The following is a 261,545-nucleotide window of genomic DNA, read 5'->3' on the forward strand; positions in this document are numbered from 1 at the left end:
TATCCAAGAAGTTGGGGAAAAAAAAAAAATCCAGCCAAAACCAGCCCTTTTCAGTGGCTTAGCTGGTCAACACTCTTATACACAAAGCCCAGTGCTCTTCCCTAAAACCTAAGAATTAATCAGCATTATGTAAGAGATTTTTATAACACTCTAAAAATACATTGTGAATTCCTTTCCAGTGTTGGACTGAGAAGCTTTAAAGTACTGCCACCCCTTCATCCCCCTTTTTAACAAACATTGGATCTTCATTTCTGGTATTAGAAACTTGAATTTGTCTCAGTATTTGTGCCTCAAATCTCATTAATTACAGTATTGGCCTCATGAGATACAAGTGCTGCTGCTAAGAGCAGTGCTTGTGCTCAAAATGATTGGAGCAAGGGCACAGATACACAGATATTTTATCTGTATAAACACTTTAAGAAAGAATTAATGACACATAAAATGCCATAGGACTATTTGGATGTTTTCATGTTAATTTACCTGCTTACTAAGCGAACTTTTGTATCCACGTGATAATGTTTTGTTTGCATGGTGCTGATAGATTATACACCGTGATAGCATTCCTGCAAAGGCAGTTGTAACATTAGCCTGGCAAATCTACAGCAGAGTCCTACAAGTACCTTATCCCTTTTTTGCGCTCTATTTTTCATATGCATAATAAATAAGTACTAGCACTATTTCTGTATTTTCCACTGAAGGATCTCTAAGCAAAATTACAAAGTCATCACCTGAATGTTAATGGTAGTTTGGGAACCAGACTTGTAAAGAGAAGGAGTTTTAACACTGTTATCGGAGACTGAGCCATCCTGCTCATGCCTGAGCGTCCATCCTTCCCAGTTCATTCCACTCTACCCCAAATCATAATTTAGCTACGAACATGCAAGGCATTTGCACTTCTTCAGATCAAAATAAATCACAAGAATCTAAATAAGTTAAATGAGAAACAGGAACAAAGCATTTTCAGGCTTGTCATGGAATGCACATCCAAGGACATCACAGAAATCTTGTAATTGCAATTTTAGGAAACACCTCAACATTGCATTTTCCAGAACAAAACTTTTCCCATACAAGGCTGACACAACACTGACATAGCCATCTTCTCAAAATAACCCCCCACCCTTCAAACCACAAACAAATCAATCAAAACTATTGAGGCAAACAAAACAAGGCATTTCACAGGGGAGGAAAAAAAAAAAAAAAAAAAAAAAGAAGAACATGCAAAGAAGATTGCCTTGCCCAGGAATGACTTCACCATTGTTATCAGTTTCATGTGAAAGCCCTGCTGATACTATGGCTGATGGGTGCAGCATAAAGCCTTGAACAGGAGGTAGTCAACATATCTGATGGGATGATAATGGCTCTTCCACAAGGGCAAGCAAATATTTAGATAAAATTTGTACTCTGCATTACGATGAAGCTGTACCAAAGTGTCAACCATCCTTTGTATGTTTGTGCAAGGATATCCATGTTCGTTCTTTTCCTTCCCTCAGCAACTCTTATTTTTTTTACGTTTTACCCACAACTCCAGTCCTTCTTTGTTCTCTGTCCTGATTCTTTCTCTGCCTTTCTGTCTTTGTACCATTTCCTGCCACCCTGTACTCACACTGAATGCAGTCAGTCACATGGCTGCCTCCACCTGAACTCCACCGTTAGAGACATTTAAGCATTATTCGGTAGGAATGAGGGCAAAATACCTCCCTTTGACTCATGCTTCGTTAACCTGGCCTTCTCAGATTCTCTCCCTCATCTTTCCTCCCCTTTTATCACCCAAATTCACCGTGCATTGTTCTTGTACTTTGTTTCCTTTTTTTTTGTTCTCACCCATGGTCATTTTCCTCTCCTTCATTTCCTCTGTTAGCTTTTCCTACCCTTCCCTCTGCTCCTTCCTTGCTTATTTTCTCCTGCCATTTCCCACTTACTTTCTTCTCCCCCTACAACCTGCTGTTTGCCACCTCGCTCATCATCTTTCCTCTGGTTTAACTTGGAAGTAAGCAGGAGCCTGGGTCCCACCATGATGCGGATGGAGGCTGGGGTGACGGCTGCCAGTGGGCTGCACGGAAAGCCTAGTTTAACTCTTTCGCCAGACCCACTCCAACCACTCTCTCCCACATCATGCACAACCCACTTGTGACAGGGAATTGCCTATGTGCAGCTATAGGCACCTCAGACTCTTCAGCCTCTGGCTCCTTCCTCTTGTCTCTGCTACTCCATCGCTAATTTGTTCCAGTCGCCCATTAATACCCTTAATCTCCCTCCCCCGCCGCCCCCCCCCCCCCCAATTTCACTGTTTCCTTCACTCTAGCAGCTCAAAATGCAGAGGATATTTTTTTTTCCCCTGCAGCTCCAACAATGATAAACAGATGCTGGTGGTCGTACAACTTCCCTCCTCGAATTTTGCGTGGCGCGTATTGTTCGTGACCTTTGCCTGCCAACACAACAGGGAGATGGGTGTATTTACAACCTGGCCTGACCAAGAAAAGCGCTCGGAGGGCTTGACATTAAACACTAAAAGCCCCCTTGGGTTACACACGTGAGGAGGTTTACAAGATTAGTCATACGTTTGTAGAGATAAGCAAGTATCAACATCTGCAAAATTTGGGATTGTACTTTAGCAGGCAAATAGGCAAAAGGAATCCCGAGACCCAAGTGGTTCACAAAAAGCAAGTAATAAATGGTCCCAGTGGTTGCTCTCTTCCTATCATCTCTCTGGAGCATGCAATTATTTGCAGTGTACCTTTAAAAAATCAAAGCATTTCCTCTAATTTTCTTTAGGGTTGGTTTGTTTTTTGGTTTTTGGGGGGTTTTTTTGTTGTTTTTTTTTTTTCAAGCTTTTCTAAGACACACTGTTTCGGTTCAGGAAATGTTTCCTCTCACCCTCCCATGGCTAAAGGCCGGTCTCGCCTCCAGCCCACGAGGCCCCAGTCATCCTTCGGGAGCCCCCTCCACTCGGGGGTCGCTCTCCCGTGACAGGAACGGCTCCCCCGGCCCGTCCCTACCCTTCCTCGCCCTGCCGTGGGGGAAGGGTTTGACCTTCGGCGCTGAGGAAATGGGGGTCTCAGCGGGAGGTGCCCGACCGGGGGTCCCCGTCGGCTGCGGGCCAGGCGGGAGGCTCTGCGGGCTCGGGGGGAGGCGACCCCGGGGACCCTGAGGAGGCACAAGGGGGGAGCAGGGCGCGGACCCTGAGGGGACCTGGGGCTGGGGGCGCCCGAGGAGGGGGCTGCGGGAAGGGAGGGAGAGGGGGCGGCCGCCGCCCGGCCTCCCCCGGGGTGGTGGTTGGGGGGGAGGGGGGTGGCGGGGGCGACAGCGCACCGGCTGAGCCCCCGGCCCGCGGAGGGGACGTGGGGGTGGCAGAGCGCGGCGCGGCCGACTGGGGGGGGGGGGGGGGGAAGCGAAGGGGCCGATGAGGGAGGGATGGAGGGAGAGAGGGATGGAGGGCGGGCGGGCGGCGGGGAGGCCGCGGGCTGGCTGGCGGCGCCGGCTGCCGAGCGACTCCGGTCCGCAGTTTGCCGCTCGCCGCTGAGCTCTCCCTCGCCGGCAGCGGCGGCGGGCGGGTGGCGCGCGCTCGGAACAGCCGGTTGTTTAAAATCCTTCTAGAACCGTTTCTAATTCCCCCTTGCGCCGCGGAAGGGAGAGCGCGAGCGGGGGGGGAGGAGGAGCCGAGGGGGCGGGGGGGGAGGAGGGAGCAGCCCGTCCGGGTCTCCGCCTGTCGATCACGGCGCGAGGGGCGTGCCCGCCCGCCCGCCCGACCAATGGGATGTGTGTGTGGCGGCGTCTCCATGGTGACGGGGCTGTTCCCGGGGAGGCTGTGATGGGTTGACAGGTGCGTGACAGTCGGAGCTCTCTGCAGGCATGTACGGCAAAGGCAAGAGCAACAGCAGCGTCCCGTCCGACAGCCAGGCCAGGGAGAAGTGAGTACAGCCCGCCGGGTTGCGCGGACGGACCGCACCTTACGCGGGCGCCGACCCTGCCCGCAAAGTAACTTTCCTGCCGGCGGGCGGTGCGTTGCGGTGCAGGGCGGGCGCGGCGGGAGGACGGACGGACAGACGGACGGACGGACCGAGGGGGCCCGGCGCCGCCCGGGCCGGCGTGAGGGGGCAGGCGGCCGAGGCCGCGCCGGTCGGGCGGGAGGGGCTGCGGAGAGGGGGGTCCCCGCGGCGGGACGGCGGTAGCCGGGCGAGGGGGCCGCAGCGGGCGCCCCCCTGCCTTCCGCGGCCGCTCCTCCGCGGAGCGGGCGGCCGAGCGGCGCCGGGCTCCCCCCTTCCCCGTCCCCGGAGCCCTCCGCGGGGCTCGGCGGGGCTCGGTGCCGGGACAACTTGGGTAACAAAGAGCCCCGGCCCGGGGACGGGCACAGGGGCACACGGGGAAGGGGGGGCCGGCGGGGGCCGCCTCCCGCCGATTCCCAACTCGCCGCCTCGCAACTTTTCCCCGGGACCGCGCACCCGGCGGCCCCGGCCCCGCGGCGCATTGTTCTCCGGGGCGCACGGCGGGGCAGGCGCCGCGCTCCGGCTCCCGCCCCGCCAAACAAAGGTGCTGTCGGGATGGGCACACCCCCCCTTTTTGGCTTTTTTGGGGTACCGGCGCGCGGCGGGGCTCCCTCACCCCCCCCCCCGGCCTGAATCCGGCCGGTGCCGAAACACTCTGCAAAAACTAATTTATTTTTTTTTCTTCCCTCCCCCCCCCCGCTCTTCCCCCCCCTCCCCCCGAATAAAATCACCCGCTGAACCGCGCGAAGGCTCCTTTATTATTTTTCTCTCCCCTCCCCGTGTAAACACACGGCTCTCGGGAGCGGGGAGAGACCGACGGCGCCCGCGGGAAGCGGCGCGGACCGGGCCCCAGCTGCCCGGCGGGATGCGGCGGGGCGGCGAGCGGCCCCGGCGGGCTGGGGAGGGCTGGGGATGCCTCCTTCCCCGGGCCCTGCGCTGCGGTTAGGGCAGGCGGGGAGGATTTGAGAAGAAGAACGAGTTTTTGGAATGGACGGCGTCCCTAAGTTGTCCGTAGTGGCAGCTTCTTGGCGTTACTGCGGCCGGTTTAGTACGGGGAGGAGGCGGCGGTGGTGGAGGGGGAGGAAAAGCCCGTGTGAGGGGGAGGAGGTGGCTTCAGCCTGGGCAAGGTCGGGGTAAGGCTGCTGAGGGGGTCCGGAGGTGGGGACCTCCTGCCAGCAACCAGGTTTGCACCTATCCGCTGCAAAAAATCGCATTGCTCCAGAATGGCGTTTAACATCAGAGTCAATACTCCGGGCACGGCTGATGAGTTTCTCTTGAGGCAGTTTGTCTTGAACCTTCACCTAAAAGTTTTTTTGTTGTCGATTTTTGTTAGGGTTTTTTGCTACACTATTTTAGAGACTTCCTAATTCCAGAGACTGGCATGCAAGCTTCCTGGAACGGCAGCAGGCTGGGCATCTCTGTTGCTACAGGAGAGGGAGATGCTAGGGGAAATTTAAAGTGTTGTTATGTTTGGGAATTTCACACCTAACTTTGCAGTGGGAAGGTAGAGGAAGACAGAGGCAGCCCTGACATGAAATGTTAATTGCTGAGATGGAGTGGGAGACACAACTTGGGCACTAAAATCTAATCAACTAGTGGCACTTCTTACTCCCAGTGCAGGAGTAATTTTTAAAATAAGTGCTTAAGTGGTTAGTGGAACCGTTGTTTATTTGGCATAGCAAAATTATACAATTAAACCATTTTCTTGTACCACATAGCTGCCGGCATTTGTTAGTATACTTGGTAAGTTCCTGAAGGGCACAATAGGATCACACTGTGGGTCTAGATAAAACAAATCTATAGGGCTGCTGTTTGTTGGATCAGATGGAGATCATGTTCTTTTAATTCTGCTTTGCAAAAACTGCCCATTACAAGCCACACACAACTGCTCTGGTCCTAGGGCTGAAACTTTAAACTGTTTTTTTCAGTCTTCTTCTTTCATTGTAGCTGATTTTTCTTCTGGATTCTTGCTGTCATAAAGCACATGATATTTCATGTATGAAAATGCTTAATAATTTTCAGGACAAGACTGCCAAACTTGACCTATTGCCCAGTAGCAACTGCCCTCCTAAGTAAAGTTATGGGGGGCCTGCTAGATGGTGCTGTTTGATTTAAATACACTTTCCCTCCCACTCATTATAACTAACAGCAGGAAGTGTCAATTCCTCATGTATAGATTATTTTATGCAAAACACTGAAATGAATTGTTCTTAAATCATGGACTTGACAGATTAGTAACTTCTCAGTAGCATCTACTTACGGATAAACACAACTGGGAATTTAGAAACACCCTTTTCCTCTCTTACCTCCCCCCTGCCCCCGCAACTGTCCTTTCCTTTAATGAAAATAAAAAAAAAAAAAAAAAAAAAGCCGAAAGACTTGGTTTATGATTTGGAATGCCGTTATATAGTCTGCATTCCAGATTTTTTTTGTATTACATATTTTCAAGTTTCCTCTTAGCAGATCATATCATTGCCATTTTCATATGCTTTGTTTTTGACATCCAAAAAGCTGTGATTACATTTTTTTCTCTTTCTTATGACATTGTTTTTCAGCTATGCAATGTTTCTCCCAAGGTGGTGCATGAGTTCTTGTTCTGCTCAGAAAAGTTGCTATTGAATTAAATAGCTCTACAAAGATACAGCTCTGACTTCTGCATGAGACTGTGTTAATTTGAAAACCACAGAGAAAATGTGTATGTTTGACTGATACATTCACTATTTATTTAATCAAGAAGATCAGGATTATAATTATGTTTAATTTGAAAGTTTTTATAACAGAACATGTAACTTTGTCATGTCTCCTCCAGGTTTTAAGTATCTAAACTGTGTAGCCAGTAACCAATCTCTGAAATACACTTACAATAATTAAGGAATTTTTTTTTTTTTTAAAAAATGCACTACCTTGGGTTTGGACGGCCTAATTATGTGGAACATGTTTCTTTCCCATGAGAATGTGTGCCAGTGAGAGGACTAGGGTGTGAAAAGAGTATTTATCAAGTGTGGAAAAGATGTGTGTTCTTCAGATGTTGTTTGTAATCAAGGATGTGATATATTTTACAGATCAATCCAGTGCCAAATATGTTTGCAGTGTGGTATCTCACTATATGTCTTTAATGTTTATGTCCTTTGAGGTTATATAATTTCTATTAAAATGAACAAGTTTTACAAGTCATTTAGAGTAGCCCTTGGCAAATTTTCAGTTCCAAAGGTGGCATTCGTTTTATGGTCTTTCCCTTTGTCCCTTCTGCCTGACCTTTGGGGTAAATTATCTGTATTATTTGGCTTAACAACACATGTAAAGTGTGCATAGGTGAATTCAGGGAAAAAGAATACCTAATTTTACGCCAGAGAGGTACATTACAGCTCAGCTGGGTAAAACACTAAAAATGAAGGTGTGCGATACCTGTGGGGTACCGCTCTGTGGTGCATGAAGAAGAGAGAAAAATCGCAAGTGTTGTGGCTCTTCTTCCCATGCTGGAACAGCTGTGGCTTAATTTTGGGTTCATGCCATCCCTATCACATAAAAGATGGGAAAGTTGTATTAAACAGTAGCTTTTCCACCACTTGTGCTGTGCTGGGGCCAAATAAGGCTGATCTGCATTGTAGAAGGAAAAAGACTAAACAACCTCTTTTGTTATGTCTTCACAGCGAATGTATCTTTTTTCTTTTTTTTTTTTTTTTTCCTTATCCTTTAAAATTGGATTAATTCAGATTAGGAGTTTGGACCTGCTGATATCTCATTGAATGGTGAAACGCTGTAAACTTTTAATCTTGGAGAAAGAAGGACCAGACTATACAAATGTTATGTAGCTTTTCAAACACCACTTCTACAGGCGTTTGCCAATGGGCCTCTCTATCTATCTGTAAATAATGTTTTAAGTTAGAAAACATATGTAGAAAAAGTTGAAAGAAACATATATCATAAGGAAAACTAGACTCTGGAGGGATTACATGTTTTGTGTTCAGTTCTCTTGATCTTTCAGAGCTCTTCTAAAGCAGTCTTTTTTCCAAGATGCCCTTACCTTGTTGGGGCTCAGCAGACACGCAGATTTTGTGTAACAGCTAACTGGGTGACTCCAGACTGTGATTTACCTCGATCTAAAAGGATGCATGATCAACATAGCAACATAGAAGCAAGCATTAGAGTCACTTATTGATTGATTTTCAGCTTGGTGTAGATCAGCTTGGTGTAGAAGAAGACATAAAGAAAGTGAGAATACTTGATTGCTGCTGTCATGGTATTCTTGCTCCACTTTTTTGTATGACCCTAGTTGTAAATGTCTTGCAAGTTTGATCTTAGCCAGTTGATCATGTGGAGGAAGATGTGTGTTTTTCTTTTCCACTTTGCTGCTGCTTTGAAGGAGAAAGAAGATGTCTTCTTTGTTTTTTCTTCTTAAGTCTGTTTTGGGTGGTTGACTGTTGGGATGTATGGCTCCTTTATGAGTGGTGTGGGTGCCTGCTTTGATAGATCTCTCTTCCCAAGCAGGAAGGGGGAGTGAAATTTACACAACTGCTGTCATTTTCTTGTTGATGCCAGTAGGGTTCTCTGTAAATAGAGAAAAACTCACCAATGCTTTCCTCATTTGATTCTGCCGCTGTTTAGGAAAACTGAGATTTCTGAGGGCTTTGGAGGATTTGTGGATTTCTAGAGATAGTTTTTTGGTTGTTGGTTTGGTGGGGTTTTTTTGGTGGGTTTTTTTTGGTTTGTTTTTAAATTTGGAAAGACAGCATTGCATTAATTTACATAGTTAGGTCACCTTTTTCTGCTGTAACGTTTATAAGCTACATAAAAATAAGATACAGATTAAAATTAATTGGCTTCAGTGATAAATTTGTTGTTCATCTCTGGGAAATGGTGAGCTAGTTTTTCAAGTTTCAGCTGGTGAAAGATATATTGACACCTCTCTTTTTTTTTTTCCTTCCCTTTGAAAACAAAATTCACAGTTTAATCCAGCCTTTTTTACGAAATTCAGGTTTGACATTTGTACACTGATTTCATCCATCAGATCTAACTTGTAAAAGTTGCAGGTATACTGCTCTAGGAGACTATGAATATAACACTTTTTGCAATTTTAGAAGAATATACTTTTTAATAAGAGCGCAGAAGGGAAGATTCTGGGAGTAGTAACTATTGCTCAGTATTTATTGTTGATCACAGGGCTTCAGGTACTCTTTTACACTGCACATGCGTGTTGGACAGCATATGAAGGTGTTTCAGATAAGGTATGTGCTGCAATTCAGACCACTGAAAATAACTGCTTTTATGGTATAGATTTAACAGATAGTCGGAACGACAGCTGCGGTGGACCATAGAGACTTACTTCAGTATAGCAGTGTCCTGAAACACATACCCACCTTTTAAGTGTATTGCTTATGGCAAGGATATTTATTTGTTTCCATATAGTTAAGCACATACAAATACTTTATTGAACTGGCAAGAACCAAGGAAAAAAAGACGCTTCAGTTTCTGCATTGCTTCCTCTACACAATTGGTCTGCTCACGAAAGGTTTGGTTTTGGTTTTTTTTCCTGTGGTTTTTCTTAATGATGAACATTACGAGCTGTCTGATTCCAGCTTCGTAAGCTCTGTTGTGTGGAGCAAACTTGCTACTGGAGAGCAAGGACTTCTGGAGCCTGCTCAGACGCACTGGGTACAGCAGATGCAGCCTGGACTACAGTGAGCTTGATTTGGGCTTGGCTAAGAGATAATTAAATCTTGCTCGAGGAGGCAGTAGTTAACAGCAACTGGTATATATTAATAATTCATTTTGCTTAAATTATAGGCATATGATAATGTCACAAGAATTAAAGCAGCCAAACAAGATTTTCATAACTTTGTCAATCTTACACTCTTTGGGTGGAAAATTTATAATGGCATATATAAGCCTTATGCTGATTTATTTAATTTCTGTGTGTGTAAAAGTTCAGGTGAAACATTTTGGCTCGTTTTGAAAATTAGGCAAAGAAAAAAATGTGCTTTCCAATGTTTTAAAAGTTCTTGCAACTTCTACCATGGATGACCAATAGTATCTCTGTCCTTCAAAACACTTGGAATCTAGTTGAAAAAAGACAGGGATTTTATTCCAAGGATGTGTCTTTTTCAATTTGCATGACAAAGCATCTGAATTTAGCCAGGATACAAGCCTTTTCAAAAAGATCAATTTGCATATGCTTAGGGCTTACTAACTGTAATCGCTGAATATTTCATCTTTGCTGGAAGTGCAGCAGATACTGGGATCAGAGGAGTGGCTTGGGGAGAAAAAAATGGGACTGGGCACTGATGGGAAGGAGAGCGTAAATATGAGCAGTTGGAGCCTGCAGCCATGAGATGCCAGGATGTAGAGATAACGGGGCTTGGCTCTTGAAGGAGGATGGAGGAAGTGGGGTGGAAATGGCCGGTCTGGACAGACAAGGCAAAGAATTGCTCCCTTAGGGGACCAGAGATCTCGTTGGGAGCTGGTGCATTGAGACAAGGAAAATAGACCTGGTGCAAAGCAGGGCACAGAGCCAGGACAGCGATGCCTTCAAGGAGACAGGTCAAGAACTGGAAGGGTTTTAAGTGAGGAGGAACGTACTGTCCCTCCTTCAAGGGAGGTAGTAGAAAATGACCATTCTTTTGCTGCTAGCAAGTACCTATGAGACCAAGGGGTAAAATGTCTGATCTCCAAGATGAAACCTAGGAACACCTATGCAATACTGACTTGACTAAAATGGCAGAGGTTTGTGGAAGTCCTAAAACCTGCAGCTCGGATTAGATGTCAGAGCTTTGGGAGGGAAGGGTAGGACTTGCCATTCAAAAGCAGCTGGAATAGTGTGTCTGAGTGCAATGTCTGGGTGTTGTACTTGCATTCTCAGTAACATTCTCTTAACTTGGAAAATATGGATATATACTAAGCGTTGTTCTTACTTTGTCCTCGTTTGCGTGTTCACTGATTTTTTTTTTTTTTTTCTTCTGGAAAAACTCTGGGTTTTTATTGCGCAGAATAGAGCATTGTTTTCATAATGAGTAGCTATTTGATAATTTGCTATTTTGCTGTCATGCGGTATGTGCCTCATGGCTGACTTGCTGTTTCATAATACAGCTGTTCCTAGAGGAAGAATATATTGTTTCTTTGGTGCCCAGCACCACGGTGTCTGAGTTTCACAGACCTCTAAAAGTATGCATCAAGCCACTCCTGCCTGTCTGCCAGTTTTAGAAAGATGCAGAAAGGTTAAAGGCAAAAAATACTCATTATTGGGTGCCAAATTTGAGCTGTGTAGCCCTGATTTTTTTTTTTGTTTTGAGCATCACATAAACCACTGGTGCATATGTACAACTTCCACCATCTCTTTTGCCACTAATTCTAAGGACAAGATGCCATTTTATCACCTTGGGCATCCGGAAGATGAGGAACAGAAAATGATTCATCCCCCGCTCAAAATTTGTTTCAGATGAGTGGCTTGAGACTCGGAGCCATCCTGTTGCACACCCAGAGATGGAGGACCATTTCAGGTGGTCTCAGAAGGACCCATTTGCAGCACAGTCCCCTCCTCCCCACAGTCTGCCGCCTTTTCTGGTACAGCATGCTGCTTCTGCCTCAAATGGACTGTGATTCAGTCCAGGGCAGGATGGAAACGAGTAGTCCCATGAGTGACAGAACGGGTGAAGCCTGATTTCCTGGACATCTATCTTCTTGAGGTCATGCTGCGGTGTTTCCGTGAAAGCACACAGCTGCAGCAACTTGTAGAAATGTAATATTTTTGGAGACTGACATCTCTTTCAGATACACTTGAAATTAGAAAATGAACTCAAAAGTTATCCAGTTGTGTACTTACAGCATGACCTCGCAAGCCTGCTTTCCTTAGGGTGGGAGATTGCAAATACAGGATTGTATGATTCAGGGTGGCATTGTACTTTGAAAGAGCCACTTCAGAGAGACCCTTCTCACTTCGGAGAGGCTGCTCCATGAACCCTCAGAGTGTAGAAAAGAGCACGGTCCTGCACAGCACAGTGTAGTACTCGGCCACTGCAGGTAATTGGCAGCTGCTCAAAACCATTGCTTCTAAGAGTTTTCTGCAAAAACTTCTTTGGGCATCAGCAAGAACACAGCTAGATGATGGTTCTTCTCCATGGCTATTCGGTAGCTACAACCTACAACTTCAAGGCTTCCCAGCGGTGTTGCTTGGGATTAGGGCCACTCGGTTCCTGCTTTGTTGGCGTACAAACGGGCCAGGAAGGAGTGCTAGTCCAGGTTGACTTGAAGCCGAATTTTCTTTTCTGGTGTCTGCTCAGCTGAGCCACAGACGCCTAAGTTCAGATTGTTTAGGTAGTGGTCAGTATTGTTTCAACTACTAAGAGAAGATCTTCCTCAGATAGCAACGTGTTCATTCAGAGGGTTTAAGGATATTTTTCTCTTCCAGTCTCAGGAAGGTAACAGGTGAGAACATAAAATGTTCTTTTCTAAGAAATTAAAAGATGGCAGTAGTCAAGACCATAGTGTTCTAGATTTTTTTTTCTTCCTGCTGCATTAAATATAAAAAATAAATATAAAAATGAACTGAAAATTTTTGTGGTGAGTCATTTTTTCCCCTTCAAACTTTCTATGATTCTTGCCTCTGGACTCTTTGTTTTTTCTCCATATTGTTAGTAGCATGTCCAGATCAGAGCACAGAACTGAGCAGAATGAAATAATTACCTCTCTTTTGAGGTAGTATATACTACTTGGGTTTTGCATATAAAAGATTGCTGCTAATACTCCCTGGAACTTGCCTGTTTTTTATTGGATATTGTTGTGGGTTTGGTTTTTTTTTTTAAATCATTTTGCAGTCCACATGCCTTCCAGGTTCTTTTTGCAATACTCCTGCCTAGCCAATTATTCCTCATTTCATATTTGTGTATTTGATTTCTTACTCCTGAGTACTCTACATTTGCCTGTATTGAATTTTCTCTTACTAGCTTTACTTATTTTGTTCATGTCCCCAAAAGAGTTTGTAATCTTTCCCAACTTATCACATACACTTTTGTATTTCTACATAAAACTCATGAATGAAAGTCTTTTAATGGAATTGGCATAGGGTAGCAAGAGCTTTCTTGAAACATTCTTTCATTTGTAGGGGCATACGGATAATGACTCTTGATTGTTTTTTTCATGTGACTACACCATTTTTTCGCTTCATGAAGACTGTTTGCTTATGTAGATGTCATGTGATGGGCTGAGTCAAAACTCTCTTATCTTTAGTTAGCCATCCATGTGTTCCTCCTTACCCACTGTACACTCTCCCTTCCAAGTAAACCAAACTGAGCTGACAGCTTCCTTTTCTTGACAGATAATGTTGGCTTTTTCTTGTCTTTGTATTCTGAAGGTGTTCATAAATTTGTTTCTGGAATTGTTTTCTGTATGTTTTTTGATAGTCAAGTAGATGTTTGCATGAAATCTCCTTTTTCTGTTGGTTTTTTTTTTTAAATATATATATTTTATACATGCTATGTCATGCTAAGATTTTTTTGTTTCTTGGGGTTTTTTTGTTTTGTGTTCTCCAATACCAGACTAATGTAATATGTGTAAACAGGCCAAAATGTTGACTCCTGCTCATCATATGAGTGCTCGGACAGTTGGACAGCTCATTTCTGCTCACCTGTATCTTTCTGAGCGGTGGCAGACCTTCACCTTACACTGTGGTGTCAGTTTGAGTTTAACCTGAAGAGCTAAGTAAGTTCAGATCCTCTTTTTTTTTGGTTTTGTTTTTCTCAGAAAATGGCCTGACATGTAGGCTATTGTATACTAACTTGACAAACAACATCTCACTGTGGTACTCTGTAAGTGCCTACTTACAACTGACTCCCTGAAGCCCTTCCTCTTCCCTTTGCACCTCCATTTCCTGTGCTTGGAGTGACCTGACACTCTTCATGTATGAGCCTTTGGTTCCTCCAAACCCCAACTTGCATGCAGCTTTGACATCCAGATCTTGTTTTTAGGAAAACTAGCTTCATTAGCAAGAAAAGAGCCATAATGTAAATGAATATAATGTTTGTTAACCCTTAATTTTCTGTATGCTTTTCAAAGTGCTTGCAGTCTTTCTTCAGGCAAGTGTATTGGAGTTTTTGGGTTTTAGTTTTAAGCTGGGCCCAGCTGTGAAAGAACAACGACTGGTTGGATTTGCTTCTTTTAAGTATATTGAGAGCACGCTTTTTCCCCCACTTTGTTTCCTGTGCAAATACCAATTAGGAAATTACCAATTTGTAAAAATCTGGGTGTCAGAAGTCACACTTCTGATGGCAGGTATGGTTTGTCAGCTGTGGTTGTGGATCATGAGGGTTGTCTAGCTCCTCAGTGCCTCCTAGCATTGAATTCACAGGCTGCTTGATCCCGTCCTTGTTAGACTTTACAGTCTGCCTTTGTGCTTGTGTTGTGGTGTGAAATTAAGTTGTTCAGGTAGATTCATTTAACTGGGAGCTGACCATGATGGGACCAAAACTTGTTGCTAAGTTTGTATGGCTTTAGTTGAAGTACAGTCCTTGATGTTAACCCCGACTCTTGACGAGATTGATCAAGCTTAAATTGCCAATAAAAGTGCTGGTTTGCTACTTAAACTTGGCTATTTTAATTCTTTCCTATCTCCCATTCCTAGATAAAAGACTGTATTTTAAAGAGGGAATTTCAATCATGAAGAAGAAATAAATGTAAGAAGGTATTGATTACACAGTGCCCCATGATTTATATTAACTTCCATTCTATTTGCAATGCCTCTGACTTTTGGGAGAGATTTCACCTTAAAACAAAAGCAAACCCCTAAAATTTTTTAGAAGGAAACAACTGTTTTGAAAATACAGAGGTAATAAGTTATCAGTGGTAATAAGTTTTCAGTATATGTAAATCCCATGGTTGTACATGCTGTATATTTTTCATACTGATATTGAAAATGTCTTGTTACTAGCAGATGCATTTTTAAATTCTTCTAATGGGTTTGGAAAGTTAAGAATAATGTTCTACTATTGGGATTAAGTATTTTTGCAGGTAGTAAGAGGAAGGTAAAATACTATCTATGTTTTCTGTGATAATCAACTTAATGCTTACAGAAAAGTGGCAGCATTAGTGTTGGAAACTGTTTTATATAGGTTAAAAACATTACAGCAAGATCAGTGACAACCTGTGTTGTCATGTTGGCCTTTCCCTAGGAAGAGCAGTGCTTTCTGAAGAAAATACTTGAGTGCAGAAATGGAACTATAATTCCTTCATAAATATGTTGTTCTTGACAGTCTCAGGACAAAATGGATCATGTGGCTGACAGGCTGTATGATTGTGTTGTAAATATTCTGTGATTTATGAGGCTGGAAGTAAGGATGCCACCCAACTCTCCTACTACGGAAGTTGTAGTGCTCTGTCAGATCCTTGTAATTGCAACAGCAAGATTTGATAAACCAATTCCCCTTTGCTTTCTCCCTGCTGAAGTGTTATTTACTGTTCTTCTCTCCCAACTAACCCTCAAAGAACGGGGTCCAGTCTTGGATGGCTCTGACTACTCCTGTTTAGCTCATCCTTTGAATTGAGGTGGTGGTGGTGAGTCAATAGTCGCTATTTATGTGGTTGGGAGTGTGGATGAGTTAATGACATTTCATCAGGTGTATCAGGAATAATGAAGCTCCCCTGCTGAATCTGAAACTGCACTGAAAGTGAAGGTTAGGACTCCCATTGACAGTCTCTTGAACTGTTCAGCTCCTTTAATTGTTTATTATTAAAACTCTCCTATACCCTGTATATTGTTTAATCTGCCTTGAAATGTGAATTGCAAGTCAAAGGCCTTTGAGTAATATAGTGAAAAGTTGTCTGAATTTATTGCATCGTCTGTAAGTACTTCCTAAACTTTGGTAAACTGCTGCTCGGTGTCTTGTTCCAGCAGCCAGCTGACTTCGGTGATGGGCAGCAGAACTGCTGGTGCCTCCTGCCACCGTGCAGGTGGGTGATGCTCTCTCTTCTGCAAGTCAAAGAGACTTCTGTGATGATGCCAGTGTTAATAAAATATTTATAGAGTATTATACATGGAGAGGATGTTTTCAAAACTTAAAGGCATATATCCTGTCCTGAGGAATTGTTTGTTTTTCCTGTGTGTTTATATGTATGTTGTAAAATAGTATAAAGGAATGTTGATTTTTCTGGTTTGGAATAGGAAAAGTACATGATCAACAAATAAACACCTAGAGCTTGCACATAGGACAGTACGTAAAAAAATACAAAGCTAGAAAAGATAAAGGAGAACTTCTGATCAGAGGATGAAGAGCAGTGCGAGAAATAAGAAAATATGCCTCTAATAATGGTAATATGCTTGACAAGCAGAGCCAAAAAGTGCAACACATTGGTGTTTCTGACTTCTGCTGCAGCTCCTCAAATTCAGTGTCACTTTTAATTTTACTATCTATCTAATTCTTTATAAAAGAAAGATGTTTACTCTTATGAGACCAGTATCTGTAGACCTGTTTAACTGCAAACATTCTGATACTTATTTTAAAATATTTTAAGAAATAAAATGAGGGACTACAAGGCAGCAAAACACAAAGCAAGCTGCATGCTTTGAAGATGCAAGACTTAAATAATTTGTCCAGCTGTAGTTTAGGAACCTATGAAGAGTGAATGAAAAAATTATTTTGAGTGATTTCACAGAACATCTTGAATAGATGATTAAAATCAAAATCAGAGTGGAATACTGGATGCAGGTATATTTGTATTAATTCTAGTAATTGAGAAAGTGACTTAGAAAGCTTACTAAATATTCCCCAAACAGCCCTGTAAGTCTGCAGTTAATTATTCAAAACTAGAGGAAAAAAAAGTTTGGAATTGCCTGGTGTTAGTCTCCAATTCCATGTGGGATTACTGATTTGGAAAGGGGGGAACCCCAAAACATAATAGGCAGGAGGAGGTTTTCTTGTCATAAAACCGTAACTATTTTTCCCCTGTAAGATGATATGACTGAATTGAGCAGTATTTCACTCATACTGCCATCTATTAAAGCTCTTACAAAATACTTCAGAAAGTTGAAAAAGGACTCTGTGATTTTTAATATTTAGACTGTGAGCCGAACAAATGCATTTGCAAATGTACAGCCATGCCTACAACAGGTTGTGGGTGTACCTGTTCTGTACTCCAGGCTCTCACACCAACACTTTTTGACAAGGAGCATCAGCCAAAAGCTTCAGGCTGTATCAGGGACTATAGGAAGATTGACAGCGATACAACAGTTGTTAATCTTGTTTCTCCCTCTTTAATACCTTCTTGATCCTTAGTAGCCTGAACTGGTAAAACACTCAAGACATCACCCAAAGCTTTAAACATCTTTGTTTCCTACTTTTTTGGAGCAGCCAGTTTTGCACACATAGTGTCAGTTCACGGTTGCCCACTAGTTAAGGAAGGACACGTGTAGCAATCTTCATTTTCATGACTAAAGTGTGAAATACTTATGTCCTGTAGCTGGATGTCCTCTGGCATGGTCACAAGCTTTGAAACAATTCAGGACTGTTTGTTAAAAGCTAAGTGTAGGCAAAGCAAAAGAGAAGGGACTTTTTGCTAAGGTAAGAGTAGAGATGATAAAATGCAGCCAAGAGGAAACACGTAAAGCTTATGAAAGTGCTTTGGTATTAATTTCTGTTTAATTTTTCTTTGCACACTGTATACATTCAATAGACAAAACATAATTAGAGAGGCTCTTTGATACGGTATTTTGTTAAAGAGTTTTGCTTCTACGAAGGGTTGTGTATTTAAGTGAGCATGCTCTTCTGTTCGGCACAAACATTGGAAATTCTCAATAACTCAGGATATAAGTGGAAAACTAATCAAGGAAAACAAAGGGAAACTGAACCTATGACAATGTCATATATGCCTCAGGCTTTCTAGCACCTTATTTTGAAGCATTCCAGTAGGGCTGTAAAGGGAAACAAGAAACTAGATTAAAGAGACCAACGGTATAATTTTGTATTTTTTTGCCTTTGTGATTCAGTTATGGATTTCAGCTAAACTTAAAGCCAGTCGTGTGATAGATTCTTTTCAGCATGGGCACAACTTTCTTGGAATTTCTGTTTTTCCAGTACAATAGGATATTTAAATTAACATAACTGAAGAACGGTGATGAGTCTGCCAGTCTGAAATTGAATGTACTAATTTTCCATATTCTATTGTGTGTGTGTGTATGCATAGATGTATCTATGCATTGAAGCTTGGAAGGCAGTGCTGATACCTTCTTTGTCCTTAGAACTGGCAACTGGACATCACCTGCATGTACTGAATCACAGAAACAGGTTGCTTAGAAAAACCAATCAAACGAAACCATTTTGATTCAAATACGGGATAAAATTAGAAGAGGCTTTTTCAGTGTTAATGGATTAATTGCACTCTTGATCCATTTTCAAGTTTATTCAGTGTCACCCTCATACCCTTGTCATGTCTCTTGGTATGGAACCATGAAATTTACTATTTCCTACCTATGACCTGCCTATGGTCTGTTGTGTAATAACTGTGACTACCAAGGCTGACTTTACATTCAGCACCTGTGATTTACTTCTTCTGGTGGGTTGACCCAGGCTGGAGGCCAGGTGCCCCCAAAGCCCCTCTGTCACTGCCCTCCTCAGCTGGGCAGGGGGGAGAAAATATCACGAGAGGCTGGTGGGTCGAGATAAGGGCAGGGAGAGATCACTCACCAGTTACCGTCACGGGAAAAACAGACTGAACTTAAAGAAAAAGTCATCTCATTTATGACCGAGCAAATCAGACTAATGAGAAATACAGCCAAAGCTTAAACCCCATCCCCCCAGCCCTCCCTCCTGCCCGGCCCAACTTCACTCCCCATTTCTCTCCCTCCTCCCCCCCAGCGGCACAGGGGGACGGGCAATGGGGGTTGGGGTCAGTTCCTCACACGCTGTCTCTGCCGCTCCTTCCTCCTCAGGGGGAGGACTCCTCACACTCGGCCCCTGCTCCAGCCTGGGGGCCCTCCCACGGGAGACAGTCCTCCACCAACTTCTCCAGCGGGAGGCCTTCCCACGGGCTGCAGTTCTTCACCAACTGCTCCAGCGTGGGGCCCTCCCACGGGCTGCAGTCCTTCAGGAACAGACTGCTCCAGCGTGGGTCCCCCACGGGGTCACAAGTCCTGCCAGCAAACCTGCTCCAGCGTGGGCTCCTCTCTCCACGGAGCCACAGGGCCTGCCAGGAGCTTGCTCCAGCGTGGGCTTCCCATGGGGTCACAGCCTCCTTCACCTGCTCCGGCCTGGGGTCCTCCATGGGCTGCAGGGGAACCTCTGCTCCACCATGGACCTCCATGGGCTGCAGGAGGACAGCCTGCCTCACCATGGTCTTCACCACAGGCTGCAGGGGAATCTCTGCTCCGCGCCTGGATCACCTCCTCCCCCTCCTCCTTCACTGGCCTTGGTGTCTGCAGAGTTGTTCTCTCACATCTTCTCACTCCTCTCTGGCTGTAAAAGCTGCTGCTAGGTTGTTTTGTTTCCCCTCTTCTTATCTCTGTTGCCTCAGAGGCACTACCACCGTCACTGATGAGCTCGGCCTTGGCCAGCAGCGGGTCCGTCTTGTAGCCGGCTGGCATTGGCTCTGTCAGACACAGGGGAAGCTTCTAGCAGCTTCTCACAGAAACCACCCCAGTAGCCCCCCCGCTACCAAAACCTTGCCATGCAAAACCAATACACTTCTTTTTGGGAGCAAGGAGAGGACTACCCAACAGCCAAACTTCTTAAAGCAAAGTGTTTGTGTAGAGCAAATCTGAAGGCAAAAAAAGCTGGCTATAGATGTAATTTTTTTTTTTCTGCCTAGGAATGTACAACTCCTCTGATGCTTATCTGGTAAAACAAGCTTCGGATTCCTCCAGAAAGCTTCCATCAGTGTGTCTCCCTGGATAGCCCCTGGCAATGGACACAAGCTTATCCAAAAAAGATAGTTTTTTTCTTCCCTTTTGACAGTCCAGGTGACCTGGAGGTTTTGCTACCCAAAGGTTTATCCTGTTTTGTTTGCCTTTCTTCTTCCTTTTTTCTTTTTTTCCCCCTCCCCCCTGGCTCTATTGATTTGTTCTGCTGAATGATAGTACTTACAGATTTGGCCTCACAGTGTACCATGGCTGGAGTCCAGAGCAGCACCTTCTGTTGGTGAGAGAACCTCACAGATTGCCCGGTTTGGGGAAATCCTGAAAGCAACATGAAAAACAGGATGAAGTACATGGTGCTGTTCTGTTTTGTCTCCTAGCTCATTCCTTAGTGCGTGCATTGCAAAAAAATTATGTGTTTGCCTGTTGACAATTAACTTTATTATGGTTGTTCGTGAAAGACGTGTTATATGGTGTAGTGTACTGAGCATGGTAGAAGTATGTCAAATGGGTAGAGAAGTCATGATTCGGGCAAGATGAGGTTAATGTACTGGATGGAGAGGACTGGGTAAGGTGAATGGAGTGGGGACTTGTGCTCTTCAGTGAGCAGCAGATATTTTAGCTAAACAAACATTTGAAGAGGACAGGCTAGATGTTCCACTTTTTGAAATAATATATAAACTGTCTTAAGGATCAAGGTTGTGTTTGAACCCTGTTTGCTCCACAGCCTTACGGCTGTAAGGACCATAAGATGAAAACGCTGTGTATTCTATGCTAATTTGTAATATGCCTGCGTACTCAGAGGTGCTCCTTGGACCAGGCTTCCCATCTCCTCTTCCTTCAACCCAAAGTTTAGCATGGGAAACTTCCCAGCATCTCTCTGTGTGGTTTTTTTTCATCCAACGTGTAAAAGCAAGAAATTAGTTAGATTTTTAAATTGGTAGAAAAGATTGTAATGTTCAGTGACTTGATTTAATCCATGAGTTACATTGTGACATTCCTTCAGTGAAGATGTTGAGGTGACCTTACATAGTGGTCAATGTTCTTTTTTCTCTACATTCAAAGTTTCAAATTCAGTAAACTGTCATTTTCCAGCCCACAGATGCTCTGCGTCTTAATATTCTGTGTTTGTAATTTAGAGTCCAAGAATGTCACTGCCTGAAGTGTCTGGGCTATGAGTATTTCCTAGTGGCAGAATTATCTTTTATCTTTTTTTTAATGACACACAGTTTGTAAACTTAAGTAAATTTCAGCTCTCTCTTGGGCATTCATATAAGTGATGTTCAACTACCATGTCTGCTGGAGGTCAGCAGCCTGTACTGGTATTCTCGTTCTTTTCTGAATTTCTGTTTTTCCAAGTAAGGGGAGAAATTAGTGTACAGAAGCATCCTACACTTCTTTTGGATGCTGCATGGAAGGAGGTACTTGAGATGGTTCTAAAAAATCCATACCCTTTTGAGTGTCTCTAGTGTAGTATGACCCAACGTGATGCATGTGTTTCAGTTATGTGATTATGGAGTGGTAATAGTGTGATACGCTTTTATGCAGTTCCTCCAATGTTTTAATAATTTTCCATCCAAAATGAAGTAATGTGATACCATTGTAGATTATTTGCTGGTTTAGTTGTCCTAAAACATCATGGTTGCTGTGTTTCTTCTTTACTCTTCTGAGTGGAAGGCTGTTAAATATAGGTGGATTCTGCTTGCTTTTCAGTACCCTGCCTCCTCAGAGTAATGAAACAGCTGAATGACATGCACGTGTCTACCTGCAAACCAAAACAAAGCTGGCTCATCTAGTTTGTGGTTTGCTTGTTTTACTATGTCACCTTAAGTTTGAAAAATAAATAATAAATAAAGAATACAGCCTGGGTCTGGAAACCTTGTTGGCTAAGAGGTCAGTTTAAAATATCTATAGGTTTTCAGTTCCTGCCAAGTGCTAGCAGCCTTCTAGAGGAGCATCCCACCTGAGGGGAAGAGTTAACCTGGGCAGAAGATTCCAGGAGCAACTATTTACTTGGTTTGGTCATTTGCCTTTCTCTGAAGACCTTTGAGTACCACAGGTCATCCTTCAGGGGCGGAGTACAGTGTGTATTGCAAAACTGCTGTGGTAACCATTTCAGATTGACGCCAGGAGCAGGGACTGTGTGTTTCAGTGGTGCAGGGTGCGGGGAGCGGCTGTTCTCCTCCCACCAAGACTTCACGGTTGTGGTTGTGGATGCGGTTGGGTTTGCATCCCCCATTCTCCCGCCCCACCCTCCTCCCAGTGTGTACTCTATGTTGACAGGGGTGAGTCACCTCTTTTATTATGTTTTGAATACTTTCCTCCCAAATGTAGTTTATTTTCTGCAGGGAAGGGAAAGAATTTATGCTATCCTAGTTCCTTATTTTTATCAGAGCTCTGCTAACAACTTCCAGCTGAGGGAGTTCTTGATATTTTTAGCCTGAGATATTTAGCTTTTGGAGCCTCTTTACGTGTTTTCCTCCGATATATATTAACCGTGTGTGTGTGGAAATGGTTCTTGTCAGTTGATATATTTATGAGCATGCTTGCCAAATTGCCTGCACTTATTCCCAGGAATCTGAACACTTCAGAATTGGGGGGAAGTTTGAGTTGTGGTCTGAAGTATTTCAGTCAGCTTCATTACTCCATTCTCTGACTGCTGCTTTAGCTATTTTCTCGCTGAATATTCCTCTTTAAGAGTATTAAAAAAATGTATGTAGTTGATATTCTGCTTAAAAACACCCAGAAGTAAATAAACTAAAAAGAGCAGAGAATCCTAAAATGGGAACTTGCAGTATGAAGTATAAATTCTCCAAAATTCTCTTTGTTCCTCTTTTTTTCCAAGTATCTTTTAAGCAGCAGAATCCTCTGTCTTATTACTAATGTTACTGTGTTCTTGATTGCCTGGCCTATGATCTGATGAAGTTCTTTAATATTCCAAATTTTGAACTTGCTGGCATATCTTGTACAGACAGCATTTTCAAGTTTCTTACCCTTCCATGAAATTTACACAAATGTTACTTTGAAAAAAATATTAGAAATACTTCATATTGACCTTTTGCCTTTAAGAATAACTTTAAGCTATTTAACCAAGCATAATTTCACAGATCCTACTATCATCAGTTCTTCTCCCTTTTCCTGACAAAGTTTCAGACTAAAGATGAAAAGCTGTCTTGTTGCTTCAGCAGAGCTGTTTCTGCATATTGAAAACAATAGTCTGTCTGAACAGTAATTCTGTTTAGGTCACTGGACTAAAACCTTCTTTGGGCAAATCATTCATCCAGATTTCTTTGAGAACATAAAATGTGGTGTTTCCAGCAAATACTCCAGAGATGTCTCTGTAGGACTGAGGAGGTGAGGCTCAGAGGGGCAGATGGTAGACACCATGCTCAGTTTAAAATAATTAAATGGCATTTGCTGTTGGGTATAAATTGTCCATTCTACCTTTTTCTCATCATCCCCTCCAAGATGTTTATTTATATATGGCAATATATTACGTGGTTCTACTCCTATCCACTTCATCTATCTGATGCAATTCTGCAGAGTGGGAGATGACTTTGTGCCATCTATTCAGAGACTTTGTCTTGAGTCCTCTGGTTGCCAGTCTGGTCTGTGGCATGCTAGAGCCGCTTGACATCTGCCAACAACCACCAGGATATATCCTATTAATTGGGACCAGCTGGATACAAGTATGTATTGGCAAGTCTACAGCAGCTCTACACAACCCATTACAGCAGCTCTTCACCACCCAACTATTCCTGTAGGGACCTTGAACCTTCCAGTAGTCATGTGCAAAGCTGAAGCCTTAAATCTGGCACCTAAAATAGTAGTGTGGTTTGGGAGAAATTTTTTTTTTTGGGGGGGGTATTTGTTTAATCCTAACTCCCCTGCTCCTCCTTGAGGTTGGGCAGTCACCACTCCCTACTTAGACATAAATCTCTGAGGATCCAATTCAATACATATGCACCAGTTGATTTTTTTTTTCTAAAGCTCTTAGAAAAATGTTTATGTCTATACTTGCTAAGCACTATGAAGATTTTTTATTCTTGATAAGTGTCACCTTTTTTGAAACTTGCCATTCTCAACCTGTAAGTTGTGGGGCCTTTTGAACACAGAGGTTCCATGTTGTAACCCCAGATACGAACTGCTTTTTGTGCCTTTTTGAATGGAAAGTCTCTATGCACCTTTCAGAATGTAATTTTAGGTAAGCTGCTACTGTTTTGCGCCATTGGTCTCTGTGCTTCAAGGTGACTGATGCTGCTGAGAAGCTTTGGAGCAACACTACCACCTCAAGTATGTTGCCTGGTCTATGTTGGGGCTTCTCAGTGGGAATGCCAGATGAACTAAATACTAATCTTAAGCTTCTTAACACTTAGAACAGTCAAAATTTCATTACTTCTAATTGTTTTGTAACAGGCTAATATAATTACACTGTTTAGCATCCTGGTTGGGATTTCTTGACCTTTTTTTTTTCTTTGCAAATCCAGTTCTAATAAGGTTGTTTTTTTTTTTTTCCTTTTTAATTTTGTTGACTGAATTTCCTGTGCAACTTCTTTTAAACTGCCATGTGCATTGCAAGGACCCTAAATAAACTGAGCAGCTGACTCATAATTTTTGCCATTTGTACAACTAATTTTTCCATTGGTCCCTGAAAAGCAATACAGTAAAATACTTGGAAGAAAGGAAGGTCTTACAGAGCAGCTGCACTGAGTGACTTCAACTCAGTGTACAAAAAGTTTCATAGTCTTGTTTCAAGGTTATATTTGAAATCTCTTATTCTAATAATGACCAGGCCAGCTCTTGCTTTGCTTATGAGATCTGACAAGATCACCGTTCATGTGATTTAATTTGTTGTATTCATGGCAACCCTGGGGAGTGAAATAACTAGAGCAGGAATGAAGCCGTGCTTTCTTGCACAACACAACAGAGTTCTATAGCAACTTGGACACTGGAAAAACAGCAGATTTTTTAAATAGATAAATAGACTAAGTTTTGCCTCTGTGTGTGTGTATTTATGTAAAGTGCACAGTCACATGCAAGCATGAGCCTAACCTTTTAGCCCATGTAGAGTGAATGGGAGATAATCACCCATCCTGGTACCAGGCAGGTCAAGCTGAACTGAAGTTGGGGGAACTGGAGTGCTTTGTAAAACCAGTCCTAACCAAGGGGCTGCTGTTAATCTTAAGTTCCAGTTTCCTGGCCTTGAAATTTAGTCCTGATGTTGTAAAGTTTGCACCTAGAAAAGTGTAAAAAGCACGGTGGGGGTCTGATCTTCCCTTTTACCTGCAAATGTGAGAAAATGCACGTGAAAGAGAAAGGGACAGCCTAAAGAGCTGGTGGTTGGCTCTGATAAGTTGTTTTGGGAATTATCACACAAATACTTGGAGTAGAAGCATTAGGGGAACCTGTTCTCTCTTTAGGTTAGCGTACTGAATGCCTAAGCTTGAGATCACAGATACTAATTTGAGAGTTCGATGACAGGATTTTTTGGGTTGGTTGGGTTTGTGGTTTGTTTGGGGTTTTGTTGGTTTTTTTAAATGTATTTTGTGTTAGCTTGATTTGAGGATGGTGGTATCACTTCAGCATATCATCCATGTTATGTTCAAATCCACTGAAGTTTTACAGGTCATCTAGGCATTTGATGCACCATGTATGAAACACAGCAAACTTGGACAATGCAAATATGTCAAGTCTCTAACAGAGTTTAGTAACTTTCTGAAACAAAAATCACACAAATGCTTTCTCAACATTTTTTGGGGGAAGACTTGACACGAAATAAGTGGTAATGTATTCTCTTATTTTTTCTATTGCTTTAAAGAATGTTCTTTTATAGATTTTTGAGTGAAAAAAACCCAACCGTAAAAGTTTCCAAACAACAGGAAAGATCATTCTGGTCTGAGGTGAATGATGAGAAATTTCAGCCTGTAGATAACCTTTACTCTTGCATTCTATTATAATTATTCCAGTAATTTTGTCTAAGGATGAATGAAAAATAATTGTTACTGCTTGTATTTTGCTTCCAGAAAAAATGAAAATAATATTTCAATGGGTCAGTGAAATTGTCACTGTAGGGGTGTGATCAAACTCAGAGTAGCAAATATTGCTTGCCTTTTGAATTTGATATGAGATTTTTCACAAGCAAGGAATGGCTTATTAAAGTCAATAGGTAAGATTATTAAAATAGAGAGAGGCACTGAAAAAACAGTTTTCTCTATTTTACTAAGTGGTCCTCCCAATGAAATGAACATGGCAGCGTCCTCCCAATGAAATGACAGTGGGTTTTTTGCATACTTAGATTTTTAAGTGTTGTGTTGAAAATTAAACAAATTAAGTATAAGGTTTGGTTTCCTGAGGAATACTTGCAGCCGTTGTGCTGACCAAAACAGCATTCTGAAGTAGTCATAACAAAAAGTCCAGCTTGTCTAAAAGCAGTAAACAGGGCATAAGCAAACACGGGGCTGGGGATCAGCCCCAGGGCTGCCAGAGTACAAACACCAAGTCACCTGCAGCAGTGGAGGAGAAAGGGCATGAGGAGCGGGTCCTCTGGCTTTTGTAGCACTCAGCACAGGATTGCATACATGATAAAAAGGAGAGCAAAATATGGCAAAAATACCAGAAAGTCTTGCGCGTCCTTTGTTTGAATGCAAAACACAGAAGCCCTCTTTCTGCAGAAAAAGGGACCCTACACCGAGCGCTCGTCAAGCGGCTTGTCCCTGATGTCCCCGCAGGTCTGGAAGGGAGGTGGGGTGGGGGCCTGGCCTGTGAGTTCCCCTTCTCTTTTGGGGTAACGTGGTCTCAATACCTTGAGCTTGTGCAGGACATCAGGATACAGGTTGAGCATGACCGCGTGTGTTTGGGGTGTGCAGTCTGGAAGTGAACTGGCTGATGCTACAAGTTTTACTGAGAGCAGCCCCCGCCCAAGCCACAGGCAGGGTGCTGTCCTGGGATTGATCGTGGGGATAAGGACAGGAATCGCTCGTCTTTAAGGATCTGCTTTCCATGGAGCTAAAGTGGTCCCTTGTACCTCTGGGTGAGCAGCTGGACTGTACTATACACCACTTAGCTAGCGTGGGACAAATTGTACCCCTCCGTCAAAACTACAACACAAGAAGTGTTTGATGGTAGTGATAACAACCAGGATTATCTTTCTGTGCACCATCAGGGTCTTTACTGTCTGTGTATGGATATGGGGGTCATGCGGTACGGGCTTTGTGAGGAGATCCTTTTTTTTTCTTTGTTGGCCATAACAGATCTGGTTGGTAAAAACGTTTTTTGTGATTGTAAAGAGGTCTTAGTAAAAGGCCTAGTAGAAGGTAAATGCTCAGAAGTAGAAAGTGAAAGACCCAGTCAGAGTTTGCTCATCATCAAATCCCAATACTCCCATGGGGCTTAAATACAGTCTAATGGCTGATGCCAGTAACAAGCTACTTTGGAAAAAAATCTTCTGTCAAGAATTATCTTTCTGTTCTGTGGCTATTGCATCTGCAGGAAGAGTTAGGAAGAATGCAGGATTCCAATTAGAAATGTTTTATAAAGGTAGGCTCCATGGGGCCACAGACTTCTTTTACTTTCATCTAGCAAGACTTGCGTATCTCCAACTACTCTCTTTTCCCCCTCATTTCCACATTTCTAGGGATGAAGAGAGACTGCATAGTCTGACAGAAAACATTGTAGAGATTAGCATGTTTCCAAGTGGATCTCTCCATCTGTTGCAGTTTCTTGAGTGATGCAATTACAGGCTTACCTACTCTTCTTGTCCCCCTTACACTGTTTTCAAGGGCATGTCATTTTACGTCTTGGGCCTCTGTCATTTTCTTTGGGGTGCACGACAGCCGAGTCCCTGAGTTTTAGGTTGCAGTGCCTTTACCTTTTACTGTAATTATCACAGCAAGGCTTGAGCTCTCGTGTAGAGAGAGAGCAATGAGTAATCATTGAGTAGCCATCTTCTAAAAAGCAAGGACATTATTTAGGTCAGAAGCTGTGTGAGAACAAAGTACAAAATCATGAGCAGCTTTAAACTATGCTGATCTTGCTGGGGTTGTCTTGAGTTTCACATTGAACTTGACAGATCTTTATCTCAGGTTTGCTTGTTCAGTTATTATTCCCATACGTGCATCTTTTCCCCCACATAGGATTGTTGTTTTATAGTTTAAGGACATCTTCAAAGGTAGTCAGTGCTGCTTAACTCCAGGGACTGATCTTCAAAGGACTAGGTAGCTGCATAAATGATTGCTGGAGTGTTGTGTTCATCACCCTGAAGGGTGCTAAAGACCTTTTTACTGGCTCCAAATTCCACCTGGAATTGGGTTGTTGACCAAGCAATAGGAAGACTACATCACCTGTACAGGTATGGTTATCTATGAATATACGAGTGTGCTCTGCATACCTACATTTGCTGTGTTAGCACTTAACTTGCCTCGGTTGAAGGAGACCAGAGGATGAGACCAGAAGATGTCGTTGGTAGAGGACGTTGAAGTTCCTTGCACCCAGCGTTGTCATGATGTTAGCGCCATGTTCTTCCCTGCTGCAGTAAACACTGTATCTGCTCTTTGATCTCCCACCCGGTACCTCCATCCTGCCAGGTTAGGCTGTCTTGGCCCAAGGATCTTAAATGCTGCGTATTGTTATGTGTCATCCTGTGGTTATTTTTCAGTGTCTGTGCTTTTCTTATGTTGTCTTTTGCTTGAATGTACATGGGTATTGTCTCCCATGTTTGCTCTTTTTTCCTTTTTCCTTGCATATCTTACAAAGCAATTATTAGTCTCAATTTATGAACTTTAGACTTATTTTCTCCTTTATTCAAATTATGTAGTCGTTCCTTTGTCAACTTTGCCGTGAACTTCATATGAGCAAGAAATTGGTTTTTTTTCTGTTTGTGCTTCTGTGTTAAATGAGATGGCATACAGAAGGTATAATTTAGGTTTGAAAAGGACATTTTATTATTTAAAACAGGCATTTTTCACATGTACAAAGACCAGCCTTGACTGTGATTAATATGTTCTAATTGACATAAAATAGATGAGTAATTTTGAGCTGCATGAATTAATTTTACATTGTGAGCCTTTGTTTTTGTATTTATTTTCCCCTGATGCAATATCTTTTTCCTGAATGAATCCGGACGGCTGGGAACAAGGAGTTAAGAAGCCATGCTGCATTCATCCTGATGATAGCCGGGTTGGGGTTTTTCTTGCATGTGGTCTTACTCACAGTTGTTGGTTGTTCTCTAACAAAACATGCTTTCAAAGATGGGCAACACAAGTGGTATGTGCAGCACCACTGATACTTTAGTTTGATGTTATACCAATTTGCTTAGGTCACAGTAGATCTCCTAGTGCTGTTCAGAAACAATGTCTTCTGTAAGGAAAATTCTGAGTTTAATTAAAAAAATGCCACAAATTAAAATACTGTTACAAAGCTGTGGTTGATTACTCACTTGCTGTGTTGGAGAAAAATGCCAGGGATGGGAGGTGCAAACAGTGGACTTGAAAACTTAGGAAAGTGTTTTTCCTTGTGTCTTGCCATTAATAAACTTTTCTTGTGTTTTGCTATGCTGTATTTGCTTAAAATTTAATGCCGTTCTCATGTGAGAAGAGTAACGTTTGTAGTAAAAGAAGCCAGTCCAGTGCAAGGAGGCATCACAGAATGCCTTATACATACTAAAACTAATAACTGATTTTAATACTAAGAATATATAGAATGTCAGCTACTCCTGAAAGTGAAGATTGACACTCAGTTAACATACAGTACTATTTCCAAAGTCTATGTTTAAAACCTAGAGTGGCAAAATACACAGTGTCCTTAAAATTTTCATTCCCTGTTGAGCAAACAAGAGATCCTAGGGAGCCTCAGCTGAGATAATCATCTCGTTAAAATACTTCTAAGACTCTCCAACTTCTATGTGAGTGGAGAAGTAGGAGGGTAGTCGTGCAGGCTTTTCAGCATCCAGCGTTATCTGCATGGGAGCACCCTGCCACTGAGCTGCTGGCTCTGGAGATTATTTGTGTCAACGTCAAGTTACCCAGAAAAGCAGGAAAGACATCTCAAACAGCGTGGAGGACAACAAAAGCTGGTCATAGTCCAGTGTTGGGGCATTGAAGATGTATGTGAGTTTTATAAATAACATATGGGTACCAACCTGGCATCTTAGCTGCCTACCTGAAATAGCACATACAGATCACAGACCTGGGGAGTGGGATTTTCAGAAGAATTTAGCGTATGGACAAGCTGCTGCCAGGAATTTGGTATTAAAATTTGCCTTCGGTTTGTTGGTGATGGGGTACCAAGGCAGCCTACCTGGATGGTACCTCCTGTGCTCACAAAAAGGGGGTAGTTAGGTGCCCAAGGTGAAAAACTAACTTTATCCAATAGTTGCATGACAGAGGTATTTTGCTTACAGTGGTATTGTAACCAATTCATATAAATTTTTGGGAAATCCACTGCATATTACTGAATTCTGAGAGAAGTGATGGGCACTATTTGGTTGTATTTTTATATCACAAAAATGTGTATCGCTGTTAAGTTCTGTATAAATAGGGTTTATTTCTTAATGCAGCAGTTAAAATACTGCAGACTCTTTTGTTGTGGAAGTAAAGGCCAGTCCAGTCATGCTTTATAGTAAGGGTGCATTTATAAATTGTTTATAGAGGGCTAATAAATAATTAATGTCTGTTATTAAATAGGTTACAGGCATGAAGAGTGTGTATTATATATGGCAGTAAGCACACCAGCAGAAGGTGTTAAAGTCAGTGTTTTGTCTAAACGCTGTATTAAAATCCATAACAAATGACCCTTTGTTAAAATGTGTATTAAACATTTAATTTACCTACTACAGATTTATAAATACTTTATGTTTAATACTGAATATAATCCCAGGACTTGACTCCAACCCTCTAGTAAAACCGTGCTGAGGAGGGAATGAAGCAAGGGGTTGGCTTTTTGAGGTGACAGTGAAATCCAGAGCTGTGAATGCCTGGTGCTGTGCTGACAAGCTGTCTTCTTGTAACATACTAATAAAGGAAATTTTAAAAATTCATTAATATTTTTCCTAAATAGACATAGGACCAAGTCCAGTCAGTAATTTGGAAGATAAAGTAGGGTGTTATAACCTGAGTACAAGATTTAGAGTGAAATCTCATTTTAAATCAGGTTGGGAGTAAAAAATGGTATTCCCAATGAAAATTAATTTCTGTATTTAAACAGGCAGTTATGTTTTGTTTATTTTTGATTTTAATGCAACCAGCTGCTGATGCAAATGCAAATCTTGCATGTAATGCAGGTTTGTGTATATGTATGATCTTTCTCATGAGATCTGTTTCTAATTTTTCCTTTCTCTACAAGGAGGGAAACTTTTGCAGGTACGTTTCGTGTCATATGAAATTAATGTGGCAGAGAAATCATGAAGCTTCTTCTTCTAGGTCGTGGCAGAGGTAGCTTTTTGTGGTGCCCCTTCCCAATCCTTTTTTCTTTAATGGTAACTGATTGTTTTCATTCATTTTGGGTATAGTCTGTCCTTTTCTTTGTTTTAGTCTGAGGCAGATCTGAAGGATATTCAGTGCTTAGCCCTTTGGGAAACCCTTTTGCAGTGTGCGTTGGGGATGAGGTTTCCAGCAACTATTGAGTGGAAGAGATTTCATTGAATCATAGAATCATAGAATGGTTTTGGGCTGGAAGGGACCTTAAAGATCATCTAGTTCCAATCCCTGTGCTGTGGGCAGGGACACCTTCCACTAGACCATGTTGCCCAAAGCCTCATCCAACCTGGCCTTAAACACTTCCAGGGATGGGGCATCTACAACCTCTCTGGGCAACCTGTGCCAGGGCCTCACCACTCTAACAGTAAAGAATTTCGTTCTAACATCTAATGTAAATTGACCCTCCTTCAGCTTAAGGCCATTCCCCCTTGTCCTGTCACTACACCCCCTGATAAACAGTCCCTCTCCAGCTTTCCTGTAGGCCCCTTCAGGTACTGGTAAGCCGCAATTAGATCTCCCTGGAGCTGCCTTTTCTCCAGGCTGAACAACCCCAACTCTCTCAGCCTGTCCTCATAGCAGAGGTGCTCCAGCCCTCAGATCAGCTTTGTGGCCTCCTCTGGACTGGCTCCAACAGCTCCATATCTCTCCTGTCCTGGGGACCCCAGAGCTGGAGGCAGTACTGCAGGTGGGGTCTCACCAGAGCGGAGTAGAGGGGCAGGATCACCTCCCTCAACCTGCCAGTCACGCTGCTTTTGATGCAGCCCAGGACATGGTTGGCTTCCTGGGCTGCAAGCGCACACTTGCGGCTCATGTTGAGCTTCTCATCAATCAATACCCCCAAGTCCTTCTCCCTGGGGCTGCTCTCAATCCGTTCCTCGCCCAGCCTATAGTCGTGCTTGGGATTGCACCGACCCACGTGCAGGACCTTGCCCTTGGCCTTGTTGAACTTCATGCGGTTCGCACGGGCCCACCTCTCCAGCCTATCCGGGTCCCTCTGGATGGCATCCCTTCCCTCCAGCGTGTCGACCGCACCGCACAGCTTGGTGTCGTTGGCAAACTTGCTGAGGGTGCACTTGATCCCACTGTCCATGTCACCGACAAAGATATTGAACAGTGCCGGTCCCAGTACCGACCCGTGAGGAACGCCACTCGTCACTGTTCTCCACTTGGGACATTGAGCTGTTGACCACAACTCTTTGAGTGCGACCATCCAGCCAATTCCTTATCCACTGAGTGGTCCATCCATCGAATCCATGTCTCTCCAATTTAGAGACAAGGATGTCATGTGGGACAGTGTCAAATGCCTTGCACAAGTCCAGGTAGATGATCTCAGTTGCCCTTCCCTTGTCCACCAACACTGTAACTCCATCATAGGAGGCCACCAAGTTTGTCAGGCACGATTTGCCCTTAGTGAAACTGTGTTGGCTGTCACTAATCACTTCATTATTTTCCACGTGCCTGAGTATGGTCTCCAGGAGGGTCTGCTCCATAATCTTGCCAGGCACGGAGGTGACACTGACCGGCCTGTAGTTCCCTGGGTCTTCCTTTTTACTCTTTGTAAAAATGGGGGTTATGTTTCCCCTTTTCCAGTTGGTGGGAACTTCGCTGGACTGCCAGGACTTCTCAGATCTGATGGTGAGTGGCCTGGCCACTTCATCTGCCAGTTCCCTCAAGACCCTCAGATGCATCTCATCAGGTTCCATGGACTTGTGCGTGGATTTGAGCCTCTTCTCTGATGTAGTCCCACTGCTGCCTCCTCTCTTTTTGACTCTTCTCATTGTTGGAACAGCTCTGTAGAGAAACCTCATGTACAATGGGGGAGATGTATGAAGGTAGGACTCAACTCTGAATAATTGGCTCTGGTGTCGAGAAGAGGGATACTGAACCAAAAAATAAGGTGGGATAATTTTTTTTGTATGTCAGGTGGCAGGTCACTTTGTGCAGAGGTTGGCTTCTTCCATGTGTTGCTGAATCTTACTGAAGTTTAACAGTGAAAAAGAGGTTAGTGAAACAGTGAAAAGAGGTTGTTGTTAGCTGCGCTCTCGTGCAACTCGTGGTAACTTCTCATCCAAACAATAAAGATTTTTACAAACAGTCTGTTTTGCAACCATTATTTGACTGTTACTCTACCACAAAAATACAGTGATTTGTAAGCCCACTGATTTAAACTGTTTATAGTGAGAACTGGTTTTTTTTTTTTTTTTTTTACTCCATTTAGTTTCAGGGGAAGAGTTAATGTAGAAACAGGAGAGTTCAGTAATGAATCACAAGTGCTGTCTTTCTCCTCACTTCAATACTATTCATTGGAAGTTTAATACAATTTTCTTCACTCATAGTTTTTGCAGTTATTCAGAAAATTGAATTAACATTTATTTGGAAAAAGCATATACGTGCTGAAAGAGAGTATGGTTTGACATAATCTTAATTTATCATTTAAAAATTTTATGTAATATAAAATTATAGTTTCACAATAATTTGATCGTTATGCATTGTTAAATTGAAGTGGTTGTGTCTGAAAAATTCTGATGTGTTCAGCCTTTCTTTTCGTGTGTAAAACATGAAACAGGGAAGCATAAATGGATTTATTTATGTAAACTGGGAAAAAGAAACACTTAGTTTGGTAGAAAGAGTGAAAGAATCTTGCTAGATTTTTTTCATCCGCTGGTAATCGAAGGAACTTGTACAATATCTTTGGAGGAGTATTAAAGCTTCTCTCCTCCCCTTTCGCATCCCTGGTAGTACTAACATTTCCTCACAACTTAGTAGAGATAATGTTGGTAGACCAGAGAAGACAGTTACAAACAAAAGTAAGTCTCTTTTCCCTTCTTTCTGCAGGTAGGAGGAATCCTGTTTAGGATAAGGTTGAGCAAGGCAGATCTCTTGCTCTCTGCTGTTTGTAACTCTCATATGCTGAGCAGACTATTGCTTCTTGCATTGGAATCTGCTCTTAAGAGTTTCCAGAGTAATTCAAAATTAATTTCTTTTTTCCTGGTAACAAACAGAGAAAATGAAGAAAGGATGATGAAGGTAATAAATGAAGCTTGGAATAGCAGCGTAACTATTGCAGTGTGGGGCTTTGTGGCTTGAGAACAGATCTATTTAATACCATATAAATAGCTTAAGTCAATTTCAAATAGTGTGTAAACAGCCTCTTAAATACAAATATTTGCTGAATATTAATATTCATATTTTACTGAGAAATGAAAAACATGTGCAAGTTGTGTAAGTCTTTTAAACAACTTTTCTGTGTTCTTGAGCAGTTTGATCAAAGTTCTTTAAAATATCACTGAGAAGAAATTAAAAATGCTGCTCATGCAGTAGTTTGAACCTGAGCAATAGGTAAAGTAGTGTTTATATTTAATAAAACATTTTGGAGTATCTTTTCAAGGTTAATTTTTTTTGCACTATTATTACAGAGAATGTTTAAGTAAAATGCTTTATCACTGATCGTATTTTGGAAAATGTTTTCGGAAACTCTCCTTAGCAAAAGTCCACATCTAAAGTTCTTGCATAGAGCTCACTAGTATTTTTGACCTGTAAACCTTTGAGTCCATTAAGACAGTTTCACTATCTTTTTCCTTTTGGTCACAAGCTGACAGTTTTACGTACTTCTTTACATACCAAGCATAGCAATCCCCAAGGGCATTAGTGATTTGAATTTTGCTCCCATAGCTGGGGTGAGGTGTGGACTCATTCAGCTATATTAAGAGGTGTGCAGCATTGGGGCACATCAGATTTTTGAAGCATTAGTTTTGATGATAGATTCTGGAAGCTTAAAATTGTTTGGCTGCAAAGAACCCATCTGGATTTGGTTTCTTTCTTTTTTTTCTCCCCCCCTCCCCCTTTTTTTTGTTTCCCCTTCCTTTTTTCTTCTCCCCACCATCATCTTTTTTTTTTTTTTTTTTTTTTCCCCTCCAGTGCCAACTGCTGGCATCTTCAAACCTGTCCAAGGCCTGTTGAAGTCTCCTATTTCACTGTTTACTGTTCTGCTGCAGCAATTGCACCTTGACGATATGACATTGACTTACTTTATAGGCAGGCAAGTCAGGAAATACAGAATGTATCAATGAAGTTAACTGCAAAACTGAACCCAGTAGGGATTATAGCATTCTAGTAATACCTATTTACAAAAGTGAGAAAATAGAACTTACTGTTTTCCACTGTAAGCCAAATGTAAGATAACCTTTTCTAAATTGAATATGTACTGTACAGGAATGCATTTGTAATTGGTAAGAGCAAAACAGCCAGTCTGAATTGTGTCCTGCACATAGTACAACTGCAGGTTTTTTGATGCTTATGTCCTTTAAATTTTGATTTAGAAATAAGAAGTGCTCAGCCAGAGATTGTACAAGAAATGATTTGCTTATTTTCCCTGTTTTAATTATGAGGAAATACAATACTGTATCAATTTTTCCACCAAACATCAGCTGTCAGTATGGAATCAAATACTTTTCATTCCTTTTGTTCAGTATCTGGTTTCTTCATTTCAGAGACCAGCAAGTAGAAGCAATTTGGAGAGTTTTAGCATTACAGTTTTCTAGACTGCTAGTCAAACGTTTGGTAGTACAGCTTCACAACTGCAAGATTTTATTGTTGCTGGGTTTTTTTGTCATTGTTTTTGGGATTTGAGGTGGTGGTGTTGCTTTTTGTGGAACAACTCTTTGTTAGCCAGATTTTCAAATATCTATCTTCTGTTGGTGAAATTATTTCTGTTTGGAAAGTATTCTCACTATAAAAAATTGTGGGTGGATATTGAAACTAGTAATTTTTTAATGACCTGCATTTCAAAAGAAAATATTTCTGGTAACATCCAGTTTGGAATCTAAGCAAATTATCTGTAAAGTTGTAAAATACATATATCTGGGTAGTAGACTATCGCCTGGGCAGTTTGAGAGAGGAGTTGTTGAAGCCCAGCAAACTTGTCACGCATGAACCGTAGCTTGCGGCTGTGTGCTTGAGCTTATCTGGAGTTGTAGCTGAGTGGAAGTGTTGAGTAAGCGGGGGGTCTTGGCTAATCCTTCTTGGCCAGGATCCAGTTTGGGGAGCAGCAAGAGAATACCTCCAGCTGTCTACTCAGAATGTCTCTATCAGCCAAGGGGAGGAATAGCAGGCAAATGCTTAAAGCCTTCTAGCAGGTTAGCCAGATGTATGAGAATTCAGCAGACAGGTGTGATAGGGCTGGCAGCCATGCGGCAGTTCATGGGTCCAATAATGTCCAGTTGTATGTGATTGTTGTCTGGGTGAAAATTGCAGTGATTTGGGGACAAGTACTGTGAATGAAGTTTTGCAGGATCAATTTATGTGTGCTGAGAATTTCTCTACATACACTTAAACTTACACCTGTACATGTAAAGACTTTTGGTTAGGGTTGTTGCTGCTGTTTTGTTTTTCTGTTTTTAGAGAACTATCTCGAGTCCTTCCACCTCAGTCCCCTGTGCAGAACTTCTCACCCAACATAAGTAGCAGTCTCAAAGCCAGTGGGTAATTATTTCCAGGGACCAGCATCATAGCACTCATTTTGGAAGGGAAACTTAATGGTTCAGGTAAATGTTTAGTTGTCATCTGCTGGACCCCAAAGTTTAGAAAGGTGAAACTAATGCCATACTCTGGAAATTTGCTTTTCCTGGTGACCTCAGCTGTGTGATGTTGCTTGAGCCTTGAGCCATTCAGTGCTGTTAAACAGGCAGGCAATGTTCATGACCTCTGCAGAGAAACTGGCTCAGAAGGAATGAAGGAACTGCATAAAAAAGTTCATGTTGGAATTGACATTGTGTCATCTGCAGCTCTGGAACTGCAGGGCATCCAAAGGCAATGACCCAGCCTCCAAAATAAATAGAGAAAAGCCGTTCTGTACTGGGGAAGGAGGGGCGGAGGCTTTAGAAAAAGTTCATTGTTTTCCCCTCATACCTGTATCTCCAGCTGTTGCAGAGCAGTGGCATTGGAGAAGTAATGATCATACTGCTGACTCCATGCTGACATCCAAAGGGACACCTGGTACCAGCGGGTTGGTCACAGCCTCTTTGGATGCTGCCACGCGTGGGACCCCATAACGTGCAGCCAGGGCTGCTGCTGGATGCCTCTCTTGACAGAGGCCAGGATCATTTACGCCGTGGTCAAGATCTGCTTTCCCTGTTTCTAGCAGCACTGGTTCTTCTGTCAGAGAAGGGATTTTACTGAAGTAGAATTCATGTGATCTGTTCTTAAGAAATGGAGCTAACGTCATGTTCATGGCTCATCTGATCCAAAAAAATGAAATTTTGTGGTGGTAAGGATTATTTCTGAGTGGTGCGTAAATCCTGAGCCATTTCTCATTTTCTTTTCAAAATATCTATACTAGACTTCCTTCAGTTCTTCCAAGTTCAGAAAATATTTTGGCTCATTTCTTGGCACTCTCGAGGCAATGTGCTCCAGCCTTCTCCCCTGTAGTACAGCTCTTACTAAGCTGTTCTTTAACCTGTTGTTTCCTCCTGCTGGGTGTATTCCTGTTGTATTTAAGTAGTGTTGCTTTCTTCTGCTGTTTTGTGGAGGTAGAAACAAAGCATGCACTGACACTTCAGACTTCCCCTGCCTTCTTTTTGCTTTTCATGCTTCTTGCGTTGAATAGTGGAACTCCAGTTCTTCATTGGTATAGGCTTCATTCTTGCTGCCTTAATGTCCTTGCTCATTGCAACTCATTTGGCACTTCAGCCTTTCTGCATTTGTCACCTGCATGGTTGTCTTGTTCCTTAATACTGTTATGTGCCTTTACTTTCTTTTTTGTTGTTGCACCTTTTTCTTGGATCACTGAGGAACTGTTGATGCAGACAGAGTAACCTCTTAATATTTCCTGTCTGTCTTCCACTGATATTTCCCACGGTGGTTTTTTAATCACCTGATGTTTGTCTTGCATTTTCTTCCTTCAGGTTATCTGGGTTTTTTTTGAAGAAACTCTTTCCACCAATTCCCTGAATTTGTTTGACTTCCAAGATCAGTTAGCTTTGCTCTGATGCTTTCAGGACTTCCTCTTTCTGGAAGAAAATGCTGTCATTTCATAATCAGTCATACAAATTACTTTCCACCATCACTTTTTAGACAGATATTCAGGGAAATTCATCCTCAGTTTTCTTATCCCGTATGATTCCCAAAAGATTCTTGAGGTGGCTTGTTATTGCTTGTCTCTACATCCTTGTTTTTTCCTCTTCCCTCTTGAGACTAATTCTCTGGTTCATGATTCATTGTGTGTCCTGGAAGTCTACTCTTTTATTCTTTTGTGATAATATTCATTATTTCAGCTTGCCATTGAGGTAATCTGCCAGCCACAAGTGTTAGCAATAGTCAGTCTTTGACTGTTTGGTTCCAACAAGAAACTTGTGATGAAATTCAGAAAACATTTTGCCAGTAAGTCTGAGATGCATTTCATCTGATCTGGCGACTGAACTTACAAGTCGTCTCTGCAAAACCTTGAACCTTTACAGGAGGAGATCTGTGTGTGCTAGAACTGCCACAGCTGAAGGAGTTGGATTGGGAGAACAGCATACAGCTATTTCTCTTTTGTAGGTTGCCATACTGGTGTGCCAAAAGGCTGGGCAGGATTGGCTCGCTGGCTTTCCAAGTAGATGACTGGATTTGCATCTATTACCAGTTGGCTGCCACATCAGCCTGTGGGTACACTGACATGTAGGCCGACATATTCCTGTGGTCATGTGCCAGATCGTGAAACCTGGAAGGGAGCTCTTTAGAGCATCCTATCAACTGCTGAGTACCAAGCTTGTTCTTTAACAGAGTTTAAAAACATAACTAGAGCAGGCAGTGAGTGGGAAGGAATGATACAATCTTTATTTGACTAGTTATCTGCTACTAGGTTTAAATATGATATGATGTAAAAGAAGGAAAAAAAATAAATTGCCCAACATTAACCTTGACCCTTACAAAGGAGACCAGCAGTGTGAGACCTCCAGCCTGTCTGTGGTACCGGCCAGGGTCCTCCTCTTCCACTTCTTCACATTTCAACAAGTGAGATTCTAATCTGCTTTGAAGAGAGGACTTCAGGTTTCGGTAGCAGTGATCCCTGGTAATCTTCAATGCTGTGGACCCACCTACCATATTTAATAAGATATTAAACCCCTGTTTCTTGAGAAGAGCTGGGAGAACTACTAGCAAAAACGTGGGTCCTCCTAGGGGCCAAATACTCATATATAGTATTTTCTTAATACAAATGAAAATCACGTTACGTGATGCTTGCTCTGTGGGGCTGATGGGCGTTGCGTATCGAGTCGGTGCTGATCTGAGTAACTCATCCTTGGGGAGCTGGCTGTATACGTTCATGTTTCCTCCTTCTTCTCAGCCTTCTCCTGGTGCTGCTATAGACAGGGAATAGTTCTTTCTGCTCCCGGGTAGGCAGTTGCTGTAGGAACAGCTGTAATATTTTAAGATTATATTACTCCACTGCTTGGAGCTATTACTACAACAGAGCCATGGTAACCCCTCGTTGGCATCTGTGCAACGTAAACTGTCGTGGCTCCAGTTGCTGCTGAAGCTGATCAAAGGTGACCTGGGTGGCTTTGCACTGAAGCAGGCTGGGAGCACCTCCAGTACTCAGTAGTGCATCTCGCTGTGTGGCGGAGGGTCTTTCCCATCTAAAAGACCACCATGAAGTGTTGAAGATGGTAGCCTCTCGAGCCTTAAGAACGTGTCATCTGCCTGTGCTGTAGGGAAGCAGTGCCAAAGCACAGGTTGTGTAGCAGCAGTTCTCAACAGCGTGTGCGTGCTATCAAGGCATTGGTTAGAAGCCAGTCACTGTTTTTCTGTTGGTGTATAAATACAAATGTATTTTTAATTCATACATGATTTTAAAACATTTCAGTCACTGTTAGATTTTGGGAATTAACTTTTACTTTGAGTACAGTGGGTGACAAGTGCTCACCCAATGGTGAGCAGTGAAACCCGGTGTTTGCAGTGTCATGGGTCTGTGTCAGCCTTGGTATCTGCTGATACAGGATTTAAAGCAACCTGCTGTCACATATAACATGTGTTTTAAGTCTCCAAAGAAATGTCATGTACTAGCTGCTCAGCTAGGTACGACCTACCAGTAATCCTGTGGCATGTGTGTAGTTTTAAAGTTTGCATTTTGCTAAGGACCATGCCTGTGCTTTGCTCTCTGCTGGTGACTCTCCTTATGATAGCTCCATGCTGCTAGCTCTGCTTACTGCCAGGACAGGATGCTTTACATTAAACTCTTTAACTATAGCAAATTATATACCAGGGAAAAAATAGCATATAATACCCCATTACTATCCCATTGAAATCAGCAGGAAAGACCAAGGTTAGCGCCTTTGTTTTCGGGAAGAGGTGGAACCTCATATATTTTATAAAAGTCTCAGTTTACATTTTAAAATATGTTTTGTCATATAACTATTTTTAGCTGCCATTTAGCTTATTTTATATGGGTGGTAAGTTGGATGGTTTAAGCCCAAGAAAGTACATAGAGGTTACCTTAAAAATACATATATTCTCATAAAATGCCAAGTTTGAAATTCCAGCCAGCAGGAGGAATTGACAAGGCAGGCAGAGCTGTTTAAGCAGTCCCAGGACTGCTACCATGAGCACTCTTGCTTCTTGCCACTCCTGTGCGGCTGCTCTGGCCCTTGCAGGCTGATTCAGCTCACTCATCAAGCAGAAAACTGTTCACTTTTTTTGGTTGGGTTATTTTTCTAATGCCTTAGCTGGGACGGGGAGAAGAAACAAGGGAGTAGTGAGAAGAGGATGTTTCTGGTCCTCAGTGTCAGTGGGTGGTTGGATAAACTCAGCCTTCTTTTCTGTTTGTAAGGGAAGGAACTGGGCTATTTCAGTGTAAATAGCTTGCCTTCAATGAGGAGGATCAAAAAGGGCAAGGCAACGTGAGCAGCGGACTGGCTTCACGTTGACAGCCCTGCGAATTACATGATAAAGGTGTTTTATGGTGTCTGCAAGTCACCAGAGCACCCAAAGAGCTTGTCTTGCTTCCTCTACTACAGCGAACTCATCCCTGATGAGAAAAGATTTCCATCAGGATCTGTTTGGCTAGTCTGGGGAGAAGTAAGGGGGGACAGTCTTTCAACCCGCATAGAGAGCGAAGAACTGTCCAATGTGACTTCAGGAATGATACATCAAAGTGGTTTGGCTTTCTAGGCTGGTGGCATTGGGTTGGGGGACGCAAGAAGGTGGGAGAGGAGGCTACAGAAACACAATCTGTTGAGCAGAGGTAAGCGGCACCTGAGCAGGACGGAGGCACAGAGCACTAGGAAGCTCCATAAACACCGAAAATACAAAGTCAATTAATGTCAGCATGTTTTAGTCTTCATTTGCATCTGTCATTTGCAAATGAAAGTAAGGTATTCTTATTTCAGAGGATTGCAGCTGCTGGTGCATTTGAGACATTGAACCACTTTCACACTGCAGTATTGTGGGAATAATGCTGTAGCTCAAGTGGCCCAAGAGGACTAGATTTGCAGGAAGATAGATATATTATTTTCTTACACAAGCAAATAGAGCTGGAAAAATACAGATGCAGGTGCATAAGCCTTACTTCTTTCTTAACCATGGACTAGGAAGTCTGTGAAATTCTCCTGGAAAACTTTTTGAGGAATGTATGTGTAAAACATGAGTGCAAAATGAACAGATTTTTATCTGAAACCTTACAGGTCCTCAAGAAAATCTACCTTTTGATGACGTATTTAGAAATCAATGGAAATTATCCCATTCAAGATGGAGTCTACAACAGAGTTTTAAATTTTGCGGTACTTTGGATCCGTAGTACCTTCTATAAACTGAGACCTGAGACAAAAATGAATATGAAATTCAACCAGAGTCAGATGAAAGTAAAGTTGGGAACACTGTGCAGTGTGCCATCTTAGCACAGAGACATCCTTAGCATATGAGAATATGTAAAACCGTGCAATTAAGTGCTTGTGGGAGAGACTACCAGCAGACTCCAGCACAGCATATATCTCTGATCTTTTTCGAAAGATCAATGGATACCAGATACCTGTTCCATGTTTATTTATATACTGGTGCACAAGTTAATATGGTGTTGGAAATAGTTATGCTAGTGCTTGAACTCTACAGGAGGTTAAGTAGTAAAAGCATATGAAATTAGGATGCAAAAAGAATTTGTGAGTTGCAAGTCTATGGGTAAACTGAAAAAACCCTGCCGTTATTTCTAATACTGTAAGAGGGCACTTATTAGGTCACAGTTGTTTTTAACACCTGAAGCAGTATATGCAACCAAGGGGAGAGTGATGCATATTTTCAGGACGTCTTGCAAGCAATCAAATGCAAGAGAGACTAGAGGTGAGTCTACTTGCCCAGAATCATGGTGGGAGAAGGCTTCCCCTATCTGTAAAACTGGAATAAGCAAGAAGGATCAGCTTATTTGGAAAGTACCATCAGCCTGACAGAAGGCACTGAGGCCACTGTTCATTATAGCCCCCAAATATTTAGATGCATACCAGAAGAATGTTTTCTGCCATCTACAGAGAGGGGGAGAAATAAATGGGTATGAATAATGTTGAATACATACAATTTTGTGCTGCTCTGTTTGCAGGGCTCTGACAGGAGCTCTCAGAAAAGGCAGCGCACAGAACCGAACAAACATCGAGTATCTCCTTTGGGAGATACTTTTTCCGCAGACCAGTGTTTGGGTTTCATTTAATACCCAGGCGTTTCTAAGAAAACTGATCACGATGTTGATAGGATACAGAACACTAACATTAACGTAGATGATGCTTTGAGCTGGAAAAAAACCCCAATAGACTGGTATGATTAGAAGCTCTTGAAAAGAGCAGTCTTCTGGCCTCAAGGTAAACAAACCAAAATGTAAATTATGTATAGGTGAAATGACATGCCTGGGAGACCTGATGTGCTAGGGGTGTGTGTGCAGATAAATCACTGTAACTTCCAGACCTATGTGGACGTACCTGCCTAAGCAAATAAAAAAGCATAACAATTCTTGAGTATAGCTCAAGTTTGATGCTGCATCCAAATTAATCTTCCCACCGTTCAGGGAAGCTGAGCAGAGATATGCACTGGTGACGCTGTGGGGATCGGCTTCGTGGAGCAAAGCGCTTCTGCACCCAGCGTGGTCCGTGTGGTCTCTTGTCCCTGTCCTCTCTTACCGAATCACCTAAATCTCAGATGAGATCTATAGGAAAATATTATATTTATGTACATACAAAAAATTATTAAAGAATAAATATACAGGGGAAAAGTACATTTACATATATGGGGGGGTGAGAGAGAGAGAGAGGAAGATGACTGTCAGTGTGATCAAATAGGGGAGAAAGAGTAGTTTGGCATACATGTCTGTTAAAAATAAGAAACTTTCTTAAAAAAACCCAACCTGTTTGCCCTTGTGAGTTGAAACTTACTGAAACTAGCTTGCCATCAAGAGCTTCAGAGCAGTTTTAAAAGTACTGGATTGATGGATTCAAGAAAATTTGTTCAAAACCCACAAATTTGATATGTTTTTAGCTGCTGTATTATATTAAAATTACAGATTCAGTGCTACTTTATCTTATTTCAGAGAATGAGATTTATATTTTGGATATGAAATGAGTGAGATTCCTAGGACTCTGTGGATTTGTAATGAACTCTATATACCTTTTTGGAAGAAAAAAAAGCTGCTTTTCTGTATAGGTCAGGGTAGTGATTTTGGAATATTGCAAGTCTGAAACAGAGAGAGGAACATTTAAGATCTTTTCTATGGAGCTACTTTTAAATGTTGCTCAGCTGCTTTACTCTTCTTCACACAAACTAAAAATCATGTGTGGATATTGATTTACTAGATTTCATTGTGTAATTACTGTTTAAATAACCAAATGTTAAATAGATGGTGTGTCATATGCAGAACTTTCTGTACATGGGTAGTTTCAAAAAAATAGGTCTTAATAATCAAAAAATGCTCGATCTATCTTGGTAATGCTCAGATCGGGAACATTCTTATTATAGATACTTGTTTGTTCTTTGTTTTTGTTTTTTTTTTTAAACATCCAGCATCAGATGTTAACACCATAATGTCTGTTGCTGGTGGAGGAGGTGGTAGCATCTAGCGACATTTCTGTGGAGTTGTTCACCATCGTCAGTTTTGTGGCGAGGAGGCAGCAGTTGCTTATCACAGTGGTAAGCAGACTGTCAGTGCTGCAGAAAGCAGGTACAGTACCTGAACTGTGCCGTGACACACTGCCAAACCTGGGGAGCTGCAGGCTCTTGCTCCATCACATTGATTTTATAACCTTCTGGATAATGGTTATACACCATTGTACCCTCAGTTAAATTACATATTTTTTAGTAATGACATGTGGCTAATAAAACAGTGAAAGCAACGGCATTTTTTCTCAACAGCGTGAAGCTATGTATAATAGTTGCTTGATTTTGGCAGGTTTACTGGGCAGCTTTCAAGACAAAGCAGGAGCAAATTTATTGCACTTCCTTACTCTTCTAAGCCCAGCTTTTGAACTTAATGAAAAAATGGGGCCATTCTCCTTTTGTTGTTTGTCTCCTTAGAAATAATGATAAACCAAACTCAGTGCTTGAAGTTCAGTCTTGGATTGAGAGACAGAAACTTTCTTGGTACACATCTTCTTACGGAATGAAACAAAGATACTACTGTTTTACCTTTTATGGACAAATTATTTCCTGAAAGACTTTGTGATAATAACTTGAGTCCTTCTTCTGTGGGCCTATTGTTCGTCTGAACAGCCAGTTGAGTACCCTACATATAGTCAATGAAACTTGCTGAGTGGTGCAGGCTAAGTTAGATACCAAAAACACATACTGTGACCATCTTACTGGTACTTCCAGGTTTTCACTGCCTTTTATGGAAAGTTAAGTGTTGTCTTAATCTTTTGACTTGGAATTGGAGAAGTTTGCCACCCCATTTTCATCAATGGACATACTGCTGCATGGCTTTGGTTCTAAGTTCTCATTAAACTAATTGCATCTTCTCACCTTAACATGTAAGAAGGTAATTTCCACAGCACAGTTGGAGTGATTACCGTTTATTTCCTGGTAATATTCTGGTAACTGGTTGACTAGAACCACTTAAATGGTTCTTCTCTTTGGAGTTCAGTAGATACTTGTAGGAGGTATGAAAGCCTTGTCCAATTAGAGCAGAAACTTCAGGCAGAACACACCAGCCTAGCAAAATGAGCACTGTAGCAGGAATAGCTAGACAGTAACACACTTTTTTTTTTTTTTTGAGTGAATGTATCATCAGGCCATAGATGAATGTGTGATCTAATTGTCTTGGTGAGGAGGGGGGAACTCTGGCCTATGGCATGTCTTTACAAAAATTACTTCAGTGTTGTCATAAATTGATTGGAAATATTTTATCCTCATGTTACTCATGGGATGTCAACAAGTATGCAAATGTGAAAATTTAACATATGTCTCCTTGCTGCTTTTACAGGGTTTCTCACACCAGTTTAATGAGTAAAAACTGTCTTTTAAAATGCCACTTCAAACCCAAGTCCTTTGCTTTTGAAGACCATCTCACTATTATTTTCTTAGTCTTCTGCTGAGATGTTAAGTAGTTTATTCATTTGTTAGTTTTACACATTTGGACTGTACCCTAATTTTCACCTTATTCTGGTCTTATGCTGTAGTTAAATTTTGTATATCTGGTAATCCTCCTTGTTACACAGTGTTGTATCTTTTTGGGGTTTTTTTGTCTTTTCTCAGAGCATCAGTTTCCATTGATCCTTTTGCTGCAACTAATGCAGCTGCAACTAATGCAGTAAAACATTAGTGTATTTCTTTTGATCTCTGTAAATGCATTTATTTCTGAATGAAGCTATAACATTGTTAACTTCTGTAAAGACTTCCTGACAACATAATAACTAGAGATGGACCAGCGATTTAGATCTAATAAGACACAATCAGGTTATTTTGTGTTTTGCCTTCTGTCTCACATCTGTTGGTGGAAGGTGGTCCTGGCTTTACTGTCACAGGAGCCAGGCAGTCCCCTTGCCAGCGTCAAAGTTTTATGATTGTCTATTTTGCAGTGTTGAAATATCTTGGGGTTTTTGGACCAGCAAAAATAGTAGTGATGTTGACTTGTGCTGCAGCACAGCTGAGTGTGCCGTGTTTTGCAAGTCGACTCCAGGAGTCCTGAGATGAGACTCACAAATCTATCTCAATATTAAAATATTGTGCTGTCAATTTGTGTATTATGGTGCAGTATTTGGTAAGGCTTTCAACAGATGGCAGACTTACGAAGGTGGTGTACCTGCAATAAACTCCTGGGTTTTGTGCTGTTTAACTTTCCTTCATGGGGTAGAAAGGATATGATCACGCAAATCCTCTTATCTGGACTGCAGGCTTCATGTTTTGATAAGAAGAAAAAAGGGAATCTTGGAAGACAAATGAGATGCTTTACAGTGTTACTGGGTATTCAAGTCATCTTGGCTGTTGTAGAAAGTACTTCCTCTCTGCCTTTTACGTATGTCTTAGATTTTGTCTACAACCATTTATTGCTTAAAAATTGAATGATAGTTGGACTGGAAAGAAGAATTAAGTAAACAAGATGTGACTTTTTTTTTTCCTTTTCTGGACAGATGCAGCTGTGCTTTAGGGATGAGAGGCTATACAGTACGTGGCCCTCTGTGTCTCCACAGTACTTGCAGAGGCGTATCACTGTGTCGTCTCTGAGCTGCTCTGCAGTTGAGCACTGGATCGATCGTACTGTGCTCCATCAGAAGACCCAAGCATTTTCTGATTAGCACACTGAGCTCCGCTTTTGTTGATATGGCAAAATACAAACTAATAAATAAATTATTTGGAAAATACTGGAATTAAAAAGTGGATATGACCCTTCTCAAGGTTCAAACCAAAGCCAGTCACATGTTTGAATACAATTTTTTTTTTTTAAATTTGATGGAAAGCATACATTTTTGCTTTTGGAGAGAGACTTAAGTAGTGTGTATGTTGCATGTACAAGTATAAACAACTAATGAAAAGCATTTTTATGGAATGCCTGTCCTTGATTTTAACATTTCACATTTAATAGATTACTGCAATAATTACTACTCTATCAATCAGTGCCATGATGACAGTTATCTAATATTGCATAACATTTTGAATAGTAACAGGAAAATAGATATTCTCTGCCTCTCTATTTTGTTTCGTTGAACTACTTATTTTATAATATGAAGAGAAAATGTTTCAAATAAGAATAATGGTGTGTCACAAAGTGCATGCAAATACATTTTACTTCTTAAAAACAGTTCAGCTACCAAATTTAGAAGTTGTGCAGCCTGACTTTCTTTTCTTTTCTTGGACTGAAATGTTCTACAGACCATTTCCAAGCATTATTATTAAATCATTCTTTTAAACAAGATTCCATTTTGAAAGACTTTGTACTGGCAGGCAGATGAGAGCCTCTTTGGAGAATCACCTGAGGAATAGGAAGTGTTACTCTTTGGTTTTCTAATTCAAATCTAGCCTACACAGCGTACATCGATAGAAATTGGTTGTTGTTACTGCTCACCTGTTCTTGGGCGGCTGAACAGGGCTTGCCAGCCCAGGTTGTGGCAGGTAGTCATTCGAGCAATGAATTCTGTTTCTGCAGTGAGATCCTTATTCCAGCTCTTTGGACATAGTTGGAGATGTGTGTGAGTGCGGAGATCACTTTTTGGGAAGCTTCTTTGGGAGCTTTGTAGCTCTGTTGTCATCCGAGCTCCCAGATGCACAAGTCTGAATGAGTAACAATCTGTTTGCACTTCGTTAGGAGATGTGGTTGTACCACTTCCATGCCATGGACAGATGCTGGGATTACTTTTCCTGATGCAGCCCTAAGTTCGCATGTTCTTTGAATAAACACAGGCTATTGTTCAAGTGTGCTAACACATCAACATAGTCCACGTGTAAAAAAAATTGATCTAGATGAGTAATTGGTGTTGCTGTATGAATATATCATGTTTACAGTAAGCATGATATAGAGTGGACAAATACAGGGCAGCAGTAGGCCAGTTGTTAACTCACTGGGCACTTGTTCCATTATCATTAAAAATGTTGACATTAAGTGATTTTGGGGGTTAATATTATTTAATTAACCACTATTTAAACATCTCTGCTAGATTGACCTACATGTCTAGTTTAAAAGTTCTGATATAGATAATACATGACATGTTCAGTATATAGTGGTTTGTGAAAGGTAATAGAGTGCACTTCAAACTTCTGATAATCCTTTGTTTCTAAAGAAGAGGAACAAACAAATGCACAATACTAAATATTGTCCTTTCTGTTTATTTTTCAGATTAGCACTGTACGTATATGAATATCTGCTCCATGTAGGAGCACAGAAATCAGCCCAGACATTTTTGTCAGAGGTATGTTCCCCATCCTTTTTTTTCCTTACACAGCTTTTCAGTGTGTGCAAGTGAAATAAATATACGTTGGTCTAGAATAAACAGCAGAGACAACCTTGAATTTGTGTTTACATTGATCAGCATAGTTTTCTGATTCTGCAGAAGCCAGTTTGCCATGTCATTTAACATGCGTTTGCATAACTATTTTTGCTGTGATTTGTTATCCCCGTTCTGTGATTTGCTGCTACATTGGGGAAAGATTAACCTGGTTTATGTGATAAATGTGCATGTTAGAGAATGCATTGACGATACGCTTTTGATGACCTTCTAACTTATTGTTGATATCTCCAACTGCGAATGATGTATCCTTCCAAAATACACAGCAATCATGTATTTTACATCCTACCATCATACACGTGTAGTTCACATTGTCTTAAGCACTGCTGATCTCTCTCTGTATTCTTACCATGCTTCTAACCACTTCTTTTCTTCTGGTGAGTCAATTATGACTACAACCATTTAGGTCCTGTTTTTTAAGCACTTTCAACTGCTAATGGAATTTTTACCTTACCACAATAGTTACTATTTTTCACGGTCTTTCAAAGACTTTGTATACAGCTTTTGAGGATTGAAGTAAATTTTATTTCCTTAGCATTTTACATTTATTCTGGGATACAAAAATAACTGTGTGCCAAACATATTGAGGTCTGTTAGATTTATTATTGGTTTTTTTAGTCTTTATTTGACCAGAACATTTAAGATAATAATAATAGTTGAATAGTGGGCAGAAGCAAGGAAAAATTATGCAAGATGTTGTACTAGGAAAATTTGCTGTTTCAGCTGATACTTTTCCAAAAGCTAATAAGATTACTCTACTGGTGATGACAATTTGGAGTTGGAGAGGGGAGGGTGAGAACCCAGAGCATTGTTTATGGTGTTTATAGAAAATTCACGTAGGAAAGAGAAGAAAAAGGGGCAGAATTTTACTAGTAACAGTTTATAGTAAAGTATGATTTTGGCAATTGTTTTTTCTCTTTGGTAAAGCAATGGAAAAATAAGAGAGAATATAATGGAGAGTATTATCTTGGCTTTCCCAAAACAGCTGTCATTTGTAACTACTACACTGTGCAAGATTTCTTTTGCTCATTTTGGTTTTATGATATATTTGCAAAATGAGCAGTTGGCAGAAGTATAACTGGTATGACATTTGGATTTCTAGAAAACATACAATACAGTGTCTTGAAACGTAGCTTTTAGAACTAATTCAGTCAGGTTATAGAGAAACTCTCAGGTGTGAGTGCAATACAAGAATATGTGTAAAATCTTTCAGATTAAGACTGATACTAGGCAAAAGATGGTAAACATGGGGCAGGGACAAATAATAATGTGTAGAGTTGGTATGAGGTGTCTGTTAGATTTCACACAAAGCTGTGAGTTTATTTAGCTCATTCATTAGCAGTGCAGAAGGGTAAATACTATGCTGACAATACTTGTGAATGGTTGTATGTTGGAACCAGAGACAATTATCACTGATATAGAGAAACCTGGAAAAAATTGTATTTGGGCGGACAGGTTCAGATTGAGAAAACTGTACACTAATATGTCTTGGAGAAAGTAAACTAAAATGCACAAATTAAATGGCAAGTGGTAAAAGCTGCAGAAAAAAAATTATGGTTAATAGAGTAGTAGAGAGGTCTTAACATTGTAAAGCCCGTTCAGTCCTCGGCTGTAAACCACAAATAGCTCTACCCAAATCTGTAACCCACGTGTGTCCGCTGGTTTTGTTAGAGGGTGAGTATTGGCATATAGGATCAAAACAAGAGAACATCAGCTGAGAGAAGTGCAAAAAAAAGTCTTCTAGTGAATTTATGATGTAGTGAAACGTAGGATTTTCTGTGTGTTTGCATCGTTTTCTGGCTCATGGCTGTTAAGAAGCCACTGCCCTGTTGCAGCGAGCTTATTGTGAGGTACTTGAGGTGCAGGAGACACCCAGGTGGCATAGGCAGAAATTTGTATTGGTCTGGTCCCTCCTTAAAAAGCATGGCTGTCGGGCTCAGTGCCCTCTCTGCTCTGGTAGTCTGCACCTGCCCAAATAGTTTGGGTGGATTTTGTTAAAGATAAGGTAGTTCAGAGTAGCTAAAACTGAATGTTGGGGTGTAAAAAAAGGAAGCAGACATAGATCATCTGAGCTATACAACAGTTATTGATATCTATATATGTATAAATGACGAAGATTAAGAGCCCTTCCTTAAAGATCTACAAGGGAGCATGGCTAAGAGTAAAGGAACAAAATTAAGAAAAGGAAAATTTAAATTGGGTATTATCTACTGTTAGGTGGTGGTTTGTTCTGCCAGCTTTACCAACAGAAGTGATAGTGCTGCAAGCTTACCTTCTAAAAATAATTTTTAGATGGCAAAATTATTTTTTAATAGTTATATTCATATAATATATCCAAATTACACTAGATTACCTTATTTGAGTCCAAAGAACATTTTTAGGTGTACAAACTACATATTCTTCTGCAAGCTATTGACAGAATTTGTGTTTAAATTTCTTAAGAACTGGATGTGGTAATCAAGTTGGAGTTGAGAAACAAGGTTTTAGTCTCTTTTGGAAAACACCAGCTGTACCAGTGCCTCTTGCAGTATGGACACTATGCCTACCTTTTATGGGAAGATTTGTGTACTTATGTATATATATCTTTAAACACCTTTGTTATTAAGGCTGTTTAAGCATTTCATTAAAATGATCCTCTTTTTGTCTGCCATTGCTTCTGTCTCTAGAGCAGGATATGGTCTGTGTTTAAACATTTTTTTAACAAAACTGGACAGAAAATAATGCTATGTGTTGCGGTAACTGGACGAATCTGGAGTGCATGCAACGCTCTGCTTTCCACCCAGTTTTAACATGAGACATTCTTATGTACGGTGTTGTGCGGATTTCTGCAGGACCTCCAGTTATTTGCAACAGAGCTCCTTAAGCAGTTACATGGGCTTTATTATAGTCCAAACTATTTAATTTTGTAGTTAAGGACAAACTAATGATGATGACATTAACAAAATGGTTGTGTGGTCATAGTCAAGGTACATCATTTGGGAAGAATTGAAAAGAGACAGAACACTGTCACTGTGCATTGTGTTGTCTTAGAGGTTCGTTCATCAACAAGAAAAGTGTGAGGTCAAGGGTAATTAGTTCTTAAACTGCATTTCCTTTGAAAACAGTGTTAAACAAACCGGGCTTCCGAGGTGGGAAAGAAGTCGTGACCACTATAGCTCTGTTCAGGAGAGGTTGCCAGCACAGGCAAACCAAGCCAAACCAGGTTTCCATTTTCACTGAGCGATGGGAAACTGGGTTATAACTCTGCTGCTGCTGTATTTCCACATTACCTCTAACAGTAAAGCACTCCTTCAGGATTATGAAACACCAGCTCGCTGTGGATGCGGAGGGAAGACTGCCACCTGCTGAACCAGTAACATTAGTTCTCTGTCTTCTATGTTGTCCTTAGTGCAAATTGGAAAAATCTTTTAGATTGTTTTAAGGATACTTTTTAATACTTTTGGGGGGGCGTTGTGCATTTTTGACCTTAAAAATAATGTATGTGGTGGAGTGATACCAAATATGTCCTTAGTAAAATTATATTCATAACCTAAAATGAAAAAAATAAAATAGGCTTTCCTAGAATAAGAAAAGCTTATTTTAAGTATCAGCTGTATTAATAAGTATAATAAAGTGAGTAATATGGCCGTCCAGATTGATGATGATAAAGCCTTTCATAAGCACAAAATCTTTTCTTCTTTCTCTTTTTGTTATCTGCCTGAATTATGTAATGTGTCTTAGTCACAATGATCACAAAAATGTACACCTCTGTTTTTATTGTTTTGTTTCAGATAAGATGGGAAAAAAACATCACACTGGGGGAGCCCCCAGGATTCTTGCATTCTTGGTGGTGGTAAGTATCAGTTTTCTTTTCCTCTGATTTTTTTAATAAGTTGATTGCTAGGTCCGGCAGCTGGAGGCAAGAAATTCAAGTAAAAGGAATGGGAAGATGAGGATCAAGAACCATTTTCTTGTTAAGGAATGAAAGAACAGAAAATTAGACATAGAAAAGATATATATAGAGAGAGATATATATTAGATACAGGAAAAGAAATATTGCATAATGCATTGATAAGAAAGAAGCTGGCCTGCATTTATTTCTTCACCAGTAAATCATGCATTTAAGAGATCATTCTACATACCCTAAATAATTACATTTGAAAAAAACAGTATATACAGAGGCTCTGCATATAGATGTGAGCTTCCTCAGTCTTCAGTCCACATTCTAGTCATGGGAATAGCATATGAAATTAATTAGCTGAACCCAAGCTACCAGCCTTTTTGAGAAGCAGCGTGCATCAGCATGGGCTTGGTGCTGCAGTGTCTGCATTTGCACAGTTTCTCTCAGCTGAGAATATGGGCAGCATGGGGTTGACTTACAATTTTTTATGCATTTGCTTATATATGCGTGTGTGCGTGTGCGTGTGTGCATAAAATTCCCAAGGAGGAAGGAGTCACAGCTATTTAGCCATGGTATTTATTAGTTGTCACATGATTTGAATATATCCAATATGCCTGTGTTTGAAAGAATACAAAATACAGAGAATATGTCCAACTGTCAAGAGTACAACAACTTACAAGTTTTAAAGTGGTTCCATTTGCATACAAAAACTCAAGTGATTAGTACAGCTGTGTGGAAGGTGGCATATTGTTCATTGACCTTTCTTGCATAGGTTTTAGCCGTGTGATGGAAGCCAGGCAAGGAGAACGTGTTCCTTGTATCTCTGATGTCTGCATTATCCTTAATTTTAATCATCTGCAGCAGAGTGCTCAAATTTTCCACAATTCTGTATTATGGTGCTAGACTAAGTTACAGAGGATTAAGTCTAAAACAATAAAGAAACTCTATGAAACTCTAACAAATTTTATTATTTTAATACACATAATTTTATTCCAGAAACTTTGTGTTAGAACTGATTTGTGCATAACTCTATTTGAAGAGTGTTGGGAAGGAAAACCAATGGGAGTACCATTATTTCCTTTCACGCTTTGTAACCTAAGAACATACCCATCTATTTCTCACTCGTGTCCATACACCTGTTTCTTTGGGAACTTTTGTTTAAAGCACAGCATTGGACATTGGAAGAACTCTCAGTTTTCTCTCCAGCTTCTTGCCTTTTTATGTTACTATGAATCTGTCCCTTCCCATGCTTTGTGGAAGTTAATTGCAGCAGTTGCCAGAGGGGTGAGGTTAAATGCAGAGCTTCAGTAATATGCTTTATACCCTTAAACCTTGTATATTAGGCTACCTTCTTGGTCTGTACTATAGTGGTGTTGAAGGAATACAGCACTGCTTGCCTCAAGGAATCAGATAGCAGGACTTGATTCTTCATAGATGTTTTACAAAGCTAAATTCTTTCATAGAGGTAAGTGTTTTCATCCCTTGGTGAGGAAGCGATATATATAAACATGCAAGTGTGGTGTGCGTACACCATAAAGTCTACATGAGTATTACAATGATTTTCTCACCATCTCCGTAACTTCTTGCAGTGTATTTTGGGATCTCTACTGTGCAGCTCCAGAAAGACGAGAAACATGTGAACATTCAAGTGAAGCAAAAGCCTTTCATGACTATGTAAGTTTTGTGTGTCTTTACCACACTTTCATTAATTGTACATATAAATGTGATAGAGAAGTATTTCTACACTACAGTGGCTCAGAAATGCAGGGGTCTAATATATAACTCTCAGTTTTCTGGAAATGCCTCAGAATTTGGACTTCCTAATTCTGAGATTACCCAGCACCTTACAGAAAACTCCTGCAAGCCATCTCACAAATCAAAGTGCTGTCCCGTGTGTTAATGCAGAATGAAGAATGTCCTTCTGCCTCCCCTGCCATGGACACATCAGGCTGGTCACAAAGGCGTAGGCAAATGGAAGCACAGATATGTCCTGTCCAAATGTCCATACTCTGTCGGTGCTAAAGAAAAGGCTGTTCACTAGATGGAATTGATCACCTGGCTTCTGTCAGGATGATTCTGAATTAAAGTGTGATTGTTCTTCAGATATTTTTGTATCCTGAAGTAGGTATTTTTCATCAGAGTAATAAACCCTTAAGCATCCTAGAACAAGTTAAATGCAAAATGACCTGGTCCAAGAGAACAGGAGGAATAAAGGGCAAAAGTATTACGCCAATTTTGATGCCTTTGAGACTTAGTTCAAAACACAGCAGGGAGTTTGGTGGTGATTTGCCTGCAAGTACTAGTCATAATAATAATAAAAAAAATTCTAGGAACTGGGGTCCAAAACATTGAACAGTTTCATTCTGTTTTCTCCATTCTAATAATGTAAATGGAACTCTCTAGAAATGTGGAACTGCATTCCAGAGTTAGGATACAATCTGAGTTCCTTCTACTATGTCAGCTCCTCTCCATCTGGTGATTTCATTTTTACTGACGAAATCCTTAGGAGGCTGATCACTCTGAGTTTACCATTCCTTTGGGCTATTGATGTAGTCTAAAGAGGGAGTATAACTGTCTCACAAGACAACTCTGAAACCTCTTTCCTTGAGTGTTTTCCAGGTTTGCTTGGAAATACTGTCTAGTTACTACAGAAAAAATATTTCTGCAGATAAAATTAAAATTAGACTGCTGTAGCCCATGTCTGACAAACACAAATTTAGAAAAATGGAAATGAATCAGCTAAGTGACCATTTTCCTTTTTCTCTTGTCATAATCTGATAACGGCTTGGCATCCTACAGTATGTGAGCTAATGGTGATCTTGCCTTATTTGCAGTTAACAATGACTTGCATTGTAAATGCACCATCAACACAGGTAGAAGTGCTCAGCATATTTTACTTACAGACCAATGCCACTCTAATAACCTGTTCTTGGTGGTGAGATTATGAGGCTAACTCATCAAGGAGCTTGGACACCTTTGCACAGTCATGTCTGGGCTACATTGTTCACTAGTCACATTCATTTTAATGAGAAAAAAAAAGTGTCAGAGGGAGGAACAAAGTTATAAGGAAGTTTTCCACCCACAGAGGCGTTAACGTCAACCAACTTGGTAAAACATATTCTTCAAATTAAAAATGAAGTAACTCTTGCAAGTACAATTGCTGCAATCTTTTTCACCTGTTCTAATTATATGGTGGTTGGAAAAATACGATATTTAGCTCTTGTTTTGAGCCTTTCTTGTTAGAACAAGGTTTAATTTGCCACTAAAGAAGAAATAGTTTTACAGGAATAGCTTATGACTGCAGGGAATGACATTAGTGAAATAAATTTGTGGAGATCAGAATCAACAGTATGACAGTTAACTTCAGTGGGGGACATTGTGCTCTGAAAGTATAATGTGTATAACAAAAGCCAAAAATCTGAAAGTTGTACATGTTGTGAAATAATTTTGAAACAAAATGATCATCAAGAGGAAAATTTCAATGAAAAAGTACTTGGAAATCTAAAAAGGAGTTGAGTCCACAGTTCTTTAAATTCATGAGAGTTTCATTGATTAGTAAGTTCACTACTGAATCTAAATTTTGAGGTATACTAAGAATTTGAGTAAGTGAATCAAAATAATGTGAAATAAAAAAAAATGTCATCTTAGCATCACCCTTCTCGCATTTGTAATTTCTGCAGGTCTTGAAATATTACATGGCTGTATTGCTTACTTCTGTCTGCATTGTGATGTGTGTTGTCATAGTTCAAAAAACCTGAGAAAATACTCAGATGAGTTCTGTGTGTGATACAATTTTGTGATTCAATATTTAAGTTAATGTATAAAGTTGTGTTTGATGAACTAAAAATAATCATGGTATGCTTCTATGTGCATAACAGTCTGTGTTAAGGCAGGATGAATGTTTATTTTAGAAATAAATTGGTCTATTTTAGAAATTAATTCACCAGGTATTTCTAAAACCCATTCTCTCTTAATCTTTTAAGATGACAGGAAAAAGCTAGCTTTTGCGTTATTTTTGTCACAGTTGAGATAAACTTATAAAAATAAACTTATAAAACAGCTAGCAAGATGCATGGTGTTCCTTAGCATCATGTACTTTTTGCTTAGTAAGACAATCTGCATCATGATAAGTGCATACTTTTGAAATCTTACGTGTATTTAATATTTCATGAGTGTATTGTATGGTCATATTAAAGAACATGACAAATTGGTATAAAATACGGCCAAGCATATTTCACAGCAGAGGAAGATGAACATTTATTAAGCGAAATCCTGACCCATGTAGCATTCTGCCATTAACTATATGGAGGCGTCCAAATTCCATTGTCAGTGAGGACCATCAGAAAGCCGGTTGCTGGATTCTGGCTTCTCCATCAGGCTGAGGGGTCTGGTAAATCAAAACACCGCTGTCATGTTGCAGGTCAAGTAATAGAGCATTTGTAGCTGTACTGTCATATCTGAAAACTATAATTGTAAGTACGAAAAGCACAGAAAGCTTGTTTATTATTTCATACTAGCAATTCAGAATTTTTTATTGGGTATGTGTTCTACTTGACCTAAGAAAAATCATTCTTGCTGAAGGTGTGAGTGGTCTGGTTACACCAGAAGTGTCAGCTTTAACACTGAGTAGATTGTATTAGCTGAACCAATATCTTGTCTGTCTTTGCTTTTGTGAAGAGAGAAAGGTTTACAAGAAAGTTTGATGGAGGAGGAAAGCACTCGTAGATGATTTAATGATTTGGGAAATATTGCTGTCTCAGTCAACATAGTTGTGAGTCAGTCTGGAATACACACAGGTTGACTCATAAAATGGATACAGAAAGATTTTGGGTGTTTAAAGTTTACTTTAAGTTGTACAGTATCTTAACTGCAGTTGCAAAAATAAAGTGATTTGATCCCCCCCCCGCCTTATTTCTCAGACAATGCTTTTTTGGGACGTGAGGTTTACTTCATTATTTACTTTGCCATAAGGTTTTAGCATGCACTTTGCTTGTCATTGAATACAATTAAATATCTGCACCTGGACTTTGTACATCTGCAGTATACTTGGGTGAGAAGACTATGAGGATCCTTCTTCAAGTCTCTCTATAAGTGCTGTCCTGAAAAAGAATACCTCTGGAGTTTCCTCTAATATCAACTGTGCCTAATCAAGCAAACTGAGCCTTAACCCATGTGGGACTATCAGTCTGTGCCACTGAGTCTGTTCTTGACTATTTGTGTAAAACAACAGTAAACCCAAATTCTTTTAGGGAACTATTTAAATTTTCTGGTATATATGTGTGTACAGATTTCTTCATATAGTAGCATCCCCATTCTGCAGAGAAGGTGGAAGTACTATTTCATTGTGTTCAGATCGCACTAATACAACTTCCGATTTTTATCAAGGTAGAGGAGAAGAATCTTTCATGTCTGACGACAGGAACATGAACTGACTCTCAAGGTGGAGGCTGCAACTGCTTCCAGTACTTACAATGGTCATTTTACTCAAATCCAATGAACAGAAAAGCAAAGGCCTATTCTGGCTTTAAGATGATGATTTTTCTATGGTCATCCTGAGGTTAAGTATTTGCAGCCCCTCTATATTATCTAAAAGTGATTCTGCTTTTGTTTTCTATTGAGATTTGCAATTGGAAATGTTTTCTTCTGAGTGAACAAGGTTCTGAACTCATTAGGTACATTTATATGATATATTTTAGGCTTGAAAAGACAGATGCATACCATGAAAGTGCCTGTGTTGGATCAGGGAGATAGCTCCTGGCCTTGAAATTTGAATGTAAATGATTTAGCATTGGAAATTGTTTACATTTCAGGTAAGTTAGGAAAGAAATCTAGTGCTCACTCACCTGGCCTATTAATACTGCAGACGTTTTGGTAGGAGTAGCTTATTTGAAGCAAAAAAGCCCCCATGTTTCTTTCCAGGTACCTGTTACTTTTCCTGGAGGAAAACTTCTCTGTACTTTGAAGTCTTCTGAAAAAGCATTTACGTGGATGCTCTAAGACAAAATTTAGTCTTCACGGTAGAATGAGTTTTTCTTTCTTCACAGCATCCTAAGGAGATCTCTTCATCTGTCTAGTTAAGATCTCATTTCTCTGGGTTTTGAACTGAGATCTTCTGTTGAGAGAAGAGGGTACCAGCATGCATCTTGTTCCTGCCTTCTTTCCACTTCTTTACAAGCTGAAAACCTACTGGGTCAAAAGGGGAAATAAAATAGAAACCCTGTGATTCCTCGGAGAAGAATGGATTTTTAGTAGCACCGCTACCAATGAACTTCTGACTGCCACAAGCAACCTTCTTCTCTTCCTCAGGCCTGGCCATTCATTCACTCGCATCTCTGGACCCTGGGTTTGGAGGGGTGGTACCTGAAAAGTCCGTTCTTACGAGATGATTTCTGTACATAACAGTTAATATCTTTTTACAGTCCAGAAGTTCCTGTGCCTCTCACCCTCCTTACAATGGAAGTTCTTCCATGTGGCGTTGGTGCAAAAAGGGATCTATTAATTCTCACAAGTAGCTATAGTAAAATCTTGATTATTTTCCAGGTAAGATTTTGTTAGTGTCTTCTCCACAGCTCTTTGAAAGATCACTTTTGGTATGAGGAAGGGTCTCTTGTTTGTTTTTATGACTCCCAAAAGAATGCCAGGTAATTTAAAGGGTAAGAAAAAAAGACACATTCATTGCCTCAGAGACTGTACATAGTACATAAGCTAGTATCACATTTCCACCTGAATTGTTAGCATATTTTTGAGCGAGTTGTATGACAGGGAGCTTAGCTTTATGTGAAGGTTGTAGCATATATTAAAGACTATGCTATAATCAGTTCTATGCAGATTATTCCTTTTAAAGGCCATAGTGATATAAATGATTTTTTTCTAGAAGTTATTTGGCATAGTCTTTGGACATTTGAGATGGCCATCAATCTCTTTGTGAGTCTTTCATAAGAACAAGTTAGGTCTCTGCATTTATTGCTGAACTTTATGGGAAAAAATTTACTACTTACTTCCCTCTTCTCTGGGCCCATCTTCCTTCAGCAGAACTAAGATGCACTTGGTTGCCCTGAATACCCCAACCCCCCTAGTATATCATTAGTAGTACTCAGAATTTGAGAGGTTATGAATATTTTTACATCTTTCTTGAGGACTGAAGCTTACCTTGAAAGGCCTGGGAGAAGATGTTACCTGAAGACATCATTGAATGTTTGTTGGAACTGACCATAAATCTCAAGCCTTATGTTCCCATAGCACAGTGAAACTGTATTCTGCAGTGAGAACTGTTTTATTCTAGTTTCATTAAACTACCATGTTTTACTTCTAAAACCCACATAGAACTGTCTTTTAGATGCAGATTTTTGTTGACCTAAACACATGGAAGCTTATTCTGTTTCAGCATATTTTATAGAAATGTATTTTCTTGTTATATTCCCCAGATGGTCTGAGTTCATGCATAACAGCAGTCACAATCTTTTCCAGGCAGTCTATCACAGGACCTCCTTCTCTGACTTTTGCGTATCAGGGATGGAAGAACTTGTTTCAGCTGTTGATTTTCTTGCCTTCCCTAGCTCTTGCTACTGTGATCTTCTGCAGGCAGCCTAGCTAGGGCAGCTTGTGTGTCTGGGTCCTCCCAGGTTTCCTGCCAAAAATTGAATTCTAGATCTGGCTTCCAGCTGTCTGTTTCCATGGGGAATACATGGTAACTCCTTCTACTTAAAAGAAAAATCAAAACAAAAGCTCCCCGTCATCCATCCCTAAGTCTGGAAGAGCAAGACATGACAAGTATGAGCCCGGGGGGCGTGTGGGCAGGGGGAATCAGAGATAATCTACAAAATGTTGAGTTCAGTCTCTCTCGTAGGACAAATGCCAAATTGTATTGCTGTGGGGTCATGAAAAGTAGGGGTCCATGAAGGAGGGCAACAGATTTCAGATCTCTGAGCAATTGCCTTCCTGCAAACTCAGGAGAACCTCTCTCCATTGCTTTCTTCTCTGTTTTCAAGGTTCTTCATGGTCCCAAGGGCTGTCGTTAAAAGCAGAGATTCCCTGGCACAATTCTGTTGGTATGTGTGAGTTCCTTTGACTGAGGAGTGTGTGCATAGTTTGTGTTTAGCCTGCTTTGCTCAGTAATCATCAAGGACTGTTGTACCAAAAGCAATGCTTCTGTTCTGAGTTACCTATTAATTCCTTACATGAGTTCTGCAAACTTGTGGAAAGCCCTGTACATGTTTACTGTTCATCATTGTATCTGTAATTTCACCTTCAGAATATGTGATTCTTCCTACTATGTAGATACTACCTGTGTCCACCTAGAGAACAAGTTATTTCTTAAAACAAACAATTAATTTTAAGTGATCATAACATTGTTTTCATAAGTAATATGGAAATTAAAATCTTCTCTTTCATACAGTCATTGTTAAAACAATATCCTTTGCTTTTTGTGTAAATGGTGTTCAAGTACGAGTGAAATGCCTTTCTTTAGTGCTCTTTTAATTCTGCAGAGATGGTGTCTCGCTTCCTGGTGTTCAGGTATATGTATAGTAAAATATATTCTTAGATATGAAAGCTAGAAGGAGACTGAGGAAGTCTAGCATTTGCTTTGAAATTCCCTATCTGAACACATTAAGTAAATTCATATGGCTAAACATTTCACTAGTCTTTTAGAAAAATAAAACGAACAATTAATAAATCTTATTTTGTGCAGAATACTCTGTTAATGTTTCTCACAAGGTGATAAGCCCTTGGCTTTCTCATATGTGCAACCAAAAAGCTGTAAATCTGAAAATGTGATAAATGTTTAGAATTCCTGTCTTTGGTCAGTTGCATAGGAACACCAGTATCAATCAAGGGGAGTGTCTTTGGGGGAGGACTGTACTGGAAGGCTTGGAGAGGACAGCAAGATTCACAATCTGAGTTTTGTACAATAGTATTGGCAGAGTTGTACACAGGCAAGCTTGACTTTTCTAGTCTCTTCAGCTCCTTAATTTTATTGCTTAGTAGATGTTCTTCAATGTAATTGTGTGGGAAGGATTAATTTAAAGCATGCTCCAGCCCCCAGTCAAATTATGCATCACTCTTTGCAAAACTCCATTGACTTGTGTCAGGATTTGGTCCACATATTTATAGGTGCATTGTTGCAGTGTTATCTCTGAGACCATGAAATTATTTTTGTTTGCTCTTCAGAAATTTTAAAAGTTGAGAAATTGGTACTTTCTGTGGATTGTAGAGACCCATTTTGCGGGAAAATACTGTTTTATTTTCTTTTTGTATCCTGTTAAGAACACCCCCCCTCCCCCCTAGAATTCTCATTCTCAGATTTCCATGAAGAAGGAAGCTCCTACCATCCTCCTTCATTATTCCGTCCCATAAATTATTGGACAATACAATGATTAGATTTGAACTACTCTGTGTCATAAATGTTAATTGTGAGCTCTGATACAGAAATGTGTTATTTCCTACAGCCCACATAATTTTTTCTCTTTATTAAGGTAATTTCACAGGTAAATTTGTGCTGTGCTTCTCTTTTAATGTGAGGACTAAACGTTTTGTTTCAGAGAGAAAAGGCAACATTTCCTCCCCAAAATTTCAGCACTTCTCCTTTGAGTGGAGATTTAATTTTCTCAGAATTTAGGAGTAAAATGGTTAATTAGTTTGAGTTAAGTGTAAGGAACCAGCATCTCCCCTGAAGGCAGCTCCTCCTTCGTGGTTTCCAGAGGGAGGCAGTGGACTTGTTGAAAGAGTACCTCTTTTCTAGGAGTCGTTTTACGCTTCATTTTCATTGAGAACAATAGGAGATAACAGCCTTTCTAATGAGGGGAGGCTTTCTGGGAATGTTCTGTGCAAAAAATGGTATTTATTCAGAATAGAGCACTAAAAAGACTTATATACACTATATGTAACAACATGTCAAATTTATGAAATGGAAAAAAAATTTCTGGTTTCTGTTGCTTGCAGGAACTGGGGAGTATGTGAAGATTCAACAAGTTAAGGGAGAAGTGGGTGGTTTAGGAGATAGTGTGGAGTGTACAGGAGGAGGTAGAGATCAAAAGATTAAGGGAAGTAGCTGGAATACTCGGGATGATTTGCAGCCCTCCAGAGTAATTTAGTTTTTACAGTATACAGGTAAAATCTGGTTATTTTTTTTTTTTATGTTGATAGACACACTGTTAAATTACTAGATGTTTTAGTCCATAATAGATTTCTCCATGGCTTCACTTCTCTGTGTTGTGAAGTGTAAGGCTTTCTTTATAACTAAAATAAAACCAAAGCACTTCTACTGTAAAGTTTTGACTTATTTTATTGCCTGGAAGAAGGGTCCACTGGAAATTTTTCACCTGTTCCATGGAAATCCCAGGGTACTGCAATTTTTTTCCTGCTTGGTTGTCCTGATGAACAGTTGTTAACTTCAGCCATTTCTCAGAATTATGTTGTTAAATGTATCTCAGTGTAAAATTTCATGCAATATTCCGGTGTATTTGAAATAGAGCTCTGCTGATTCAAATTTTTTTTTTTTTTTTTTTTTGCTATAATGGATTATTTATGCTATCACAGCAAAAGTTGTACTACAGTATAAGTTTTAAACTTTAGAAAGATTTTGAGTTTGTTCCAAATTATAACCAAGGTTTCAATGGAAAGAGGATATTTTTTCTTTTCCAAATGGAAGAAGTTCTTTCTTAGGCGTATACACATTTCAGGATACACGTTTTAATAATATATAGAAGTGCAAACCATGTGGATTTAAGTTACTCCCTCAAAAGTTGAAGAAACTTTGCGTCTTTTGAATTTATTTTGCTTTTAAGAATGACAAGATACATCCTACCATGAGTTTAAGTAGCATGCATTGAAAAATGTCCTGTTTCTCAACTTTTGTTTTAGTAGTTGTATTTAAAAACATTTTATTTACCACCATTGGCATAGAGATCATTCTTATCCATTGCATAGTGTATGCAGTGTGTTTTTACACGCTCCAGAAAGTTATTAAAAGAGGTTAAGTTGTAGCTTAGTTGGGAATATTAAATTGACTAACAAATGCTTTGAATTTAGATTTAAAGATCTTCTGACATTAATATTTAACACTGATTGTGCATAATGCTTTACATCAATAAAGTACTGAACAAACATTTGATCAATAGAGAGCAAATGTTGGATTAAAGCCTTGCAACAACCCACTTTCTCTGCACGTTCTTCCTCTCCCTCAGTATTCTTTCATCTGATGCTTTATTTTCTGTATCAGGATTTAATGTCATGTTTATAATGCTAAATTATTTAGGTAGCCTTCTATTAAATGTTTGCATTTAGCAGTTCCAATTTAGCTAGTGAGATTTGTCTCTGAGCTAATTACGAGAGGGTATTTTGAGAACTCTGCCAACGTGTGTGCCTCTGTGTGTGCATCTGTAGCAATATGTTTGTCTCCACCAGAAGAATACAGTGCAAGCAGGTACTACATTGATGTAAAGCATTTTTCTGATACCAATATTTGGCTAGATTTGAGGCACTTTGCCTAGCTGTATTCTTCTTTAGCCTCATAAAAAGGAAAAGTGAAAGTGAGAGTCTTATTTCTGCACAACATGCCAAATGTGGGTTTTGTAATAGGCTTGACTGCTCTGTTAATACATCTAAAAGTGACTCATTTCAGACTTGCTTAACACATGCCTGGAAAAACCAAAGACTTATAACTTCCATCTGCTTTCTAATATGGTGAAAGATGAATCCCGAAGATCACAAATTGCAGGAGACGTGCAACCCTTAGTAAGAACAGCTGAACAACAAATGCCTTACGAGAGATAGTGAAAAATTAAGTAATGAGGAGGAAAGGCAGGCAAGCCTCTTCAGGGAATGTGGATATCCATGCCTGACTAGAACTGTCACATCCAAAATTACACTAAATATGAAATACATATTACGAAACACAGGTCACAGGGAACATAATAGTCTTTTTGAATTTTCTACCAAATTAATGCCTTAATATTACAAGCAAGTGTGCTAACATTGATTCTTGAGCTTGCACACAATGTTTTACTTGAGAAGAAATGTTCTGCAGATCTCTGTATTAGAATATCTGTTTTGCAAATGAGGTTTTGAAATCTTGTTTTTAAATCTTTGCATTCTAAACATGTTAACTTAGCCACTGAAAATACATAAACTTTCAATGTATACAAGTAGAACATTTCATTCCCGTGTATAGTATTGCAGAAAAAAGCATACGTGCATATATGTGTATTTAGAGAAAAATGGAGATTGTGGTGTAATCAAGGAGAATCAAAATTAAGCTTGACTTAAGGTGAAAGTCTGCTTTGCACTCTTGTCGTTGTAGGCTGTTTCATTGTGACCCCTCCTTAACTTCAATGGACATCTCCATAGGGTTGTCACAGTAATATCCACAAACCAGATTTATGCCAGAGAGGATACCTATAACAAAAACTCAAATGCAGTAGTCTGTAACCCATCAGAGGCTAATTTACCCTGCAAAGATAGTACTCTACATAATTCACACCAGAAGAGATGCATGACCTGTCTAGTTTACTCTGACATAGGAAGAGGAAGACAAAGCTCATTATAAAGTGTATGATAATGTGTTGGGTTTGCATGGCAAGGTTTTGGTAGTGGGGGGGCTACTGGGGTGACTTCTGTGAGAAGCTGCTCGAAGCTTCCCCGCATGATGAACTGTCTGACAGAGCCAATGCCAGCCGGCTCCAAGACGGACCCGCTGCTGGCCAAGGCCAAGCCAATCAGCGCCTCTGTGATAACATGTTTAAGAAAGAGAAAAACAGTTAGAGCTTTTGCAGCCAGAGAGAGGAGTGAGAAGATGTAAGAAACTCTGCAGACACCAAGGTCAGTGAAGAAGGAGGGGCAGGAGGTGCTCCAGGAGCAGAGATTCCCCTGCAGCCCGTGGTGAAGACCATGGTGAAGCAGGCTGTCCCCCTGCAGCCCATGGAGGAAGGATGAGGGGGTGTAGAGATTCCACCTGCAGCCCATGGAGGACCCCAGGCCAGAGCAGATGGAGGCACCTGAAGGAGGCTGTGACCCTGTGGGAAGCCCACGCTGGAGCAGGCTCCTGGCAGGCCCTGTGGCCCCGTGGAGAGAGGAGCCCCCGCCGGAGCAGGTTTGCTGACAGGACTTGTGACCCCGTGGGGGACCCACGCTGGAGCAGTCTGTTCCTGAAGGTCTGCAGCCCGTGGGAGGGCCCCACTCTGGAGCAGTTCATGAAGGACTGTAGCCCGTGGGAAGGACTCACATTGGAGAAGTTGGTGGAGGACTGTCTCCCATGAGAGAGACCCCATGCTGGAGCAGGGGAACGATGAGAGGAGTCCTCCCCCTGAGGATGAAGAAGCGGCAGAAACACCGCATGATGAACTGACCGTAACCCCCATTCCCCGTCCCCCTGTGCCACTGGGGGGGGGCGGAGGTTGAAGCCAGGAGTGAAGTTGAGCCCGGGAAGATGGGAGGGGTGGGGGAAGGTGTTTTAAGATTTGATTTTATTTCTCATTCCTCTACTCTGTTTTGCTTAGTAATAAATTAGCTGAATTCCCTAAGTTCAGTCTGTTTTGCTCGTGATGATAATTAGTGAGTGATCTCTCCCTGTCCTTATCTCGACCCACAAGCTTTTCTTTGTACTTTTTCTCCTCTGTCTGGTGAATGAGGGCAGTGATAGAGCGGCTCTGGTGGGCACCTGGCCCCCAGCCAGGGTCAACCCACCACGATAAATATTATGTTCAGAGCCATAGAGAATCTGGAAAACATTTTCAAGTTCTGCTTTCAGATTCGATTTCCATAAACATATTGCAACACTGAAATTTTAACCTATGAAATGTACTAAGTTCTTAACTATGAAATAGTTAAGGGAATGTAATCCATCAGGTGAGTTTTAATATCTTTTCCATTTTGAGAGAGAGGGAGAAAAGTATACAGATAGTGTATGTGCCTGTAGTGGAGTATGATGTTACACTTCATAAATCAATTTTACATGAGTAAGATTTGCAGTGAGATTTGTAAAGGTGGACACTTGAATCCCTGTGGAGCATGACCTCATTGACTTTATCACATATTGACATCTGCCCATACAGATCTGATGGCAGGATCAGGGACTTTGGCCCTAATCTGGCAAACAATTTCATGGTCGACTAGCATTGGATGCGTGAATACTCTCATTAAACTCACATACATGTGCACAGTGTCAGGATCATAGGAAACAGTGTGAAGACAGTGGGTCTTTTTTCCCTGAATTGCCATGCACAAAGAGTCCGTCTTCTGATTCCCTCTGTTGTGAAGAAAAACTCTATAAACTCCTGTTTTTAAGGCCAAAACTGTGTTGAAGGTACATGGACAACTCTCATGTATCATTGCAGAAAGCTTTTTTACGAAGTCCTAGCAGTTTATTTATAATATTTTGTTTATCTTCCCACTATTTTCATGGTTTTATGTTATTCTGTGCACAGCAGCATGGTGTTTTCTGACTCCCATTGCCAATTGCTTTTTTTTTCTTACTTCAACTTCTTTCCCCCCACTGTTATATGAAGGACGTATGGTGAATTGGGCACTTACGGATCACAGGAATATAGCTCCTACCACTCCTAAGTCAGATCCAGCTGCTGTCTTGGCTTTCACTTGTTTAGAACAGTTTACTCTGTTAGTTGGATAGTTTCATTTAACATTTCCAGTTACTGCTCTCTTCCCTTGAAAGATAAACAAAATTAAAAATGAAAAGCCTCCTACCAACTATCCTTTCTCTCACTGTGTGATGGCCATCCCTCATGTGTTTGTGGGATCTTCTCTCCTCCTTGGAGAGAAAGGTTTCCTCTCACTGTCTGCAGGGAAACCTTTTCCTCTAGCATGAATAAGGAAGTTGTGGATCTGTCAGCATCTCAGGTTTCTGTATTCCCTTTGTCGGTGGCCCTTCTTGATGCTTGGCTGTGGTGGTCTGTTGGAGCTTGGCTGCTTCCAGTAGCTAGCTGAATACTGTTAATTCTTAGATAGTTAATATGGCGTGTTCTCTGTACTGCCATGAACATTCAGTCCAGGCTTTGATACAAAGCATCTCTCTAGTCTCTCAAGTTTGAGGTTTAATCCCATGCCTTTTCAACAGTGAGACATACAGAGAAATGTGCTATTTCCTTTTCCTCTTAATAGGAAAAAGGGAGCTCCTTTACATCCCTACTGTCTTACGTGATAATTTGCAGAATATCCCTGGAAGAACATTGGTATTGTTAATTCTTTTTGCAGCACTACCATATGTGAAGGGTTTTGTTGAAGCTTCTGTTCCCTAAATCATTTTTCTTAAGTTGTACAAGGAACTAAGCTTTCATTATTTTTTAAAAATACATTTGTTAGCCAGCTTGATTGCTTAGAAAACATGACCTGAATGAAAGATGGAAAATGACTAGGTACCAAAAGTAGAAATTTCCCTGGTAAAGTTGACATTGTTTATATTCTCTTTCCTGAAATCCAAATTACCACAAGAAAATGGTATTGATTGAATATATATTTACTGTATTTGTAAATATCATTCTTGCATTCAATATGCCCTTGTGCTGGTGTTGGAGGAATGTGCAGCCCAGTCCATCTGTGGAGCCAGGGTCCCCAAGAAAACCCTATACGTGATTGTGGGGGAAAGAAAAAGGGGGAAGAAAGTTGGGGGAAAAAAAAGGAAAATTAAACAACTGCAAACTTGGTTTTCAGAAAAGAAGCTGCAATAGCAGTTAGGTATCTCTAAAGCTACATGGTAACAGAACTGAGTTTTTCTAGAAGTTTGTTTTGTTTTTTTTTTTTTTTTTAATTAAATAGCTATGTTTAGCTATGTTGTATTTAAATCCCACAGTAAGCACACAAATTGTTTTGACTGGAACCTCATGTCCTTGCAGAAGACCCTCTTTGATTCTACTGCAGTCTTTAAAGTGTTCGTCATTGGGTTAGTCCACATTTCTGTGCATTAGACAGCCCTAACAAATGGTACATTTACTGGTGAGCAGCCTGTGTCTTAAGAACTTCCAAATAAATGAAAGAGAAAAATTCAACACCTTGGTATGTTTATTTTGCACTTTCTCCTTAATTTGTCAGCTACCCAAAATGCAAAAGAAATCAATCTTAAAAAAAATTAAATGAAAAGGTAGTTGAATGACAATATGTGAATTGCAATGCATGTCGGCTACCGCAGCCATTCCATTCTTGTGAGCCACAGGGGATTGATGTTAACGAGGTTCCTGTCTCCTGTTCTTGGGGAGTGGGATTTTGTGTAACTCAGGCTGCCGCTGGTTCAAAAACAGTGCTGGCAGATAGTGCAGAGGATGATTTGTTAATAGTGTTAACTGGAAATGGCTCAGTTAACATTATTAACGTTATTACTGTTGAGTCTAGGTTTGAATGATGGTTAAAACTTCTGTTTCTGTTATGTGCGTTAAAAATATGTTTAAAGAGAGTGGGAGCTGAAAGAGCTAATAATTTGGCCTCTGATGGTTTTGACGCTGTCAATTAAATCTCGGCTGTGCATGCCTAAAGATTGGTTACAAGTTATTGCTAGTATAGGTAACTTTTGTCTTTTTTTTTCTTTTTTTCCTTTAAAAATCTCTTGAGTATGCAGCAGCTTTTATTGAAGTGAGATGAACTCCAGAGGTGCTCTGGCTATTGTAAATCAGGCTGCCTATTTAAGAGGCTGAGTGCATGTATAGGCATTAGGATACTTATCTTGTAAATGTTGGATTTTATTGTTTCAAGCTATGGCTCAGTTCATACATGTGTCTGTAGTAATATCTTTGTTCTTAACAGATAGGCATTTTTTTTGATACAGAGGTAACACGGGATGAACCAAAAGGACTCTGTAAACCGGTCACATCAAATATGTGGTATACGCTGGTTGTCTCAGGAACTTTCTGGTTTAAAAAAATTATAGTAGAAGATAGTAATTCAAATACCTGTTCTCTTTTTAGATTATTTGCAGTTTTCAGAAATTCAGGTTGAGATCACAGGAAAAATTTCACAAAATAGAGCGTAAAACATTTATATACTGGATTTCCTATTTATTAGTGACTAGAAGCCATGTCAGAAAATGTGTTCCAACTTTATTAAATGGGGCCTAGCAAATGTTGCAGTTGTTGAGATGCTGCCTTGATAATAGCAGAAACTGAATTATTGTTTCTGCATGTGTTGTAAGCAATTACACACAACCATTACCTAAACATGTATATTACGTCTTCTCCTGGAAGAAGAATTCTGTCAGTGAAAATTGCCTATTTTATAGTAATTTCTGTGTTACGTTTTTGCTGAATAAGCAAACCATGGAGCTGTTGAAGCCGCAAAACTAAAATGATCCATTTTTGTGTTGCCGATAATGCATCTTACTTTAAACCATGTGTTGTTGCACAGCTGTGGTGCAGTTCTCCAGGCTGGGTGCTTGTTTTATTTCCTATGACACTGAATGTGTCCACCCTTAAACTGTTTTGGATGACCTCTAGCTCTTTCCTTGAAAAAGAAACCGGGACACTTGGCTAAAAGATTGTTACCTGCAACTGTCTACTCTTTCATAGATGTCAGACCCTATAGGGCAGGTGCCTTTTGCTCTTCTTATGTTAAAAAATTCTGTTTCAACTGTCAGAAGCACAGTTTCTTTCTAGTTGATGGTTTGTCTCTTAAGGGCTGGATGCTCAGTGTTTGGACTCTGTGTAGGTCCTGGAAAGCAAGCTCTTCTGGCTTGCTGAGGAATATACGTATCTAGACAAAAATGGTCAGCTTGCATGTTCCTGGCTAAGTATCTTCCTTCCTGGAGCTTTCCAGACATTGAGGATTCTTTGCCTTCCATGGGATTTCTCCATCTGTCTGGAGGGTGTGCTCTCTTCCTAATGACAAAACACTGTTGGAGTTGTTTCCTTAAGCGTGACTTCCATGGAAGATGCAAAGGCTTAGCAAACCTCTACTGGTGCTGGTTCAGAAGATGCATTACATATAGTTACGAGTTGTGCTGCAAGATTTAGTATTCTACACTCTTTGTAAAATTAATATAATTAATAGAACTGGTCATTAAACTGAGGTGAGGTACAAAGGAAAAATAGTTACAGGACAATGTTTTAAAAGTGCCATTTGTGATTTGTCTTGTTTTCAAGTCACCAACATGTAGTAAATAAAAGTGATTGACTTGAAAATTTCTGAACATATTTCTTTCTAGAGAGGAAAAAAATAACAGAGTTTCTTAAAAGATGTTTTCCTGTCACAGCAGATGCATCCTAAAGTCTCCTCAATTTTTCCCATAATTTTCTCTGAAATGTTATTGCTTCTTGCATTTGAGAGTGCTTCCTTAGTATGAAAGAGAAGGAAGTTTTGAACCTAAAGCTCTTGATAGCCCTGTGGCTCATGAACTCTAGTAAGCATTTGGCTGCTCCGTAAAAAGGTGTTTCCATACTAGTTAATTGGTATTGCACAAATTGTCAGAGTAAAATGGAGTAGCATAATTGTTGAATGTCTAAACTTGAAGTTCTGATTTGTAAGTCTTCTATGTACTTGCAATATTTTAGAGCAACTTTGCCAGAATCTCACTATGAATACCTTCCAAGGGTGTGTGCGGAGCTGACTCAGGTAGACCAGCTCTGTCTCAGCCAGCCAAAGGGGCTGTGAGGACCTCATGAGGAACCAGCACGGAGCCCTCCAGAGCATCGCTAGTGATGGGGTTAGCCAGTTTGACATCAGGAGGTCTGGACGTGGAAAATGAGAAGGAGCTGTGGGGGGTTGTCACTATTTATCGTGGGTCAATTTTCTTTCTTTATCTCTTTCTACCTGCAGCTTTTTTAAATGCTTGCAAGATCACTCAGATAAAAAATCGCGAGGAGAAAACTTCTGCAATTTACCATTTAAACATTTCTGAAACAAAATTATTTCTTTGGTTATTACCTATTAACGTAGACCTGGAGGTGTTTCATTATCTAACCTTTCCTTTCCTTCTGTGAATTACTGAGCACGTGGCCCAGTTATTTAACCCCTGAACCCCTCCGTGCCAGGACAATTCTTTGGCTGGTAGACTTGTGTACTGCACCCCAGCGTAGTTCCTAATCTGCCCTTGACAACTACTGTCACATTGACATCTTGCTTATTTTTGGGAAATCAGTCAAATGTCTGTCTCTAGAGCTGCCATTTTTGTGTTTGTTCATGGATCAAGCAGCAGGAGGTGGTAGAAATTAGCTCTCATTTTTATGCTTATAAAATACATAATTTCCAATAACGTAGGGTCTGTCAACTTCTGATTTCTACATGTGTGGAGAAAGAACATGTATTTTTTTGGAAATGTCAGTCCATTAGCAGTTTTTCACTAACTACTATCTTTAGCTTGGTTTAGCTTTCCATTGTATCACTTAGGGAAAAAAATAATTATTTGATAAATTACATAAATGTAAGCATGCAAACAGATTTTCATAGTAAAAAGTGTTGAGAAGAGCAATACACTGAGCAAAAGATTTCATGTGTGTTAGTACACAAGTAGTTCCAAACTTTAACTTTAGCAGTCCTCCTTCAGGTCCATTTTACTTTAAAAGATTAATTTTCACTGAAATATCCTTTCAAATGTATAGTAGAGGAACACAAATGAAGGCTCCGTAATCACAAAACCCCCAATATTTTTCCTTGTAGATTTTATTTGTGTTAAAAATAAACAGAAAATGAAGACTAGAACAAAATGACACTTGCTTAGTATTAGTGTTTCTGTAAAAAACATTAGTGCTATTTATGCAAGAAGAGTGTTTTGTAAAACTCAGGAATTAAGCTGGTAATTCTGATTTAACTAACTAGCACAAGTTATATGAATTGCTTTTGGTGGCCATGTGCGTCCCCCCATTCCCCAATTCTAGTGAAGAATTTCTTTCTATCTGAAAGATAATCATTTCCTCTGCAGATCACTGAAAAAGACATTGTAAATAATGCTTTGGAATACAAAGACAAGATGACTGCTCTGAGCACTGTGCCCTGTGTGTGCACATGGTATATAAGCTGAGGCACAGATTCTTTCTTTACTTGTGTTTTCCTTGCGTATTTAGCAGTGTTAGATCTCTGCATTTATTTAACTTCATTTGAGATCTTAATCTTGACTTCTCTTAAACTATTTTAAGGTAAAAGTCAGTTAATACTTTTATTTCAGCTTTGCTGCACGCAGACAGATGTCTCATCATACTGTTGAATGACGTAACCAACCATTTTTTTCATAAGCCATCTAGTATCAGCCAGATGATACCAGCTTGCAGGCATAACTAACATTACTCAAATTGAATCTATGCTCCTGGGGCTGTGCACAAGAGAAAAAATACCTTGAGCTCACTGATGCTGCTTTTAAAATTATATTTTTACTTTCTGAACGGGTGTTTAGTATCTTGTATAAAAATGGTAAAAAAAAATAAATAACTGAACTATTGCTCTCTAAAGCATTCTGGAATGACTTTCTCAAAACTGGCTATCAGCCTTGACAAAATATGCAAATTTTTCTTGCTAGTCTCTTCTCCTCCTTTTCTCAACCCACTCTCACCATTGTTCTGGTAATCCCCCACTGCTAAGTGGGTTTGCTTTTAAATTTTTTCTTTTTTTTTTCTTTTTTTTTTCTTTTTGTTTAATTGGAACTTCTTCAGCATTCTCTTTTGGTTCATAACTGCTATAGGCAAAGATGCAGTGCTGCATATTTCTCTGCGAGAAGTCTCATGGTGCGTTATGCCTTCCCTCCAAACTCCTCCTAGCATTACTGACTGTTTCAGAAAACAACGTCAATTCCTGACACACCAAGACCTCTGCTTTAATTTTTAATCCTGGCCTGACAGGCATTGAGATTCATTGCCTGTAACTGCACTAGAATCAACATATTATTGCATATGTTTGATGAACCATAGAATTGGTTCAAGTTTCGTTTCCAGTTATGGTTTCTAAATGTACCCTTTTGAGACCTAAACAGTGTTGTCAATATTCTTTGTTCTAGTTGCTCAGCAGTTTGCAGCTTAATATTATTGAGGGGCTTTTGTATTGTAGTAGCTGCCAAAGTTAAACCTTTGTTATGGAGTAGAAGAAATTTAGAAATGGGCCCCATATCCAGTGTCAAACTGTGGAAAATGTTGGTTGTTTTTTTTTTCCCCTTCACTTCTATGTTAGGTATAGGTTAAGCACAACCATATTCTCATAGCTTGTTTCATCCTTCGTAACTTTTTAATTAAACAGCAGCCCCAAAATTAATCAATTCACCATTATATCCAGAAAGTTATATCTGCTGCTTAAAGTAGCTGATGTTTTTTTCTGTATTTGAGTTTTTTCAGTGGTTTTTTTTTCTTTTATTTCTGAAGATAGGCAATTAGCATGTGCTATGTCTCTACAGTACTTTTGATTTTTAGATGCTAAGTAAAAGAATTGCATCGAGTAGTTCAGATGCTGCATTACTTAACCAAGCTTTCATCTACTGTTTACTATAAAACCCTGTTTTGCTTATTAAGTTGTTCTGTATATGTACGTAGTCTTAACGCACCAAGCATGAAATCTAATATGTAAAAAAATTTAAATCCATTACTCTGCAGCAAAATCTGATTTCCTGTAGTGTGGCAGAATTCTTGGGAATTTCAGGAGGATAAGGAAGTAAATAAGGACCTAAGTTGTCAGGATTGGGTTAATTTGCCTGCCTGCTAATTTAATACCACTGTAGTGGGGATTTGGAGACTCTGCTGCAAGATTGTTTGAGGATTGGGAGATTTCAGAAAAGACTGCAATTTAGACTCCCAGAACAATTGATCAAGATCTAAGATAATCTTTTCCACAGGATGAGTAACAGTATTTTATACTTGGCGTCTTCAAAAAAATCAGCATTGCTGCACCTGAACTTGAATTTTTAAGGTAACTGTTGAGTTTTGGACGTAGATCTAGAGAACCTTTTTTTAATTCCCCCCCCCAAATGACATGGACTGCTGGATTGCAGTACAGTGCCATTTGAATTAGATTTGAAGATGTATAAACATATGTATGTAAATGTCTGATGAATGCGAGTGTTATAATCTATATGTGTCAAAAAGAAGCTGTCTCTAATTTAAATATTTAATTGGTGAAATAATGTCAAGCGTATATCTGTCAGCTATACTTGTTGAAAACAATTACATATTGCAGAATTTGCATTATATTATTGTTCTTAATGATTGCTGAAGGAGGAGGTGTGTATTTAAGCCTGCAACTGTGTGGTTGATGTAAGCAGGAACTGCTTGAATGTTGACATGCTGCTATGTAAAACTGAAGGTTAAAAAATCACTGGTCCTGTTGAGAACTTCTAATGAGTACTGGATCAAAACCACTTCTAGATCAAGGGACCATTAGCTTAGGCACACAGAAATATCTCATAGAACTATCTCCAGTTCTGCACACATATGCTCTACGCCACTGGGAAGCTGGGATTCCCCAAATCAAAGGGGAGATTTCCTGGAGATAATTAATATTTTAAGGTAATTAACATTTCAGTTTTCTGCATGCTCACCCATCATTTCCTTTTTTTCTTCCCCCCATCCCCCCCGGTCAGAGAGCAAAACTAAGCCTGTCAAATCCCCTGCAAATTCTGCTGTGCAGGAGCAAACACTGCAGGTCCTGACCTCTGTTTGTTCTGACTCCTGGGTTTGTCCTCCTCTAACCGTCTATTTGAACAGAGCTTTTAGGTAAACTGTGCTGTCCTCTTTTCCCCCCCCTCACCAACTGCTGGCCCTGGCAGTCTCCCAGCATCCGCTTCCTCCAGTCCTGCTCACATGTAGCACAGTATCTCTAGCGGAAATCCTGTGACCAGCCCGACTTCCTTTTGCTACAGATTTATCTCTTTTTTTTCCCCTGCTTTGCCATCTTTGTCGCTGAACAGCTCTACACTTGAACATAATCAGATCCCGTACTTGCCATCTCAGTTGGCTTTCCTCTACTTCTCAACTCCTGCTGCAGTCTTTGGCTTCGTCCTGCCATCCTTCTCCATGTATGATCTCACTGGCTTCTTAAAAATAATAAAATAATAGCATAATAACATATAGCATGACCTTTCCCCTCCTTTGGTTTGCCTTTCCTCTCCCCTTTTCTTGTTCAGTTTTATTCTGTCACAGATTCAGGAAGGGGTTTTAGCTCTCCTTCTGCTTGTTCCAATCTTCCGGTTCTCTTTTGCATAATTCTTTATCTTTCTCTTCTTAATCTTCATTCCCACCTGATTTTTAACTAAAGATTTTCAATCTCTCTCATCTTTAAGAACACAAAAAAAATCTGGATTCCCTTTTTCTTGATCCATGTTACTGTCTGGTACCAACTTTTCATCTGTGACTGCGTGCGTCTGGGGTACATCTCCTTCAAAGGTGTGGGAGACATCTCCTTCTAATCTGGATTTCACCTGTTAGGTTAAAGTGAAGTGGAACTCTTGACCTGCTCTTGATTCGATTAAACCTGTCTCACCTTCAGTGCCATTAATTACTTGGCTATGTACTCAGCTCATTCATCTCCTATCCTGCCAGATATTCTTTCAGTGTTTCCTACAGTGGCTTTTCCTCATCTTTTTCCACCTTTTTCTCCTTTTCACCAGGTCACTGCCCTTTTTTCCTCTTGGTATATTCACTCTAACTTCAGTTCCAAACACAAACTCAGCTACTGTCTTCATACGTTTACCCATTTATGTCTTTAAAAACTTTCTTTTCTCCCAAATCAACGTCCTAGCTTTTCTTTTGCACCTTTCCAAGCTCATTTTGACTGAAATGGAGACTTAAGATTATCCTCTGTTTCTCTCTGCCATCTTCTTCTTTGACTGCATGGACCAATAGACTTTTTGCTTGGCCCTCAGGCTAGTAAACTTGGTATCCTCTTTGCTTTGTTCTTCTTATCATAACCAGATACGCTTTGAGGTCTGCAAGTATTTTCCAGTTACCATATGTAGCTCATTCTTGTCTTTCTACACAGCTAAAACTATCATCGTCTCTGTGCCTGATCTGTATTTTGATTATGGAATTGTGCTTTTCTCTGGCCTTGAACAATTTGGGTTTGCTATACCCGTGTTCATCCAGAACACTTCTGTAAAGAACCTTTTTTTAACTTGCTGCTCACTTTCTTTACTACATGCTGCTGATTGCCAATTCTGTGTTTCTTTCCATTCCTTTCAGAGATCACAGTCTTCTGTTACCCCTTACTAATCAGAAGTTCATCACTTGTCAGTCCTTCCTCCATAGATTTTCAGAGAGGCACTCCAATATTTTCCAATATTTTCACTTTGTATTGAAGAGAAGCTCTCTGAATACCCTCAGACTTACCTTGTTACCATTCTTCAGATTAATCTCTAAAACCTGGCTTTAATATGTTGTTGTAGTTTGTTTTTTTTAATTTTTTTTTACACTAAAAATCAGGGATATGTACTGCCAATTTGGTTTGTCTGCTGCCTAGGTGCTAGTCAGTATTGACTCATTTTTTTCCTTGAGTCTTCCTCGCTCTCTGTATCCATCTGTTTATAGTCCTAGCTGTTATGGTAGCTGAAAAACTAAATACCAATGGTATTTATCTGACATCATTGTAATTATTTTTGCCTTATCTCGGGAACACCAATTTTGGACGTCTTCAGAAACGGTCATGCTTGGAGTCATTTGGAGCAGTGTGGTCCTCTTTATATTTGTCAGTTTAAAATAATTCTGGTCTTAACATAAAATTATAGAGGATGACTTGATGTGCAATACTTGAACAAACTTCTTCCCTAGAAATTTCAGTCTAGGTAGACTCCACATCAACTTCTGAGCTTCTGCCGCTCTGTCCCCTGGGGACAAGCCTTATACAAACATCTCAACCTTCCCTACAATACTTGGGAAAAGAGGCTTAGGATACATGGCGTCCCAAAAAAGCAGAGTAAATAGCAAAGTACTCCTCATTTTGCTGTCTGCAGTGACTAAGCAAGGCACAATAGAAAAGTCATAAAAAATGTTCCTTTTGTTCTCTTTCCTTCATATATATAAGTTGGCAAAGAATATTTTAAAGAAAACCTGAACAAAACAAAACATGTCTGGTTTAATTTAGTCTGTACTTAAGCTGAAAAAAGGTGGAATTACGTTTCAGAAATTTGATACCAGCATCAATTCCGGCATTTGTTATTAGGTGCACGGTGACTTGTGCGCATATGTGTGATATCTTGATATCTACCGATTACAGGGCTAGCAAGGTCAGATTTACTTGCCAGAGATCTTAATAGCGACCTCAGTGCTATTCTGTGGCTTTGTGTAGGCAGGAGTCTATTTTAGTTATTTATTTTTCACATCTCAGTTATTCCCTGCCCCCAAAGTGTTTCCATAAATATTAAAATATGTCAGATGTAGGTTACAGAGATTTATAAACAACTGAGAAAAACTGATTAAGTAAAGAATGATTGTTTGGGTAGGGTCAGTCACTAATAGCAAGATGAAAACCTTTGGACATAATTATAGAAAACAAAATCACTCTTTATATTTAAGCCAGAAGAGTACATACCATTTTCTAGTTATGCAGAAAAATATGTATTTTTCCAGATATACATAGCTCTGTTACTTGCAAATATTCAGGCCTTGTAATTGATAAATTACAGGTAGGAGATGGGGAGGAAGGAAAAAAACTGGTAATGCTGAGAGGAAGATTTTGAGATTTTAATATTGTAGCTCCTTAGGCTGGAGAATGAATAAGGCCTTATGACCAGAGATGATGCATGGAAGATGTATATACCAGTAAGTTGCTTTAAAATAAATCAGAGTAGTCAAAACAGATACGCCATTATATTAGTATGTTTTTTGAAAAACATACTGAATTCCCAAATAATGAATCTTCAGAAGCAGAGATGTAATCAGCAGTGTTTTTAATAATCCATGTAATAGTTTGGGAAATGAGGTGCAAACCCAACAAAAGTATAAATTCTAGGGATAGAATTAGACAGCTGTGGAGAAAGAGTTGAGAGAATGATACAAACCCAAATGGAGACGATTTAATGAGTAGTCATACTTAACATAACTTGAGTTTGACCAATTTTAGCTGTTACTCAATATGCTGTTTTCGTTAGGAACTTGCTTACCAATTCACTGGCGTATGCTGCATGGTTCAAACATGGTAGCAAAATTGTTTTGGAATTTTAGATTAATTTCTGTTTGTCGTTTAACCACTCTACATTTCCATTCTTAATACTGTTAAGTATTTTCAGATTTCTCAGAGAAAGTCTTGTTAACAATGCTTTTATAGAATATGAAGATTACTATTAAATGTATTAAGATTTTTTTCTGAAATTTATCGTATTTCAATTCAGCAGCCTCCTTTCAGTTCATTCTTTGCAGCTGCAAGTGCCCTGATAATAAATGAGTTCCATCAGTCTTACTCTAGAGGATCAAACTGTCTTTCTCCTCTGAGCCTTTACCTGCCACTTTTATACCAATTCTATATCTCCCAAGAATGCAAACAAACCCCCAGTTAGCCTCTGTCGTCTCCCTTCCAGTGCAACTTCAGTGTGTCCAAAACTTTGCCGTGTCATGGTAAGAAGAGGTGCCACAAAACCTTAACGTTAGTTTGATTTGTCCTCATTTTCCAGCAAGGATATTGACAGGAAGACTAATCCCTTTTTACTTAGTAACAAATTGGAAAAGAGTTTTGTTTTGTTTTAATTTATGGTTTAAAATCCTCCTCAAGCAAGTCCAAAGATCAAAGAAAAATAAAAAAGAAAACCCTAAACATGAAGAAGCAAGAGCATGTGCATCTCTTTTTCTGTCATCTGTAGAAGAAAAAGAGTTCTCAGAATTAGATCTGGATACATTTAAGGAAGAAATTCAGGAAGGATTATTCCCCTAGGGTGTACATGTTTGTTTTTTAAAACAATGATTGAGTTATTTTAATACCCTGGATGTTCATCCTCATGTACAGCATAGGAAAAAAAAAGAATAAACAAAGGAGAAAATATTTTCCACTCAGCAGCACTAAAAAAGAAATCTTTGATCCTTCTCTATGCAGATTTGGAAGACCTTAGGAACACAGTAATAATAGAAAAATCGAAACTTTTATATCATTAAAAACAAAGAAGATTGTTTGAATGTAGCTTTAACCTCTTGAGTTAACCATGCTACAACCTGAAAGTAAATTCTCTCCCAGAGATTCAACTAGCAGATAGTTGTGCCTGCAAAAATATTACTGTATCTAAGTGACAATTTCCATATCCTCTTTGATGGTAATTTCACACTGAACAGAAGTTTTCAAGCAAAGCAGTTTCCTTTCTTCAGGAAGGGAGACTTGGACATGTATTTTTATTTTATTTTGTCTTTTCTCAAGGCTCCCTGTGTACAGTTGCACTAGTCAGTCTGTTGCAGTCATTTCTGTGTCCTGGAGGTCAAAGGGATCTCGGTATTTAGGAAATCATCCTGTTGTAAAGAGTGCCAAGCCTGACATGTTGAGGCCAGCAAGAGAATCCCAAGCAGAACTGTTATAAATACTCGGTTGGAAGATATGAACTAAATAGTATATGCAAATTGAGCTTTTTTTATTCCTTTTTCCCTAAGCTGTGGAGGATTGGATAAATAACTTTTTTTCTAATGAATAAAGTGATAAAAGACAATAGATTTTGTGCTTTCTATTAAGCTATAGAGGTGAGCACATCAGGAAGAGGAGGTAAATAAGTAGGATGGATGCTTCTCTGGTCCCTCATCAACACCCAACAACATGCACAGCTTAAGGCTTACCATGTCTAGGAACTAAGTAGTCAAGTGAAAGACAGTATCAGCAGTCTAATATAAAAGTATGGTTCATTGAATAAACTAAATGACAGATCTCAGGTAATACCATATTATCAATGTATTTCAGATGTGACATTCTCAGATTTTCATACTTCTGTAGCCATTTCTATATGTCTCTTTCCTCTGCAAAGGCAAGACTTACTTGAGTAGTAACACAACTGAAGTTTTCTCTTGCTACACTGGAGAGGGAAATAAACTTCTTTTTATTCCTCTAATTATTGTTCTACCAAAATAAAGCAGTGGTAAAGCAACATTTTAATTACATTGGTAGGACTGAAGTATATTTCTCAGTCATTAAGTGAGGCAGCAGTTAACCTGACTGTAGGGTACAGATTAAAATCTCTACATGTTGGTATACATGTATGTGTAAAAGCCAGTATTTATAAATGCTTTTAGAGCAAAGAGATGGGGATATCAAGTAGATTAGCTTATGTAAAAATGCGTGTGTAAATTAAATGCAGTGTATAGTTTAACAGTACCAGTTTTACAAGAGTGAAGTAGAACTCTTCTACTTCAGAGAAGTCATGTTGTTTCTTTTACAACAGTTAGTTCACAGGGAGGTATATCTGTGTTGAATAACTGTTGATTCACATCCCTTCTGCGATACCTGGATTATACAAAAATTTATAAAAAGTCCTCTGTGAAGGTGCTCCTGGCATTTCCAGTGGCACAATACTTTCCAGTTTCAAAATCAGTGTCTTTGGTGCATGTGACTGATTTGCTTTGTAACACATGGTCAGACTTCTAAGTATCAACATCACTGTATTTCATATATTACAGAACATATATTTAACAGCCTGTAGAATAAAGAACATGAAGTATGATTGTATTTCTAACATTTATTTAGTCAGAGAATTCAGAAATAAGTCCAGACAGCAAAAAAAGGCAGTGAAAGTTGTCACTAGTCTTTCCAAGTAGTCTGGGTATAAGAGCTTCATTAAGTTCTTCATATGGCAAAATAGAAAATGTTAAAAGCCGTAAAGGAGGGTACTCAGCTGTTGCTATGTGTTGTTTTCAGTTCTTGTGTGTGTTAATGAACTCCTTTTCCATCAGTAAACTGCTGGCGAGAGACATATCAATCACTTGCACTAAGGTATCATGCATATCTGTATTCTGCATGATGATTATGTGTTATTTTTTTATGGTGTTTCCATTTTCTCTAATATTCCCAGCATATTAGCAAAATGTAGAAATACCAAAATCAATTGTCACTTGTTTAACAGAGGACATAAACATGCCTAACTTTCCACATACAGGCAATCCAGTTTGACTCTTTCTTCATGAGAGGGTTATCATGGAACATTAAACCATTCAGTACTCAAAAGGCAGAGATAGAGTTACTATTCAGTTATTTCCTTTTATTCTTTCCCTTCTGATCCAGAAAGAAAGGATAATCTTGTAGTTAAATATATATATATATATCTCTCCATGTAGGAGTAAAGTGGGGAGGACTGAGTAAAATGCACAACTTTAAGGCAGAATTCCACTATGAAGATAATTTAATTTCTCTGCCTCGGTTCCTGGTCTGTAAACTAGGCATAATTATCCTTTTCTCAGATCTCTTGTGTTTATTTAAACTGTAAATTATTTGTGGTAAGAATTATCTCTTGCTTTTTGTTTATACAATGTCTCCCATAATTTAATTCTGATTTGACTGAGTTTTTTATTAAAGTCCAAATGATAAGTAATAATAGGCATGGGATCTCATTGCAGATTTAAAAAGCCTTAAGGCAGGCTGAAATTTATTAGCCCCTGGAGGCAAAGATTGCTGGAATATACAGGGTTTGGGCCATATTTTCAGATGTGGTGTGTATTTGTGTGTGGAAGTGAAAAGTGAGGAGTGGCAGTCAGTCATATAGCTCAAGCAATGCTTATTTTGTTCAAATTTTACTTATTTCTTTACAGAGGCATTGTTAGCTGGTGGATTTAAAGCCACTAGTTTTCAGATTTTCATCCTCAACTGAAAGAAACTGAACATGCTACATAATCAGACATAAAGCAAGAAAAGGATACTGATTTACTGAGAGAGAGAGAGAGATGAAGAGTCTGGGCAGTCTGGTCTAAATTATGATAATAGTGCAGGACTTCAGTTAGTCGGAATTAAAGTGGGTGACTAGCACAAAAGTTTTGGTATACTTTTTAGCATATTAAAGAACTTCTTCAGAACAGTTAGTTGGAGAGCCAACATTCTTCTCAATTTAATATTAAATAGCAAACTGAAGTTAATTTGAGATGGAATGGCTGAGTCACCAGTTTAATAATAATTGCAGTGTAAATAAATTCAACATCCTAGGGGGAGATATAGAACCAAAAGGCAACACAGGAGGAGACTAACCTTTAGAGGAAGTGATTTCAGTAAAATGAGTTAGTCAGAGAGACTCTGAGGTTAAAAGTTAAAAACAAAAAAATCAGAGACACGGTCTGGATGTTACTTACGAGAGCACCAGCAATTTTTTAGAAGTCAGTGTGCCATTGAACAGAAAGTAAAGGTAAGATGGGATGCTTAGGCAGTGAAGTGTAAAATGCTCTTCAGACAAAAACAGATGGAAATTTGAAAAATTTTCATGAAGGTAAATAGTAAGGAATGTCAATTTCAGCAAGCAGTGTCCAAGGGAAATTTAGAAGGGTGAGAATGGATTTTCAAGATTATGTGGGCAAAAGTAGAAAACTAAACCACTTCTTAAGTTTATTAAAAACAACCTGCAAAATAATTAGGAGCGTTAGGAAAGCTAAACTGAGAAGCATTCTGTTGTTTAAAAATTAGGACTATCCCATAAAATACTTAAGTGTCCTGACGAGCTATAGCAATAGAGAAGAGGGCATGGACCATTGCAGGTAGTTCAGTGGGGACCTCTCTGCACTGTGTTAATGTGTAACTGTGATCCATAACTCTGATTAAGGTAAAATTAAAAGCAGAAGGGAAGATTAAAGGAGTCGTTCTGACTTCCTGACTTTCTCAAAACATGAAGTGTCACCCATCGCTCTGTCAGGTCAAAAGCTAGCTTCTGAAAAGGGGACTCTGTGTTACTTCAGAGCGGTACCTTGTCACATCCAGCCTCTCCTACTTCAGTGAAAAGGGAAGAACAAAAAGCGTAAGGCAAACTTTTGTTCTTAATTGCTCCTGGACTCTGAAAGGCAGCCACCAGAAGCAATTAAGGATGATACTTTATGATGACTGGTGCTACCGTAGTGGGTTGCAAGTGTCGCAAGTACGTTGAGGGCAGTGCAAGCAACCTAGTTCTCCCTAGGGCGAAACAATGAAAGAAGCAGAGGAAATTGGGCTCAGTGCACACTAGATAATTTTTTTTTTCCAAAGTGGATAAGAGCATAACTTAAAAAAGCCGTGGTCTCACCTTAACAACTGTCAGCCAATAGTAAGCCCCTGACCTCTCTTGGTGAGTGAGTTCAGAGTTTAATAATGCTGACTTCTAGAAAATAGCATTTAGTGTTGAATACTTCTCATTGTTAACAATATAACTTTAATCTCCAGCTATTGGATCTTGTTATGCTCCAGTAAGACTGGTAAGCTCTTTATGATCAAAGAATTTCATGTATGTGAGTGCCTGTATCCACAGACTGAATAATTTTAAACATTCTCTGTTATAAGGTGGTTGTTTATTATTATAAATATTTGGTTCATAACTTGTGTTGTTCAGCTGTTCAGTCACTTTTTATAATCATCCTTGAGAGATTCCAGTATTTTGAGAGATGAGTGCAGTATTCTAATTCTGAGCATACTGCTGTTTGGTTTGCACATTTATCACTAGAATTTTTAATCCTTCTTAATATATAAACAAATCTATATTAATATAATTACTGCATAAATTAATATACAAACAAATCTTTTAAAAAGTTTGTTTGACAAAACATACCATCCGTGAAAAACTCTACGTAATTCTTCACATGATGCATAAACCCAGGGTTCAAATTAACCAACTTTTCTGACACAAGCATTTTTTATTTAACTTTCTCATGTTTGCAGTGCTGCTGGCTTTTGATGGCTTATTTTGGTATCAGCTCACAGTATTTGTGAAACTGGGATTTAAGGAAGTTTGCTCCTTAGCTATCAAAAAAAAAAAATCCTCAGTTTGAACTCACTTATGAAACACAGGAAAATGAACTGTGTAAGACTTGCATAATAAACAGTATGGAAAACAGTATGGAAAATTTTATAACCTCATTATGAAAAATGAGTGTTATGGCCTCATCTGGCCTCTGTGTGCAATAATGGTCACCTCAGCCACCAAAAAGGATACTTCTGTATGAACAGCAAGAAAGATGACAAGAGTGGTGAAGGTCACAGAAACAAAATAAATGACATTGAAGAATTTAGAGCTAATTACACAGGTGGTTTCATTTTCCTTTTCAACTCATGCTTTCTCCAAAGCTGTCCTATTCCTGTATTTTGGTTGACAGAACCAATAGAAGTATTACTTCCCTTGCAGAAGTAATACTTATGTGAAACAATGTTACTTGTGTCATAACTAGAATTAAACTTTTTTAAAAATTGAAATTAAGTGGTTAAAATGAAGATTTATTCTTGGTTACCAGAGTGTTTTCACCTACTCAGCAGTTAATGATAGGAAAGAGAGTCAGTCCTTTGGGTTCAAAGGGTAAAAATTTGGGGATGTAGAGGTGGGACAAGCATGAAGTTGGTCATAAATTATAATCAGTGGATTTGGATGAGAGAGGCTGCAGCTTTATATGAGTGCAGCAATGTAAGAATCAAATGTTTATTGAATAAAATGACGCTTTTCAAGGCTATTTGCAACAAAAGAGGTACTGAATAAAATTTTAAAAATGGTGAAGGCAAAATTGATAAAAGGAAAAAAATTCTCACCATGTATGTTTAGGCTGTAGGATGCTCTGTTGTTCAGAGGGTGAAAGTTAGAGTGGAAGATGTCAGAACGGGTTTGACAACTTGGGAGGTAACAGCAACATCCAGAATGATTGGTATAAAAGTATTAGGCAGTTATGTTTGAATCTGGTATGTCAGAGATGAGGCAAACATCTAACATTAGAAAACCAGAACGAAGTACAATGCCATGATCAGCTTAAGCTCACCTCTGCTAACAGCTTGCTTTCAAGTTTTTTGTCCCCCCTAGAGGTAGGATAGAGTTCTAGAAGGTTCTCACATCCATTCCATTTCCCCAGCAGTATTGGTATGCAGGAAAAGGCTTACATCTGGCTAAATACTGTTTTTTTATGATCACAGTGATGTAAGCTTTTTGTCCTGTAGCCTGTGTGTTGAAGGACTCTCTGTGTCTTCGCCTAGCTCTTGAAATGGTGCTGCTCAATTTTAAGTGATGAAAATGTTATTTTAACCAAATATGTCTGCTCTCCTTCTGTTTTCTCTCTTTTTACAAAGACTTATTTCTCCTTTTCCTTATTCTTGCTACTCGCTGCTTGACCCTCTGCTATGGGTACACTTTATGTCATTCCTTTATCTCCAGTCAGCTGCATCTCTCCTTGGTCATAGTCCGGTATCTTACCATCATCCTATTCCTCAAATATATATCAGTGATCCAGTGCTCAACAAAATCTTTTTTTGGCTGAAGTCTTTCAACCACATGTCTAAGACAATGTTGTATGTACTTGGCTGCTTGATTAATTTTTCAGAACTAGAGAGGGGTTTTTCTAAAAGGTCTTGGAATGTGGTGCTTAAAAAAAAATTAGCAGATGTACTGGAGGGCAAGTATGGTTTGTACTTCCATTATTAAATTTAAAATTTTCAAAAAAGCTAAATCTACTTAACAGACATTCTGTTAATACTATCTAAAAGTGGTTGTAGATTAGCTCTGTACTGTGGAAGCAGGATGTATTTTAAGATACGGTGTAACTCCACTTGTGTTATCACAGTTAACTTTGTTGGGTTACGATCATTATAGTCTATGAAAAGTACTGTTTTCAAACAGTGACTGTTGTAGGTTTGAATTACCAGAGATGTTTTTTACAATACAGTGAGCTCTCACTCACAAAAGTGATCTTCTATTTCATTAAAAATAAAGAGGTACAAAATAATTTAGTAACTTTAAAAAAATTATCATAGTATCAAATAATAAATACGGATTTCAGCAACAGATTCAAATGAGATATTTGGTTTGAGAATATTTCTGCTATTGGCATCTTAATTCATAAACATGAGAGGGCTTATTTGATAGTAAAATAAATTTTACGATAATTATCAGTACAGTTTTATTGAAGTGAATTTTAAAGGAAAATGTTTAATTACATGTTAGCATTCCCCACCATTGCTGTCGATCTAGATTATTTTTACTATGAAAATAGTTTTTAAAAGTAGAGAAATACTTTGTTCTGAAAAAACATCATGATAGAAGGGTACGCCTTTTTAATTTCAAGATACACATTCTCATTTCTTTTGATTTTTTTTCTGTGCTATTAGATTTTATTTCATTGAAATATTTCATGGTCATGCCATATCAAGTCCTGTTAAAATTTCAAAATGCTAAAAATTTAGTGACATCAGTGTGTGAGTTATGTAGAGAAATACAGAAATCAAATATGAAGCTTCTATTTATCGAACACATATAAAATTATACCTGTTCCTTTTCCGGGTTAAGTATAGGTGGCCCGTCCACCTTAGTCAAATTTAGTAATTTAAATCTCTCGCTAAGAGAGAAGACACATTATGATTTCGAGTCCCATATCGTCCCTACATACTACTCACACTATAAACAGTATAATTACAATATACAGCACAGTTACATTACAATTTTCAAGATCTTACAATAGACCACACTTGACTCACAAACACATGTATAATGTCCACTGATGTAAATAATGCTCAATTCGATAAACGACAAGCCACTTTATCCTGTTGGGAATTCGAGAATCCCAACTCTGCAAGTAGTTCATAATTACCTGGATGCCACTTCCCATGTGCACCCAGAGGAAATCCCATAAATTTGATATTAATGGCATTCGTCAGTTCTTGCACTTGACTTCTGAGATGTTGATATTTTCTTACTTTTTCTGGTGCCGCTTCCGCCAATGAAGTTTCTTTACTTTCATATCTTACGGTAACATCCATCACAATGGCTTGATCTCCTTTTGCAAATATTAAATCCAGTTTAAATAATTAATTTTGAGGATCTGTTAGCAATGGTTCTTGAAATATAACCCATTCTTTTCTTTTGGCCTCTTCCACCAACAATTCACACAATTGATTATGTCTTTTGATTCTAGCGTCCTGAAGGATTAGAAGTTACTCTGTTGTTCATTTCTATTCCGGCAGATTTACACTAAAAGAAAGCAATATAGATAGTTTTGTTCACTTTCTTAATAAACCTTTTTAAAGCAAGTTTCTCAAGAATTGTTACTGAGAAAATGCTTTCTGTTGGAAATACTGAAAAACATTGTGTTCGCTGGCTGGGATGTGATGTAATGTTGAAGAGTGTGGAGCAAAGGATACTTCTGAAGTCTGTTGATGGCAGCAATATGTGTTCTCAGGAGCTGTCTTTTCTCTTGTAAGAGAAGAAAAAGCCAGTACTTAGTAGAATTTCAACATAATAAATGTGAATGCAAATGTTAGCTTACTTCAGACACTAATACTGTCTGTAACATGTGTACGGGAAGCACATTTCCCTTCTTTCAAAACAAAATTTCTGATATGGATGTTACAGATTTTCTTCCTTCCAACTTTATTGTACATACCCTTATGATAAAATCAAATGTTTTTTGGATCATTTGTATTTAATACAGAACCAGCTTTGGTTTGGGATTATGTTTTCCAGAAAGGAATCTAAACAGCTATTCCAAATAGTACATTTGTTATGATTACACAGTAAGCTAGATTTCAAGTATTAGACATAACAGGCTTTTTTAAAAATGGGAATAATTTTGATGTTTGTAGGCTAGGGGAATAATTGATTGGATTTTGAATGGTAAAGGAGGAGGTTAATTTTCTAGAAATGCTACATGCAGTGCTTGACAGTGGTGGTGGCTTAGCCTATTAAATTATTAGTGGTTGGAGGGCTTGAGTATGCCCAGAATTCAATTCTGCCTGTGAGGACACCACAGGACGCTCTTCCGCAGTGAGCCTGAACTGAGAGAAGGTGTGGAAAGGTTCTGATACCAGAGTACGGCCATCTAATTTCAGCGTAAGATTCATTCTTAATGCTGACTCTAGAAAAAGAAATTTCCTATTTTTACTGTGATACAATTTTTCATTTAACCCCTTCACTGATGAGTTGCTTGTGCCAACAATTAATCCATTTTCAAATGTATCTTTTATAAAGATAAAATATGATAATGTAATGTAAATATAATATAATATAATAACGATGATTGGATCATTTATGGGAAATGTTATTTTAGTAGAAGCTGAAGTGCATTCACCAGGATTTTACAGCAGGGTTTTTGCTGTTGCTAGTTATTTACACGTCATACAGTAATTTTAGATTTTTTTTTTTTCCCAGAAGAACAAAAGTAGGCATTGTTTTGTGTTTTGTGTCTTGTCTTTCAGAAAGTAATCACTGAATTAGTTTATTTTCTGTTAATAGGTAAAATACTCATGTTTAATGTAGAATCAATTTGTTATTGGGATTTCCAGCATTAGCTATTATTATTATTATTATTATTATTATTATTATTATTATTATTATTATTATTAAAATAACATCATAGATTTACATTGAAATTCAAGAACATTCTCTAGATTTTGGAACCTTATAGTTCTTAAGCAACTCCCTTTCTCTGAAACGGAATTTTCCACTTGTCTGTATACAGTTATTACAAGCCCAGAAAACCTTTTGTTCTAAAATACCTTCCACTGACCAGCACCACAAGCGATTACCCTGAAATGACCGGGTGCCATCTCTTAGCATTATGGCTGAAATGTGACATCAGGATAAATGCTTGTCTATTGTTGAACATGATTGCCTTTTCCTTTTTTCTTCCCTGCCCCCCCCCCCCCCCCCCCCCCCCCCAGTTTTGTTCAAGTACATTTTGTTCTCTTTGTTCCTTGCAACCAACCAGAGTTCTTCTGGGATCAAAAATAATAAGCTCTCCTACGTACAGGTCTGCTGCTGTTACATTGGGTCATGAGAATAAGCAGGTAGTTTCAGTGTAGTTAAATTTCAGGTGTGTTTGATCACTCGGTGCAGTTTATATTTTGTTGCGTGCTACTTCAGGAGGCATCAGCCAGCTTTTGCACATTTGTCTTTAGTGGGCTGATCGCCAGGGCAGCAGACAGATCGCATGACCCGCGCCTCTCTGCAACGCCTTGATGGAATTAACATGTTGTGTGCCTTTATCAACTGAATATACACGGCTGTAGATTTGAAAAATACGTATGTGGCTGTATGTGTTTATCAGATCACAAGTATTCAAAATTAGTTAAAAGAAGATTTATATGTGTTACATAAATACAATACTTGCTTGTTGTATTTACAAATAACAGCACTTGCTCGTACTTTTTGTATAAAGCCAGGAGATTGGCTGCTTCTTAATCTAAAAATACTTGCATTGTGCACTCAACCTATGGTTTCAAAAAGAGATAATGTGATAAAAACAATTGGACGTGTGACTGGAACTTCTGACATTCCCTGTCTGCACCTCATGTTGCCATTGTTCTGCCCTGTGAACTTATTTCCCCAAACTTGCTGTATCTTTTTTTGTGTTCCTGTAAAATGGGGGAAATGAATATTACCACCTCTAAAGGCACTTAGAATTTTTTACTGGTCTTGAATATTAAAGAATGTACGTTATTAGCATTATATGTAAGCATTGAGGGAAACAATCTAATTTGAGTACTAACCTGCAAGAAAATGTGCTTGGGTTTAATTTTCAAAAAACACCTTACCTTAGTTCTCTCAGTCTTTTGTTTCTTTTTCCTTGTTTTGTGCTGCTGGAACCAGGATTTGACATTAATGTTTTGAGGCAGCTTTTCAGCCAGCCAGGGTAACACAATGTAGGTATTTCTTTGGAGTTATTTTGGTCGTAAGAACCTATGACCATATTGCACAAGACTATTACTAAATAGTGTAGTGTGTGAACACAGGCATGAGTACCTTTAATATTTTGTCCAGCATTTTAGGAAAGTGGCAGATATGAAGGAGATAGAATTGCTCACTTTATACTTTACTGTAAAAATCATTGGAGTTGGATCAAACCTTTCTGTTAGTATAATTTTCTTTCTTTTAATTGCTAGTTTTGTTATATGGATTAAGTGAACCTATTGTAACTCCCCACCCCCATATCCCCATGCCCCCACCTCCCAAAACCAAAGCAAACAAAAAAACTCCAAACAAACAAACAAAAAAAAAGAGGCTGCATGTGGAAGACCATCATGTTAGGTTTTCTTTAATTTTATACAGATGTTTTACTTCAAAAGATGTCAAAGGAAAAAGAGTATACTCCATCTGAAAATACTCCATCTTAAATTGGTTCTGCCAGTATTCCTAATGTACGTCATGAAAATAGTCATGACTAATAAATGGCCATATAGGTCTGATAAGATGTCCACCACCACTTAATGGTCACACTTTTTCCCACTGTTGCAGTTGTCATACTAGATTTTCTCTAATTCTGTTCCAGCTCAAATTACTTCTATTTAGATTGAATGGTCAGTTTTCACAGTGTCCCAGGTGGGATCTCACCAATCCTTTCTGGATATGACATCGGTGTTTTCCTATGCTTACCAAAAATAGTTAAAATTTTAGATGTATGTTTGCTTTCATGATCTCATAACCATTCTTTATTATTATATATTTGTCTTGCTCTGGGTGAATAATTTTAAAAAATGCCATTCTGTGTGCTATTCATCTTCTAGTTTACACTTGTTAAATTTAATCCCTTTGAGGGTCATCCTATCCATCTGTTTCCTCACCAGTGGCACTCTGATCCTTCTCTTCACTACTGAGACTTTTCAACTTCATGAAATTGCCAAATTTTATTGGTACGGTCCTGCTACAACATAATGTCCATAAATGCAGTATGACCCTGTGTATTTACAGAGACAAGTTTTAGACCATGTTTATGCACATATGCAGTGTAAACCACAATGCAAAATTTCTGCTGATTTTCCTGTTTATGTTTCTTCATATGCAGACAGTGCTTTTTGTAACTTCCCACTTCTGTGCTACCTCTCCTGACTTTCAATTTCCCTGTGTTTTTAAGTGTTTGATAAAGAGCTTGCATGGGTCATCTCTAATTGAGCTAACATGGGCTTGATATCCTTAGTTCACAGACAGGCTTGGGTAGGAAGAGTTGTTTGCAAGTGTTCATTCATTCATTTATTTATTTATTTATTGAGAGTTATTTGGAAAATTAGTTTTCGAGTTATAACTTAAAATTTCCTTAGTAGAGAAAATATTTCGTATTTTCCCAAGCTGAAAGAAAGGTATTGTGAATAAAAGAGAATATCATTTTGACAGAGGCAGCGCTCAGGGCTTTGTCTCTGCAGGTTCACTGAATCAGCAATGATTCCTCATGGTGACTTACTGCTACTTTTCTGCTTTGGGGAGGAGGACATCACTGTCCTGTGTGATAGAGACAAAAATGCAATGAAAGGTGTCTGATGGCTGATTCCAGTGAAAGTCCTGTTAGAATGTAAATGTTTATTTCTCTAATAAATAATTTTCTCTAATTTATTGCTCACATCCTCGTCCTCTGTAAATCTTAGCCCATTGCACAGACAGGCTCCTCAGTATCTCCGTAAATTATATAGTTCAAAGGATAAGTTGCCTATTTTATTCATAAAATAATTCATTTTATGTACTAGGAGAGTCTGAATAGTATGACATTAATAATCTACGTATTTAGGTCTCTTGCCAGAAAAAAGTTTATTATTGTGAATTTAATTCAGTTTTGCCTAATATTTACGTATAAGAACAAAATAAAGGTGCCATATGTAATTAACTTATTTCTTAGTCTTACTAAAATGGTAATGTTTGCAGGTTCTGACATCTGTCTGTCTGTTTACATGTTTATACTAATTTAAGTCTAATATGTTTTATAATGTCCACCTACAAGATTTTCACTCAAGGTAGATTTTAGTGCTAAATCAAGAGATGAAGTCTTGGCCAGGCTGACAGGCATTGGAGCTTCCACTTAGGTCTGTGAGGCTAGAATTTGCAACAATTTTGTACTGAATTCTTACAGTCCTGTTCTTATGTAATAAAGTCCTTAAACAAATCTAGTAAGATAGGGTTTTGAAGCTCTTCCTTTCCAATAAATTTTCATGTCAGACCCATTTAATCAGTTCCTTTCATTTAATGATGTAAAAACTAAAAAACCACAAACGTGCCTTTGAAGATGATAAAAAGAAAATTCCACTTAATGCTTGCAGACTGTGGGAGGTGTAATGGCTACCGAGAGCCCAGTGTCAGATCAGCTGCACTGACAATAGTTGTTGGGGAACGGCTGCCAAAATTGACATATGGTAGGACAAGAGGAATCATTACAGAGTATTAAAGCTTCTCGGGAGCATAAGCATTGGAGATTTTTGTGTGCACTTGGTATTTCTGGATAGTTTTTGTTTTTAACTTACACAACGTCTATAGAGTTCAAATCTGTTTTTCCTCTGTGTACAATAACTAGTAATTTTATTTCTTTAGGTTTTGTAAAACAAAATAAAATACTTTGGTTCAACAGTAAGTTTCCTTAAGAAATCATATTTGTTAATTATTTAATTTGGAGCTGTAAATCTTCATAGATATTTTTACCTATCTAATTTCTTTCCAGTGAAATGGGATTACTATACTCCGGATGGAATCAGTGCAGTTAAAGCTTTCTGTTAGTTTAGTGAAAAATGTGAAATATATGAATGGGTTTGTTATATTTGGCAGTCTAAATGTGTCCGTCCCCTACCAATTGACATTTTATTCAAATGGCAGTTGGGGTATTAAAAAAAAAATAAAATCAGAAAGACCTTAAAGATAATTCCACAGCTTCTTCTGTGGCTGAATTTGGGAGTGAGATTGACAGAGCGTGGAAAATGCTGTGTTTTCAGAAGGGGCATCCTGCGTGGGTGGCACCTACAACGCTGACAGGTACCCTCCAGCACCCTCTGGTTTTGCTGAAACCACTGAGCTGGCTCCCGTGTTCTTCTCAGACACTTTGGTTTTAATTTGAGGTGTAACAGAACTATTGAACTGCTTTTTCCTTGTTTTGTTTTCATGTCAGGTTTTTAAACCTCTTGGATGCAGTATTGGAAACGACTAGGGCGGTTTTGAGAGGACAGAGCAAATAATAGGTAGCAAAGAAAAAAAGGCAGTCAGCTTTTTGTAGTCGTTAGTCTAGCAGCTGCTTTTCCTTAAATACTGAATGATATTGAATAAACAGAGAGAACTGGTTTTGTGCATTTCAGGGGTTTTTTTGCCCTAGGAGTGTATGTGAAGCTTCCCAAATTCTTCATGGCATGCAGATGACTCTGTGATCTTTGCTCATACGCTTACCTGTCAACTTACACTTACAGTGCATTCACTGAGTTTAAGACTCTATTATAACAATAATGCCCTCTACTAACTTAAAGAAAAATGATGGCATAAATGAAATGCACAGAGAATACGTTTTGTATAGTTTCAGGTAGTATAAATAGTGAAAAATAAATGGGCAAATTATTTGAAAAATTAGTTCTACTAGGTGAATTGGCTTGAATAAGATCTGACTGGAACATAGGAAATTCCAGATAAAAATTAGGAAAACCCTTTTTACACAACTGTGATAAAACTGTGGCACAGGTTGCCCAGAGAAGTTGTTGTATCGTTTTTTGAGATACCAGAGCTTCTCTGAACAAGTCCCTGCTCTAGTCAGGCTGGCTTTGAGCAGAAGGTTGGGGTAGATGATCTCCAGAGGTCTCTTCCAAACTCAATTACTTTGTGTAACTGCAATAATCTTAAAATGGGGATATTTCTTCTCACTACCAATAACACTGCTAGCACTGCTGGAATAAAAAATGTGCAGATGTTAAGGATGAGAAGAAAACTAATTGAAAGAAACCGGGGACTTGGTTTCAAGCCATACATGGAAGCAAAGGGAAGTAGTTATGAGTTTTTTTCTTTAAAAAAAAAAAAAAAAAAAAAAAAAAGAAGATGAGGAATCCATATATATTGGACTCAGTAACATTTTACCCTAGGAGAAGATACAACTGGATATTGTGTTTCTTTATTTTAGTGTATTTTGTTTACAGGAAAGCTAAGATGGCCTGCTTGTAAAGCAAATACAAATAAGTGTAGGTATTTCACTGGATAGATACAGTGCGGATGTAGGATAATTGTTATAACTCTCAGGTCAAATTAAATGTTATCTTTGTTGCTATGTGTAGCATAAAGAAAAGCAGTCCTGAGGAAGGAACCAGTGTATCAATATTTCCGTGTAATACGTGAAGATCTGTGACTCGGGTCCTTTGAGGAAGATTCATGTGAGAGAAGTGTGAGCATCTCCTGAATTCAAGTGACTAAATTGTACTTCCACTTTGTACTGCAGACATACAAAGAAGGGAAAGGGCATGTTCTTTCCCCATCCCTGGCCCTAATTAATTTTATTTAGATTATTTCCTTCTGTGTAACACCTTGAAAGAATAATGTTTAGTACTGCATGTTGTCCTATCCTCTCAGGCTGCTTCTCACTTACCAAACTACTGATTCTGGGCTAACCTGCTTGATTTTGAGGGATTTTACATGATGTTCTTGTCAGAAAAACTCTGAGTGGGCAGTAACAAGAGTTGGGAGCAATAGATCCTGAAATGGACGTATGCCCACAGCTTTGGGATTGCCTGCACAGGAGGGACACTCAGCAGCAGGATAAATGGTGTTTCTGGTGGGCATCATTCTTTGTTTCCACACAAACTTGTAATTCTTATTTCTTTGGAGGGCTTGCTAAAGAAGAATTTCTGGGAATCAGTATCTCAGACAGCCTTCTCTTGTCTTTTTGTTTATTAAATTTGAACCACTCCTTCATCTTTGACTTTTTACAGTTTATTTTACACATTAAAAACAATTCACATAGTAAAATTCATCCTCTGAAGACTTCACAGGCAGTTATTACCAGTTTTCAATATAGTGTGTGTTACTAGAAGTAACGTCATATTGAGCTGTGTGCCTATGAGCGTGTGTTTTGTATATATATATGTTTGATCTTATGTGTAAATTTTAAAATTAAATTTTTCTGACTATATAAATGTAAAGCTATGCATCATAAATCACAGTTGGATTAAATGAAAATGTGTACGCACAATTCATAAAATAATGTTTTATGTCAGAATGACAAATCTTATCAAGATTGTGCGAATATTTGCATTAGTACTTCCTGCTGCTTATATTCTCCAGCTCTCCTAAATTATTCCATTTTAGTTACAATGCTCCTTACCTGTGTTCTACACAGTTATGATTGTTGAGATTCAACTGGTCTTTATGTGAAAACTGTAAAATAATGCTATTATTAAAAAAACTCAGAACAATTTCAACACCTCAAAATAGCTGTTTGTAGAAATCTGAACTTTGGCGAAGGGTGGCAAAATACTGGGATACCTTGCTTTCATTAAAGATTCATGATTTTAAAAGATCAGTGATGTTCCATCTGCTTAGGTAGCACATTTTAGCAAAAGTATCAGCATGTTGTAGATCTGTAGGATTGTAACCACGAAACTTTCTCTTGTAGACTGCTGTAAAAGTACAGCTATTTTCTTGAGTTAGCAGTAGTAGCATTTTTTAGAGTCCTTGGAAATATATGTATCTGTAAAAATCTTACGTTTAGCTAAAAGCAAAGCTGGAGAATTTTTCCTCTAATTTAAGTCCATGGAAGTTTAGAGGGAGCAGAATCAACAGCATCTAAACATATATGAGCAGCAGTCAGATATTTCTGCCTCTGTGCTAACTATATTAGATCCTGCTTGATTCCCCTGCTCTGCTGTCTAGCTGGTGAAATCAGTGACGAGGTTCACTCTGAGGTCACATCGAAGAAAAGGTATTTTCCTGTGAGTTTCCAGTTTACTATAATCCTGGCTAATGTGGCTTTGAAGTAGTATGAAGTGAATACCAGATACACTACCCCATTGCACTGAGCTGCGTTGCTGAGTTTGATACGAAATCAGTGTGGATTTCAGAACATCAAGCCTTAAGTGGTTAAAAATATCAGCAGGGACCTGCTTGCTGATGCAATCTTGTAGTCATTCTTGAAGGAAGCTCTTTCTACCGTATTTATCTTGAAACAAAATTAAAAATCTTCCAAGTAATCATTTATTACAGAAATAAACCTAATCCTTTGAAAACAGTGATTGTAAAGAGAATTGCTGTAACGTTGTGTGCTGGAAAAAATGTCGTTTGCAGTTACATGTTCTATTATTTGGGGTGATTCTTTATGATATTTTCATCACATTTCATCGCTAGATATGTCCTTCATTTAAAAATACAGAGTTTACATATGAGATGGAACTTAGGATTTTTTTTAACCTCATCAGAGGTTGTAAGTGTGGAATCAATCAATCGTAAACAGAACAGGTGTAATTAAGTTTGACTCCAGGAGACACAGGCTCTTAGTACCAATGAAACATGTTACACTGCCATTATTATTACAATAATGAGCTTTAATTTATTGTCAGTTTAAATTTTGGCCATGTTCTCCAGCAGTACTAAAAGAAATCCTCTTGTATTTAAAAACATTCAGCAACAGCTGTTGCTTTTCCAGTGTGGGAAAAAAACCATAAAGCATCTGACAGGAAGAGGTTTAGATTCTGGATTTTGTTTTTTAAACTTGTTTTATTTGTGGGATGAAAGTACCAGAATGTTTAATTTCAATACTTGTGTAAAATAATGAAATTTTTACTTAATGGTATAAAGTGCTTTTGAATATTTTTAGCCACTGTCACGGTCAAAGAAAAGAAACTGCCTAGGAGTAGCATGAGTGAATTTAATGTCTTCTCTAAATTTTGCTGTTTGTGCCTACTAGCCCTGCTGGACTAGCTCATAAGTGCCTTCTTCCATGAGACTGATGAGAAAATGTTTTGCAGCTTACATTTGAGAAATATGTCTTTTGGTCTCTTGACTGATTCCACTTTCCTCTTTTCTCATATGTATACATCTTAGCCATACCTCCCAAATCCATCTTCTTTTAACTTGCACTTTTGCAGTGCTGTTTTGTGCAGTCCAATGCTTGGCTTATCCCACAGAAATCTTTACTTTTATTAAAAACCTAAATAGCTTACAGTACAAGTCTGCAGCACCACCATTTTATACTGATTCTTAAAAACAAACCTTTTCTGGATGCTGATAGTAGCAATATTCTAGGAAGGTGATTAATGTTCTAATTATTTACACCTGGCAATTATTGTTAGTGTAGATCTCCCACCCCGTATTTCAGTCTCTTATGCAGTTCAGTTGGCTGTTACACATTTTGAAAGTAAGCCACTTTGAACATTTGGACAATTTGAATTCTGATTCAAATAGATAAAGCCTCAAGCCAATAAATATGTAAGATTGTACAACACCGATGAAAATGCTTCCCCTTGGAGTGCAAAGATGTAAAATTTCTAAAGATGCTGCATTTCTCATGGATGGAAGTTTTAGCATGCAAAAGAGTTTTATGAGAGCAGTAAGAAGCACATCTGGCTTATCACTGGAAACCACAGATGATCAGAAATTTCTAAGATACTGCTGGTATATTTTAGGAGTGTTGAAGTAGAGGAGACCCCCAAAAAAGGTGCAGCAGTTGCAGTCTAAACAATTTCAGCTCAAGTTTAAAAAAATCATGAAAATTTGTGTGTCATTCGTAAGCTAGCAGCCAGTAAAAGAGCCAAAAGCCCTTGCTGTGAGACGGAAAATAGACTGCCAAATAGACTGCCTTTATTTTATCTTCATGGGTCCCTTGTACTTTCTCCCCCTTCACCTCCCTGTTTTCCCTGACATGGGAAACAACAAATCAATAACATACTTAGGCATTGGGATGTCCAGGTTGTAAGGACCATCACAGCTCCGTGCAAAAATACCTAAGCCCTCTCTAAGTGACCCAGACTATCTTGTGATGAGGCCCAGAATCAGCACAAGCTATGACCTAGTCATAGCAGAACTTTAGGGGAAAGTCACCTGAAGACCAGGAATGCTTCAAATAGTTTGGAATATTGACTAGAATAATTAACATTTTTGAATTATAAAAAGCTCAAAGTTACTAGGTAAGAACAGATGTGAAAACAGAAGTTTAAATACATCCTCTAGCTCTTCTTCCAACAGACTAAGAGGCAGGGGAAAGTCCTGATCTCCACGACCTTTGTTCTCCAGTATAAATAAGGATTAGTGTTCTGATTGCTTTCTCTGTCCTCTTGAGGCACTCTAGAGTTTATGAGGTAGCACGAGAGCATGGAGTATTTGCAACAATACCCCTCCCTCAGCTTGTTTCTAAGGAAAGTACCAATTGGTGTGGTAACTGTTTCACCATGAATGCCTACTGTGTGCAGGGGGAGGTAGGAATTCAATCTTAATTGCTTCCGAACTGTGAAAGAGCAAACGTGATATGGCTGTTTTCAGATGACATACTTCATTTAGAGTGCTGAAATGAAAGCTAGGGAATGAAAGACAACAGCAAAGGCTTCTACAGGTCTTATCAGCTGCAAAAGGAAGACTGGAAAAGGTGGGCCTGCTGCTGTATTGGGCAGGGGCTCTGGTGACAAAGGACATAAAAATGGCCAAGGTATTTAATGCCTTCTTCACCTTGGTCTTTGCTGGTGTGACTTGCCTTCGGGAGTCTCAAGCTCCTGACCGCTGTGGGAAGGACTGAAGCAACAAAGACTTATCCTTGATGGAGGAGGATCAGATTAGGGAACGTTAGATAAACTAGACATAAAGAAGTCTGCGTGACCTGATGGGGTGCATCTACAAGTACAGAGTGAGCTGGCCAATGTCACTGGAAGCCACTTTTGATTGTCTTTGAAAGGCTCTGGTGATTGGGGTAGGTTCCTGAGGACTAGAAGAAAGAAATGCCTCTCCTGTCTTTGGGAAGAACAGTAAGGAGGATCCAAGGAACTACAGGCCAATCAGCCTCACCTCCATTTCTGGATAGGTGACAGAGTTGTGTGTGCATCTTGATTAATCATCTGGATGATGGAACAGTGTATGTAAGTATGTAGATTATACAAAAGCAGTCGAAGTGGTTGATACAGCCAGAAGTTGTGTTGCCATTCAGAGGAACTTGTAACAGGCTGGAGAAATGGGACAACAGGAACCTTGTAAAGATCAACCAAGGGAAATGCAGAATCCTGATGGTTGAAGAGGAATAACCCCAGGCACCATAAGCCATAAGCCAGCAGTGTGCCCTTGCAGCAAAAGCGACCAACAGCAGCTAGGGATGTATAGACAGCAGGTTGAGGAAGGTTATCCTTCTTCTTTACTCAGCCCTGGTGAGACTCACCTGAGTGCTCTGTCCAGTTCTGGATTCCCCAGAACAAGAGAAGCACTTAATGGTCTGAGTCCAGCAATGGGTTACAAAGATGGTTAAGGGCTTGGAGCATCTGTTGTACAAGGAGTAGCTGAGAGCCCTGGGACTGTTCAGCCTGGAAAAGAGAAGGCTTAAGCAGATCATGTCCATATGTTTAAAAACGTAATGGAAGTAAAGAAAATGGATCCGGGCTCTTCTCAGTGGTGCCCAGTGAAAGGACAAGAGGCAAAGAGCACAGGAAATTCTTTGTAAACATAAAGAAGACCTCACTGTAAGGCCAATTAAGGTAGAAAAGGTTACTCAGAAGGATTGTAGAGGCCATCCATAGAGATATTCAAAACCCATCTGGATATAAACCTGAGCAGCCTGCTCTAGGTGACCCTGCTGTGAGCCCCAGAGTTGGACTGGATAATCTCCAGATGTCCCTTCCAACCTCAACCATTCTGTGATTCTGTAGATTTCTGAACAACTTTAATTCTGCCTTAGTTTTAGGTGGCACTGAATTGCTCATGTGTTATTTTGTATATACTGCCTGTTTTGAAGTTCTGTCAGCAGCTTAAGGGATATGACTTCGTATTGTATGCAGGCAGGTAGTATTTATCAGTGATACTTGAAAATTTCTTGTAACAATTCTGCAAAGCTGTGTAAGGACTTTCTGTGCTCTTCCAGTTTAGCAGGCACATTGTGGTATGGAAATACAGTTAGCCTGGAACAAAAAAGTGCACCACAAATAAGCTAGGAAGAAAGTTGAGAGTATAGATGGAGTCAGTCAAGTGCAGAAGACAGAAAAATAAGTATGACACAAGAAGTTTCAACTGTTTAAATAAAAGTAAGGATAACATCCGAGGAATCTTAATTTATCTAATTGCCTTTGCTCCAGATAATTTACTGCTTTTCTCACTCTAATTCTCTTTTATTCACTGCTTTCAATGAATTTATGGGGAAATGGCACAATTTTTCAGTTAGTGTTAACTCTGTGTTAGTTAACTGTTAGTGTTAACTCTGTGCAGGTGTTACTTTGCAATGCTCAGTCTAGAGTTGTCAAAGACAAGACTATTGAATATTGTTGAGCAAACAATGATGTTGGTTTTGTTTTGGCAGTAGCCTAAAATTGATAGAGTATTGATTCCTCAAGACCATATTATGGCTAGGCTAGTAATGTGCATGTAGAAGCTTAAATATCAACAAGTTGTACAGTGTAATCCATGTAATGAGTTCTGCATGCTGATTGAATTTAAGTGTTGTTGTTAATAAAGGAATAGATTTTCCGTACATGATTAATGGCTTTGCATGCCTCAAATTGTGGCTGCCTAAATTCAGAAAAAATAAACCAAGGTTATCTATCTCTTCCTTTTACAAAAGGTTATAGTAATTTATAACTACTGGGAAGTCCTGAGTTGGAACAGTCTTTTCCATAATACTAAGAACTTTAAAGTTTGGATTATCTAAGTTATTTTGATAGCCATTACTTAGAAACAGTTGAAGGATTGTGGGGAAAAAACCCCAACAAAAAAACGCCCAAAAGAACATCCAGTTTGGATTATTAGCAACAACAAATACATCATGTTTTGTTAGTTGTAATATCAGTGAGTATATCTAAAGTCCTAGGATGGAAATTCCTATGAGTGAACTTCACAGACTTTAGAAAACTCAGTAGAAATCTTGAGTAAAATTTTCCTCAGTTCCAAGTTGTTCCAGGACAGGCTTGTGAAATTGCAGATTGTATGAAAAGTCAGATTTTTTTTTTTTTTTTTTTTTTTTTTTGTTACCTTTGAAGCATTGTAAACAGGATTATTAAATAGAATGTGTGGGAGAGTGTGTAGGTTACTTCAGTATGATATATCCTACAGTTTAAAATTTTTATTAGTCTCACAAAAATCAACTGTTGACAGTGGACCATGTCAGGTTTTCATATTTAAATGTATTTAAAATTACATTTATGGTCATGTTGTCACTGAACATCTAAAATGTTACTTAAAGAAAGAGTTAAACCATGCCCACAAAGTATGCTATTACATTTACAATATCATTTGGGGTTTCTTAAAAGTCTGTAGAAAAGGAGGAAATTGTGGAACAGAAAACCACCATTATAGTTACTAATTTTGACAATTGCAGTTATTTCAAAAAAATTTTTGTACAGTGTCTGTGTCTAGTGAACGCATTCCATAAATTGTTATTTTTTCTTACCTTAGAGTACTTCTCATTATCTGTTGATCAGAATCTTCACAAGTTTTAAGCTTGAAACCTAAGTTAGAGGGGGTTTTTGAGTATCCAGATCCCCAGTGTGTAGGATGATGTGCTCTTCTCGCTTCTCAGCATAGCTCGGTTCCTCGGACTGGATTTCCCATGGTGGAAGCCACCACCTTCACCTCATTCCCAACCTGCTGACTTTGAGGTTGAGTTACCAGAAACTGAAGTTCCGAAGAAGTGCCGTGTCAGAATCATAGACAGCATGGTGCTACTAGGCCACTTCAAGATGGTTTTGAAAGGAATACATTAAAAAAACCCAAGCTTGAATTGCTAGCTAGATATGGTATTTTTGGCAGAGATGTTCAAATCATTGTGAAAAGCTACAGATGCAGCACAGACCATCATAATAAATTACATTCAAATATATTAATATATCTGTTGAAAATAAATATCAATTTCCAAGGTTGTCTGTGTGTTTCACAATGATTAATAGGTGTTTCAGAAACATAAACTGTTGTGTTTTTCATAAAGTTGCAAACACAGGCATGTGTTGGCAAAATTAATGGATTCACCTGCCAGAAGCTCCAGGAGGAAGATCAGGTTGTGGTGGTTATTCAGATGGTCCTCCTACATTTAACTGGGTTATGTGTAATCAAAAGGCTTTACTAGTCTATCCCCAATAAACTCTACTAAGCTTGTAGCTTAACTTGAGGGAAAAAAAATGCTTGTGCCAGTATAATTTATACAAATTCAAGGTAAGTCGGTGGTTCTTCATCAGCAGAATGACTCCTGGGAAGCTTCATCGTGAGCCCTGTGAGGAGCAAGCCTGAGGATAAATGATAAGCAAATGGGAGATGGGAGAGAAGTTCTTGCCAGCCAGCCTTGGGAGGGCGGTGGAGAAGGAGTGGTGATGACAGGCACCTTGAAGCTATGTATATGGTAGCCTCAAGGACAGCTGGTAGAGACACAGCAAAGCGATCAAGCAGCAGAGAGCAAGAACATGAGGAACAGAGAGATATAAGGAGTGTAGGAAGAGCATGATAGAGGGGAAGTTGGGCAAGAAGAGTAAAGCAGCAGGAGATGGAGGCAAATGTATACATTGCTCTGCAAAGTCTTCTGCTTTACTTACCACCCAGCACTTCAGAGGCTTGCAAGGATCGCCAGTCCTGTCACCAGTGCTGCTCTACCAGCAAAAAATTCTGTTGTAAGCTTCCTCTTGGAATTTGGCTGCTTTTGTGCAAGGTTTTAACATTGGGTGATGCCGTGCAGAGTTTCACAAAGTCCAAGTGTACTTTTTGAGCCTCCTGGTGTCATTAGCTAACATGGTCATTGGCAAGTCAGAAAGAATTGAGAGTGTTCCCTTACAGTCTTCTTTTGCCTCGCTTCTTATTTTGCCTTCTTGGTTGTTCCACAGCAGTTTTTTATAGCTCTTGTCCTCCTTCATGGAGGCTGAAATTACTGGTCCTTTCGAGGAATATTTTTTGCGATTGTGTCTTCTTGAGTTGGAATTCAAATAAGCAGACGTTTTCCATTTTCATCAAATTCTTAATAAACGCATTGGTGCATGAATATTCTTGAGACAGTCTGTAATTAAAATATTTGAGAAGCTTCTTTTTAATCTATTCAGTAGTCAAGTTGGAATTACTTTTCATTAGCCTGTTTTTCTGCTTAGCTGTGATTCACCTGGATCCAGAATGCTTTCTGACTTTTTTCTTTCTGGGCTACAGTGGTGCATTTAGTGTCAGATATCTGAGCAAGAATAAATCTGAAGTAGGATGTCATGTGCTGCCCAAGAGGTACTCTTTCATTTAATGCAGAAAAATACTAAGAATGAGAATTTGGGCGTAGCTGTTTCATTTCAGTTGACAGGTAATACCCTTCTACTGAGACTGCACTTGCAGATAGTTGATTATGTTGCTCTGGGTTGATGTAATCACCACCCTTATCTCAAGTATAAAACTTTTGCACGGTGCTTCTTAAACTACAAAGAAAAATTTTCTTTTAGACTTAAAATTGCAGAATTTGGGCAAGCTTTTGCCATTTTGATTTCATTCATCTTCAGTGGTATTTGAAGGACCCTAAAGACATTGTAAGAATACCGAGTTCTTTGCCAAGTAGGTCCTGTGGTGAATACAAAGATGGTTCATCTCAGATGTTAGAGAAACAGTATTAAAAGGCCAAATTATTTTTGTGATTGCAGTATCTGGAAGGTTCTCCGTCTTGTGATCAGACTAGCAAACCATGTGTTTCTGAGCTAGCTTCATAGATTTGCTTACTGACTCGTACTTGTTTTGTAATACTAAGCAAAGCAGCTAATTTCACATATACAATCAAAACAAATCCAGTATTTAGATACAAGAAAATTTTAGGTTTAGAACACCTCGGTATTTGTGACATCCCCATGAAAATGAATGTGTTTTTAATCTAGGTTAGGGCATTTCTGTATGCAAGTGTGTGCACAAATACAAACACTGGCATTGCTGGGGCGGGGGCAGAGACCCTGCTGTCCTGAGCATCCCTCTGGGCAATCGCTAAATGTGACAGAGCGCGGCGTACTCCTGCTGTAGGTCCCTGGGGCTGCCGAGGCCGGGACCTCCTCTGAGGACCTCTGCTCCAAGGGGGCTGAGAAGCTCGCTTCTTGGAAGGAATGGGTAAGGCCAGGGTGGAGAGATCACACGAGATATCAGACCCGCATACTAGCATCATTTTACAGATCCGTAGTTAATGATCAGGCTGTGTTCATGGCCAAGTTCAGTTCATGCGATTGCTGTTACACTTCCCCTTCATGTTGCTCTTGTATACAACCCGTTTTAGATTTGACTGGAAGTACCATGAATATGTCATCAAATTTTGTGCTTATGCAATGAAGTCTTAATAAAATACAATCTTTAACACAGAATTTCAGTGAACGTCTCCTTATAGGGAACTTTCTCTATAGAAATATGACCACTATTAAAGCTCTTCAGCTTTTGTTTTCTTTTATCTAAAAATTTTGAGCTTAGAGCAGCAAATGTGTAGTAAATATACAGCATTTAGGTCCAGAAGTGAATGGTAATAATGTATCCATTTGAAAGTGCTAGAAAATTAGCCAAAGGCAAGCATGAACACTCAGAGTCTTCTCAAAAAACATTTTGTGATTTTCAGTTACTTGGTATTCTCTGTTGTCTTCTGTGATATGCCATTCATCTTCATATTTGCGTGAAGATTTTTTATATATATATATATTTATATATACTTTCACATCTTAGCAAAACTCATATTTTGAACATATTTCTTAACATTACTTAGTAATTTGTTTAAAAAATTAGGCTGGTTTTAGTTGTGTTGAATGGTTGTGCTCAGTGTGATGTGCAATGTGGCAAAGAATTTAAGTTATCTCTACTACTAGGGGAAATATGGATACTAGTATAATTTGGATCTAGCAAAATGCGGTGTACCTTTGGGATAGACTGGTTTCCATGACAACATTTTCTTTTGTATTTTTGAGGCTAGAAATGATGGGCAGAAGCTGTTTTATTCAGCAGTGATTAGGTCAGTCTTTGGTTTCGGTTAATAAAAGAATGCAGCCACATGTGATTGCCAAAATAAATGTTAACCCTTTCTGGCTGCAGTCACCTGGTAGCCTTACAGATGTACATCATTATTGCGAATACCTAAGTAGAAGCAGAAATTTCTTAGAAATTTGATTTAACAACAATTGAAAAAAAAGCAACATAATTTGAATTTCATAAAAACTTGTGCTTTAACAAAATATTATGCCTTATTAAAATGCTCAAAATCTGTTTTCAGATTGTATTATGATATCAGAAAATAACCATACTGTGAAAAATATTGAGTTTGCCAAGTAACCATGTAGGCTTGGTTTGTGTATGTAAAATGGTGCCTTCCTTTTAAGCTCTTTTAAGAATCCTACCTGTGCTGGAGAACCACACTTCGTTGGAGTTATCCTGGAAGATTTTATTTGATGAGAAATGTAGTGTCCCTGTGAGAAATTCTGTTGATCAGAATCGTCACCATAATAGTCTTTGTTTTTAGCCATTAGTACAGCCAATACAAGGGAAATGCCAATCTTGCATCAGAAGTTAAAGTCCCAGAAAACCTAAAATTGTTTGCCTTGTGGCCTCCATTTATTCTGGCTACAGTAGACAGGTAGATTGGAAGGGCCCAGTCTTAAGAGGAATTAAGTATTGGCACTTTTTGCATTGAGTATCATTTAGCTTGGAAACAAATAGATAATCTTTCTAGTTCCGTGCTCTTCTAATCAATCTTTTTGATACAACAGCTAAGATCAAACAGCTTTGGGTACTGCAGTTGTCTTAAAGCACAGTGTGAGCCTGGCTTTTAACTTCAAAAATCCTAATGACCCATATTTATTTTTAATCTCTGTTCATCTACTGAGACCTGTGAATTGTTCCCATATCCTTTCAAAGTGAGCATACACAGATATGGCAATAATAATTAAAAAAAAACCCAAAAAAACCACAAGAAACTCTCCCAAATCCTTGTGACTCAATTGATGCATTTCTCCCTGTGGATGTGAAATTCCCATTGTTGTTAGTGAGATTTCCATACATGTACAGAAAGATGATGAAATTAGGAATTTTCTTATATAGCTGTAAAATAGATTTACTGTAATGGTGCAAGTGACCTCATTTGATGGGAGTAGGATAGTAATTTTATGTATCAGTTTAGAGGTGGAGAACTGGTTTGCCATATTTCAGAAGAAGACTTCCGTCTAGTTTAGTTTCATTAGAGATCCATAACTTCTACAGCTACAGAAAGTGTACACCACATATACAAGCATGACTCTGCAGAGTGTCATTGTACAAGATTCCTTTGTGTAAAACCCACTATTTTCCTGGGTATTCCTTAGCATTGTGAAGGCTCTTCAGATGTTGTCAAGAGTTGCTTGATTTCAGCTTCTTTCTTTTTTTTATTTGATTGCGGAAAATGTGAATTGCAGACATGCTTTTAATAATGCTTGTTCAAGTAAAAAAAGTACCTTTTAGACTTACTAGATTCTGTCATTGACTTTTGTACTTGTTCCTATACCACCATTAGCACAGCACCTAAACTGTGAGATGTTTGTTATAGCTGTTTCAGCATCCGAGGAGACCTTCATTTTAGTTATTTATCTGGGAGTCATGTGGTTTCACATACTTCTGCAGACTTCGAGGAATAAAGGTAGTAGGTGATAATTGAAAGCCCACTTTTTCAATAACGTAAAAATAATATAATGTTGTCTTATTCTGTTTTTAGGACTTGCTTTGCATAACTTCATATTCATACCTGTTCACTTAAGGACTTAAGCACATCTTTAAATTAAGCTACAAAATTAAGTTTAATTATGAAGAAAGGATACTATAATGTATGTAATGTATGAAAGGATGTAATAATCTTGGTCATCCTTACACTTTTCTTTATCTTTTGTATTTTATACCTCCAGGGAGTTCTTCCCACCTTACTCTCTTTGGAATTGGTCAAGAACTTTCTATTTCATCTTACCGTCAAACTTATGTAAACTTCATACCTCCACAATACTTTTCTGGAAAATGTTTTTATTGACGAGCTGGTTTCTTTCTTCTGAGTTTAGATCCTCGTAACACATCATAGCATTGTTGAATGGGAACTTTGCTTGGTAGGATTCTTCTTAAAAATGAATGGTTTAGTATTTATTTATTTAATTTTCCAACTCAAGCTATTGTCCTTCCTTCAGTGAACTTTTTTGAACTTTTTTTTTTTTTTAAGTAATACCACAATGAGCACTAGCTAATAACTTGCATCTATAGCAATAGGCACACTTAGCAGTTGTTTCTGGGGTACGTTGATTGCTCATCCAGCTAAGAAGGGGTCAGAAGTGGCAGGCAAGTTGACTTAAACCAAGCTAGTTTTATCTAATTAGCCCATGTCACTTTGTGATTATGTCAGTCTGATTAGAATTGCTGTCATTGGGATAAGTTAATGCAGAATATCTGCAAACATTGAAAAAATTTAGACTACATATAGTATTTTCTAGAGATTTACTCAATCATTTTCCTTTCTGCCATGTAATAATGCAGGTATGGTGGCTCTACAGCCATGCATGTATCGTATTGAGTGCTGAGTGTTGATGTAAGCGTGGCTTCATAAATGACAGGCTACATGAAACACATGCTATGCTTTGCTTTGAGCAAAAACGTACAGGAAGAAAACCTAATTTTGCAGTTCGTCTGATGAAAGAGCCAGGTCCTTCCTGGTTATTGAACTATTCAGCTTTTTAGTTTTTGAGTCCTGGTCACCTTGGTAGTCTCCAAAGTTTGAAGTGAGTGGAGTTTCTTTGAAAAAGAAATACTAAAATAACAGACTCTTTAGGAAGCAACCTAAAAATAATCTTAGCAAACAAACAACCTCAGCTCTGTGTTTGAGCTTGGATTCAGACTTCTGAGCTGGACAATCAGCCCTGGAATACTTTTGCAATGCCAACAAGCATACTTTCTACTTGTGGGTCTGTTTGATATATTTCTATTCAAAGTTTGGTGAAAAATCATCCCTTTTCAAAATGCTACTTGAATTCCTGTTACCCAAGGAAGCTCTATAAGTACTGTTTCTTTTACTAGCATTGCCCACATTTTTACTTTTCTGCATAAGATGAAAGCCATTCATGTTGAATATAGTATCTTGACTTAATTTTTTTAAAGTGATACCACATGGTGAATTGGAGATACCTTTTGAAACTAGCAGGAGTCGCTGTACACTGCTTTATTCATTTTAATGCGTGTCTATTGTAACTTGAATACTGGTTACAGATTAATACAAGATCCTGCTAACTGAGATGAGTTAACGTACATGGGGACAAATCAAAATGCAGGAAATTCCATTTAGACATCACAAAAAACTGTTTTATTGTGGCAGTAGTCAGACACTGGAATAGATTCCCCAGAGAGACTGTGGAGTCGCCATTCTTGGAGATAGTAAAAATCTGGCTGGACCCAGTCCTGCTGTCATCAGTTCTGCTGTGAGCAGAGGGGTTGGACTAGACTCAGTAAGAAGTCAACTTCTTAAGAGTGTTGTAGAGGTTCGTGGGATTACAGTAGTCATTGTGTGCTGGCCATATTCTCTTCTTAACTAGTTCTTTCTGCCCTCTTTTTGAGGTAGGGATAATTGCCATGAGATTCCTTGCCCTGTGAATTCTCTGCCTGTATGCATGTTTCATCCTTATTTGCTTTTATGGAAATCAGTAAAAATTAAGCACGACTTAAGCGCTGAGTGCCACCACTGTGGGTCTCAGTTGAATTGCACGTTAGCTGACTGCTTCTCCCAGAAGAAGAGAAAGGGTATCTGTTGTGGTGATCAACCAGAGCCAGGTTTTGGTAAAATTCTGCTTCGTCTTTCTGTCTTTCCGTTATAATCCTTGAAGTTTATCCCTTAATCCTCTCAAATGAGGCGATTTCCAAGTTTCTTGAACAAAAATCTGGAGAACCCTCTGTGGAATATGCAGTGTCTTTTAATGCTCACGAAGACCTTCATGTCCTCATTGATTCTGCAGAGAGAACCCATAAGGATTGATGGTGCTCAAAGCAAGGAATGGCCACAGGTGTCAGCCTATCCAGCTGAAGGTACCTTTCATGGTGTAAAGGTACATAGTTCAGCAATTTTATTCTTTCCACGAACAAAGACTTCAAGTGAATGTCTTTGAAACAAATACAATCTTTAAAGCTCTCTTGAAACCCAGGAGCCTGTTGTGAAAGGAAATCTCTCTGAACTTGCTACGAAACCACCACAGGCAAGAACTGCTTAGGGGCCTGTGGAGGTCTGTCGCAGACAGATCAACATTTGTTAAAACTACAAGAAAAGTTATGCCAAGATACGAAGCCACTGAACCAAAAATGTTTCTCTAAGACAATGCAGAGTTGCTCCTCGAACCTTTCTAAAATTCCCTTTTAAACTCTAGTTTTGTTCACTGACTTCAGTGAAAATAAATAACTTGGAGGACCAGTTTTTCTCTGTTGTCAGTTTTGTCTGTGTAGGACCAGCAACCTCAGTAATGAAGTGACTTGTAAGTCATGAATAATTTTAGAGTAAGGGTATTCCTTTTCCAATATAACTTAATTTTGAATGAAAATTACTTAAATCCCATTAAGTGAGATTTAGCTGGCACAGACATAAGCGTTGTGGATGACTGTAAGTGCATTCTCTTCCCTCAAATACGGGGAAGGTTTTGACTTTTCAAGTTGCTCCATTTCTTAGGAAGAACTTTATCTTAAGGGGTTTTTTCCCCTTTGTTACCAGGCAGTACAAGAAGTCCAGCCGTACATATTTGTATTTACATGGTGCGTCCACTTACTCCACCTCTCTCTTCCTGTGTCAGATACCAATACGGCAATTACAGGCCTTTTATTTTTCTCGCTGCTGAATAAAATAAATTTATTCCTGTCTGTGCTATAGGTGTTTTTTCTGTCCTATCTGTGATCCCTAACATTTTTTGGTAGGACATGTAAATGATGTCCCACCCTTAACGCTTCCTTTCCTGCTGCTGAGGGAAGAGGAAGGAGTTGACAGTTTACACACAAGGCCACCTCGGTCCCCAGAGAAGTTATATCCTGCTTGGTCTAGATTTTTTTTTCAAGTACAGACTGCTGATTTATATTAAGATACTGCTCATTGTTATTACTACACCAAAGAAACCATTATTTATTTAAATACATAATGGCTGTGTGAGGTTGTGGCTGTTGGAAACCATATAATTACAGGATGACTGTTCAGGGAAGCTTGGTTTACTGTTTTTGAAAATGTATGTCAAGAAAGGCTTTAATTTCACTTTGATGATAGTGTTTTGGTTTTGGTGGGGTTTTTTAAAAATCTTGGATAGCTGTTGCTATAAAGCTGCAATAGCCTTTACTGTTATGTGCGACTGCCTCATCGTGTTGTCATGGATTTAGCTTTGAAACAACCCTGCAAAACCAGCCTATATTCGTTTTAAATATTAGGATTTTCTGCTTCAGTTGTATTTTTTAAAGTCTTAGCTGCAGTGGTTAAGCTCAATTTGACTCAAATTTTTCAGGACTGTTAGATGTCTTAGTTCTAGAAATTCAGTTCAAAAGGTTTTTGCTGTATCATATGAATCCGAAACAGTGATTTAGTGCTACATAAATGCTCTGTTTATGCCTTATAAAGCAGTTAGAATGCTACAGAAGAGGTGAGTCTCCCTTTGAGATGGCGTAAGAAGTATGAGGGCAAAAGGAACATAATTTTGAATAAGGGTTAAAAGTATATTTTGAGCTTTGATGAAATCATTGTGCAATCTTTTCTATCTTCTGAAGTAAAACCAGTGCACTCAGAAATTCAGAAACTCAAAACTGCCAGCTCTGGAGTTCAAAATATACAATGGGAATGAAACATTACTATCTTTAGGCTTGGTGTGGGAGGCATTCTTTGAATATTCGCATTTTAATTTCAAAGATGTTGAATACCTTAAAGATCAACAGATTTCTGTGCCCAGCACTTTGGATATCTCCAGGTGAAAATAAACTTGCTCTTCATATGGATATTAAGTGATAGTGTCAGTATAATAGGCCAAAAATGAAAAATCTTACTGAATTCAAATGGATTTTGAAGCAGTTCAAATAATTTTTTTAGCATACTGGAGCGATTTTCTCAACAAAAAGCATGACAGGGCATGTGAAATGAATGATAATACAAGGGTGTGAGAGTAATTACTACTTTATTGCTTCATTATTAGGAAGTCCTTTCTTTCCAAGGAGGGCAAAAAAACCCAAACCAACCAACAGAATAAACCTTTCTTGCTATCTTTGGTCCTCATCTTTAAAAGCCTTATAATTTATCTGTATCTAGAGAGCAGAGTTTGTGTCTGGGCCCCAGAGTTGATGTTTGCTCTCTGTAGCAGAGAACTAAGTGCATGGTGTTTTGGACTGGGGCTAGCAGGCTCAGAGCATCACCTGCAGGGAAGGTAGGGGGCTGTCCCCTGGAGAATACAGTAGTTTTAAAATGCCTGTGCTACTTAAATAGCTTTCTAATGTTGGGATGATCATTAGTGCCTTTTGCTGACTTTCCAACATGTTATCAGAAAAAAAACCCAAAACCAGAGAAATCGAATGGTTTAGTACATTCATGTTTTAATGTAATGTTTATTGGCTTTTAAATGAAGACAAAATGGTTACTGAGTAGTGGGGTAATGATTTGGGGGTTTGTGTGAGGTTTAGATTTTGTTTTGCTTAGCTACAATGATAAGAAAACTTGTGGGAAAACGTTCTGCGTATTTACAGTTTGTGCTGATATTAGGACAATACGCTGGTATCAGAAACCACAGATGTAGAGGGTCTCTTGTGTAAGAAGCTGTAAACTGTTGGATGTTTGGCAGGTGATTAATGACAAGCTTTGTGAAGAGTGTGTAAAAACACACTCAACCAGATACATTCGTGCACGGAGTTGGAGTGCATGTGGAGTTTGAGTATTGCATACATTAAAAAAGCCATCAGTTTGGGGGAAAAAAAAATTTATAATTTTTGGTTAATTTAGCATTAATTCCTTGCAGAATTATTCTGCTGTTCAGTGGAATTAACAAGTGCTGAAATTTAACCGTTCACTAAAATTTAATTTCAGGAGCATAAGAGACAGGAAAGGTTTTATGCATGTATGTACTTTTTATTTTGCTGGAGTGATTTATTGATTGTTTCTGTTCACAATGCGATGTCTGGAGGCATTCTGGTCTGCAGGGCTCCAGCTTAGGTAGGGTGACTGCGAACAGAACCTGGTTAGAACTGACTGGTAGTGTTGGCCTTAGTCCAGCTCCTACTTCATGGAGGAATTCTCTTCAATAATTTAAATTTGTTTTGTTGTTCAGAACACTATTTTGGTATGTTCAGAGTTGTAGCCAAAGGCTGCTAGTTTTGGCTGGAAATAATAGCTGTACTTTTTGAATGGGTGAACAGATTGGAAAGGAAGATTTTTTTTTTTTTTGCCTTTTAAGTATTGTACATTAACATCACTAATACAGTGTTTATCTGCAATGAGTAGCAAAGGAATTTAATCAAAATGGATTAAATGACACATTTTTGTTGTTTTAAACATGGTGTAGAGACTCATGTGATTTCTCTTTAAAAAATAAGATCCTGTAATTAAATCTTGAGACTCAACAGGCACTGTGTCATGTTGGCATATTGCCGTGTCTTAATTTCCTTGGAAGACAAAAAGCCAAGTGTTTCAGCTACTGGTGAAATGTTAAGATCCCAGCATGAAACACACTCTAAAATGTCCTGGTGTGATTATGAAATGGCCCTATTTTATAATATAAGTACAATAAAATAATGCATGTATTGTAACACTAGGAAAAGGATGTGTAAAATTAAAATTATGTAAGTTAAGCTCTTAATTATTTTGTTTTCTACATTTTAGGTGTTGTTTGAAATTAAAAGTAACTAAATGGCATGTAAAATAATTCTGAGCCAGGGTTTAGATACAGAAGAAGTTACAGAATACAAATACTGGGAGAAGCTATGGCAAACAGTTACTCTCTCAATCTTTTTTTTCTGATGAGCACTATGTGCTGCTATGCATATGGCCCAGCCAGTGTACCAGTAAGGGCACTTTTATTCCCCATTTGTTTTTTGCCAGTAAGAGTTAAACTCAAAAATTTGGTTAATTTTTTTAGCATCATATTAAATCTCAGCAACTAACCTAAATCAGAAGAGGTAGAAGGAGTAGTGGATCAAGGAATTGAGAGGAACACAAAGAAGGCAAGGAAACAAGCAACTTGCTGAAGAGAAAAGAAAAAGAAGTGAGAACAGAATAAGCCAAAGCAGAAAAAATGGATTTTGCAGGTGCTGTCTTTAAAATACCGTGAGGGAAAGAGGAGAAGAGAAGACAAGGTGCTGTTGTACATTGGTCCTACCCAAGAGGTCATTGCAGTTGGCATGAAACGCCATATGGCACATGGGCATTTATCCTGGAAACACACCCATAGCTTTCACTAGTGGTCCTGTTGAGGTAGTCAAAAAAGCCCAACTCATGCTGAATAACTATAAACTCACATACTTCATGTGTTTGTGATCAAACCATTAAGGGAAGAGTACATGTCTACAGGGAAGGTTCGATCCTGCGAAGGTTTTAAGCAGGTGCAAAACCTCACTCTTCTGTATTTAATTCACTTCAAACAGTGTTTACGTACATTTTTGCAGAATCACCTCTTCAATTACTTAGAGTAACTTGATTTCAAAAAAGAAAAAAACACACCAAGAATGAATTCAAGTAACTACAGTCCAAAATACATCATACAGAGTAATTACGTGGAAAACTTGATGATTTTGACTTAAGTTTTGATGTCATTTCTTTAACATAGATTGATGCAAAAATACTTACATTCTGTTGACTGAAAAAGTTACTGCATTTTTAAAAGCTGAATAATGCTGAATGTTAATAACACAACGGGGTCGATCACTGAGCCTCCATACATTTGCCATTTGATATTTTGTTTATTTTTCAGGCTTTGGATGTTTCTCAGATTCGGAAATCCCCTGGTCTAAAGAACATCCAAAATCTACAACACAAACCAAACAATAAAAGCCCAGATTTGGGGGTTTATTAAGCAGCCCTAAATTCAAAGCAATAAAAGAAACAAATAGGGTAACTTGTAAATAAGTACATGGAAAACACTCCTTTCAAGGAGTTGTTTTATCACTTGGCATATGCTCCCAGAGGAAGTGATGAAAGCATCACTGCTTTTGAGTCATTTAAAAGCAGAATGGACAAAGCACTCTGGCACAAACATTATAAGGCAGCATAATAGTGGTGGTGCATTAGAGGAGCTGACCTGGTATTCTTCCTCCATCCAGAAACTGTAGCTTTAATCGTACAGCGGGCTCAGCTTCTTGTTACTTACGTAACACTGTTCTTTATATTAATGTGCTTCTCCTTTATTCAGGAAGTGTCTAATGGCGCTTGGGGGAGGGGAAACTCATTAGCTTCCTTCCTGAGTAATATAATTTTTATTTCCTGTTGTAACAGTGGCCTCAGCCAAAAGCAACAGCCTAAAAAGTGCAGGGGGGAGGGTTGTCTGTGCAAAACATTCTCGTCTCTGAAGTGAAATGTTGGTTACAAGACAATTTTGAGACCAACAAGTGGGTGTTTTGCAGGGGTGTTTTGAACTTTCTGTCCTGCATTGCAGTTTTCTTATTCTTTAATTACGAGGGTGGAGATGACTCAGAACTGCACTGCACGGACCGTTTGCATTTACCTTCCCCACCATCAGTCCTAGAGACTGCCTTTGCATCTTCCACTCTCCTCCTTTGACCTCCGGAGGCCACCCAAAATAAATGTCTTCCTGGGCTCCAGCTGCAGTTTCTGCAGCTGCTCGCAAGTGCAAGGAGCATGGTTGTCGGTCCTCGCACCCGGGTCAGAGCAGCATCCATCGCAGTCGGAGGGGAGGGAGCGCTGCAGCAGCTGAAGTACCCCAAATTTGAAGTTTTGAATGCGCCTCAAGTCTTCAGGCACGCACATCTTTATCTTCATCTGCCAACTATGGCACAACTTAAGTTTGAAAATCTGGAACAGCCTACCCTTGCCTCTTGTAATTTTGTCTTGGCACTGTATCATGGTAAAACCACTGGGGTTTTTTTATTTTAAAATGCTTCTTTTCCCAAAAATAACCCATACACTCAGAACTAGAGTACTTGACAAATATCACAGGAATAGGCACCGGTGGAGTTGAGGGTTGTTAAAATGAGAAGGATTTAACAATGGTTTCACCGAGTCAAGTAATAAAATGTGAGCTGTTTTTTTTTACAATGCCTTATCAAGTGCGCATATATCATTGTCGTGCTAAAATTGCATGCTGTTCTGTGTATAAAGGAGGATTTTAAAAAATAATTGGAAGGCTGTATAAGTTCATGGCTCTGGCTGATAAAAATTGTGACAATGTTACCTCGGCCTGAGAAGTTAAACCATTTGTCCAAGCTTCACATTGTATATATTTAAGCCCAGATTTTTGTTACCTTTTCACACAGTTACTATTGTGTTTTGAACTGCTCTTCACTCTGGAAACTACAAGTTGTTTCACTCAGTCTAGCTGTAGCTAGACATTCACTGACCTGAAATAGTTGCACTAAATGTGAATCTTGCTATGGATAGTATACACAGCAAAACCACTATACAGTGTGCCACAAACACAAGTTAATACAGGAATAACACCAAGCTGGGGCCATTAAGAATAAAAAAAACCATTTTTGGTTATCCTTCTGCCTTGAAATTCAGCACCTTTCTCTTGGATTTCAAGGCTGGAGTGGTAACATTTTAATTGGGCAGCAGATGAAACATACCTGAGTAGGAATTATATATTCCTGGCACTTGAAACTTCATTTTCTAGTATCTCTTGAACGTGTGTCTTACCAAGTTAGCAAAAAAATCACATGTTGTTTTCTTTGTCTAGCTCATCTGTTCTGACAGTGTTTGGTGTCCATTGATATTAGTGATCTTGTCCTTATTCATACCTCAGTGCTGGTATGAAGGGACTAATAGGACAATAAGAGTTAAAAAAAACCAAACTTGTAACAGAACAGTATTTGTTGCTTACAAACAGTGTGAAGCATTTTCTGTACAATATGGGCAGCTTTGAGAATGAAAGTGGTGGTGGAGGTGTCTACTATAAAAAGGTAGTGAATTGAGTGGTTAGAAAGTAAGGACAGCAGCCTTTATTGCATATAATTTTGAGCAGCAAAATGTTGATGAGAATAGGAATCACATGGAATGAGACAATGGACTCTTTTTCCAGAAAAGTCACTGTAAGCACAAGCATTCACAGTCTGAGTTCCCAAACCGCTTCCATGAAGTGAAGGCACAGTGGTGCACTGCATTGTTGGGCAGTGATACTCACAAGGAAAGTTAAACATGGTAGCTGTTCATTTCACATGAACTTGGAGGCATAAAGGACATCAGGCATGCAGGTTAGCGTGTCTAAGCTTTGCTGAGGTAATTTGCAAAAGACCCGGTATAACCATCCCAGAAATCTGCATCCTTTTCCTTTCATAGAATGGTTTGGGTTGGAAGGGACCTCAAAGTCCATCTAGTTCCAACCCCCTGCCATGGGCAGGGACACCCTCCACTAGCCCAGGTTGCCCAAAGCCCCGTCCAACCTGGCCCTTTCATTGGCTCTTGCTGTGTTGAGACTGCTGGGGTAGATTAAGCAGTTAAATGAAGTGCTACTTAATTATTCACTGTTACCTGACACTAACTCAGTTTTGTCAGCTTTTCAACTAAACATGGGTTTCCCTCCCGTGGGACCCTGCAACTGCAGAAACCTGGTTATTTTTGCAAGATGGGCTGAAGTCCCTGGAGACCTAAAAGCCTAGAGTTGTTTCTAGGGATTTGAAGACTTTGAAGTGGAAGCAAAGAAGAAGAAATGGTGGGATAGATGAGCTTTTAGTTCTGTGTCTTGGCTGTTGCTCAGAGCAAGTCCCAATAAATGCTGTGTTTCCCTCGCTCTGTTAACAAAACACCACATGGATGTAAACCCTGTATGTGGCAGCTCAGCCGCTGTCTTTTACAAGTGGGTCTTATTTTGTCAAAACTTTCCCCGTTTAAGATTGAAGGAAGAAGAATGTCAGTTCTCCACTACTTACTGATATGAATCTTATCAGCAGATAGCGAGAGCTGTATAATTTCCCATCAAAAGTCTGTATCACCACTGCCAGCTTCCCCAAGTTAATATAGGCTATTTACTTGATAGTAAGGGGCACTGCTAGAGTGCTGGTTTTCTTCAGCATTTTGTAGCTTTTATTATACCCCAGTAGCACAGCACTTGGGACAGGCAGCTCTCTGTAATTAACTAACCTGGCTGAGAAATTGCTGGGTTTTCTGTATCAGAGAGAAGAGAAACAGTGCCATGGAAGGATGCGTTGGAGTCAGGATGAAGAGGGAAAATGCCTCTGACTGTCATAGTTTAGGAAGGGGAGAAGGCTTCAATTTTTTTAAACTTTTTAATTTTTTCTGTTAGTTTAGGGTGGGGGGTAGGCTTTGGTTTTTTTAAATTCTTACTTTCTCTTGTTACCAACCTGTATATTACATAGTTCTTAGACTGCTGTGGGTTAACCTGAGCTTAAATCAACTTCTAACAGCATTAATGACTGGGTGGTGGTAAGATGGCACATGGGTGTTCATCTGCTCTCCAGAAGAGATCCACTAAACTGCATCTATCTGCACTTACCTTCCTGCAAGCCCCTCTGTGTTAGCTGAGGGGAAGAAGCCAGCTTTTTATGTATAGTGAAATATGAATTATTGCAACCATTAAGTACTTCACATCCTAGTCTTTTAGATCAGCTGGGACACTGTCCTGAAGTGAAGGTGACTGTGACAGGTTTGCACTCAAATGCTTTGTCAGGGAGCTTGGGAAAATGTGCTTGCTTTTGTTTTGGATTGGTGTTAGGTGACCTGACCTATTTATATAAATAATGTTTTTTATACCTGCTTTACTTTATGAAGTTCCTTCCCCACAGTGTGCATCTTCAGTGAAGATATATATACTCAAAATTCACATTTAAAGCCAATCTATATCCATGTGCAATCTATATATGTATAAATGTGTATTACAGGCAAGGTTGGATAGTCCCATTTTTTGTGACAGGTACCTAACTGTTTTCAGCTGCTTATAATTCAGCCAGTTTGTGAAGGGAATTTTTCATACCATATTCCTGGGTTTAGCTGATTTTTTTTTTCATGGGGTGCAACGAAGAATCACATGGTGAAGCAGAAGTTTCAGCAATCCGTCTTAAATCAGCTGGATTTTGTCTCTTGTTCCCTGTATAATACATGTATTTTAAAATACACTATCAATACTGGCATTTTCCGTGTGGGTGACCTGGCAGTATGCAGAAGGACGGGACCAGCCCGGTGGGGTAGCTGGTTGTGTAAGCAGAGGGTGTGCATGAATCAGCATCCCTCCAGGAAAGGAGGTGCCCCACTCCCACGTCTGGGGCTTGCTGGCAGCGTGGAGGAAGGGCCATGCCAATGTTTGCGTGGGCACTACTTACAAACGTTAATAATAATAAATAAGCAAAAGAATAAGGTTTGAAAGTGTGTTTAAGAAGTGTAGGAGCTAGTTAACCCTAAAAGACTTGAGTTCTCATTATAACTGCTGTGGATTTTCACACCACAGGGTGTAAAATAATTGGTTCCCTGAGGAGAAGCAACCTGAGACAACCACTTGGGTTCTACCTGCTTTGCAGTGTGACCTGGGCACCCAGCGACTTTACCCGTGGCTGAAGCCAGGGCTTCTCCCAGCAAGGCTGTTTGTTCCTGGCTCCAGTCCTCAGCAAGCCATGGGGTGCATGCCGGGCACTCACAGATTTTGTTTTCTTGTGTGTATATAATTCCCAAAGAAAGGGGAGGGTTTAGGGTTTTTTATCTTGAGTAACCCATTTGTATTTAACTTTAAGGACACAGCTGTTCCGCTTGGCTTCTTTGGTGGGGTGGCAGAAGAACTGCTGAGTTTCAAATGCCATTTATTAGGTTTTTTGGTTTTGGGGGGTTTATTTACCCATATCCTAAATTTAAACAGAAGTCTCAGAGTGGTGCATCAGACCACCATTCCAGATGGAAAGTGTTAGAGGTACAGGCAGAATATTTCAGATACCAAAGCATTTAGAAGAACGTCTGAAAAGCCTTACACAAACAGGTCCTCGGAGGACTGAGCCCTCTGCCTCTGCTGTCCCTTGAGTATGGACTCTTTCTTGAATTCTGGTACCCTATGGGGTAGCAGGTCGGGCTCTTGTTACTGGTAGACTACCGAAGATAACTACTTTATAGCAAATAGTTACCAGCATGAAAATGTTAAGTCTTCATAAGCACAGTACTTAATTCAGTTTTAGCACTTAGAGGTGTTAACTCTGTGCTCAACAAGTTAAATATATCCAAAGATAGATATTCAGACAACGTGAGAAAAACTAGATACTTTACAAGCTAGTTTTCCATGAGTTTTAACTTTATCTTATTTTCCTTCAAATTAGCAATGTTTTTCTCAGGCTTGAGTATTAAAAATTAAACATTCTAGCTGTTCTTGAAAACCCAAGTTACAGACATGTCTCAAAAGTCTTATCTAGTGAACGGTATTTTGTTAGAAATGCTGCACTGCGTGCAACACTTCAGTTAGTTAAACTAAAAATGCTTGAAAATGTAGAGGGTTTTCACAAAGGTGTACTTCAGTCTTAGTAAGGCTGGTCTTCCTGCATGTCCTTTTAGGTGATGGGAGAAGATAATGCTCTTCCAGAGGACGTCTGAGAGCGGCTTTCCCTTTGTGGTGGCTGCAGAGGGAGCCTGAGGAGATGAGCCTCACTGGGCTAGTTAGTGTTGCATGGTAGGGAAGTATTCATAAAGGCTTTATTCAGTGTTATATGGAAATTGAGATATTCCAGCATATATCTCTAATTTTCAGGTGCTTGTTATTTTCCTGAAAAGTTTGGCCCCATGCTGACATTTCTGCTTACGGAATTAACTTCAGGACGTTTAGAGAACAGCTTCACTCTTACAGAAAACAGAGAAATCTCTTTAAAATAATAATAATAATATTGTGTTGTAGTTTTTTAATTGCAGTCTCTCGGTGTCTTAAAATGAACATGTACTTGTTAGAGAATTAAGTATTTATTTTTCAGCACCTGTATACGCAAGAAATACCACTGATTTTAAAGTCATGAAATTCAGGCTAGAGACTCAAAAGTATGTATTGTGGTACATACTACTGTCTCAATCAAGAATGGAACTAATGTTCAAAAAATCCAAATGGCTGCTTCACTGTGTTTTGTCTATGAAAATTTGCTGTCAATAATTACAGTATCTGTGAAGTCATACATTTTTATGTTTTAAGGAAGAGTAGTAGCATTTACAGCACAGTCTTGAAAAAGACAGACTTATATCTGTAGTTAGTATTTTAGTAACGGTAATTAAGGATTAATTTAGTGACATGAAGGTCCAGACAAGAACACCCAAATATACTCTTTCTTGAGCAGAAGAGCAGTTTCATCATGATGTGAAATCTGCATCTCACTTTCTTCTGAAATAGCATTTAGTTTTCTGTGCATATGCTTTGTTTTCCAGCCAGCTACATATGGAGACAAAAAGCCATTTTACACAGAGAGAGAATTACTGAGTTTTCTTGGATTTTTTTTCTGAAGGTGTGCACATATTGCCAAGACTGCTGAATCATTCCCAGGTGACCTAAGGATAACCCCAAACTAGTCTACTTTGCATTTCATAATCAAAATTCAGTCTTTCAAATCACAGCAGATTTGTTTGCTTGTGTTTCATGACTTGGAGAAGACCAAGAGGTGCAGAGGAACTTTAATCTTAACATTATTAATGACTATATTTGTAGAACGGGAAAGCACTTCACTGTTGTGAGGAGTGCAATGGCATGAGAACTGGAATACAATACTTCCACAATCTTAAAATATTTGGAAAACAAAATGGGTTTAACAATTAGCTTAATTGAATGATTTAAAGACCCTGTGCAAACCAGCTTAATTACTAGAGAAAGTTAGCATGTAAGTCCTGTCATACTAGCTTAACAAGCACAACTGTACCAACTGTGAATTTTCTGTAAAGCATCAACAGAACAAAATGGAGCGTGTTTGGAGTGGGAAGAAAGGACTCAGTGATCAGCCTGCTTTGTGCAGTATGTCATGGCTTAAGCACAGCGATTGTCCAAGTATTACTCAAACTCATACGTAGACTAGGGATAGTATCTCTAAAAATTATCTTTAGGTGCCTGTCTTTGGCCTGATCAAAGAGGGTGCTGTATGATCAGTTGCCATTTAAAGTTATTTGGAATAATGAAATCAGGAGCTAGCCATATTTGACTGTGTATATTAAAAATCTGCAGCAGTAGTTCTCTTTTTTTGTATTCCTATTGTCATGACCCCAGCAGCTGTTGAGAAAATACTGAGAGAAGACAATAGATGCAGTTTTGTATTTCAGCAATTTTAAATGTAAAAGCAATGCTTCAATCTGGTAAAGACATTTAAAAATTCAATGAGATACACGTAACATGTCACGACCATTTAAGTTAAACTATTTCCTCTGATGAGTTTCCTGCTAACTCCTTTCTAAAACTGAAGCATCTTTGCCCATCTTCATTCAAATTCCTCGTGATGAGGAAGGCAGTGGGTTAAGCCTGTGGTCTGCAATGTCAGTTACTCAACAAAGATGTGATCTGGAGGTGCAGCTTGGAAAAAAATAGCGCATTGAGTATTTTGTGGTTGTTAAGCTAGCAGACCAAAGCACTCTTGGTCTCCAGGGAATCTGGAGGAGGGGTGTAAGTGTCAGTTCAGGGAAGAAGTCATTTCATTGAAATATCACTGCAGCTCAGCTCCAAGCTGCAACCACGGTGTTTTGTGTCCTCAAGTGCCTTTAACTTGTCAGCAGCATGGTTATTACTGATGAATCTGATAATACTGTCACATTTTATCAAAAGTGTAACATAACTCAGTTGGCTAGCCTTTGGTTTTTAGGTTTCGTACATAGGTATACATTACTAAATAACAGGGCTTGGAATTTTTCTGAAATGAATGCCCTTAATTTCCTAGAAAATTGTCTGAAAATATTATTTGAAATATTACTCTTATTTTTTGCATCTTGATGAAGAAATGGGAAACCTCACGTATTCAGCTTTTAAATATAGTTGTGTTCTGCTTTGAAAAGGAATGGACAGAAATTTGATACTTTATTTCCATATTCAAAACAAGAATTATTTTTGCACTTTTTTTTTTAAGTGAACATTCAGTTGATATCTGTGCATAGTAGTGATTTTAGTAACTTCCAGTGAAGAACAAATGTTTGTTTTAAAATAAATTTTCTCTATAGCTATAATTTAGAGAAATCTTTGTCTGGAAAATGTGTTCTAAATAATCCAAGAACCAGCAGCTAAGAGTCAGGACTGAAATGTTGTCTTTGTGCAAGAGTTTGTAATTCTTTTATTCATTGATAGCAAAGCTATCATTTCTGTTACCCGTAACAATATACTTCCAGCCTAATACCTGTTTTTCAGTTCTATAATAGAATTTCACTGTCTCAGCTAAGTGAATGAAACCCCCAGATTGGGCACTAGGATACAATAAAACAAATTGTGATCCTACTTCAGATGTAGGGAAGCTTTGCTTACAGTGAAGTTGTTTTGGGGGTAGGATTATTTCATGGGGAGAGAAGAATGGATGGAGTCCCAGAGCATACCGTCCTCGTCAACAGGTCTGATCTTCACTAAGTGAACAGGTTTGCTGATACAAACTGAGCAAACACATTTTTTCCCCAAAAAAAGATTAAATGTGATTTTTTTCTTCTGATAACAGACATACAGCTTTATAGAAATTATTAATAGAATTATTGTTATATGGCATTATAGATTCTTTATCATTCACAATTATGTATAAGGTGGAGTGAACAGAAATACAATGCCAGAGTCCAGATCGAACTGTAAGGAGCTGCAACGTGAGGAAAACGGAGAAGTTATAAGCAATAGCATTATTACCTTCTGCAATAACACTTCTCAAGCTACTACTGTCACCTGAATGCCTTCCTGTTACAGAACAGAAATGGAGCATTTTGAACAAATATATATCAATAGAACTACATGAAGAATTAATTAGGTCTTGTGATTCAAGTGGTCTGCTTCTATCAGTGTGATGAATCTACCTTTTTTGGGAAGATTTTAAACTCATTATAAGTAAACCAGGCTTCTGTTTCTTTTGTGTACAGCTGAGCATTCAAAGGCTCTACAGAAGCAATAATAGCATATTGCCAGTCAGTTTCAAAGAACTTTTGTTTAGAGTGGTGAGTAGTTTTATGTTCTATCTTGGAGAAAATTAGGTTTCTAGTGGTTAATCAATGTAGTTCCTCTTAATATTTCTTTCTCTGATTTGTGGTAGGTAAAAAATAATGAAGCACTATTATAGTAACTAGCCGATGGCTTAGAAATACTTGATAAGTTACAAGCTGAAGTGTTTACAAATGGAAATTTGCTGATCTTGTTACAATATTGACTACAGTATGTCTGGCACTTTGAAATTATCAATGACCAGAAAATAAACACATGGTAAACGTGATTGGAAATAGTAATCATCTATCATTTGTCTTTACAGAAAAAAAAAACCCCAAACCAAAAACCCTAAATTCATGAACTTGAAAAAGTAATACTAAATATTTATCCTTCATCCTCAGGAAAAAAAAAAAAAAAAAAAAGAGAAACAACAAGCTTTTAAAGTGTTCTGAAGAAGACAACATAGTTGTATCAAAAACACTCAGTAAAATGTGGTAGAACATAATACACAATTTTGCCTGTCTGCGTCTGTTCAGTTAGTTTCTTGTTTGTTTGCAGGAAGCTGGAGAAGGCATGCAATACTGTGAATTAGAAGGTATTCTTTAAGATAATAACTAGTAAGTTGGTAATAAGTAGTTAGCTTTTTGGTGCATTATACATACCCATGCCTTTTCGGGAAAGCAAGCAGAATGTTGTGCTTAACTTAACAAAAATGCTGGAAAAAGGAGGGTATGAGAAAGTGACAAAAATAGACAGTTGGCTTTTGGATTATTTTTCTCTTAGTATTGCGCTTTTGGTGCATCAGGGACTGGTCACAGCTAAACACAATGGCCCCAATGTCATCTGTTCCTGTGTTTATTTACAGTTTTCTTAATTGGCATCGCTGGATGTGATGAATTAAGCAATACTGATTTGGAAAGACATTTGACTTTCATACGAACTTACTTGTACATTCATCTCAGAGCTATCAACTGACTAGCAGAGTCTTATTTATGCTTAGCATCAGTGTGAGTTTTCAACATGGGTTTCAGGGAGATATCTACCAAAACCTAAACATTTTCTGCTTTTCCTGCCAACAGTATGCTGCTGTCATCAGTGTTTCAAACTTAGTACCATTGGCAGTTGTAGTTTCCCTGGATTGTCTTTCACATCCATCCTTACACATTCACCATTCAGTTTGTGTAAATTACCTGTGCATTAATATCATATGAACATACACAAAACTGACCTGAGATGCTGAACGTTTCTGCTCTTGTTTAGATTCAACTGATTGTTTTAATACCCTCGATGACAGAGTATTTCTGTCTGGTTACTGCATATTTTAGTTACATATATGAATATATGAAAACACTATATTAACCATAGAATCATAGACTCATAGAATGATTAGGATTGGAAGGGACCTCAAAGATCATCTAGTTCCAACCGCCCTGCTGCAGGCAGGGACACCCTCCACTAGACCACGTTGCCCAAAGCCTCTTCCAACCTGGTCTTAAACACTTCCAGGGATGGGGCCTCCACAGCCTCTCTGGGCAACCTGTGCCAGGGCCTCACCACTCTAACAGTAAAGAATTTCGTTCTAACATCTAATGTAAATCGACCCTCCTTCAGCTTAAGGCCATTCCCCCTTGTCCTGTCACTACACCCCCTGATAAACAGTCCCTCACCAGCTTTCCTGTAGGCCCCTTCAGGTACTGGTAAGCTGCAATTAGATCTCCCTGGAGCTGCCTTTTCTCCAGGCTGAACAACCCCAACTCTCTCAGCCTGTCCTCATAGCAGAGGTGCTCCAGCCCTCTGATCAGCTTCGTGGCCTCCTCTGGACTCTCTCCAACATCTCCATGTCTCTCCTGTCCTGGGGACCCCAGAGCTGGAGGCAGTACTGCAGGTGGGGTCTCACCAGAGCGGAGTAGAGGGGCAGGATCCCCTCCCTCGACCTGCTGGTCACACTGCTTTTGATGCAGCCCAGGACACGGTTGGCTTCCTGGGCTGCAAGCGCACACTGCCAGCTCATGTTGAGCTTCTCGTCCACCAACACCCCTCGGGGCTGCTTTCAATCCATTCCCTGCCCAGCTTATAGTCGTGCTTGGGATTGCCCCAACCCACGTGCAGGACCTTGCCCTTGGCCTTGTTGAACTTCATGCGGTTCGCACGGGCCCACCTCTCCAGCCTGTCCGGGTCCCTCTGGATGGCATCCCTTCCCTCCAGCGTGTCAACCACACCACGCAGCTTGGTGTTGTCGGCAAACTTGCTGAGGGTGCACTTGATCCCACTGTCCATGTCACCGACAAAGATGTTGAACAGTGCCGGTCCCAGTACCAGCCCCTGAGGAACACCACTCATCACCATTCTCCACTTGGGACATTGAGCTGTTGACCACAACTCTTTGAGTGCGACCATCCAGCCAATTCCTTATCCACTGAGTGGTCCATCCATCGAATCCATGTCTCTCCAATTTAGAGACAAGGATGTCATGTGGGACAGTGTCAAATGCCTTGCACAAGTCCAGGTAGATGATCTCAGTTGCCCTTCCCTTGTCCACCAACACTGTAACCCCATCATAGGAGGCCACCAAGTTTGTCAGGCACGATTTGCCCTTAGTGAAACTGTGTTGGCTGTCACTAATCACTTCATTATTTTCCACATGCCTGAGTATGGTCTCCAGGAGGGTCTGCTCCATAATCTTGCCAGGCACGGAGGTGACACTGACTGGCCTGTAGTTCCCTGTGTCTTCCTTTTTACCCTTCCCTCAAGACCCGCAGATGCAACTCATCAGGTCCCATGGACTTGGGCACCTTCAGGTTCTTTAGATATTCTCAACCCGGATCTTCTCCTACGGTGGACGGTTCTGCATTCTCCCAGTCCCTGCCTTCTGCAACCTGGGCAGTGTGGCTCAAGGATTTTCCAGTGAAGACTGAGGCAAAGAAGTCGTTGAGTACCTCAGCCTTCTCCATATCCTGGGTAACCAGGTCACCCGTTTCATTCTGGAGGGGACCCACATTTTCCCTCATCCTCCTCTTATCACTAACATACCTATAGAAGCTTTTCTTGTTGTCCTTGACATCCCTGGCCAGACTAATTTCTGTCAGGGCTTTGGCTTTCCTAACCTGCTCCCTGGCTGCTTGAACAGTTTCTCTGTATTCCTCCCAGGCTGGCTGCCCTTGCTTTCACCCTCTGTAGGCTTCCTTTTTTTGTTTGACTTTGCCCAGGAACTCCTTGTTCATCCATGCAGGCCTCTTGGTGTTTTTGCTTGACTTCCCTTTTGTTGGGATGCATTGCTCCTGAGCTTGGAGGAGGTGACCCTTGAATATTAGCGATCTGTCTTGGGCCCCTCTTCCTTCCAGGGCTTTGTCCCATGGTATTCTACCAAGCAGATCCCTGATACTTACACTATCATTTTAAAAAAACATCTAAATTCATGTAGGTTAGAAAGCTCAGTGATTTTAAAATAATAATTTGTTTATTTATTACAGGATCAAAATAGTCCTTAACACCACATTCAGTGCCAGTTGTATCTGTATTTCAGTACTTGAGTGAATATATCTTTGTCATGTTAAATTTTAGATAAAATGTAAAATGATACTGCTTGTATAATACAGCTAGTTCTCAGAATTGCTCTGTAGTAGATTTCTTATGAAAATATCGCTCTTGATGAAAAACTTGTATTTGAGAAATTCATTTAAATGTTACTATTTCTGAAGATCTTGCCAAAATTCTCATGACTTAACTTCTCTCTGAATCAGGAGTCAGAAAGAGGAAAGAAAGCTAAAGTATATGTCTGGCATTGTTTACAATGGTTCAGACTACATTTAGCAGTTTTTTCTGATTATCATTCAAAATTAGATATGAGATTTTGGAATAATCAAAACCAAATCTTTCAGTTGTATAATTAAAGTAATTAGAGTCTCAGCATAAAGGAGTGTGAGAAGTAGGAGTTCCTGCACCATAGAGTAGTTTCAGCAAGTGCTGACTAGGCTCTAGACTTCTGAGATCTGGCATAAACACAAAGTTTGTTGGGTATTTTTGGTTGGTTTGATTTTTCTTGACCTTCAACCCAGAAAAATAGTGCATACAACATGCGGTTGCAATAATTTGCAGCCAGTTCTGCAATTGGATGTTTCTGCTTAGACTTTTCAGCTTCTAGGACTCTTGAAGGCAGGCTGGAACTTCATTCTTCCAGAATGCTCTCAGACATATTTCTGCTAAAAATTTTTACCAATATGAAAGCTTTTAAATAATCAGACTAATGCTGCTAATTCACTTTCATGTGTTCACCCTGAGCTGCCTTTACTGCTACATTCACGGTGCATCACACTCACCATGCATCAAGCCATGCAGCAAAAATCTGTGAACCTTCTAAGTGGGCATTGCAGTGCCCCACCAGAGAGCACTTTGTTTTACCCTAACATTAGGGGGTAAGAGCTGTCTTTCAGAGGCTCTGTCAGCCTGGAGATTACCCATGGAAGCATCAACAGGCTGTTGCTTCCAGCACTATGTGGAAGAGTGACAACTCAGGATGACAGAGTTCTCAGGCACACCTCACTCGTGTGCTATGTGATGGGACGTATTGTGGAGGGTGGGAAAGCACAGTTGCATCTACTGTGCAAGCAGTGAGAAGAAACATCTTTAAAAGGGAAAATCAACTTTTTAACTTTTTCTGACTCTCCCTATAGAAATAACTTATTTTCAAGAGAGCGACTCAAGCTAGCACACTTGACAGCAAGCATCTGTGCCTTACTAGGTCTAGCTCCACCCCTTCTTCCAAGCTAGTTACTGATGCAGCTCCTTTCCTCATCCTGACACTATTGAACACTGGTGCTGGTAGTTTCAGTGTTATCTAGAGGCACTTCCTTGTCTTTGCCTGGAGTGCAGCAGAGGCTTCTACTTGCGTGGTCTTCACAGCACACTGGTAATGTGCCCATGCTTTGCCTGTAAAAGGGTATAAGAAATCTGCCAGACATGAGTTACCCTAGGTTTGCTTTATTTACAGCAGTGCTAGATGCATGGGGGACAGCTCCACCAAATGTGCGTGCAGGTGATTACCAACACACAGGTTATATAGAATCAAAATATACATATTCATCATTTTTCTCAGAAAAGGCAGTCCTATGATAATCATTGCTTGGAATTCATTTACATAGTCTTCTCCCCACATGCTCAGTGATTTGAGTTGGTGGTCCTCAAGGGGTTTCTGGTGGTCGTCAGTGGTCGCACACCCATGTTCGCTGGGTCACCCTCTTCTTGCAAGCATGTGCAGTATCCTCGCTGTGGATATACCTGTCCATAACAACTTACTTCATAAGATTAATATTCTGGCCTATTGTCCGGTTGGGTAGGGACTGTACAGGGAACATAGCAGCATTGTACATTGCCATGGTCAGTTAGCTTCATTACCTATTGCCTTGGTTACAAACTAATTATTCCAAGCTAATCATTCTATAATTTCTGTCTCACAGCCTCTATCCCACGATTACATTTTCCCCTTTTTGGAAATTTTCCTTCCAGGCCTTGAGTAGTTTTCTGGTTAGCGTAAGTTTTCTTATAGCTAACCTTATTGCCACAGAAAACAGAATACAAGAACGCTGCCTCCAAATAAGCCAGCGGCAGGATGAATTAGCTTGATGCCTGATGCAGCTGAAGAAGTGGGTACCCACCACCTCTAGTAATTCAGCAGAAACTAGGACTGTCCAGCTAACTCTGCAGATTTAGGGCTGATGTAGAGGAAGTTTATGGAGAAGTCTTGGATAGTGAGGAAATTGAGTGGCCCAGAGTGGCCATAGATGTGTCTTGTATGTGAGGTTCAACTTCTCTCATCCATTGTCAAGTAGATTTCATCACTCATCATCAAGTAGACTTCTAAAAAGTTGGAAATCTTTTTGTGGAAAAAGATTTGTGGAAAGTCACGTGATAAACTTCTTATTTCGGATAAGAATAAAGATGTCTTACTCTAAGCAAAATATTTGAAATTAAATGCCTAAATTAGTGAATGAATCTGATGAGGATTTTTATAGATAAAGTGAAGTCCCTTATTTGTAAAATTCTTTGATTGCAATTGGAATTCTTCTTTGGGCTTCTGTCATAAACCACTTCTTGAGATATCCTCAAAAAATGATGTATGTGTTGAAGACTTTTCTCTGGATTTTTATATTTAAGGTACTGTACTAATGGAATAACTAACCGATTTCATTTTTATTTTTAATTTATCTTGTGATTTCTTTATTGTAAAAACCAGCCCAAACCATGACTAGTTTATCACCTATTTTTCCATTGTTGAGGGTAGCTTGGGTAGAGCCAAGAATGGCCACAATGTTTCAGTCAATTAACACCATTTTAATTAATAATAGTAGATACCATAATTTCAGTATTTTAGCTACAAAAGCAAATACAGTTTTCCATTTTTGAGGAAGTGAGATACTATACAAAAAGATTAGACCATTTAAATTTTCCTATTTCATCTTTTCATGAAAAGCAGGGAAAGCCAATTGTAAACATTTGAAATGCCAAACTAATGACAGTATAAATTATGAACAATTTGTAATGCATGCAGAAAGAAGCCATGGGTTGCTGTGGAACTGTGAGAAAAGAACTGAATAATTCATTAGGATAGAATAAACAAAAATGTTTCAATGCACCTGTTGCAGGTTTGTTTATTGATCTACCTAGTACAAGTTCTTAAAATGTTCATTGGATAGTGGAAGCTAGAAAATGTAGTTTACTAGAACACTGAAAATGCTTTATTTTTGGTTTTGGGACTTCATTGCCCATCAGGGAAGAAAATCCCAAATAAACATGAAAAGAGAAAAAAAAACTCCAGTACATTACATAATGAAAGATGGAAATTGCAGTTTCTGTAATACCTAAGATTGGTCTATTGTGGAATGCCTATAACCACACTATTATTACAATTATTAAGTGGTACTGACCTACTATTATGGCAACTCAAACTCTGCAGCATTCTATCTTTCTTCCAACTCAGAAATACAGAGGAGAGATGGTTTTGCACGAGTGTCTGTAAACTGTGCGGTGTAATCAAGTCTTAAATAATTAGGCAAATTAAAATCAACATTGACTATGTCCTTGAAACATCATGGCCTACGATCAAAAAATAGCCAACATTAGTAAATTAATTTAATTTTTAATAACTAGCTGTAGTGGGTTGACCCTGGCTGGGGGCCAGCTGCCCACCAGAGCCACTCTATCACTGCCCTCCTTCTTTAGACAGGGGAGAAAAGGTACAACGAAAAAAAAACTTGTGGGTCGAGATAAGGACAGGGAGAGATCATTCTCTAATTATCATCACGAGCAAAACAGACTGAACTTAGAGAGGGAATTCATCTTATTTATTACTAGGCAAAACAGAGTAGAGGAATGAGAAATAAAACCAAATCTTAAAACACCTCCCCCCACCCCTCCCATCTTCCCAGGCTCAACTTCACTCCTGGCTTCAACCTCCGCCCCCCCCCAGTGGCACAGGGGGACAGGGAATGGGGGTTACGGTCAGTTCATCACGCGGTGTTTCTGCCGCTTCTTCATCCTCAGGGGGAGGACTCCTCACACTCTTCCCCTGCTCCAGCGTGGGGTCCCTCTCACGGGAGACAGTCCTTCATGACCTTCTCCAACGTGAGTCTCCTCCACAGGCTGCAGACCTTCAGGAGCAAACTGCTCCAGCGTGGGTCCCCCACGGGGTCACAAGTCCTGTCAGCAAACCTGCTCTGGCATGGGCTCCTCTCTCCACGGGGCCACAGGGCCTGCCAGGAGCTTGCTCCAGCGCAGGCTTCCCACGGGGCCACAGCCTCCTTCAGGTGTCTCCACCTGCTCCAGCGTGGGGTCCTCCACGGGCTGCAGGTGGAATCTCTACACCCCCTCATCCTCCCTCCATGGGCTGCAGGGGGACAGCCTGCTTCACCATGGTCTTCACCACGGGCTGCAGGGGAATCTCTGCTCCAGCACCTGGAGCACCTCCTCCCCCTCCTTCTTCACTGACCTTGGTGTCTGCAGATGTTCTTACATCTTCTCACTCCTCTCTCTGGCTGCACAAGCGCTCTCTGTTTTTCCTCTTTCTTAAATATGTTATCACCGAGGCGCTGATTGGCTTAGCCTTGGCCAGCAGCGGGTCCATCTTGGAGCCGGCTGGCATTGGCTCTGTCAGACACAGGGGAAGCTTCTAGCAGCTTCTCACAGAAGCCACCCCTGTAGCCCACCCCGCTACCAAAACTTTGGCACGCAAAACCAACACACTAGCCTGAAGCAAAGGGCTGGTTCTCTTCTAGTTGAGACCTTTTTCTCCAGAAACCACAAGAACCAAGATTGGGTAAATCAGTCTGGAACACTTGTTGTGTAATTACCTCCACGAGACCTTGCTTTTTTTCCTCCTTCATCGTCACAAATGATTCCTTTGATATCCATCCGTTAGCACTGCTCAGATCTTTTGGCCACCCTCAGGACGTGTCTCCAGTATGGGACTTCAGTCCTCAAGCCGAAGGCATTCTGAGGAGGTCATAGAAGTTCTCTAGTCTCCAGTTGGATCCATCAGGCTCATTTCTACATGTCTTCCTCATCAACAAAGTTGTACAAACCCCACTCTTTCTAAAAAGTTCCTACTTTGGAGCCATATCCCCCTCACAGGTATTGGCAGCACCTCTGAAAGTAGTATGTTTCATTATGTCTGTAGGTGTGTGATGTAGACTTGTGGTCATTCATTGCTGATTCTGTAGACAAAGAATTACCCTGTGCCCATTTAACAGGCCTGGAGAGTTGTGTGCTGGTCCCTCAGGTTCATGGAGGAACAAAGCTGCGTTCCTCTGGTGTCAGTGCTAGGTCAGATTCAAAAATAGGGGAAAAAGATTTAGAAGAACAACCAGCCAAACAAAAAACCCCCAAACAACCCAAAATACTATGAAACAATTATGAAAATGTTATCTTTAGGTATATTTCTTACAAAGCCTTGTTACAAGGTTTAATGACTAACATAAATCTCAACAGATACAATTTTAATCCTTTTCTCCCCCTGTTTTGGAATAATTATTATTTCCCCCTCTCTCTTTTTTTTTTTTTTTTTTGAACTGTTAAGTGTATTTTACTGTTTTTCTTTTTTAAAGTGATTATTAAAATGTGGCAAACAGCATGAACTTGTCTGCGGCAGATGCCTATATCCCTTTAGGAGCAGTGCAGCCTGTAAAGTTGTTCCCTCCTTCTTTTACAAGCATCATTTCCTAACCTGGGGGGTCTGGCAGAGGCCTCATTTGAGAGAACATCTAAGACCCGTTGAGTGCATTAAGACACTCTGACATGCATTAATGGCTGGCATAGTTTAGTTTCAATAATGTGAGTAGGAGTGGGAAAACCTAGGATGGGATGCTTCTGAAAACTGTTTGGCAGAGGAGGTGCTGCTTAACTCTTTCTTTGAGATCTCACAAGTTAACAGGACTTTGCCTACCTGACTTCATACTGTTGAGATGTGTTTGCCCAGTGATTTATTACAGTCTGTTGAAATGCTTTATTCTGTAGCATTACTCCACTGGACATCTTACACTGCTTCGCACATGGTCAGTAAGGATGGACACAGCTGAGGTAGCACAGGGAGAATCAGGAATAAGTATGCAAGGAGGGATGATATTGTAATAAGGTTAAAAATTATTAATGCCTCTTTAATGGGCTACTCCCTCTTAGTCAGAGACTGCAGTGCAGGCTATTTTGGACATTTTAAGATGGTCAGGCATTTAACATAATTGATTTTCTCCATCAGCAATGCCACTGTTGTCATTCTTCATCTAGAAAACCTGTACATACAGAAGTAAGATCCAACATACTTCACTCAAACTGTGTCTGCACCTATTCATGATTTTACTTGATTTTACATCGTTACCCAATGCTCAGTTTAAACAGGTCATTTTTTTGCCTGAAAAACTGAAAAATTTTTCTTCTGTTTCCCTTTGGAAGTTTAGATAATCTGAAAGTAGTTAGTGGACATTCACAGAGGCCATGCAAAAGAAAGGAATGGTAACAAAATTATTTTGTTCTTCAGGAGTTATTTCTGTGCTTTCACACCACTTGCTTAATTCCCCGTCTGTCTTGGACGCCAAGAGACAGGGACAGACCTGAGAGAAGTACCTGAGACCTTAGAATCATAGAATGGTTTGGGTTGGAAGGGACCTCAAAGCCCATCTAGTTCCATCCCCCGCTGCCATGGGCAGGGACACCCTCCACTAGCCCAGGTTGCCCAAAGCCCCATCCAACCTGGCCGTGAACACTGCCAGGGAGCCAGGGGCAGCCACAGCTTCTCTGGGCAATCTGTGCCAGTGTCTCACCATCCTCATAGGGAAGAATTTCTTCTTTATATCTAATCTAAATCAACTCTTCTTCAGCTTAAACCCATTCCCCGTTGTCCTATCACTCCATGCCCTTGTAAACAGTCCCTCTCCAGCTTTCCTGTAGGCCTCTTCAGGTATGGGAAGGCTGCTGTAAGGTCTCCCTGGAGCCTTCTCTTCTCCAGGTTGAACAACCCCAACTCTCTCAGCCTGTCCTCATAGCAGAGGTGCTCCAGCCCTCTGATCAGCTTCGTGGCCTCCTCTGGACTCGCCCCAACAACTCCATGTCTTTCTTGTGCCAGGGCCCCCAGAGCTGGAGGTAGTACTGCAGGTGGGGTCTCACCAGAGTGGAGTAGAGGGGCAGGATCCCCTCCCTCGACCTGCTGGTCACACTGCTTTTGATGCAGCCCAGGACACGGTTGGCTTTCTGGGCTGCAAGCGTACACTGCCAGCTCATGTTGAGCTTCTCGTCCACCAACACCCCCAAGTCCTTCTCCCTGGGGCTGCTCTCAATCCATTCCCTGCCCAGGCTATAGTTGTGCTTGGGATTGCACGGACACACGTGCAGGACCTTACACTTGGCCTTGTTGAACTTCATGCGGTTCGCACGGGCCCACCTCTCCAGCCTGTCCAGGTCTCTCTGGATGGCATCCCTTCCCTCCAGCGTGTCAACCGCACCATACAGCTTGGTGTTGTCGGCAAACTTGCTGAGGGTGCACTTGATCCCACTACCCATGTCACCAGAAAAGATGTTAAACACCTCCAGTCACAATACCGACCCCTGAGGAACACCACTTATCTCTGATCTCCACTTGGGCATCAAGCCGTTGACCACAACTCTTTGAGTGTGACCATCCAGCCAATTCCTTGTCTACTGAGTGGTGAATCCATGAAATCCATGTCTCTCCAATTTAGGGACATCCCTGTTCCAAGCCCCCAGTAAGCTGCACAGTTCTCTAGAGAGCGTGTCAGGTCAGCAGATGGTGCATTTCTACCTCTCAGAATGGAGTTGCCTACTACTGTTGCCGGTTGCTTTTTCTTAGTTGCACTGGTTGTTACACGGCGACCAGACCAGGCTGCCTTACTCAGCTCCAGTCTCTCTCCTGATGTGCCAGGTCTTTCCTCTTCAGCCTGCAGAGTTGTGAAGTGATTCTGCAAGGGCACCTCAGGCTTTGGAGGAAGTCTCTTCATCCTGCTGGTCCTTGCTGTTGCAAGCTTCCATTCTTCTGCATTATTGTCCCCCCTCCCTTCTGTGTGTGTCAATGGGGGAGTTTTTGGCTGTTTGGCCATAGGCTGTGGGCCCACTGCAATTTGTGCTTGGATCCAGCTATGTAACTCCTGCTCAGCTTTCCTCATGCTACTCAGCCTTCTCACCACCTCCTGCAGCTCAGCCACCTGCTGCAGGAGGTCCCTCACCTGGGCACACCTTCTGCAGGCAGTTCTGCCTTCCTGGGAGTCGCATGATTTTGCATGTATCTAAGCAACATCATACTCCAGTCTCATGAACTTCAGGCAGTGCTCCAAGAATGGCAGTGGCTAGCAGGGAACCGTCTTTCTTCGCCACAGCTTTATAGGCTGCTTTCGTTGGTTTGTGGTAGCCTCTCACGAGAAGGTATTCAAAACTGTTTCCTACGTCTGACTGGCTTTTTCTGTCAATAGCAATTATATAGTATTTTAACACTGATCCTGTAGACCAGATCTTTGCAGAAATAAGACCCTTTATTACAGGTTTTTCCAGTGAATTTAATTCTTGCACTCAGCTCTGAAGCCAGCACTTTCTGCAGTCTTTTGTATTTTAATGATATGTTCTAGACTTTTGATTGGAAAGAACATACAGCTTACATGCTAAATATACTACTGCTAGCTGTTCAGAAATTTTATTCTAACGCACAACTTAAGCACATTAATCAGTGGTAATTGACTCTAATATTTCCTTTCTGCTTGGTTTAAATAGGTCATCCCGTCTTTGTGCCAGTTTTCAAATCTTTCCAGCATTATTCTTTAATTTCCTAGGTAGTGTGCCAAACACCTGGAAATACAATTTCCAGGTCTGCATCTTTTGGTATCAAGTGTGAGCATATAATAGAGTGATAAGTTAATAAACATAAACCTTAATTAATATTCTGTAGGACAAATATTGGCAGGTGATTAGCAAGCTGCAAGTGGTTCTCAGCGCATTGTGTGTGCCTGAGTACTTTCACAAAAGGTAGTGAGCCTTCACAGGTGATTCAGCCTTATGACCTAACAGAAACATATTGCAGGAAGGAAAACTGCTAGAAATTAAAAGTAATTGAGGTTCCAATACAAAACAACAATAACAGTTTGCCTTCCCTTTTTGTGACGATCTCCTGCTTGTAAATTGCCAGAAGCAATATTCTTTACTTGCTTATTCCAGCTGAAGGATTTGCAAAGGTAACTAATTTCATCCTCTGATTCACTTCTTAGAAATCCCTTTTTTCTTTTCCCTTCCAAAAACATAACCTGAATTCTTCTAATTTGTCATGGTGGTTATTTCTGGGGTTGGTAAAATCATAAGCATTACCAGCAGAGTCGTGAGCATTCCTTCTTGTACTGTTTATAGCAGGATCCCATTTTGAAGCTTGATGTAGTTCTGAAAGAATATTACAGTCTGCTGAAATTATCTTTAAAGTGCTTGGAAATTGCTGATAAAATGCATAAATTACTTTCTTTAAACTATATGTATATCCTTGTGCATGTGTGAGGATGTTTATACACATAATACAAGAAAAAGCTTGCAAGTTACATTCACATTTGTATATATATCAAGACATTCAGATGCACTATTTTAAAAATCTAGTCAAGATTTATCTAATTGATGCATATTTGTATATCCATGAAATCTCTAGCATGCTTGCCCTCAACATACATTTGTTATTCTAACAAATCATTATACTTGTATAAACAAAGATTAAACACTATACAATTTCAATTTACCTTCAGATGAAACAGTGACATTATGACATATCCAGAGAATTACTTCCTGCATTTTGGTCAGGTTTTGGGGGTTTTTTTGGTTTGGGGTTTTTTTTTTTCATTTGCCTACCATGCAATGACAAAGGTTTATTCTCCCTTTGTTCTTTTCAGAGTGCTGCAGCAGCTCCCAGTCCAGTGCTAGGAAACATTCCCCCAGGAGATGGCATGCCAGTAGGTCCTGTACCACCGGGTTTTTTTCAGGTATTCAGAAAAATTATGATTACAGGAATTTTAGGATAGAAAATCCTCCGTAAAATTGTTTATAAGTCTGTAGAAAAGGTCCTGTTCTAAACTATGTGTCACTATATGGTGCAATACTTGAAAGTTTATTTTTTAACAAAAGTGAGTAGGTGGAAAGGAAGGGATCTTTCTGACTGTCACATATTTAATTCATGAAATAGTACACCACAACTCATTTCAAAATTTCAAGGATAAGAAATGGTGCTGGTTTATGAGTGGAAACTGAAAATGCTTGAATATAATTTCAAAATAATTTCTTACGATAATATACATACATTGCATTGAAACTTTAAAGCGAGAATGTTGTTGTTTGTGTTTAGCTCAGTGGTAAAGACACAGGCCAGATTTTTAAGATGTTTAAGTTTCAGTGGGAATTAGACCTAGGCAATTAAGAATATCCCACTGAGCATCTCCTTGCTACATTGAAGATCTCAACCCTAATGCCTAAAAAAACAAGCCAAGGATTTAGACCATGTGTTGCTTCTATTAAGTTTTGTCATAAATGAAACTAAATACCCAGTTAGCACTTTGGACATTAACACTACAGAATACTATGACGGAAAATATGGCAGTTTTTAGTGCAAGGCCAACCTAACAGTTGTAATCCAAGATTGGACAGCTCCTATTTGCGAGCTTGCATCTCCTCTTCACCAAGGCTCAGTTGTTTTTCTCCACACCGGCAAACTGTGGCTGTGCAGCAGGAGCAAAAAGTAGCAGCATCCCTAGCTCTTCAGGAAGAACAGCGATTACCATTGCACATACGTAATCTCATGATGTGAAAGAAACAACCCAGACTTCCAGTACTGTGATGTGGGAAGAACATTGTGATAGGATGTTCTGTAAAAAACAATTGCTGAAATCCAGGTAGAGACCAGTGTCTTCTTTTCTTCTTCCTCGAGATACGTAGACAAAAAAAGCATATTTGATCTGGGAAAAAAGAAGAATTTTTTTTATTCTTTTATCCAATGGTGATGGTAGAAAAATGGCAGGATATCAGCAGTCTTTACTTATACTGTATGTAAGTGACGTTATTTGTATGGTGTTCCTTTTCCCACCTTCACAGAGGAAAAAAATGCTGTCCGCAGTATTGACACCTACATAAAGAAACCCTGAACCTGGCATGAGCATGTTGTTTCCTTGATCAACTCAGAAAGTGATGCATGATTTTTAATACATGAATGAAAAGGTACTTGCAAGTAAAGCAGAAAATATCTTACTGTTGCCAGTCACAAAATCCTCAGGAGCTGGCAGAGCTGATCAATTATTTTATTTCTGCTTTTCCTGTTTTGAACAGCTGGTTAGGTAGATTTTTTTGAACACTATTTTATCTTCATTTTTAGATTGTATAAATATTTCACTTTTTCTTATTTTAGCCACCCACTCTAGTTGTAATGTCAAATGAATTAAAGTTTAAAGTTTTTTTCTTTTATTGTCATTGAGGACAATTAGGAGGGAGAAGGGGCACACACAGGACAAGTATGTGAAGTGTAGAGGAGAGAGTAACTATTTTAAAGGTTTTGCAGGAGGCGAGTGTGGGAGTTTTGTTTTTAGAAGCGTGAAAAGACTTCTAGCCACTCTATAATCTTCAAAGATGTAAGAAAGACAAGATGATAGAAAGTTAAGTATGCGTAAACTTTCCTCCTCTGTCAGTATCTGGCTTCAGTCTTACTTGAAGCTCCACCAACAGCCTGTTCTTTTTGCAAGGCCTGGGATTGAAAATAAACACAGGAAAAACCATTTTCAGTGTAACACAGTTTGTGACATTAATCAGAGCTATCATCAACTCAACAGCACGGTCAATGAGTCTTCCAAGAACTGGCCTGCACAGTCTGGTCTGGACTCCTCCAGACATCACCCTTCACCTCTGCTTCAAACTGCTGGGTCTGTGCCATCATGCCGCTCTGTAACACACAATGCTCAAGATCAGTCCCTTACAGTTTTAGTTGATAGAGATCTGCTTTCCTCAGTCGAATGACCTTCTCAACAGAACAAACATTTTTCCAGAGATTATTGGTTTTCACTGTAGTCGTCTGCTTAAGAATATATGTAAAGAACTAACATGCTAGTCAGCAAATCCAACTGCAAGTTTGATAGCAGATATATTGATGGTTGGGAGCAATCCCAGCAAGTGGAGGTGAGCCAAAATCCAGTCAGTTACATAACAGAGTGCTGAAACTGTAAGGTGTGTATAAAGCAAATATGTACAGGCAGTTGGTGACAATGTGTTGTGCTGTTGGAATAAGAGAAGCAAGTTAATATCTGGTTGTAATACTTTCAGATGGAGCTGAATCTTACCAATGTCAATTTATCTGAAGACATGAAAATATACTGGCAGACATAGCTGTGTATGTGAACTTTGTGTAAACAGAGGAGCATCGTCTGCTGGTGTAAAAAGCAGGTGGAAAGACAAGCAAGAAAGAGAAAGTCATGGTCAAAACTTTCTATTTCCTTCATAGGTGCTGTCTTTCTAGTACACCTTTAACTAGACAATGTTTTTGCATGCTCTTCTGCAATTCTTCTGATTCCTAATAATCACAAGAATAAACCACAATCACCCAAGAAAACATCTGCGTTAGTCTGAATACTGACAAATGTCTGTGAACTGCCAGTCTTCTTTCACTGAAAGGTTGCCATTTAGACCTGCAATTCACTCACAGATTATGAAAATGGACAATTTTGTTTTAAGAGTCAGAAGATTATAGAAATAGTGGGAGAATGGTATGTATCTTTAGTTCTCTAGGACTTTGCACTACAAAAGCATTGTAACATTTCACCTTTTCGCAACCTAAAATTTATCTAGAAGGTCATCCTGGAATGATAAAGCTGCCTTTTGTACATTCATGAAATGTTTTGATTGGCCTGAGCTAAAGCTATTGACAGCCACTACCCTCCAGCTCTGCTTGGCAACCTCAGAATTGCTAGGCAATTTAAAGTAATTTTATTTCTCATCAGTACTGGCTCCTGTTTTTGTACTGCAACTCTCCTTTGGCATGTGGCACTATCCACTAACTGGGATGTAAATGAAATAACATGCTCTTGCTGCTGTAACTGCTTCTTACCAGACGGTTCAGGGGAACATGGCAACCTAGGTGAGGACTGTGCTGGGAACCAAGAAACATTACGCAGGTTCCAGTTTTATTGACACTGCTGACCACTATCATTATTTCTGTGACCTTTATTTTTCATAAAAGAAAATATATTCTATTTTTTATAAAAGAAAAAAATGCAGTACACTAGTATAGCATATGGAGGTAGATAAACATGGGAGAAGTATGGATTCTCAGACAGTATCTGGTAAAACCTTTACTCTGCTCTTTGTAAAATGAGGTTTTCAAGTATATGTGGGCCACTAGCACTGATGCTAATTAGCAGTCTCTGGCATTTTATGTCTGGTCTGCAGAGGTGGAGTTCTGAAGCCAGCAGCTGAAATTTGTCTTGTATCTCTGTGTTTTGTTCTTTTATACTTCAATTCAGGTGATGGATGATGATCACTACAATGCTGACAGTGCAAAATGCAACACCTTACAATGATACAGTGAAAAGAAGGTGGTAGACTTATGTACAACTGTTATCAACTAAATTACTTTTTTTAAAAAAAGAAGAAAATTGTTTACAGTGCCAAAAAAAAAAAAAAAAGCAACTTGAGAAGTCAAGAAAACATGTTTATGTGGAGTTAGGATGTGTCAATTTCATCTGCTGGTGTGTATGTATTTTAATGTGACTTTAAATTTCATAGCTACGTATTTTTTGTCCTCATCTTCTTTCAGTACATAAAATAGGTGATATTCTGGAAACTGGGATTATACAGTAACTGAATCTGCTCTTGGTTTGTTAGCAGCAAAACTGAATGTGTGGGACTACAGGAGCAATGAAGACAACAGTTTTGTCATCTAAGACTCTTAAACTCAAAATAGGAGAACTCAAACAAGTTTTAGAGTAGATTTTGTCTCAGACTGAAATAATTGGTCAAGTGCAGTTCAATGAGGCTGGTGTCTGGTGGGTCAGTGCTTCTGGTAAATTGCTTTACTAAATATAGAGCCTCAGAGAAGGATAATGTTTGGGAATCAGAGTGCAAGGTTGGATACAAAGAACTGTGTGCAGTTTATTCCTAACTTTCCCACTTTTTTCGTGGATAACCCAAGATAGGTCATTTCAATTCTCTTTTTTCATGTTTCTCCACTTGTAAAACAGAATGTCATAATTATTAATTGTTTGGGCAATAGACATCATAAAACAATCTTAGATTGCATAAGGTTAAGGTGGCTGTATACATCTCTGAAGTGCTCATCTAACTCCAGTCTGAGTCTCAAAATTCATCATCAGTTTGCCAGTTTTCCTCTGTAGACCACATCCTGTAACATGGAGCTAAGGTGTGAGGAAGGCACTTAGCTACTATGTTAATAAAATAATGTAGGACATGTTCTGTGCCATTTTTTAGCATCAGAGTTACTCTTTCGTTGGTTTCTTGGAATGGCCACCCACAGAGATCAGGGTGACCTGGTCTTCATCCCTCTTTTTGGAGTGCTATCTGACAGTGAAATAGTAGGGCAGCTGGAGGACTAAGTAAGATTATAGCAATTATTTACCTTCGGGTAGACAGTAGAGGATGCATGTAATGCCAGCAGCCAAAACTTTACTCAAGGTTCTAATACATTCATTTATTCTGAGTTAAATTCATCCACTTGTGATCAAAGAGGATTAGGTCATAGAATTCAAAGATGCTCAGATTTTTACATCCAATTTTACTTCACTTTCTGGCCTGAGGACAGACAGTGTTTTTCACCAGGGTTGGTTCTGTGCAGTGCAGAACTGTTCCTTAGTGCCTTCTAGATACAGGCAGAGCAAGGTCTTCACTCCCTTCTTCTTGAGGACAGTAAGATCGGGAAAAAAATCATGTTGTATACGTGCACATCATGGTACAGTATATGCATTTAGAAAATGCGACATGAACATTTGGAAATACCATCATGGAAATTTTGAAGCCTGGGTACACACTTGTTCCACGGCACACACCAGTGTACCCATGTGAAGCATCAGGGTTGCGTTGAGGTGGAAACCGCTGCTCTTCAGGTAGTGAAGTGCTGGCCCTTTTTCATCCATCTCTTCACTGATATTTAAATTGGCTAAAAATATGAGTTACGTTACATTTTTATTTTCACAGACTATTTATTTGATCTTTGTGGACATTATCAGATTTAGTAAGCAAATAAACAGAGGCCAGAGAGAAGTTTTGGAGCTTGTGTTCATTAATGTATTTTTAATTTTTTTAAGCAGGATGAAAAGTACTGATTTTGCAGGATTTTATTTGCCTTTCAGTTACTTTTTTCAGTTTTAACGTACCTAAACACAGAGTTCTAGGCTCTAGTCCAGTGGAATTCATCATGTTTGTCCAAGTTAGCAACAACTAATACTGCTGAATATCTGACCCTGATTGCTTACTTTTGCAATGCAATTATGAGAAACATTTAAATGCATATTTAATTAAACCTCAGTTATCTTCACCTCTTTTATTACACAATTGACCAAAAATTTACCATGTCTGCATCTGTGTAAGAAACCTGTCAGTTTTTTAAAGACACTCAGGCAGGTAACAACATTGGGTTTGTACGTACCTCACCTGACAGACACTGCTGAATAGTGAACTCATCAAGTGCCAGCTGAGATTTAGAGGAAGCAGGTTGTTTGATAATTTACAGTTCACTTGTTTAATTTGGTAGTTTTTAATAAAATTAATTTCTATCACTGACTATACCTTTTCACATAGAAGTGAAGTACTCTTTCTTTTAAATGCGTTGCTATTTTTCAGCAAATTTGTTCTAGTTGAGCTTACCACTAAACCGTATTTCCATAGTGCGTATATATATTCTAAAGGAATTGTCAAGTAGTTTGCTTCATTCACCAATTTGTGATCATCAGATATGCTTGGAATGGCATGGGAAAAATGTGTCGACACCATGTTTGAAATACAAATGTTACATATTCCTCTTATATAAAGGGGGAAAAAAAAAAACCCAAACCAAACCCAACCCACCAAAGTAATGTAAGGCTGTTATGCCATCTAGTGGCAGTTGCTCATTCTCATTTTAACTCAATTCATATCATTCTAAAGTATTATTTTTAGCCTTGTTTTGCTTTATTAGAGCTGACCTAATGCCTTAGGAGAGCATCGTTACAATAAGGCACATGAGCAGAAGGAACTTTTCTGTTTCTCTTCCTGCCTAGCATTACTATTTGTCACAAAAAAATGAGTTTAAATAGCATTTAAGTAGTGAAAATAACCAAAATAAGTTCATGAATTAAAAATCAATAACAACACATACCTCTTGCATTTTGAAACAGAAATAATGACCTATTTATATATAAAAAGAAAATGGATTTGTAGGCTTCTCTGTAAGGCTGTAAAAGATCTTTTTTAAAAGTCAGTTGGTTGAAGTCTCCCAAACAAATACAGATGGCACCTTTGCCTCATCTCCTCTGATTCCACTACAGCTGGGGTTAAACCAGCCCATATGTGGTTTCACCCAGTCCTCGCACTCACTTTAATCCAGCTCATGTATATTAGTCTCCTGGAAACTATTGCATCGGCCAGGGGCCTGCTGGGTACGTGACCCTCTGCTCAGCCCCTTCACACTCGCAGAACATTCTCCCACATTGCTTGTTTGAACAAGCATCCAGCAGTAAGGAAGATGAGGAAGGAGAAATCCTCCAGTGTCCCTTTAAACCCATTTTGGAATGACTGTGTTGCTTCTATGAATTGTCCACCAAAGGGTCGTTGTTTCCACAAGGAATGAGGGTTCCTAATTCCAGCAGCTAAATTACATGACTAAAGCTAGAAGATGCAGACATCTCTCAAACTGGTCTTTTCAGGACCAAAATGTGTATTTACACTGATTTAAAAATGCTTTGTTTCTTTTTAAACCCTTTTGAACTGTTTCACACACACATGGTTTCCTGATTTTCCAGGGCATTACCATTTTTTATTCCCCATCTGAATTTTCGTTCAAGCAGCTACACTTCATTATGGTTAGCATCCTGTTTCATCGCTTAGCTTTCACTGCTGATCATGCTTTCCCCACTTTTGCAGCATTGCCTGTACTTTTTAAAAAAAAAAAACCTAAAATGTACAAATCATTAAAAATGAACTGGCACATGACTGCAAAATTAGCTGGATTTGCTGCACGTCACACCCATCCTAAATTACAGTGGAGCAAATGAGATGATTGCAGTTAAAGAATTGCGCCCTGAGCAGAGCAGATACAGTGATGTCCCAGAAGTGTATAAAGTGTCATGGATTGTTAAAACATTATTGTGAGCGAATGAAACATTACCAAAGCTGCAAATACAGCTAGTGAGTAAAGCTAGTAGCTTTGGTAGGCCTTAAAAAGCTTTGAAAATATGAAAATGGATTTTAAAGGGGATTCACCCCCCCCGCTGGGTTTATATAATTAATGTTAATAAGAATTTTATTGAATGTTTGGAATATCCATTGTTTGTAAATGCATCCACCCCAGTATAGCAGACTGATACCCACTAGAAATACTCAAGTGCATAAAACTAAGTGTATGTCTAACTCTTTGCAGAATTGGGATGTGTGCATTTCTGCCCTTGCTAGTATCACCTTGTATTTTAAAATATTTTCATTTCAAGAATTATTTTGAGTTTTTAGACTGTGTAGGAAGGGATTAGCGTCTGGAAAGATCTGTAAGGAGTTTGTGTTTGCTCCTCTCTTTTCTGTTCATTTTCTCTCAGTACCAGGAATAAAGTCAACTTTAAAAAGATAAAGGTGTCCGACATCTGCCGGCTTTGATAATTCTATCCTGCAGTTATGGTAATGGTTTTACTGCTCATAACTGTTAGAACAAATTAAAACTGCTCAGCTTGAGTAACTAAATAAGCTCTGAGCCCACGCTTCCCCCACCTCCCCTTCCACATGTACATCTCAAGCAGCCAGAGACCCACCGCTAGCTGTGGAGCGGTGCAGGGGGAAGGGGTGGAATTGGGCACAAATCATTTACCTAGGAGATCTGTTCTGAACTTTTAGAATTTTATCCTGAAAATTAAAGTTCTTTCTGAGATAAACCTTAGAAATTTGTTACTGACCATATACCAAAACTGGCATTATAGTTGCTGCTGATGTGTACTAAAAAGTAGGGGAAGGGTTGTCACTTATATATGATGCTTCCTTCTGCTGAGGTCAATTTAGTTCCTGTCATAGTCTGACTCTTACTTTTAACATGAGCCATGAGTGCTTGGGTTTGAAGCCAAAATCCTTGGATGATGATAATGTCTGTAGCTTCGAAATAATAGATTTATTAAATACAAGAGCAGGAATAACAAACTGCAGCTTGTCATTGTCAAAGTTGTTCTGAAAAAATCAATTGTATATCATAAACAGGGGTCACTAGGAGGTTTACTAAATTTAAGGAAATGCTTTTTCAAGCTTCATGATCTATGTGTATGATGCCTCAATTCTAAAAGCACAATTTGGTTTTTTTTGTTTTGTTTTTTTTTTTAAATGTGATTATTCTTGATATATTGTGTTTAGCTTGTCAGGTTTGAAATACTTAATTTTCTGTAGTATTTGCATCTAATAAAAATTAAAGTAAAAGCTTTTAACCTGCTTAAAATGCATGTAGGTAATAGCTCTTCTAAAATTGTGCTTCTTTCAAAATTTCCATTAAATTTCATGTGCAGAACTTAGCCCTTTTCTCTCCCACTTGCTAAATCTTCTTGAACATGAGGTGATGATATATTTCCCACAAAGTAAAACAGATGTCATAACAGCACAGTTCCTAAAGATCATCTATCATCAAAATAAATTTCTGAAGTAGCCTGGCTAGCAGGCAGATCCTGCTTTTAGCATCACAGAGAAATGTTTAGCTAGGGACAAAAGGATTTTACTTTTTTTTTCAAGAGGTTTTGCTTCTTCGTTTTTCTATGCAGAGTGTGCAAGGTATGTATTGCAGTATTCTTTCATATGGTGGGTGAGTCCTGTATTTCTTGGTGTTGTGGTTTAACCCAGCCGGCAGCTAAAACAACCACTCAGTCATTTGCTCACTCCCCCCTCCCAATGGGATGCGGGAGAGAATTGAGAATGGAAAAGGAAAAAAACACTCATGGGTTGAGATAAAGACAATTTAATAGGACAAAACAAAAAAAGATGATGATGGTGGTGATGATGATGATAAATACACAAAACAAGTGATGAACAGCACAGTTTTTGTCACCCAAAGTCGATGCTCCACAAGACTCCAAGTTGACCCACCTCCTGGCCCGTTACGTATGGGACATGACGTTGCATGGTATGGAATATCCCTTTGGTCAGTTTGGGTCAGCTGTCCTGGCTGTGCCCCATCCCAGCTTCTTGGTCCCACCTTCAGTTGGGGGCAGGATGAGAAGCTGAAAAGGCCTTGACTGCCTGGCAATAACTACAAACATCAGTGTGTTATCAACATTATTCTCAAATCCAAACCACAGCACTAACCAGCTGCTAGAAAGAAAATTAACTCTGTCCCTGCCAAAACCAGGACACTTGACCAGGGATAAAGCATTAATTTTGTTTGAAATGCTAGTATTTTAACTGCTGGAATTTTAGATGTGGAAACACAGAGGTCCATGGAAGGCTTTTCAACTTTTTAATTTATTTTTTTTTAAATTTTGCTCTATAAATTAAATCAGACATCTTACTGTTGCCAATTATAGGTTGCCAGACCATATCAGGCGGCTGTTAGAAAACCATAAATATGGAAATGATTTATACAGGGATCTGTATCAGTACATCAGCACAGAGAAGTACTTGCTTGTGGAAATAGGTTTGGTCATCAGGAAAGGCCAGTGTAGAGAGAAATCCTGTCTTGGTGCTGAGCATCTAACACAATTTTATGTGAAATAGTGTAGATGAAAACAGCTAGTTTGATTTATACTGTCAGATTACAAAATACATAGTGTGTAACTTAAATTTCATCTCTAAAATACTTTAGTAAAACATAAAGACCTCTAACACTGTGGTAGCCATTTGGAGGGCAAAAGAGGACAAAAAGTGTTGTATAATTAACACTAAAATGCAATTCAATAGGAAAATAATTTTTTGCTAAGAATTGATGATGGCCTGTCCAAGCTTTGCAGAGGATAAGTTACATGTTTGTGCTTATCAGCAGGCTGTGCCATTTTGAGAGCTAATTTAGTTTAGTCCTGGTTAGAATTAAAATATGTTAATGAAAAGTGTCATATACACTGTGGTGACTGTTACTGCTGATGGACATATCCACAAAAAAACACATAGAGGATACGAAATAAATAGAAGTATATGAATTGTAAACTAACTTGGATACCTTCAATTCACATATTTTATAGTTCACCCCTGGTACTCTTCAAGAGTACAAACCCCCATTTCATTCAGAATGGAAGCACACACACCAGTGGTAGTTGTAAAGCACCTCTAAAACATTTTATAAAATACAGCATCTTTAAGGAAATACATTAAAATGTTACTTCCTAGTCATTTTGGAGTACTGCTACCATAATAAAAAAATGAAATAAAAATATCAAGCAGTCTTATTTCTTACTGTTTGGACTATAAATAATTAAGTGATATCAATCCTTTTAACCAGGAATAGAGTTTGAAAAGCAAAAAAGCTGAATATGTATGGTATTTTCAGAGACAGAATATGTAACTTGGCAATTAAATTCATTTTTTAATGGAGGAGAGGAGAAGAAAGATTTTTGGTTTGTTTCACTTCTTATCATTTAGAACTTCAAATGAATAAATGGAAGAGATTTGGCTGTTATAAGAATTCCCATTTGGCTTACGACTTTGATGCTGGCTGCTTGGACCCTCTTACAATACCTGCTTTTTGACGAGCAGCAAACATAAAGTAATTTGTCATAGTGTATACAAATTAAGTGTGTGGTTCCATTTTCAGCTTCTAGTGATAAGTACTGTTTAGAGTTTGTGCTGGTTATGGTGACTGAATTATACAAACCACTTAATACGGTTCAAGTCCTTTTTTTATTCTAAGTGCTAGAACTGTGTTTCACCTTTTTTTTTAATTTGTTGTGTATTTTTGTTGCTCCTCTAAGAGATGTTCTCAAGTTACAAGCATCATCCATCTCACGAGGTGTTAAGATGAGCAATCTAAGGAGATTTTTCTATATTTGATAATGCAGGTTAAAAAAAAAAAAGGATGCTGAAAAGCAGTTATGACTTGGTTTTGTTTGCTTTTAAAACCATGAATTTAGAGATGGTTTTGGGAAGCCCTGCAGAGTAGGTCTGCTGCAAGCAGAACCTAGTTCCTCTGCTTTCCTAAGCCATGAAAAATGCAGTAAGAATGTGGGACCAGCTCTGGATGGAGCTGTTAGAGATGGATCCTCTCTCCCCACTGTCCATCACTGCTGCTGCAGTGGAGTGCTGCCCCAGCTGGGGCTGAGGAGAGGTCCCTGGCAGGCAGAGTTGTCCAAGTGAGCCTCCTCGCTGGTCGCTGACACTGTGCTGAAGCACCTGGCATACATAAAACACCTTCCCTTTCATGAGATCTCCTGTAGGAACGCTCACCTTGGGTACAGCTGGAGGGACAAGCTGGGCAGGAAACATCTTCAACGGCTTGAGCACTCAGTGCATCAAACACATGCCTTCTGGGTCTTCCACACGATGGCTTGATGTCCAAGTGGAGATCAGAGATAAGTGGTGTTCCTCAGGGGTCGGTATTGTGACTGGAGGTGTTTAACATCTTTTCTGGTGACATGGGCAGTGGGATCAAGTGCACCCTCAGCAAGTTTGCCGACAACACCAAGCTGTATGGTGTGGTCGACACGCTGGAGGGAAGGGATGCCATCCAGAGAGACCTGGACAGGCTGGAGAGGTGGGCCCGTGCGAACCGCATGAAGTTCAACAAGGCCAAGGGCAAGGTCCTGCACGTGGGTTGGCACAATCCCAAGCACAACTATAAGCTGGGCAGGGAATGGATTGAGAGCAGCCCCAGGGAGAAGGACTTGGGGGTGTTGGTGGACGAGAAGCTCAACATGAGCCGGCAGTGTGCGCTTGCAGCCCAGGAAGCCAACCGTGTCCTGGGCTGCATCAAAAGCAGTGTGACCAGCAGGTCGAGGGAGGTGATCCTGCCCCTCTACTCCACTCTGGTGAGACCCCACCTGCAGTACTACCTCCAGCTCTGGGGGCCCTGGCACAAGAAAGACATGGAGCTGTTGGGGCGAGTCCAGAGGAGGCCACGAAGCTGATCAGAGGGCTGGAGCACCTCTGCTATGAGGACAGGCTGAGAGAGTTGGGCTTTTTCAACCTGGAGAAGAGAAGGCTCCAGGGAGACCTTACAGCAGCCTTCCCGTACCTTCCTGTACCTATAGGAAAGCTGGAGAGGGACTGTTTACCAGGGAGTGTAGTGACAGGACAAGGGGGAATGGCCTTAAGCTGAAGGAGGGGAGATTTAGATTAGATGTTAGAAAGAAATTCTTCCCTATGAGGATGGTGAGACCCTGGCACAGGTTGCCCAAAGAAGCTGTGGCTGCCCCTGGCTCCCTGGCAGTGTTCACGGCCAGGTTGGATGGGGCTTTGGGCAACCTGGGCTAGTGGAGGGTGTCCCTGCCCATGGCAGGGGGTTGGAACTAGATGATCTTTGAGGTCCCTTCCAACCCAAACCATTCTATGATTCTATGATTCTACTTAGCGAGTCCACCCCACTGCAAGCCAGTCTGTCTTGGAGGATGTATTTTGGCTGGTTGAAACTGTTCATGCTACTGCCCTGCTTTCTGCAACAGCCTTAAATGTTGTCATTTAAACGAGATTGGTGGTGTGCTTTAAAACACACCTTCTGTCCTGCTTTGTCCAAACACGTATTTTCCCAAGCTGAAAAATGTTTTACTATCCCTAGCTGGGAAGATGTTAATGTGAATCTAGATGAACATTGTTATTTTAAGCTACCCTGACTGAGAAAGGTCAGGTTTTTTCATGCCTTACGGATATGGTTCTGTTCAAGCAATTTTCCTGCCATTTTATTCTCCTCATCCCAAGCTTTGTTTCCTGGCATTTTGGTTCTTGGTATTTTTATGGTTGGCAGATGTTTGCAATCTCTCCACTACTCATGCCCAGTAACTGCAGTGATTCTTTTTGAACTACATTTATTTGTTTTTCTGGTGTATATGTGTGTGTGTGTGTGTGTTATTTGTGGTTGTACTGTCCAGTATAACAAGTCATAGTGCATCACATAATATGCACATATGGGAAGAGATACAGATATTTATGGTAAATTCAGTCTCATTAAGAAATGAATAATTGAATAATTAGGAATTAGGAATTGAATAACTGAAGTCTCAATAGGAGTTGAAAGGTAAGCAATATTTAGGATTAGTTATTTACCTGTGGATTATTGTAAATTTTGCAATTTCTGTGGGACAAAATGTAGTCAATAAATGCAATGTTATGAGTAAAAAAGGGATAAAAATGTCAATGCAAAAAAAACCCCAACAACATATTTGGAAGCAGGTAAATTATTCCCAGTTTTTGGAAGGAGAGTAAATTTAAAGAAAAATAGATTTCTCGAAATCTCTCATACTTACTAGAACACCATCTTTTAAATTCTTTTATTCTACCAGTATTAGGTAGGAGAAAAGTAATGCACACCATATTCTAGAGTTGCCCAAACAACTAAAAGAAGACAGAGTAAGAATTACACAACTGGCAGAGAAATGTGCCAGCTTCTATGCCTTTACGTCATCAGCTTACGGTGGATATTTTTTGTGAAAATATTTTTCCTGAATACTGGAGGCAAAATGTGGGCAGTGAGGCCACTGTGCTTCAATGTTGCTTCTTCAAAGGCTTCCCTACTAGAAACCTATTATCCGCTTGTCCTCTTGTGTTCCCAGGGATTAAGAAAAATAATATTTTATAAGGTTTCACATTGTACATTCACACGCAACTTGCAAAATTTTATTAAATGCACCGTTCATGAGATACCCTTTACTCTCCCTGGACATGGCTGGATTCTTTCTTTAGCAAGAAGGTAACAAAAAGTACTAGAATGTGTGGCACCGTCATTCAAGTTCTTGAACTTTACTTCTTTTTAAGTATTTTTAGCAATCTGATATGATAGGATGCTATAAGTAAGAGCAGGGAGCTTACTAAACTTAAAATTTCACATCTGGATTTTATTTTGTGTAGTCTCTCCTATTACTATTTTTATTATTCTTTTTTAGTGCTTTATCTTTCTTTTTTTTTTTTAACTTTAAGTTGACAAATGAATATATTCCTTGGTGACTACACAAAAGGTTTTTCCTGTCTGGCTTCTTTTTCATCCAGTTTGGTAGAAGTTTCTGCTTATATTCCTTTGGTCTCAGCTGCATGACAGCAGCCTTTGAGATGCTAGTTGTGATACCAAATTACTGAATTTTATAGCTGGAGGCAGTAATTACAATGCACTGGTGTTCGCAGATGTCTTTAGTTAGCTGTTCTCTAAAAACACTTACCAAATTCTTCTGCTATTGCTACAACTTGCGTGACACATGTTTTCAAACACATCTTCATCTTGGTTGTGGCTTAGATATGACATTCTTGCTTGTAGCTTTGTTTTCTTCATGTTATTTTCTTTTTTTATTTATTTTAGGTTTAGATTTGGTTGGTTGGTTTGAGTTTAGGCTTATGTTGGGGTTTTGTTGTTTGGGGGTTTTTTTCATTTCTTTTTGTAATACATCAGTTCATGTGCCAGTTCCTGAACTCCATTTGAGAAGTTAATTTTAAGTTAGGGTAGTGCACAATAGTGTTATTCATACCTCCTCGTACTTCATGTAATTTCCCTGTTGTGGATTAGAGGGACTTGAGAGCTGCAGTAGTGACAATACTAGCGACAGTGCAGTAGCGAAACACCACACATAACAAAAAAGTGCCTACTGTTGAGTTCTTGTCTTTCAGAATCCCTAGTGCTTAATGATACTGTATGTGTGTGTCAGAATTGAAAATATTTGCTCCTAATGCAGTGAGAACCTATTCTTATTTAATTTATTTTCATTAAAATGTTTGACAGAATTTCCTTGGTGTCTTGATATGTCTCAGTAGAATTTTTGTGGACAAACATGACATTGCTGATGAGGAGAGAGAAGCTTAGTAACTGACTTAAAAATTAGAATATTTAAGGGGGTTTTTTGGTGGTAGAATTTTGTGGTAAATTTAAGTACTAAATGCTGATCCAAAACAATCTAAATTTTTTAGAATTGTCCTTGAACATCACTATCTCACCATTTTCTGCAATGGTATAGAGACCTTTATTGATACTTATATTCATCAAAACATTAGTTGTGCCTCTCAGTTGTTTATATATTTTCCTGCCTTTAAAACTGTGCAGTGTTTATATCCATAGATCATCAGGAACCATAGGAACTATTTGAAATGTACTAGATGAAGTCTGCAGTTTCACTTGAGTTCAGTTGCATAAAGAATGGGAGAAGGCTTTAATACTTCCACAAATAAGTTTAAGGGGAATACATAGATATATAAATATTTACAGTGTATAAACCTACTTGTAAGATAGACGTGTATCAAAGAGGCTTCTGTAGTTATTCCATGCAGTGAACTAACAAGTCAGTTCAGAATAGAAGCACTGGCTTTCAAATTAAGGTCTGCTTTGAGGCCTGCTTAGGAAACAATGCCTTAAAAAAAAATAATTAAAAAAAACCCATATATAATTTCAGAGAATAATCCTGGACTTATTCTGTGAAGTCTACTATTAAGTAGACTTGAGACCTACCTAGATCCAGACCTTCTCAAAAATCTGAAGCAGCCACTGACCTCAGGGGCACAGCAAACCAAAAAATACGATTGTCAGGCATTAGAAACAATATGTGAGTCGTATTTTGAAAAGAGAGATTGTGACTTTATATGAGTAAGCCTCTTTCTGTCCTTAATGCAATGGAATATTTGTTTCAGCTTTTTAAATAAAATTTCAATTCCATACAAAATGCAAGTTTTTAGGTATTTTTAGAAACTGCATGGCAAGGTGAACCCACTGAGAAGAGAGGGCAAGCAGGTTTCCCCTGTGCTTGAAAGGAGTAGATATTCAGCCAATAACACAGTCTTATATACTAATATTAGTAGTGTGATTCTACTTTAAGATAGGATTGACTTGAGAGACATTGTTGATTTCCCTTTTATGGGCTGTACAACTGTAAATAAATTTCAGGTTTCGTTTGCTGAATGAGGTCAGCCAAATCCAAGATACTCCCTAGAGTATGCTGCACTCCATACAATGCACTTGGTTGACCTTTATGGAAATAGTTGAAATTCTAATTTCCTCACACTTTTACTGCTTTGCAGGGGCCAGCTTTCACCACATGCACAATCCTTTTTCCTTTCTTTCTTATCAGAGAATCTCACCGTCAGAGAGAGGGCATGAAGAAGCCTCCCTCTTCTGTAGCACATAATTTCAAATGCCTTTTATATTAATCTTTTCACAATTGTCATTGAACTTTTCTTCTCCAGTTTGTAAACCCTCTACATTTAAATTGCTTTCTACTACCTATTTTGAACACACATTTATGTAGGTTACGTTATTTCAGCTTTCATGTGATTCTCAGATGTGAAAGGTTCCGTTAAATTTTTTCATGCAAGATCATAGGAACAATTCCATTACTAATTATTGGTAACTTAATTGCAATTCTTTGCTACCTATTGCTACTATTAATACATGCATTACTAACATTGATGATCACTGGCATTTTACTTTATAACGCAGAGCTGCTGATGGAGCTGAAATACGCCATTCATTTGTAAAACAGTGACGTTGATCACAGACTTTTAGTGACCTGCCAGTGGTCCTTAGCTACAGCTGAATAGATGATGCCTGTGTAGGTATATTTGTTTCTTTTCGAAGAGATCCTCAAAGAGTGGGTTTAAACGTGCAGCAGATCATTTGTCATCAGAAATTGCCCCTGGGAAGTCCCAGCAGACTCCTTTCTTTTATCTCTCCCATGTCTCCAGTGACAGTGTCATGAACAGAAGCGAGCTCTTTCATGATATAAAGAATGGGTCATTTTTATCCCTGTGTTCACAGTCAAAGCGTACTTTCAGGTCTGAATTTTCTTTTGGAGTTATAGGTATGTTTGCTTGCCAAAATGATCCTCTTCATCATCTGTTTAGTCAGATGTTTGTGCCTTTGTCCTGCAGATTTCACAGTTGCCACTAATCTCCTAGCTTTTTAGATTTCTAGATTACTGTCACGCTTTGGGATGGAATAAGTAGAGATGTTAAATGTGTTTGCTGGTCTACCATTTGTTTGTCATATGGGACTGACCTTGTTTGTGGGCTTCAAAGTAGTGCAGTAGTAGCCAAGAGCCACTAGAACCTTACAAGGTGCAGGATGGTATGACAGATTTGGGTGTATATTTGATTTTCAGAGAGGAGATGTAATGAGTGAGTGAGCGAGCGTGGAGTTATGTATGGAGGGATGGGAGGAGTAACACTGAATTAATGTGGTTCATTTAAAGCACTAATTATTTGTGACATGAACTTGAAATCTGTGCCTCACAAATTAAATCTTGTATTGCATTTTGCTGTATTATTATGAAAAAGTGAATGGAAAGTATTTGCAAGTTGTCTTGCTGTTACTTACCTCTTGACTCTTCCAAAAACATTTTTCTTTTTGTATTCTAGAAAGATATTCTATATCTTTCCCTTCTCCAGTGGAAAGTACAGTTGGGTGGTTATATCATCTAAATGGTTTATTATTCTTCACAGTTAACACATTAAGTTGTTTATATTCTCCATTCACAATAGATACAACAAAATTTTAAATAATGTATGCTGGTAGATGCATTTGCTAAGAATCTCTAAATTTATTTAGTTCTGCTAAACATTGTGGAATAATATACTGAATGGTCTGTGAAAGTATTTAAACTGGATGCTTGAGGTGTGAGCATTGCAAAAGCCCAATGACTCAATGCAGTATTTACAAGCTAAGTTGAATTATTTAGCAGGTTTTTTTTTTCTTTTTTTTTTTTTTTTTTTTTGTTTTTCGTAGCCTTTCATGTCCCCTCGGTACCCTGGAGGTCCAAGGCCACCTTTAAGAATACCCAATCAGGTAAGAATCTATCACTGATGCACCATTGTGGTCCAGGATGATGGTGCAGTGATGGGAACAGGGAATGCTGTCTCGTTGGCTACCAGTGGCTCAGTGGCTACAACAGTTGCTCAGTCCCTCTCCACCCCATTTTGTCTGAACATGAAATATTTATTTTGATAAGGTGTGACCATGCCACTCCCAGCTCACTTTCCTATGCTTAATTAGTGTGTCTACACCTCAAAATTTATTGTGTGTTAATCCTGTCTGCAGAGGGAGGACATAGTTGCCTTGTGTGGTGCTGCATTAAACTCAGCCAGCCAACGCTGCCTGCTCTGAGATGCAGAACATCCCCATAGCTGTTACATTCTCTAAACTTTCCTAACCATATCAAGCACTTAGCTCTGAGAGTTTTTTTACTTTGTTCTATGTAAAATGCATCACACCCTCCTATTCTTTGTTGGATATATGGAGATATTTCACAGTAAATATGGAGATTATTGGTGAGAAACACATATCATAAGGTCCTCTGTGGCTCTGTAGACACTCTGAGGACTTTATAAAAGCATCAGATTCCCAATTTTCTCTCATCTCCATCAAAGGATATACATGCCAAAGTAACAAGAATGAGTAATGAGGTGCTGTTCGTCAGCAGAGACCTTTATTGGCCCATCTGTGAAAAGATGGTTCTGCAAGCAGATAGCATTTGTATTTTTAAGTTTTCTGTAGTGCAGAAAGAGGAAGAAAGTGGTTGTCAGCAGATGAAAAGTTGAAGATAAGCAGACACAAAAATATCAGTGGAGCTGTGAAAGAAAAACTGGGTCATTTACAATATTGGGAAAGGTTGATAGGACAGATGGAATGGGTTTTTTGGTCCAACTTGGACTTCCAGGACTGTCTTTTTTGTTGTCAAAGCTTGATGATCAGACTTTTATGCCCCAACCTCAGTTCTGGCTGGTTTTTATATCTGTGTAACACAGTGTCAAAAAAGTTGTCTTTAGCACTGGCACAATATTGCCAGAAAGTTTAAGTTTAAAATTTAGTGAACTGGATATATCAGGTCACAAGACTTCTTCAAATGTTTCTACAAATCAAACATGGTGAGTTTTGGAGCAGGTTAAGGTACCTATAGCATAGCTATTTTCTTACAAGGGGAAATGGGTGACTTAAATAACCTTGTTGAAGTGATCAAGGGACAATGTAATAGTTCAATGTCATTAGTACTTTAGTTAAATATTTGCTACAGACATACTGTAACTCAGTAGAAAATATCTTCCTGATTTTTGCATCTTTCAGTAATATCTTGGCCACGATATAACAGTGTTTGGGTTTCACATATTCCTTTGTTTCTCTTTCTATGTTTCTGAACACTGTAAATACTGACAGGTGGAAACTGGATGTGGTGAATGCTGTGAAAGTGCTGCCAACCTGCAGTTTCAGTTTCGGAAGCATTTTTGTCTGCACATTGTGATATTTTCAGTTCAGAGCTGAACCATAATCACATAATCTTAGTGTACTACAGCTCTTGCAATTAATTTACATTATGCCACATTCATGAATTGCTGCTTTTAACAACCCTGCCATTATTTATGTTACAGTATAGAAGGGCAGTGTGTGGAAGTAATAAACTATTGTAGTGCAGCTTTAAGCCTAAAAATTTGATTAGATGGAAGTCAGTAAAAATCAGAATTAAAATTCCCACTGTAACTATAACTCTAATGCCTAATGCCTTGCAGTACGGATTGTGTTTCTTAGGCAAGGAAGGATAATACAGGGCATGCATGCACAGCACATTACAATGCTGTGTAAGACTTATCTAGCTAGGTCTAGGTTTTGTAGCAAGGAGAGTTAGTATCAACCAAGTGCCCTACTAGTGCTCCTAAGTTGCCTCCACTACTCAATCACATCCTAAGAGATGAAGCCCTACAAGGATATTTGCTGTTGGCAATGCCTTGGGCTGTGCAGGTACACTTGTTTTTCTTGAAAAGTGATATGATATGTTGGAAAGGCACCACGGTGCCTCACGTAACGACCCGTGGTGTAATGACTGCATGAGTTACGTTTGGCCACGTGTGCTCACAGCAGCAAATCCCTTCGTGTCCTTGTGTCTCACCTGCCATCTCTGGCAGAAGTGACCAGTTCCTGCTTTGCTAGTATTTGACACTCCTCCATGCACTTCATGTATTGTTGTTACGTATTGTCCAGACTTCAAGCCACTAAAGTACATGTAAAACTCTGATTCAGATGATGTTGCCTCAGATTATTTGTTTATTCCATTAATCTTGCAGTGCAGTACCTTTTGACTGTATTACCTTTGAGGTAATAACATGCATCTTAATTTTGCATTTCCTACCTCTTGTGGAAACAAACTGTATAATATTTGCAGATAGGTTCCCCTTTGTAAGTATGCAAGAGTACTACAGTATTTCCAGGTCAAGAGTAACTTACTTACCCATTCCCTTAGTAAGCAATACCTGTAGTGTCTGAGTAGAATACTTTCATAGTAACAGATTTACTCATTCTCAATACAGTTTTACTGAAAATGTGGTGGTGTTTTGAAATGCTAAATAGCACCTAGTGGATCGATTCATAGAAACATTTTTCTAGTTGACTAAACTGTAGGCAGGAGACTGTAGAAAGTAGCCTGAAACCTAATCCAGTTACTATAAACCCAAAGGGCAGATGAAAATGTGGCGGCATAAAAGCAACATGTTTGATTTGGACCAGAGGTGAAGTAACAAAGCAATGTTCCTTCATGTCTGAAGGCAGAATTTAGGAGCAAATTTTGTGAATGTTGTTATCTCCTGTAGATGAATAATAAGGTTATCTTGGCACTGATGCCCTTCAAGAGTAAGGCAGAGTGGAAGATAAAATGCCTGCCACATCACAGCCCTAGTTAACCGTACCCTGTGAATGCTGTGTGGTTGGCTCACTTACAGCTCACTCTCAGAGAACATCAGTGTTCACATCCTGACCTCTGAAAGGAAACGTTAAAATAATGGTTACAAGGGAAAACTCTAGCACTATGAGCTTTAGATAAATTGCCACGTAGCCAAGAAAAAGACAATGTTTGGAAGTTAAATAATAGGTAAGCTAAAATAAGGGAAGTATTGGTGGGGGGAAAGCAAATTAGGTGATTATATTTTTGAGATTATTTATGCATAATTCCACAGAAGTCCAAGAGTTTGTCCATGCAAATCCATAGTCAGGATCATAGGACATTCAGGACTTCCAGTTTAGTTAGGCACTTAGGACATTTAGTTAGGACATTTAGGAAAGGTAGCTCTTCTTGACTCAGAAGAAACATCTGGAAATTAAAACCAAAATATCTGCATTATGTCTTTATCACAAATTTCAAAGCATTATGTGCTTTTAACATACGGTTTCTATGCCTGCAGGCACTCGGAGGTGTCCCAGGAAGTCAGCCATTATTGCCTAGCGGGATGGACCCAACACGGCAGCAAGGTGAATGATATAATTATTTTGACCATTCAAAAGTACTGTCTTCTCAAACTTGTGTCTTTCTTTCTGTGTTTCAAAGTTTACTGCAGCTTTTTAAGCTTTGTCTTAATTAAAAAGGAATGATTTGTTAAAGTTATTTTAGAAAGTGCTTGTGTATCATATAGTTTTCTAAGTTACATCATTTTATTTGCAGGGCATCCAAACATGGGTGGGCCGATGCAGAGAATGACTCCTCCAAGAGGAATGGTTCCGTTAGGACCACAGGTACCTTCCACAGATAGGCCTATACTTACACTGTATTACTCTGGTTTTCTATAGCTTGCAGATGGCCAGGACTTGTTCGTCTAATCCCATTTTAAAATTAACTTTCTGTTTTACAAAAATTGATTCTGAGTTGCAACTGTACAAAGTGTAAAATGAAAACATCAGTCATTTTAATTAAGATTTGAAATTAAAAGAGGAATCCCTTAACTTGCTTATTTTAGAAAAGTTGTGTTTGTCCTACAGCCAGTGTATGTTGCAATCAAAGGCTGACATTTGTAAGGGAGACCAAGGATCAAGCAGGTGTTTCCTCATCCTCCCAACCTAATTGATTATGCTGTTTAGGAGGAAACAATTATCAAGACTTTTAACTTAGGCAAACTCTTTGTACCAAAAAAATCCCCAAAATTCTGTAAAGTTTTTCTTTCATCCACTATTGATCTAGATTTTTTTGGTGAATGCTAAAGAGATTTTAATGTAAAATGAGAAGTTCATGTTGCTGTTTCTCCCCCTTGTCAATCATAAGCATCTCTCTAGCTCTGTTGTTGAGGATTGAAGCAACTTTGGATTGCCAGAATCAGACTTCTCCGTGGTGCTGACCTGGTTGTAATTGTGCATAGGCTCTTTCTTCAAAAGTGTGAAAATAGGAGTGGATATTTGTCAGTATTACATTTCAACAGTAAACTAAGGTAGAAAACAAATTCTGATGCATACCTGAAATATGAATGCAAAAGATTATATTCTGTATTTTGTCAACAGTCTCAGTGAGAGAAAATTGCGGTGGTGGTATGTCATACCAGCGTGACCAGTATTTTGTTTTACAGGGTGCTTGTTGTGCCCACACTTTGCATTTTTACTTCCCCATTTCAGATAATCTCTCTAGTGACTTCTTTGTTCCTTGGAATAGCAACTCAATTTTAAACAATTAAATAGCTTTGCCTTTAAAATCTGTTCATAACTATCTTTACAGTTTTGGGTCTTCTTGGTAGAAACCAGTTGTGCAATTCTACGCAACATCTGCTGTGTGACCAACAAACCATTATTAAATACATTTGTTATTTTTTCTATAGCATTGAAGTTTATTTACCACTTGCCCTTTGGAGGTAGAAAGAAAAGCTTTGCAATGCTGCCACATGAGATTGAGCTGATACTTTATGCAGCACCATTAGTCACACAGCAGGCAAATCTCATGCCAGTTTTTATAAGGATATTTTTTCCATTCTTGCTGTCTGTTAAAATCCAGTGTTTTTGTAAGGTTCCTCCTACTTGTACTGAACATCCTCTTAAAATGAGGAAAAATGTCGCTAATCTACACAAAATTTAAGTTCACAAATCAATCTTTTCTATAAATAGATCATAATCTATCTTTGTATCTGGCATTTAGGATCTTCTCAGAATGCAGTCCTGAAAACAAATTTGATTAATCTTTCACACCTGCTTTTAAGGTCTTCTTGCTACAGTGCTGCAAAGTTGACGTAGGTGTGCCTGTAGTGGGAGGCCCTGCTACCTTGCTGCACAGGCAGTAAACCTGCAAAACACTTAATGTGCTGATATAGAAATGTTTACATCCTGCATAGCAAGTATAGGATGCGTCTGCTTGAAAACTTACAGAAAATTTTCCTCAGTTTTGTATTTTATGATTCTAGACTGTTAAATTACACGAAGCAAAAAGCAGTGGATGTTTGGAAATGCTTGAATCTGTGAAAAGCTCCAAAGAATGAGGTTCAGGGTTTTTTTTTAAGCCATAGTTACGCTAGATGAATGGGGTGCTACCTCCAGTCCATGACCACCACTTCTCCCCATCCTTCACATCTGGTGGTGAGCCTCCCACATGCTCCCTAATGCTTTCTTGTCAAAAAGAATCGGGTCATCTTAAATATTTATGAAAAAAGTCTTGCCTAATCTGGCTCATTTTGGCCATTAGGGAGCACTTTTATGAACAACTCAACTACCAGGTAGACTGTGGCATTGGTCACTTTGAGTAAAAAGCTTTAAGGAACAATTTGGGACACTAGCTTCTGCAGAGAGCATAGCTGCAGCTGAAGGAACATGTATATTGGCAGCCTTAATGAAAGCGCTGTTATTTTAGGATGAAGGAGTACATTTGATTAGAATTAGCAGTAATTAGTTAGAAGTACATTTGATTAGGATTCTTCCAGTCCTGCATAGTCTTCCATAGAGATCTTTAACCCTGGTCCAGACAGATGATTCCTGAATTAAAATAAAGAGAGGAGATACCAGACAGACCAAGGAAGGAGAATAGCTCAGCCCTCCACATCAGGATGGAAAAATTAAATATAACAGATACAGAACTGCTGTTTTGTTACAGTCAGTTCTCTTCCAGATCCAGTAGTGCCGACTGGAGATGTTACTGTGCCCAGATGCTTTGACTACCCACCAGTTACTGCCCTACTCTCTGACAGAGGAGTTACTCAGGCAAAATCATCTAGGATAACCTAGGTTAAACAGGAGGTTTGAGTTAATCTGTCTGACCTTTGCCTGAGCGTGCGCACCAGTCAGTTTACCAGCTGCACTCAAAAAGGCAGGAGTGACAGGAGTGAGTAGCAATTGATGGCCATCAGCTGTGGATAATACTGTCTTCAGATGGCACTGTTGGGTCTGGAATATTTTCAGGGTTGTTACCAATGAAGAAAATTTTAAGTTTGAGGTTTTCGTTTGCAGCAACAGAACCTCCTCTCCTAGTTATAGATCAGTTCTAGATCAGCTCCTGATAACTGATATGTCGTATCAGTCAAGGTACACGCAGCACCGGACCCGCACTTTCAATATCACTGTTGGATTTCTCCCATCTATTTATGACTTCATGTTCACGTGGTTTTGTGAATCAGACCAATATAGAGAACATCTATAAACCTGAGTCACATAGCAGTTTGTAGTACATTATACATGAAATAGAGTATATTAGTTTTATTATTGCACAATAGACTGCAACAATGACCTAACTGTTTTTAAAGTTGCTTCCTTGTCCTCCCTCTTTTGAAAATGCACAGCTGTTCATTAGAAAAATGTAGCAGGATTAACACAGATTAGGGAGTGCATTATGATTGTGAGGTAAGATATAGACTGTTTCGCTTGTATTCGTCTGAATAAAAACAGGTATAATTTCATTTTTCATGTAAGTAGTACAGTTAAACTTTTGTCATAATATCAGAGCACAAACTCAGATTTTATAGGCATCGGGCAATTAATTTGTTGGCATCACTATGACATACATTATCATATTAAATACTTTTCGTATTATTTACCATAGACTTATTAGAGAAATGTAATGGTTATGCTGTATGTTTTAAAAGTGATATCATGTGGTGTAATTTTATACAAGCATTTATTGATATCCTAACAAAATATAATTTTAAAAAATTCTGTTTAAATTCCATGATGTAGAAATCTTAGAATCTAAGTTCAGGTTTCTGAGCTCCCTTGGTATAAAAGTGAATACATTACAGAACTGCCCCTTGCTGACCATTGACTAGAACTCTATATGTGTAAATAATTCCTCCTGAAACAATTGACATTTTAAGTATTCTTAGGACTTTCTCTGTTGTTTGTAATTCTTTCTCCCTGGGGTTAACAATATTATTTTTTTAAGTCAACAATGGAAACTCCTGAAACAATGAATTTCATTGGCCTATCCAGTCAGCAGTTATGTAGGGATATCATTAACCTGCTGTCCTTTCTTTCCCCCTCCTCTTTGGTTTTGTTTTTTTGTTTTGTGGTAGTCTGACCCTTGGTTATCATTGCAGAACTATGGAGGTGCAATGAGACCCCCACTGAATGCTTTAGGTGGCCCGGGGATGCCTGGAATGAACATGTAAGCACAATAATAAAATCTTATAATATTTAGAAAAAAATAATTATTTCATTGTATAAGTAACATTTGGGATACATAAGACAAGGAGAACATGCTTTGGTAAGAAACATGCTTTGATGACTAATAACAGAAATTTGAAAAAGTGAACCCACAGCAGTTTTCTTCTTTTGCATGCATCTCTTACTGGCACCTTTGCTGTCCCTACAAGTCTGTACAACTACTCAGTTTCTTTCACAGGTCAAAGTTCAAATACTGGGAATATTTTGTCAATATAGCCACTGATACCTCCTTGTATGCATTTTTTTAAAAATGGCATTATTTATACTTTTTTTTTACTTTATTGATTAAATATTTTGTAAATGATGGTAATATGTAAAATATGTAAATATGGTTCTTTTCTGCAAAATAAAGAAGTACTTTATTTTAGTGAAACAAAACCATTGTCTAGAACTATTTATAAAAAAAACATATTTGAAAAAAGAAATATGGATGATTCTTTCTATGTTGCTGTTTTTATTTTCATTTCCACTCTAAACAGATAGAAGAGTATTACAGATGTGAGTGTAAGGTTTTCAGTGTCTCTGTGTACTTCTGGGACTGGATCATCATTCAGTAAAAATTGATATAGACTGAGTTCAGTTAAGCTATACTGCTTTACTCCAAGCATGGATTTAGTCATGGCAGTGTATTATGCCTTTTATACCTGTAGACAGCTCCCCTTTCTAAGTATGTAGAAAAATTTCACGTGTGAAATGACTGTATCTAAAGTAGACTAGATTTAAGCTGAAGATTTTAGCATAGCAAGTATCCCAATATGAGGAATCTTGTGCACTTTAGATAAATGTTTTGCTTGCCTGGAGTTGCTTAAATGATTAGCAAGCCCAAGGGAAAGTAAGGTGCTCCTTGTATTATTTAGATTTCTCTCTTAAGAGAGAGATTCACAGATTTTAAGGGACTGTTATAGTTACCTTTAGCTTAACACAGACCAAAGATTATCAAGTCACTCTTCTATCCTAGCCCTACCTCTGCTGAAGTTAGCACATTTTTTCATAACCAGCATTTTGCAGACCCTGAGGTGGTCACAAAAGATGGTATTGTGGTCCAGCTATCAGGACACTAGAATGTGTCTTGTCACAATCTAAAGCAGAGAGCATCTCCTTTTCTTACTCCTTTTACATCTTTGTCTTTCAAGAATGAGTTTTCAGAAGATCAACACAGAAAACAACAGTCAATATTTATATATGCTTGTTACCATTATATCATAGATACCCATTTTTACTCTTATTTTTATAGGAAACAAACAAGAGATGATAAATTTCATTTCAAGTAAAGAGTTACCAACATGAAAAACTAAAAGAGGCATTGAGATAGAAAATACTGTTGAAAAAATATCTAATCCACCATATCCTTAATTTCTTCTGATTTCCAGACATATCTTGAATTCTTGAAGAAAATAAAATTAAGTCTAAAGTTGGGTGTTACTCTATCATAGACATCATATATTGGACTCAAGACAGTTCTAGGAACTTTCCCAAGGGTAGGCATTTCTTCTTTTAAGTAAAATTGATGTAGAAAAAATATTTAGATATTTGAAATTCAGTGTGAGTATAATATAAGCACTACATGGATTGTCCTCAGGAGGAGATTTAATAAGGATAAGAAAAGAAAATTAACTTTCTAAAATAAAATGTTGTAGAATTAAAATTCAGGGTAGGTAAGATATTGTAGGCTACTTATCCACATAGAGTGGAGAGTTTATGTAAGAAAAATAAGAAAACAGGTTCCTGGATGACAAAAAGAATTCCTGGTACGCCAGAAAGAGAGAAGATGGTTATGGGCTGAAATACTAACATTTCCATATTGCAGCATTTAATAAGCACATTTCATCTTGTATTGAGCCGGTGAACATACATAGATCAGGTTCTTTTAATTCAGTGATGTGGGAATTACATTTTCTTTTGAACTTGTATGTCCTCTTCAAGGGGACATCATGAATTGGAGTCCTTTACTTGGGAAACTGATGAACTTTAATATAGTATATGATCTGCTGGGAAGAACAAGAAGTAAAGAAATAATTATGAAGTACGTAGCCATAGCTGTCTCCACATCTTACCAGGCATATACTGCACTCCTTTACATTTGGACTAGATGATCTCCAGAGGCCCCTTCCAACCCTTACTATTCTGTGATTTCTTACAAACTCATCTTTACTCCAGCTCAACTGAAAGTGGGAACAGAATGCTCTTTCTTGGTTTTGAACAAGACTTCATACTGTTCCTTTGCTTGTTATAATTTACTTTAAAGGCATAAGAGAGTCCAAAGTGCGAGTACTGGAACATTATGCTTATCCTGAGCTCTGTTACAGGCTGAATCATAGACCGTTGCAAGGAGCTCCATTATTGCATACCTTACTATGCGTATTTTTTTTACCATCAAACTGAGTAATTATCTTCCTCTGCCAAATGGAGTGACATACATTGATCAAAAGGAAAAGAAAAGGGTTACATGGTCTGGGTTTCTTTTAGTGGTATTTCCAGGACGTCAGGTTTTTTGCTTACTGTGAAGTTACTGCTGTCAAAATTGTCCTTACACTGAAATCCTAGTGAAGACTCATTGTCTGGTCAATTCGAGCATTGAGGATCAGTCAGACTGCATCCAAGGATAACCTGCAGGGAGCAGCAATAAATGGACCCAGCTATGTCAAATCCATTCTTTGTATTATTCCTTACAGTTTATCTAGTGCACAGTGCTAAGAAGCAACAGTGTACTTACTTACATTTCTAGGAAACAGGATAACTACACATAATGGTATTGCCTTGTAGTAACATACATTTGTCTTTACATAGCCATATCTTTTTCTTACATTAAAATCTTAGAATCTGTTCTATTCAATGTTTTTGGATTTTTGACAATGCTAAAATACAAAAACGTGTACTCTACAAAAACAGTTGCCATTTTAAAACCTCGCTTTTTCTCCTGGGAAGGCTTGAAGGGAAGAAATTTTGGTTAAGAGCAGAGTATCTGCCAGATATAATTTTACATTTTTCTGGATGAAAAAGTGTTCTTTATTGTCAAAAATGGCAACAACCAGCCTGGGAGCTCAAAGACAGTATTTCAGTTCAGGAGCATATACTCCACAAATGTAGTATTGCTAAATAATTGCTTACTCAGTCATAACTAATGCCTATCAGATTATGGATTGAACTAGCTGATACATATCCTGTGTTCTTCTTCAAAATAATTTTATTTTAGCTATAAGATTTCAAGTTGAAACTTGGTGTGGCCATTTTTAGTAAGACTTTCTTTCTTTGTGGAAAAATGCCCTCTTTGGAACAAAATGGAAAATGTCAGGGAGCAGTGTTACATTTCACTGGCACTTTTTAATGGCCCGTATGACCTGCAGTGCTGTCTTAAGCACTAAAAGTATCTCAGTCATGCCTGAAAAGAAAAAAAAAAAGTGATTTTATTCTTTTACTTCAATTCACAAACTTGTGTCTAGATGTTTAATTTCCTGATTGAATATATTTGCCCCTTGGGAAACTGAAATTTTAGACTTTATTTTTTCAAGTACTATGATCAATGCTATAGGACTAACTTCAAGGATAAAATGCAGCTGTAATTAGTCATAGTGATAGATACTTCATAAATTAATCTATTTTGGAATCAATGTATTCATAATGATGTTTTATGACTCTGTTAAAGTTTCCAAAATAAACATTTAATAAAAGGGGAAAAAATTCCTTGCCTTGCATTGAAAAAGGTGCAGGTAGCTAGGTTTTTATGTGTGTTTTATAAGCTGACAACATTTGGCTCCACAAAAACCATATGGCTTTCCAGCAGAATCTGCCACAGTGTTTTCTAAGTCTATACTTAGAGCTGTCCGTGGCTTCCAATAAATTTGACAATTCCAACAGCTTTTTAGATGAAAGGTGAGTTTCCCTGTCTTCTTGTAAGCTATCTAAATTTCCATGTTGCTTTGGCTTAACCCAATTGTGTATCTGAGTCAGCTTTTTAATATCTCTGTTGTTCAGAGTACTCTGCAGTGTAGCCATAGCCATTTTCCATTTGATGCTTTTCACTGGGTATATTTGTGTTATTTAATGTCACACAAACAAGTGTGGGATTTTGGAGTGAAAACAGACTTCCAGTGTTGTTACAAATGCTCCTTAGTTTTGCAAGACTTTAAAATAGATAGAAAACTTCCTGAACTCATTAATAAAGCCTGCTTTCTTTGTATTTAAATCACTCTCCCATATCTGCTAAGCTGTCGTGGCTAATGGTGCTTTTCTAAAGCTAATGAGGCCAAAATGCCATTTTAAATGCAAAAGTTTTGTCATCTGCTCTGCCTTTCAGTTGCCAGGCCTTCAAAAAGTGATTTTGTCGTATTTATAAATAACTAAGAGTTCTTAATGCTCCTAGGAATAATTATGGTTATTGAGATGTTATGAGGGTAAACATGGAGATTTTACCTCCCATATGGCTTAGTTCCCTCAAGACTGTTAAAAGACAAAGCCTAACCACCAAACTATTCTTCTGACCTCAGCTAAGAGTGATAAACTTAAAATAACAGCAAGAGTTGTGAGTAAAATGTGCTCTATCTGGACAGGTTTTCCTTTTTCCTTTCCCCATTCCTTCTGCTTTTAGTACCCGTCTGATGTCTCGTTGGAGTTGGCTTCATCACACAGGTCTTCTGCCTCTTGCAGTCTTGGGGAGCTGCCACTTAATCATGTGCACACCATTTGGGCCAACTGTGACGAGAATGTCTGAAAAGTGTGAAATTTCCATTTTGCCTGATGTATCATAAATTTCATGTTTCTGTGACCTCTGTGGAGATAATGTAGCCTTAGTCAAGTAGGAAACTGTTTTTAGATATATATCTAAACATATGCTTAAAGCGTATGTATAAAATGGCGTGTTTTCAATTTTTAATACATGAGATTTTTTATTGTTACTGTTATTATTATCATCAAATACAGGTTATAGCAACATATTTTCTGTGGCTTGCTCTTTTAAAAAACAGGTTTTCCCAAAACATTTATAATGTACTGGCATCAGTTTCACTAATGAAACCTTACTATGCTGGCAGTATTCTAGATCCATACTCAATAAATACATGCACCCTCAATTCTTCAGGAAGGTACTTACTTAGGTCCCTTCCAACCCAAACCATTCTGTGATTCTATGTAAGCAAGACTGTTTCTATGACTGAAATTACACTTACATTTTAGTACCTTTCTGCCTTTGTCTCTACAGTAAGTAGATTTTCTAGGAATGTGTGATACTTCCTCCAAATATTTTTAAAAAGGTTAACAGAGTACAAAAAAAAAACACTCCTCGTGAGAACTAGAAGAGTTTGGGAACTTGTTTTTTACTCTTTGCAAAACTCTGTGCCACATTAAAATGTTGCATCTATGTAACACAGAGTTAAATTCTCCATGAACAGAGGAAGGGAAGCACTTGATGCAAATTTGCAAGGTCTTTCAAATTTTTCCAGTGAGTATATAAAAGGGGAATGGCTTGCACTTCCTAAATTTGCAAGTGTTTGGGACCGATGCGGAGCTGTGCCATCTCCACTGCAGCGCCTGACAGTGTGGCTCCTGGGGAAGGACTCCTCATGGTGTCATGAGGCAGGGCCTGTGCCGGAGAATACAGGAGTACCGGAATGAGTCAGGATCTGAACTGTCTGAAAAGTGAGCAGTGGGGTTGTAATAATAAATAAATAAATAATAAACTAATAAACTGATTAAATTATGATGGTAGTGCAATGATGAGAATTTTGCTATAACATTATAACTTGGTGTAGTTATGGTTTATAAACACACTTTAATTTGGATAAAAGCCATCTCCTTCCTTACTCTGGAAACAGATTATTTTGACTTGCTTCCTCAGAGCTCGTCAGAAAATGGAGATTATTCTGTGCCTCATCTTTTGTCTTCTGTTACAGGGGTCCTGGGGGTGGTAGACCTTGGCCAAACCCAACCAATGCCAATTCTGTAAGTAAATGTTTAAAACATATTTGACATCATCTTATATTTAGGGAAGTATTTCTCATCAATACAGCAGGAAAAAAAAAATCCACTTCATTCAACAAGTAAGATACTGCATGCTTTTTATTTTTCTCTATTACCCTAATGCAGAGCTGGTACAGTGAGGAGCATATCTGAACAGCGATCTCATTGACCTGCAACTATCCAACTCTGTTCATAATCACACAACAGGTCTGCATCTTCACATCAGTTACAACACAATTGTTATCCTGGGGTATATTTAAAATACATTTTAGCTTCCTTTAGCACAAGTAAGATGAGTTAGGTCCACCCTGGATGGCCAGCAAGCTTTACAGAAATCACAGCTTGTCAAGATACAGCTTAATGTGTGCTCACATATTTTACATAACAAAAGCACATTTGCTGCTCTTAACTAGGTAATATGGAATCGTAGAGCAATTGCTTGCAAGACACCAGCCATCTTTATATGCTTTTTGTAAAAAGCAGAGCACTCTATTGAATTTGGTCGCAACAATTACAAAATGAAGTAGCCTAATAGCAGTTTGAAGGATGAGGTCAGTGAGGCATCCCACACGAACAGCAGTGTCTGATACTTCTTCAGAAAACACAAAGGCAAAGCTTTCATTTTCATTCAGTGGTCATACATCATTAGTATAAAAATGTGTCCCATTTTAGCACTTGCAGTTGGTTAAGATGTGTCTGGCGTAACAGAGTAGCCTGGTTCTTCCTGTTGTTCTCAATTTTGATTTATTATATTCTACTGATGATGACTGAGGGAAAAAAAAGAGCTGAAACTCTTCCTCAGTTTTCTTTTGCATGTATCAACTAAAATGGATGCTAAGATGTTTTTTAACTGATAGTTGAAATATTTTAATTCTGTGCAATTAATTGAGAAGTCCAGTAATAGATGTATCTGTAAAAATGTGTTGGCTGACAAGCTGTCTACAATCATGTAAGATGCTTATGCTACAGAATAATTGTGTATTTTGTCAGTACAGTTGTTTAATTCTTACCCCATCCTCCTATGATATCATTGGTCCGTACTCCTTTAGAGAGAATAATTGCAAAGGGTATCATAAGGAGGAAAGCCGGATTATTTGCAGGCAGCTGGATTTCTCCACATATCCTCTGTAACAAAAACCACAATTGAATTTGAAATGGAAATAGAACACTGTCCTTTTAAAAAAAAAAAAAAAATGCAAAGACATAAAATTAGAATCTTCTAGGGTGAGAGACCTAAGAGAGTTGCTTTTCCTTTTATGGTCAAGATTTTAATCAAGATTAAGTATATATAAGAACATGCTAATTCAGTCTGTGCTTGGGATGACTCTGAAGTCCTATTGACTTAAATGCAAGTATGTGCTGCTTAACTTTATAAACCTTATAAAACGTATTACCTTAATAATCTTACAGGTTAACCTTTTACTATAGACTGCAGATCTTTACAGAGCTTATTGTGGCTCCTGCCATAAGAATAAGAAGACTATTGTAGTAGATGCAAGAGCTGAATTGGTACTAGGGCTTGTAACTTGATATCTTAAAAGAGGGATGCTGGCTGTTAAAAATGCATGCCTCACTATGAAAAAATAGCAGATATTAGACCTCAGCCTACAGACATTTAAATGTGTGAATTATGTTATTCATATTGATTTCATTAGAGTGGCTACCAGGGCACAGTAATCTTAAATGGAAGTATCTTTATTTGATATATTGGGTATTAAATTTGGGTTGTGTCTATGTTGATAGTTTTTAACTGGAACATACTTACAAGGACAAGTTGTGGAAAAGAAGAGGTGTTTGTTTTGACAACAGTACCATTTTTCTGCAATCCTTAACTGTGTCTTTGAAATAAATTAAACAAATAAGCATTAACCTACAGCTGTACATAAATATATGTACATATGTACATATGTACATATATTTATATATATGTACATATATTGTATATATGCGTCTCACTGCAGAAGAAGTCACTGTTTTGTTTCTGTTGATATTACAGATACCTTATTCTTCAGCATCTCCTGGGAACTATGTAGTAAGTACACTTGTGTGTGTTTGCATATTAGAATAGATGTTACATTTTATTTAGGCAAAAAAATAGCTGTCCAGATGTTAAGAAGAACTCTTGTGTATTGGTTGAGAACTGAACATCTGATCTGCACTTAGGTTTTTTCCTGCCATCTATGGTGCATATGTTGATGTTCATTACTAGAATCGTTATCAGTCTGGTCAAAATTGCCCTGAGTGCTGTTTTATTTCAGCAAACATTTACATGACCAATACAATATATTGTCTTCAATAATAAGGAATAAAACCCCCTAGCTTTCTCGGTAACACAATATTGTGCATGAGTTTCTGAACTTCTTCACAAAAAAAAAGCATTTGAAGAATTAGAACAAGCTTTTATCTCCCCAAAGATATACAAATGGGTCCTTACAGCTAATATTTTAAGGGAAATTTTTATAATTACCTTCTGAAGACTTGAAAATTATTTTTTCTCCATAGTCTACTATGTCTTCATTTCACAGACATCGTCTTACTTTATTATGGATTAGTTGGTATCTTTTTGTTTTTTCTCAGTCTGTACTTTTGAATGGAATAGTTAAAACTTTGTAATAGGCCCAGCAATGAGCTGTCGATTCAAAAGAGCCACTCTCTCTGGAATTTAACATCTACACTTCACCTATCAACAAAATGGGTTTTTGTTGGAGTATATACTGCTGGGTTTTGTCTTTGTCTGGAGAAATTAACTTTGTTTATCCTTTTAGGCTCTTTATTATTGTTGTTACTGTTGTACTTGGATTATTTGTACTTCTCATGTACTCTTCTAAGGTGTGTTGTTTCATCTGGTTTTATCACATGCTTAGTACTGGTGTCACAGGGTAATGAGGAAGAATTATATATATATATATATATATATATCCGTTGGATTCCAAATTTCTGTTGGTCGGTCAGGTTTTAGTAGACCTCTCTCTTGATTTTTCATGTTTTACCACATGAAGATTAGATAACAGCAGGGCACTGGCTTTAACCAGCATAAACTCTGAAGCTATTTCAGAGTGTGGACATAGATAGCAAGGTCCTTCACCATGAGGACAATATACCAGTGTTTTCTCATCTGTTTGTGATGCTTGTAGGTTTCTCTTACTTTCAGTCTTGCAAGAGGGATGATCCTGCAGAGCTAAAGCTGAGGGATGAGTTCAAGGATGAGCTTGTTTTGTTTAGACAAAAAAAATTTCTTTTGTCCTTTATTTAGACAATTAGCTGTGAAAAAGGCTACAATTCTCATAAGTGTCCATAACTGTAGTAGTCATTTTGCCACATGTTTAGTGGAAACAGTCCAAATCTGCTGATCTCCAAACCAGTTCTTGTAATGCAGAACTTAATAAGCTTCTCTGTGTAGGGAAGAATTTTTGTTGGTTTTGCCCTAGATATTTGCGATCAGTTATTGTTGCAGATTTTGAAGACTTTTTTTGGAATATTTGACATCATAGTCTAATTTTTTAGAAGTATGAAGTCCTGAGAAACTAAAAAAGGAGACAATACAGGAAATTATTTTAAAGAAGCAAACCTAAGTAAAATGCAGGTCATAGTAGAGGACTCTGTTGGTGTCCTCACATGAAGCCAAAGGTCATTCAGGATAAATGACTTGGACAAAAGAGGACATCGCCATATTTCAGTGCATAGATAGAGGAGTAAGAGTAAAGAGTTGATTTTACCTCTTTCAGTGACAATGTTGAGACTGATGCTGGAATGTTGCATCTTAATTGGCAACATGAAGGGAAATCAAAAGATATGCAGAGATGCGAGAGTGAGACATACAGACGATTGAAGTATTGGAGAAAATGCCTGAGCCTCTGATCAGATGCGCTCTTTGAAGTCCAGCTGTGGTAGCATTTCTGCCTGATTCGTTGTCCCTACTCTACTGCTGAAGGTTACCATTCCTTCAGGTCTGTCACTGGAGTTCCTTGGATGAGTGACCCTCTTCATCCAGAACATCTGAAGCTGATTGAAGCATTTAAAGAACCAGGTCATTGCTGAAGCACTTCAGTTGACCCAAAATAGGTGGAGGGACACTCACAGAGGCAGCTCCAAGCTAGCAGAGGATAGTGGTGGAGCAGCTGAGGTGGGCCAAGGGTTGAAATCTCCCAGCATAAATGCTTGCACAGTGCATGTCTTGTCTAATGCCAAGAGACTAGTCTTGCTTCAGAAAGGCTCACCACATTTTGGGAAAGGAACACATGGAGTCCAGCCTTACAAACAGCTAAATAAGCAAAACTGGGGGGCAGTAGCTTCCGAGAGAGCAATCATTTGGGGACAAGGTTTGGGCTGGAGAGCTCTTAAAGCAGCTATTTAGCCAAAGGATTTGTGACATGGAACTACACGCTTTGAGAGCTTAATCTATTTAGTTTATCAGACAGTTTGTGAGAAATAATTCCATTACATATTAATATGTTCTCAGAGTGAAAAGAGTTGATACTGAGGCTTTCTAAGAGAAGAAAATATACAATGAGAGTACATGCAAATTTAAAATTAGATGCAAAAGTTAGTAGTGAAGAAAAGTAACTTTTCTAGTAAATGACCAGTTAGTGGTTTCTATACCTCTTTATGCGATGCTGAAAAATATATATAAAAATACCAAGTTAGTGAGCTTAGTGCACAAGTACATGGATAAAAAGTCATAGCCTGTGATGCCTAGAGGGTCATATATGTGACCCAAAGGTCACTTTGAATTTAGAGTCTGTAGCTCTGCAGCAGCAATGGGGGAGCTTCTTGTTGCTGAGGGCTGAATAGGCCTTTCAGGCAGTTTTGGCAAGCTCAATCCTAACACATTCATTACTGATTCAATTGTAATTTGGGAGGGGAAAAAAGCTATGTGGCTGCTGGCAGCATGAAATGAAGTTGTGATTATGCCTTGATTTTTCTAAGCTGATCTGTGGGTTTCATGGTGGAACAAGCTTTTTATCACGCTTTATAAAAGATACTTGGTGACCTTGCTTAGTTCACAAGCAAGGGGAAGCACAAGATAAAGAGCTGGTAGGTGGAGTTATATATAAGAGCATAGGGGTGTATATGTATGTAGACCGACTGCAGGGGTGTGCTGCTGCTTCTGGGTAAAAGATTTTTGTTTCATCTGCAATTAAAGGAGAGTTGATGACGGGCTGGCAGACAGATGGTTCTCCTTGCAAGTATTTTAACTGGGGAGGAGCGGTATCAGTCAGAAAGCTGATACATTACTGAGTTTGATTGTCTGAAAATAGTATTTGCTAGTATATTATTGCTAAATGTTTTGTCAGAAATGTGATTTTAAGTAGGTCGTTAAAAAACAGCATCCATTGTTTTAAATTCAAGACTTCTCTGCCTCCTTCCAAAATATCACGGTGAATTACAGCAAATCTCAGCAATGTCCTTGTAAGCAAACAGGAACAATGAAACCTTTATATTTGGTGCTGCTGAAAAAATGTTCCTGTCTGGAACAGTATATTTGCTATTTTAAAACAAAACAAAAGAGATAAAAATATAATGAGTCATGTGGCAATGAAAATAATAATCTGTTGCTAGCAATCGGTGTATTTTTTATTATGGAAAGTCAGTATTTATTGACTTTTATTGACACAGACATTTATATCAAAATGGAAGTTGGTAGTTTGTCATGTTACTTAATTAAAAATATTAGTGGATCTGCGAACGTAGGAAGCAAGAAGTTACAATTCTGTTCTTACTAAAGGGCTAGGATGTTTAGAATAAAATTCTTGGAGAAATTCTTAAAGAACCTTAAAAAGCTTGTTTAAAAACCAGAGCAGTTTGTGTACAGTTCTTAGTCGTAAACAGATTTGTAACACAGAAATACCTGAAAGTTAGAAAATAGCTGTTCCTTGATGGAGTTTTTTCCTTGTTTTTTTTAATCTTTGATTTAGCAGTCTAGGCAAGTGATATGACTGTACCCAGCATTATCCTGACTTTTTAAATCCATTTGCCATTAATTTGAGAAGAAATTATATACAGATATTATTTTTTAAAAATTGTAGGATATTACACAGACAGAATTAAGATGCCTGTGGCATTGAGATACCAAGTCTGCCTAAAAAAGAAAGCTTTCTTAAGCAGTTCTGTCCCCGTAGGACAACCCCTTGTTTTGTGCTTAGCAAATATTGGTTACTCTACCATTGACTGTCTACAGAGTGCAACAAAACAGAAATGCCAGCTGAAAAGCCAGTGTTAATAAAAGTAGGTTGAGGGAATTAAATATAGCTGTCTTAGGCCCTGCTCCAACTATTTCTATTGTCTGACTCACGGCATGACACAGAGTTATTGACTAATGGATATTCTTGGGTCTGTATACCTACGTACATCAGAAGTCTGTGCCAGAGCTTGCTGACCAATTACCTTGTCTTACTCTCTGACGAGCTGTTTCGCTAATTTATCAGAAAATGTGCATGTTTTTACCAGAGTAACTCATGACATTCATGGTACTTTCTTTTTGTTCATTTGTTCTGTGTTCATTTTTTACTGCAGTATTTTTTTCTTTCATGCTAACTGACATTTTCTACCCTCTCTAGGGTCCTCCGGGAGGTGGAGGGCCACCAGGAACACCTATCATGCCTAGTCCTGCAGGTATTGAAATGTACTCAGAAATAATAAAAGATAATTATAAGGCATATTAGGAAGCACACAAATTATTTTTCAGACTTTGATTTTCATGAAAAATCTGCTAATGAGAGATTATTAGATTTGTGCTTTCTGTATCAGTTTTTTTCCTGCGCTTTCACACTTTCTCTCCCTGCTGTCTTGCAGAGGTCAAAGCATTGTATCTCTGCAGTTCAGAGCGATTAATTTCTCTGGCTTTTGAGCCCATCTTTTCTTGCACAATTTCAGCAACGGCAAGTTAAAAACTGAAGAAGTCGTGGTCTTTATTTGCTTTTGCTAGTGTTCTTTGGGATCATTCCACCAGTTTGGAAATCAGAAGATTTCTGAATCTGGTGAAACTTCCCCTGTAGTATCCTAAGGAATAGACCGGATAATGTGTGGCTCTTGAGCGATGTGCTGCATCCTGCAGCTATGCTGTCTGACTGACAGCAGGGTCATGCTGGACAGGTTGCTCTCCTCTCTCTTGCAATGGAGGAGTTAGGTCCCAGAGGAGGCATCATCGTGTTCTACCAGTGGTCTGTTCCCAGAACTTCAACTGCCCCACTGTTTCTCCAAGTAACGTGGGCTGTATCTTGCAACTCTGACCACATGGAGATTTTGGCCATACAAAAGACTGGCTACATTTCTACTAAGGTTTGATGAACCGAAGAGGAGGATGGGAAGATTCAGGATGGCTAGCTAGCTTCTCAAGGATTAAAGATGGTCAACTAGATGGGCGTATTTCCCTCCATTGATTTTCTGCAAAGCTTCTGATATGAAGGTGGAACTGCAAGATGTGGAGGATGCTGTCCTCCCCCATGGACATCATCAGAAATCTGCTAAAATGAGACTAACCCAGTATTATAACCCAGTATTCAGTGGCTACTCCTCTTGGCCAACATCTGCCTTAGTAACTCACTTTCACCAGCTAAGAGAGACTTAGTGAGGTTACAGCATCCTCAGTCCTTATTGTACTATATGTTCTTGCTGCCCCGTACAGCACAAGAGGGTAAGGAGGTTTCCTAAATGCCCATGAGAACTTCTTGCACCAATATAATATCTTCATTTAATACAATTCCAGGACTTTAAAAAATGCAACCTGAGATAAAGAATAAGGTTTCATTGTTTGTATCATTAGTGAAAAAGATAATTGGTGCAAATTGTCATTTGAAAGTTAGACTCTTTTAAGATAAAACAAACTTCTGGCCATCCTGCACTTTTAAAAATAGTCATCACTGCAGTTACAACACATTAGGCTGTGCAGCTCAAGCAAAGTTTCTGCTGACAATTGTTCCCATTTTCTCCTGGACAGTCAAAGACATTTTGAGATTCTGTTTTCCAAAGTATGAAAACACTTAGAAATTGGCCACCTGAGAATTTTGCAAACATACTTACTTGCCTCTGAGACAAACCAACTCCGAGGGTTCCCATGACCCAGCTAGCCTGTATGTATTTTCACATGAGCCAGCAGAACATGGAGAGCCAGGCATGTGTGTTGCAAGAGGATCTGGTGGTTGAAGAACTTGTTGCCTACCTCATCGAACATTAAAAATAACTTTTCATGTGCTAATTTTACTTTGCTAACTTTAAGCTAAAAGCTTTTTGTTCCTGCTCTTCTTCAAGCAACATGTTTGAATGTTGTAGTGATTCATAGTGCTCTACATAGAATGGAATTATTTACTCCTCAAGGTTAATTAATGTTTAGAAAACTGTCTTAGAAAGATTAAGGAATAGACAAAGACCTTGGTTTTAACTGCTCAGTGTACATGCAAGTACCTTCTTGCAGGAGGTCAAGGATGCATTCCCAATTCCAACATTTCAGTCTGATCTTGGCTTTCTCGCTTTCACTACTTCTGACTCAGGAGTCCCCCATCACCTTGTCTTGGAAAAGCAATTACAGCTCAACAGTGGGTTTTGTGTGTATTGTTAATCTCAAAACTCTGGTTCAAAGAGGTGGAATGGTCTTTTGGAGGAGCTAGGTACAGAGTACTAAGCTACTCTTTATTCTTTTTGCAGGTACTATAGAGGTACTGATTTTACAGAGTTGGCAATTTTTTTTTAAACCATGCTATCCCCTTAGGGATGTGTTTAGAATTTTCTTAGGTCATTCTCATCACAGTAAACTTTTCTCAAGTTCCCTTAAGAAAGATTTTTGCCTAACTTTCTATCATCTGCTGCATTTTTTGCCTTCTCTTTCTTACAAATATTGATGAAGGATGTTAAGACTTTGCATGTGTTAGCAGTAGGGATAAGTTGGAGATCAGAATGAATAATTTGTATCTACTAATGGGTCTTAGGCATTGTTTTCTTAAGTTCAACCAGAAGAGTTATGTGAGTTGTCTTCTGTGTCTTATTAATTAAATCTTACATTTCAACTTTGGAGGTGCTCCATCTGAAAGTTCATGTGCATTGATCAGAGCAAAAGGGCTGAGATGCAATATAGCTGTGTCAATGTCTGGCAAGGCCTTGGCAGAACTTACTAGCTTAAGCATTGTGATGTGCAAGGATGGTTTTGTTGGTTTTGGACTCAGGGTTTTTTGAAGCATTGTACCACACTGTGCATCAGTTAAAGCAGCCCTTAGAGCAGGGATCTTTGCACAATGTTCCACTGAATAGTTAGATATATCCAAAATCAAAGATTGACATGAATGAAAATAAAAAAAAATTTATTCACTAAACAAAGTTGCAGTCTGCATAATGAGAATCTATTTATCATTTATTACAGATGGAAAACAAATTACAGGAAGTATTGATAAGAAAAACTCCTGTTTTATAAAGAATATTGAAGATTAGTGAAGTAATTTGGAACTTCAGGAAAAAGGATTTATGGAATTAAATAGTTGCAGATACATGATGATTTATAAGCCTTTTAACAGTCATGCATAAAACTAGAGTCTAGAAGTAGTCACTTAGGGACCATTGCAATTATTTCTTTTCATAGCTCTGTTGTGTGGTAGCAATAGATAGAAAGAGAATGAAATCTTCCATTATATTGCCACTGTGTATCAGTGATTCAGGCACAGAAATAATATGAACAAAATGACAGGAAATGTATTAGGTGAGTAGTTTTATTGAAAGGTATATATTAGCACTTAAAATAATCTCTTATTACAGATTCAACCAACTCTGGAGACAACATGTACACTTTAATGAATGCAGTACCACCTGGACCCAACAGACCTAATGTAAATATGAATCTAGTTATATACTTCTTTGAATTATACAGCCTTTTTTTTTAGTCCAAACACTACATTTCCATCACATATCATTAATACTAAGTTTTCCATTCTTACTGGTGAAGCTTCAGTTGGTTACCCCCACCATGTACTTTTTAATGTTTCCCAAATCAATCATGCCAATACATGCAAAATAATGATTGGGGCATATTCTTCTACATGGAAAAGACCTTAGAAGCTTCTGCATGTAGATCTTGGGGACAATTTACTTTGTCACACTGTGGTGCAATAGACTTCTGTGTCATAGGACATCATCCTAGGAGCTGCCACAAAGCATTAGTTTCTGCAGGATTCAAACTTTTGTTATAAAAAATTATCTACTCTTGAAAAGGGAGGAGAAAATTGCTGAAGGTGACCCAGTATTATGTTGCCCTACCATTCTGTAAAAAAGGATAAAATGAATGTCTCTGAGATGAAACAAATTTCCCTGTTTATCTAAATGGGATATTAAGAATGAAACCTATCAATAACATTTAAGTATTTGCCTAATGAACTAGTTAACTTGTGACTATTTTAGCCTAAATTTCAGGAGTTCTAGAGCTGACAAAAACCTGGATTCTTAGGTAGAACTTGTTTCTTCTCTGATCCTTCTCTATGTCTTCAGTTTTATTGTATTTATTTCTCTGATTACAGCCATATGTCATTTAATCACGATCCATATTATGGGCCTTTGGAAAAAAAGGCCAGCAGAACTTAAAAATATAGATATTTAGATATTGCTAAATCATTATGCAGTGAATTTTAGAAATTTTTCTGTAATGTTAATGTCTTAAGTTTTTGAAGAATTAAATTTAAGGTTAATATCTGAAATTGGACAGAAGCTCCTCATGCTGCAAAGGTAATGTGTGGTAGTCCAACTGTCATTATGGATAAGGTGGGATTTGAAAGCTGTTAATTAATTAATTACTCGCTCAAGAGAATCATTAAGTTTCCTGTAGCTTCAGTGGGAGTAGAGCTAGGTCAGCACTAGCAGGTTTGAAAGTCAAACACTAATTGTTGAAGTAAATAATAAATTATTCCTAAGTTATATTCCAATCTACAGAGGTGAGAGTTTCCAAAAGTCATGAAGGTAGCATTGCAAAAAGTCAACAAAAGCAGTGATGTTTTTGCAGTCTTCGCATGAAAGACTTTGACTTGACTTGCGCATTCAGATCTGGGACTGTGCATTTTTCCTGTAGTGTTTTGGGGTTTTTTCCCTGAGGAATATTTTCTTTACTAGATTATCTACAAAAAATTGTACAGTAATACCAGTTTTTGATGTCTGATCCTTTTGTAGTTTCCAATGGGGCCAGGGTCAGATGGACCTATGAGTGGACTGGGTGGAATGGATTCACATCATATGAATGGATCATTAGGTAATGATAGTAAATGTTACAAACATTGTCAATTTTCAATGACTAGTGCCATTTTCTATGAGTAGTTCTCTGAGTCATGTGAAAGACTGTATGTAAAAATTTTTTAAAAACTGAAAAAGTTGTATATACATCAATAAGAAGTATTAAGATACTTTTTAAGCATATGACTTGGCATACATCATGCACCTATGGAAGAAGAATACTCTGTTTTATTTATATGAGAGTATAGTTTTAATCCAGTTGATTAAAACCAGTCTAAAAGCATACCATTGCAGTAACAGAGAAGTGAAGGCTTAAGAACCATTTTTATTTACCTCTCTTCCTCTTTGAAAATCTTGGGAAGGTGTCATTGTGACATGCTGCTGCACATTCTTATCAATTACCTGAAGTAAGTTATTACATATTTCGATCTATCTGTTAAGCCATTTTTATCCCAACATTTTGATATCCTCATTTGTTCTATACTTAGCCATGTCTCTTTAAGTGTGAGTATTATTCCTCTATCCCTGTTAAGCATCTTCAGACAGGTGCCAATTGTAACGCACCCAAAAGAATGTGAATTCTTGTCAGGGCATGCAGAGGCAGGAGGAACAGTGTACTGCTTGACTTTTGACACTGTGATTTTTGAAGGACTCACATCTAGGGGAGAAGCCTTGCACAACTCTGCAAAACACACACTGCTTTATCTCCTGACTATCCTTGCAAACTCTTTGCTCTTACTCTTTGCTGGAAGCATAATAGACACTTGAAAGGGATTTAAGAAACAAGCCACAGCTAAATAAATTGGATTTGTGCCTTCCTCTTCCATACCCACAAGGTAAATAAATACCTGATTTTTGTTTCTGCTCATACCCTAACTCCAGGCCAGTAGCTCTGAATACAGTTCTTGTGTTGTACTCTTCACTTCTGTCTGCACCAAGGGGTGCTGGTCATGCAGGCAACAACACCGGGGAACCTCAGGCTGCAAAGACTTCAGATCTCTTTCTTCTTCTATCTCCACTGTCCACCAGCAAGATTCTTTTTTACATCTGGGAGCTGGCCCATTGCCCACGGGGGACACCAGCAACACCCTGCTGAGCAGCATTTTCCTTTATGGGGAGAAGATCAAGTGAGCTAGATACAGGACAGGCAGGCAGAAGCCAAGCTGCCACTGTTCCCTGTGCTTCTATCCCCAAAGAAAAGCTCTTTCACCCTCCCAGCACAGACATGGACCAACCTGATGTCCATACCATTTAAGTCCATCCTACCATGGTGGATGGAGATCTACCACTTGTAGCCCAAAAGTTGGAGGATGTGAGACAGGAAGTATGAACAGGTAAGAAAACGGGAGAACTTGGAAAAGGCTATGAGAAGATGAGAAAAAACCTAAGCTATCAAACCTCACTTAGCAGACATGTTCTGAACGATTAAAATTCAGCACTAGGTATCTATCATCTCCTAATATAATTACCTTTTCTTCTAGGAAAGCATGTCCCTGAAATTCCTAGATTACTTTGCGTGAGGACACCTTGTGATTTTACAGCCTTTCTTTACATATTACGATCCTGAAATGGATTGTTGCTTTAATTAATAATGATGCACATTACATTCAAGTAAATTAAAAACTGTGTAAAAGGTAGTCACATCTTTTTCTGTCACTTTCTGTAGCCTGAGAATTATTTCTTAGCTAAAAGAAAAAAATAAATTGAAACAGTTATGGAAGGATTTTACATATACTTAGCGTTTGTTATTTTCTCTAGTGAAAATGATGATATGCTTAGTCAAATTAATGATGACTGCTTTCTAGGGGTAACTTCATATCTAAACTGGAACCTGAGCTCTTTTAGGAGAGGAGAGCTGGGAGAGATCTGCTGTGTTCGTTTCCATGCTGCAATAGGTAGCTGTGTCTCAGATGGATAAATTAGCCAAGGTCCATCTTGAACTTCTCCAACTTCTTTGACCACAACCCTTCTACTCAGTATCTGTTCATAGCTCTGATGGTTAGAAATAAATCTTTTCCTGATTTCCACCAAAATTTATCTTTTGGGCTGTGACAAAGTGACTCTTCCTAATGTTTATTTATCTGAGGTATTTATAGAGAGAAATCATATTTCTTCTCAGCCTTAATTTGCCTGGCTAAGTATAGTAAGCTATTTCAGTCTCCTCCCACAACTCCATTTTCTTGATTGTTTTTCTCTGATACTCTTCTAGTTTGAATTTGTCTTTCCTGAAAAGAGGTGACCAGAACTGTTTACTATCTGTGGCTGCTGAAAATGCTTTTTTTGATACGTCCATCCTAAAATTATATTTCCTTTATTCTTAGCTTTATCTGAGAGCTACAGTGTGTGAAAAAAATTCTTTCCAAGAGTCTCATTATATTTAATTTTATTTGGTTTCTATTACTTTGGTCCTCTGGATCACCCGCTTTCTTCTGAAAGATACTGTCATCATCAGTATTTGTAATGCATCAAAAGTTGATGTCATTTCAGCCAATTTCAGTACTAGGCTTCTGCTTCTTGGGGCAAAGACATTGATGAAACCCTTGCTGCTGACCTTGGAGATACCCCACTGGACTTTTGAGTAGCTGAAGTTCAGTGGTCTTTTTTTTTCTTCAGGAACATCAACTTGTGCTAATTATCCACAATTTTGCTTTTTTCTTCCCTCAAGCTGAAGCAACATTTCCCTTAGGTGGATACACCCAAAACTGATTACCTTTCCTGTACCCTACCATTGCTAATCGGTCAGGGAGGTTGAACATAGGGTTTGTTGAGTTGTGTTGGGCTGTTTCATCCTGAAAGGATGCCATCCAAATAACTGACACAGATCAGAAGTGTGTCCTTCATTCTTCTCTCACTTTTTGCACTGGGTGTGTACACAGAGAAAGGATTAACATTATTCAATACTGACTGTAAACTTTTACTAAAAGAGACATGGAGAAGGAAGTGAGATGACGCATGATTGGTTATGTTTTAAAATACTGCTGTTACACTATATATTTACTATGAAAAAATCCTTAGATTAACGTCAGCTCAAAACTAACTGAATAATTGTCTATCTTAATTTAAGGCTCAGGAGACATGGACAGTATTTCCAAAGTGAGTATCTAATCAAATGTTTGGAATTTTTAGAATATTTCACTCTAAACATATTTTCTTTGTCTCTGTTATGAACCTTTTTATTATGTATCTACATTTTCTGCTTGTCAACTCTTTGGAGGCTATGCAGACAGAATTAGTATTAATTGAAAACTTTAAACCAATATAATCAATAGTGAGTGTAAGTAGACTTATTTCCTACTGCATAATAATGTGTATTAATGAATGTGTTTAATTATATCCAGTTCATAATCTGATTGATCCTGTTATAATCTTCCATACTGTTAAGACAAATTAATATAGTTTTAATAATCAATTCTAGTTTAGTTGAAATCTGGGAAAATGTCACTAGAACGTTACTTTTATATATTGCATGATTGCTTTTGTCACCTATGTAAGGCAATGTTAATATCTTCATCATTAGTGTAAGTTCCTAAAAGGTAGATTAAGAAGTAGTTTCAGAAGAAGCACTGCTTTGATATCACAACCGTTAAATAGTACACTGGAAATAAATGTGAGCTTAACCTGCAGGGGTTTTACATCTACAAAAAAAAAAAAATACTGTGCTTGAATGTGTCACTACTTCTTCACAAAACTAGTACATATGTGATCATCATTAATTTATGAATAAATGAGCTTGTTTGGTATTGATAAAGCAGCATAAATCTCTCCCCTGCAAAACACTGCGTTTTGTACTCAGCATCTTCACATGTAGCTCTGTGAAACGAATAAATATATCATTACAACAATCTCCCTGCACTTTTGTGCTTTTGATCTATAAATACAGAAATTGATGAAGAGATTGTTACAGTTAAAATTTTGTAACTCATTCGTTTGTAGCAAAATTCTTTGCAATCTTCCAAGAGGGGAGTATGAGTTGGTTTTGAGCATATCAGCTGCCTGTGCGTTTTGGACTGAGCACCATGGTGCTGTGGCGAGATCTGTTCCAGTGCAGACTTTGCCACTTCAGACCTGTCTAAGGCTAGTCTGCATGTGCTCCAGTCATGCTAGGGACCTTGCTGTACGTAGGTGCACTCTCGGGAGCTATGGTGAGATGCCAACACGTTGGCCAACAGGGAACAAAATACCCATTTAAATTCCCGTGGGTTAACGTAGAAGTTTATAGTGTGAATTTGTTTAGAATACACTTCCAGGTGTTCAAGAGGTAGGAATCGTTCTTCAGTTAGTGATACATATTTGTGTATCCAAAGGGTAGGAGAAGGACCCTGTACAGTTCCCCAGCGCGTGGTCTTCTGGTGGTATGGTAGGGAAGAGGGGTAGCCTGAAAAGTGTGCTTAGCCCTGTCTTTCTGGAGAGAAGGACCTCAGCAATGTGTCCAAGGCTCCTGTTAGGGAGCAGCATCTATAGTGATCCTATATTTTTGTACATTTTTAAGATCTATGACATTTTCAGGCTTTGCAAAGAGTAAAATGATGGATTGAAATGGCCATGTTGCCTCAGTGGTGCTGTGCTACGGTGTGCAGTGATGGATTCAATAAAAGCCTCCAATGAGATAATAAGCACACAGCACTTTTTAAATCAATGGCCACATTTTTTTATTTAGCATTTTATTGCAAACTGCAGCATTTTTTAAGGAAAAAACAGAAAACATTTCCATTAGCTTGCCATAGGATTATTTTTAAAAGCCTGTATTGAACTAACTGGTATTAAATATCAGTATATGTGCTTAATACAAGTATCAGGAGCTCTGAAAACATGGATGCAAAAATTTACCTGGAAGTGTTGTAAGTAATAACTAACTTATGGAAATCACATTTGATGCATGTCTTTTTCAAATAACTAAAAATACTGCTAACTTTGGAGGTAACAGAGTTGTCCTGTTACACCATTGTATTTTTTTCTGAGTCACGCTGCCCAATATGCAGCTTTCATTGACAGTATAGAAAATGTGCAGGTAGCATTAGTAATTTCGGGTAAGGAGTAGTACCCAGTGCTTTTGCAGTCTGAATGGAAAAGTTCTGCTTGCAAGGAATAGTAGATTTCTGGGGTTGATACATGCAAAATTATTACGTGGCTGCCTTCCAATTTTGTACACAGTTACCAGGATCGTTCTTGCTGAGGCACCAATCTCCCTGTAGATAGCACCGGCCAGTCTTGCAGTTGGCTTTTTCACAAGTAGATTTCCAGTGATGGAAATTTTTCACTGAATTTAACACAGTTTGGGGTGTGTGATGCTCAAGTCCAGGCACAGGACTTCAAGGGAGTAAAATGCATATTAGAGGAGCTGATTATCAAGTCCCAGGAGAAGTAGCAAATTAAACCAGTCTTGGTAGAATCAGTACGGCTCACAGAATTCAGAGCTACATTTTCTAGAGAAGATTTCAATTTAATTGGCTGAATGGCAAAACATGAAGTTTTTATGAAATAGATTGAGATGGAGGAAGTAAATGAACTGAAATCATGCATATTAAATAAACATTAATAACCAGAGTTTCTTGCAGTGCCCATGGAATTTGTGCAGGCATCAAAGACATACTTGCTTTGGAAAAACTCAGCTACTGCTACAATGCTAGACCCCATACTGGCCATAAAAGCAGCCCAGGGGAGTTACTATAAAAGAGTTTATGTCAGGAATTTGAACCTTTGGGGCTGGCATACTGTAGCGATTGCAGAATTTCAAAGCTTTGTGCTACACAGAGCAAGATAAAATAGGGGTAAGGTAAATCCCCCAGGAATGAAAAAAATGCAGGATCATCATATAAAATAAATGTGACAAGGCCTTAGTGGGTTTTAAACTTTATATTCATAGATTCTAAGGCCAGAAGGGACTGATACAATTGTGTAGTATGACCTCCTGCGTAACACAAGAAACAGGACTTCCCTAAATTAATTCCTACTAAAGGTACAATAGCTGTGGTGGAACTAAAGCAATAGTTTTCAACCTTTTTCAAGCTGTGGACCCCTAAATATTTGCTATACTGCCTTCACTGGATAATTGTTAATCATTTATCACTGGATAAATGTTAATTAACTAGTTAGGCTTTAGTTGTCTTTGACGGATATATTGTCCAGTGATTCCTGGAGATCTGGGGATCGCAGTTTCAGAAGCAGTGAACTAGACTGAAGAAGGCAAAAGGACAAAGACAAGAGTCTTGACCCAACTCTGTAAGTTCCATTTCAGGTGCTAATAAAACCCAGTTATGGCTGCATGTCACTTTATGTAATTAATTTTATATTTAATCTGTGACTGAAAATAAATACACTGAGCTGAACCCATAAACATACTTAGCCATTCAGACTGAGAATGGTGATCTTCCCTCAGGGCAATAGGGTGAAAACTTAACAGCAGACTTTCTTTAAGCATAGAAAATACATTGCAAAGCAGACAGTATCTACAGCCATCAAGTGTACCACTCTGCTAATATAGTAGCAAAAAGTAACTAATTTAAGTTTTGGTATTTGGTGAAGCCGGGAACAATGCTTTTTGTTCTTTTTGGAAGTGAAGTAAATCCTGCGAAACAGTGAAATATGTTGCAATATTTAAATTATGGACAGTGGTCAACATGGGACTTCATGACTACAAAGGGGATCCTGTGGAAATATGGTATGAAGGGGAAGCAGCTGTCCCATCCCATTTTCTGTTCAGTGACTACTCCACTATACATCTTTAAAGTGCCAGGGTAGGATAGAGAATCTTTGTAGTTGTGAGGAATGTGCCAAGAAATTAAGGGGACTTTTTCTTTTTTTTAACATTTCCTGGTTTTCATTCAAAGTTTGACCTCTTGCAGATTTATTTATACTAAATGAAGACTGTGTGCAGGTATTTTCAAAGTGCAAAATAACTTGGTTTTTTTTTTAAAGAAAAAAATCTCTATGCTAACAGACATACTGTGTCAGGTTTGCAATTGAGAATAACCTAAGAAAAACAGAACAAATTAACGTAGGATTCTTACAGCTGCTGTGATTTGGTCCCTTTGATCAAGAGCTCTTCCTGGAGTTGCATTTTGTTAGCTTGCCTGTTGACTGTTTGTGTTAAATTTATTGTGACATACCAGATTTCCATTTGTCTAAGTAAAATCTCAACAGCAATATTGCATTCAATTTTTCTGGATAAAAAAAAATTCAAGGGAAGAACTGTGATAGACGTAATGTTTCATAATGAAGTTCATGACTTCACTCCCTCCTTTCCCTGACTGCTCCTTTTCCAGCACAAATCCTCTATAAGTTGGAGTCTTAACAGTGATGGAAAGAGAATCGCCCATGCTCCAAGCATGGTAGGGTACCACAAATCAACTTTGTAAAAACACCTAACTAATTGTAGTGTCTACAATAATCATGTATTAGCTATGACTTAGAATAATTTCTGTGGCAATCACTTCATTTCATCCTTTCTGTAAGTAAATGAATCTTGAAAGCGTTTCCTGAACATTGCAGAGGTGGTTGTACAGGAGCATTTCTTTTAAAAAAGGAAATTTATCTTCAGAAGTGTTTGTATTGTTGTTATTTATTAGCATTTCAGTTACACCTAGACACTGAAAAGTTAGATTAAAACACTGTTGTATTATGCTCTGTGCAAGCAAATCGCAAACATACAGCTCCTCCTGAAAGTGTTTGCAAGCCCAGCCCAGTGGCCAGCTGTTACTCAGGAGTCTTTTATGTAAAACTCGTTAACTCTTACCTATAAATGCTGTGTATTAGCTCTGCTCAGTGAAGTGGTTTAGCACTTGCATCACACTTGTGAACTTGTATTTCACTAAACTGTGAACACTGTGAACAAAGACCCCAGGCACAGGCCTTTGCGGAGGTTTGTGCAGACCAGGTCCATCTGTATGTCTGCCTTTTAAGTACAGATTCATAAGTCAAATGTGTCAAAGCACATGGTCATAGATTTCACTGAATCTGACCATGTGATTTAATGTAGTGGCAGAGCTACCTCTCATACTAGCCCCAGCCATTTATAGCTTTTCCTGACTCCACAGAAGTTGCTGGCTATAACCTGAAGACAAGAATTGCAGGTAAATAATTCTTGCTTCAGGAAAGAAAACACTACTCCCAGGCTAAAATTAGTGACTGAATCATGCAGAACCCTGCAGGGGCTTATTTTTCATCTTTGAAAATCCCAGTGCGTTGCACAGTGCATCTTTGTGTGCTACAGTATTGTGTAAAGCGTGCCTTTGACACGGTGAAGCTGGGAAATGCACTGAAATCTTCAACATTTAATCTATATTTTAAAATCTTATTTAACAGAACTCTCCCAGTAATATGAGCATGAGTAATCAGCCTGGCACTCCCAGGGATGACGGTGAGATGGGTGGAAACTTCCTAAACCCTTTTCAGAGTGAGAGCGTAAGTATTTCTTTACCTAGTGGTTGTTTTTTTGTTTTTTTTTTTACTTTGTGAACCTTTATCTCTGTCATTTTCTTAAAAAAAAACAAACCAAAACAAAAAAAACCCCAACTCCCCCCCCCCAAAAACCAGCAAGAACAGTTTCATAGTGAACTTGTAATGCAGTACTGTGCCCTAAGAGTTTTTTACTAGCTTCTCAAATTTTAGTATTGATTCAACAAAAAATTGTGCAAAATACTGCTAGAAGTTGAGCTGAAACTGGAAAATATGGGAGGTGTAGATTTACTGCAGAAACTCTTTTTCTAGATAAAGTGGTCAGTTGTCAATGAAAGTTAGGTCTGTCAAGCAGTACTAATTACGGCGCACGTATTCAATGATGCACAACAGGCATTTGTCAAGCAATATCCCAGCAGCCTAAATACACATAGTTGACAGTTCCTTACATCTGAGTTTTTTCAGTGTGTGGTTGCCCAACCTTTGACTCCTGAACAATGTGTTTTGCAGGGAATGCCTTTTAGAACAGGATTCACACTGAAGTGTGTAATTAGAGCACCAGTAGATTTCACATTGGAAAGATGCAGTGTGCTGTTAGTGCCAGAAAAAGCAAAGGTTCCCTCTAGTGTTCATTCTGGGACAAATTACGCTTTTTTAAAATGGAGAATACTTGAGGCAGCAAAATGTGGTGTAAAATACATTACAAAGCAAGACTATAGTATTTGCATACTCACGTGCTTGAAGCTGGGTTTCTAAATCCACATTTAGGTTCCTAAATAGAAGTGGCCTGATTTTTCAGAAGTGCTGAGTGACTTCAACACTTCTGTTCTTATTGGAAATCACTGCTGCCAGAAGTGAGTGCAGCTTCATTAACTATGCCACTGGTGGACTTCAGCTCAGACATTATGATAAGTAAATAGTTTCTGTTAGATCGCAGAGTCGTCAAATTACATGGCAAATTTCATGGGAATCAGATTTTGGGATTTTTTGAGTTTGCTTCTTTAACTAGTGAAAAGGAAGAGTTTGTGCATGTTAGCTGTTAGACTGTTAGTCTTCATAAGGAGGGTTTGTGTTCAGATTTTGTGGGGTATTGGAGAAAATTGGTTTGTACAACCCAAAAAGACTGATGGTTCAATATCTGCCAAAAAACCCAGTAACCATAGAACCTCCATTAAATGTGATCCTTGGTCATGGTAATCTTTGACTCTCAACTTGGTGAGTGTTGCTTGTACTGAGGGCTGGCAGTCTGATCAGCAGGCAGGCCAGTTCACCAAACTAAAGTCATGAAAAGAAGGACATCAGCTGTACTCAAAAGAAAATCCAGACACTTACTGGATTCTGGGTGCTCCTAGATGTTGTTTTGCTACCCAGAAGAACCTGGGACCCAGTTTTCTGAAGGTTTTACGTGAGATACATGCCTACGAGGCATGCATTATATGTGCCACAAGGCATGTTGTACTCTTTGGGAACTGTCTTGCATTCTGATTCATATTTTGTTACTTGGCTACTTAGAGTAGGCATTACTAAGAAGTCCTTTCTCAGGCAGATGTGTTGTTCAGTTCATCAGGAGTTTTGGTTGGGGGTGAGGAATGGTGCTTGGCTAATAGTAAGTTAATAATCACAAGCACCTTTAGATAATTTTTAGATTCCTTGTTCAAAGTGATTACCCAGGCACTTTGGCTCAGATACAGAAAATCTCTTGAACAGATGCTTTGCCTTAAGCATTTGAGCTGGTCTCTGACATTGGCTAAAGATAAGCATGTCCTTACTAGCTTTGCTGGCCCACTGTGGGAGTGCTTAGTGCATGATAGGACAGACAAACCATCAGAGACATGACATGAGATAAAATAGACTTTAACCAAGTAGTCCATCCTATGCAGTTTCCATGACAGAGAAGACCCATCCAAAATACTTTTTCTAGTATGTTTGGATACTTTGGAAGTGGCCAGCTTGATACTGTAGCTTTGGCAGGTGCTTTATTCCGTGTCTGTTTTTGCAAAGGCAAATTTATCTTTCTGTTTCTTCTATCAGTTTTCATAATGCCAGTACTTCTTGCATTTGAACATTTTCCTCTACTTAGAAGATTTTAGGCCAAATTAAGTGTTTCTGCAGTCCACAACTTTCAGTTTAAAAACAAATTAGGCATATAGATGTGCGCTTCTTCTAGGCACTGTGGTGTCCTATTGATTGTTGTAATGAAGTACTGCTAACTTGGGGGCTACTATAGCTTGTATAAGGGCTGCAGTTCAATTTGTGTTACAATAATAATGTAATGTGGTGATTGAATTTTTGGTTCACATAAAGGAGGATGACCACTGATCCTTGATTCAGCTTGCCTCCTAAAATCGGTAATACAGAATAACAAAGACCAAAAGCCTAGTTTAATTCCAGTCAGATGTATCTTTACTCCTTTCCTCCCATAAAGTAATAAAAAGCCTTCCAAAATACTTCTGTGGTTCAGCTAACCATGAATGCTGGTCTGCTTCAGACTAGCTATCTGCCTAACTAAATCCCCCCAACAGCCACCATTGACCAGGAAAAGGCATGGAAAGCATCAGAGAAGTATTGGTTCATCACAGCACCCAGGTAACACCAAAACAGAGAGCTGGCTTTATCAGCAGTAGTTGTGTTTTTGCATAATGCGAGAAGCATAACAGAAGTTATGATATCACAAACTGAACTACAGCCTTAGCACAACTTAGTGCAAATTTAGGAGGAAGTTCAAGAGCATGTTGACATTTAAACTCATTGCTGTGGTCCAGAAGTGGTTTTAGTTACCTGGGGGGGGAAAAAATGGTTGTTAAAATGTGGATTCCTCTTTTTTCAGTACTCCCCTAGCATGACAATGAGTGTGTGATCCGTTAACAAGTCTCGCCATGAAGACCACAGTGAGTTGGCCCTCTTCAGAGAGCTACTGCAGAAGAAAATTATTCGTCCCAGTGTACAGTTTAACAAAAGGATCTCAGATACAATCAGACCCACCATTTTTTTTTCTACCATCTCCCCCCTTTGGTCAAGACAGTGGGTCCCAAACATGATTGAGGCAACTGTAAAGAGTGGCGTAACAGAACCGCCCAAGATGGAACTGCAAACAATTATCTGTGTATGTACATGTGTGGGTTAATGTATATGTATGTGTGTGTGATATAGAAATACACACATACATATATAGACCTGCAGGACATTGTGAAATATTATCACATGACATCTTAAGTAGAAATGAGAAGTAGGGACTTTTATTCCATCTTTTTTTTTTCCACGTTTACATTTTAATTATTAAAATTTGCTTTCCCTCTCCCCTCCTGAACTGTTTTATGTTGCATATATCACTGCTTTATAAGTTATTTTTTAAGGTGAACTCAAATGATAAATTCTTCTGATTTTGTAAATGTCTGCCATTATGGATAGGAATAAAATTGCTTATAAGAGCTTTCATTAACTTGTGTTTGATACCAGTTACCCTGTGAATCACAAATTGTACTGTCTCAAGAAATAGAAGAAAGCTCATCTTAATTTTTGGAGAAATTTAATAATTTTCACCTACTTGGTGATTTTTTTTTTATACTTTGCCTTTAAAAAAAGAAGCACTGAAGGTTATTTTTCTTCTTTAATTGAAGCCTAATATCTGCAATACCTATTTTAAATGGAAGCCTGAATTTGATGCAAGCTTCTCAGTTTATATAGAGTGCTATAAGGTTACTGTAAGTGAGCTCTGATTGCTATAGTATCTAGCAATAAAGTGTCAGGGCTTCTGCCCGTGGAAATGAGTTTTCTATTTAGCATGATCTTCTGTAGGGGTGCTAGGTAGTGGAAATACAGTAGAGTCCTTATCACTGAAACCTTTTCTAACAATTTGCTGTTATGTTTCCCATTTTCAGTGATTCTCAACCGAATCGTAGCAATCCATTATAAACAGTAACATCCTAATTATAAACAGTGTTTCCTAAGTCCACTCAAAAAATCAGGTCACTCTGCTACTTGGGTGTGCATTTTTCACCACATCTATCAGAATGAATTCTCCCAAAACTTTCCAGTAAGCAGTCTTTTTTTTTTTTTTTCTTTTTGAGCCAAAATGATGGGGTAAACTTTTTATGACTACTAGCCTTGTGAGGGTCTTACCTTTTGCCATGAACAGAAGAGAAACAAAGGTCTGGGCCATTTCATAAGGAGGTCAGCCTAGTTAACATGAAAGCTGGGGACAGAATGGAGAAAAGGCATATGGTCTTCACAGAAATGCTTCTGGAAGCAGTCCCGTGTCTCTTCAGGCAGAGCTCTAAAACCAAGATTCTGGTACATTTAGTTCCTAATGACTTCCAGCTCCCCCAAGAAAACAAAAGCTTTTCAGTTGTGTAGTGATCAAAAGGTCAATGATCAGCAATGCAGGCACAAAGTGGCTGAACAAAAGTTCACGCCGCAGACAAAAAGCAGTCCCTTTCTTGTATTTTGCATATAGAAGAGCCACTTAGGTAGGAGGAGCAGTTCTGAGATGTGGTATGTCCACGAAGTCTTGCAAGGAGATTTTTTTTTTTTTTCATGAACTTGTGATAAAGAAGCATATGTAGTGGGCTCATTCTGACGGTAGTTGCACATAACAGGATGTGTAAGGAATACAACAATTCTCCTAACTCATTTTTATTTGCATTTATTATATATAGATAATATATATAATATATGAAAATAAAAAGGTGTAACACTACTCTTTTGTTAGGGCTATTCAAAGGTGAAACTCTTGGAGGCTTAAAATTATGTTAAAATATCAAGGATTTTGGTAGCATTTTTAGAAATAATAACTACTTTGATTAGTCGTAAACATAAACTAGATAGCCATTATATAGTTCTGTGGACTTCATTCCCAGTGATTATGAAAGTCACATTCATTTCCTTATCTTTGGAAAACACTTTGTTGCTGTCTCAAAAGACGCTAGAAGCCCCTGCTATTGATTTGAGTTACAAAATCCCCAAAATCAAATCTAATTTCCTCAGACCCTTCACTGTTGTCACTGGTTCCAGTGGCTTTGTCCCCAGCACACCCCAGCTTCTCCCATAAGCACTGCAGAGTCCAGGCGTCCTTGCATCTATATTATCTTTGATAGCCTTCTAAGAAGGACTTGAGGGCTCTTTTCTGCCCAGTTTCAGTCAGATGATGTCACTGCTACTGGACTAAGATAGGTGGATGTGTCTGGACTATGCATCAAGTGCCAAAGCCCATTCACGCACCAGGTAAGTGTGCCCTTGAGTGAGCTCTTAAGCCGCTGAGTGCATCTGGGGTCTGTTCTGCATCTCCGGGAGAACCCCCGTTCTGCCCCATGCCAAGCCAGGCGTCCTGCAGGCAAGCAGTGTGTCCAGCCACCACGCGACAGCTGCCTGTGGTGGCATCACTGAGGGCTCCCTTATGAGACAGAGTATGTGCCGCTGCTGAAGCTTCATATTGTGGCAAAATTAAGCAGAATTGGGGTTTAGTATTAATCAGAGACTTGATTATTTTTTTTCTTTCTGAATTTGGCATTATCTGCAGTATTTTAGCTTATAGGCACCTGTTAAGGATGAAAGTCTGACCATTAAATTAAACCTGTGCAAAGAAACCCCTTAAGTGGAACTGCCGACACATACTGAATATGATTATCAAAATATTACCCTAATATATATACATCCTTTCAGGCACATAATTTTTCTTCTGCAGTTCTTTTGAACTCCCTTCTATACAATTTTTCTTACTGCCAGCATATCTTTGTTTCCCGTGTCCATTTCCTTTCCAGAACATTCATATCATTAAACATTGTTGCATTGATCCTGCAGCGTTAATCTCAGTAAATACATTCCTGGCTTCAAAATGAACAGGATCAGGACCTGCATTCTGCGCCCTGATATTGCAGGTTACTAGGTATGTCTAGCACTTCTCATACCCATGCAGCCCCATAGACTGATGGAATAAAAGATGTGCAAGCTTGCAAAATTTTAGATTTTGAAGATCTGCTTGAATACTCACTGCATATCTTATTGTTAGAATTTCAATCAGATATAAGGAAATCTAATCATCTTGCTTCCTGTAGGGAATGCTTACATCCCTGGTCTTACATACATGAGTAACGTTCTATGTGCATTGGTAAGATCAGGCGATAATAACCATACATGGGTTCTGCAGCTGAACCATTAGAAAACAATCTCATGTGCTAAATACTCGGCTTCAAAATTACAAGTATCCTTGTGTGTGTGTGGTTTTTTTAAATATCCATAGAGCTTTTTGCTTATTAATTTGTTTTCTTTCTTTTGCTTGTAAATCCTTGTAGGATTTTCATCATATCTAGAGTATTAATGTGGAAAGAAAGACTATTTCCAAGCGCTGCCTTTTTACTCCCGTTTATGTTTCTAATCCACTAGATACCAGTGTGTAATGTATCTGCTGTTTATATCTGTCCTTATGCAACAGCATTATTGATAATGTCAGAACTTGTCCAGCTCTGGGAGCAATTTTATTTTAAGTGGTGCAGGATAGTTGTTCCACACTGGGTTTTTAAATAGATTTCTCTCTTTAATATAGAAATAAATAGATTCTGTAAATGGGTCTTTCAGGCAAAGTTAAGGTAAGGCTTTTAAAAAAACAGAAGTGATGAAATCTTGGAGTAGCAGAAATAGGAAGTAATGGTTCTATTTCACTGTGAGAACTCTGGCAAATAATTCTGGCCTTGTGTAAACCAGCTGAAATTTGTATTTCACAGTGAAACCAGTGTTTTAGCTACCACATAAACCTGTGAAAAGGAGTATTCGTACCCAGATTTTAATCTCCATGTCTAAGTCTTGTATAGGCAAGAACAGGGTTCAGGGCAAGGAAGAAGCTGTATGAATCACATGTAAAGCATGTGGCCTGACATGCATTAAAAAAAATACCTGGATATTTGCATGTATAGGTTGCATTATTAATTGCCTGAGCATGAGGAAGAACTGCAGTTGCACTCCATGTTCTCCCCGCCTCCACCATAGAGTGAGTTTGGTGCATGTAAAAAACGTGGCCATAACCTTGAGTCGAGTCTTTGACACACTGTATGCTGCCCACTGACACAAATGTGCCTCAGCATCTCAGAGTGACAGTCCCCAGATCAGAGGGTCATCCATCAGCCTGTGGTGGAGGCCACATTTGCCATTTTTTATTTGGAATCCGCCTGGTTGCAGAGCTGAGACCACCAATGGGTCGCATATGCAGAGACTGACCAGCCTGCTCCTCTTAATACAGGATTAAATGCCTCATGTCCCCAAGACATCCAGCTGTTGCTTTCCCATGCAATGTGTATGTGCAATGAGAAATCTGTGAGCTAATTATTTATGTTAAATAATTCAAATTAGGAAGAAGTTAATTGAATCTTGCTTCTTTATGGATAGCAATTCATGTGTCAGAAGGACAGCTTCTTGAACTGGCTAAAAATCATTTGAATTTTCCCCTGTTTTGTGGCTAGCAAATGAAATACTGCATGTAAAGATGATTTGGAATTAGATGAGGGACCAGCTGTTACAATATTCAGTGTTGAGCATTTTATTCTTTTATTCCCTTTACCAGTCAAAATGAATTTTCAGCTAATACATGTTGCACCAATTTCTATTTCTCAGATCAGTTAATTATTTTTAACTGTTATCCCCTGTTCCTAGTCAGCTCTAATTCTTTGTTTTTGTTGTGGTTGCTAATTATGGACTGGATTCTTCAAGATTTGACCCTGCACATTTGTATTTGGAGAATGTAACATGCAGCTTGGTCATTAAAAAAAAAAAAAAAAAAGATCAGTACAGGTAAATTTATTTTTCTTTAATTCACTGTAAGTGATGATATAACCATCGCTCCTGTCCCACACATGCTTGGGTTTGGTTGAGCCCTAAGGATGGGAATCCTGACAAAGTACATCATTCAAATAAAACCCCAAAAACTCTTTCAACAGTGACTGCTCATTTGTCCTCAAACTGATCACACTAAGGATCTAATTCAGGATTTAATGATATGAAATAACTATAAAAATTCAGTACACTCAGAGATAAATTAGTTAGATTTAAATTTTAGTGTGCACAGCTTCCTCTACTTTCCAGATATACTGGCTCAGGCCTATAAGCTGCTGTTCATGTCAGTCATCCTGCTCAAAGTGTGATGAAACCACTAACGTAAGGTCAGTTTTGGGTAGGATTTCACTCTGGGTGAAATACATAATTTATCTGAGGCGTGACATTATTTGGCAGATACATAAAATAAGTAAATAGAGCAAAATACAGAAGGTCCGATGAAATTAGCAAAATGATGTTTCAGCCTGAAAACCAAGAAAAAAGTCCTTATCTAAAATACCGCTTTGGGTGCATGCATGTGAATTGTCTGCCATTGCTCTTATCTTGGAAACAAATTACAGTAACAAGTTTAGAGAAAATAGATCCTCTACTCAGCACATAAAAACTCAGATCCTGCAAAGACATTCACATTTGTTTGAAATAAAGCCTGCACATAGTTAATTTTAAACCAATTGAAGAATAAAGTAGTATCCTTCAGAAAAGTGGGACTGCTAATATGCTAAAACCATGCTCAAGTGTGGACAGTCTAGAAGCTCAAATTAAGTCTTCCTGAAACAGACATTATTTTAAAGATTTTTACCAATGCAGGAGCATGTTTATGTATCTAGTACTGATATGCAGAACAGATTTGGCTTTCTTCTGTTTCTTATTTTATTAGAGTATTGTTCACTACTACATGAGCTATTTTTGTGAACTTGTCCTTCCATCTTGTTTTCGGTTGTGCAGCCATAGTTCCCTCAACATAGCCAACAGCTTTGCAATTTTAGTCCAAACTTCTTTCTGTTTGGTCACTGTTCTTCATTTAAGCTTAAAATATGTAAGAAAGCCTCTCATGTAATGGGAAAACTTGCCATAAAAATGTATAAAGGTTTTCTTGGGTACATGTTTTCACATTTAATAAAAATGCAATTTTCAGTTATTATTTGAAATGGTCACTTTCTAGCCACTATTTAATTTCAATGTGCAAAAGAAATTGAGAAAGCACATTATCCTTTTAAAAAAAATATTTATTTATTTGAATTCAGCATCATAAATATTTGCTGAAAGACATGGTTTTGGGGAAATCAGATCAAAACAAGATTTACTACCTAGTTGCTATTAGTAATACAGCTGTATTTTATGTTGAAAGCTCCTTCCACATCCCCAGATGTGGATTGCCTAACATCTGATATGTATGACTTTGTAAGAGCCTAATCCACAAATAGTCATTTCATTTGTTTATTCCGTGTTTTCAGTGTATATCTCATGGATGATTCAGGGTGCCCCTTAGCTGTGCAGGGTTCTGTGGTTGTGTTTCTCAGAAGAGTAACTGAGTGGTCGAGCAGGCTTGTTCACAGGGTCTGGTAATTAAGGACTGGATAATATATCCACCACGTGTGCGCAGCTGTGCACTCAGAAACAAGGTATTCATACGCTACCTCGCTGTTCTCTTGAAAACTTGTACAATTCTTCTTGCAGTTAAGTCTGGGCTCCCTGAAGATTTTACAATGCGGAGACAAGCTTAATTTTGCTAAGAGAAAATTCTGGCAGTTTAGCACCAGTTTTCATAGAGAATCAGCACAAAACATGGGGATTTTCAAAGGTGATGCATTTTTCTCAATACCCTGGGTGTACTAGGAAATAGACCATAGAACTTAGAAGTTTGGTCTGTTACAGAGATATATACAGTTCCTCAGATTAGGAGGGAATTATAACAATAACCATGACCAAACCTATGTTTGTCCCTATAGAGTGAATCATCAGTAATTGCTTTTGATATGAAGATTTATTGCTATGGAACAACTGCTCCAATCCTTGAGGAGCCAAATTATCCACTGGATGAACTGGATATTTGTAGGCTTTATTTTTGTTGTTTAATCTTCATGTTTTCTTCTCTCTCATTTGGATTGTCCCATTAAATGTACCATGCCAGATCTTTGCACAAAAAATAAGAACAATTTGCCCAATAAACATGCAGAAAGCTGTTCACATCTTTAACTAAAGCCCTATTATATTTCGTTAGAGACATTGAACGTAACAACAAATAAGGAGTGGCATTGCAATTCCTGAGAGCTCTTACTGTTTGAGATAAAGAAAGTTAGCATCTCACAGACTCGCCCATTAGACGAGGTGATTTCTAACGATGGCATAAAATCAGCTCGAAAAAAAAGCTGATTATTTGACATGCAGATTGGAGGAAAATAAAATCCAAATAGAGGATGTTTAAATGAGGTAGAAATGTACTAAAACTATAATTTACTAGGAAAGTTTTAGAAGTATGTTACTAATACCGAGTTTGTTAGCAGCAAAACTGGTAGCTAGGATTCAGTAGCCGCTCTCTTAATGCAGAGGTGCATCCTGCAGAGTCTGTAATCCCCAGCAGAGAGGTTGGGTTTCTTGAACTAGGCAGGTTGTGGACCAGGGACTGCGATATCCATGGGCCACACCTTTTGTTACAGATGAGCAAAGTGCAGGTGGCCTTCCAGCAGATGACAAAGTCCGTCTCTAACAGGAGCACAGAGCATGTCCAGCAGTTTAGCAGGAAAGAAAAGCAGTGTTTGCTGAATTGCTATCTAAAAACATGGCATTCAAAAGCAGGTGAAGGCTGTTCCCAGGTCTGTTCTCATTTTTCTGATCAACTCCTAGTTTTCATTTGATTTACATCATTTGATTTACATTTACATTAATGGTTAAGGAAGAGAATAAAAGTTCCTAAGCTAGGGCTGAAATGCAGACATGGAAGAGTGGCATGAGTAAAGGAGAAGCTGTAGCTTTCTGTTAGTTGAGAATCAAGTACTTTTCTTTTTTTTCAGGACAGAAAGTATCCATACAAGAAACTTTTAGCCTTGCAGTGGCTATTTGAGAAGTGTGGATCAAAATGCTGTATATGCTTAGGAGACCAATTTTGAGGGCTTTTTTTGTGGCAAGTATCCCCTTGCAAAAATGTTACAGTGCATCTATTTTGTGCATGTTTGCCTAAAACCACAAAAACAAATGGATTTTTTTATGGGTTGCTGTATATGCATCTGGCAAACACTTGTTTCTGGTGGGGAGAGGAGGAAGATCTGATAGCTGGTGGGTTAGCATATTTATGTGAATTACTTAAAGCATTGGTAAAATATTGTCAACTTTGTTCACATTGCACAAGATACTCGTGTAGTCTACTGCTGGCATTATAACCTCAGCGATCCATGCATATTCTATAAATTCCTGTAGGTTTTGTGTAAGAAACCTTGTCACCATTGCTTACTACTGTAAATTCCTGTTTTGAAGCAAGAGGTGGCTTTTGATTGTACAGCCATGTGTATTATATACTACAGCAGTACTTGTTCTGTCCTCAAAACTTGCTGTTCACATATACTTAAAGCTTTGTTAAGCACGCTTAGTGGTTTCAGATTTTATTTCAAACAGCAGATATATAAGCCATTTACAGGAATATTAAATGTAATGTAAGAGAATTCAACCCAGTGCATATCCTTTTGGAGAGCTTGGGGTTGGATTTTAGCAGACAAGAGGCAGCTGCACATTTCGCAGCCCTGTGCTGGGTATGTGCAGTGTTTGCTTTTCAACCACAGGTACCTGCAAGCCTGAGAGATCAGACCCTGTGCAGGAAACACGTCTTTTTGCAAAAATTCTGAATTGGTGCAAGGACAGAAACCCACCTCTAAGGGTATGAAGGGGGTAAAACACTGCCTCTGTATTGTGTCCTCATCCCCAGCTATGACAGACTTTTACATGAGGCAGTGTTTTAAGAAGAATTTAATGATTTGTCTATTTATCAAGATAGAAAAATAATCTGAATTCTTGCACTCTGAATTCTTTTTTAATAGTATTTTTTGATACACAACAAAGACCTGAAAATGTGTATGTGTTCTTTACTGGTTTCTAACATCAGAAAATCAAGTCTTGTCTAGACTGAAAGACAATGAGAAGAAATGTGAAAAAGCTGGGAAAGTTGATGGGGATTCTTACTTCGATTATTTTAAGTTCTGTGTTTTATTTGTTTTTATTGATAGTTTAAATGGCTACATTAATCTTTTGAATAAAGGCAGTCTTTGTTAGTGACTTTGCACCTTCACTCTTTCACATGAGTTTGAGTACTTACAATAAATGTTCCTTACACTTGCAAGCCAATCTGTAGATAAATTCCCTGTATTTCTAAGGTAGAAAAAAATGTTTCTACAGATTACTTCAGCCCTTTACACAGAACAAGAGGGTAAACCCAATCCCATAATCCTAAGTATTTGCAGATCACATTTAAACAATTAGGCAGGTGTATTTTAGACTAAGAGTAACTTTGAGTATCATAAATGAACCTAATGTTCAAACTCCACTCTTTGGAAGTAAAGAGAAAACAGTGATTTTCCAAACCAGCGAGAATTAAATTTGTTGATGTAAATATTAATGTAGAAAATACATGCAAAACTTGATACTGCCTCTGACCTTAAGCATTAATATTGATAATATTGGGGGTCTCACAAAGTTTGTGTATTTCAGAACAGCTGTATTTCTCCTCAGTGTGTTCTTCATCTTCATTATCACCAGCTACCACAAAGAGCCAATCCATGCTGTGCTGAAAGAGTTCAAAAGCATGGTGATACAAAATTCCTACAACATCCTAAATACGCGGCCATGTGTGAGTGTTGTGTTAGGAAGAGTAACTGCTCCAACTGCAAACTTTCCTGGACCTTGTGTGTAACTTTTACAAGCAGCCTCAGTGATGCTTCAGAAGGGCAGTAGTCTGTGATCCCTTTCCAAATAGTTTTGGGTCTTGCTTTGGGGAATTGTAACTATCCCAGCTGCAGCCCTTGGAAGGAGTTGTACCATGGATACATATTTGTAGCCCTTCATCTGTGTCAGAAAACAGACCTGCCCCTGAAGGCTTCCTTTCTTTCAAAATCCTTTTTGAAATATACAGCTGTTTTCCACAGCTGTAAAAGTGCTGAGAGGTTCGGTGGTGCTAGTTTTGTTGTACCAAAATAAAACCATGTTTGCATGTGTATCTCGAGAGGGTCTCCCCTCAGTGTAGCACAGCTCTGGAAATCCAGTGTTCGGAGAAGCCGCCTTGTCTAAGGACCAAACGAGGGAAACAAGGTCATAAAATCAAGGCTCACTGTTTTATTTTTTAAAAAGTTCCTTGCAAGACTAGGGAGCTGCAAAGACACAGATTGTGTGGGTCACTAACCACAAAGCGTATCTGGGTTGGAGCCTCAGACAAAGCTATTACAAACTGTGTTTTGTAATGGTAATGTTGTACCACCACATCAGACTTGTTTCTGCTCCACACTGTGTACTGATTCATCCTACTCTAGTTTTAGCTGCCTTAAAATTACCAGCCGAGGACTCTTCTCTAAGCCAGAGGAGGGACAGAAGAGGAGATGCCTCTGGAAGATTGTATTACGGCATCAATTTCCCTCTCCACTGGTGAATCCTGCATGCTTTTAAAGGCCTACAATTGGGTGGAATGAATCCAAGGTTTTATATTTAGCTTCACTTCCCCATACACAGAAGTGTATTTATTTAACTCTGGTATGGGTGAGAATAATGCAGCTCCTAAGAACCTGAGTCTGAGTGGCTTCCAGATGAGCTTCTGAATCCTTCAAACATGAGATTTCTGCCCCATAGTTGATATTTTCTTCATCTTTACTTCTTTTTATAAACAGGTGTAACTTGAACTAACTTGTTTGAACATTTCTAGAAGGTTTACACCTGCTAGAAATCCTGACCTTTATTTGTTAAGCGGGCTCTCACTCTTTGCCTGCACTGATTCATTCACTGAAAGCAACACGTGAAAAAACCATTGCATAGATGAATCAACTGCTTTTAAATTCAGCTGTGAGGTTGTAACTAAGAAACTAATGTTCATACTTTCTAGGGATGGCTAAAGACTCCTTTCCCAAGAGCTTTAAGGAATAAATCTAGGAATTCCTAATTCAGGATTGTGAGAATACAGGTATTAATGGCAGTTTATATTTTGTTTGGTTGGGGTTTTTTTGTAAACTTGTGGTAAATGTGTATGATTTCACATGCTGGTTTGGCAATGAGGAAAGTATCCAGTTTCAGGTAGACCAGATCTTTGCAGACAGCATTACTATGGATTAGCAAAGCCCGTTTACAGCAGGTTCCACCTCAGGCTTGCACCATACACCTATCTTATACTAGTTCAACTTGATATCTTTCTTCATTAACTGCCAGTACGAAATCATAACATCAGTTGTACCAATTCTCGTTGCAAGCTGAGGAACAGCTGAAGTTTAAAAATGCAAATGCTGTAACTTGCACCTTTTCACTGTCATGAAGTGTCTGCATTCTCACAGCTGGGCCTGAGACAGCAGTTGCCTCCAAAATTGCCATATACCTTCATCACACAAAAGTGGGAGTAATTTTTTTTGTGAGTTTAACAGGAGTGATACTGATACATTTGCTTTACTTCCCAAGTTGTGAGTCATTCGGTGTTGAAAATGATACGCATCTTGTGTAGCTATGAATAGAAAAATTGAGATTTTTTTTTTTATTATATGCTATTACAATCCCTGCTCTGTTGTTCGGTATTTTGAGTTGCCGAACTTAACCAAAATGTTATCTTCACGGATTATCTTAGCCTCATCTCTGCATGAAAATGGGTATGAATTTCCAGTTAACTGTTCCTGGGTTCTCACAAGGGCCAAAGGTAAAACAGTTGCAGTGGGAAAGATTGCTGAGGCAGCCACTTACTGACAACTTTTCAGATACATAAAGCCATTCTGTATATCGTCTGACACTCTTCCACTTTTCTCAGTGGATCACCATGTTCTTGAGTATTTTGATGGGTATTGTCAGCCAATGGAGGAAAGGTGGACGAGCTCACCACCCAGGAAGGGTAGAAATGTAGCAGGTAATGAGCTATCTTCTCCAGCAGTCATTTATTTGTAGTGCTTAACTTTCAATTAACGTTTGTATCTTCAGTGATTATTTTGCCATTCAGTATCTTGAGGTGGTATGAGCAAAAATATATGAATATATATAATTTACAAGAAATATAGGCTTGTATTGTGCCTTTGTAATTCTCTTCAGCTTCAGTATCTATAAGCTACAAGCAAACTTCTTCCCTTTTTTTGGGTGTTCTTTACTACATAGTAGCTGATGGCCTCATTAATACTGGCTGTTTGAGTCTTCTGGGGCTAACATTTATGTTTTCCCAGGTGAAAATGCCATAGTATTCTCACCAGACAAGCACAATGACGTATCACTGCAGTGCATGCCGTCTCTTAGCTTCTCTCTACATGTGCTTGCATGTTGGAAATTTAGAAATTCTGCTGTATAAAGTGCTACATTGTTTACCCAATACAGGTGTTTTCTTGCATCCCTTTTTTGCGCGAAACTCCCATTAACTTGAAAGTTAACAATGGCTTGAAAGGGGGTTTTGGAAGCAAAAAGGATGCAGGGAGCAACTATTCAGTAGTTTACAGGCTGCTGTAAATTAACGTCTTCTCAGCAAAGAAATGTAGCATTTTAGCAGTAACTTCCTAGTGAAAACACTGAGCGTGCTTATCACTTAAGATTTTAAGGAAAAAAGTTATCAGACTGTGTAAAAAAAAAAAAAATTATCTCATCTAATTTTGACACTTAACCAGTAATATTCAGAGGTATAAACCTCAGTTTTATCTACATGTTCATGATATACCAACCAACGCAGAACTGAAAGGTGAACAGCCATGATTTAGTATTGCAGCTACACAAGAAATCACAGTTTTAAAGAGATTTGATTTTGTTTCTTTATCTCTAATACATTTTCACCGCCGGAGTATTTTTCTATAGAGTTACCTGAGGCTTCCTTTCACCAACCAAAATAGTCTGTAGCCTTCTGCACTGTGAAAGGCAAGCCCTGTGGAGAAACATGGGCTTTGCGCTCGCCCAGCAAATCAGCAGAAATTTCACCCAAGCCATAACAGCCTCTTATGTTAGTCTGTGTTTATGTAATTAAAGCAATGAGGGATAGGAGCTTCAGGAATAACGAGGTGTCTCTATCCTCTGTTTTATTCTCTCTCTGTACTTCATAGGGATTTAGGAGTTCCTTTGTTCAAGGCTCAGCTGTGTCTCTTTAAACCAGTGCAGTGTGAGATTCAGCTTATGGAGATAGCATTGGTGCGTGAAAGATTTTCTTTTGGTAGCAAGGAGTAATGCATGTCCCTGTGGACGTGGACACTTGCAAACAAGTCTGATACTGAGGGGAAAAAAAAAAATCGAGATGGTACCAGTACATCAGACTCTGTACTACAGTGGTTTGTTTGTGGTGTTTTTTTTTTTAAGCTTTTGTCATTTGTATTTTATTTTGCAGGAGAGGAATTGGGGAATATCAGATCACATGGGGAATATTAGAAGTATATCACTCAACAATCATTTTATAAAGTCTAACTTCAAAATGCACTATGATTTATTACAAAAATATATTTTCTTCTGTTTGCCAACATGGTTGTTCCATTTTGTGATAAGTTAAACTCAGCAGTTAATTTGTTGCACTGCCTAGCTGCATGAATTCATCCAGTGTACATATGTACCTGTGCAGCATTACTTTGGGTTTTGTATTTGAATTTGCAGTATTGATTATTATTTTTGTATTTTACTTTGCCTCTGTTATTGGAATTGTAGTAAACATAATTTATACATATGATTTTACAACTGTTTTGCAACTGAAAAGTCTTCTTTAAATTGTAAAGTTTTATTGATGGATACTCATTAAAATGGTATAAGAATTATATTAACAATTGTTTTGTGTTTTGATGCTCTCTGTACATAAATATATGTCTATTTATCTGTTTAATGGTGCTTGTGTCTTGCAATTTTGGATACATTTTAGAATAAAGTTTCATTTTACAAGAAGTAGTTGTATTTTCACAAGCTGTGTCAAACCCCCCCTTTTTTTCCTTGAATAACTAGGGTTATGAAAGAAACATACGAGTCTCTAAAACATTGTCCTGGTTTTGGCAGGGATGGAGTTCATTTTCTTCCTAGCAGCTGGTTAGTGCTGTGTCTTGGATTTAGGATGAGAAGAATGTTGATAACACACTGATGTTTGTAGTTGTTGCCAGGCAGTCAAGGACTTTTCAGCTTCTCACAGCCTGTCAAGTGCACATGAAGCTGGGAGGGGACACAGCCAGGACAGCTGACCCCAACTAGCCAAAGGGATATTCTGTACCATATGACATCATTCTCCATATATAACTGGGGAAGCTAGCTAGGAGGTGGGATCACTGCTCAGAAACAGACTGGGCATCAGGTTGAGGGGTTTTTTCCCTTCTGCATGTGGTTACCAATTGCATTTGTGCATAATAATAATAATATCCTCTTCCTTTGTTATACTATTAAATTGTCTTTAGATATAAAACCCACAAGGTTTTTTCCAGTCTCCTCCCCATCCCCCTTAGGTGGGGAGGGGTGAGCGAGCGGCTGCCTGGTGCTCAGTTACCTGCTGGGGTTAAAGTATGACAAGCATTTATAACTTTAGGCAGTAATATTTTGTTTCAAGAATATAGGAGTACACAGTCTACAAAAATGCACACCTATATATTGTAGTTGATTTACTGCAGTAACTGACATCTGTATTTGAAACATTACCAAAAAGATCCATTTTGGAGGTGCGTCCAGCCAGCAGTTTGGCTGCTGACTCTATTGGTAAGAAAAGATTTGTGAATGTGTTAACGATGTCATGATTATCACATTAGTCTGTTATTTTCCAAGGAACACTAAAGCTCTCCAGTTGTGCATACATCTGTTTAAATATAAAAAGAAGCTTGGTAGAAAGCCAAAAAAACAATTCCAGATTACAGGCTTCTGTGGAATTTTGGTTCTTAATCAGGCCTCCTTTGCTACACCATTGTTTCATACCATTTCTCAGAATAAATTCTAACTTGGGTGAAATGCAGGTCTGGAGCAGCTACGTTATTAGTTGAGTGGGCTGCTAGCTGCCTTTGTGCTGTATGATCGAATAGTACTTCTTGCTCGCTCTAATGGCTTTACTTTACAGAAGATTTATTGACATCTAATAGTGAGGTCATCTTTTATTAATAAAGTGCCTTACCTCTTCTGGCACAATTCCTCTACAGCCATTGCACTGTGTCTTGTTCTTCACAGCACTCGTGAGATACACTTGTGCTGCACAAAGGTTTTTACTTTATGTTGCTTCTATTACAAATGCATGTTATTAGGAGATGATAACCTGATATCCATTCTGTTTTTTCTTTGTAAATGCATTTAAAGCAGTGCTACACCTGTTGATGTTGTATTTACTATTTCAGTTTAGCATCAGAAGCCTCAAGCCATTATTTGCAAATCATTTATTGACAAAAACTTTAAAACTGTATTAGCAAGCAACAATTCTGAAAGAAAGTCAATATCTTAGTTAGTTAACCAAACTTTTGAAGTTGAGCTCACTCTAATTCACCACCAGTTCTCATTTCAAAAGAAAAATTTCACCAAGATGGTGACTGAGTGATGTATGGGTTTGAATGTAAGGCAACCTCCATCTACCTTTTACCATTTCTTCCTCTCACCACAGTATGCGTCAATAAAGAGAAATGTGAGGGTTCACAAAGATGCTTCCCAGAGCCTGTCTCAGCCATGCAGTGTTGTCCAGCCACCTTCATCTGGTGGTGATGCCAGAGGTGCTGGTATAGGCTACTGTGCCACAAAAGGTACTCTTCAACTGGGAAACTGTTCAAAAGCATAGATCTCTGTGAACCTGGGCTAGTAACTTAATTTCAGTAATTTTTCAGCTGTGAAAGACCGGTACTGACCTTGTAGGTATTTTCTGAGGACAAATAACACTGAAGGCTATAAAACACTCAGTTACTCCAATGTAGACTGTGTAAGAAGCTAAAGGATTATAAGGGACTGCAGAGAAAGGAGTCACTGAAGCCAACGGGAAGACGGACATTAGAGTCTGTTACTGCAACAGACAGCATCAAAGAAGAGAAGCTGGAGGGCAGGAGAAACACAGCTCACAAAAGCAGAGGGTAGTTTGTGAAAAGGGCATTTTAGGTTGTGAGTTCCCTCACCTTAGTCTCTAGATGTGTCTGCCAAGTGTCTACAGCAGTGGAAGCGATGTGCATTGCTCATTTGTATCCTGTTCTTTCTGCCAGGGCAGCTCCTACTTCCAAAGGACATACTTTGAATGACATCCTTCTCTTAGAAATCAAGAGGTATGTACAGCTCTGAGGTGTGTTTTTCAAATACCAGATTTCCCTTACCCCAACAGAAATGAGAGAAGTTACATTTTTTGTGTCTCTAAAACACCTCCATATAGCCTGAGAGGTCTGCTGACCACTCGCCCCAAGCATGTACTCTTCCACATACTTCAGAAAGTTTTACATGCAAGCAGATTTAGATTTTACTTTTACCTCTCTGTGATACTAACAGCTTTTTAGCTCCTAATCTTACAGCAGAAAACATATATTATGGGCCAAACACCTGATTACTGGGACTATGTTAAATGGAGGTGAAAGCTACTTGTGAAAGAACAACAAATAACATTATCTTATAAGAGAAATAACATAAAAAAAGAAAGCCTGGTCAATGAGCATGACAAGGTAAATCTGAAAACAAGTTTACAAATTACTGGCCTTGACAGGCAAAACACTTTTTTTTTTTTTTTTAATAGAAAAATGCTTAGTTCTGTTTAAAGACTCTTCCTTCTGAGATCCTAGATCCACAGTGTGAGAAGCTGATACTTGAGTTTTTGTCATCTGGATTGAGCAGACAAGGAAGGAGAAAATACCAGCTGCATACTATTTACAAACCCTGTTCAGGTAGCAAGACTGAGCTCTGCCACTGCCACTTCCAAAGAGTCTGTTTCCTTCACAGAAGCCAGTCAAAGAAGGAAAGAGAAATCAGTACAAACTTTTTTGGGGATGCAACAGAATGGAAATAAATCTAGGGAACAGCACAGCATGCTGATTTTCAGAGCCAGTATCCTCTGGAATGTAACTAGTGTGATGGTACAGCCACCTTGTTGCTTGCTAAAAGAGTATGTGACAAAGAAACAGAGATTTTGCTGTAGGGCAATGATAGTAACAGACCATGTGGGAAGAAAAATCCCTACCACACTGAGAAACTCTTATCTTGGTGAGGCAGGTTGGTTAAAATTCAAATTTTCCTGGCTGTTATGGGTTAAAGCTGGATTTTTAACAATGTTTGAATGAACAAGCAGTCATGGTATAAATTCATTTATGTATGTTTTCAATCAGATGGAAAGCCTGTCATTAGAATAGTGGGTAACAAGTCATAGCTAGATGATAAAGAGGAAAGGCTGTAAGGAAAGGCTACAGAAAACAGTCTTGCTTCCTTATTGAAAGCCATGCTATTTACAATACCTGTGTGTGTATGTGGAGAAATAGCACCGAGTCAAATATAAGCTTTGCAGTCTTTACTTAAAGACCATTTACCGGTTACACACTCTGCTACATTGAAGCAATGCATCCTGCCTTAACAGCTGACAAGCGCAGTCTGTGAGCATCTCCAAATCACCCTCTGTGTGCTCGAGCCTTCAATAGTAATAATGCTGTATCTGCAGCAATAGTCAAACATCGACCTTCCTGACCCATTCAAAAGTGATTGCTCTGAGTAGTGCTTATATTTTTATAGCCTGCAAGAGCAACATCCTGCAGTACCTTACCAGCCATGTGAGGAGGAGGAGGTAAGGGGGAAAGCCCTCCATGAGGTCTCCAGTTATTAACTCCTGTGTGAATACGTGACCGGGGCCACAGAAGTAGGTGTCAAAATGTCCGTACCGGCAGTGACAACGGTTCACCAGGCCATGGCACTTCTCTGCCGGGCTCACCAGTGTCTGGAGATGGGAATGTGTCTTCCCTGGGCCCATCTGCCAGGCTGTCAAGGTGGTGACATGAGCGAGTGAGACTTCAACAAAAGGGAAAAAAATAATAATCTTAGCTGGATTATAAATATTTCAGTGGTGACTTGAAGGCCAAAACCCGCCAGTGGCACAGGCTCTCAGCCGCCATGCCGTCGTCACACCAGGCCATGAGGTGGCCTCAGAGGTACCAAGGCAGGAGCCACAGGGGATGGAAATGCGCAGCCGGGTGTAAAAACAGGCCATGGCCCCCCTGCCACTCCCCTCTCCCCTGCGGGGCCTGTGTACGCGCCCTGGCACCCTCTTCTCCTCATGCCAGTGACTCCTTCCCGCCTCTCCGCAGCGGCGCGAGCCCGGCCCGGCCCCCGCCAGAGGAGGCGATTCCACCTCAGCCCTGGGCGTTGGGGCGGGACCGACCCGCCCCAGCCTTGCAGGCAACGGAGCGGCCGGGCCGGGCCAGGCCAGGCCAGCGCTGTCTCTCCGTGCCCGGGGGAGCCTCGGCCGCCGCTGCCCCCTTCACTCGCGGCGTCATGGAACCGTGCGAGGCGGCGGCGGGCAGTGATGTCTGCATGTGCCAGACCGTATTCCCGGCGCACGCCAACCACCGCGGGGAGCTGAGCGCCGGGCAGCTCCTCAAGTGGATGGACACCACCGCCTGCCTCGCAGGTAGAGGGGCGGCAGCGGCTCCGCCGGCTGGCGGGCGCCGCGGGGCAGGGGTTGACGGCGGGGGGGGGAGCGTCGCTTTAGGGCGGCGGGGAGGAGCACCCCCGCCGCCATTTGCCCCGGGGGCCGCCCTGAACCCTCAGGTCCCCTCAGAAATGCGCCTAAAACTCGTCGGCTGCGTGAGGACAGCGTCTCCTTTCCTGAAAACCTGTAGCCCCGTCCCGGTGTTTGCCGATGACAGGCGGGGGAGGAGACGAAATTTTGCCCCTGGGGAGCTTGGGGGAGGGGGTGCTTGAGGGAAGGTTTCAGCCGGGGGGAGTGTGTGAGATTTGGGGGTTGAGATTAGGAACAGGCTTCCAGGGAGTGAGAGAGCTTGTGGGGCTGGAGAGGAGCGTCAGATCTCAGGGGAGAGCGAAGAAGGAGCTGACGGGGGCAGTTAGCATGAGGAGAATTAAAAAAGAGAGCAGTGGAGGGGAAAAGGGGGTGGAAAAAATAGAAATACTAGAAGAAAGAAAAGTACTAATTTAAGAATACGGGTGCATGGGTGGAAAAAAAAAAACAAAAACCAAAAAACAACCACAAATCCAACCAGCGTGCAGAGTGCTCTGTGTCTGGTGTAACTCAGCTTCAAAAACTTTGAAAAACCCCTCAGCTGACTTCAGAAGTGAAAGCCGCATGTAAAGCACTAAGAAAACCCAAGGCTCTGCCATCTCTGCTGTCACTGAACTCCGTTTCCAACTAGAGCTGCATACATTAGCAGCCCATAATGAGCCTTGCAGAGAATAGCGGGTATATTTGGGGAACTCATGTCTGGATGGCGTCTCCGTGCGCCGCGGTGACCGTGGTGTGCTTGCTGCGTAGGTGTGTGCTGCGCTCGGTGCAGCTTTACGTAATCTGCTTTTCCTATATAGAGAGAGTTGGGATCCTGGAGAACTTGTCCCACACAACAACCCAGAAACTACCTAGTATACAGCAACTTCCCAATAGGATAACTTTTTTTTTTTTTTTTTTTTTTTAGATTTATTCTATCATGAAGGAGTTACTTGATTTCAACCCTTCAGTAATTTACCCCTTAACAATGCCTTTTGTAGAGGCATTCTGAACTCATCTCAGCAACCCCTGAACGCGAGTCCCTGCTCTGAAGTGGCAGAGCCTCAGCTGCTACAATGTTTCATCCTTGCTCCCTGGAGTTCAGTTAAGCTGTGATGATCTTCATCAGCTGCAAATCTGCCACCAGAGCTCACTTTCATAATTGCTTTTACTTGGTTAGGCTTAGGACAGCAGCAGTCATTCACACCACAGGGCTAATCCCATCGCACACAAAGGATTTTTAACATCTTTCCTTGCTTTGCTTTTTGTGTCACAGCAAACTCAACATGCCAAGCAGGGGATTTGTTTGGCTGTACCGCCTTTCACCCGCATTAATGCCAGCTGGTGCAGTTCCAAGTGCCTGGGCTTTGCACCTTCCTCATTTCATATCCTGCTGCTTTAGATGTGATCCTCACTTTTGAGGCTATTTGTGACTATCACCATCTTACTCATCACCTTGCATTACCTATCACAGTGGTGACTCCAGCCTCCTAGTTGTCAGTGACCTCTTCCCTTTCATCACAGTTTGCTGTTTTTCTGATAAGTGCCTTCATGTGTTTTCCCCTCATATTTTCAAAATCAACTCCTCAGCTACTGATAAAACTCATGCACCATCCTCTAATTCATCCAAGCTTTTTCTTCTGATGCTCACTAAAAATATTGGGCTGCTTGGGAGCAAGAACTCCTGCCTGTTGTGCAATGTTATTTTCTAGGTTTCCTGATAGTCTTCTCTTTTGCTTCTGTCGCTCAGAAAACTTTTTGGAGCAGGAGTTCCCTGTGTTTATACAACTCCTAATGTGGTGGAGGTTTAGCCTCTGACTTGGAACTATGGTGCTATGGTCAAATAAATAATCACAATAACTCGCTGTAAAAAGATAACTATTGGGCTATTAAATATTAACAGTAAAGATGTTTACCTTTTCCAAATTAACTTTCATAATTAATACAAATAGGGTGCATTATTTTTCATAACCAAATGCATCCTACGGAGATGAAGAACACGGTTCAAATTTTGGTAAAAATATTTTACAATAAGTAAACACTTGGTTTTGATTTTTTAAAATCTTGTTTGTTTTTATTTAATTCCTGTGGTTTTAGTACAGCACCGAGAGCACATACTTACCAGCTTTCTACTGCTGTAACTATCCTAATAAGCTGGTAGATCTTTCTCCTGTGTCTGAGAATCTTCAGCTGACATAAAACTTCTATGCTGGTTTAATATAGCTGATATTCTCCACATCCTGTCTTGAGGGAGATTGCTGAGATTTCTGTAGGCTTGTTAATGCTTTGTGACTCTTTTTGTCCTGGAACATGTTTGTTAGCTCTCCCTTATTAGAATGTTCTTTTTTAGAGAAAGACCTTAAGTAGAATCAAACTGAGTAGGATCAGTATCTTCATCGAGTCTCATCTCCTGATAGTACCCTTATTTCATGTTAAATATTAATTTTAATCTTATTTAGCACCCCACCCCCCTGCCCCGGGATCCACTGCAGATTTGCCTTAGGGTGATCAAAAGAAGAACTGAGATCTACTGTGTTTCATCTCTGTCTCTCATGCACAAGTATATAGGTGACTAGTTTGCTGCAAATGCAATGTGGTAATTGTGTCTTCATATGTCTCTTTTGAAGCTGAGAAACATGCTGGTATGTCTTGTGTGACAGCGTCCATGGACGACATACAGTTTGAAGAGGCTGCCAGGTATAAAACAAGCTAACAACAATCAAATGTTTTCATTCTAGAGCTTCTTATTTGGCAGAGATAAACTGAGGCATTATAAAATCTGAGATAGCAGGCCAATGAACTTCCGAGAGTCTCAGGGTTAAGTCTCAAAATTGCTCTTTTCTATCTGTGATAGCCTGACCCACCTTGAAAACAGATCAATTTTACAGGTCAAAAATAAACTGTAATTACTTTCACTTGGCAACCTACATGCCAGGTGAGAACTGATGGCCCGGTGATCTTTGACTCTAGTTAAAATGAATCCTGCTGGCCATTACATATCTCTTAAATAAGGAATACATACCTATAACACTTATCGAATGAATTTTTTTATTGTTGCAAGTGCTTTCAGTTTATTTCTTACCATCTCTATCTTTCAACTCTTTTGAAAAATGTGTTCATGTAACAAAACGAATGTTTTGTATTTGTGATCACCAAATACTGAGTGAGTCTACAAGATAACTCAAGACTTAATTTTTGTTCTAACCCTTTTTCTTGATTTTCCAAGGGATAAAAGACACTGTGAGAGGAAATAGCACATTTATTCCTAAACTATATCTTTACAGAAACTTAAAGCCATTATTTTGTAGTTTTTGTGTGTGTTTTACACCTTGCAATCTGGAAATTAATGAGTGCTTAGATGGGATGGACCTGGTTACACAGACCAATGCACATGCAGTTGTTTTGAGTGTGAACCAAGCAACATTGACTATCAGATGTCAATTTAAAACTGTTTGCAGTACACCAGTGTGAACTAAGCATCTGCTCACGCTTCTGAACAGCAGATTTTTAGAGTAGTGGCCATTAGGATGAGAACTATAACCAGTAACAAAGAAGTGAATGTGGTCATACTGAATCTAGAACTTAAGAGAATTTCTTGATCTGTTCTACAAAATTAGTTTTAAAGTGTTTGTCCTGCCTGTAATTGTTCTGTTTTTAATTTTGTCCTTAGGAAAAAATCCTCTCTGTGAAAACTGTAATCAAAGAGTCCTACAAATGAAGTCAGGGTAATGTTTTTCTTTCAGGCATAGTATTTCAGACTTCAGTAGCTTCAGAGCAATTTTCTCTCTTGTTTCTGAGACCAGAACAGAGCTTCTAAAAATATAATGAAAATACTTTTCCTTCCAAATATGTTTCTAGTTCTCCTTCCACTTGTGGTGCCAATGTTTATTTTTTAACAAGAATTTAGGGTGCAAGCCTAGTAACTGTGAAGTGGTTTCAGTAATTATTTTTCTGCCTCAGGTCATCCCTAACATCCTGCCTGTAGCTTACTGTGAAATTTCCTAAATTTTGCCAAATCATGTTGGTTATACATACATCTTGCATAAATAAGAGAAATCTTGTAACTCACTCTAGTAACTTAAAAAGGTGTTTTGTAAGTTACCTACTGTGAGGTTTCATTTACCTAACTTAGGTTAACAAATATTCTGTAAGGATTACTTCTTCTGTGCATATCTCTTTTCAGCTGACATGGAAATAGAGATTGCCACAAATCTATCTATTGCAAAACTGATGATAACAAATAAATCCCTCTTCCTTGTCTTTTAATATGCAGCAGTTCAGTGATAGTAAGAACATCTGATTTTAAATTACATTTATTTAAATTTTGTTAGTGCTCTATATGTGAGTCATGTTCCATTTGTTCTGATATATTTTAAAAGTTTTCTGCCAGGTACAAGTGAAAGTGTGGTGTTCTGTCACCTCTGCCCTTATGTATCTATTTAAATGCCCCAGCCAATCATCTCCCTTGTCTTAAATAAAGCAGTTTGGACAAAGTCAGAATGCACGATATACTGTAAACCATTTCATTCTGAAACAGTTCCTGAAAGTATATGGAAAGGCATTTCCCTATCATACTGTCTGACTGTCTCAGTTCTGATGTCTTTATTTTCTGATAAGGCCATGGACCCCAGAGGACTGTGCTTTTCTACAATGAAACGTGAGTTCAGCTACATAGACTTCTTGGAGCACCAGGGGAGCTGTCACTCAGGGAATGTAATGTCTCTGAAGTCCAAACCCGCCTTATTGCATGCAGGACTGGTGTCTCAGGCTGAGTGAGATCACATCCAGCTTTGTTCTGTTGTTCCCACCCTGCAGTTTCCTCAAAGGTGGACAGACCCAGGCTTACCTCTCTCAACCTCTCTTATGCAATGTTCTTGCACGGAGGAAGAGAGGTCACCAGGGAGGTGTCACTGACAAAGGTGAAATAAACAATCTTTGTACAGAAGAGTAGCGGCCTGCCAGTAAGCCTGAGGTAGAGACCTGTGCAGTTCCTGCTGGGACCTCATGGACAATCCAGCGTCATGATGCTCTTGACAGGGATCGTGACGTTCTCTGCAAGCATCTGCAGAGAGACTGAACTCTCCCTCTTTTAAGGAAAGCCTCACAGTCACTATCAGCATGTGTCATGTTCAATCACAGAATTTACCTAATTAATGTATTCTGTCTTTTTTCACGTTGTATTTGTTATTACCTCTACTGCTGTGTTACTGTAATCCTCTGGGGAGTTTAGTGACAGAGTCTTCAGAAGTATTTTAGGGTACTTCACTGAGTTCTGTCTCTAAGCTTTCTAAAGCCTTTTATATTGTGTTATGGTTCTGAACACACTCTCCTTTTTGTAAATGAGCTAGTGGTTCCCTTAGCTGTGCAGTTTAGAACTCTTAGGTTAGTGATTGTGCTTTTTCTTTGCAGTGAATAATGGAAAAACTCCTTCTGAATATGCTTTCCAAAAGGTACTGAGGGCTGTGTGTCTGTAGATGATCTTAATTCTTTCCTCTAACCATTTCCCCCGCTCCCATCTACTCAAAGGCTTCCACTTGTGTTCCTGAGTGTGAACAAGAAAGAGAAAGTTTCTGTGCAGTTGGTTGTTCCTGTCTGGTACTGTTAAGGAGCAGGTTTCCTCTTCCCCGTTCTAGTGTTTGGTAACAATTCATTTGATGTTCTGGCATTGAGAGAAGCAATTTAAGAAAAGCCTTACCTTTAAACATCAAAACCCTATTCATTAAATTAAGAAGAAATTATGAAGAATTTTTTTTTTTAATAAACTGCAATCATAACTGTGCCAAATCCTTAGCTGTAAATGTCTGTTTCTTAGGTACTCAAGTCGCCTGAGTTATATTTTGCAGTTTCAGATGTAGCTAGCTGCACTTTGCCTGCTCTGGGACTTACCTTTAGCAGTTTTAAGTCAGTCAGTGGCCCGATGCCCAGTTATTTTGGCTATGGTTCTTACTTACCATGCACATCAGGTCTTTTTACTGTTCTGCTCAATAAGATAACTTTAGGAGAAACTGCTTGCTTTCCATCCTTTCAGCATTGCCTTGTGTTAGGATATTAAGGGTTTGAAAACAAGGGTTACTCTTGTTATCAACACAGAACAGGTACTTAAGAAATTCAGAATGAAAGTGAAAGTATTTTCTCATTCAAATTTGATTCTTTGTAGGCAAAAAGATATAATTCTATGTAGGTAAATGGGAAAGAATAGCTGTTCAGAGGTATGCTGTTAGAACAGAATGGACATGCTGCAGCCCTGTTCTTGGCCAAAATTTGGAAAGTGAATTCTTTCCCCATCCTTCAAAGACGTAAAAGAGCACATTTGGTCCTCACATGCATGTATCTGTGTGCTAGAGAATGCACATGGAGTATATCTCGTGTGGTTTTGCAGGTAGATATACTCAATGAATTGGTGTAACTCACAGCAAGATGTGCCTTTGAGCAAAAGCAGGCCGAAATTTCTTGGGGGACCTGGGGCCTGGACCACACCTGACATCATACAGACATCAGCAAGGAGAGGGAATGTTAGTATTAAGCTTATGCAGTTTTCTGAGTGACTAAAATCGTTATTGAGCATGAATGAATGAATGAAGTCTGACTGACAAATAATGGTGCTAAACCTTTTTCAGTGCATTTTCAGTACAGTGTGGAAGACACAGACTGATTAATGAGATTTTCTTCACTACTATTAGGAATACTTAGAGAGGCAGGTTCAAACCCTTATTAAGCTGCATGATTACATACAATAAGATGTTATTCTTCGTAACAGGGTTGGACAAATTATTACCATCAAGGCAAAGGTGAACAGAGCATTCAAAACCAGCATGGAGGTAAGAGATCATCACTCATTCCTAATGATATTTATGAGCAGAGGAATGCAACATAGATCCAGTCTTAGTTGTTTCAGAAGGTGCTTTGTACAGATATTTAAACAATAACACTACCTAATGAAACTCTGGTTTCATAATGACTATTATAATTGCATGTTTCCTGTAACATGATCCATGTCAAAATAGAAACTGGACCCTGAAAACTTAAAATCTTTGGTAGATGTAATGGACAGGATGGGATAGGTGGTGTTGGTCCAGTCCAAAACTATTGGACCTCTAAGCAGTCTTTCGGTCAGAGCTAGGATCCACTTGAATAGGTGGAATTCTAAGTATTTTTGAAATCTCTGATACAAAAATATTTATCTCAGGTGTATACACGTTCTTACTCTTAATATTGCAACAAGTATGCAATGCATTGCCCAATCACTTACTTGAAATCAGAATTGAAAATTAAGAGTATTTTTCTCTGCATTGTGCCCGAGTGCAATTCTCATTAATATTAATGGCAGTAATGCATCTCACAGAGAATGTATTCCAAAAGGTTCTAAAAATTAGAAGAAAATCAGAAACTTTGATGCGTGTCAGGCCTGTCTCACAGGATCAAATACAGTGTTTCACCTTCAAGTGTTTCATTGTGTTTTATATGTTTATATACATTTTTTTTGCTCATAGAGATCTTCAAAAGATTCAGATGGGGACTCCAAATTGCATGCAAGTAAATGGAAAGAGATATCCATAAGCTAAACCTAAATATCTGTCCTATTTTTTATTTTACCCTACAAATGATGCTAAACAAACATACACAGTTGTTGCACTAAAGAGCTTCTCAGAGCTCAGCAAATATTGTGATGTTCTTATGTGTTCAGAGATGTATCGGTGATAGCAAAGCAGGTTTTTTACCATTTTTATTTTAGATTTAAGAGATTGGACATGATTAATTCAATAAAAAAGGCACTATTTTGTCTCAAGTCAATTGATAATGATGTAATCATTTTTTTTTTTTTTTTTTTTTTTTTTTTTTTGTCTCCTTCCGTGTAGGTTGGCATTAAGGTTACAGTGCAGGATGTTTTGACTAATGTTGAAAAAATTGTGAGTGTGGCATATGCAACATATGTAGCCAAAGCAGTTGGTGGTGGAAAGGTATTCTTTATGTCTTTCTTCTATTGCTTCAAGTTGCCGGGACTGAGTTTCTATGAAATAAGCCAGCTTTTCTCGTTATGAAACACAGGAAAATTTTCATACCTGTTTATTCTGATCAATAATAGAAGAACAGCATGAAGCCCAGACTATATGGAGGTATTTTTTTCCACATCTCTACTCTGAAGTTGTTAAAGTGGAAACAACAAAAAAAAAAATTCTCTTGCACATTTGGTAGTAATAGAACTGGTGTCTTTGTAATGGCTGCAATATTGACAGAGGCTCTGGAAGAGAGATCCCTGTGCATGGTCTCTCTCCTTTTCAGAAGATTATCTATATACAGCTTGAAACCTGCAAGGGTGCTGGGGCTGGGGTTTCTTTATCCTTTGCTCCCCCATTTTGAGGAGATTGTTCAGACATCACTATTCAGGTAGAAGACATTATTTTTAAGCTAGCTTCCAATCTATATTAATTCTTTGCCATTTATGTTAATCAGTTTTCCTGCCAATGTTGTTTCTTCTTCCCACTGTTTGGCTCCCCAGAGGTATTTAGAAATCAGTCATGGCACTTTTGGCTTTCACATTTCTGTGCCATACAGGCACAGTTCTTTTAAAGTTTTCATATGAGAAAGGCCAAATATTCCTCAGATCCTCTTATTAAACTCCCTTTGTATGTAGTAGTCTATTTTCTTGAACATGAGTGACTAGAATCATGTATCTGACTTTCCTGTCTTGTTCAATGCGTTACCACAGTGTATCTGCTTTTTTAACATCCACTGCAGATTGGCAGAGAGCAGTCTTCCCATAAGCAATTAGTGTATCCAATCATTTCTGCTTTCTCTTCTGCAATTATATCCTACAATTTACAGAAGAAAGAGATTGTAACACTTTACCAAAACTAAAGCCCAGCTTGTCTCTAAAAGGGTAATGGCTGAGCTGGTTAACCTAAAAGCACTAAAATAGTATAAAGTAAGGATTGTTTATTATTGGTTTGATATCATATCCGTGGCATCCACCCATTTACCTTTTGCCCAGATTTCCAAGGACATTAAATCAGGATTAAATTGGTGATGATTAACTAAGATTAGGCTTAAGACAGGAATGCCCCAGACGGAGTTTGAGACTTCAGTTCAAATTCCATCACAAATTAAAATCTTTGAGAAATTAAAGAACATTTCTTCAAATCCACTTTTCCGAACAACCGTTGCTAAAATTCTGCAGAGAGCAACAGTATGCACTCACCATCTTAATCTTTTAACTGGGCCATCTGGAAAAAGCTGGGAAGCTCTTGAGGATGGCCAGAAAGGAGGCAAGGAAACTGGAGTTTGAGTGAAGACTCACAGACTGAGAAATATTAGCACCACCACTGCAGGATACAAAATATTGAATTTGTTTGTGTTGCAGTGCTTGTGCATTATTTTAAGGTTTCTGAGGCTAGACCTTGTAGATAAATCACACAAAGTGATTGTTCAGTGGCACCTCTGCAGTATTTATCTGAATGTAATAATTTTATTAAGCCATTACAGATGTGGATTCAGTTTGTCATTGGGCTGACATACATGCAATTTCCACTTAAGGGAGAAGTTCTGATCCTGGCAAGAGAAGGGTGTGTCCCTGGGCACAAGTAGCATTTGGGGCATAAACGTATAGAATCTGAAGCTGCACCAAGTGCTGGGTGTTCATGCATTTCTCCTTCACCTCAGAAAACCAGTGCTACTTTGAAAATAGACCCTCAGATAGATGGAATAGGCTGTGTGAGTATGGAGTGAATTTGGAAAGAGGGAGTGGACTATTTGTGTGGTGAGTGGGAGTGGGCTCTGGGGTACACTTTCCCATAGACTACACCACTGATCAGTGTGACTGGATTATTTTTCTGATACAAAAATTCAATACTCAAACCTTCATATTAAGATTTTTTTTTTCTTTTTCCCTTTTTTTAAATGAGAACTGTCTTAAACTGTGTGTGCTCTCATGCATGTTCGCAGTTAAAAGCACTTTGTCATGTTTTAACATTATTCTGAAAGGATAATGCAGAATCTCTTGAACTTTAACTTTGCATTTGGTGGTTTTGTCATCTTGAACAGTTGATAGCCAAAGATTGTAGAAAATGCTGATGCTGTTTTAAGTTCAAAGTGCACTTTGTTATGATTATGGCATTCTGAAGTTTTTTTTTTTTTCCTTTTTCTTTTTCTTCATAGATTGAATTAGAACCTGTAAAGCTTCTGTCTACAGAAGACCACCTGGAGCACACCCTGGCTATTGAGAGAAGAAGAATCCGACTGGGCTATGAACAGGTCTTTCAGAACCTAATGCAGGAGAGTAATAAGGAAGGTGATTACTGTGGTCAACATAGAAGATGGAACAAATGACTTACGGGCAGCTGGAAGGGAGGAAAAAAGCAGACAAAACATCTGAGTAGAGCTCCTTGATGTTGTGGTATCATGTAGAAAAGCGTGTGCCAGATTTGTAAGGGTGTGTAAGACAGTTATTCTAATAGAGTGGTATTTCTTTGTTTTTCAGAAATTCCAGATTTAAAAATGCAGGATTGAAGGCCAAGCATGCATTAAATAGATGTGAAACGCAGATCTTCATATAGGTTATATGTGTAAGGTTTAATATTTCACACAGAACTTTGCAATATGGTAATACAGTCCTATGACGCTAGTTGTAATGTAGATGGAAGGATAAAATTCACTCAGGCTTATGGCTGTGTCTTTGCAAGACAGCACTAAGAACTATGTTTATGCTGTGAGATCATTCCCAACAAGCAGGAGAAAGGAAGGACCTCATGGAGGTCAAAGCAGGTAAAAAACATTTTAAACCCCTCATGACCAAATTAGAAAAATTGAGCCAAGGAACAAGTTGATCTTTTTTTCTGATAGTAATCTCTGTTCTTAAGGACAGTTGTGCTCAAAAGTTTCTGTGTTCCTCTGAAAAATAAATTATTCACAACAATTAAGAAATATGCTGGTATTTGGAAAATCTGAGCCTTAACTCCATGTATAAACAACAGTCATTATGCAGTTTTACTGAGAAAAGATGAAACCTGTTGTAAATATGAATTCCAGTCTTAACAATTTAGTAAGACTGTGTAGAAGTGAAGAGACTTATTTGCTACAAGGAAACAAGTTATTTGTCTTCATGGTAACTGTCTTGTAGGAGAGAGCTTAATACAAGGAAAGAAGTTGATAATTTTAGTTTCCATTGCCTTGCCTGGAAACTTCTTGAAGGATATTATCATTGTTAGCACTAATTCACCTCCTTAAGAAGACAAAAAAAGCAAAATAGGGGAAAGAGAGAAGAAAATATTGTATGTAAAGGCTGCCAGGTAGCAAAATAGGTATACATCATATCCAGAAAGTGAAGTTTGTCTTCTGAGTGGATCTTGTGCAACAACTTAAGCAGGTCCAAAGTGCAAGTTAGTCAAATGTATCCACACACTTATATAATCACAAAATTAGTTAATTACAGCAAAAATCAGAAGTACAATTGAGGTCAAGTAGCTTCTAGTGCAGATATGCACTTTTGAATTGACTGACATCATCTCATGCCTAAATCTGTTCTTGCAAAATATAACTGAAAAAAACAAAGATCAGAGTGAGGATGTACAGCTAAACATTTGAAAGTGGAATTGGAGATGGTCAGATAATGGGTGGTGGTTACTGATTCAGGTCCATATTTCTCTCTTTCCTGTGTTCTATATTGTCTCTGGTAATCACAAGATTTGTAACAGGTTATGAAATAATCATGTCATACTCTAACCTTAATTAGACACATTTGCACAGGTGCCCATCATACACAGTGGTCAAAGTCTACAAAAGGCATTTGAATAAGTGATAAACTGCTCTGACAACATCTGTTAGAGGTCATGCATAGCAACCATGAATAATCACAAGCACACGCTGAGGCAGTTGGCTGCCTGCATTCACAGCTAGCCAACTTTCACAATAACTGCTTCTGACACAGCTTCTTTGAAGGATATAGTGAGGGCTGGGAAGGATCACTGTGTTGTGATAGACTGTGGGGTGCACCATCCCCCACCTCTTATGCCTCTTGGAAGAACAGAGCAAATCTTCAGCATCTTGCTTCCCTTGCAAAGAACAGAGGTCTTCTGTGTCTTTTTTTTTCTTCTTTTCATTGTGTCTGAAGCAAATTACACGCTTCAGTAACTGGGGTATTTTCTTCTTGGCTGTCAGAGTTGCTAGCTGAAATAATCCATTAATACATTGTGGCCACATTTCAGATACTTTTGAAGAGGAAGATGCAGTTTCAACTGACCTTACTCATGTACAGAGTATCGAGCTTGTCCAGCCTCCTCATGCCAACCATCATGGAAACACCTTTGGTGGCCAGATCATGGCTTGGATGGAAACAGTGGCAAGTATTTCAGCAAGGTACTTTTTTACATCATAGTCTTTACATATGGTTCTAAATGATTTTAATATTAAAAGTTTCACAGGGATTTATTTTATGAAAAATACAGATCCAAACTTCTGTGACTTTTCTTCCTCCTTAGATTGCAGGAGGCCTTTGAACTATTTATGTGGTACAGCTTCCACAGCATGACACACCACTGTGGGAGTCAAATATTATTCTTCTTCTGTTACATATGCAGGCCCTAGGGCAAAAGAGGCTATGTTATCCTCCTGAGAATCTCTGCAGAAAGTCAGCATTGTGAAAAGGAATAGAAACTTGGCCTCCTTGTGGTTGGTGCAGTGTTTTAAACTAGAGCTAGTTGTTAAGTCAGGATAAAACCGGTACTGACCCTGTATCAACTGATATCCAAAAATGAACAGCCTTTGAAATGTTAGATCATTATGCCAGAGGAAAGAATAAATGTCAGAGAAGAAGAATCAGGAGAAATAGGTTCTGGTTTGTTGGTGTTTACACAGAATGGATGCATAACCTTCAGCAAGTCACTTTGCCTTTCAGTCTCTCTGAGTACCACATACTACAGGTTGTAATAGTGTTAGCAATTTAAAGGGCTCTGACATCTTCAGGTAATAAGTGCGAAGCATTTGTGTGACACTGCCTAGTATTGCTTATCAGTATGACCTAGACATAAAATAATTTAATTTCTCTTCCCCTGAAATCAAACCATTGTTATTTTCCCTTCTTGTTCTTGGACGCTGTACAAAGCTGCTTTGGAAGCAACACTTGAGTTTCAGTTTGAATTCTGCTTGCATACCAAATAACCTAATTCACTGCAGGGATGTTAGATATGTTTTCGCTTTTTAACTTTAATAATTAAATGACTTCTCCATTCATTATTCATATAGTTTTGATTTGTAGCCAGTAGTTGTACTGATAACAACCGATTCTCTGTAGTGGTTGGATAAACAACTTGCTGTAGTGACATTAGAATGCACTGACCTTACCCCAGTGTGTAATTTCATTGGCTTCAAAGGATTTTTGCCATAATATGACCCAAAGTATTTTACCTGTTTTCATTTGATAAATTTTACCTAGTAAGAATTTCATTTACGTTTAAAAAGAGAAGGAAAACATCAGCAAACCAAGTAGTGAAAAAAATTTCTTTGAAATAATGAATGTCAAACATGATTCATCATGCTGAAAGTTTGAGGAATAGTAGCTGGTGACAGAGGCTTGTTGAAAACAGAGATTTTTGTAGTTTATGCTTGAGAAATAGCTAGTGTCACTACAAACCTTCTCTGAGGCCACTCACAATTAGACTTGATCTTCAAAGGTTCCAGTTTAGAATTACTATGGCCACAAACTCTGATGGAGGAATGGAAGAGGAGGGCTAACCCTTGAAAAATAAATTTCTAAGGGTATTTTAAATGTTACTCATCCTCCTTCTCCCCTTCCACCTCCCTCCACTATTTTGGCTGGACAATTAACGGAAACCTTGCAGATAGCAATAATGACATTTAAATATTGCTAATATTATTTTGAACTGGATCTGTACATTCTTATTTCTTACATTTGCAGTAAAAGCATTCAGGGCACAGTTTTCCAGGAAAAAATGAATATTTAGGCCAAATTTCTGTTTTGTTCCTCTCCTATTTTCAATAATATTATGTTTACATCTTTATAGTGAACATTAGAAATAAGATCACCATTAAGCATTTTAAATCAGAAAAGCAAATTATTCTTAAGGAAATTACAAAGTCATTTGAATATATTAGTCTATTAAAAAGATGAGCCAGTCAATTAATTAGCTACAGATAATTGTGTGCATTTAGCAATACTGGTACCTTAGTTTGCACAGTGCAGTTGAGTTAAAAGCTAAGAACACTACAAAATTGTATTTTCAAGTTTAAAAACTGCACAATGAAAAATCTATTCTCCAATGTGCATATGGGATTCTTACTGAGGAGTTCTGCACACATGCATGAGGATAGAGTGTGTTTTTTTAAAGTCTGAAAATACATTGTATTATTGTATATTGTTCCCTATTCATGTGATGCACAGAGATCCCTGTCAAGAGTGGGGCTTTGCGTTTAGAAGTGCTGAAGAAAACTGATTTTTGCTCACTCCGGACAGCTTGCAAGCTAGTTCCCAATTCCACCAACCCTTAAGCTGTATCTGTACTGAACACTTTTTTTCTGGAACATCTGTGAAGATCAGAAAAATGGTGGGTTGTTGGAATTCCCTAGTGTAGATAACACAGTATTGCAAAACTTTTCCTTTAGCCATGTAGCTGGGTTTGATCAGACATGCATCTGGTTGTCCACTGTACTTGTGTGAAGAGCAGCTTTGTTAGAACGCTCATGGAAGGCGTACTCACCTGGCACAGACAATCTTCTGTACTAGGCCACCAAAGTTTTACAAGTGGCTACAGCTTATTTCATGAGCAGTTCAAAGAGATCCAGTGGGACAACCTGGCTGAACTGGGTCAGACTATATGCAATTGAACACAGTACAGGGTCAGGTCTGCAAGAAGACAGACAGGTGAGTGGATGTGCTACGCAATTGGAAGGGCAGAGGTAACAGAATTACTGAGATTTTTGTGTTTGTAATACACTATAGTGCCCTCAGCTTTTGAAATTTAGCCAACAGTTATGTGTTTCTGAATTGATGAGTGATCAGTTTAACATCTTTCTATCCTGTTGTATGTGCAAAGATAAGTTTCCTAGCTTAGCACCAGTAGCGAACTGCACATAATTTAGTAAACCAGACCAAATTTAAAAAAAAACCCAACCACAAACAACTGTGCATTCGGCAGTTATATGAGTTGGTTTTTATTCTTATTTCATGTAACACTAACAGAAAACCTCTGACAAACAAGCAGAAAAGTACCAATATTAAAAAGGATAGATTGACATTGCTTAGCTTGAATACTGTTTCTGGTGCTCAACCTTTCTGCTTAGGTTTCTTTTAATTGTTTAAAGGCTTTATGATCTGGCATTTTTTATGTACTGAGTAGTGTCCTACTCCCCATGCAGTCATATAGAAATTAATGAAACTCTGTGAAGTAAGTGGTTACTCTGTAGGTAAGGGATTCATGGTCTAGTTCCAAAAGAAGGTAGTATCAAGCAGTGAGATTTAATTAGTTGGTGTTTGTAAAGTGTGTTGAAAATGAAACAGCATGACACAAGTGGTATTATTATGTTTGAAGCTTGAATTATGTGCTCTTGGATCTGAACATGTTAACTGTATTTCAGTAGGTTTTGGAATAAATTAGTGTAATACAGTGATCATCCAGGTGGTGCAAACCTGGTTGCTCTTATCACTACCCAGTTCAAACATAACAAAGGAGGTTCTTTATCACAACCATACGTTTTGCTCTCTGCCTCTCTTGCTTTCTTTTTCAGCCGCCTTTGTCGTTCATATCCCGTCTTGAAATCAGTCAATATGTTTAAATTCTGGGGACCGTCCGTCGTGGGTGACCGCCTTGTCTTCAATGCAATTGTGAATAATATATTTCAGAATAGGTAAAGCTCCTCATCTGCTTGTCTTCCTTGACTTCTCCAGCACCAGTCTAACTGCATGTTTCAAGTTTCAGCTATCAGTAGGATTTGTGTTATTGAATTATTTTTCAGCTGGAACTTTGAGGGATATATGTATATATCTGTCTATATGTGCTTTTTTTTTTACTTTTCTCAGTTCAAGTTTTAAAAAAATTTTTCTCTGACTTTCACTTTCAATTAAAAGATCATTTGTAACCAAATCCCAATCCTGCAAACTCAGACCATAAATACCACTCTGAAATTCAGGGCTTTTCAAAGGATGAGTTGGTCCCACAGCTTTGAATTTTCAGAAGGCTTCAGCTTGCTGCTAGGATCTTCCTATCTTGGCATCTTTTGACAGATCTGGGTTCTATTTATAGCCATTTACTGGCAAAATCCATGTTTTGTTTTGTTTATTTCTTCCCAGTGTTGGTTTGGGTATACACAGGGATGAGGGTTTGCCAGTTGCAGTTTGGAATAAATGGCTACAGCTCATGCTGAAATTTTATCTTTAATTGAGTATATGGTCACTGTATGCATGAATGATATGGTACACTATGATTTTGGTACACTGAACGCCTGCTTCCTGGCATTTAGTGGTGCAGCTGTTGACCAGTTTTGCATAGATCCTGCCTGCTAATGGTTACTCTCTTTCTCTCTCCTATGCATGCACTATGTCCTCTGCAGTTTTAGGGCTATTGTTGTGTTTGCCACACAGAGAATGACTCTCCTCTGACCTTTGGCAAAGGGATAGCACCTCTCTGCTAGGCTGTTTCCCCATGTACAGGAATGGCGCTTTGGGACAACAGACCCTCTTGTTATGCCAGTGGTGTGACACAACTTATGTGGAGCCCTGTTGCAGCAGAAGGACATGTTCAGAAGTTGCAAGAGGTGTAACGAGACAAGCCACAAGAAGGCAGAAGCTAAAGTAATTCCTCCTTCAGCTTCTGTGCACAGGACAAATGTTACCCTGTCATTGCGGTTCTGTGGCTGTTTTCTTCGTAGGTATATTTTATTTGGTCCCCGCAGAATGCTAGCAGGGCATGAATTACCTTCATACTATGCTTCTGCTGAATGTCAAATCAATATGATCCTGTTCATTTTGCTGTCTGTTCTCGCAGTATGCTTACTGGTGTTCATATTTTGCTACTTGGCTCAATTTTTGCTCTTTTTATTAATGCTATTTATCTAGTGCCACCTTTTATTTTATTTCTGAAATGTGTCAGTCCAGACTGGGTAATTTATTTTGCATGCTACAGAAGGTATTTGAATTGGGCTCCCTGCACACAGGAAAGTGTATAGCAGCCCTTTTTAGTATGTCTCAGGGCTGCTTCTGCATCATTTGTAGTAGTTCAATAATTAATTTAAACTTTTATTTCAGTGTGGAGGTTGGTGTCCGTGTTGAGGCTTATAACTGTGAAGAATGGATCAAGGACCAAGCACGGCATATTAACAGCGCATTTCTCATTTTTAACACTGTGAATGACAAAGGAGAGCTGCTCACCTTCCCCAGAATCAAACCTACTACAAAGGTCAGCTCTCATCCTCAGGAGTAGGATGAATGCGTACATGAGATTACGTGGTCTAACCCAGCACAGTGCGTGTCACACAGCCAGTCAGTATAACGTTGCTGGGAGAGCAAGGACTAAACAGGGCTGTACACTGAAATGCATCTTCTTGCAGAAGAGAAAACCTCTAAATGAAATGTTTGCCTTTGGGTGAGAGATTTGTCATTGTTAACTTCAATCATCCAAAACTGAGAGGTGTAGTGGAGGGTAGTCATCATTAGAATTTTTGTAGTTACAGAAAGGGAAGAAGAATCCGCTTTTTTGCAGATTTTTGCACCTGTTTATATCTGTCTTGTGTAATCTTCACTGACTAGAAGCTGCCCAGGCAGCAAAAAACTGACTGAAACTCTTCAGTGTTCAGAGAATAAAATTATTTTTATAAGCCCTGAATGAACATGAGAAATAGAGTTAAAAAAGAAGTCTGTAGGCATCAAATCCCATCACGTGGATGGGCTCTATGGTTCCTTTGACACGGAGATCTCAGCATGTGTTTCCGTGAAAGTGGTTCATGAAGCAGAGCAGTTTGAATATTATTGTTGAATTTTTTGCTGTGATGTCACTTGTCATTAACTTTACTGCTCCAATTATGAGATTTTTACAGAGCCAGCATAGACAGAAATTAAATGATTATTTAACCTCAGTGAATTTACATTTTTTTAGGATGGCAACTGGACAAATAAATCAAGGTGTCTTATGCACTAGGTCAGGCGGTAAGGTTCACTGCTGCCCATTACACACTGTTCCAAGAGGAAAAATTGACTCTTCCTCTTAAAAAACCCTAAGTGTCGAGATAGAAACATGTACACTCATTCCTTCAGAGTTAAGCAAACAAATCTGGGAAAATTAGTATGTGCCCATGGTAGTTTAAACTTTCAGTGGTCATTTGATTGAAAGTGACGGCTGTTATGGCAGTGGTCTACAAAACAGGCAAGAGATGTCTCCAAAAAATATTACGTAGTCCTTGGTTTAGAGAAGGCTGAGGTACACTAATCTGGAAGTTCTTAATCCAGAAGCTACATGTCGGCTCTTAAGAGAAAAAGTTTTCCCAAAGTGGCATATCCTTCCAAATAACAAGTACTATTGATCTTTAATGCAGTTTGGTGTGGTGTATGCTTTTGGGCCACTTCTGTGCTTAAAAAAAAAAAAAAAAAAAAAAAAATCCACCTTAGCAGAGTAATAAAAAGGGAAAGAAAAGACCTGCCACCTTGAAGGGCAGGTCACATCTGTCTGCACAGTGCCTGCTCTGTGTCCTGGGTTCATGTACACTAAAATAGGAATTCTTCCACGCTTCCTTTGTGCTTTGAACATCAGGTGATGATGAATTGGATTAGTAGTTTATTTGGTGGGTGGCACATTTAGAAAGAATAGAATGTGTGTGGTGCACCAGCCAGCTGCCGCTGGTGTAGGACCAAAAGGTGCTAGGAGTATGCTACTGTGATACAACTTTTTTTTATTGGGTTGTTTTTGCAAACTTAAAGGAATATTGTCAAGTCAAAAGTAAACCACTGACTCAGATTAATCTGGGGAAAGTGCAATGTACAGAGTACGATTATTTATTTATTTTTTAATGTATCTCTGGCATTTGTCCATCTGTAAGAGATAATTTTTAGTTGTCTTTTTTTAGAGTGTGTGCTAAAATAATTAGATGAATTACTGTCTGGTTTACTTTTTATAAAGGATGGTATGAGACGATACCATGGAGCTATTGCCCGAAGGAGAATTCGACTAGCCAGGTATAGTTGGGTTACAAGGAGAACTCGATTTTGAAAACTTTATTTTGTAATGTATTGTCTAAGAAAGTGTTCATTTGTTAAGTAGTCAAAGTCATCTCAAACATAACTGTTATGCTGCTTAGCCTTCCAAATAATGGTTAGAGGCTACTCATCTCAAAAATATTTTGCTCTATAGGTTATTTTGTATCCCTGCCTTTCTTGGGAAGAAAAATGAGTTATTGCAAACCTGTCTTGCAACTGAAAATTGGTAGAATACCTGTAAAATATTTAGAAGACACTTAAGCCTATAGAAATGATTGTTTCTAGTGTATATAGAAGAAAGTGTAAAGAACCAATTCATGCTATTTTTCTTTGGAACTCTGTTTTAGAAAATGCATGCTGTCTGCTAAAGAAGACAAACCTTCTGATCTCTGGGACAGAAGCAACCAGGTAATCTATAGATCGTGTCCTATTGTCTACCTGCATAAAACGGTGTATTTTTATACTTTTTGGGTGTGTAAACCAGTTGTACAAGCCATATCAGTTTCCAAAATGGACCTTCTGTACTAAAGTGTTATGATAGTAATGGAAGAATGGATAAATGTGTAATAAGATGATTCTTTTTTTGTTTCTGTAAAGAGAGTGGATGCCTCACTATTGATTTAAGAGTAATTTTCATACAAAATATAAAAAATGTCTATAAGACTCTTTTAACAATTTGTCCCTTAAGCAGCTGAGCTGTAAGGTCTCCTGCAGGTTTATATCCCAGTGTCCCTAGCTTTTCAAAAGCTGAATTCTTCTGTAGAGGAACTAGTTAGCTTGGGGTTTTTTTTCCTTTATCTAGTCACTGACTTTCTCAAAAATTGTTGGAGGGAGACCATGTCCTGGTTTCGGCAGGGACAGAGTTAATTTTCTTCCTAGCAGCTGGTTAGTGCTGTGGTTTGGATTTAGGATGAGAAGAATGTTGATAACACACTGATGTTTGTAGTTGTTGCCAAGTGGTCAAAGACTTTTCAGCTTCTCATCCTGCTCTGCCAATGAGGAGGCGGGAGCACCCAAGAAGCTGGGAGGGGACACAGCCAAGGCAGCTGCCCCAAACTGCCCAAAGGGATATTCCATATCATACGATGTCACGTTCCATATATAACTGGGGGGTGGGTGGGGGAGGGAGATGGGGCAGGTCAGGGCCTTGCAGAGCATTGACTTTGGGTGGTGAGAAATTGTGCTGTTCATCATTTGTTTTGTTTATTATTATTATTATCATCATTTTTTTTTTTTTTTGTCCTATTAAATTGTCATTATTCAACCCACGAGTGGTATTATCCTTCTCCATTTTCAATTCTTTCCCCCGTTCTACTGGGAGTGGGGAGTGGGCAAATGACTGTGTGGTTGTTTTATCTGCCAGCTGGGTTAAACCACAACAGACCATTTAGTAAATACTAAAAGTGGGGGGGGAGACATGGCAACAGCAACAAATAGATGAACAGTGAAGAAGTGTAAACTTTGTTTCTGTGGGAAATAGGTGAAAACATATGTTCATTCCTAGATATGCTGCATCAAGTGGTACGTGTTTCTGGCTGGGAGATGCTAGGCCATAGAATGTGCCTGTGCCATGAAAAGAATAGTGATGAACCTGAATTTATGTGGATTTGTACACACCCTACATGTTATTTCAGTGTCAGGTGTTTTTGTTAAATTTTCATTGCATTTAAGATCTCGGTGGCTCCCAGAAATTTTACCAGGTCTTTTTCCATGAAAAAAATAAATAATTTAGAATTATAATGCAGGAGGTGATTTGCTGTTATCAATGGCATCTCCACTGTTTCAAGCAGCATTTCTTTTCTGCAAAACAATAAATATAAATATGCACACAATGATAAAAATAGCTTACTTATATTTATTCAATATTAAAATAAAACCTATCATTAAGACTCTAAAGCTGAATTTTCTTTGTACAGTGCTTAAATGAGAATTCCATCCACTGTAGTGAAGCATAAATAATGAATATAGTTGCACTTTCTCTGCTCTGAGCCTGCTGTGTAAAGCAATTGCCAAGATAGACCACAGCTTGATAGCAATGAAGAGGTTAATTTTCTAGTAGATATTAATTCCTTTGGAGGAAGATGGGCAAAACCATTAATTTAGTGGTCTGAGAGGTTATCTGTATTATCTCTCTGGTGGTCACAGTTCTTCTGCACTGCTTTATAGTTGGAGAAGCTGAAAGTAGTATTTTGTTGTTGTTTAATTAGGGTGGTTTTGCCAACAGCCATGTAAACACATAATCTAGCTGCTGAGGGTATTTAATTCAGAAACTACTGGACTGTGTTTTGTGGAAGGAAAACACTTACGGGAAAATACTCTTTTGTTTGCGATTGAGGGGTAATGATAGAAAAAGAGCATCTAATTTCTGGAATGTTTAGTGAAATGTACCTTTATCCCTTCATATTCAAAAATGGATCTTATGTTTCAGGCATATGTGAGTTACAGCAATGTAGCTGCACTGACACACCTGGCAGCAAAACCAGGATGGGAAATAACCAGTACACTGGATGATGTAAGTGCATAATTGTGGAATAGCTACATAGCCACTTTGTTTATGTTTCAGCATAAGAGGTGGGCAGAGAAAAGCAATGTCTTACATTTGTAAATAAATACATTGGCTTGGCAGTGTTTGGATTTACTGTGGCTAGGGTTGAAAACCAAAACACCCAGAGTTTCCCTGAAATGTTGCAAAGCAACATTTGCAAAAAATTTGCAAAAAAAGCAAACATTTGCAAAAAAAAAAAACATTTGCAAAGCAACATCTGATTGTCCAGAGTGCTGTGCAGCCTGGAAGTGACATGGAGTTCTTCTACAATGCTCTGAATGGCTGGTGAACATAGGACTTGGGATCCCTTGGCAGTCTTGCCAGCAACTGATCAGTTGTGCTTGTTGAGCAACACGCAGGAGAGTGTATGAACACAAACAAACAAGTATCGCATTTGTCTGAGGTGTTTTCTTTGCTACAGCTGAGGTTCTTTTGTGGTTTTGATGAACTGTTTGATTCTAGCAAAACACCAAACTTGGACATCTTTGTTTAGGCAGTGCTGTTGACAACCTGTGAGGCGTCTCATGTCACTGTGTTAAGCAAAGTGGGTGCAGCAATCTGTAATACACTGCCTTTACCAGCTGTGCAGCATGGCAGGTGTTTCTATTGACCAGGCCTTGTCTTGTGATAGTTCCAAGTGGACGCTGCAAGTCAGCAGGTGGCAGCAATTTATATACCATATTTTTCAGTCTCTGTCTTCTCAGAAGACCGCTTGGCTCTTTTTCTATGCACATTTTTCCTTTCAGATATCTTTCTTTCTGACCTTTAATGTTAAAAAATTACAAAAGCCTGAAAGCAAAGCACCTCTCTGTTCATCAATCAGTGTTATAAGCTCAAAATCAGTAATGAATCTTGTATAAGTCAGTTTTAAGATAGGAAGATGTTGTTAAGAAAACCAGTAGCAAGATCATTTAGCTGGGAAAACTCAGTTTTAACCTAGTCATTGTGCATATTTTCCAAACTATCGAGATATCTGTTAAGATTTGGTTTCTGAAATATGGTTAGTAACTGGCAGATTACTTTAAGATCATGTAGGTTCAGAGATGTTTTGGAACAAGAAAAAACGATTACAACCTTTTAGTCTGACCTCCTGCATGTCACAGGCTGTGAAACCGCACTTACTGATTATTGCATCAAGTCTGTAAGCTACTTGAGTAAGAGCATATATAAATGATAAGGAACTCCAGTGATGGCAAATCTGCCAGTTCCATGCATAGGTTGTTCCAGTGGTTAATAACTTTCAGTAATCAGTGTCATGCCAATTAAATGATAGACAGCACCCATGCTGGGAAAAGCAAGCTTGACAAATCAGACTAAAACATGGAGCATTATTTTCAGGCCTCTGCTAAGAATGTATTATTATCCATGTGAAACTTCCTTTCTGCATTTACCGGGACTACCACAATCCCTGTTTCTTTCTTAACCCTAAATGCTTGAAACCCGTACTAGAACCAGCACTAAATGTTGTGAAGAAAGTACTTCATACAAAAAACCAAAACCCGTGCACATTCTGGGTGACCTTTTAAGCAGCATGGTATTACTGCTTTCTCTCAGCAAGCAACCAGGTACCTTCCAGTATTACTGGAGTCTGAAACTTTCCCCCCTTTTTGGATATCTTAAAATAATCTTGTTAGTAAGATCTGCCTCTAAGCCACTTAGGCCTTATTTGGTGAAAAATCTTGAGTAGCTTTTTCTAGCTGTTCTTTCATCTAAATGAAGTAGGTATCTTAAATCCAGCAAAATCTCAGGCAAGATGTAGGATGCAAATCACACTGATGCTGTCAATGGATGGAGAGTAGCCATCCATTCCCATTGTTCTGGACATTTCTGCATAATCTGGCATTGTCAGTCATTAGATATTCCTTAAAGAAGTGGCAGGCATCCCGAGTAGCTACCTTTTTTATTTCTGGAAGGATGTATGCAGTGAACAGTGATAGCAAACCATACTTACAATTGTAGGCTGCTTCAATTTATTCCATAAGTAAGTCTTTCTTATTTAGCATCCACTTGCAGGCACAAGGATAGACTGCTGACAAAGTGTGGATGTTGGCAGTAGGCAGAGGGTACACTTGTCCCCATATGTGACTGTATGCTTACCTCTAAATTAACCCACGAGGTGGATTAGATTTGCTCTTCAGTAAAGAGAGAAACCTGTCATGGACTTTCCCTGTACAGCTCCTCCAGTCAAATTTAGATATGTGCTCAAATCCCTATACACTGGTGTAGATGCAGCTCCAAGGAAAGCTTTCTGCCACCTCCAGTTAATGAAACTTACCATCTTGGCAACTTTTAGTTTGGTTCACGTGTCACTGTTTCACACCCGCTTTTGTCACTTTTGCAAATGTGAGCACAAAGGAGTATCCCTTAGGATATGTAGCTCAGAACATTACATCATCTTTCCTTAAGCACTGCAGACCACCAAACACACATAATACTGGTCTTCTGTTCTCTGCACTCGTGGGACAGATCTTGATCCTTTATTTAGGGTATATAGCAGCATAGGCACAGAACAACTGCTTAGCCTTATCTGATAGACACACAGAGGAGCATCTCCACTCAAACAGATCTCTTCAGTGCCCACGAAATGGTTTCTTGGGAAGACAATGAAAGAGCAAATAGTAGGAATTGAGTAGAAGGATCAGTGCTCTGCCTGAAGGCAGTCATACGATGGGAAAGGAGCCTGTGAAAGACATTAGACTGAACTGTATTTTGGGATAAAATACTCTAGTATGTAGGTTTTGCAAAGCAGCATGTGCTTCTCTATATCCAGAGGATTTGTTCCCTTATCCCTGGAACTAGAATGACCCTAAATTGACTGACAGTTTTTGAAGGTGGAAGGTGGCACTGTGAGCTCTTTAACATAGAGCCACAAGACTTGTAGGCCTATAGTAATAATCTAGCCTTACCACTGTTCACTTGGCAGAGAGATGTTTTAACAGCTGCACCTCCTACTTCATATTGTGATTTTCATGTCTAGAAGACTCCTTAAGACAAATTATGTCTTTTCTACACCATAGAGGAATATTGATCCAGGCATCCTGTAGCTGGTTTCTAAAGCTCTTAGGCCTTTTGTTTTATGCCAAACTTTACTTCAGCAAGATGCTTGCTGGATTATGTTGGGGTTTTTTTTCCTATTCTAAAACACGGAAATATGAAAACATACAAAATCTGTGTTGTTGCACAAATGCTCTGTAAACCAAAAGGTTGTTAATTTTTGATGTAGCAAAAAAGAGTAGCAGAGATGATGAAGCTCATGAATTTTGTGTCATTCAGAAATGAAAATCTGTTAACAAACTTTCTAGGATTTGAGAAGCAAATTAGCACATCAGATTAAAATTTGGGAAGAAAGTCCACTAATTCTAAGCACTCTCTTCCACTCATCTTCTTCCATTATACAGGGTTTATGGAACATGTCAAGTCCTTCTTTTGCAAGTATTGTGTGTACATTGTTATGTGCAGGTTATTCCTTTTGAATTCTCTGTGTTAGGGTTCAGGCCTACGACTAGAAATAGACACAGAATAATCAAGATATTGCAAGTATGGGACAAGAGAGGCAAAACTATGTTTTGAAATAATTTTTCAGTATATTGTTAACTCCAGGTGCTCTGCTTCGCAGTAAAAAATAAGGGAGGGAAAAAAACTGATATTTTGGAAAGGAAAATATTGAGTATTTTAGGGGAAGGGGGCATAGGCGAATGTGTGACTGATTTGCACAGAGAAAGGGAGCTGAAGTATTTGAACTCTTCTAATTAAAGACAAGCTACTGGACTGCATAGGTTGGAGAGGTGGATTAAGGAGGTAATCCATATATCATCCAAAATCATCCATCTTAGCGCTCAGAAAGTGCTTCTGTAAAAATTTGGTCCCCTTTGCATGTCTCTGAACTCCCCAAAGCTGCAGTGTGCAGGACTGCTTGATATGTTCCAAAATGCTGGTGGCAGGGAGGGCAGTTGCTTAGTCTGTCTTATTTTGCTGAAGTCTGTGTTGCCTCAGGCGTACTGGAGGATGCTCGTTTCATCTAGCATTGCCTCACTCTAGCTTATTCCTGCTCACTAGAGCTACATCCAACGGATTCTACTCCTAAGTGTTGAATTCATGGAAAGTTTTAAGTAACCATCACATCAGTAAGGAGTTTCTTCCAGTCCTTCCTAAAAATTGTGGGCTATCTTCCCTTGCTCTCCCATATTTAAGCCATATTTCTGTAACTCAGCCTGGCTCAAGGGCCAGGATAAGAAACAGTAGAATCCTGGACCATTGCCTGCCCAGATTTAAAAAGTCCAATCTCCTGTAAATTTACAAAAACAATTGCATGAGGTCCTCAGGTTGCCCCGTTCGCTTTTTGAGTTAGTGAACTGAAGCCTCTATGAGGAGACTTTCTGTAGCAAGGTTAAGAAAAGGTTTTTACCTTCATTCCTAAGTGTATTTGCTGTTGTTTATGAAAGTAGTGACACCTACATGGTTCTAACAGAAGAAAAATACATTGAAATAACTAATTTTTTTCCAAAGCACTTGCAGTGTTAAAGGTATTTAGAGACTATATGTACGTAGTGTGAGAAAGAGGTCATACTGGCCTCTGGCTCATTCATTTCCACTTGCAAGCTAATTTAGCTACCCCTAACCAGATGTAATTAAAACTGTGTGATGTCACTATGCTATCAGTGTATTTGATTTTACATTGTGCTGTATTTTAATGTAAAACTAATCTTGAATACTCATCTGCCTTTCATCTGTCAGATACAGTTTCATAGGTACTCCTGAGAAAATCTGCTTAAGGTCCAAATGTGTAACATTTATAAGTGTTAAAATATTTACAGTAATCATTCTTTGTTTTTAATATTTTGTTCACTTTTTTCAGATAAAAATATGGACTCATGAGGAGGGTGATGTGTTGTCACTCAAAGTTGAAATGCAAGTGAACATAGCATCACATCTAGCCTTCTCCCTTTTGTCTGACTTCACATTCCGCCAACAATGGGACAAACATTTCTTGTAAGAACTTACCTTTCTTTAAGAAGCCACTGACAACTAACCTTTTCTGATACAAATATTTTTTGAGATGTTGACACTTTGCTGCCTAATTAAGAAGAAATTGCTGTATGAAGTTGACATTAAAGATTCATTAGTCAAAATATGGATTGGGTTTTTTACCTTAAAAATAACATTTAATTTCTCCTTAGTCTGATTTTAAAATACAGTTGCCCTGGACTGTCAAAAGAGAGAGCTGGGACAGAGATTACCCTTTTCTAAAATGAACAAATTCCATGCCTAGATATGTGTATGTTAAAAGGGTTAATTTGAGTACGTGGCATATAATTTGAGGTGGACATATTGTACATGCTCTCTGCAAGAAGTAGGGCAAAGGTGTGGGCTCCTTCATGTTAGTGGTGTTTGGGATACTGATGCTCAGCTTCATCATACAGTGAGAAACCAAGAGATGGGGATCTTCAAAATGCACATTTTAAGAAAAATAATATAAAGTGTATCTGAATTGGAGTGGGTTTCAGAATGGCTGTAAAAGGATTTTTTGTTTGTTTTTTATTTACCTTATATGGTATAGAATAATGACTAGAGACCAATGGAATTGATATGATACTAATTTGATTTGGTTAATATTCTCTTAAAGGAGAAGCTTTTTCAGTTAGTCATTCTACCCTAAAAGATTTTTATCAGAAGGTGATAGTGGAAGACTAGGGATATTTGAAAATTTACAATCTCTGCTGAATATATGGCTTGTAACAAATGAAATCTGAAGAAATATTGTGTTGAAAATTCTGACTTTTTTTGGTAGTGAAAACTCAGAGATTCAGTACTTCAGTACTTCTAAGAGTGAAAGAGCATGTCCTACCCATGTGGCCCCATCTGAACGGAGTAGAACAAAACTCTGAATAAAATTTTACAAAAGTTTCCTAACTGTCTTCCTGTGGTGTGTCAGATGGACAGTTTTTGGTCATTCAGTAAGTATTATGGCATGCAGGCTAATGTCATTCCAAACAGGAATTGGCAGTATGCAAAAGATATGCTTTTAAGACATTGCTCCAGCACCTTGCAGCACTTTTTGATAATTTTGTGGGACAGAGAGGTGGTGTCACATGAAGTGCTGCAGAAAATCCCGATTTTTCACTCTATGTTCCTCTGTCTTCCTTCCTTGCTGCCTGAACTTGAAATCAGTAGGCTTAATGTTAGGATGGAATATATGTTTGTATTGTGCTTTTTGAAGAAATGCTATTGCATACATCAAGGTCTGTGTGTGTGTTAAATGTATTTGCAGAACTTGTGAGGTCCTACAGGCTGTGAATGAAGATGAGAAAATATATTATATTACGTCTCCACCCACGACTGGCCATAAACCCAGAGACTTTGTGATTCTTGTGTCTCAAAGGCAAACCTGTAAGCCAAGGTGAGCATTCAATTTCAAGTTTAACTGTGAGCACTTTGAAGCTACAGTTTCGATTACTGTGAACCTTTATTTGGACTCATCACTGGGTGACAAAGATGGTATTTTATTTTTTAATAAATCAGATTAGTAGCTGATTTAAAATACAATATGTTGATTCCTGAGTTTGCACAACCAGATTGTTTTGCAACATGAAGGTGTAATGAAGTAAATTCAGAGCATCACAGATTCGTACTGTAGTCCGGTATTGCTTCTTTGATAGTGACTTCTCCTGGTTTTGGCAGGGATAGAGTTAATTTTCTTCCTAGCAGCTGGTTAGTGCTGTGTCTTGGATTTAGGATGAGAAGAATGTTGATAACACACTGATGTTTGTAGTTGTTGCCAAGCAGTCAAGGCCTTTTCAGCTTCTCATCCTGCCTCACCAAGGAGAAGGCGGGGGGGGGCACTCAAGAAACTGGGAGGGCACACAGCCAGGACAGTTTACTGGCCAAAGGGATATTCCGTACCATACATGTCATGTTCCGTATATAGAATGACAGAATGGTTTGGGTTGGAAGGGACCTCAAAGCCCATCTAGTTCCAACCCCCCTGCCATGGGCAGGGACACCCTCCACTAGCCCAGGTTGCCCAAAGCCCCATCCAACCTGGCCTTGAACACTGCCAGGGAGCCAGGGGCAGCCACAGCTTCTCTGGGCAACCTGTGCCAGGGCCTCACCGCCCTCACAGGGAAGATTTTTTTCCTAAAGAATTATTTTTCTTCTAACCTAAATCTACCCTCTTTTAGTTTAAGTTTAGTTTATAACTGGGGGGGTGGGTGGGGAGGCAAGTCAGCTCGCGGTCTTGTGTAGCATTGACTTTGGGTGGTGAGAAATTGTGCTGTTCATCACTTGTTTTGTATCTTCATCATCTTCCTTTCTTTGTTTTGTCCTATTAAACTGTCTTTACCTCAACCTAGGAGTGTTTCTTTTTCCTTTTCCATTTTCAGTTGTCTCCCCCCATCCCACTGGGAGGGGGAAAGTGAGCAAATGCTGAGTGGTTGTTTTAGCTGCCAGCAGGTTAAACCACAACATGACTCTTCAGGAGTGGTCTGTCATAAGGGAAAATAGGCCAGAATTCCAAACAGGCAATTTGGAAGAAAACGTGTCCCAGAGGGACTGTCAATATGCTGAAGCAGATAACTAGGGACCATTTGGTGTATCTTACCATTCTTTATCCTCAATTTCTTTTCTTATATTCAGTAATTCTTCATGTAAACAGAACATTACTTTTAAAAGGTAGTATTCTGTACTATATTTGCTTGTTTTCTCTGACATCTGGGAACTGAATCAGGTCTACATTTGCAGGGGCCACACTCTAATGCCCCTTAGTAAGGGTTGCTCCTAGGCCCTGATTCTGTAAATATGGGTCATGGAGAGCAGGGTAAATAAAAAAAAGAATGTGTTCTATGCTTGTTCTGTGGCTTTCCACAGAACTCTTCTTGATTGGAGTCTGTGACAAAACCTTAATGAGACTCAAGAGAGCTGAATCTTTAAACCTACAGGAGCTTGTTTGCCTCCATATGAAAATGACATCTTTGGTATAGCTGTAGTCATTTACATGTATCTTTTTTAACATCTTGTTGAAGAAATATTTGATTCTTCCCCTCGCCATGTAGTGAACCCTACATAATAGCTGCAAAGTCAGTTACCCTCACGTCTATGCCGCCTTCTTCAGAATACTGCAGAAGCGAAATCCTTTGTGCTGGATTCCAGATTTACAGTGACAGCAACAGCTCTTGTACGGTGAGTAGCTCTGCAGACCTCAGCTGTGTCTCCTTTCCTGCAGTATTATATATGCATATAATCTAATTTGAGCTGACAGTCTAGAACAGTAACAGCAGTACAACAACAACAACAAAAAAATGAGTCAGTTTCCCCAGAATTCAGTGTGGTTATTAAGACATTCTTTATTCCACAAAGTGGCATCTGTCTTGCCCAAATTTGGCTAATCTGAATGTTAGTAATGAAATCTAAAACAAGCACTGGCGATGGCTGGGCACCTCCAGAAAGTCATTCGTTCAATCCTAAAATATACTTCTAGAAGGCATACATTAAACTGGTCTGTGGTGGCGTCCATCTGTCTTTACTGACCACAGAGGAAGTCCAAGGAATTAGTTCTGATTAAACACTTAACTTTAACTTTCATATGTCAGAAATTATGCAGTCTGAATCCCATCTCTGGACCAATGACAATGTTCCTCTTCCATTCTTTTCCATGGGAAGGCTATAGCTTTTTAGGAAAATACATTTCTGAAAATGTTCAGGAACTCTCAGTGGCTGGGATTCTTTTTTCAGGCAACTGCTTTGTTCATAAAGCACATATATTTAACAGGTTACACAAAATGTTTCTTGCTGCACTGCTGTGTACGTTTACCTACATGCTTGAGGACCTGGCAGTAGTGATGACACTAAGAGCACTAAAGTACTGTAAAAAAGGCATACTCTTTTTGCTAATTATCGCCTTCAATTTCAGAAGTACTATGTGTTTCTATTCGCATCCATAAAAACCTTGATACTCATCCAGGCTCTGCAAAAATGGCTAATTATTGCAATCCATAGGTGGTTTTGTTTCATTTATTTTTTGTTTAAACAGGTGTGTTACTTCAATCAAGTGACATCAGGTGTTATGCCTTACTTTGCTGCAAATCTTACTGGCTCATCAAAATCCATTGAAGACACTGCTTTGGAATGTATAAAGTTCTTGGAGCTGAAAGGCAGGAAGTACTGAAGTTAAAACTGGATTTTGGAAGAGACCTTTAAATATTATCAGGCAGTACTGGTTTAAATTCCTGCACGTGTGCTGATCCTTTAGCCACAGGTTAGTTACTTTGGATCATGTAGCCAATATTGGGCTTCAGCCTGAGAATATCTAGAACAAGCATTTTCTATCAAATTAAGATTAGGCCTTAGGCTCTACATTCAGTTTTTAATTTAGAAAAGATTGAGGGACAGATTCTGCTCTTGATTACATTAATGAATTTTACATAAATGGAGACAGATCTTGGCCCAGTGGAAGTGTAGCTCATGAGACTTTTTCTCTGGTTTTATGTTATATTGAACATAATGGCATCCAGTCAGCTCTAAATCAGTAAATACCACCCTGTCTAATTTGCAGAGAAGTGGTGCTACTAAGTAGCTTATCCAGTGCTCTGACCTGGTTGTTCAGGTTCTTGCACATCCATTATATATAGATTACACCCCATGTAAGTTAGTGTTTGCTAATGTTTGTACTGTATCTGTTAATACTTATAGTTTATCTGTGACTTCCAATAAATTATTGTTTCTGAAGTTACAAATCCATTGTAACTTTTATTATGATATCTCTGGAATTACTTCAGACAGTGTTCCAGAAAGACTGCTTTGTGGTGATGGTGGGGGCTGTTGCCCTCTTACAGAAGTGCCATGACCTCCAGCCGACAAGTTCAAGACTGTTCTGCTTGCATTGAATAAATGCAGAACAGTAAGACTCTTGGATGCACTCCCTTGCTGATGAAAAGGGAGAATGATTTCAGAGGTTTTATCCTGATGTGTCTACTTTGTTTTCTGCTCTTATTTTTGCTCAGAAGAGCCTTGTTCAAAAAAACGGGTATGATCATCAGCAGTTAGATTGTAACATGAATGCGGGGGTGTTGTTAAGAGAATCAAAGCATATGAACTGTAGTGGTGCCCTTTTATCTTATTGTAGTCTCATAACTGGTAGAGCGAGAGCTCTAGTGGTCTGGTCCAGTTCCCACTTAAGTAAATACATCTTCAATTTAACAAAACAAAAGCTTTCATCAATGATTTATGGGTTACAGCATGCCTGCACATTTTGCATGTGGCACGTCTATCAGGCACAGCAGAAGAGACACCAGCCAGAGTCCTGGAAGCCCTGTGGGTGCACCAGCACTGTGCGTCACCTGGCCTCAGCAAGAGCAGTTTAGCTGGGTACAGCCGTGCATTGAATCAAAGCATTAGTGAAATCAGCCGCTGCCTTCTACATCTAGTGAAGGCTGGCCACTGTATGCCATACAATACAGGGATGCCTTTGCAGTAGTGATAAAAAAAAAGTAAAGAGATCCTATTAGGTCCAGACCCTGACTTTTGGGTCGTTGCTTTTATCACGTGGGTCAGATGCAATACCTCAGTCTGGGGAGCGAGGACAGCAGATCCAGGGCAGCCCCCTCCAGAGTACGAGCCCTGCTTGGCTCCTCCTGGCTCTGCTGGTAAAAGAAGGGTCTCTCCATGGACCAGGAGCTCAGCTCTCCGAGTCCTGCCCACACTTGCAGCGTGCAGATGGCAGCAGACAAGCTCTTGAGTGGGCAGGTAAGCCACTGTGGTCCCACTTCTTAGTGAACAGAGACACCTAACGTTCAGCTGTGAATACATGCGTGACACATCAGGGAGAAAGCCCAAACGCTGCCTGCACCAAGCATTTCTTATCAGCTATTTGGGCAGCTTCCCACGCAGCAGTTTACAACGTGCCTTTAGAGACACCTCACACTAAACTCAGCTGTAGGGCTGCTGCAAGGACTATCTGGAGAACATGATTTGGCATTTTTTTAAATACTGGTGTTCTGCCAAGCTCACGCCTATATGAGAGGTTCTGCCCCCAGCAGCAAGACCTTGGCCAGCATAGTGCAAAGCTGGACCATGTTCCAGAGGCAGCCACACACCTTTGGGGGAGTAAGGAGAGAGTGTCTTTCTGACATAGATCAAGGACTGTATTTTTACCAACCTCTGTACAACTGATAAGACAAGGAGATTCAGGTTTCTAGCTGTTGTACTTTTTACCCAGCTGGCAGCTAAAACAACCACACAGCTATTTGCTCACTCCCCCCTCCTGATGGGATGGGGTAGAGAATTGAAAATGGAAAAGGAAAAAAACAAACCCATATGTTGAGATAGTTTAATAGGACAAAACAAAATAAGGTAATAATATAAAATATACTCAACAAGAACAGCACAATTTCTCAGCACCTGAAGTTCATGCTCCGCAAAAACCCCAAGTTGACCCACCTCCCCATCCACCCCGGTTATATATGGAACATGACATCGTATGGTATGGACTAGCTCTTTGGGCAGTCTGGGTCAGCTCTCCCGGCTTGTCTGCTCCCAGCCTTTGGTCCCCCCCTGCAGCCTTGGTGGGGCAGGATGAGAAGCTGAAAAGTCCTTGACTGCCTGGCAACAGCTACAAACATCAGTGTGTTATCAACATTCTTCTCATCCTAAATCCAAGACACAGCACTAACCAGCTGCTAGGAAGAAAATTAACTCTGTCCCTGCCAAAACCAGGACACTTGCGCACAAACTTTGCTTAAACTAATTATTTGCTCACTCGTGAATTTATTTGTGCGTACAATGCATCTTTACATACAGCACCTTTTACAGCTGCTTTTCAAATAGCTCTCTTCCAACTACACATACCTTTGTGAAATCATTTAAAAAGAGATTAGTGGGTGCATTTAACAAGTAGTTTTGTCCAAGTTACTGAAGATTGCTAACCTGTGCAGCTGTTTTAGAGAGTGTAGTGCAAGCATTTCAGTGCCTCATTTTCCTCAGCAGTCACTGAAGCAGAGGATGAGGGAGGCATACCTGCTTCCATCCCCATGATGCAGGCACGTGATTACCTGAAAACAGCTGTTGCCATTATACTGGAATTCTCAGAGAGACCATACCCCGTGATTCTCTGAGGAAGTCCATTATTTCTTCTCAGGGGACAACAGCAGCAGTAGTCAGGCGTGGGAGACCAACAAGTGTTTTTATAGTACAAGATGGATCAAAGCAACAGCACCCCAGGAAACTCAAGGGTGTCTTACACAGTGACACTTGTTAAGCTCACTGACCTCCAAAGGAGCACTGCAAGGACTGCATTGCTGTGCTGAAGAGAAGGCTGGGCTCAGGAGGTGGGCAAACTGGATACTAGAATGTGCTGCTTGTGCTCCACCATTTTGAGAACGTTCTCCACCGCTCCCTGTGGGATTTGACACAACTGTCTTCTCAGTCATCCTGGTTTTAGCAGTCAGCTGTGGAAAGGGAACAGCAAATTTTCTTCTCCTGTACCATATGACTTAGCAGTCTGTCACAGGGACACTTCTGCCTCAGCTTGCAGTAACGCAGTTGGGTCACCACATCTTACTGGGAACCACAGACCAGCAGCAGCCATTGCCTCAGGAGGAGAGGCTGTGCTCTGACACCACACCTCACATGCTACAGTGTGTAGGCCAACCCCTTATCTGGGAGCTATCGGTACCACGGTGCACAGCTTCAAGTTCCTACAGGTAAAAGAACTTGTTACAACATCAAAGAGTTTTTAAAGACAGGAAATGATGTAAAAAGATGCTTTTGAAACAATATATTTATTCACATATTAGAAAGGAAAACACTTTTTAAGGTGGGATAAATGTCTGGTGCAAGATGTCAACATTTAGGTGATACTGCTTTGAGCTTTAGTCCAGCAGTTAATCAAAACTCTGTACTTTTGTAGTGGACTCTTAGTCCACTTACGTGCCTTTATTTCCAGAACAGAACCAGGAAACTTAAAGTAAGAGGTCAAACAATTGTATTCTTTAGCAGCATTTTATTAAAAATAATTTACATGTACAAATATAAAATATATCCACACAATTCAATTCCTGTATTTGTTTTCTGCTGTAAGAGAAGTACATTACAAACTCACAGTTTCAGCAGCTGGTTGTAAGCACCTCAAAACCAAGTCCCAGGTTTGCTGTCTGGTGTTCATGTTCTCACCAAGGCAATGTTTAGGACACTTTTATTCAAAGGATAAATTAATTCTTTAGAAGCAATGGCTTTACTACTGTGTAACTTCCCCTCAAGGACTGGTTTTACTCTATAGCGCAAGCTGAAGTTGTTAGAAGGCACATTTAGTATTTTTGGGACACAGAAGTACCACACTTGTCTGATGGCAAGAACAGTGGCAGCAGAGGACTGAGAATCCTAGTGTCACAGGTGCCCACGGGGTGCTGCGCAGAGACCCAGCACAGTGCCTGCCTATGCAGCCCAGAACCACATCCAGGTGCCGGGTCAGAACGAAGCACCACGTGCGAGGTGCACTTCTCCAGAATCGTGGTGCTTCCTTGTTCATCTTAGGTGAGATGATCAGATCAAAGTGAAAGCATACCACCGCTAGCTGCATAGGCTGATTACTACAGTATTTGGAAAGCTGTTGCAGGAACCCCTTTTTGAGCCGTTTTTTTAACTTTAATATGTTCAGTTTTTCTGAGACTGCACTTTTTCAGCCTGCAGTCTCCGCTTCAAAATAAATAAATCTGCCATTAAGCAGGTGTGTGTAATACAAAGTTTACTTCCAACCCACCAAGGCATAGAAACACTGAGGATTTTCAAGCACTTTTCTTGAAAAAGGTGAAGAAAGTAGGCAAGCTGCTCACTTGCTCTCCAACTCTTTTCAGGTACATTTCACCATGGGTATCAGAAGAAGAGGATGATTCTGTTTCTATTAGTGAGGTAGTACTCAAACAATCCAACATGCATAAACTATGGGGTTAATACAGGTACATGTTTAGCCAAGTAGCAGTAATTGCATCCCCGAGCTCTCCAGGCTGTAGGGTTTCCCTGGGAACTTCACTACAACACTGCTCAAGCTGGCACATACAGACCAAGAAATCATTATTTCTAAAAGGAGAAGGCAAAACCAAACCAGAACCCAACAGGAGTCTTTACAAAATACCCACAATCCCTTTCAGAGAAATACAGAAATACTCTTAGTAAGATCAGCATAATTGTGTTCATTTCCGATATGTAAAAGCAGCACTCAAAGTAACAGCACTGACCACCGAAATCCAGTGGTGACAGCCCTTCGTGATAAAATGGACATACTCTGACTGGTTACTGCAACCAGATCCCTGTTAAGAGAAGCTGCCAATTTCCCTCTTCAGAGGGCTGGCAGTGAGAGGGAATGTAAATCAGAGGGAAAGCTGTATTTCAGCAGAGTTATATAAAAATAAGATACCCACGTACAGCTGTTCAGTAAGCTAGGTGACTATAGGTGGCAAGCTGGAAAAATGTGGGGACAAGAAAAAAAGTAATAATTTAGCTGCAGTGCTCTGCTTGAATTTCTGGAACCAGCAATCCATGCAGTGCAGTCACTACCCTGGAGCAAAGCTGTGCAGGCTAACCATGGGTTAGAGCCAAGAGAAGCCTTCAAAAAGAAACAACTTTGGGTACTTTCACTTTTGGTTTTTGCAGCCTTGGTGTTTCTGTGATTTCTTCATAATCTGCACTCATTCCAATGGCCCATCGCCCAACCGTAACCTGATCTGTAGGGTGAAAGACAAGAGACCATGGAAAGGCTAAGCATTACCATTGCAAACTTGCACATTTGAGAAAGATTTGGCCAGCAAAGGCCTGTCATTGATTCACCAAAGATCTATCTGTTTAGTTCTAGCTCTGAAGCCAACTCTCCTTATGCAACTTTTTTTAAAATTGTGTTTTCTAAGCTCCCTTTCTTCACCCACACAGCTGTTTTTTCTTGTTTGACTGTGCAAAGAAACATTCAAAGAGTAGGCAGACATTAACTCTCTCAAGTCCTAATAAGTCTTATGATGAAGATTACAGAATATTTCAATCAAAAGCTGAACGTGAAGAAGCACAATAGAGAAAAAGTTACATTTCTCAATTCACATCCCTGCATACAATCAACACCATCTTTTTGCTGTCTAAATGCTGTTTAAACCAATTAACACCCCTTTCCTAGAGAAAACACCTCTGACCAACCTGTATTTCTTTTCCAAATTACAATCTAATTTTGAGAGCAACAAATCAAATCATACCAAGAATCTCTCATGGATAAATCAATGTTTACTTGGATTACTTTCTGCATATTAAAGCAGACCAAATAACTCCACCCAAAAGAAATTATAAGCTGTAGTGCCTAAACTTCTTTACCAGCTATCTGCCTGTAGTCTACCTAGAAGTACTCTCCATCACGCAAATTGATTTCAAAGGCTATTACAATTCTTACTAATGGTGTCACAGTTCCAATTAATTCAGCTATTTTTAACCAGCAATACTAGTTTTGAAACATCAGGCTAAGGACTAAGACATCCCTTGGGAAATTGAACAGCAGCTGTCAGTCTTCACTACAGACATAAAACTTCTCCAAAAAAGGGAGAAAAAAATTCCAGTTCTGCTTCACATATAATTCAGAGCCCTACTGCAAGGGAGCAAAAAGACTTGCTTTTTTTTTTTTTTTTTTTTTTTTTTTGCTTGTCTGCACAAAGACAGTGGCTTTACAAACCGGCTATGGCTGACGAGTTTGGGGAAATTCTAAAGAGTCTTTTTGTATCAGAAACTTCTGTCAGACCAGTTAAGACTCAATCTCACTTGCTTTAAACTAGCAAAGCAGCATACATCTAGAATGTTACATACTGTCTCAGATGCAACAATATCATATATATAAGATCAGATACAGAAAAAGGCTACAAAAGTATGGGCTTCTATTGCCTCCATAAATATTTCTTACATCAATTTCACAAAAGTGGTATATCATTAACAGAAAAGTTCTATAAGGCATACAAACAAAGTAGAAAAATGCACAAATGTGTCACCATTTCAGGAACAGCATCATTCCTCAAACCCTTGTTTGATGCTTTTGCCTTCCTTAGCACTGTTTTCTTGTATATAATGTTACTTTTCCACCCACACAGATAACTGAAGAACATGTAAGCAGCTTACTCGCTTGTGAACCTAGCTGTACAGATCTCCTGTCCCCTCCTCTCCTGTCTTGAACACTTGCCTACACAGTTTTTAAAAGCTGCCAGTACCACCACCTCGCAACTGACATTATATTCAGTTCCACCACTTCACACACAAATCATCATCGTAAGAAACAAGTTTTCTACAATTGCTAAAGTTGTGAACAGCAGCATAACTACTGGCTAACAAATACACATTAGCTCATCACTTTATCCTCAGAAACACACAAGCTAGATTAACTTTTTTTAACTGAAAGTTCAAGGTTTGCACTGCAACTTCATGCCTTCTCTGCATACCCCTTAACGTAAGCAGTCATTCCTCAAGGAAGGTCACTTTTGCTATTTGCAAGATCTCTTCTAAAGCTCTTTTTTTCCTGATCAAAGCCAGGCAAAGCAGTAAATAGACATTAATCAGCTGTGCACTCAAACTCCAGTCTGTATACTCCCCTGCATCTCACCTGAGTTCTGTTTTTCCGGACAGTCTTTTCTGAAGTGCTCCACAGAACCACAAAGTCTGCAGCCATCACCTGTTAAGAAAGAAAGTTGTCACTTATCTAGGAAAAAAACACACAAAACCACACCATACACAAACCAATCCCCCCCCTACATTCTTCCATATATATTGAAAAAACTTGTTCTAGTTTTCTGTAGCAACAACTTGTAAATAAGATAAGGAAGTAACCCTCTGGACAGGTCTGTACTACTAGGCACAGTAATACACCATCGTGGAGCAGGTACGCAGGCAGCTGTGGAAGCCTGCACACAGCTTCCTGTCTCTGACAACAGAGCTGTTTGTACTGACACTGCTCTGTAAAGCATCACGTACTACAAATTCTAGTCACCACATACTGAGTATTTCTGATTTGTTGGACACACTCTTTTTGAAAAAAAAAGCTGAATTCTGCTGAAAATCATACTCAAAGGAACTTCTGAAATTAACAGAAGTTCCTGAGAGGCAGGTAACCCAGTAAAATTATTTTTTTTCCAATTTACTGTGCTGTAAGATCACCCTTTTGAGATTGCCAGACCTAAACTTTGGACTTGAAGACAGAATCAGAGACAGAACAGAATCTGAGTGAAATCTTCCAACTTAGATCACATTTCTCATTAAAGTCACTTAAACTGAAGAAGTCATCCTTCTAGTGAGAGCCCTCGTTTTGTGCGAACAATTCCCAAAGTCTTAAGCTATACTGTAAGAGTATGTTACCACACACCTTGGTATGTGTTCATTTAAATACACACAGACTACATACATACAGCCTATTATGATTTCATTGCACGCCTCTTGAAATTGCAAGCACAAGCAAGTTCTCATACTTTGCATCTTATCTCATTAAGTTTACAGTTAAACAGAAATCCCTTGGTAATCAATATTAACACTGAACTTCCCAGAATTCCCTAGAATTAATCTGCTTTTACCACAAGTAAAAGATATTCAGAAATCCCTTTTAATTGGATCCTCATTCACTTGCAATGTTACTTTGTTCTGCATCAGCCAAGTATAAAAAATGTGTTTTGGTTTTAGTAAATTAGTACACTCACCTTCGGCATACAATCCTTTGGGATTATCTGGACATGACCTTGACAGATGCCCCATTTCACCACAGATGAAACATTTCGCATATGGAAATGCTCCTGCAAAATCCCATACAGTTTATGATCCACATTAAAAACTTTGTAAAGTCACAGACAACTATGAACATGCTATACTGACAACATTTTACTCCACTATTATACTACAAACACTATACTGTCTCTCACACTGTTACGTTTATTGTTATAATATTGTATTCTTTTAAGCATATTAACCTATCTCAGAATAACTAAACTGCTACAACACAAAGCTTATATTTCAGTGGTCAGAAAACTCAGACCAAAATGCCTCAAGAAATACAAATTTCTGAGACATACCAACCGCTGGATCTACTTTTGCTTTGCATTTGCTGATGTCATGTTCTGTGGATCCGCACCGGTAACAGATTCCTGTACCCATATCTTCACTTTCAAGTACTGCAGGACAATCAGCAACACCATGGCCAGGTTCTCTACAGTGGAAACAAACCTTTGAAAATAAAAAGTTACATGCATTTTCATAGGCTGTTCACACAGCAAAACACTGCACTTGTAGGTGACACCAGTAAAGAGCTCACTTACTCCTATTATCTGATGATCACCCATAGGCAGTAGACTTTTACTACACCACTACTTCTCTTGGCTGAAACCTTGAAGGTACTATCGGATACATATGTCCAGTGTTGAGATTTGAAGTTACTCTAACATAAAAAGAAAAGATTCTGTGAATGGCACTTAAAGACCTGAAAATCAATCCCAGTCTAATATGGCTTTTTTAGAAGGCCAACATATCGATGGATTTTTTTTCCTCAGGAAAAAACAGCTGGACAAAAGAGATACTGTACCCTGCCACAGAATAACTGTCAGTGGTCTATGCCATTAAACTGTATTATTATGAGTACTCTTCTTCTTTCATCAACACGTGTCACGTATGATATATGATTTAGACTACAGCACAGTTCCCCAATCTCTTTAAGTATTACTGCAGTAAGTGCTAAAGTAAATATAAGCAATGTTGCACCAGTCCTACAATTTACTCATGAAGAACTCAGATATCGCATATTAATTAGTGCTCTCTTTACTATGTTCCCAGAATACATTTAGCATAACTTTACGCTGAATGCATAAGTCTGTGCTGAGATAACTGCTTTTATACAGCCTCCTTAGAGTCTGCTAGAGATCTCACTCCCATTCTCAAGCAGAAAGAGGCTCCGAAACAGCAGGAATATTGTACAGATTAAGTACATATAGAGATGCGCTGAACTAGTTTCACTCAGGAAACAAGAGAGGCTGGGAATTCATCAAAGGGTAGCAAGAACAGTGTTCAACTGGAAAAACCAGGCTATGGGCTAAGAATTAAACTGAAATTGTTTGTTTAAAAGCTGAGATACTTAAGTGGACTTTATTAACTTGAAATGCCACTTAGCACATGCAATGATGCCAGCAGGTAAGGCACTTGGCCTTCCCACTGAACAGCAGGATCAGCAGAGAATAAGGAATCTGCATTTTCCACACCGAGCTTCTCCCAAATTTTTAACAAGCTGCCAGGGATAGATAAACACCCACGTCTCAAGACAAAACCCACCATGGCATTTTTCTTCATTTCTTGCCTCTTCAGCCTCCTATCCTCCCGCCGCTTGTCCTTCTTCAAGGCTATCGCTATCTCCCTCTCCAACTCAGCACTGCCAGCTTCGGCCACCTCACCACCCCCGGAGCTCTGCTTCAGGTAGGCCGCAAACCCATTCACGTCTTCGTTCAGATAGTCCTTTTTCTTTTTGTTCTTCTTCTTTCTCTTCTCTTGCTCCTTCTTCAGGCAGAGAGGGCCCGAGCGGCCCCCCCGCCCCCCGGGGCCGCTCACCATCTCCTCCCAGGGGGTCGCATCCAGCGCCTTTTCCCCGGGAGCGCCGTTTCGGCGAGCCCATCTGGTCATGGCGGCGGCCCGGGCAGCTCCTGCACAGACGCACGCAAGTGAACACGGGGGCCCGCACACCCCGCTGCCCCCTTCCCTCAGCGGACACGACCGGCCCTGACACCGCCCGCGCTCATGAGACCCCTTCCCCGCCCCGCCCGCGCTCCCTCAGGCCCGCCCGGGCCCTCGCCCTCCTCCCATGGCGGCGGCACTGCCGGGGCGGCTTGACGGAACCCCACGGCCCGTCCCGAGAGGCACCCCAGCAGCCGGCGGAGGGGCCCGGCCTGAGGCGGCCGCGGAGACGCCGCTCACCCGAGTCCGCCGCGGCAGCAGAGACGGTCGTACAGAGCGGCCCTACCGCGCGCCGGAAGTGCAGTAGCGTCACTGTAGCCGCCAGTGGGGCGGAGCGAGGGTTTCGCGGTGCCCGGCGCTGATGTCATTTCCTCCCGCCGTAGGCGCATGCCGCTCAGGCTCCGTGCCCCGTCGCCATCTTGAGGCAGGGCCGGGGCGGCCGGTGCCGCGGGCGGGGGCTGAGGGCAGGGCGGCGGGCGGTGAGGGCTGAGGGCAGGGCGGCGGAGCTCCTCTCAGGAGCGAGGTGGAGGTGTCGCCGCCGGGCGGGGCCGGTCCCACCGTGGACGCGTGGGAGGGGCCGCAAGCGCCTCCCGAGGGAGACAGTCTGCCGGCAGCGCTGGCCTGGGAGCGGCTCTTTGCCTCGCCCAGAGGCCGCAGCGCGCCTGTGGGGTCCTGGTGCTCCCCTCCCTCTTAACTGCGCTGCCGAAACGTGGTGTGCTCACCTGCTGGCGAACAGTGGCGTGTGTATGTTTGGTTTTTGCATGTTGAACTGGGCGTGCCCTTGTAGTGCGCATGCACCTGTGGTTTGTGAAGGCAGTTTGAAAGGACTGTCTCTCTTCCACGGAGGGAAGTTTTAACTTCTTCATTGCAGGTGTAAAAGGACTGTGGGACGTAGCCCTTTGCAGGCAGCTGGTGGCTCCCGGGAAGCAGCCGGAGGAGCAGGGAGGGATGGCAGTACTGCAGTGGAGTGGGAGAGCGGGCACGGCAGCTGGTCCCAACCGAGGTCATGTATCCCGGTGTGTAGGGGAGCGGTACGCTGTGCCCCAGTCACAGCGCAGGGTGATGTTGCTGGAAGCCACAGAGCTACCGAGGAACGGGAAATTGCAGAGTCTGGGGCACTGCCACTGATGGGCGTGCTTGCCAGGCATGTGTCAGACATTCCTGATCTCGGGGCCGTGGCCTTTGCTGGCTCCTCCCTGGACGCATCTGCACTCTTTATCGTTGACATTGGCATTCCTCACAGTTTTATGCCAGACTCTCTTTGTAGATGGGGAGTTGTGCTGCTGCAGTGGTTACACTGGTTTAAATGCTCGTATTGCTAAGTAGAGTTGATTGAGTTTATTTTTGACCAAGAGCAATGCTGGGGCACCAGAGTGCTCCCTACCTCCATCCTGCAGCAGTGAAGCGGGCTCAAACCTTCAGCTGAAAAATGTACAGCGGGTTTTCTCAAGGAAGATAGCTTTTTCAAACATAATTTATGACACATTTTTCTCTCACCAAACCACTCCCTTAAGGTTTACAAAGTAAATCTCCGGGACTATATTGTTCAAGGCCTCTGCTTAGCAATGAAATAAATGTTTATAAATCCAATAAGGTTTTTTCTAAAGTCAGTCTTCTGTTTCTTGTATTTTTAGCATTTCACTGCATCTCCGTTACCTTTCCTGGTAATCTTGAGCTGACATAAGAACAGCTGGGCACCATTCCTTCTTTATTAGTTATCCTTAATATTTGTGTGTCCCTAGAGAAATTGCCGTGCTGTATTTTGCTGATTTTCCGGGGCTTTGCGTCCACTAGAGGGGAGTGTGCACAAAGCGCGCGCTAATCTTGCTGTTGAACTGCATCACTGCCAGCACGGCTTTGAGAGTAATTAGAGTGCACTTACTGCAGGTAAAAATAATTGATGAATGCCATTTAAGAGCCACTGTTAATAAGCTAGCAAAATCAGAAAGAATCAGAATTTAATTTTAAAATTAAATAATTTGCCAACATAGTTACAGCTCAGTCTCAGTGTGAGGTCCCAATTGTTCCTGCAGGATGCTGCCAGCATACCTGTAGATCAGAAATCGTGGCCAAAGTTGATTCATACAGCCAGAAGGCTTCTATAAACAGGTAACACTAGCTCAAGGGTAGGGAAGATAAAGGCAATCAAGGATCATGGGCATCAAATGTCACACACATTTCAGACATATGTATGCTATGTATTTATTAGGCTGTGTTTTATGAATAGCTGGTTATTGATGTGTTAGAAGGTTTTTAAGTGGTTGTTAGGCTTTTTTTTGTAAACAGCTGGGGTGATGTGCCTGCTAATCTTATGTAGTGTATGTGGCCTCACCAGGGGGTGAGGATTGATTTACTTGTCAAACGAAAAGAAAATACATGCACACATATATTTCATTACATCTGTCCGTCTATCAGCTTATTTTCACTAAGTGGAGATGGCAGCATGTGTGCAGGCTGCTCGCTGGTTTTGCTTTACGGGTTTTTGTTTGGCTGCAGCTCCTCTTTCTTCCTTACTGAGCTCACAACAGGTCATCAGTGGACACAGAAATGAGTGTAGAGAAAAGCTAAAGAACCGCATAAGGAAGACCAATGAGAAGGGACTTGCTTTGCTTTCTGTTCTGCTGAAGAATTAAATGTGTTGTCTTTCTTTTCTTATGTGTGTGTGTGTCTAGGCAGGATGGGTGGCCCTTCAGATCCCTGATGAGGTTTGCAGGCAGTGGAAAAGGCTGTTTAATACCTATCTACTAAATGAGTAAGACAGTATTTCCCTCACAAATACCACTTCTTTGATAGTGACCACACCTGTTTAAATTTGCACTGCTTTAGGTTTGTTCCAATGTGACATCAGTCAGCTGGGAGCTCTGCTGCACACCGGTAGCAGGTGAAAATTGAGCAGGACAGCAGTAAAGCAAATCATTGTAAAATTTGCCTTTTTTTTATATTTTACTAAGAGACAGCAAATTGCCTGTCCACAGCACGGTATTCATAGCAGCACAGTCTAATAATGCCTCACTTAGGAGACTTTCTCATAGTTCCATCCTAAACATAAAATGCTTTGGAGATTTGAGACAACAGAATTGAAAATCTGGATGAGTGGATCCTGTAGCATCTCTGGTAACTTGGGATGAAATCTGGAATGTTGTAGTTTGAATCATTTGATGATAGTAACCAGAGAAAGAGGAGCATGTGCGAATCCTTTTCTCTCCTTCAAAGACACTTGTTTTGGTTTTTATTCACTCATTATTGTATCAAATAGCATAATTCAAGGCCTGACTTGGCATTCCTGGGTCCACGTCTAGAGTTGCCCTCTTGGATCACAACAGTACATCTGAAAGAGGCATGTCTTGGGAAGATGGCAATAAGGGAGGGCCGACACAAAGAGTGAGAGTGTTTAAATGCCAGACAGGGCCTGTGGTGTAGGTTCAGGGGAGTGGAAAATGCCGAAGGACAAGAAGGATGCGGTAGTAAGAAATCATGAAGGAATACCAAGGGAAAGGAGTCTGTCTGCAAACCCCAGGTTTCACAGCTGTGCTGCAGCTCCTTTACAAAATGGAGATGATGCAGGTGCATTTTTGGGGCCCAAAGACTGCAGTAAATTGGAAAACAAATATAAAGATGTCCCCTGTAGTCTGGTATTTGATCCAGGCACAGCGTGAAGCTGAACGTGTCACAGCATCAAGTTCTTTACAAAGCTTGACAAGTGACTTTGTTTTTTTTCTGGCTGATAACGTTCGTAATCCTCAAACCACAAAAAGGGGAAGTTTTGTCTGCTGAAGATGTGCCAGAGGCTTTAGTTGTATGTATGCACAACTGATGGTATCTTTGTTCACTCTTTTTTGCTTGTGTTGTTTGGACAGTTAGTACAATTTGCCAGAATGTCAGAATGACATTTTCCTGGTTGTTATAATTTTGATTCAAGCCTGGAGAAAGAAAAAGTAAGGCCTGTTTGTGCTTAAGTTCTCTTATATATGCAGTATTGTGAGGGCTCCTATACAGGGATTTACTTTGATTTATTCACTGTAAACTGAACAGATTACCGATCCTCCTCTTTTTACTTTATTGTCTGTGTTAAATGATTACATATACTGTATTTAATCTTAAATATTTATGGATTTTAATTGCTACAACAAAGGCTGTATCACCTTCAGTAGGCCTGCTCAGCTGACCATCACCCTATATTATTTCCATCAGGCTATGTTGCCTGTGGCTCTAATTCTTTCAGGATATTTAGTAAGGGCTCAATCAACTCACATATGTTACTGGATCAACTTGCATATTTAAAGGTTTATATTTAGGCAAGTGCTTAACAACCTAGATGAACTGAACCCTTTAAAGATTAGCCTGTGGTCAGTTATTTTCTTTAGTTACTTTATACTGCAAAGAAACACTGCTCTTTACTATTTCTGTATCAAAATGAAAATCTGGAAAGTGTGGCTCAAGTGAAGCAGGATTATTAGGCATGCACTGTTATGATAGCACAAAAATTTTCCCTGTTCTTAGTTTTGATGGCTGCCTGTTAAGGAAACATTATTTTCTCATAGGAGAACATAATTTTTCCTTTTTCAGAAACACACAGCGAGGAACTACATGACTTTAAACTTAAATTGCACAGCACCACACTTTAGCTTGTATCAATATCACAGAGTAAGTTTTAATTTATAGGGCCGAAGATGTAAAAGACTGAAGAAATAAAGAATAGATTATCCTCTCCAGTTCACTGGCATACATTTGAATGCAGTGGCCTCTTCTACAGTATTGGCTTTATTTTGAATAAAGCTACTGTTTCACAGAATAAAGGAAAAACAGTTTAAAACTGCAAGGAGAAGCTTTGGTGAATGGTTTGGGTTTGAGAAGGTGTTCTGGCTTGGAGGAGGGAAGTCCACCTCCAAATATATGTGTGTGTGTATATATATGCAAGTATCTCCATATTTGGTGGTACAGATTTAGATAGATAGATAGTCTTGTCAGCATTTAGGCCTTTTTAGACTTTTAAATACAGATATTTATTATTTTTAATGTGGTTGTCATTGGCATTCATGAGATGCATACATTTTCCTGATAATTCTGCTCATGCCCCTGTTGCCGATTGACAATATAACTTGACAGCAAATCCTGCTTCAGAAAGCAGAGCTACGAAACTGGAACAAGAGCTAAGACAGGTACTTTGATAAAGGCATAGACCATTTTTATGGAAAAAATTTTCATTTCAAACAAGAATACACGTGCACAAACTGAACTGATATTAACTGACATCAGTAATGAAGTTTTTTCCCCCTTTGTCTAGAAACCCTTGGATCCATCAGAGTTCCCAGAAAAATGAGTAGATGAACAAAATATGTTCATGTATCTTCTTTACTGATAAAGTTAGTATTGTAATATAGCTGGTGTTTTCTCATTATAAGCCCAGTCTTATTCTATAATAATTTATACTAAGTGAATTAAAAATGTGGTGTCAATCAACAACATTATGCTGTGCAGTAGATGACTATTTTTGTGCCCTCTTTGATGATTTGACTTGGTAGGACTTCTGTACTATATGTAGTGCACTTCTGTATGCCATGTCTTCAGGCATCTTTGCAGGCAAAATAAATGGCTGTTTAACATCTTTCATCTTTTAATGAAGCCTTAAGCTGAAAGTAACTGTAAAAGGCATTACAGTAGAAAGATGAACATTAATTATTTTGGCGGGTCTTAAATTACATTCTGACAAAACTTATTAGTAAAGTAATTCTGCATATAAATATTTGCTGTAATTCATTCTTCATGTTACCTGCTGTCTTTTTGATACTTCCAGAGAAAAATTACATCAGGTGTGTTCAGGTGTGCATTATTCTTTTGAGAGTGACAGTTTCATGCTCTTTCAAAGTCTGTCTGGTCAGTTTTTGTTAGGAGAGGAATGATTTTGAGTGTGAGGTGTCATGAGTGAAATCAATTACAACTGTCATAGCTACAGGGTTGAGTCTTAAGCTTTTAAATCATGCTTCAGAAAAGAAATCAGTTCAGTACATGTAGTCCCACGTACCAAAGCCTTCATTACAGGGAACCCTCCTAGCGAGGCATGAATTTTGTTTGCTCTTTCCATGAGTTATGTGAACACCAGTGCATGGAATAATGCCAAAATTGGAAGATGCCACAATCAGTCAGTCTTCTACCACTATGATGTTGCTATAGCACCATGTTGTGTTATATTTCTTGGGGAAAAAAAGTGTTACAGTAAATCCTCCGCTGTCTTGCTGTTTTTCTGTACTAACAGCTCATATTCAGCCCTCTAGTGATGGGATAGACCTTACAACTTCAGAGAACTGAAGAGCTCCAGGCAGTACATGTTTATTCAATAGCTTATTCAGTCCCATGAGACCTGCCTGCTAATATACAGAAATTTGTCTTGCATATGTCTTAGGAGCCCAGTTACCAAATACATGAAAGTTTTAGCCCTCTTTGTGAAGCTATATGCGTTTAGCTTTCTTTGGATCTGCTGTCCTGCAGCATCCCTTACCCCATCCCAAGGCAGTATCATGCCTGCTACTCCATGCCGTGGGCTCAAGTTTCCTGCCTCCCTCAAGCCTCCAGCTCCTGGCTGGACTTCTACAATTGATCCACCCCCGACTTTCCATTTTATTGACAATGCTTCTTAGCCAGGCCATGGGCTTGTTGCAAGAGCTGGCTTTTCTCAGAGTCAGTCACTGTGCGTATTCAGCACAGCTCCAAACCCAGCTTGGCACAAATAATTTGGCTCAAATCTCCATGCTTGAATCTCCTGATATATGTAATTATGCCCCTGACTGGCTGAGATTTACCTAATTTCTGTTTTCCTTGGCTCTTTTCTTCTGTTCTTTCAACCGATGTTCCTCTCATCCACTGTTTTTTCTCTTCTTTCATCCTGTACATGTGTTGAAAAAGGTCTGTCATTAATGCTAATGTTTTAGTAGTGCACAGGACAAAGTATGTGTAGCATTCTGAGGGCCTTTTGTCCTCTGTGGTACAGTACAGTTTATTCCCATTACCCTGGCCATTTAGACAAGGTATTTATTAATAGAGCAATATTTGTATGGCAGTTTCAGCACAGAAGAATGTGTTCACTGTTGTAGAGAGGCACTTCTTGCAAAGTCATTGTCCGTTTCCTGGTAGAGCTGAGAGCACAGTGCCCACTTTTCCCTTGTCCTCTAATGGCAGATTCCACTCCAGTTCTCACCCTGCATGAACTGCCTGATGGAGCGCTGGTGGGCTTTGATGGAGCATGACCTGAGCGTTTACTTTTGCTGATCCCTAGTTGCTAATGCATTCATCAAGAAGATGATAAAAGTACTTGAGGCAAGGCATATAGCTCTTCTTGGAGTACTTAATCAAATAAAATCCAAAGATTTATAGAGAATCAGTGTCTGAATCTGTGAGGAAAGAGTTTTATTGGCAGATGAGGATCTCGGCAATGCAGAATTGATGGCATGGGAAAACTAAATATGAGAAAACAAGAAGTAACATCGTATGTCTAGTATTAGTGCAGCAACCCAGCTTTTTAACCTTTAATGTCTTCTTATTGAATCATAATCTGTATGATTCTCCTTTTTTTTTTTTGTTTGACAACCTTTCAGGTTGTTTATTTCCTGCTACAGCCATTCACTGGAGCATATCTTCTGGAAACAGTGCAGCTGCAGTGTTGCTGCATAGTGTCATTTGAAGGCTTACGGGAACGGACCCCCCCCCCACCTCCCCACACCCCAAGCCCCAGGATGTACTCAGCTTGGGGATAAACATGGTCCAAGCAGACAGCAAACTGGTCTGAGGGCTGTAATGATGGAGTAGGACTGAGTAGGGATGTCCAGCATAATGTTTATGGATATCGGACTGTCCTAGTTTTATTTAAAATACTAAATAGTGATGTGGAATGAAGAATGAAAATACATCATTCATATTAATCAGCTGAGTTACTCTTGCTGACTGTGTAAAGGCCAAGGAGAGTGAGAAATATGGCAGAAGTGAAAAATGTAGATGGCAAATAACAAGCCTTTACAAAATAATCCCTATGAGGAAGAGTATTTTGATTGTGAGGGACACACTTGGAAACCAGCAGTACAGAGAAAGCCACAGTTTAATCGTAACAGTGTGAATCGTATCAGAGTATCCATATTTCGTGCAGGCTTAATTCCATGTTTGGTTAGAGCACGGAATGGACAGGGCATTTCTCTTGCTTGTTTACTCGTCCGCAGGCATTTTGCAATAATTGATGCGATCACAGAATCACAGAATTATGTAGGCTGGAGGTTTGGAGGTGATCTGGTCCAACATGCCCCACCCATCCCACCCCAGCCCCAAAGCAGGGCCAACTTAGATTGCTTATGACCTTATTCCATGAGTTTTGAGTTTCTCCAAGTCTGTTCCAATGTTTGACCACCCTCATAGTGCAAAAGGTCTTCCTAATATGTAACTGGAATTTCCAGTGTCCTAGCTTGTGTCTGTTGCCTCTTGTCCTATCACTGTGAACCTCTGAGAAGAGTCTTGAGCTTGTCTTCTCTGTGTTCTCTGAAGTAGACAGCAGTTGTGGACATCAGTGAGATCTCCCCTTAGCCGCCTTTTCTCCCCCTCAGCTTCACATTACACAGCATCCCCCACCCCGACCATCTTGGTGGCCCTGTCCAGGACTTGCTGCAGTTTGTCACTGTCTTTTCTGTGCTGGGGAAGCCCAAAACACGACAGGGTACTCCAGATGAAGTCCCGCAAGTATGAAACGGAGGGGTAATAATCGCGTCCCTCAAGCTGCTGGCTACACTCCTGTGTGATACAGCCCAGTACGGGCGCGTTGCTGACTCGCGTTCAGCTTGCTGTCCACCAGGACCCTAAGTCCTTGCAAAGCTGCTTTCCACCCAGTTGTCCCCCAGCTTGTGCTGTTGCACAGAGCTGCAGTAGCACAGGACTTTGCCTCTTGAACTTCATGAGATTTGTGTCAGCCCATTTCTACAGTCAAATGCGCTTTAAGAGCAGCCCTGCTCTCCAGTGTATCATCTGCTCTCTTTTATTTAGCACCAGCAGTGGACTGGCTGGGTGTGTAATGCACCCCATCATCCAGGTCATTATTAAAGGTATTAAACCGGTATAATCAGCTCCAATATCAACCCCTCAGGAATGCTATCAGTAAATGGCTGCCAGCTGGGCTTCATACTACTGCCTATCAGGAGTTTGCAAGTCAGCAGGAGAAGAGAAGTAGAGGCTGTAATCTGAGCACATTCGGCCCACAGTTGAAGTTTGTGTTGATCTCAGTGTTTTGGAGAGCTAACAGTGAAGTCTTACGAGTTTTACTTGTTTGCCTTCTATGTGAAATCACCAGAAGTCCCTTTCCGTTCCCTAGAATTACTGTTATTAATCACCATTTAGAAAGTCAGTAGCAAAATGTTAGGGAATGTGTCTAGCGTAGATGAGGATGAAAACAGCAATCATAAGGAGGCTCCAACCTATTTTATACGCAACAGCTCTACTTCTGAGCGAGAAACAAGAGCACACCATGCTGTTGATTTCCAAGAGCTGCTAATTCACCATCTAGCTCTCAATTAGCTTCTAATTGTGATTTTTTAAAGTCTGTAATTGGTTATGGCCTAGCCATCCAGTCACTGTTCTTCAGATATGACTCACTGAAAAAACACCTCAAGAGGCTTTGCACCAGGCTGGCATTGTACAGATGTCAGCTGAGAGGTTTCTGATGAAGGATGCTTTGTTAGTGGAGTTCCTACCACATGAGAATTAAACCAGGACCAACACATGTTTTCTCAGTGTTTTCTCAGAGCTTACACTGCATGAGTTTTATAAACTAAACTAGCATTGCTCAGAGTGCTGCAACGGGCTCCAAAGTGCCAGTTTGAACACTACTGGACTGCATGTCCTAGACATACCCATACCTACAGCAGCAGTGGGCACCTCAGCAGTGCCATTTTGCTGTCTACACAGACCTAAAACACTTTCTGCTAATACTGCTTCCCGCTCAACAGCAACACAGCGCGTTCATCAGAGCATATTTTGACTTTTTTTTTTTCCCCCCTGAGAACTGGTGTTTTGAATGTGATTACTGTGAAACACTGGGTATGTTTCAATGTGAAAAAAAGAAGCGAGCA

The 261,545-nt window shown here is 39.3% G+C and overlaps 3 protein-coding genes across 8 annotated transcripts; 2 read left to right on the forward strand and 1 right to left on the reverse strand.

The window, feature by feature from the left end:
• Window positions 1–3,766: 3,766 nt before the first annotated feature.
• On the forward strand, window positions 3,767–205,278 carry SSBP2 (single stranded DNA binding protein 2). 6 transcript variants are annotated; one of them, XM_075740801.1, is made up of 18 exons: window positions 3,767–3,908; window positions 48,553–48,625; window positions 52,492–52,553; window positions 54,191–54,275; window positions 137,069–137,158; window positions 155,209–155,268; window positions 158,646–158,712; window positions 158,903–158,973; window positions 162,735–162,802; window positions 168,747–168,795; window positions 170,810–170,845; window positions 175,371–175,425; window positions 178,552–178,622; window positions 179,950–180,028; window positions 183,074–183,102; window positions 187,272–187,337; window positions 188,311–188,409; window positions 191,231–205,278. In XM_075740801.1, exons 1-18 carry the CDS (start codon window positions 3,850–3,852, stop codon window positions 191,258–191,260), a joined length of 1,149 nt encoding a protein of 382 aa, XP_075596916.1. In that variant the 5' UTR covers window positions 3,767–3,849; the 3' UTR covers window positions 191,261–205,278. The 6 variants fall into 6 exon arrangements, with proteins under 6 accessions (XP_075596916.1, XP_075596917.1, XP_075596918.1 ...); XM_075740802.1 differs by lacking the exon at window positions 187,272–187,337; XM_075740803.1 differs by lacking the exon at window positions 137,069–137,158.
• Window positions 205,279–209,690: 4,412 nt separating this feature from the next.
• Window positions 209,691–241,478, forward strand: ACOT12 (acyl-CoA thioesterase 12). The gene is made up of 15 exons (XM_075740366.1): window positions 209,691–209,929; window positions 212,644–212,713; window positions 216,774–216,834; window positions 217,873–217,974; window positions 220,169–220,301; window positions 222,214–222,364; window positions 225,749–225,868; window positions 227,265–227,415; window positions 229,129–229,184; window positions 229,553–229,613; window positions 231,634–231,717; window positions 236,606–236,739; window positions 238,019–238,147; window positions 239,799–239,925; window positions 240,776–241,478. Exons 1-15 carry the CDS (start codon window positions 209,794–209,796, stop codon window positions 240,908–240,910), a joined length of 1,650 nt encoding a protein of 549 aa, XP_075596481.1. The 5' UTR covers window positions 209,691–209,793; the 3' UTR covers window positions 240,911–241,478.
• A 3,903-nt stretch (window positions 241,479–245,381) lies between these two features.
• ZCCHC9 (zinc finger CCHC-type containing 9) lies at window positions 245,382–251,755 on the reverse strand. The gene is made up of 6 exons (XM_075740150.1): window positions 251,689–251,755; window positions 251,053–251,417; window positions 249,807–249,957; window positions 249,438–249,530; window positions 248,354–248,422; window positions 245,382–246,458 (listed from the first exon to the last, which is right to left on the reverse strand). The coding sequence occupies exons 2-6, from the start codon at window positions 251,395–251,397 to the stop codon at window positions 246,343–246,345; spliced, it is 774 nt and encodes a 257-aa protein (XP_075596265.1). The 5' UTR covers window positions 251,398–251,417; window positions 251,689–251,755; the 3' UTR covers window positions 245,382–246,342.
• Window positions 251,756–261,545: the final 9,790 nt, after the last annotated feature.

This window comes from Balearica regulorum, chromosome Z, assembly GCF_011004875.1.
Source record: "Balearica regulorum gibbericeps isolate bBalReg1 chromosome Z, bBalReg1.pri, whole genome shotgun sequence".
Classification (NCBI taxonomy): domain Eukaryota; kingdom Metazoa; phylum Chordata; class Aves; order Gruiformes; family Gruidae; genus Balearica; species Balearica regulorum.

Excerpts from the sequence above, each read along its gene's own strand:
- SSBP2 (XM_075740801.1), top strand. The coding sequence starts at position 3,850 with ATGTACGGCAAAGGCAAGAGCAACAGCAGCGTCCCGTCCGACAGCCAG. Across the intron at positions 3,909-48,552 it reads GACAGCCAGGCCAGGGAGAA|ATTAGCACTGTACGTATATG; the intron begins GTGAGTACAGCC and ends TTTATTTTTCAG. Across the intron at positions 168,796-170,809 it reads ACCCAACCAATGCCAATTCT|ATACCTTATTCTTCAGCATC; the intron begins GTAAGTAAATGT and ends TTGATATTACAG.
- ACOT12 (XM_075740366.1), top strand. The coding sequence starts at position 209,794 with ATGGAACCGTGCGAGGCGGCGGCGGGCAGTGATGTCTGCATGTGCCAG. Across the intron at positions 212,714-216,773 it reads CAGTTTGAAGAGGCTGCCAG|GGTTGGACAAATTATTACCA; the intron begins GTATAAAACAAG and ends TCTTCGTAACAG. Across the intron at positions 227,416-229,128 it reads GAATCAAACCTACTACAAAG|GATGGTATGAGACGATACCA; the intron begins GTCAGCTCTCAT and ends CTTTTTATAAAG.
- ZCCHC9 (XM_075740150.1), bottom strand. The coding sequence starts at position 251,397 with ATGACCAGATGGGCTCGCCGAAACGGCGCTCCCGGGGAAAAGGCGCTG. Across the intron at positions 249,531-249,806 it reads AAAAGTAGATCCAGCGGTTG|GAGCATTTCCATATGCGAAA; the intron begins GTATGTCTCAGA and ends GGGATTTTGCAG. Across the intron at positions 248,423-249,437 it reads CAAAGGATTGTATGCCGAAG|GTGATGGCTGCAGACTTTGT; the intron begins GTGAGTGTACTA and ends CTTTCTTAACAG.